Source organism: Mustelus asterias, chromosome 15 (assembly GCF_964213995.1).
Source record: "Mustelus asterias chromosome 15, sMusAst1.hap1.1, whole genome shotgun sequence".
In the NCBI taxonomy this organism is placed as follows: domain Eukaryota; kingdom Metazoa; phylum Chordata; class Chondrichthyes; order Carcharhiniformes; family Triakidae; genus Mustelus; species Mustelus asterias.
The window spans coordinates 33,281,546-33,516,159 of record NC_135815.1 but is presented as its reverse complement, the minus strand read 5'-3'; the positions used below and the strand labels follow the sequence as shown (position 1 = coordinate 33,516,159).

The 234,614-nt window shown below is 41.5% G+C and overlaps 2 protein-coding genes across 2 annotated transcripts; both read right to left on the bottom strand.

The window, feature by feature from the left end:
- Positions 1–8,010: 8,010 nt before the first annotated feature.
- Positions 8,011–20,569, bottom strand: mrps10 (mitochondrial ribosomal protein S10). The gene is made up of 7 exons (XM_078229721.1): positions 20,505–20,569; positions 15,077–15,132; positions 12,404–12,473; positions 10,082–10,221; positions 8,945–9,053; positions 8,268–8,357; positions 8,011–8,171 (listed from the first exon to the last, which is right to left on the bottom strand). The coding sequence occupies exons 1-7, from the start codon at positions 20,538–20,540 to the stop codon at positions 8,085–8,087; spliced, it is 588 nt and encodes a 195-aa protein (XP_078085847.1). The 5' UTR covers positions 20,541–20,569; the 3' UTR covers positions 8,011–8,084.
- Positions 20,570–29,031: 8,462 nt separating this feature from the next.
- Positions 29,032–207,470, bottom strand: LOC144504446 (transcriptional-regulating factor 1-like). The gene is made up of 18 exons (XM_078229720.1): positions 207,320–207,470; positions 148,134–148,268; positions 102,307–102,419; positions 101,282–101,381; positions 97,627–99,293; positions 83,939–83,985; positions 81,694–81,838; positions 75,369–75,590; positions 68,471–68,834; positions 66,955–67,015; positions 60,619–60,758; positions 56,746–56,849; positions 55,154–55,229; positions 46,238–46,326; positions 44,641–44,754; positions 37,670–37,840; positions 30,520–30,722; positions 29,032–30,394 (listed from the first exon to the last, which is right to left on the bottom strand). The coding sequence occupies exons 5-18, from the start codon at positions 99,010–99,012 to the stop codon at positions 30,085–30,087; spliced, it is 3,432 nt and encodes a 1,143-aa protein (XP_078085846.1). The 5' UTR covers positions 99,013–99,293; positions 101,282–101,381; positions 102,307–102,419; positions 148,134–148,268; positions 207,320–207,470; the 3' UTR covers positions 29,032–30,084.
- Between the last annotated feature and the right edge of the window lie 27,144 nt (positions 207,471–234,614).

Genomic DNA, 234,614 nt, shown 5'->3' with positions numbered 1-234,614 from the left:
TAAGGGGTTGCCCCTGGTCGTGCCAGCCTGGCAGCACTGAGGGGGTGGGGCCAGCCAAGGGAGGGGAGGAAAGAGGGGAACTCTGCATGGAGGGGGTGGTTTGACAGATCTCCCATATACTGTATACTTGCACACTATTTATTTATTAGTATCAAAAATAGGTTTACATTAACACTGTAATGAAGTTACTGTGAAAATCCCCCTTGTTGCCACACTCCGGCGCCTGTTTGGGTACACTGAGGTACATTACGATGGCCAATGCACCTAACCAGCATGTCTTTCGGACTGTGGGAGGAAACTGGAGCACCCGGAGGAAACCCATGCAGACATTGGAAGAATGTGCAGACTCTGCACAGGCAATGACTCAAACTGGAAATCGAATCCGGGTCCCTGGCGTTGAGGCAGCAGTGCCACCCTTCCAGTATATGGGAGAATCAGGGTGCATGCCTAGCTGTCTACAGCCTGCTTCCCTGGCATGAATAGGTTCCCCGTCCCTTTTTACCGGCGTGAAACTCCCTACTGCCAAAAAAATTGACGAGTGTGGAAAAAAAATTGCCTGGGGTAGCTCAGCGTGAAACTCCGGTTTTCAGACTTCTGTGACACTTTGTATTTTTGGGGGAAAATTCCACCCAAAGACTCTTGAGTCCATGAAATACTTTCAAAGGTATGTGATTCAACATTTCACAAAACCTTATTAATATTATAAATTCAAAGACTGATCTATTAAAATCTTTAAATTTTAAAATCTAAATGTTTAGATATAAAAGTGATCTCTCATCCACAGTGATTAGTTTCTCTTTCAGCTAATAAAATGTATCTTGCACTATCAGAAGTCATCAAAGCAACTTGTGTTGAAAGCATTTATCACAACTGGTGATTAAATAAAACCAAAAGAAAAGAGTTTAAGTTGCCACTTATATCACAACTGTTGCTTGTTGAAATACTATTGGGAAAAAAAGTGTCCAGATGTTAAAAGAACAATATGATGCTACTTAAACAAATTGGATAAAATGTACACCATTTGAGGGATCTAATTAAATATCCATTTTCCTGCATATGACTTCCATTCACTGCTGTTTTATGTATTTAAGAAAGATTCACTGCACATGAAGAACATGTGCCATATAATGTAAATAATTTTCAATTTAAAGTATACAAAATTGGTACATTACATTAGAATGAGAAATTTAAGATCTTTTTCATTTTAAAGCCCTATTATTCATTAAACTATCCATAATTAAACTGAAAGCTTTAATGTCTCATGTTTACATCTTACATTTAATTTGACTTGCCAAACTAACTGGCTTTGCAAAAAAGTACATAAGCATGACATATGATGATCCTCAGTCTAGGAAACCTTCCTGAAGTTTACTTCCAGACCTGGAAATGGTGGATAGTTTTGGATACCTTGCTGTATTCCACGGGCATTTATATTATGTGGGTGACAAATTTTATGTGAGTTAATAAAATCTGTTTTGAAAATTAACTGTTGTCTATTTTTGAACTTAGTTAAACATTCTACTCGCATTCAAAATTTGAAATTTATTAGGAAAGGGCTAAAAGCAACAACTTGGTATATAGACATGGATGCAGTAAAGCAGTAGTTAAACAATTGGACTGGTAAACTCAAGGGCTGGATTAATAATAGAGAAAACACAACTTTAGAAAATTTGAAATCATACTCATAACTGCACAGAATGAGGCCTACTATCCCACTGAGTCCATGGAGCCAACTAGTCAGTCCTGTTTTCCCAACTCCATCCCCATAGCTCTGCAAGTTTATTTCCCTCAAATGCCAATCCAATTTCCTTTTGAAATCATTAATCGTCTCACCTTCCACCACCCTTAGCTGCCCTCTGATATTGCCTAGCAAGTCATTCAGTTATATCGAATTACTACAAAAATAACCAAAGACTGCAGTTGTTCAAGGCGGCTTGTTTCAGGACAATTAGATAGTCTAAAAATGCTGGCAGCAACGTCCACTTCCTGAGAATGAATTAAAAAAGATAACTTACAGACATTGTAATGCCATATAACTATGAGGTTTACAACACAGGCTGTTCAGATCATGTGCCTGCTGACATTTTTAGAAGGATTCAAGACTTTTTGCGCTGCCTTGCTGTCATCTCCTACTTCAAACATGTATCCAGTTTTCCATTTAAAAGAAGCAATGGGCTCTGTCTCAACCATTCACTGGCAGAGCATTCCATATGCAGGTAAAACACTAAAACACATTTCTCTTAACCTCTGTCACAATTTAAGATTGGTGAACCCTTGTTATTGATCCTCCACTGTATTTTCAACTTCTTACACTTTCCTGCTGATGAAGTAGTACCACTCTCAAGTACTGTATTATAACTAGCTTTGCAGTACTAGCATTAACTGTTGTAAATTCAGTGAATTTAATGTCCTTACTGCATGCATCCAAAATTGCAGATAGTCCTGTGAATAAGAAATGGCAAAGGTACTTTCAGCATATCACGAGTTATAATACACCGAATGTATAACTGCTTTGATACCTCAAGATACCCAAGATGGAGGATTCTAGCTGCTACATAAAACACCAAGGGCAGGATTTTACGACCTCGCTTGACTGGAGACAGGAAAATCCCACCCAAGTTCAACAGACATTTCCATTGTTCACCCCTCGCCTGCTCCGATTCCGTGGTGAGTGGGGTGGTAGAATTTCAGCTCATAGGTCTGATTACTTGACCAAATGTTAAAGGCAAAACTTCAGTTCAGCAATGCCTCTCACATCACTCAACAACAAATGTTTATGTTCAAACAAGGAACACATCGTAGTGGGAGCAGGAGGACATGAACGTAAACATTTGTCTACGAGTTAAGTCAGAACATAGGTGGAGAGATAAGGAAATACTGAACAGAGGATGTAACTCTCAGACAAATGTTTATGATTAAGTTAGGAACACAGACAAGTAGAGAAAAGAACTTGCTGAGCACAGACTCACCCAAGCCCGGTAATGACAAGCTGGCAGTTCGTTACTGAGCTGTGAGGATTGAGACATTAATTAATTGACCTCCGTCATGGCTATTCGCCACTTTCATTGGTGTGAAGTTGCCGGCGTTGGACTGGGGTAGGCACGGTAAGTAGTCTCACAACACCAGGTTAAAGTCCAACAGGTTTATCTGGTAGCACGAGCTTTCGGAGCACTGCTCCTTCATCAGGTGAGTGTCATTGGATCAATGTATAACACTCGGGATTGGATCGTGTCCAGCTGGGATGGATTGAGTAACTATAAGAATTGATTTGTTCAGTGGAGATGCATGTGATTTGGCTATATGAGAAATGAGTTTACTATTTCATTTTGAGATATACTAGTAAAAGTTTTGTTTATTGTCGTATTTAGTCCCTTAGGGGAAAAGTTGTAGCATTAGTTTGGATAGGAAACTAAACTTCATTTGATTTAAAACTGCTGTGAATTTCTGTTCAGAAGAAACTCAAATTGTTTGAGTTTGAAAGACCAACATATTTTCCAAACACAGATAACAACTGCAATTGGCAGCAGTCCAATTTGAACTTTCCAAAGTATCGGAGTTAAAAAAATGTTGAGATCAACAATGTTTCACAAAGTATTTCTTTCAAATTTGGTTCAGTGGCAAATATTGGAAATCGAAAATTTGTTTAAAGAAGAAAGGGATGGACAAAATACATAGTTGGATGGCATATCCGTACTAGAGGCCCACACCCAGACTTATCAATCACCGCATTGACTGGGAACATGAAGAAACAAAAAAGCTGAGACAGACAACTGTGTCCTGTTTATGAGCTATGGACAGTGAAAGCACAATCTGGATCAGATCCAAATGGGGGAGATACCTGATTGGATTGATAGCTCCCATTTAGCCCGGCTGAGACGGAAGGCATCGTTGGATGATGGTACTATGAAGGGCCTTACTTGAGTACACCCAGTCATATAAAGGCAAAATACTGGAATTGGAAACAAAAACGGAAAAATGCTGGAAAATCTCAGCAGGTCTGACAGCATCTGTGGAGAGAGAACAGAACCAACATTTTGAGTCTGGATGACCCTTCATCAGAGCTGGTCATGCCCTCCTGAAATAGGTGATATTATTGGAGTGGGAGTGCTCCTCCTAATTTCAATAGCGACCCCGGATACAGGGCTGCACCACCGATTTCAGCTAGACAACATTGGGATTGTGCGTTACAATGCCTCCTTTCGATATCATCTGACAGAGAACTGGGCAATATGACAAAAATCACACATTATATGGGATTTCCCTGTCTGGGTGTAAGCAATGGGGCAGCATAAAGTGGCTCCTCACCTGGTGGGGAAGGGGAAACTGGGCATGTGTGGGTTCAATTATACTGAAGGTTGTGTCTTGAAAATAATCCCTACCACCACACATTCTGCCCACTCAGATTATGAGGGAGAAGGAAGGTACTATGTCTCGACCACTGAGAAATCATACCATTACAGGATGATGCACTGCCCCATACCTTACCCGAATATTTACTTTAGCCCAAGGCGGCTGGTTACTATTGGACAAGCCCAAATGTTAGAAAGTGAGGGGAGCAAACCCTGAAAGCTACAGACCCACTTGGCGAGCATTTGCAAGAATATAAGGAGTCAGAATTGGCCCCCTTCGCACACCTAGCAGAGGTATTGAGAGAGCTCGGTCAGTCTGTCAAACTCTTTAGAAGACAAAATTGAAGTTTTTGAGACAGATACGGAGCAGGAATTACAAAGTCCAAACTGTGGAGGGAGGTCTGGGATTGGAAAACGAATGTTATAATCCACCCCTGGATACAAGTAATTTATCACATCCTAGTAAGGGTTCAGCTCGTATTATCCCTGACCTGGAGAGGGACAAACATGTTGATCCTGCAGATGATACACTCTGCGAAAAAGGGTGGCAGCAGGAGTCAAAGAATATTGGAAGGCAATAATGGCACAGAGGCAAGATAATTTGAGACATTAATTTGATTTAAACGACCCAAATTCCCAAAAACTGACTGGTCAGCACATAACGAGCAGGGAATACCAGGCAACCAAAAAGGATAGGGGGAGGCGATGGCCTAGTGATATTATCGCGAGACTATTAAATCCAGAAACTCAGCTAATGTTCTGAGGACCCGGGTTTGGACCACGGCAGATGGTGGATTTTGAATTCAATAAAATATATCTGGAATTAAGAACATACTGATGACCAGGAAGCCATTGTCGATTGTCAGAAAAACTCATCTGGTTTACTAATGTCCTTTAGGGAAGGAAATCTGCCGTCCTTACTTGGTCTGGCCTACGTGTGACTCCAGATCCACAACAATGTGGTGGACTCCCAACTGCCCTCCAAGGGCAACTAGGGATGAGCAATAAATGCTGGCCAGCCAGCTACACCCATGTCCCATGAATGAATAAACAAAATATCCATATAAGCGGATTAGGTATTACGGTTGGTCAGTTAATGGGACGAGGGATTCTCCATTACTGAAAGGGGGACTGTTAGAGTAAGAAATGGCAGAGGCACCTGCAGTATATTTTGAGTTACAAATTGGATGAATACATGTCTGTAGGATTTGTAACTTTTGATACATCAAGATACCTAAAATGGAAGGTTGCTAATTGTTACATGAAGCTTCATGGGATCTAACAGCTTGGCTAAAAACGAATGGCACAAGTTCAGCTGTTCTTCTCACATAGCTCGCAGATGACAGTTTATCTTCAAATAAAGAACATAAACAAGAGATAAGAATGTGCTGAGCAGGAAGTCCCATTGTTCATACCCAAGGCTGGTAGTGATGGGCCTGCAACTCGGCTCTGAGCTATCTGGTGCAAGACATGAACAGATCACGCACCCCCATCATGGCTATCTGCCAATTCTATTGGATCATTGGATTGTGTCCAGCCGGAATGGGCTGAGTAACTGTATAAGAATTGATGATTTTCTTTGTTCGGTGGAGATGCATAAGGTTCTGATGCATGACATCTCCCTGCTGGCGGAAGAGTTTAATAAACCGTTTGATGATTGGAACAGACCCGGGCGTTGAGTGATTCTTTCGAATTCATTCACGCTAACAGTCCTGTAACTTTAGCTTAGCCATTGCCTTGCACAAGTGTATCAATACCTCGTTAGGTGTTCTGTGCTCTGATTTATAATACTGAAAATACTATTTTTTATGGTTAATCTCTTTGCATTTGCATCTTCAGGAAATTATGTATTTGAGCCTCTGTCTTTGCTAATCCCACCCTTCAGCATCTTCCATTGAATGTATACTCCTTTTTCTTGGTTTTCCTACCAAAATGCATTACCTCATATAGAAACATAGAAGGTAGGAGCAGGAAAAGGCCATTTGGGCCTTCGAGCCTGCTCTGCCATTCATCACGATCATGGCTGATTGTCTAACTCAATAGCCTAATCTTGCTTTCTCCCCATAACCTTTGATCCCATTCGCCCCCAAGTGCTATATCTAGCTGCCTCTTGAATACATTCAATGTTTTGGCATTAACTATTTCCTGTGGTAATGAATTCCACAGGCTCACCACTCTTTGGGTGAAGAAACATCTCATCTCTGTCCTCAATCATCTACCCCGAATCCTCAGACTGTGACTCCTGGTTCTGGACACACCCACCATCGGGAACATCCTCTCTGCATCTACCCTGTCTAGTCCTGTTAGAATTTTATAAGTCTCTATGAGATTCCCCCCCCCTCATTCGTCTGAACTCCAGCAAAAACAATCCTAACCTGATCAATCTCTCCTCATACATCAGTCCCGCCATCCCTGGAATAAGCCTGGTAAAACTTCGCTGCACTCCCTTGAGAGCAAGAACATCCTTCCTCAGAAAAGGAGACCAAAGCTGCACACAATACTCTAGGTGTGGCTTCACCAAGGCCCTGTATAATTGCAACAATGCATCCCTGTTCCTATACTCGAAACCTCTCACAATGAAGGCCAACATTGCCTTCTTTGTCGTCTGCTGCACCTGCATGCTTACCTTCAGTGACTGGTACACAAGGACATCCAGGTCCCACTGCACACTCTCCTCTTCCAATTTGCAGCATTCAGGTAGTAATCCGCCGCCTTGTTTTTGCTTCCAAAGTGAATAATCTCACATTTAGCCAAATTATATTGCATCTGCCATTGATTTGCCCACTCACCCAACCTGTCCAGATCATGAAGGATCTCTGCATCCTCGTCACAGTTCACCCTCCCACCCAACTTGGATTTGCTACATTTTGTTCCCTCATCCAAATCATTTATATTGTGAATAGCTGGGGTTCCAGAACTGATCCCTGTGGCACCCCACTAGTTACTGTCTGCCAATTTGAAAAGGACCCATTAATTTCTATTCTTTGTTTCCTTTCTGCCAAACAGTTTTCTATCCATCCAAATACACTTCACCCTATCCCATGCGCTTTAATCTTGCCCATTTCCATATTAAGTTGTATTTGGCATCTGTCTTGGCTAAGTCCATTACAGTCCTCCTTATTATTTGCCTAACTTACTTTTGTTAAGAGTTATGTCAATAAGGTAATTTCCATAACTACACAGAGTTCACTATGAACCAAAACCAGATTAACCAAAACAGAATTAATAATTGACCCAGTTATTATTTATAACATATTGGAGATGAGGCAGAAATTCTGCTTTTGTAATAGTTAGATAGCAGCAACCTGTGCCTCATACAGGCAGCTAGCAAGGTTGGCTTGGCCCAAGTATGTCTCCCATTCCTGATCTCTCATCCTCTCCTGAGCTATTGTCTACATTACCTCAGTTACAAAAAACTGTAATTGTTGGTTTCTAGTTATTTCTAATTCAAATTATTTGGAGAGGTTAAAGGTTTCATTAATTTCCAATCTATTACAAGTGTTTATGTTTTAGTAGCTCCACCTTTTGCTTTATTTAGTAGTTTAACCCAAATTTTGATACATTTGAGGGTGCTGCCTGCAAGTACAGTGAAGTGGTAAGTTTTATATTTTTCTGATTTCAGGGTATGGAGCCTGGATAATCCAACACAAAGGTAAAACAATTTTACAAGAGGAGAGAGCTATTTTAATTTAAAATAAATAGCATAAGTGGTTCCATTGAGAATGTCCATTGACTTTAAATGTCTGGTTTTCCTTCATTTTTAGAAGAATGCATGCTCCAAACAGGTTCCTTAATATGTTCTGGTAGCTTTTCTAACATGGTCTGAAAAGGCAAAAATAATTTAATGTATTATTACAGGCATATGTGTCAGACATAATCTGTTAGATTAACTTGTACAAATACCAATACAAGACTGACCCTGGTCACCTCCATGGCAAGCCCTTCTGGAAGATTACGCTGGATATATTCCAAGTAGACATCAGCAGTGCTTCCAGTCAGATGTTTGATCTAGTAGACAGTGCATAAATATTAAAAGTAAGCCTGAATTCAATCATACAACAAGCAGATTTCTAAACTGCCCTCAATTTAACAATTCAACTGAACTCCCCACAAAAAAACATTAGGTACCAGTAAAAAATTTTTTTCTTTCAATTTGAGGATTTGTAAAGTGACTCAAATTGAGAGAAGCTCATCGATCAACAGTATGCAAGTATACAAATGAACTGCTCCTCCAAGGACTGTCATGGAACTGTGCAGAATTCATTACCAAAAGACAACAAATACTGATCATTTGACATGGGGAAAATATTGACAAAAGCAAGTCGATTCTTTGGCAAATAAAAAGTTTGCTATTCATTAATGAAGCATATAGTGGGTCTATGTGACAAAATATATTTAATTTTTGTTAACTTGACAGAATGTACTGGATCTCACTGTACTTTAAATCAATACATTAATCAATACTTACATTTAGCCAATCCATTCTCATAATCCCTTCACGTATCTAGAATATTTTTTGTCTAATCAACTGAAAGTTTATAGTAAGATATCCACTCTACCCTAAATTTCTGGCTGATATTTCGCCTTCTACTTGCCTCTATGCATCTGTGGTATGTTCTCATCTCATACTGAACTCTGTGCTTCTTGAAAATGTGAACAGATTTGAGAAGTGTCATTCTATCAATTTTTCTTGTAGGCTCATACCTAAAAATAGTTAAATCAGATTCACTTCACAAAATGTTATCTAAAACCGCAGGACATCAAATTTTCTTTTATTGATTTTACAAATGCAATGTTCCAAGGCTGTATATAAATATCAAAACAACAGGTTTCAATGTTGTTGCAAAGATATGTTCTGTCGGGGAGGGTGGGGAAAACTAGAAAAAAGTGAAAGCCAAGAACAATGCAGACAAAACTGATATACTTAGAGTTTCCTGGCAGATTTGCCAATGTAATCAGTAGAACGTATGAAAAAACAGCTAAAAATAGTCACATACACAGCCATTCTCCATGGTTTCCACTGATTTTCAATCAAAATTCCGGCATGAGATTTGGCAAATTGCATAGGAATTATTCTCTATAAAACACATCTGAATTTCTTTTTCATCACTGGTCATTGGGTTAGTGTAAAATCTGAATTACACTAAAAGTAAAGGGAAATAATCAACTTATTTATTTGAATGAAAATATCCACCACATTCGAACACCAGATGGATCATTTGTGTTTACATTTTATGATTGTGACATTTGAAACCACAAAATGGCTTAATCCTCACTTTGCTGAGCTCTTGATCTGAGCTGCATAGCTTTGAGGAGGCTTTACTCTGCAACCAAATAGCTTGTGACTACACTATGTTGAAAATGGGTACTCAGAATGGAATGAAAATGATATGAATATGACGTTGAGTATTGTAAAAGATTCAGCAGTAACGTAGACATGGACTTGACTTTGCTATGAGAATGAAACACTGAATTGACTGAAAATTTAAAGAGTTATTTTTTCATTGCTATTTTATGTCCTGTACACCAACCACTTAGTGGCCATGTGGTGAAGGAGGTATTTGTTCCAATACAACAGTGCCATTAATAATGTAGGGCAGATAGAGCGCACAGAAATTCTCTTTGTCATTGGAGTGCAATTGAATGAAAGGAAAACATGTCCAATTTTGAAAAGAATCCGCTTAGCAAATTAAATCCAAGGGAGTTGCTTGCAACAACAATTAAGTACTTACACTTTATCAACAGTGATATTCAGCTCTTTAGCAGCAAGTGTGGCAAAATACTCATAGCTATCCAGTACAGTTTTATCATGACCCTTCACCAACACAGAGATCCTCTTGTATAATGTATCTGGCTCATCTGTTACTGCTGCCTGCATTAACATAAATTCATAAAGCATGACAAACAAAATTACTTATTGCAGAGATATATTCTTTAAAATGAAAAATTCTCAAGTTTCAAAGCAGCCAACTATTCCAAAACATGACATTTCAATTTACACCATAAACACTAAAGCAAATAAAAAATAACTGGATAATGTTTTAACCTAGCCTTCCCACCTATTACTTAGAAGAAAGAGTTTTATAGAGCACAATTCACATTGCAGAACATTTCAAAATGCATCACAGTCAATTAATTACTTTTGAAGTCACTGTTTTTAGGCAAGTGCACAGATCAAGACTCCAACAAATAAAAGACAGTTCACCTATTTGGCTGAGAAATTAACTTTGCCCAAGACATCAGAAGAACTCTGCTCTTTCTCAAGTAATATCAACCTCAAACAGGGAGACAAGCCACCAGTATAATACCTTATCTGAAAGATGATACCCCTAACAATGCACGACCCCTTCAGAACTGCATGAAGTATCTGCTTGGCTGATATGTTGATTTTGAAGCGTCAATTGAGTTTTGTTAAAAATCTACAAATAAAGATTTCTTAATATACATCTGCCAGCTTGATTGCGCATTATGTTTTAAAAAAAAAAGATTTCCAGTAAACTACTGACGACTTTCTGTTACTAAAAGTGATTCTGCCTCTTAAGATAATCTGCTTCTGGTCTTTGTATATGTCTATGATTTGGATACAGATTTAGAGGGAATGGAATTGAAATTTGCAGATGATTCCAAATTCAGAAACTGAAAAGGGATAGTGATAAGATGGAGCAATGGGGATATAGATTCACAGGATGTTAAAGCAGCATTTCAGGTTGATAAGAAACTCAAAACTTTATCCTCGGAAATATTAAATATAAAAGCAAAGCAGTAATTCTGAACCTATATCTTCTGGTTAGGAGGAGAAAATATAAATACGAATACTTGAAAAAAGGTCCTTTTCGTTAGAACTTTGGGTGTTTTTAGAATCAAAGAATCCCTGCAGTACAGAAGGAGGCCATTTGGCCCATTGAGCCTGCACTGACAACAATCCCACCGTATCCCACATATTTACACTGCTAATTCCCCCTGAAACTATGGTCAATTTATCATGACCGATCAACTTAACCCGCACATCTTTGGACTGTGGGAGGAAACTGGAGCACCCAGAGGAAACCCATGCAGATACGGGGAGAATGTGCAAACTCCACACAGTCACCCAAGCCAGGAATCAAACCCGGGTCCTTGGTGCTGTGAGGCAGCAGTGCTAACCACTGTGCCACCATGCCGTCCTTTAAAATTATGAAAGGATGGGACAGGATAGATAAAAGCAGACTAATTGCAATAATTGAGGGAACTGGATCAAGGAGTCATTGGGACAAAATTAAATGCATGTAATTTGGAATAGAGGGCTGGAGAAACTTCTTTATATAAAGTTTTGCAGCTGTGAAATTCATATCCAGTGTTACTGATTGATGCAGAAACAAGGTCAATGTTCAAGATTAGATTAGATTAGATTAGACACAAGGGGTCACGGGTTCAAGGTGAGGGGGGCAAGGTTCAACACAGATGCCAGGGGGACGTATTTTACACAGAGGGTGGTGGGGGCCTGGAAGGCACTGCCAAGCAAGGTGATTGAGGCGGACACGCTGGGATCGTTTAAGACTTATCTAGATAACCACATGAACAGACTGGGAATAGAGGGATACAAAAGAATGGTCTAGTGGGCACATGAGCGGCGCAGGTTTGGAGGGCCGAAGGGGCTTTTCCTGTGCTGTATTGTTCTTTGTTCTAGATAGGTGGATAAAGGATAGGGGAATGGAGTGAGCAAATGTCTTATTTGCGGTGTTATTTGCTCACATGCAAGGCAAACACTGGCACAAACTGACTGGCCTTTTTGGTGTTGTAACTTACGCAAGCACATTGTTATAAATTTGGACAAGCATCATTCATATTTTTATACAAACAACATTTTCTAAAAGGTGCCCCTAGAAAAGTAAATAATGATATATGAAGAACCATGAAAGTACAATTGGACATTTTCTATTTTGAAGAAATAAAAATCTTGCATTTGAAATGTATGTCTAGGTTTCATGAAAATTTAACCAGGAGACATACAGTACAGGCCCTAACAGACTAGGGGGAATACCAAAACAATTAATGAAATATGCTAGAAAACTTACCAGGGGAGCTGTGATATAGCGTGGAGACCCCAAATGGATCCTTGCTGACAGTGGCAATGCTGGCCTTTTACTGCAGTGAAGCAAAAATACTTGATACAATGATGCACTGCAACTGAATTTTCCAAAATACTAAATTACGGCTTTCCTAGTTTGACAGACCAATTAACAAGTAGAAGGCATTGTGGAATTGGTGGGTTCCCAGAGGGCGAGCTGAAATATGATATTTTAACATTGTGATGCATCCATAAGAAAGATGAGAACAGAAAACAGAAGTGTGAATTATAATTGCAAAAACCATTAAAAAAGTTAAAAGCTGAATTTACACCTGGCTTGAATTGTGCAATTCTTTATCATTTGTTTTAACTTTTTTCTTCTGTGGTCTGCTCTAACTGGTAGATTTCCCTAATAACTTTGTCTTGATGTGGAATTGCTGGCATTGGACTGGGGTAGGCACAGTAAGTAGTCTCACAACACCAGGTTAAAGTCCAACAGGTTTATTTGGTAGCACAAGCTTTTGGAGTACTGCTCCTTCATCAGATGAGGCACTTAGCTGATGAAGGAGCAGCGCTTCGAAAGCTTGTGCTACCAAATAAACCTGTTGGACTTTAACCTGGTGCTGTGAGACTACATACTGAACTTTGTCTTGGTTAGAATAAATTTGGGTTGATTATAATGTTTGACTAGTCCCTTCACTATTTCCTGAGCTTTTACTTCCTTACCCCAAACCAGGCTTAACTCCCTCTCTCATTACACATCCACTGCCTCCATATTGTCTGACAGCTTACCAATGTCCAATCTTGGATGAGCCAAAATTTCTTCCAATTAAGCATTGGTTGACAAAAGCTATTGTCTTTGGTCCTTGCAACAAACTCCTGTGCCTAAACCACCAATTCCATCCTTCTCTCTGACCACCGTCTCAGGCTGAATCAGATTACCTTAAACCTGAGCTGAGCTTCCCACCCCACATTTTCCTTCTCTAAATACCACTGACAGAAAAGCACTCATCTCTGCCCCTATATCAGCTCATCAGCTAATGTAACCTACCTCCAAACTCAAATACTTCAACACTCTTCTGGCTGGCTACCCATTTTCCATCCTACATAAACTGAGCTCACCCAAAACTCTGCTGTCTGTATTCTAACTCATACAAGGGTATGCATTACATTTGTGCTCATTAATCTACATTTGCTCCCAGTCCAACAATAACTCAATGTTAAAATTCTCATATTTGTGTTCAAATTCTTCCATGGCCTCACCTCTAAGTCCAACTCTACAACTCTCTGATTTCTCCAACTCTGTCTTCATGTATTCCCCTCATTTCCTTTACTTCATCAGTGGTCCTGGGGTCCTCTGGACCCAAACCTCTCTGCCTCCCTTCCATTAAAATCTACCATTTTGACTACATTTTTGGTCACCTTTCCAAATGCTTCTCTTCTATGGCTTAGTCTCAGTTTTTGTATGATTACACTCCTTGCAACATTTTAGTACATTAAAAGTTATATATAATGCAAGTTGATGTTGCTTAACTAAGAATGACAGAAGGGTGACTGTATAGGTGACATAAAGGCCTGTTAATTGGCATTTGCACATTCATTCACAATCCCTGCTATAACGATGCGGCCCAGCCTCCAGCCGGAACGGGACAATTTCCAATCTTGACCAATAGATAAGATTCACGCCACATAATTCTTGGCCAAATAACCATCTTCAATAATAAGAGCCAAAACAGAAAATGCTGGAAAATCTCACAGGTCTGACAGCATCTGTGGGGAGAGAAAAGAGCCAACGTTTCGAGTCTAGATGACCCTTCGTCAGAGCTGGTTTGTTTCAGATTCCAGCATCCACAGTATTTTGGCTTTTTGCTTCAACAATAAGAGGTCCAATCCAATCACCATGACCTTCAATGGCATTACTATGGCCATGTTACCCCATTATCAACATCCTGGGATTCAGCATTGAACAGAAGCTTAACTGGACCAGCAAACTTAACAAGTTTACAATGAATAAATAGTAATACAAATGAACCTGATTATTGCACACACTACTGGTATTTAGTGTGCTTGGCAACATTAATATGCAATAGTTGTATCCAGCATCATTAGGGCTGGCTGAGTTCAAATTACTCTACAAATACTGATTAAAGTGTTACTATTTCATGAAGGAACATTCATTATTAGGACTCCCTTAAAAACAATTATATTACATATTTTACTTCTATTAATTTGTTTGACTAGGTATGATGGAGCTCAGTTAGAAATAGCAGAAAAATGATTAATACAAGACACATCTGAGTGTCATTTCTGCATTTACTTAAGTTTCCTTATACGTTGCGCATAGCGATTCCTCCAAATCAATTGTCATAATGCCAACTGTGCATATAACCATGTTCAGCAAAAACAAATTTAAGATTAGAATTTTAATTTAGACTTGTAGAGCAATACACCATAAATGAAATGTTGGTGAGCATATGAAGGGATCTCGAGAGCAAACCACGTTAGAACTGCCTCCTCCAGTCTCTGAATTTGCTTTGAATTTAGACTTGAGCTCCAATTACTCTATATGGTACCACTTTGCAGTTATTGTATAAATACACCTTAAAGATTCTTTAATTTTTGAAAGGCATATTGATAGGAATATTCTTAATATGAGGTCAGTTAACATCTTTGAACTTACCAAGAGTGTATTGTTACATCATGGCTGGCATAATTCAAAACTGGAATTCGATTAACCTGAAAATCAAAAAGGATGATTTTTTGTTGAACTATTCATTCATGTAGCATTATCATTCAAAAGAAAACTGAGCTATTAAGAACCCACAATATCTTTCTTCTGGCATAATTGAAGTTGCTACAGGACTTCCAGGAATGTTACATTACTTCCAGATAAGGACATTCCAGAGAGAAAGTTATAACAAACTGAAAGCCTTTTAAATGATTGACATTTCAAGGCAAAGGGACATTTTTTGGGAATGGTAAAGGAAGTGAGGAAACAGTGAATGTGAAGCACAAAGAAAAAGTCGCAGGGACCATCAATGCTGTTGAAAGCCAAAGTTTTTAAGTAGACTTGAAAGCAATGATAGAAGTAGTAAGGTGGAGTGATTTCTGAAGGGAGTTCCAGGGTGCAAGATTGGTTGATTTGGATTGATGGGTTGAAGGTGAACAGCTGATGACAGAGTAGAGAACTTTGCGAGAGGAAGGAAGTACTGCTGGGATAAGATCAAAGAGGGATTTCAAAATGAGCATACAAGGACCTTTAAATGCATGTAATAGGGTGCAGGTACTTAAAATGAAAATGATATTTTTCAACATCTCTTTCCATTTACGGGCAATAAATGCTGGCCAGCCAGTGACGCCCATGTCCCACAACTGAATTTTAAAAAAAATAGATGAAGCAGAGGAGTGCAGCATTTCATATAAGGTAAGAATGTGCTTTGAATGACTTGCACCTTACAGGGGATACAACTTGGGAGTCCACCAAAAAACATATTGGACAAGTCAAGTCTCGGGATGATAATGGCAGATATGACGAGGATGGGAAATTTAGGGCTCGAGGGAGCATTGTTTTGGAGGTGGGCGAAAGTAAACTTAGTAAAACTTTGGATGTGGGAAAGGAAACTTGATTCAGAGCATTATGTCAAGAGTCACTGTACTTAAAATGAAAATGATATTTTTCAGCATCCTTCTCCATCCTTATATAGAGTGAAGGGGATGATGTTTTACATGTGGCCTGAGAGCTGATCCCATACGTAGGGTATCGGGATTGATTGGTAACAATTTGGAAATAAATCTGATATGGTGTCTGGGGGATTGAATCCTCGAAGGACATTCAAGGGGTTAAATTTTTAACTTGTGCTCCAGGGGTTGAATTCTCATGATGAAAATAATTAGAAACAGCCAACAAACATTTCAAAAAGCAAGAGTGTGCTTGACAAACCTGATGGGTCTTCTATGATGAGGTGACAAATATGATGGATGTAGTGAGCATGCCTTCTCAGCCAGTTTTTGACAAACCAACACAAACTTTTGCAGAAGGTTAAAGGAAATGGAATTAGTAGATAGGTAGAAAATTATTAAATGGTTAGAAGACAAGAAATAGAAGTTTCTCGAGATTGTTTGGAACTGGGTAGCAGTTTCCCAGAGTTCTGTTCTGGGGCTGCTTACATTCATTGTGTGGATCAAAGATCTGAACATAGGGTTGGAGGAACGGTGATCAAATTTATAGATCGTACTGAAGTAAGGGATAGGGTAAATAATTCTAAGGTCAAAACTTATGTGTAAAGGGATATTGAGAAGATGGTAGAATGGGGAAAATAGCAGCAGATGGAAATCAGTCAGTTATTGTGAAGTAGTACATTTGGTGAGAGGAAAGGAAGAAGTGAGTGATTTGGAATATAATTAAAGCAGCATTCTAAGTGAATAAGGCCACAAGAAAGCTAAGAATATTACATTTTATAGAAGACCAAAAATATTGAGACAAAATGGTGACCATATACTAAATCTTAATAAGATAATTTGGATTGCTATGTATGGATTTTGGGTTCTACATTACAGAATGGATAATGAAGCAACAACACATCATAAATTCACTTTACCAGGACATTACCAGGTATGATAATACCAACAGTTCCCCCCTCCTGAGTACAGATGGTACAACTCTCATTACAGAGAGGGCTCAGATCCTGCAGAGATGGGCTGAACACTTTGAAGCCATCCTCAACCGACTGTCATCTATTAACGATGAGCCGATAGACAGGATTCCCCAGGTGAATATCAACAGTGCCATGGATGACCCACCGGTAGTAGCCGAAGTCACGAAAGCTGTTAGCCAGCTATCTAGTGGCAAAGCCCCAGGGGCAGACGCCATACCCGCAGAGATCTGCAAAGCTGCTGGTCCTGTACTTATCGAGAAGCTCACCGAGTTCTTCCAGTCCTTTTGGAAGCAAGGATCCATTCCTCAGGAACTTAAAGATGCTTCCATCGTACACCTCTGAAAGAGGAAGGGCACTCGGCAAGTATGCGACAACTATCGAGGAATCTCGCTGCTCTCCATCGCAGGAAAAACCCTCGCAAGAGTCCTGCTAAATCGTCTGGTCACTCATCTGGAGCTGGGCCTGCTTCCAGAGTCACAGTGTGGCTTCCGCAAAGGTCACGGGACTATTGACATGATTTTTGCCACGCGCCAACTTCAGGAGAAGTGTCAGGAGCAGAATCGCAAGCTCTACACAATCTTTGTTGATCTCGCGAAAGCCTTCGACGCTGTCAGCCGACAAGGCCTGTGGCGGATCATGTCAAAGTTCGGCTGCTCCCCCAAATTCATTCAGATGGTACGCCAGTTCCATGATGGCCAGAGTACTGGACGGCGGAGAATCCTCCGAGGCATTCCCAGTCACCAATGGTGTCAAACAGGGCTGTGTGCTCACACCCACACTGTTCAGCATGATGTTTACTGCCATGCTGAATGATGCCAACCAGGACAGTGTTGCTGGAATCAGCCTTAAGTACAGAGTGGATGGGAAGCTCTTCAACCTGAGGAGACTTCAAGCTATTACCAAAGTGAAGGAGACTGTTCTGAGAGACTTAGTCTTTGCTGATGACTGCGCCCTGTATACTGGCTCAGTATACTCAGTATTATCGACACGGATGCCATAATCTCACGTGAGAACACCATCTACCAGGTACACGGTACATACTCTTGCAACTCGGCCAACGTTGTCTACCTGATACGCTGCAGGAAAGGATGTCCCGAGGCATGGTACATTGGGGAAACCATGCAGACGCTACGACAACGGATGAATGAACACTGCTCGACAATCACCAGGCAAGACTGTTCTCTTCCTGTGGGGGAGCACTTCAGCAGTCACGGGCATTCAGCCTTGGATCTTCAGGTAAGCGTTCTCCAAGGCGGCCTTCCCGACACACGACAGCGCAGAGTCGCTGAGCAGAAACTGATAGCCAAGTTCCGCACACGAGGACAACCTAAACCGGGATGTTGGATTTATGTCACATTATCAGTAACCCCCACAGCTTGCCCCTGGTCTTGCATAATCTCCGTAGCTGTTCTGCCTGGAGACAATACACATCTCTTTAACCTGTGTTTAATGTTCCCTCCACCCACATTATCTGTACCTTTTAAGACCTGGCTGGCTGTAGAGATTTGCATTCTAATTAGTATTCTGTAACTTGATTTCTGTGTCTGTGCACTGTTGGAGAACAGATAACCATTCCATCTGACGAAGGAGCAGCACGCTCCAAAAGCTTATGGTATTTGCTACCAAATAAACCTGTTGGACTTTAACCTGGTGTTGTGAGACTTCTTACTGTACTGGCTCAGAGCCAGAGATACAAGTCGGTATAGACAAATTCTCCACGACTTGTGACAACTTTGGACTCACCATCAACATCAAAAAGACCGAAGTCATGCACCAGCCTGCTCCTCATGCACCGTACACAGAACCCATAATCACAATCAAAGGGCAGAAACTACAGGCAGTGGACCAGTTCACTTATCTTGGCAGTACCCTCTCCCGAGCAGTGACTATTGATACAAAAGTTAACTGCAGAATAGAAAAGGCAAGTTCTGCTTTCGGTAGACTGTGTTCCACTGAATGGAAACGTCGAGGAATCAGCCCAGCAACAAAACTGAAGGTCTACAGCGCCGTGGTACTCACTACCCTCCTGTATGCCTGTGAAACGTGGACTGTGTATCAAAGGCATGCAAGACAGCTCAATCATTTCCATATGACTTGTCTTCGCAGAATATTACGCATCAGATGGCAAGACAAAGTACCAGACACTGAAGTTCTCTCTAGGGCAAGTCTACCATCAGTCCACACACTGCTGATGAGAGCACAGACCCGGTGGGCAGGTCATATCATCCGTATGCCGGACGAGCACAAACCCAAGCAGCTCCTTTTTGGGGAACTCTCTGCTGGAAGACGCTCGCATGGAGGGCAGAAGAAACATTACAAAGACACACTCAAGGCCTCCCTGAAGTCGCTTGACATAGACACGACCACCTGGGAAACGCTGGCACAAAATTGCCCTACCTGGCGCTGCCTCATCCACAAGGGCTGTCAAGCTTATGAAGCAAGGTGCAATGCTGAAGCACAACTTAAGCGCGAGCTGTGCAAGTCCAGAGCCACCAGCGCAACAACTACAGCGCCTACACAAGTTTGCCCAATATGTGCCAGGACATTCTGTGCCCGAATTGGCCTGATCAGTCATCTTCGGACACACCGCATCTAGCCTCATAATGACTAATGGTGTTGAGGTCCTCATCGACGACGATGGACAAACAACAACAACCAGGTATGATAATGCCAACAGGCAAGAAAAGCTTGGAAAATAAAACTGGGGCTGCTTCACGAGTGCTGAATTAATTACAGTGATAGAAAAGTTTAAAAACTATCAAATGAGGGGGTAAACTGGATGAAACAAATTGGTTCCAATGACTGGGAATTCGACAATGAGGAAACATAGATCGAAGATTAAAAGCCAGCGATTTACAGCCAACAGCAGGAGAAATAAATGGTAAAGTTGTGAAATGCACTGCCTAACTTCTACCATCGGGAAAAAGACAAAAGTCTGAGGTTACAAACTAACAGACTCATGAACAACTTCTTCCTTGCTGCCATCAGATTTTTGAGTGGACCTACCTTATGTTAAGTTGATCTTTCTCTACACCCTAGCTGTGACTGTAACACTACATTCTGCACTCTCTCCTTTCCTTCTCTGTGAAGGGTATGTTTTGTCTGTGTAGCGCGCAAGAAACAACACTTTTCACTGTATGTTAATACATGTAACAATAATAAATCAAATCAAATGTCAATATTGTAAGTACGGGTTGGATGTTGGGATCTGGAAACAAAGCGGGAAAGTGGAGGATGAACAGCACTAAGAGTTTATATTTTGTGTGGTGCAGTTTCTCACTCTGATCGGATTGGATGTTAAGTCTCAAATGGTTCAGTCAGCGTCCCGGGCGGCGTTTGAAGCGAGTGACGGTTCCCCGGGTAAGGGGCAATCACGGGGACGGCGAAATTATCTAAACACCGCAGAATGGTCGGCCGGGAGAGGCAGAATGTGTGAAAACGGCGAAGCCTCACCTGGAGCAGCCGCCTGAGGAAAGCGGCCGCCGCCATCTTGGTCACGGCGCTTGCTAACTTCCGGGTCACCTGGGCACTGCTTCCGGGTTGCCGAGAGGACAAGAGAAAGTGCTGGAAATGATGTGTGTGGGGGCAAAGAGTTAATGGGCTGTCATCAGAAGATGTGAATGAAAGCCCCACAGATCCTTTCTGTAAATGGCAGAAAGACAACAACAGCAACACAAAAAGGAAATGCATCTGAACAAGATCCTGAATCTCTATCTAGTCTGTCCAGTTTTATACAACTTACAATAATTATATCCGACTGTACTTCGACTAACGACTGAGAGACAGACACCAATCCAGGTGTTGATGTCTCATTCTTCCAGCTAACTTATAAGACTACATTGACTTTTGGCAAATGATTGTATAACCCAATCTCTCTTGCTATTGTCTTGGCCCAACTGGCAGTCCATTTCGTCTTACTCATGGAATTTGCCACAATGTTGTATATGATCTGAAACGTACAACCTGGTGAAGTTACGGTGGCAGAGGTCAGGAGATCCCGGAATGGCTAGTGCAATAGTAGATGTTTGCAACTTGAGGGACTTTGGCTCAGTCATTGAGCCGGAGACTGAACTGCAGCCACTGACACATCAGGGAGGGAGAGTTACCTGGACGCTTTGTTTCAGGAGGCAGTCACACCACTTAGGTTAGGGTCTTCTGGTTTGCAAGGCGATCAGGGACGGGGTTTGACTACAGCGGAGGCAGATAATTGGGACCCAGAGAGCAGGAGTGTTGGCCTCTGCAATTAGCCATCAGGTTGAAGGTCCTCGCAGCTTGTTTGGATAAAAATAGGAGCCGCAAGGTAGATGAACTGACTTGCCCTGGCACTGTGGTACAGGAAGCTATTCAAGTGGGGGGAGGATATAAGAATTTAGTGGTAGTAGAACAGTGGCATTTGACACTATTCTCTGCACCAAAGAGGGAGAGTCCAGAGGACTGTGTCACCTTTCCAGTGCCAGGTTGGTTCAGGACATTTGGTCTGGGCTGGAGAGGAACTTGCAGTGGGAGGGAGAGGATCTGGTTGTCCTGGTCCATGTAGGTACCAAGGACATATGCTGAATGGCAAGAGAGGTTCTGCATAGAATGTTTGAGGAGCTAGCACTAAATTATACAGCAGAACCACCAACATGATAATCTCTGAAATAATACCTGAGCCACCTGAGGAATTTCTTCCCTCAGAGGCTAGTGAATCTGTGGAATTCTTAAATGCGGAGGGTTGGAGAGACTGGGTTTTATATTCAAGGTGGAAATAGACAGATTTTAAATCAGTAAGGGAATCAAGGGAAAAGGGGGGAAAGTGGAGTTGGGGGATTATATCAGATCAATGGTGGAGCAGACCTGATGGGCTGAATGGTCTACTTTTGCTCTGATATCTTATGATATCATAAGATTTGCTATGGAAAAGGACAAAGAACAATCTAGAGTAGAAAGCCAACTTCAACAGGGTAAGAATGGATGTGAACCAAATAAATTGGAATCAAATATTGGTATGAAAAACAGTAGGTGAAAAATGGGCTACCTTCAAAGAAGAGATTGTTTGGGCACAGTCAAAGTGTTTTACCTTAAAGGGTAATACAAGGTAGGGCAGGTAAATCCAGAGCTCCCTGGATGGCAAAAAGAGATTGCGATTAAGATGAAGATAAAATATGTTTATGACAGATTTTTTGTGGATAATACAATGGAGAACAAAGCTGAATACAGAAGGTTCAGAGAGGACTTGAAAAGGTAAAGAGGGAGTATGAAATGAGATTGGCAGCCAACATAAAGTTCTTTTACACTCATATAAATAGTAAAAGGAGCAGTAGGGTTAAGTAGCGACCGAAAGGGGATTTATGCATGGAGGCAGAGGTAATTTACCAAGAAGGCAGATGTTACTCAGGTCATGATGAAAGAGGAGGTAATTAATACACTAGAAGTTTTAAAATTGAATAGGACGTACTAGGTAGGCTGTCTATACAAAGATGATAAAACACCAGGACCAAATGAGATGCATCCAAGGATACTGAAAGAAATGACAGTGAAATTATGGAGACAGTGGCCATAATTATTCAATCTTCTTCAGACTCCGAGATGGTGCCGGACAACTGGAGAATTGCAAATGTTGCACCCATATTCAAAAAAGGTGTAAACATAAGCCCAGAAACTACAGGGCAATCAGTTTAAATTCAGTAGTTGAGGAGCTTCTAGAAACAATAACTGTACAAAATTAATAGTTACATGAACAAATGCAGGTTAATTAAGAAAATCCAGCATAGATTTCCTAAGGGAAAGTTGTGTTTTTATTTAACTTGCTGGAGTTTTGTGAACAGGTAATAAGTGGGGACAATGCTGTTGATGTGTTGTACATGGACTTCCAAAAGGCATTTGGCACACAGTGCCTCACAGCAGATTTGTGAGCAAAGTTGGAGCTCATGGAACAAAAGGGGCAGTAGCAACATGGATATAAAATTGGCTGAGTGACAAACAAAGATATTAATGACTAATGGATTTTTTTGAGCTGGAGGAACGCTTGTAGTAAAGTTCCCCAGGGGGTCAGTGTTGTGACCCTTACTTTTCCTAATGCATATTAATGATCTAGACCTTGACGCACAGGTCATAATTTTAAAATTATGATACAAATGCGTATGGTATGAAACTTGAAAGTATTATGAACTGCGGGGAGGATGCGACAGAACTTCAAAACGACACAGACTGGTTGGTGGAATAGACAGACAAGTGACAAGTGAAGTTCACTCTGGAGAAATGTGCAGAGATCAGTATAAAATAAAGTGTAAATTCTAAAGGAGCAGTTAGATTATTAGAGGGATCTGGGTGTATTTGTGCATGATTCGTTGAATGTGGCGAGGCAGGTTGAGGGAGCAATTAAAGCATGTACTATCCTAAACTTTATTAAGGCTTGCATAAGACACTAGTTCAGCCTCAGCTGGAGTATTGCATCTAGTTCTAGGCATTGCACTGCAGGAAAGACGTGAACACATTGGAAAGAGTGCAGCAGCTCTCCAAGTGAGACAGCCTACCTGTGACAGTGTTTTGAAAGCGGCGACTCGGGAGGACCACCAGTTGAAAAGGCTGCCCAATGGTCCCAACGAACAATGCTAAAGAGATTTTGCTTCCAATCCAAGGAGCTTGCCGGCTTGACCCCTTCAAAATTTTATTTGGGGAAACTGACCCTCTATTGCCTATGTGCCTCAGTAGCACTCTCCTCTCCCACTGAGGCTGCCAAAGCTTCAGAACTGTTGACTTTCTGATTGGGCTGGTAATATCAGAGTCCACCCACTTTCTTAATCAGCCAATTATGAGGCCACTACTGGGAATATCACTGCAGCAACTGTGGACTTGGGACCCCTATTTGGTCCTGACACTAGGACCCCCAAAGCCCATGAGCACTATCTTGCCTCAAATGTCAAGAAACTATTCAAGGGTAGACGGCATTAGAGACCAACCCTGAATTCATTCTGTGCATGTAGTTATGAATGTTCCAACAGGAGACATAGAATGGAAATCTCAACTTGCTTCCCTAAGCCAAGGACGCATCAGTTTTATTGCTGCTTCAGACGGAAAAGTGGCAAATGGAATTCAATGCAGAAAAGTGTGAGGTAATGCATTTAGGGAGGGAAAACAAAGTATGTTGGCAAATGGAGTATAATGTGGGGAAATGTAAAGTTGTTCATTTTGGAAAGGGGAACAAAAGAACAGTATTATTTGCATGGAGCAAAACCGTAAAAGCTACAATGCTTGGGGGATACTTGTGCACAGCAGAAAGCTAGTGCACAGGTTCAGCGGGTAATAGGAAGGCTAATGGAATGTTGGTCTTAATTCAAGAGGCTTAGAGTATAGGAGTAGGGAAATCTTGCTGTACAAGATACCGTGAGCAGTTTTGATCCCCTTACTTAAGGGAAGTTATTTCATTGAGATGCTACTCATTGGAATTTATAAGAATGAGATGTGATCTCATTTAAACATATAGGATTCTTAAGGGGCTTGACAGAGTAAATGCTTAAGACGTTTCCCCTTGTTGGAGAGTCCAGGACCAGAGGGCAGAGTCTCAAAATAAAGGACCACCAATTTAAGATTGACATGAGGAGCAATTTCTTCTCTCAAAGGATTGTCTCTCTTTGGAATTCCTTGCCACAGAGAGCTGTGGGAGCAGAGTCCTTGTCCATATTTAAAGGTTGAGCGAGATAGATTTTTGATCGGTCAGGAAATCAAGAGTTATGGGGAAAGAGCAGGAATATCGATCAGCGGTAATCCTATTGAATGCTAGAGGAGGCTCGAGAGGCCGAACAGCCCACTCCTGTTCCTATTTCTTATGGTCTAAGGGAATATTCAAGAAACAGAAAGATATCGAGAGGGGTAGAGGAAGTGAGAGATCTTGGAGCGTATGCCTAAAGGTCCCTGAAGGTGGCAGGACAGGTGGATAAGTGTTAAAGAAAGCATATAGAATGCTTTCCTTCATTGGACATTCCTATATTAAATACAAAAACAGGGATATGTGCTGAACTGTATAAAATAGAGATAAAAGCAAAATACTGCAGATGCTGGAATCTGAAACAAAAACAGAAAATGCTGGAAAACCTCGGAAACAACATTTCGAGTCTAGATGACCCTTCGTCATTTTCTAGACTCGAAACGTTGGCTCGATTCTCTCCCCACAGATGCTGTCAGACCTGCTGAGATTTTCCAACATTTTCTGTTTTTGTATAAAATACTGGTTAGGCCACAGCTGGAATTGTGCGCGCAGTTCTGGTCACTGCATGACAGGAAGGACAATAATTGCCCTGGAGAGAATTCAGAGGAACATAGAACATAGAAAGCCACAGCACAAACAGGCCCTTCGGCCCACAAGTTGCGCCGATCACATCCCCACCTCTAGGCCTATCTATAGCCCTCAATCCCATGTACTCATCCAGAAGTCTCTTAAAAGACCCCAACGAGTTTGCCTCCACCACCACCGACGTCAGCCGATTCCACTCACCCACCACCCTCTGAGTGAAAAACTTACCCCTGACATCTCCTCTGTACCTACCCCCCAGCACCTTAAACCTGTGTCCTCTCGTAGCAACCATTTCAGCCCTTGGAAATAGCCTCTGAGAGTCTACCCTATCCAGACCTCTCAACATCTTGTAAACCTCTATCAGGTCACCTCTCATCCTTCGTCTCTCCAGGGAGAAGAGACCAAGCTCCCTCAACCTATCCTCATAAGGCATGCCCCCCAATCCAGGCAACATCCTTGTAAATCTCCTCTGCACCCTTTCAATGGCTTCAACATCTTTCCTGTAATGAGGTGACCAGAACTGCGCGCAGTACTCCAAGTGGGGTCTAACCAGGGTCCTATAAAGCTGCAGCATTATCTCCCGACTCCTAAACTCAATCCCTCGATTAATGAAGGCTAGTACGCCGTACGCCTTCTTGACCGCATCCTCCACCTGCGAGGCCGATTTAAGAGTCCTATGGACCCGGACCCCAAGGTCCTTCTGATCCTCTACACTGCTAAGAATGGTACCCTTCATATTATACTGCTGCTTCATCCCATTGGATCTGCCAAAATGGATCACTACACACTTATCCGGGTTGAAGTCCATCTGCCACTTCTCCGCCCAGTCTTGCATTCTATCTATGTCTCGCTGCAACTTCTGACATCCCTCCAAACTATCCACAACACCACCTACCTTGGTGTCGTCAGCAAACTTACCAACCCATCCCTCCACTTCCTCATCCAGGTCATTTATGAAAATGACAAACAGCAAGGGTCCCAGAACAGATCCCTGGGGCACTCCACTGGTCACTGACCTCCATGCAGAGAAAGACCCCTCCACAGCCACTCTCTGCCTTCTGCAGGCAAGCCAGTTCTGGATCCACAAGGCAACAGCCCCTTGGATCCCATGCCCTCTCACTTTCTCATCGATGAGACAGGGGGGTGTTGGTAGGGTACGGGAACCGTGGTGCACGAAGGTTGTGATGAACCTGGTGAATAAGAAAAGAGAGGCGTACAGAAGGTTCAGAGAGCTAGGAGGTGTTATCGAACGCCTTGCTGAAGTCCATATAGACCACATCCACCGCTCTTCCTTCGTCAATGTGTTTGGTCACATTTTCAAAGAACTCAACCAGGCTCGTAAGGCACGACCTGCCCTTGACAAAGCCGTGCTGACTACTTTTGATCATACTAAACTTCTCTAGATGATCATAAATCCTGTCTCTCAGGATCCTCTCCATCAACTTACCAACCACTGAGGTTAGACTCACCGGTCGGTAATTTCCCGGGCTGTCCCTGTTCCCTTTCTTGAATATAGGGACCACATCTGCAATCCTCCAATCCTCCGGAACCTCTCCCGTCTCCATCGACGATGCAAAGATCATCGCCAAAGGCTCCGCAGTCTCCTCCCTCGCCTCCCACAGTAACCTGGGGTACATCCCATCCGGTCCCGGCGACTTACCAACCTTGATGCCATTCAATAGTTCCAACACATCCTCTTTCTTTATGTCCACATGCTCGATCCTTTCTGTCCACCGCAAACCAGCAGTACAACCACCCAGATCCCTTTCCACCGTGAATACCGAGGTAAAGTATTCATTAAGCAGCTCCGCCATTTCTAACGGTTCCGCACAAACTTTTCCCCCTTCACCTTTTAAGGGTCCTATGCCTTCACATCTCATCCTTTTACTCTTGACATATTTGTAGAAAGCCTTGGGATTCTCCTTAATCTTACCCGCCAAGGCCTTCTCATGACCCCTTCTCGCTCTCCTAATTTCCTTCTTAAGCTCCTTCCTACATCCCGTATACTCCTCTAAATCCTTAACACCTCCTAGCTCTCTGAACCTTCTGTACGCCTCTCTTTTCTTATTCACCAGGTTCATCACAACCTTCGTGCACCACGGTTCCCGTACCCTACCAACACCCCCCTGTCTCATCGGTACGTTGTCATGCAGAGCTCCAGACAAACATTCCTTGAAAATCCTCCACTTTCCTTCGGTACTTTTCCCCAAGAATGCCTCCTTCCAATTTACCCGTCTAATTTCCTCCCTGATGACACTGTATTTCCCTTTACTCCAGAGAAACACTTTCCTAGCCTGCCTGATCCTATCTCTTTCCAATGCTATCGTGAAGGAGATAGAATTATGATCGCTATCCCCAAGATGCTCACCCACCGAGAGATCCTCCACCTGTCCAGGTTCATTAGCCAGCACCAGATCAAGTACAGCCTCTCCTCTAGTAGGCTTATCCACATACTGTGTCAGGAAACTCTCCTGGACACACCTAACAAACTCCTCTCCATCCAAACCCCTAGCCCTAGGGATATTCCAATCTATGTTTGGGAAATTAAAATCTCCCATCACGACAACTCTGTTATTCCTACATCTCTCCAGGATCTGTTTCCCCATCTGCTCCTCAACATCTCTGTTACTATTGGGCGGCCTATAGAAAACACCCAGCAACGTTACCGACCCCTTCCTGTTCCTAACCTCCACCCACAGAGACTCCGTAGTCAATCCCTCCACGGCGTCCACCTTCTCTACAGCCGTGACACTATCCCTGATCAACAGTGCCACTCCCCCCCCTCTCTTGCCTCCCTCCCTGTCCTTCCTGAAACATCTAAAACCCGGCACCTGAAGCACCCAGTCCTGTCCCTGAGACATCCAAGTCTCCGTAATGGCCACCACATCACAATTCGAAGCAGCAATCCACGCTCTAAGCTCATCCACTTTATTCACTACACTCCTGGCATTAAAATAGACACATCTCAGACCTTCAGCCTGAGCACTTCCCTTCTCCATCACTCGTCTAACCTCCCTCTTACCCTGTTTACATTCCTTATCTATTTGCGAGCTAACCTCCTCGCTCTCAGTCCCCTCATTTCGATTCCCTCCCCCCAACCTTTCTAGTTTAAAGTCTCTCCAGTAGCCAGGAGATTTATAAGAATGTTTTCAGGACTTGAAAATTGCAGCAGTGTGGAAAGACTAGATAGGCTAGGGCTGTTTGCCATCAACATCTGGAATCCACTGCCTGAATTACTGGCTGAGGTGGAAATGTTCAACTCATTTAAAAGGAACCTGGATCTGTAACTGAAGTGTTGTAACCAGGTGTTGGAAAGTGGAATTTCTCTCTGCTCGCACAGACACAATGGGCTGAATAGCCTCTGTGCCTTTTCAATAGTCCTGACTGCATGCAAATCTCTCTTATGATGCAGTAGCATTCTAAGTTTATTTACACAAGGAAACAGTTATAACTGAGCAAAGTTATGGAAGAAATATTTCAAAAGTCTGGTATTGGGGGAGGGGGGAAGAACTGCCATCTCGGAGCTATTAGTCTAATAATTGTCTCTTTTAGGGTGAGTAAGACCCTGGGAAACTTTCCATCATGTCATTTTATACTCCAATTAGTTTTGAGGATAGGTTGCAAGCACATTCTTGCATAATAGAACTCTTTCAAAATAACTTTTATTTAAGAAACTCTGGAGGGCAGAAAAATAAAAATAAATCACTTTCTTAGATTAGTTTAATAGGGAAAAAAATCAGTCAAACCCATCACATTTTCTTAAAAAAAAACTAGGGTACATATTCAAGCACAACGTATTTGTTGTGAGAGCGAGTAGCAAATTCACAAGAAAATACTGCTTATTTTAAAGATGCCATTACTTTTTAAAAAATACACAACCTTCCCAAGAACATGGCACAAAAATCTTCCGAAAGTTTTTTTTTTGCATATACAACAAAAGCATTTCACAAAGTGAAGTCATTCACAGGTCTATACATAGTGCTTCATTTATAACATTACAAAGACACTGCATTCAGTTATAGCAGAAAGATGATAATGTATGGAAAGGGGTCCATACACTCCTTAGAAAAAAAAACACTTGAACAGTGCAATACAAAAAATAAATTACATTATGGAGTAAAAGGCATGCAATCTGGCCACTATCAATACCCCAAAATTAATAAAATAAAGCTTTAATAAATCTGTACAACATTGTAATAACAGAAGAGAGCCCCAGTGAAAGGTCTTAATTCTTAGGCATCTTGTACTTTCAAAAATATTTTGCTTTCGTAATAGAGTTTTGCGATATAAAGTATTTACACCCTAACCTGCTAGATAACACCAAGGAACAGCAGTTAAATAAATCCGTAAACAAATCAGATTTGGCAATTTCTTTTAAAATATATATAATTTTGAACCTTATTTACAGCTTTGTTTCATTTTATTTGAAAGTAGACAATTTAATTTCTGAAACTTTTACTCAAGACACAAACCTTTTTCCTTTAGCAAAAAAATCCTGTTTGGTTTCTGAAATAACTTGTCACAAGCAGCTGAGAGGGAAAAATAGAAATCCGTAAGTCTTTGTGATGCCTACGTAATGGTATAAATGGCAAAGTCAAGAGCAGTTTTATTCATATGCAACTCTCCTGGGATGGTTTATGCACACTGCATTTGAACTAGCCTTAGGACTTCCCGATGGCATAGAAAAAAGTAGCAAGTTTGTTCAATTAATTGTAATTAAGAGTTACTCTTTATATAAAATAAAAAAATATATAAACGGATTTACAAATCATCATCCTGGAGAAATTCTTCATCTTCCCCATCTAAAAGTAGGTCTGTATCCAATGCATCTGATTCCTCCATCACATCTTCTAAATCCTGAATGATGTCATTATCCTCCACTTCGATTTGTCGCTTTACCATAGTCATGTGATCTGGATGAAGTAACACGTGTGTTACTGGTGTGACAGATCTGGCTATCGTTGCTATTTCGCCAACTTCAAGGGCTTTCTGTGCCTTCAGTCGCTGCTGTTCCTCCTGCTGTCTATGTGTTTTCATGTGAGCGTTCCTACTTTTAATCTTGTAGAACATCCTGAAACATTGAATTAACACTTAAAACTATGTACATTCACTAAAATGCAAGAAAGCAATGATTATTTCTTCCATATCTGAATGAAACCAAGATAAAATAAAGCCAAACTATGCCATCTAACTTACTTTCCACATTCCTTGCAAGGGAAAATTGTAGCAGCATCTGTTTCACCACTAGTTGTACTGTGTGCGGGGGAGTTCTTCACAGAGGTGTAGCCAGGCTGAAGTCCTCCCACTTTAGGTTTTGCCGCAGAAATCAGCTTTGGGATCTGGTTTGAACCACCATGAATTCGTGCATGGCCATTTAAAGCCTGTTTGGAGCTGAATATCTTAAAAAAAAGATGAGGTGAAAATAAGAGATTTCATTTTACTCACCCTACCATGCTGGAACTAAGTCAATTCAACAATACAGAGATTTTCAACAAGTTTTAATAAGCTTTAGTCTGAAATGCGTTACCTAAGAATTCAGAGGACCACTGTGATAAACTACTTGGAGTAGAAAGAGGACAATAGTTTAATGATTATGAATACAACAATTTAAAATCTTGCAGAAAATAAAAAGTACTCCAACAACCATATTGATGACAGTTTGTGCTACCATCTATCTTGTATACAATTTGTAATAGTAACATGCTTTGTCTAAAATTCATTATTAAAATGTCATTATGATAGTCTAAGAGCCAAAGCAGTATTTTAATTATTAGCAACTCTAATATTTTTCAAACATATCAAATGAAGTTTGCTAGTTTTATGCTCATAGCATGTCCTAAATTTTCCCCCAAGTAGTGCTCCTATAGAATAAACTTATATACCAAAAGCACTTGCAGCATTTATAAAGTGCTGTTGAAATGTCTTCAAATGATTAATAGAACAGATTACTTGTAGTTTGCAGTAATTATTATGTTGGTGTCCATTCCAATCCTATACTAAAAAAACTGCAAAGTTGGCTCCTGTGCTGGCCCTGGCAGTCAGCATGTCATGAGCAATAAATGCAAAGCACCAGAAAATTAGACAAATTTAGTGAAGACATTTTATCTGCCGAGGTAAATTTGTGTTTAGCACACAAAGCACCCACATTGTCGCAGTGCTGCTGCTTGTAAGATAAATTATCGGCGCTGTAGTGGACAGTACTGGTTAGCAAAATCTTCTTTTCCTTTCAAAGCATTACAGAATATGCAATTCCTCACTGAAGCTTGGCAGTCTGACATTCAGGGGGCATTTGAACACAGAGCATTGTATTAAGCTGTTTGTTGTCAGAGATTAAAAAGTGTTGTAGTAATGAAAGAGTTATTCCCCATTTCTCACATTAGCTTTCTTTGTAAGTACTGATCTTTATAATGGTCATACCAGCAGATGGCATCAATGTTCCACACCCACCCCCCCAAATTCTCTGTGTAAGGGTTGCAATGATTAAAAAATTTGAACATTTTCTTTGTGGAAAGGAATACAACTTAAGTATCAAATTTTATCAGAACCAAACTTTATCAGTAATTCCAACATTAAATATTTTAAGCTTTCTAAGAACATAAGAACATAAGAAATAGGAGCAGGAGTAGGCCATCTAGCCCCTCGAGCCTGCCCCGCCATTCAATAAGATCATGGCTGATCTGACGTGGATCAGTACCACTTACCCGCCTGATCCCCATAACCCTTAATTCCCTTACCGATCAGGAATCCATCCATCCGCGCTTTAAACATATTCAGCGAGGTAGCCTCCACCACCTCAGTGGGCAGAGAATTCCAGAGATTCACCACCCTCTGGGAGAAGAAGTTCCTCCTCAACTCTGTCTTAAACCGACCCCCCTTTATTTTGAGGCTGTGTCCTCTAGTTTTAACTTCCTTACTAAGTGGAAAGAATCTCTCCGCCTCCACCCTATCCAGACCCCGCATTATCCTATAAGTCTCCATAAGATCCCCCCTCATCCTTCTAAACTCCAACGAGTACAAACCCAATCTCCTCAGCCTCTCCTCATAATCCAAACCCCTCATCTCCGGTATCAACCTGGTGAACCTTCTCTGCACTCCCTCCAATGCCAATATATCCTTCCTCATATAAGGGGACCAATACTGCACACAGTATTCCAGCTGCGGCCTCACCAATGCCCTGTACAGGTGCATCAAGACATCCCTGCTTTTATATTCTATCCCCCTCGCGATATAGGCCAACATCCCATTTGCCTTCTTGATCACCTGTTGTACCTGCAGACTGGACTTTTGCGTCTCATGCACAAGGACCCCCAGGTCCCTTTGCACGGTAGCATGTTTTAATTTGTTTCCATTGAGATAGTAATCCCATTTGTTATTATTTCCTCCAAAGTGTATAACCTCGCATTTATCAACGTTATACTCCATTTGCCATATCCTCGCCCACTCACTCAGCCTGTCCAAATCTCTCTGCAGATCTTCTCCGTCCTCCACACGATTCACTTTTCCACTTATCTTTGTGTCGTCTGCAAACTTCGTTACCCTACACTCCGTCCCCTCCTCCAGATCATCTATATAAATGGTAAACAGTTGCGGCCCGAGTACCGATCCCTGCGGCACGCCACTAGTTACCTTCCTCCAACCGGAAAAACACCCATTTATTCCGACTCTTTGCTTCCTGTCGGATAGCCAGTCCCCAATCCACTTTAACACACTACCCCCAACTCCGTGTGCCCTAATCTTCTTCAGCAGCCTTTTATGGGGCACCTTATCAAACGCCTTTTGGAAATCCAAAAACACCGCATCCACCGGTTCTCCTCCATCAACCGCCCTAGTCACATCTTCATAAAAATCCAACATGTTCGTCAAGCACGACTTTCCCCTCATGAATCCATGCTGCGTCTGATTGATCGAACCATTTCTATCCAGATGCCCTGCTATCTCCTCTTTAATAATGGATTCCAGCATTTTCCCTACTACAGACGTTAAGCTGACCGGCCTATAGTTACCCGCCTTTTGTTTCCTTCCTTTTTTAAACAGAGGCGTAACATTAGCCGTTTTCCAATCAACCGGCACTACCCCAGAATGCAACGAGTTTTGATAAATAATCACTAACGCATCCACTATTACCTCTGACATTTCTTTCAATACCCTGGGATGCATTCCATCCGGACCCGGGGACTTGTCCACCTTCAGTCCCATTAGTCTACCCAGCACTGCCTCTCTGGTAACATTAATTGTATTAAGTATTTCGCCTGCTGCCAACCCTCTATCGTTAATATTTGGCAAACTATTTGTGTCCTCCACCGTGAAGACCGACACAAAAAAACTTATTTAAAGACTCAGCCATATCCTCATTTCCCACTATTAACTCCCCCCTCTCGTCCTCCAAGGGTCCAACATTCACTCTAGCCACTCTATTCCTTTTTATATATTTATATAAACTTTTACTATCATTTTTTATATTAATTGCTAGCCTAGCTTCATAGTCTATCCTTCCTTTCTTTATCGCTTTCTTAGTCTCTCTTTGTTGTTTCTTAAATTTTTCCCAATCACTTGTTTCTCCACTATTTTTGGCCACTCTGTACGCAGCTGTTTTTATTTTAATACTCTCCTTTATTTCCTTCGTTATCCACGGCTGGTTCTCCCTTTTCTTACAATCCTTGTTTTTTGCTGGAATATATTTTTGCTGAGAACTGAAAAAGATCTCCTTAAAAATCCTCCACTGTTCCTCAGCTATCCTACCTGCCAGCCTGCTCTCCCAGTCTACCTTAGCCAATTCATCCCTCATCCTATCATATTTCCCTCTGTTCAAACAGAGGACACTGGTTTGGGACCAAACTTTCTCCTCTTCCATCTGAATCAGAAATTCGACCATATTGTGGTCACTAGACCCAAGAGGGCCCTTCACAATAAGATCCTTAATTCTACCTACCTCGTTACACAATACCAGATCCAAAATAGCTCGTTCCCTCGTCGGTTCCGTAACATGCTGTTCAAGGAAACTATCCCGACAGCATTCTAAGAACTCTTCCTCCATTCCACCCTTACCGACTTGAGTCTGCCAGTCAATGTGCATGTTGAAGTCCCCCATGATTATTGCCGTTCCGTTTTTACACGCATCCCTTATCTGCTTGTTTATAGCCCTCCCTACCTCAACATTATTATTTGGGGGCCTATATACCACACCTACTAGTGTCTTTCTCCCTCTACTATTCCTCATCTCTACCCATAACGATTCCACGTTTTGTTCCTCAGAGCCTATGTCATCCCTCAGTACTACCCTGATATTATCTCTTATTAATAGCGCGACCCCACCACCTTTTCCTTCCTGTCTATTCTTCCTAAACGCCTGATACCCCTGGATATTCATCTCCCAGTCCTGGTCACCTTTCAGCCACGTTTCTGTAATGGCCACTAGATCGTACCCACTTGTGCTGATTTGCACCATCAACTCATTTACCTTGTTCCGAATGCTTCGTGCATTCAGGCAAAGTGTCCTTATTCCAGCTTTTATCTGGACCCGCTTTGATGAGTCGCGAACACCCTCTCCCTCTACTCCCTTATCTAAATTACCGCCTTCATTCACTTGCACCCTCTCCTCTACCATTAATTTTGTAATTCCCCTTACCCCTGCATCCTCCCCCCCATCAATTAGTTCCTTGATCCTAGTCAACTCTTCTAGCTGCCCTCCCCCCAACCTATCTAGTTTAAATTCTCCCCAGTAGCCTTAGCCAACCTACCGGCCAGGATATTGGTCCCCCTGTGATTCAAGTTCCACCCGTTTTTTGTATACAGATCACCCCTGCCCCTAAAGATGTCCCAATGGTCCAGGAACCTGAATCCCTGCCCCCTGCACCAGTCCCTCAGCCACACATTCATCTTCCACCTCACTCCATTCCTGCCCTCACCTTCCCGTGGCACAGGCAGTAATCCTGAGATTACTACCTTTGCTTTCCTCTTTCTCAGCTGTCTCCCTAATTCCCTGTACTCCCTTTTCATGACCCCTTCTCCCTTCCTACCCACATCAGCAGTACCAATATGTACCGCTACCTCAGGCTCCTCTCCCTCCCACCTCAGGATTTCCGTCTGGGGAAAACTTGTGTTAAAGTATTCTCAGGACCCCTTTTTCCCCCCTGGAACCACTTACTGTTCCACTGGAAGCAGTTCCGAAAGGTGCAATACAATAAGCTTTAAGTTGCCCATTTTAAGTCATATTGATTTATTGGCCAGTTTTCGGAAACACAATGGCCGGAATTTTACTGGAATGCCCGCCCGGAATCTTTGGGGAGCAATTTAGTTATCCGCACCCCCCATTCTTTCTAGAATAGGGGTGGGCGAGGCTCGCAGAACTGCATTCTCGGTTGGCCTCGGGCGGAATCTTACAAGCTTCAAGCGGACGAGGTGGTAAAATTCCGGCAAATGTGCGATGGGCCAGAGTCAGAGAGCACGATCGCAGCAAACCGGAGGGTCAGTGAGTGGAAGAGGCAGTGAGTAGGAGGTATGAGCAATAAGTAGAAAGTATCATATTTCTTTTATATATTTGCATCTATTTTAAAAGTTGTTTATGGATGTAGTAAATTGGCACTGTATTTAAATTTACAATATAATGTTTTGAATATTTTTCTCCTGACAGGAAAGGTCCTACAGAACCTAACTAACTAAAACTTTTACATGGGTCGCAAGGGAAAAATCTGATTCATTTAACATGGTTTTAGGTTGCACTTTCTAGGCTCGCAACAACAATATTAAGCAAGGAATTACTTGTAATGAGTGGTGACTCAGACATCCCGAGCCATAGTGACATTGCTCCATAATGTACCTCTGGCTATGTAAGATTGCATCAGTCAAAGTGAAAGACATTTTTATGGCTCTTGATTTACTGCTGGAAAGTAGAGATCCTCGAGCCATAGAATCAGAAAAGTAGAGCACAGGAGATCATTTGGCCCATCACATTTGCACCAACTCTTTTGGGGAGCAATTTAGTTATCTCCCCCCCCCCCCCCCCCCCCCCACCCCATTCTTGCCCCATCCCTGTAACAGCATCACTTTCAATTATCTGTTTAATTCCCTTTTGAAAGCTAATATTGAATCTGTATCTTCCATCTACCAGGCAGTACATTCCATATCCTAACTGCTCCTTGTATAAAAAAATGTTCTTCCTCTTGCTGCTTTTAGTTCTTTATCCAATCACCATAAATCTCTGCCCTCTGTTAATCAACTCTTCAGCCACTGGAAACTATTTCTCTTTATTTATCCTATCTAAACATTTCACCTCGATCAAATATTCTCTTCTTCGCTTCAGGGAACAACCCCAGCTTTTCCTGTCTATGTGTACAACTGCAAGCCCTCAGCCATGGAATCATTCTAGTCAATGTCTTTGGTACTTTCTACAAAAGCTTTTGTGTCCTTCAGGAAGCGTGCTACCCAGAAATTGACAAAGCGCCAGTTGGGCTGAAGTGTTTTATACAGGTTTAGCATAACCTGCTGGTTTTATACTCCATGCCTTTATTTATAAAGTTCAGAATTTCAGATGCTTTATTAATTGCTTTGTTAACCAGTCCTGCCAACTTAAAATTTGTGCAGAAAAATTTCAAGGTGGCTTTGTTCTTGCACCTTCCAAGATTTATTTTCTCTCCTCATTCTTCCTACCAAAATGCATCAACTCTCACTTTGTTGCATTGAATTCCAGCTGCCACCTGTTTGTCTATTTCACCAACCTGTCTACATCTTCTTGGGGTCTTGGTAGAGCTGCAAAGTGTTTAAATGTACAGAAAGAACATATACGCACAGCACCTGTTTCAACTATGCAAAATAGACAACAGTCATTCTCTGGCTCATTCCTCATTGCAATGCCTTGACCAGTGTCAAACTGCCTGGTGTGAACGGAAACAAAGCTTGGCAGTTAACTGTCAGTCATCAGTGAACTGGTGCATTCTCCATAGGAACGCCGGTACCAGAGTCCACTTGCCAACCAATCAATATGAGTATTGATTGAAGAATGAACTGTTTCCTTTACATTTGGTATTCTTGCAAATTGTTCTGATAAGTGCAAGATGAAAAGCTTTCCCAATGCATGTCTTTTTTCAGCAATACTGAAGTTCTGCACTACCAAATAACCTTAGTGTCCCAAGATGTGTAGATTAGATGGATTAGCCATAGCAAATGTGCGGGATTACGGGGATAGGATGGGGCTGAGGGCCTGGGTAAGATTCTCTCTCAGAGAGTCGGTGTAGACTCGATGGGTTGAATGGCCTCCTTCTGCACTGGAGGGATTCCGTGACTATTCAAAAAGGTATAATTTAGGTGGGCTGTATCTTATCAAATCTTGATGCCAACAACTGATACTTACTGCACCACAATTAGGCATTTCACACATGAACGTAGGCCCCTGAACAACTGGCTGTTCCATGGTAATCATTTGTAGTTCCAAGGGGGACTTCTGAAGTTCTGTATTATCACCTTGATCTGATTTTCTGTCTTCTTCCTCCTCATCTTCCAAATCTTCATCTTCATCACTAAACTACAGAAAAAAAGCAGAAATAATTCACTGTGAAGAGGAAAAGGAAATTTAGTGTAATCACAAACTGAACAGAGTGTTTTCTGATACAATGTATAATAGTTTAATTCAAAGTTTGGAACACTGGATTGAATGAAATCATCATTACCCTATAATGTTTGCATAGCAGCATATATCCCTTTGATAAACATTGTAAAGTAAGATTGACCTTTAAGTAATTCACTTGAGCAGAATTTCTAGTGTTTTCTTACTAAGATACTGAGGAAGAGGATATTATTAATCCATTTTCACTTCACATTGCCTTCTGAGAAGCTCATCTCGCTCAGCCACTTGGGTGAGGCACCTTAAGTCTGTCAGTATCTATGGAAAAATCTCCTGGTCTCCAGATCATCAGAGACAAAAGGTATGACTGAAGGCGTGTGTTGGGACTCTGTGGAAGTCCTGACTTATGGACCTACGTGGAATTGTCCAGGAAATTTCAACTTCCAAAGAGCAATTCCCTTATTCCTGACGATCCTCAACAAATATCTCTAACTCTGATATAGAGTTGAAGACTTAAGACAGATCTGCAGTATTTTCTTGGATAGTCACTCAGGAAATGTTACACGTGAAAACCTAGTCTAACACCTGGGTAACGACACAACTGACTCCCGACTACCCTCCAGACCCAACTTGACTGCACCATCCCTTCAACCCAACCCACTCACCCACCTACCCATTCATTCATCCATTCACTAACATTAAGACTGGACCTTTAAACTTGCGTTATGGCAGCTAGTGCAATAAAAATTGAGGCATGTCCTGTCTTTCCCCAACTCTCCTCAGATGAAGTTCCCAAAGAGTCACCATGCTGCACACTTCTGTAAAAGTTGGGCTTGCAAGACTCCGCAAGAAATGCGCAGCAGCATCAAGTTGAGCGAATCTGAGCACAGCAGCAATCTGACTATCATTGCCATTGCTTGGAACATCCAGGTCAATATCTCAGCAACCGTCAGCAGCAAATTTAGCAACCATACATGTGTTCCCTTCATCCAAATCATTGACACAGGTTGTAAATAATGAGGCCCTAGTACTGATCCCTGTGGCAACCTACGAGTAACAGCTCACCACCTTGAAGAAGACCCTTTTATTCCTACTTTCTGCCCGTTAGCTAAACAATCCTCTGTTCCCGTGGACCATGAGCTCTTCTTAGTCCACTCTTCACTCTTCCTCTGTAGGCCTGTATTTCTTTTGCGTTTTCAAGTTTATATCCAATTCCCTTTTGAAAGTTACGACTGTGTAAACTTCTACAACCTTTTCAGAGAGTGCATTCGAGATCATAAGACTGTAAAAAAAATTCTCATCTCTTATCTTTTGACAATTTCTGAACAGCTGATCGAAGTTAGGAAGTTCAGCTTCTAGGAATTAGGAAAGTGCAAGAAACTTAAAACCATCAATGAGAGTATTTTCAGGTGGAACTGGATGCTGTTGAATCGTTACAAACGCCATAGCCTGGTCTGTGGCTACAGAATAGGTTTCCTAGAATAATTTTAAGGCACTATCTAACTTTGCGATTCAAACGTCATTGATAAATCTGGTACCAGTTTACCAATTTCATATGACCTAATAAATTGAGAAAGTAAAGTGGGTTTGTCATCGTCAGCAAGATCCTATACTGAGATTTTTAATAGTGTGCCTTTCCAAAAAGCAAGCAAGCAAATTGAAAAATATAGACCGGAAACCTCGGACCTCGCTCACAACTGGGATTCTCTGCTACCGCTGCAGTGAATGGCTGAGTGCTGAATTCTCCATTCTCACTAGCAATGCAACGGGAACGAAAGAGAGCGGAGAATCCTGCCCATAGTTTCAAGCTTTTTTCTTAAAAAAGAAAATTATGCTGCAATGTGTTTTGGTCGTATGACGTTATGATCCATTGAAGCTACAATCCACTGTGCTACAGAGCAGCAGGTCACAGCTCGTTTTTCCCTGGCACCTGCCAAATTAGCTGATGAGGGCTCATGATTGCCCAACTATCACTTCTTCATTTACTTCCAACTTTTCTCCTATTCCGTCCAACCTGGATAGTGCACTGCACTTTGATTTAGTGTAATGGAGGGAGGAATGGAGAAGAACAAACAAACAAGACACATCAGCCAACATTTTAATCAATCACTATCCAGCAACTTCTCCTGGAAACGGGCACGTCTGAATATCAACTTGACACAGGACTGTGCTCTGGTGCAATGTCGAACATAATTAAATCACTGGCATTCAGGGACAAATCATTAATTCCCACATAACACAAAAATGCAATTCTAATTGATCATCTTTTTTGGCAAACTGACTGACCTCCAGTTTATCAGTAGTGGGAGAAATTCAGGAAGGCAGATGCCATAAAGATCCTTAGTGCAAGGAGACTGGAATACAGGAACAAGGAAGTTGTCCAGGGCATTGGTGAGACCACATGTGGAGCATCATGTGCAGGATTGGTTTCCATATTTAAGGAAGGATACACTAGCATTGGAGGCAGTACAGCAAAGGCTCACTAGAGTAGTTCATGAGAATTATGTCTACAGCTGTCCAAGGTAATGGAAGGCTTCTAAATTTTAACAGTTTTCTTATGGTGGCAAGTAAATTCAATTCAATGCATGTATTCTGCATTCGGCAGGGATATGCATCAAAAATTCAATGCAGGACCAATGGAAGTAATTAATTATTAACTTTTCACTTATCCATGCCACTAAATTCATAGCACGTGAGGCTACATGGTCTCTAATAGTCATCTTACTCTTTATATAGGACAATATATTCCCTCAACAACATTCACTGAATTGATTCCATTTCAATGGGATAAAGTATGTAATAAATAACATTTCTGAAAGAAACATTTGGATCGATACACCATGATAAAATTAGACACTGATTGTTAAGGGATCAGTGAATTGATACAAGTATTAAATGGCTTTCAATTCCATTTAACAACAAACTTATTGGCCAGCTGGTTGGTTCAAAATAATTATTTTTGCATTAGCTAAATAAATTGGCAAAGCTCAATAAAAAGATATCTTTGTTCAAGGGAATTGATTGTGGTACAAAATAGAGAGGTCGCCACTGCCAGGTCACCAGTGCCATTTATCATAGAAATCATAGAAACCCTACAGTGCGGAAGGAGGCCATTCAGCCCATCGAGTCTGCACCGACCACAATCCCACCCAGGCCCTACCCCCACATATTTACTTGCTAATCCCTCTAACCTACGCATCTCAGGACTCTAAGGGGCAATTTTTAACCTGGCCAATCAACCTAACCCGCACATCTTTGGACTGTGGGAGGAAACCGGAGCACCCGGAAGAAACCCACGCAGACACGAGGAGAATGTGCAAACTCCACACCGACAGTGACCCGAGCCAGGAATCGAACCCGGGACCCTGGAGCTGTGAAGCAGCAGTGCTAACCACTGTGCTACCGTGCTGCTTTATGGTTCAGTCTGTGACAAGAGTCAGTCAATCAAGGCACCTTAATCCAGCAAACTGGACATAACAGTGAAAATTTCATTTTCCTAGCCAAGTCGAGTCTCATGGCAAAGCAGTGGAGAGGGTCCCCAGCTAATTTTACCATGGGATAAGTCGGGATCTGAATCTCACTCCCGGAAATAGTAACTGTGCACGCTGTAGATGCACCTCTAACAAATTCTGGTCTTAGATAGATTTACTAACCATCTGTCAACTTAAATGTTGAATAATTGCAGAAGATATCCATTTCCTCAATCTCAAACATATAATGCAGTCATCTATAAACATTGAGCTGACTACAAAGGTGAAATGACATAATTGGTACATAATTAACTCAATAAATAATCCAACATTTAAATGTGAATAGTCCAATCTGCTTTATTAACTCATCTCCGCTTTTATCACTGATCCTCTGTTAGTGAGAATCAAAGAACCTGGGAATTCGATCAATCTAAAATGCAGCTACATTGTTATATGTTGCATATAGTTACTGTTAATGGATAATATCGCAGCACGGACACTTAAATAGCTTGGCATGGGGTCAAAACAATAAATCCAGTTAAGGGAAACAAAACAAGCAATGTTGTGGAAGTGTTACTGTAGAACAAATGCACATCATTGAGCGAAACATATATACCAAGCAATCTGATGAAAACTTGGTATAGATTTATCACATAAATACAAATTTTCCTTTAGGGTATTCTAATCTTTCGCTTTCTCACTATTGTTTTATAAATAATGAGGAAAAAACATGACCTTTGGCGAGTTACTGAAGTTTATCTTGTAGATGGTACACAATGGTGCCACTGTGTGTGGTGGTGCAGGAAGTAAATGTTTAAGGTGGTGGATGGGGTGCCAATCAAACGGGCTGCTTTGTCCTGGGTGGTGTCAAGTTTCTGAATGTTATTGGAGTTGCACTCGTCCAGGCAATTGGAGAGGATTCCATTGCACTCCTGACTTGTGCCTTGTATATGGTAGACAGACTTTGGAGAGTCTGGAGGTGAGCTACTCTCCACAGTATTCCCAGTTTCTCATCTACTCTTATAGGCACAGAATTTACATGGCAGTTCCAGTTCAGTCTCTAGTCAATAAAAACCCTCTGGACGATGGCAGTGGGGGATTCAGCAATGATAATGACATTGAATGTCAAAGGGGAATGCTTAGATTCTCTCCAGCTGAAGATGGTCATTGCCTGGCACTTGTGGTGTGAATGTTAACTGCCACTTACCAGCCCAAGCCTGAAAATTGTTCAGGTCTTGCTGCATACGGATGCAGACTGCTTCAGTATCTGAGGAGTCATGAATAGTGTGAATTATTGTGCAGTCATCAGTGAACACCCCTGCTTCTGACCTCATTGATGAAGCAGCTCAAGATATTTGGGCCTAGGACACAACCCTGAGGAACTCCTGCAGCAATGCTCCAAGACCGAGATAATTGACCTCCAACAACCGTGAGCAACTTCCTTTGTGCTAGGTATGACTCTAACCAGTGGAGAATTTTCCACGATTCCAACTGACTTCAGTTTTGCGCATTTGTTGAAATGTTGCCTTGTTTCCAAGGGAGTCACTCTCACCTCAAGTTCAACTCTTTACAGCTTTGAACCAAACATGCAGTAATGAGTTCCGGAGTTGAATGGTCATGGCGAAATTCAAACTGAGCATCAGTGAGCAGGTTATTGTTCACGATTCACTCACTTCCGGAAATAGTAACAACGCATGCCATAGATGTCCTCTAACCAATTCTCATCTTACATACATTCAATAACCATCCGTCAACACAAAAACTTTGAATAATTGGAGAAGATATCCAATTCCGCAATCTCAAACATATCTGGGTGGCACGGTGGCACAGTGGTTAGCACTGCTGCCTCACAGTGCCAGGGACCTGGGTTCAATTCTGGCCTCGTGTCACTATGCGTGGAGTTTGCATGTTCTCCCCGTGTCTGTGTGGGTTTCCTCCAGGTGCTCTGGTTTCCTCCCACAGTCGAAAGATGAACAGGTTAGGTTGATTGGCTATGCTAAAAAAGACCCTAGTGTCAGGGGATTAGCAGGGTAAATATGTGTGGGGTTACGGGAATGAGACCTGGGTAGGATTGTGGTCGGTGCAGACTCGATGGGCCGAATGCCTTCCTTCTGCACTGTAGGGATTCTATGATTCTATATAATGCAGCCATCTATAAACTTTTCATTGAACCAGGGTTGATCCCTTACGAGTTGCAGTTAAATGCAGTTCTTCTGTTGGTGATGGCCCACTGTGCCTCTTGGATGCCCAGCTTTGTGTTGCTGAATTTGTTCAGAATTTATCCATTTAGCACTATGATAACGCCACATAACACGATGAAGGCAATCCGCAATGCAACAGCAGGACTTTGCTTCTACAATGACTGTGCGGTGGTCACGCCTACCAATAGTGTCATGGACATGTGCACCTACAACAGATAGATTGGTGAGGATGAGGTCAAGAAGGTTTTCCCTCTTGTTGGATGTCTCACCACATGCCACAGGTCCAATCTAGCAGGTATGTCCTTTAGGACTCAGCCAGCTTGGTCAGTAATGGTACGAACAAGCTACTCCTGTGATGGATATAGAAGTCCCCCACCCAGAGCACATTCTGTGCCTTTGCCACCCTCAGTACTTCTTCCAATTGGTGTTCAACATGGAGTATTATTGATTCATCAGCTGACCAAAGCCAAGTGGTCCATGCGGTTCCATTCCTTTTTGACTTTTCTGTGGAGGTTTGATACAACTAAGTGGATCGCTAGGCCATTTCAGAGGGCAATTAAGAGTCAATCACATTGCTGTAAGTCTGGAGTCACATGTAGGCCAGATATGGTAAGGCTGGCACATTTCCTTCCCTAAAGGACATTAGTGAACCAGATTCGACAACGGTTTCACGGTCACTGTTAGACTAGCTTTTAATTCCAGATGCCATGGCAAGATTTGAACACATGTTCCCAGAGCCTTTGGATTGCTGGTCCAGTGACATTGCCAGCATCCTCTCCATTATTAAAGACTAAACAGATTGTTCAATTTCAGTCATTTGGACAGAAAATGCTGAAAATACTTCAGAGTATTGACTGGCCTGGTGAGCATTTCCAGCATTTGATGTTTATCTTTCTGATTTCCAGCATCACAGTATTTTGTCTTTTGTACATTTTCAAGTGTCCTGCCTTCTTTTTAATTAACATACATCTTCTCCTTTTAACTATCATATATATTAATCAACTAAAAAATGCTCAGTTTGAAAATAAGTTGACAGTGTGTCTTAAAACCTAATCATCATTTGCTCTTTGCTATTCAGATTATTTCTTACCATTCTCTCTGCCTCCATTTCTGCAAGGCGGGTCCTGTGCTTTCGACCTAATCGCAAGACCTTTTTCCAAGTGTAGTAGTATTCAACACATTGTGCCACCGTTTTTGACTTTACCTGTATTAAAGTAATCAGATCAATAATGTTGCATCACAAATCAGAATTCCATATTCATACATTTGATTATTAACACATACATTAAACTTTTAAACAGAGCATATTTACGATTGTAGGAATAAGTTGCAGGTGTATGTAACATATTGTCCGACACACAAGTAGAATTTACCTCAGAGACTAGTCAGGGTGGTTGACTAATATACACCTTGTATCCTCCATCTGGTTTTCCTCCCGGCAATACATTTTTGTCAAAGAGAGTAGACCCACAATACCACAGCAGTAGATTCCTACATCCATAACTAACAGTTGATGTTCTACACCACTTCTCCAGCACAAGAATTTACTTTCTTTCCTTGCACCTTTCTGAAGTGCCTTTCATTTGAAAAAGGATTTGTTTAAAGGCACTATATAAACGCAAGTGGGAGTAGTTCAGCAGAGGATGCTGGGAATCTGAAATCAAATTAGAAAATTCTGGGAACACTCAGTAGATCTGGCAACATCTGAGAGGGGGAAACAAGAGTTAACGTTTCAGGTCCATCACCTTTCATCAGGACTGGGGAAACTTGGAAAGGTAATATGTTTGAGCAAGTGAAGGGGGAGGGGAAGGGTGAGAGGAAGAATAAAAGCAAAAGTCTGGGATGGATGGAGAGCAGGAGATTAAATGAAAAAATGCTTCATGGTGTTAAACCAAAGGGCCTGGTAATGGAACAAGAAATAAAAGATGTGTCTTGAAGGGGTATGAATAGCAGAATGATGATCAGCTATGCCCTGAAAACAAAGTAGTCCGTAAAATGTTTAATCAAGTGCAAATCTAATTTCTGAGAATAGAAATGCAAAATTAAATGAAATAATGGGGGCAATTCTCCCAAAAAAATCCTAAGTGCTGAATTCGTATAAAAATTGGAATAACTCGCGCTGTTTATTTTTAAAGTAGGATTTTCAAAATGGATCTCCCACACTGTGCATCAGAGTGCCCTAGCAAGATTCACATTGAAAATCATGGGGTGGGGCCTATGGACAATAGCGTTGAATGGGCCACTGCGCATGCGCCGATCAGTCAGAGCGGAGATCGGCGCATGCACAGTGGCTCTCCCCATTGCCAGCCTTCAGATCGCTGGCTTCCTTCCCCTGCAATCCCCCATCGCCGAAGCCGCTGAAAAAAATAAAATTCTTAGCCATTCCTGTTTCTTTCTCAGTTCTTAAATCTCACTGATTTAGGAACTACACTGTTGGCCCTACTATTCACTAAGGTACCAGATGCACCATTATCAGCTCACACTACAGGCCACCTATGGCAAAATAAGTGAACTGAAAAGTGCAGGAAAACATCTAATTAATAACATGCATCACAAGACATCCTAGTCCAGTGAGATCTGGGCCATACTGTATATTTGCAATTGATTTTTTAAAGAATAATGGCTTCAATACATCTTTGTCATTCTTTAAGTATAGCGTTGAACAGTCTCTAAAGCATTTCTCTTACCATTTTCTGAACCAGGAAGAAGTCCTTATTATGTATACTGAGAGCTTTGTTGAATAGTTTCCTCTCAATTGTTGTCCACTTGTCAGAGCCTAAGAAATGGGGATAGAATTTTTAATAAATTTTTTTTTTGGTTGAGATTTATTACCCTTTAGCCTTCCACCTTTTGTGTTCTCTTTATGACCATATAGCTTTGGCAATCATAACTGGAGACAGACTGTCAAAAGGGTTGGGACACTGACCACTGCCTTGGTTGCTCTTCATCCAGCTGCTTTGGAGTATGTGACTGACGCCAACAACTACCTTCCTTTGGATTTTCCTTTACCCTCCCAGCTCCAATTGTCCACGATATCTCCATTGACAGAAATGTGAATGGGGAATCAAATAAAGAATTTGCTAGTTGCTAGCATTGCACATCTCTGTTCATCTCACAAGTCCAATTGCTTGGATGCTTACATATAGCACTTCAGAGCCCAGCACACGTGATCAAAAGCAGAGAATCCAACCATTATAAACTATCTAGGGAATTTTTCTGAAAGTTTTTTGCAATGTATTAATGGGCTAGACATTTTATATGTTGAACCTGGATATCAAATGCTGTTCCATCAACGTTGTTGGCCATACTACATCCCATGCTGGTCTGAGTCTACCGACTACGATGCGGAGATGCCGGCGTTGGACTGGGGTAAGCACAGTAAGAAGTCTCGCAACACCAGGTTAAAGTCCAACAGGTTTATCTGGTAGCACAAGCCACAAAGCTTTCAGAGCGCTGCTCCTTCATCAGGTGAGTGTACTCACCTATGTTGTGTTGTGAGACTTCTTACTGTGTCTACCAACTACAGCAGCAAATTTCATATTTGGAAATATTTTTACTATAAACATGTATTCATTGAAATCCCGTCACCTAACCAAAGTCTTTCCAAGTGTGGGCTTGACTTAGTTGGTTGCAATTAGCAATCACATGGTACTGCATCCAGAGAACCAGGACCAACTCAAGATCTCAGATCAATACAAAAGAAAAATACTGCAGATTCTGGAAATCTAAAATGAAGACAGAAAATGCTAGGAATACTCAGAAGGTCAAGTAGCATCTGTGAGAAGAGAACCAGAGTTTAATGTTTCAGGTCTGTGGACTTTCTGATGAAACATTAATGCTGTTAAAGTTTCTCCTTACCTATTCTATCAAAATCTTTCATGATTTTAAACATCTCTATTAAATCTCTCCTTAAACTGTTTAAGTCTAAGGTGAGCAATCCCATCTTCCACAACGCCAATAAGTAACTGAAGTCCTCCAATTCTGGTACTATGTGAGCAAATTCTACTCTGGACCCTTTCTAAAGGTGATTACATCTTTCCTAAAGTGTATCCAAAATGGAATACAATACTCCAGCTGGGGATAACCAATGATTTATAAATTTAGCATGACTTTTGCACTCTTTTTTAAAAAAAGCATATTGGATCCTTGGCATAAAGGAAACACCTCATCAACTTTTCCTGCCACTTTCAAAGATGAGGACTTAAACCTCCAAGGTTCTCTTTCTTGCATTTCCTTTTAAATTGTATCGTTTTGGTTATATTGCCCCTCCTCAAAAATTGATTACTTTATGCTTCTGAATTAAATTTGATGTGGCCAGTGCCTGTTCACTTCACAAGACTGTCTCTGTGCTTTTGAAATCTATTACTATTCTCCTCACTTTTTAACTACATTTCAGAGTTTTGTGTCATCTGAAACCATTCAAATTGTGCCCTGTATACTGAAGTCCAGGTCAACAATGTCAATAATAAATAGCAAAAATAGCAGTCATCCTAACTCTAACCACTGTAGGATATAGGGGAAACTTCCTTCTGTCTGAAAAACAGCCATTCATTACTAATCTTTGCTGTCCATCCCTTAAGTCAATTTTGTGACCACATTGTGACTGTCACTTTAATTCTATGGGCTTCAATTTCGCTAACAAGTCTATTATGTGGTATTTTATTAAATGCCTCTTAAAAGTGATTATACGCAACATCAACCGCACAACCTTCAACAATCCTCTGCTAATTCAAAGAACTCAATCATGTTAGTCCATCACAATTGCCTTTAAGAAAACTATGCTGTGATTTATTAATCCTGATTTTTCAAGTGACACTGTTGCCTTGAAGTTTGCTGGGTTTATTTTTTTTCACAACAGGTGTGTGATAGTTGCAGTTCTCCAGTAGGGCTCTGCCATCATTTCAATTTTTAAGGGGGATTGGAAGATTATGGCCAGAACTTCAGCCATCCTATTTCCCACAGTAGCCAATCTGGACTGGGTGAATATTGTACCCTGTAGCACAGGTGAAATTCCCGGCATACTAACTTAAATGCTCATAATCCAAATTAATAAACTTAGGGAGAGAGAAAAACAGATGCAGTGTTTTTAATTTCATTGCATAGAAAAATTGGCTTAATCAATCCAATATACAACATTTAAAACCATCTCTTTTTTGCAGAAAAAGATTTATCTAACTTATTTCAATAAGTAAAACTTCCAATTGAGAAGGAATACAGCACGTGGGTTTGTGGAAGGAGACACGTACAGTGATTTTGAACAAAATCTACTAAAGTAAAGATGCAGTGCAGTAAGATCGCTTTCTACCTATTGAGGTTATACTATCACAATCATTAAATATAAAATTAGACTTTTGACCTATTATTATTATCTCGGCCATGACTGTTACATTACTGGTAACATTATATATGGATCTGTTCACAGCAGGGTTGCTTAAATTCCTCTTGATATGACTAAGTTCCCAGAACATCACTTTTCACATTAAGATAGGGCAAACTGACACCAGCTTCACAATCTCTCAGGGTGACTGTTGTTTGGAAATTTTATACAATGATTTCCTGTCTGCTGCTTCACTGGTCGGGACTACAAGATCTGTGAACAATGACAACATAGCAGATAACATTGTGTACTAATGAGCATTCAGTTCCACATTCTGGCAGTCCAATAGTACAGTAAATTAAATTGCCTTTAAGATTGACAGGAGGAGAGAGAGAAGAAAAAGTGTGAATGTGCAGAAATCTGTTTCGGGTCGTAACACAAGCAGACTGCATAGCACTGCTATAGGATGGAATATCGGAAGATTCATGAAGCATCTGTACCTTAATGAGGATAATAGGGTCAAAAGGTAAAACAGTCCAAGAACCAAGTTTCAGTCCTTTAATTTTGGTGACCCAGTAGACTGTAGGCGGCACAGTGGCTAGCACTGCTGCCTCACAGCGCCAGGGACCCGGGTTCGATTCCCAGCTTGGGTCACTGTCTGTGCGGAGTTTGCACATTCTCCCTGTGTCTGCGTGGGTTTCCTCCAGGTGCTCCGGTTTCCTCTCAGTCCAAAGATGTGCAGATTAGGTAAATTGGCCATTCTAAATTCTCCCTCAGTGTACCCAAACAGGCGCTGGAATGTGGTGACTAGGGGATTTTCACAATAACTTCATTGCAGTGTTAATGTAAGACGACTTGTGACTAATTAATTAATAAACTTTAAACTTTAGCAGGTGATCAAATGATACTGGCCATTCTATACTTCCATCCAAGACAAATTTACACACTGAAGAAAAACCTGAGATGCAGACAGATTGCTAATGCTTTTTCTGAAGAAAGAACTAGATTTTGATGCTAATTAATTACTCCTGTGTTGGTAGTTAAACAAGATAAATATGTAATTTCCCAATGTCTGAGACAAGGTGAATGTTATCATTACTGGAGATGGCAAAAGCAAGAATGAGCATGCGAGGTTTCCTACTCTGATACATGTATGAAACAGTGTAAAGGAGTTAAAATTAAGCACAAAATGAAGTATAACTGAGAGAAATGGGAAAGTACAGAATAGTCACAGTTGGTTCATCATCTCAGCAATATTTTGACATCAAAGAAAGTATCACCCAAACAGCATGGGGGTGCCGCACCAAATTTGGGATGGTCACTGAATGAATGAATTTCGTAATCATATTATTATTTACCAAGAGAGGTCTCAAAGTGAGCCAATCTGCTGCAGGTTGAAATTCAAGTGAAAGCCTACTAACATCACACTATAAATTCCTATGATACCTTAATGTGATCAAACACAGCCAGATTCAATTGAAAACAATGAATAGGAACACAATCAAGTCTGTTTGGTTTCAAACACTAGTAGCCAGAGTAATCTTTCAAATACAAACACTACTTTTCCCTCTTCTCATTAACTCTCTGCTCCCCGTTTTGGCCCATCAATGAATATAGTTTCACTGGGTACCAGTCATCCTCCTTGTCCAACTGCCCGTTATTCACACAAGGATCCTTGATGGTGTAATGGTAGACTATTCACTTATAGGGAATCATAGCAGAGCCAAATCCTGTCCTTATCCAATGACGACACCTGCACTTCCAGCAAGGTTCACTAGACACAGATCAGGAAAGGAATTCTTAACCTAAAACTGCTGACGCCAATTGTATTTTTCTCAACACCACTGGATAAAACAAGGAGATAAAAATTACATATTTCATTGCAAAGAAAAGTTTCTTTTTATTTTAATGCCAACAATAAACAGGATGATATAAACTCTTATTTTCATTTTTTTTTTGGATTTGGATATCAATGGATAACCTAATATTTTTTGCCCATCCCAAATTGTCCTTGTGAAGGTGACAGTGAGCTACCTTAATGAACTGTTGCAGTCCATGTGGTGTAGGTGCACCTACAGTGTTGTTCGGAAGGGAGTGTATATAAAGAATAGATAGAAAATAAAAACTGAAGTTACTTATTTGAAAAAATATCACAGTTTGCATGAAGTAGAATTTCATAATGAGAAATTACACAAAGCTTTAATGTAGCAGACATTACAGCAAAAAAAAAACTAAAACGTATAGAGTGGTACTTGTTTTATTGCATCTAACAGGTTATCAGACAGTTCTGACATATACCGCTATTAAGTTTAATTACTACACAAACAAATTACTGGTGCCATTTAAGCGGAATAATCCGTCGTCCGTAACCATATCATTTTCAGAACCAAATAAAGTAATTTATATTTTCTGATATAAATTACATTCCAGTTTAATTTGCAGCAGCTGAACCATGACTGGATATAGTATATTGGTTCCCTTTAAATGGAATTACATTACCCTGGCAACTGAAAATAAGACCAAGCTAATCAACTCGCAACAGAAAAGCAGAAAATACTCAAGGAAAGAGGAGTTAATGTTTCAGGTCGAGGACCTTGCATCATGGCCCCATTACAGGAACGGATCATTTTCCACCCTTGTTGCATCAGGGACGAATCTTGTAACCTCTTCCTGCTGCGGTAATCATCAACCTGTTCCTTCTCGGTTTCAATAATATTAAAATTCACTTGTGATGAAACTCAAATACTTACCTTAATCTGAAATCAGAGTTCAGGACCTCCAGTTCCCAATGAACCTCGGATCTTTTACGCATGTGCCAGCTGGGAAATGGCCGTACTTGCACAGTTCATTTATTTTACCTTCTTCAGGCTGGGAACTGGTCCTTCACGACGGTGCAGAAGCAAGGGAGGGCAAACAGCACAAAAAGCAGGTCAAATGACCTGAACTGGACTGCCATACTAAATAGGTGTCCGATGGAGCAGAACACAGGGAGAAGTCCCAGAAGGAAGCCCCAGGTAAAGGACAAAGACAGGGATCAACAAAAGGTCCCGTTAAGTTCAGCAAAAAGAAAGAGCATATAAATAGGCTCTAAGTTAAAGAGTTGTCGTGAGCAGACTTAAAATGAAGTGGGTTTCAGAGAAGCCCTGAAGATCCGAGACAGCTGAAGATTGACGATGATTGCAGACTGCTGGGGCAAAGGTGTTACTGGAATACTTCAGGAAATGCATTTGTTCTACAGTTGAAAAAACAGTAAATGTAGAGTAAGGTTTTATGTCTCTGGGAGACACAAAAATTGGGCGAGAAGCATCAAGTGAATGCTCAGAACTTACCGGAAGAAAACTGTTTGCAACTGTCCCAAGCAAGAAAGCTGTGCATCAAGCAAGTGCTAATTCTCCTCCAGTTCATGTTTCTGTAAAGATGATGATGATGTTCTTGCTATAGAGGGAGTACAGCGAAGGTCCATCAGGCTGATTCTTGGGATGGCAGGTCTGTCACAGGAGGAGAGACTAAGTCGGCTAGGATTGTATTCATTGGAGTTTAGAAGAGTGAGAGGGGATCTCGTAGAAACTTATGAAATTCTAACAGGGTTAGACAAGGTAGATTCAGAATGTTCCCGATGGTGGGGGAGTCCAGAACTAGGGGTCATAGTTAGAGCAGTGGGGTGAATGAGATCGGAGAATCTCGCCCAATACATTCACACGTTGTAACTGAGGATGTTCTCACTTTGATTTGGACACACTTCAGATACTTTCCTTATGTTCAACACAAACCATCACTTTCATTAGCAAGCTCACACTTATGAATCAACCTCTAAGCTTATAAGAAAAATAACTCAGTTAGTATTCACAGAGTAAAGTGATGTTACTAAGGTCACTGAATACATTGCAAAGTTATGAAACAATTCTATTAAGTAAATGTAGCAAAACAAAGTAAAATTCACTGGATTACAGAAGAGTCTAATGAGATTCTCCACAACGATGTTCCCTTGAACCAGTAAGGGTTATACATGCAATTGCGTGCTCTTGGGTTTTGCCGTTAGTTTCAGCTTTCAAGTGGTTTGGTTTGATAGAAATCTACTAAGGAGCCTAAATACCAACACTTTGCCAGAAGTTGAATCCAGACAATGGAATAGTAAACAGGTGCTTTTCAGCATTAAATGTTACTGTTACTCACAGCAGGATTCGGAGGCATCAGGCTGGTTTCCCAGGACCCTGTTTTAAGCTATCCATCCATTCAGAACAAAGTCAAGCTGTGAAAGCCAGAATTACTACTTCTAATTATTTCATCCTGATGATAAAAGGTGGGAGGCGGGTGGTAATGACATAACCGGCAACATTCTGCAGCTTGCACCATCATTTCTTCCCAATTAAAGCTGTAACTAAATTTCAGAATTTGGTGCAAGATGTGAATTTCATATTCTACTTTAGTTGATTAAAAACTCATTTGCATGAATACATGGGAGGTGAATACAGTGGAACATTTATTTGTATAAAGTATGAATTCAATTATGCAAACCACTCGTGTGTTTATTTGGATATGTACTTTTGTTGCATTCTCTCATATTATGTATTGATGTATTAAGCATGGTTGGTCACCTAATTTCAAAATGAATTAAGTGGAAAAAAACAAACTTGCTACATTTCTTCAGAGTGCCAACAGCAGAGCACAAGACTTGGTGTGCAGTTTACTGCAAGTGATTCACAAGTAATTTTCTGGCTCATGGAACTGTACAATTACAGAACATTTGAAAGTAACTGCAGATAGATATATTGGGGCAAATTTTAACCTGTGTATGTGGGTGGGTTTTGAATGGGTTAAAAACAGGCACTGAGTCAATAAAGGAGGAGGAAACAAAGAGCGAGAAAAATTGTTAACTATAGTGTTCAGGGCCAAGCAACAAATGCTGGACCTGCCAGCGCACACTCTTGTCCCATGAAAGAAATCAAATGAAAACGAAAAAGTATAACAATCAATCTCAGTGGCCATTCATGGTTTAAAAAAGGAACTTGGTTTAAATATTTGCGCTGAGAAGGCCAATCCAGAGAGCAATAACTCCAACAGTGTAGACCTAAATACCTTGATAGAACAGATACCACTGCGTTCCAATAGGAGTGCAACTATCTGATTCATTAACAAATTTTAAAAGTCAATCCCTTGTGGGTCTGAAGGAAATAAATAAAATGTTAACTTAGTCTATAAGTGATGTGGAGATGCCGGCGTTGGACTGGGGTGGGCAGAGTAAGAGGTCTCACAACACCAGGTTAAAGTCCAACAGGTTCATTTGGAACAATGAGCTTTCGGAGCACTGCTCCTTCATCAGGTGAGACACTCCGAAAGCTCGTGATTCCAAATAAACCTGTTGGACTTTAACCTGGTGTTGTGAGACTTCTTACTAGTGTATAAGTAACCAGCTTTCCTAAGTAACACAATTACTATTTTGGAAGTTATACATTAGAAACCAAGTCAACCTGAAGTAGATGGCACACGAGAAATTAAATCAATTTCTGAAGAACAGAGAGATTTGAATATGCAATAAGGAGGCAGACAGTTGAAGTTCATTAAAAGGGAGGTAAGTGAGATTTTATGTTCCAAAGAAAAACTTGCTGTTCATATCAGTAGCTTAGTTACAATATACACATCAGTCCCAACTGCTTACTTAGGACAGTGAAACTGAGAATTAAAAGTGACTGTTGATTTGGCCAATTAGGAAAATTACACAAAAAAACCGTTGCTAAAAATGCAGTGCTCTTGATCCCACAAAATGTTTTCCCAATCGGTTGCCATGTTTCCTCGATCACAACAGTGCAATGGCAAAAAAGGCTGAAAAGATCTTTAGGACATCGAGGATGTGAAAGGCACTATTTCAATGCAAGTCTTTCTTTTCTTTCTGTATCACAGAATCATCATAGAATCCCTATAGTGCAGAAGGAGGTCATTCGACCCATCGGGTCTGCACCAACTCTCCGATAGGCCCTCTCCCCTGCCCTATCCCCGCAACCCCACACATTTACCATGGCTAATGCACCTAACCTGCACAACTTGAGGAAACGAGAGCACCCGGAGGAAACTACGCAGACAGTCATCCATGGCCAGAACTGAACTGTGAAGCAGCAGTGCTAACCACGATGCATGATCAACATAAATTGATGTTCAAAACAAATAATCATGACTTTAAATGTTCTTATTGCAAGACAAGTGACAATTATTTTGATAAGTCAGCACAGATGGCTGTAAAATCTTGTGTTCCATAGAGAACACTATAGTAGCAGGGAGGAAAGCTACATACCAGCATAGTGATAATCTGCCAGTGGATGAGATTTGGCTTTAATAGGCATCTTCATCAGCAAAATCTCCACAGCCACCTAGCATAAAAGGAAAGAGAAGTACTTTAAAACTGCAGGACATTTATTCAATATCTTGGTAGCATCTTTAAGGGACACAATTAATAAGTGAAGCAGATCAGGGGAGCACAAGATCCTTTATAGGATCATCCTATTAGAGGGGGCCACTCCATGTTATTCCTGATGCTACATTTTGGCATGATGAAAAATTATTTACTTTCTCTTGTGCTAAACTCAAATGCCACAGTGTTGATTTCCCTGTGATGAACTACGAAGTATCCAAAACCTCCGCCAAAAAAATTAGGATAGCTAGTTTCAGTCATCTGACATATCGTAAGATGTCACATTACCACTTTTTCACAAACTGCCTCTTTTGTGAACAACACACCACATAAACAGACGGAAAAGTTTAAATCAAATATTTGAATCAATTCAATCAGCTATTACACATGTGAAAGAGTTAAACCAATTATTCAACCAATGGGGCTCTACTGTTGGTCTTAAATGCTTCCCTGTGGGATGTCAGTAGAAACACTATGTTAAAAAACATTTAGTGCCAGCTCTTTGCTGTCCAACACAGAACTTCTAGTATAAGACTACTTTAAATTTAGCAGCTAAACTGGCAGTGATGACTAAATAAAACAGACGCCAAACAAACTCCGAACAACATGTATACATTTTGCTGTGGAAAGCAACACAAGTCTGGTTGATTTATTTGGTATAAAAGTCACCTTCTCCTTTTAGATACGTAAAAAATAGAAGCAGGAGTAGGCCATTCGGGCCTTCGAGACTGCTCTGCCATTTATTTTAATCATGGCTGATCATCAAAATTCAATATCCTGATTCTGTCTTCCCCCATTGGCATTTTCCTTTTCTGTTCCCTAATTTTGACCATTATTTGTTATCAACACACAATGACAGAGACTTGATTGATGATTGCTACGATCCACACAATGTCCTCTAAGCTCTATACTGTCAGCCATACAGATAAAACAAATGATTACACAATAAAATATCAACCCTTTGTTTGTTTTCCCCCCAATGCTAATCAACTTGTGGATTTCTAGTGCCTTTAATTTGTACTTCACATTTCCACAATTGTGTTTTTCTTCTTTCATCTATGTCTGCAATGCATTCATGCAAACAATAAAGATGCTTTTCGAGAGAGTTGTTCCTCAGGCTCGTGAATTATTTCTATAGATATTAAAATATAAATGTTCTTTATTTTGTAAAATCTACGAAAACAGAGCTGCCCAAGTGGTTTAATTGTCAGACATTCCTCAATTGTCCTTTTAGAAACTGTCCTGAAGAAGTTAAATAAAAAAGATTTTGCTGTTGTAATATGAAATGGAAGCATTTGGTTTTAATTACAAGCAGCTGCAAAAATGTATTAAAATCTAGATTCTTGACAATATCTGTTTTCCCTGTGACATCTGGTATCAGTGCACTTTATTGAATGTTAAATACATGTTGTGCAAGAATCATGTCATCTCAGTTAGAAACCAGCAATCGGAGCATGGTTTAATATCACGCTTACCAAAATGTTACCATCTGCCTCAAAAAGACAATGTAGGGCAAGTTCTCGATTTGTCCCCCCACCTGGTAGCACGCTAGAGCAGGCCATGTTCAGCAGATCTTCCACTATAAATAGGATATAAACTCAACTTAATACAATTTTAAAACTTTTCACTGATATTGTTAACTTCATGTACAAAATCAAGTAATACAAGTTTCTATGCTCTGATTAAAAGCACACAATAGTTCACAATTATTTCTTCACCAACCAATGACAGAACAATGAAAGCTGATCATTTATCATATTAGCGTTTGTTGGATTTTATTTTTAATTACTAGTGTCACAAGTAGGTTTACATTAACACCACAATGAAGCTACTTTGAAGTTAATGTTCAGATACACTGAGGGAGAATTTAGCATCGCCAATGCACCGAACCAGTATGTGTCTCAGACTTTGGTAGGAAACAGGAGTACCCGGAGAAAACCCATGCAGACATGGGGAGAACGTGCAGACTCTGCACAGACAGTGACCCAAGTCAGGAATCGAACCCAAGTCCCTGGTGCTCTGAGGCAGCAGTGCGAACCACTGTGCCATCTTGCTGCCCATAATTTGCTGTGCATAAATGGCTGTTTTCACCTGTATAACAGCTCCAAAAGTACCCCAATAGCCGTGAAGCACTTCCGGATATTTTGAAGATGTAAAAGGTAACATGTAAAGGCCAGTTTTATTTTTCTGCAAGTATATGAGAATACAATATAACTTTGGTGTTTTCATTTTAAAAAATGGAATTGTGGCAAAACTGCATTAAAAAAATCCCAGTGGGTTTAATTGATGAACCAGCTGATAAGTATTTATATATCTTGCAGCCAATATTGTATTTTTAAAATTTTAATGATTTTCTACACCTGTTCAATTTTGTGCAGATATACATTTCCAGCAAATTATTTAGTTTAATTTGATAAATAATGTATTTTCGATCTTCCTGTGTAGGCTGAATACACTTATTATTTAATATTTGTCGATGTCATATGGTCTTGTCGGTTATGTGTGTATATCTATGTCTCCCTTTGTTATAGTCGTATAATTTCTATTTCTTTGAGACTGCACGCATAATTGGTGGTGGTGGTGGGGGGGGGGGGGGGGGTGTATAGAACTCTTAGTATGAGGCCCTTCATTTTAGTTTTACCATAATAAGTAGACTCGGTGAATGTAATTATAAAGTGCCTTATATATCTATATACAATATATATTTATTATATAGCGAGAATTCACAATGTGCCTGGAACAAAATATGTAATGGTATTATAAACTGTACAACCACAAATTAACCAAGTATTATAAGCCTAAACTGTAATTTCAATATATATGCATTGTGCGCCTTGGCCAACTTTGTTCTGAATGCAGCATGATGGGAATCACAATGGTAGACTTGCCGAATGCTTTTAATACAATGGAGCACAGAAAGGCAACTTCTCTTATCTGTTTTTGGATACATGAAAACAAGTTTAATCATAGGCCTGCTATTTAAGGGAGTAAATTCATTCATGGGTAGTGAGACTGGAGCAGTCTCTCAAGCTGATAAAGGAGGCCCCGTTTCCAGCGAAAGAGTGACTCCTTTCATCAATTAAAAATCAGAGATGTTAATAATGGCTTTGGTTACTGGTAATGATGTGGGTTAGATTTCCTTGGTAAAGGGGAAGGAATCTACATGGGCAAGCAGCTAATAATCTCTTATTCCTGCTGACAGGTGGAATGTTATTGGCCAAGGTAATAATGTTGAATATTGTGATTGGGCCCTCCAGTTTTGATTGATGAGGCTGGGTGGGATATTGAAATAATCAGAATAATATAATAATTTTACCTGGCAACGTGAGCTCAGAAAGGACAGTCAACCCTCATTGACTGTGTCTCTCTCCTGATGCATGCATTAGCAAATAAATTCCTTTTCATTCTTTAACTATATACTGTCTTTCGCAGTCTATGTATTGGCTGACTGAGGTTCAACAAGTACAAAGCACCCCAGGGGATACCTGAGAAAATTCCTATTACACACCTCATTTTACCCCATATCACCCCTAGTCCCCCAAATAACCTGTTCTTCAATGTGCCTCGCCATTTGCGATATTGTCTATTATAAATGACTTCTTATAAACGGTATTACGCTGGGTTCAGTCATCATTTCTTTGGGTCATAAACTTTCAGCAGGAACCAGCGTTTCCACCAGCCCTTCCCTTTCATATTGATACATGCACGTATGTTGCTAGTCATGGGCACATCATAGGGTCCGGTTCACTTCAGGATGAATTCGGTTTGTTCAGGGGTGATACTAAAATTTTGTCTCTTATCTGCAGTACAGCCTGATTGACCTTACTATTCTATGATTAAGTTTAAAAAAATTGTATAATATACCAGCACTGTGTACTGTACTTAACAAAAAATGCAATTTCAGGTTAAAGTTCTTGAAGGATTGAAGGCCACATTCTGACCCCAGCCGCACTGTCAGAGACAGATACCAAGCAGAGGCCAGACTGTGTTTGACGAGGAGGAAAAGGGGTAAATGTAATAAAAAAGGAATCTCACTCGGCCTCAAGATGGTACCTGAACTTAGAAAGATAGTCCACCCATTCCTTTTAAACGCAAAGGCATCAAGATACAGGATAAGAAATAAAAGGTGAAACAATGTCAAATTTTGCTCCACTCCTCCAACCAACCCACTCTCTCATTTCCTGGAGGCAGCCCAAACACAAGTGGCCCAGCAGCATATTACTGAAGTGGCTATTACTTATCTTCGAGCCTGGGAACCAAGTGTTTGGGCAATTCCTTACCATCTGAAATCCACACAGTCATAGAATACCCACAGTGCAGCAGGATGGCATTTGGCCTATTGTGTCTACACTGACTCTCTGACAGAGCATCTTACCCAGGCCCTATCCTTGTAACCTCATGTATTTACCCCACTAATCCCCCTAACCTACACATCTTGGGGCACTAAGGGGCAATTCAGCATGGCCAATCCATGTAACTTGTATATCTTTGGAGTGTGGGAGAATCAAAGCACCTGGAGGAAACCCACATAGACAGGGGGAGAACGTGTAGATTCCACACAGTCATCTGAGGCCAGAATTGAACCCAGGTCCCTGGCACCGTGAGGTAGCAGTGCTAACCACTGTGCACTTACAGGATTGGATCAGGAAAACAACTGTACTTTTCTACCCTAGACCACAGATGTCAAAGTACAGTTATGCCCCATGAGACACCCAGCTCAACAGGGACCTTCCTGCTCTATCCAGCCCAGCAGCGCATCACACAATACATGTATTAACCGAGATATTTAGATCCATTTCAGTATTTTTTTTAAAAAAAGATTTAAAAAATGGCGGAAGAATGGGAATAAGATTGTAAAAATATGTCTATTTGATCAGAAATCCAGGACTTTTTAATCTCCCCACAACGCAGCAGGTATGTTGATATTATGTGGATTTGGAAATTGGGAACGAGTCGGATGATGTCAGTACCGATATGTCAACGAGTGACTCCAAAGAGTTGGTGCCTTGTGTGTCCTGGGTCCAGTCCAAGGGACTGTCACTGGCTGAATATAGTCCAGTACCCAGCTGCAACTGAACTTGAAAATAAAATCATTGATGCCATCCCAAATGGCATCCTGAACTACAACAGCAACCAATCACTGCCAACCAAGCTGCTTTTGGGTGTCTGCAAGACTGTGGAAAGAATATTAAAACAAAAAAAAACTTATACCAGATTTAAACAGGTATTAAACATAGAACTGTAGTTTACAGGAAAAATTACTTCACTTGACTCAAGTATTCCCCAATGAAACTATTCGAGGTAACATGCTGAGGTGCAAAGCAGTGTTCACTGCAGAGTCTCCATACCTTTTTGTTGTACTTCTGGGTTATCCAGTTCACACCAAGGCTTCCACACCAAGTCAGCTTTGGAGATGTCCTTTACAACCAACGCCCTGTCTTGCAATGCTGGAATCGCTGCTTGAAACCGCAATCCCATATTGATTCGTCTAGCAAAATGAATAAATACTTCAGTATTTATCAGCACAGATTAAATGGCTACAAGTAGATTCAAATTCCATTGGCTCAGTCCACATTTCACAACCCCTCTAAACAGAAAATGGAATAACAATTCTTGGTATGCCATATCAGGCACCACCTCAAATGGAATGGTGTAAGGGTTAAACAAAACATTGACATTTAACTTAAAAGACAATTACATTTCCTACTGGAATTTATCTTTTACACAGCATAAGTAGCAATCAACAGTAAATTAATTTTCTAAATGAGTATGGAATCTCCATAATCAGTTTGAAACCTTGCTACTTCTCAATTGGGGATGTTTAGAAACACAAACTAATTTATATATATCTAACCAAAGCCAGAATATCACCAGCAATGGTTTTTCCTCTTTGCAACATTACTTCTGGTACCCCCAAAGATGGATTCTGGGTCTTTTCCTATTTCTAATCATCTAGAAAGCAAGTGTCAGTTTCCACATGTACACCGAACACACTTAGCTTTGCATCACCACCAAATCTCTTGGCTCTTCCAAATTCAGCAAAGTGTCACCCTGCTTGCCCAGCATCCAGTGAGCAGAAATTTCCCCCAACCAAACATTGGGAACAGCCTCCTTCCTTCCAGCTGGCAACAAGCTTAGGCTGACTGAGACAATTTGCAAACTTGGGTGTTGGATTTAACCCCAAGACATTCTTTCAACCACATATCCATGCCAATATGGTGACTGCCTATTTCCACCTCTGTAACATCACCTGACTCCACCTCTGCTTCAGCTCATCTGCTTTTGAAATCCCCATCCCTCTTTGTTACCTCTCATTTTGTTTAATTTTACTAAACCATACATTTCCAAGCTAATCTGCACAGCTTCAACTTTAACGATACAAGGCAGCAAAACAATGTTTTGCCAAGATTCAGACACTATACCATTTCTTGGTTAATTTTTCTGTCTGAACTATCAGCCTCTTAAGAAAATTTGATCTTTCAAAACACAAATGTCGCATGTCCGAATCCAAGTTCTGTTCACCCGTCAGCCTTGTCTCTCCTGACCTACATTGGTTCCTGGTTCAGCAGTGCCTTGATTATAAAATCCCCCTCACTGCTCCATATGTCTATCACCACCTTCTCTCCACAACCCTCAAAATATTTGAACTCGCCTACATCTGGAGTCTAGCATCCTATGTTTTAATTATACACCATTGGCGGTCATCCCTCAACTGCCCCTGCTCAAAACTCTACAATTCTTTCCCTAAACAATTTTGCGTTTATTAACTGGGGGTTTGAGTTTAAGAGCCGTGGGGTTATGCTGCAACTGTACAGGACCTTGGTGAGACCACATTTGGAATATTGTGTGCAGTTCTGGTCACCTCACTATAAGAAGGATGTGGAAGCATTGGAGAAAGTGCAGAGGAGATTTACTGGGATGCTGCCTGGTTTGAAGGGTAGGTCTTATGAGGAAAGGTTGAGGGAGCTAGGGCTTTTCTCTTTAGAGCGGAGGAGGATGAGAGGCGACTTAATAGAGGTTTATAAGATGATGAGGGGGATAGATAGAGTGGACGTTCAGAGACTATTTCCTCGGGTGAATGTAGCTGTTACTAGGGGGCACAACTATAAGGTTCATGGTGGGAGATATAGGAGGGATGTCCGAGGTAGGTTCTTTACTCAGAGTGGTTGGGGTGTGGAATGGACTGCCTGCTGTGATAGTGGAGTCGGACACTTTAGGAACTTTCAAGCGGTTATTGGATAGGCACATGGAGCACACCAGGATGATCGGGAATGGGATAGCTTGATCTTGGTTTCGGACAAAGCTCGGCACAACATCGAGGGCTGAAGGGCCTGTACTGTGCTGCACTGTTCTATGTTCTAAACCTCCCCACCTCTATTTCCTCCTTCAAGATGTTCCTTCAAATCTACCTCTTTGATCAAGCTTTTGGCCAACTGCATTAATGTCACCTCTCATGAGTCAGTGATAAATTTTGCTTTCTTAATGCTGCTATAAACTGCCTTGGGACATTTAATTAAGAGTCGTTACTGCTGAATCCGAACAATACTTGATTATAGTTTGGCAGAAATATATTCTCCCTGTATTCAAAGTTAAATTCTGATAGTGAGCAACTAACAAATTCTGCTTAAGACCTATCTCACGGGAACAAATAGGATGAAGGCAAATATTCAGATTTTTAATATTGAAACTCAGTTCTAGCATTGAATTATTTTCAGCTATTTCATGGTGTTACATGGCTGCAATATCAAAAAGAGTTACAAGAATCCCAATTGCAACATAAGTTTGTACATACATACTAGGAAGGATCAGCTGTTTCATGCCAGACACAATTATATTCAATAAGAATATTCAATTAGCTTTTTGAAATGCCAAGGCTGCTGGATTGCCTCAATGTTGACATTCAGCTAATTTACCAAATTGACACAATACAATGAGAGAAATTAGTCGGATGTTCTTTCCTGCTGCTCATTTCCGTAAATTCTTCCAACTTCTGTCACAAGAAGTGACAAATCTGTTTCTAGCAATACTTCAATCTCGTGCTGCGAGCTCTAAATGCTCTCCACACGAAGTATAGAAGCACATTCAATTTAGTTCCACCGCTGCATTTTTCATCTTTAAAATTTAATTCCAACACAATCATGGACAAGACTGAGGTCGGCTAGATTTTGTTCAATTTTACTAAACATTTCACATTTCCGAGCGAATCTGTGCTACATCGACTTGAACAATACAAAGTGACAAGGCAATTTTTTGGTCAAGATTCGGATGCTATATAATTTCTTGGTTGAGGTAATTTTTCAGATATAAACATATCTGAACAGTTTAGAGAAATCAGAGAATGACAACGCAAAAACTATATCATTAGTCCTCAGCTATGCCCTTTCCCCATTCCCTTGTAAACATTTCCCTTTCAAATACTTGTCCCATTCTCCTTCAAAGATTACTCGAGTTGGGACTTGACCAGTAACTCAAAAGTATAGCATAAAATCCAAACTTTTATACATGATACCTGTTTAGAAAATTACATTTTCTTTCATGTTTCTTAATGGGATGTGGGTGTCATTGGCTCGGCCAGCATTTATTGCACATCCCTAATTGCCCTTGAGAAGATGGTGATGAGTCACCTTTCTTGAACTACTGCAGTCCATGTGATGTAGGTACATCCACAGCTCTGCTAGGAAGGAAGCTGCAGGATTTTGACCTAGTGACAGCCAAGGAATGGTGATAAAGTTCCAAGTCAGGATGGTCTGTGGCTTGGAGGGGAATCCATGTGTCTGTTGGTGGATGAGGTTGCAAATTTGGAAGGTGCAGTCAAAGGTGCATTAAGGGCAGTGCATCTTGTAGCTGGTACACATTGCTGCCACTGTGCATTGGTGGTAGAACGCTTATGGTGTCAATTAAGTGGTTGCCCTCTTTATCCAGGATGGTGTCTACTTCTTGGAGTGTTGTTGGAGCTGGACTCATCCATCACACTTCGGACTTGTACCTTGTAGATGACGGCAAGGTTTTGGGGAGTCAGGAGGCAGTAGCGTCGTGATATTATCATTGGACTAGCAATCCAGAGACCAGGGTAATGCTCTGGGGACCCAGGTTCAAATCCCACCACGGCAGATAGTGAAATTTGAATTCAATAAAAATCTGGAATTCAAAGTCTAATTATGACAATGAAACCATTGTTGATGGTCATAAAAAAACTGAACTGGTTCACTAATGTCCTTTAGGAAAGAAAATCTGCCATCCTTACCTGGTCTGGCCCACATGTAACACTTCTTCACCTGAAGAAGGGGCTCAGAGCCTCGAAAGCTTGTGTGGCTTTTGCTACCAAATAAACCTGTTGGACTTTAACCTGGTGTTGTTAAACTTCTTACTGTGTTTACCCCAGTCCAACGCCGGCATCTCCACATGTAACTCCAGACCTTACCTTCAGGGACAATTAGGATCGGGCAACAAATGCTGGCCTAGCCAGTGATGCCCACATCCCAAGAACGAATTAAAAAGACATAACTGGGCAATTTCTCACATTGTCAGATGCACAGCAGTGTTGTAGCTGTACTGGAGCAGGTTGGGCAAGGATGTGGCTAGTGCTGGAGCAAGGCATTTGCAGTATTCAGCGCCTTTGGCCATTTCTTGATATCAGGTGAAGTGAATGGAATTGGCTGAAGATGGAGGTGGAGGTTGAAATGGATGACTCACTCGACACATTTGACTGAAGATTAGCATTGATAAGCTGGGCTTCCCAATACGGAGGATGGGGATGTTTGTGGGAACTCCTGCTCCAGTTAGCTTTTTTTAATTGTTCACCACCATTCATGACTAGGTGTGGCAGGACTGCAGAGCTTTGATCTGATTCACTCATTGTGTGATCGCTTAGCTCTGTCTTTTATTTGCTGCTTCTGCTGTTTGGCATGCAAGTAGTCGTATCTTATAGCTTCACCAGCATTTTTAGGTATGCCTGGTGCTGCTCCTTACATACCCTCCTGCACTCTCTATTAAACCAGGATTGATGCTCTAGTAATGGTAGAGTGGGGGAAATGCCGGGCCATGAAGTGGTCGATTATGGTACAATATAATTCTGCTGCTAATGGTCCACAGTGCCTCATGGGTGCTCAGTCCTCAGTTGCTAGATCTGATCAAAATCTATCCTATTTGGCATGGCCGTAGTGCCATACAACACGATGGAGGCTATCCTCAACATGAACATGAGACTTTGTCTCCACAAGGGTTGCGTGGTGGTCAGTCTTATCAATACAATCATGGTCAGATGCAGCTGCAATAGGTAGATTGGTGAGGATGAGGTCCAAGTCATAGATCATAGAACCCCTACAGTGCAGAAGGAGGCCATTTGGCCTATTGAGCTTACACCAACAACAATCCCACCCAGGCCCTATCCCCGTAACCCCAAGTATTTACTGTGCTAATCCCTCTGACACTAAGGGGCAATTGAGCATGGCCAATCAGCCTTCCAGGTTGACCAAACTAAGTCAGCTTTTCTTTTTGTTGGTTCACTCGCCGCCTTCCACAGACTTGGCTGGATCAGTTAGTAGTGGTGCTACTAACTCCTCTTGTTGTTGGACTATGAACAGATTACCAAGAGTACATTTTGTATCCTTGCTTCTTCCAACTGGTGTTCAAGATGGTGGAGTATAGATTCATCAGCTAGGGGAGATGGGATAGGGTGGGTGGTGAAGGGACGAATATAGTGGGTCATCAGCAGTATGTTACCTTGCCCATCTTTAACTTAATGCCTTGAGACTTCATGGAGGCCAGAATCAATGTTCAGATATCCTAGGGCAACTCCCTCCTGATCGTACACCACTGTGCGCCACTTCTGGTGGGCCTGTCCTGTGGGTGGTACAGGACATATCCAGAGATGGAGATGGTGATGTGTGGGACAATGGGCGGGATTTTACGCCCTTGCTTGGGCGAGACCAGAAATTCCCGCCTGAGGTCAACAGAGGTTTCCGTCGTCGGACCCTTGCCCGCTCCGATTCTGGGGCAGGCGAAGCGATAGAGTTCCGGCCATTGTTTGCACACATGATTCTGAGTGCGCAATAATGTCAGGCTGTTGTCTGATTAATCTGTAGAACGACCCCTACATGTTAGTACGGAGGACTTTGCAAACTTGACAGGGCGAGTCATGGTCATTTTTGATACCGAGGTCAATGTTGCATAGTACATCAATAATTTTTTTAAAAATACTTTGCAGCAGTTTGATGCAACTAAGTGGCTTGCTAGGCCATTCCAGAGGCATTTAGGAGTCAACCACATTGCTGGAGTTACATGTAGGCCAGACCATGCAAGGATGGCAGATCTCCTTCCCTAATGAACCAGATAGGTTTTTACAACAATGGTTTCATGGTCACCATTACCAAGACTAGTTTTCAATTCCAGATTTATTCATGGAATTTTAATTGCACCAGCTGCCATGGTGGGATTTGAACCATTAGTCTAGGCATCTGGATTACTAATCCAGTTCCATGACCACAATGCCACCGTATGGGATACATGAGTGTTTTCAAATATTTTTTGATACTCACTGAAGTGGCTCAGAGTATTATAGTCGAAGAATGAATATAGTCAGTGCAGAACTTCAATAGAATTTGCAGCTTTCTTGGGGATTGGAACAGAAGTGAACAAACCAGTTTCTGTATTGTGTTAAGTGATAATTAAAAGAAGTTACTTACGGTTCAATATCAACTGTCTGTTCCCCAGGTCCAGGAGTTATTGTCACTGCATCAATGCTATCTGAAACCAGGGCAAAGCAGTAATAAGAGGATATTCTTCAGTCATCTTTCAATAAAAAAATCCACAGCCTTTTCATAAAATTAACTAAAGAGTCAGTCAGTCTTTTCTTAAATACCTACAGGAAAGGCCTGCTAATACCGTTTAATCTGGATTCAATCTAATCAACCCTGGGAACAGTTGCATTTTACATGAAGATACTTGGCAACATAGGAAACAGAGCAGGCCATTCAACCCAGAGCCTATTTCACCCTTCAATTAGATTGTGGCTGGTATGTACTCAATTTCATTCACCCATGTCCCTCAATACAATTTTACTAACAAAAGACCCGCCATACAATCCTTAAAAAGGTTCAACTGACCCAGCATTCACCACATTTTCGGAGCTAGAATGCCAGACTTCCACACATCTTGTGAAATAACGCTTCCTGAAATCACTCCCAGGTGCCCGAGCTTTAATTTTAAGATTTTGTCTTTTTCATCCCCACAGCAGAAGGAACAGGTCCATGGACATCAACCCTATCAAATCCCTTTATTGTTTTAAACATCTCGATTAGATAACCCCTCAAACTTCTCAAGTGAAAGGAATACAAGTGAAGTTTATGCAAATAGTCCTCATAATTAACCCTTTAATCCATAGCACTATTCTGGGTGAGTCTATCCTGTACCGAGGCTGATCTGTCCTCCCTGGGCAGCGATGCCAAATTGAACACAGTGCTCCAGATGGTGACTGACCAAAGCTCTGTACAAGAGAAGCATAATTCCTCACTTTCCAATGGTCACTCATTTGAGACAAAGTCCAAAATTTCACTCATTCTTTTGTTCAATTCTTTCGCCTGTGCACCAGTTTCTAATGATACATTGTTCCGTAAATCATCAGACTCCTCAAAGGCAAGTATTTCAGTTCTTAGTGCAATGCCATCAAAATGTAACTCACTTTTCACTTTGGTGAAATGTTTTGGTCTAAAATTTAGGATGTCTAATGCTGTCACATTTTTATCCAGAAAACTTTAGTAGGCTTTGACCATTGTGAAATCTGCAGGATTGATCCTACTACAGACACAGAATCCCAAAGCACATCCTCCAACAACCAAGTCAGAACATTGTGTAAAGATGTGCTTTCATTAAACTGGAAGTCTTTACCCACTTGTGATACAAGATGCACCTCAACAAATTCAGCCATGAGAAAGCATGACAGGGAGCTCATGTACTTGCCATAACAAAACAAAAACGTATAAAATAAATGTGATGACAGGTTAGCCAAAAGTGGTGTTCAGGCCTTTCCCAAAACCACAGCTTAGCAGAATGAGTTAACCTGCTTGACTAGGAGAATTCTGTCATCAAGAAAAATCAAAGTATCTTCAAACGCAGCTCATTAGAATCCAACCAAATTAAAAAACCGAACTACTGAATGAAAAATTTGTAACTGCACATCAAAGTTAAATATGAAATACTCACTAGCACGACCAAGCAGGATACGTGGCGTTGAGGGGGTGATGGGCAGTACTGGGTATGTGCCACCATATGAAGATGAAAGGACATTGCTGAAAAGGCCAGAACCCTGTCTCACTGGACTTAACATCGGGGGTGGTGTGTAGGGTGGGAGCTCATGTATCCTGTCCAGCAGGTGATCTCCCATGATTCTGGGTGAGCGGAGCTGACTCTGGTACAGGGTAGCACCTGGATATGAAGCAGAGAAGTTGACAGAAGGTGGAGGGATGTAGAGAGGCTCTGGCCTGTGTCGATACTTCTTTTTGTCCTGCTGAGATCTGTAGCTATCTTCGGTCTGTGAACCGCTGGGGTGACACTTGCGGACAGTTTCCTAAGAAGTTCATAGTTTGAATTTTATTAAGTTTTTTTGGAAGATTTTGAATGAACGAAATGCCTTGTATATAAAAAGTGTAAGCATATAATATTAATTCCATAACCAGAGAAAATCAGAAAATACTGCTTTGATTCCTTTTTAAGCGAAGGTAGTGTCCTTTATTTTCCAACCACTTACTTCCTCATCTCCAACATTGACTTCAGATCAGTTAATGAGATTAAACACAAAAAAAACTGTCAAAGAAAAACACATGTAAACAAGCAGCAATAATCATCTGTAGCTGTAACAAGAGCAATCCCAAATCAAAAAAACAAGCTTGTTAAAAACAGAACAATGCATGTGATTCAGCACCCTTTTCATGCATCAGTAGAGGATACAAAAAAATGAAATTGAAACAAACCCACATGCACACACGCACATCCCTCCAAAGGACCTGTTAGCAGCAGCAAATAATGCATCCTTATGCTGGGCTTATTGCGTTTAATAGGCAATGTTACAGTACTCCTTATAAAACAAGTAGAACAGCTGGCATTAGCATTAGATCACAATCCACTGTTTTTAAGAGGACTAACGGCATGAGAGAGTTACCAACCCATGGATTTTTGTGCACATCGAGACACTTCTTGCATCTTTACCCTCTGCCTCAGAAAAGCCAACAATCAGGAATAGCTGAACTAAGAGCTTCAAAGAACCAACTGCTGGTTGACAGCATCTGTCGATATGTGGTGTGATGTGCAAATGACATCAGCTTTCTTCCCTCCAACTGAAAATTCACTTTACCCCAGCAAAGAATACCTGCTACTGGGTGAGCATGAAACAACAGTGCTAGTTGACACAGTACACAGAAGCATACATGGCCAACTAAAGAAAACTGTGTTGGACAGCTGAAATTTCTATGAAGGATGGAAGTAAAGAATTTGACCAGCTTTAAGGTTGTGAGATACATCTTTTCATTTTGAGGCTGGACAGGAGTTAAGATGATGTTATTTCTCCGAAATGTTCAAAACCTCAGTTGAATACAAGTCATTCTGAACATGTGGCGAAAGAAAATAGGTAGCCATATCTTTTTCCTACCCAGTGAAGTACCAATTATATCAGAAGCATACAAGAGGGTAGTAAGAATGAATAGCAATTAAAAGGAACAGTTCAACAAATAGTTGAAGTGTTCAGGGATGAAGGAGCAATCCAGTTATGGAGAAAGTATGGCAGTGATATCAAATAAATACTTGACAGTCATTTGCCATATATTATTTTGATAGGAACAATATAAATGTACCACAAGAGCATGTGGAACAATTGTAGGACCCGAGGTGAAAAAGTCATCAGACCCTGGGTACAGATTGAAGTTCTTTTTTAAAATCATTCATGGGGTGTGGACATCACTGGCTAGACCAGCATTTATTGCCCATCTCTAGCTGCCGTTGAGAAGGTGGTGGTAAGCTTTCTTCTTGAATTGCTGCAGTCCCTGTGGTGCAGGTACCCCCCACAGTGCTGTTAGGAAGGGAGTTGCAGAATTTTCACCCAGTGTCAGTAAAGAAATGGCAAGATATTTTCAAGTCAGGATGGTGAGTGGCTTGGAGGGGGATTTCCAGGTGGGAGTGGTGTTCCCATGTGACTGCTGCCCTTGTCCTTCTAAATGGTAGTGGCCATGGGTTTGGAAGGTGCTGTCTGAGGAGGCTTGGTGAGTTGCTGGAATGCATCTTGTAGATGGTACACACTGCTGCCACTGTGTGTCAGCGGTGGAGGGAGTGAATATTTAAGGTGGTGGGTGAGGTGCCAATCAAGTGGGCTGCGTTGTCCTGGATGGCATCAAGCTTTTTGAGTGTTGTTAGAGCTGCACTCATCCAGACAAGTGGAGAGTATTCCATCACACTACTGAATTGTGCCTTGTGGATGGCAGACAAAATCTGGGGAGTCAGAAGCTGAATTACACACTGCAGATCTCTATTGTCTGACTTGCTCTTGTAGCCACAGTATTTCTATGGCTGGTCCAGTTCAGTTTCTGGTCAAGGGTAATTTCAGGATACTGTTAGTGAAGGATTCAGTGATGGGAATGCTATTGAATGTCAAGGGCTGACAGTTAGATCCTCTCTTGTTGGAGATGATCATTGCCCAGCACTTAGGTGGTGCAAATGTCACTTGCCACTTGTCAGCTCAAGCCTGGATAATGTCCAGGTCTTGTTGCATTTGGACATGGACTAGTTCATTAACTTAGATAGATGGTTGAGAAGAAATTTGGTAGAGGTATTCAAAATCATGTATTTTGCACACAGTTAGTGGTTAAGATCTGGAACGCGCTACCTGAGAGTCAAACGGTGGTCGGTTCTATTGAGGCACTCAAAAATAATTGGATTATTTTCTGAAAAGGAAAAGATATGCTAATCTGGAGAGTCTGCCCACCCACAAATTGCTGAATGGCCTCCTTCTGTGCTATAACCATTGTGAATTTTGTGATTCTGAGAAATGGAAATTGCCCTGATCATAACCTTTCAATCCTCCTATGATATGCAAATTTTGCCAGAGTTACTGGAAGGCAACATTGCATTTATTATCAAAAGGTGAGATCAGATTAAGTTGGCTAACTACAGATCAGTTAACTTCATGTCACCTGTGAGCAAATTGTTAGGAATACACACCTCACAATCAAATTTGTACTTGCAAATGCAAGGGATAATCAAGGATACCCAGTACAGATTTGAAGGTGAGCTCTGATTGTCAAGTCCAAGAGTTTTTTTTTGAAGAAGTTGCTAAATAATTGCAATGCAACACATGCACAGAACATGCAGCCTCACAAGATTTTGGTTACGCTTTCTCACAGGAGAATTCTTACAAATATTCAGATATATTATATGAGGAAGTGTAGCAGCATATTGCCTGGCAGAGAAAAGTTAGTCTTAGCGGCTGTTGCTTAAATGGGTAAGCGTAGGAGTTGTGGGTCAGTGCCAAGACAATCTCTGTTCTTAACATATACTGGGCATAAAAAGTACAATACCAAAATTTGCTAACAAGGATGTCAAGGATTTGGCAAATAAGTAGGTGCAGGAGCCAGATTTATTTATTCTTCTTATTTATCCTTTCATGGGTTTGGACTTCACTGCCAAGGTCAGCATTCATTGCCCATCCCAAATTGCTCTTGAACTAAATGGCTTGCTAGACCATTTCAGAGGGCAGTTAAGAGTAAAATACATTGCCTTGGATTTGGAGTCACATGTCGGCCAGACCAGGTAAAGGACATTAATGGATCAGATGGTTTTTTCAACAGTCATTACTGAGACTAGCTTTACATCTCAGGTTTTGTGAACTGGATTGAAATTCCACCAACTGCTGTGGTGAGATTAGAATCCATGTGTCCAGGGTGTTAGCCTGGGTCTCAGGATAACTAGTCCAGAGACATTACAGCTGTGCCACCATTTCTGTAACAGGTTGATGAAATGAGCAGTCATTTAACAGATGTAGTTCAATGTGGGAAAATGTGAGGTAATGCAAATGGAGAGTAAAAACAAGAAGTGGGAGTACAATAGATCAACATTGAAATGTGTGGATGTTATCGGAGGCATCTAAGGGTTCAAACACAATTCCTTGAAAATACAAGTGCAGATAAAACTACAAAAAGCCAAAAACATTTGCAGAGGAATTCTCCCAAGTCCCCGCCGGCGCGTTCGATGGCAGGCATGGGCAAAGAATATGGCAAGAAGTTTAACAACAACAGGTTAAAGTCCAACAGGTTTATTTGGTAGCAAAAGCCACACAAGCTTTCGGAGCTCTAAGCCCCTTCTTCAGGTGAAGAAGGGGCTTAGAGCTCCGAAAGCTTGTGTGGCTTTTGCTACCAAATAAACCTGTTGGACTTTAACCTGGTGTTGTTAAACTTCTTACTGTGTTTACCCCAGTCCAACGCCGGCATCTCCACATCAAAGAATATGGCAGCAGGGCAGAAATCGGTTTCATGCTGGCATGCATTTTCAGCCAGAACTTCCACTGGTGCCTGCCACGGCAGGTCAGAAACCTGCCAGAGGACGGCGTGAACCTCATTTGCATCCAATTAATGGGATGCAGAAGGCGGCCTGACATCCCAACGCCATCTCTGCGATGCTAGCAGGAAACACACTGGCTTGAAACATGTTCGCACAACTTGGTGTGCAGATGTCAAACCTCATCTGAACAATGCCTGGAGCTGCCTCCAGAGTTCAGAACAGAGGCCGCACCAAACCATGGACCCTGGAACACCACAGCAGTGGGTCAGGGGGGCACCTGCAGGTGGACTTTGCAGATTAGGTGACTTGAAGGGGGTCCCATCTTCTAGCCTCAGAATATTCCCGAGGTCCATCTTCATTCTTAGGAGATCGACTTCCAGTCTCGGAGTGCTCTTGGTGATCTTCCTTCATTTTCCAGAGGTCCACTGTCTTTCTTCAATAGTAGTTCAGTCATGTTGGGTGCCTTTTCAATATGGCACCCGGGTAGAACAACGGGTTACATGCCATCCAGGCTGTCCCACTGTTGAATATGGCGTGAACTACAAAGAACAGTACAGCACAGGAAACAGGCCCTTCGGCCCTCCAAGCCTGTGCCGCTCCTTGGTCCAACTAGACCAATCGTTTGTATCCCTCCATTCCCAGGCTGCTCATGTGACTATCCAGGTAAGTCTTAAACGATGTCAGGGTGCCTGCCTCCACCACCCCACTTGGCAGCACATTCCAGGCCCCCACCACCCTCTGTGTAAAAAACGTCCCTCTGATATCTGAGTTATACCTCGCCCCTTTCACCTTGAGCCCGTGACCCCTCGTGATCTTCACCTCCGACCTGGGAAAAAGCTTCCCACTGTTCACCCTATCTATACCCTTCATAATCTTGTACACCTCTATTAGATCTCCCCTCATTCTCCGTCTTTCCAGGGAGAACAACCCCAGTTTACCCAATCTCTCCTCATAGCTAAGACCCTCCAGACCAGGCAACATCCTGGTAAACCTTCTCTGCACTCTCTCTAACGCCTCCACGTCCTTCTGGTCGTGCGCCGACCAGAACTGGACGCAGTACTCCAAATGTGGCCTAACCAGCGTTCTATACAGCTGCATCATCAGACTCCAGCTTTTATACTCTATACCCCGTCCTATAAAGGCAAGCATACTATATGCCTTCTTCACCACCTTCTCCACCTGTGTTGCCACCTTCAAGGATTTGTGGACTTGCACACCTAGGTCCCTCTGTGTTTCTATACTCCTGATGACTCTGCCATTTATTGTATAACTCCTCCCTACATTATTTCTTCCAAAATGCATCACTTCGCATTTATCCGGATTAAACTCCATCTGCCACCTCTCCGCCCAATTTTCCAGCCTATCTATAATCCTGCTGTATTGCCCGACAATGCTCTTCGCTATCCGCAAGTCCAGCTACGTGGGTGCATAATCAATAAGGTTGGTGTCGGAAGATTTGGCGTGTTTTCCCGCCAACCACCACGGCGGGAAACATTCCACATTCTCCGCCACAGCACTTAGTCGCAAACTGGGAGAATTCCACCCTTGGATTTTATGAGAGATGCAGGACAGAAAAGCGAAGTAATCATAAATTTGTAGGAGGCAATGGCTAAATCACAATTGCAAACATCATTTCTGAAGACCGAAGCAAGATTGTGTGTTACTGAAATCGGTTACTTTTTGAAATGGATTTGAATTCTCCCTTAACAGGGGCTGTTCTTACAGCCTCAATTGAAACAAAAGCACAATGATCTTTAATTTCAATCAGAAATACAAATGTTCTTACAACTGACAAACAATGTCATGCACTAAAACAGCAAAACCAAGTACAGCTCAGCAATATTTGGAAAATATCTTCAAAATGTCTCCCTTAAGGACAGATTGAAGCATTTTCTTGAAGATGTGTGGACTACAATTGCTATGTCATTCTGGACATGTTGCTTAGGCATTGCTAGAGAATGCCTGGCATTGATATTGGTTGAGATTACAATGAATAACTTGTCACTGCAAGTGTTGAAGTGAAAGGCAATTTAGCATTCTTCCTCCTGACCAATACCTCTCTGGAAAATATTTGGACTGAAGAGATTCCTGCCAACAGAGTGAGTTGCAATTCAATTGAAATACAGGAGTACAAGAGCTTCACTTATCAAGGTCACAAGAGCAATAGCATGCAGATCAAAGCAAACACAACAAAACTTGATTTACGCATGAATCCCTTTGCATCCCAGGGGAATCTGGTTTGGAACCGCAAAATAATTAACAACCCAAACCATGTTTGCATGCAGGACTTGTATGATTGTATAAAGCTTAAACTAATTTAAAACTGAAAACTAATGCACTTTTATTAGAAAGATGCATCATCTACGAAAGGCAATTTCACAATTTCTGAATGTAACCTGGGCTGGTAACCAAACTCAGATCATTTCAGTTAGTATTTTACCAACCACCTGGTCCTATTTGAAACCGTGCAGCGTAAGCTATGATAGTTTCCCACCAGCAAGCAAAGGGTTTCAAACAAAACACCATTGGCAGGGTTAGTTGCAAGAATGGCAGCACTCACAGAGGATGAGCAGGGTTGGGCCACTTTGGGAGCGTGTGGTGGAGAATCAGTCATCTTCGTGAGGACTGGCATTTCGTCATCTGACACAGAGTTGGCAGGCTTGTCCTTGGCAGTGGTGGCCTGCTTGCTGGGCTCAGCAGGCTGAAGCTTTACAGGCACAGAGACAGGCATGATGATGGGCATGAGGTGATCCACCTCTTTAGGCTGCTTCTCTCCTTCATCCTGTACAGACAACCAAAGGCTTTCAGCCTCAGTTACAGAGGGGTCCTAGCAAAGCAACACACCTGAGACAGATCAGATAGGATCTAGCAGATTAATAAAGTAATATACCCTCAGTTTCTAAATGCAGTTGTATATTCAGTGAATTTTTAAAAAATAGGTTGCAAGATGCTGCCAGACAAATGTACATAAAAGTCAAAAATCTGATGTACTTTGCATGATTGGCTTAGCTTCTGCAACGGTCATTTGGTTTCTATTTTCAACGTGGACATTTCTAATGGATTCCAATGTGCACTACTGATGAGTAATATTCACTTTCGAGCAAATCCATGCTTTAAGTAAAAACATGCATGAAATTATACTGTGCTCACAAAGCACGGTAGAGCACCAACGCATTATCCAAATATGTCAATCACACAAAATGGTTGCTCCAATAATAGTACATCACATTTCTGCGCTGTAGGGAATTCTGAAAATGTAATGTATTAAACCTTCCTCCCCACTTAAACTCGCCTTTCAGCTTCCATTCTAGTTCATTCTGGCACTTTTAGGGAGCCTCTCCCCTCCTGCCCCAGTTAATGTTGTCACTCTTTCAACACTCTTCCCTGGAAAGATTATGGCCCCTTCTCCTCATCGTCTCTTCTGTTTCAATCTCTACCTTTCACATCCCACTGAACTAGCCTCAACATCACTCTAAGCCATGTCCTGTTGCTGATGAAAGAGACTTTATCCACTATTTACTGTGAACAGGAACTCCTTATGAATTCCTACTGACAGCATGTAACAGCCAGGATTATTTCTATTAGCCTTAGAGTTGTTGAATTAGCAGCACCAAGGGCAGGGCAGTTAGGTCCTGCTGAGCTTAATCAGAAAACGCAAACATGTTGACGAAGTCTCCAAAACACAATCATCACAAGGTGCCGATAATTGACATGCATGAGACAATTATATCACTTCCATAACTGCCTAAAGGTTGGTGAGGTTTAAAGCACATTGAAACAATGGGCGAATTGAACAGTGAAGACTGTATTGTGCTTCAATCTGCCATAAAGACATGGCTTCTGTACTCTGTAAACATACAGCAATAGATTATTTAATGAAAGAATTCAATTGGTTTAATGAAAATTAATGAATGATGAATTCAGCTAATAAAAAAACAAAAAAGTCTAGGATTCCACTCGAGTTGAGCAATTCAAATCCAATTTGTCAAGAGTTGGCCAACACATTAAACAGTTATTTATTAGATTTATTTATCAATCTCTCAAAGGTCACAGAAGGCTATTATGTTCTCAGGACATGGGTTATGCTGACAAGGTCTCATTTTTTGCCATGGGAACATTGATATTCAAGTCAAAGGCCATTCAGCCCATTGTATCCATGGCAGCTCTCTACAAGAGCAATTTCGTTGGTCCCAGTCCCTACCATTTTCTCTTCCCCCCCTCACGGTACTTATCCAGATCCCTTTTGAAACCCACAATAGGATACTGACTCCACCATCCTGTCAGATATTGCCTAGTTACCACCTGCTGCATAAAAAAGTTTTCATGTTGCTTTAGCCAATCACTAAATCTGCATTTTCTGCTTCCCTAACATTCTGCTAATGGGAAGAGTTTGTCTCTATCTGTATTGTGCTATCGCTCATGATTTTGAACACCTGTGTCAAATCTCTATACCTTCTCCATCCTCACAACTGAGGTCCCTCATCCCTGGAAACATTCTTGTAAATCTTTTCTGCATCCTGTCGATAAAGCCTTCACATCCTTCCTAACAGTCGGTGCCCAAAATTAGACAATACTCCAGTTGAGGTCCAATCAATGTTTTATAAAGGTTGACCGTAACTTCCTTGCTTTTCGAGTTTATATCTCTCAAGTATAAAGGCCTGAATCTTGAACACTTTTCTCAATCTGCCCTGCCTCCTCCAAAGGTTTGTGCACAGAAGACCTGAAGGTCTCCCACTTCTTGCGCCCTTTTACTTTACATCACATCTCCTCATTTGTCCGATCAAAAAAGAATAATTTCACAGTTCTCTCCATGCTACGTGTTCATCCATTCCACCAGCCTACTTATGATCTCTTGAACTCTATCATTATGTTCCTCCCATTTCATATACGCCCAAAATGTGTCATCTATAAATTTTTAAACTTGCGTGTACTGGCATAATTTCAGTTACTGATGTACACCAAGGAAAGGACAGGTCCTAGAACTGACCACCAGGAACATCACATACCTCATCCCCAATCCAGCAAACAAATGTTCACACTACTACTTGGATTTTTGTCACTCAGCCAGCTTTGTATCCATGCTGCCACTGTACTTTTGATTCCTTGGGCTTCAACTCTGCTGGTAAGCATATAATGTGGCACTTTGCCAAACATCTTTTGGAGATCCACGAACACCACATCAACAATTACCATCCTCCTTTCAATTATCTCATCAAAAAACACTTGATCTGTACTTTCCCCAAGTGGTGGCGAAACCAGCTGACACCTTTTGTCCAGTCCTAAAAAGAGAGGGGTTCTCTCATACACCTGAGAAGGCAAAATAGGTCCGCACAAAGGTAAAGGTTTTAAATAGGTCTTGCAGTGTTAACTTGTAATTTCTCAAAATAACTGTTTAACCATTCTTTGGCTGGAATGTCAAATTTGCAAGAAGGCACGTTCTATCCTAAATGTGAGAGATTAAAATTACTGAGGTTCTGAACTGGCCAATATGGAAATGGCTGCAAAACGTGACACCGGAGGTCTTGGCTAGAATGGAGATGATTGATGAGGGAATTACCTCATCAATTATGCCTGGAGACAGCATGACTGAAAGAGAGACCAGGATTGATCCTGTGCACATAATTTGTGTTATACAACTATTATCCACTGCTGCATTTTGCTGGAGAAATAATAATTCTGCTTTCATTGGGAGACTTGGCTGTAGCTGTAGCTTTGATCACAAGTTGTGTTTGCTCCATTTTGTAGAGCTTCTTGACTGCATAAATAGATGGTTTGCTGCAAGTCCTGCAGTAACTTCTCTCCGTCTGCAACTCAACTGGCCAACACACGAGTCAAAATTCACTCTGTATTTTCATATAACTTCCTGGTTCCCCAGCCGTGCATTTAGGGGGTAATGATGTGCTGGGGAATCCCTCTAGGAAGTTCCCATGTAAGGAATTACCTGGCAATTGTCCAGAAGTGGTAACTTTCCCTGGACAATTGCACTGACCTGGGAACCATCCGATGGAAGTGATTTAGATTGCTAACTTCGGATGCTTCTGTCAGTTTTACCCTGATAGTTACTGTGAAAGAGTTGGAAGGAATAACTCCAGAGTAACTATTCACACACCCAGATCCAGCCTCGTACGGGACACTCCACGCACACATGACCACCCAGCGGATCCCCCACACCATACCAATCCTGACCCAACCATCTCTCTCGGTCCGGTCCACCCCTCTCTCCCCTTCACGATCGAATGGCGTACAAAAAAGAACATTCCTTTCTTCCCTGCACCCCAGTTAAATCTTCACTGATACAGCTGGGGAGTGGGGACACGCTTCACTGCTCCCGTCTCATCCAGCCTGGGTGAGGAAGGTTGGGTGAGACAGGGGCTTTGCAATTTCAAAGTGGGTAAGTCCATCCAGGGTGGCAATCTGCCAGAGATCGGCACTCGAAGAAATTATGAGCCAATGTTACGCTCAAATGTGGCATTTGCTTCGTGGGGTCCAAGTGCAAAGGTTTGGTTTGGGGTCCCTAAACATTTTACAAAACAATGATACTAAATTCTGCCTGCTTAATCTTGTTCAAATTCATGCATACACAATCACAAAAAAAACGTGTGCAATAAGTAATACAAAAATAGTAGACAAAATGATCAGTTATTACAATCAGATAATACTCAAGCACAGATTTTATCTAAATCTCCAGCTGAAGTTATCAATCCTCATTTACTGAGATATCAAAGAAAGTTTTATAGAAACATAGAAAACTACAGCACAAAACAGGCCCTTCGGCCCCACAAGTTGTGCCGAACATATCCCTACCTTTTAGGCCTACCTATAACCCTCCATCCTATTAAGTCCCATGTACTCATCCAGGAGTCTCTTAAAAGACCCTATTGAGTTTGTCTCCACCATCACTGATGGCAGCCCACCACCCTCTGTGTGAAAAACTTCCCCCTAACATTTCCCCTGTACCTAACCCCCAGCACCTTAAACCTGTGTCCTCTCGTAGCAGCTATTTCCACCCTGGGAAAAAGCCTCTGAGAGTCCACCCGATCTATGCCTCTCAACATCTTATATACCTCTATTAGGTCTCCTCTCATCCTACGTCTCTCCAAGGAGAAAAGACCGAGCTCCCTCAGCCTATCCTCGTAAGGCATGTCACTCAATCCAGGCAACATCCTTGTAAATCTCCTCTGCACCCTTTCAATCTTTTCCACATCCTTCCTATAGTGAGGCGACCAGAACTGAGCACAGTACTCCAAGTGGGGTCTGACGAGGGTCTTATATAGCTGCATCATTATCCCCGGACTCCTAAACTCAATCCCTCAATAATATGGATAACAATATGGATTCTATGGTTTTGTTTAAATTAAACAAAAAAAATCTTACCTTGATACCTCAGTAAGTACCTATAATTTCAATAAATAATGACAGTATGTTAATTCATTCCTGGGATGTGGGCTTCGCTGGCTAGGCCAACATGTGTTGCCCATCCCCAATTATCCCTGTGAAGGTGGTGGTGAGCCACCTTCTTGAACTGCTGTAGTCTATGTGGTGTAGGTACACCCACAATGCTGTTGAGAGAATCCAGCAACGTCGGTAATGTTGTAAGTTAGGCTGGTTTGTGGCTTGGAGGGGAATTTGCAGATAGTGGTATTCCCATGCATCTACTGCCCTTGTTTTTCTGGCATGTTTGGCAGGTGCTGTTGAAGGAGCCTTGGTGAGTTGCTGCAGTGCACCTTCTAAATGATACACACTGCTGCCACTGTGCCTTGGTGGTGAATATTGAAGGTGGTGGAGAGGGTGCCAATCAAGTGGACTGCTTTGTCCTAAATGGGGTGGAAGTTCTATCGTGTTCTTGGAGCTGCACTCATCATCCAGGCAAGTGGAGAGTATTCCATCACATTTCTGACTTGTGCCTTGTAGGTGGTAGACAGGCTTTGCAGAGTCAGGGAGGTAGGTTACTCTCCACAGATTTCCCAGCCTCTGACCTGCTCTTGTAACCACAGTATTTATATGGCTGGTTCAGTTCAATTTCTGGTCAGGGGAATCAAGAGGATATTGATAATAACATTCTCTAGTTTAACCCTGAAGCTGTTTCGCTGAATATTGCAATTTAACTAATAATGTACTCAGTTTATATTCTTAATTTTGAGTGCTGATAACTGACTGGCATCATGCAGAAAGTAGTTCCAACTCTAGTCATTTGAGTTTTCAATTTGGGCCATTTTGGAAATTCTCTCCTCTCCCAATATTCTCCTTCCTCCATTTCAATCACTTTATGGGAAATCCTCACATTCAGACAAAGTTAAGGGCTGTGTTTCAAGTTTATTATACCACCAGGCAATTGTATTGGGACAGTATCTCTCAGTTTTTGGTGTGGGGCTTGTGGCTGCACCGCCATCTCTGGCAGCTAGTCACCCACACCCAAAATGTGTCAGCTTTTACTTATAAATAAATATGTTTCTGTGTGAAGATCATTGGTTCAGTCTTTGATCCAGTCCAAGTTAGCAAGTCTTAGTCAAACTTAGTGAAAGGGAGCCAAAATTGACTGGCATTCCCAGGCTACACAACTTATTTAAATTGCTAGGTTTCCTCCTCCTGGTTGCTGTCCAGTGACTTCTGCAGACCGTTTAGGTATGTGAATATCCAGTGAAGCCAGGATCTGGTTCAACCATGATCGTCTCCATTGCAGATTGATTAGATTCACCAAAGGCAAATCTAAATGACAGAAAAGCTTCAATTCCACTTTTAACAATCTGCTCATCCTATATTTCTAATAATGTGTTTAAATTCATGAAATTGTACTGAAAATACAGCAGAGCAAGCAGCAAGCAATTCTTTGCACATCAAAAATATCCAAAATACCTTGAGGAGTTAAAAGGCATACACTTACTGACCTGTTTTGGAGATGTCCTTTGACCACCGTGAGACCTCATGTGGCCATTAAGGGCAGGTAGGCTCTTGAATTCTTTGTGGCACATTGTACACATCAGCCTGTTCTTGACATCTGCCCTTTCCTGGAATGGAAGTCTACTTTGGCCACTGTTCAGAGAGACAGCGTCCATTAACAACTTTACCTGGCCATAAGCAGTTATATAAAAAAAATACCAGTACCAAGTGACACATAGCTCTGATTTCATAGAATCATACAGTGCAGAAGCAGGCCATTTGGCCCATCGAGTCTGTACTGACTCTCTGAAAGAGCATCCTACCGAGACCCTATCCCTGTATTTACCCCACATATTTACCCCACTAATCACCCTAACCTGCAAAATTTGGGACTTTAGCATGGCCAATCAACCTAATCTGCACATCTTTGGATTTCCTTTGGTTGTTGATACTGAATTCTAATTTGGAACAAAATATGATTTGCCATTTTAATGCTAGTTAATTTCATGACCAAATAAGACAATTTATTACATATTCAAACAGCAGACATTTGAACAGCTTACTTTTTATGGCCCTTGCCAGCAATATTTCAACGATGGAAGTAAAAGTGATTCGTTACTTGCATCAGTAACTGTCTTCTGCAAAGGCAGATCATCAGTACACGCCACTTTGGGTTTTATTTATGTCTGTGTAGCTAATGAAAAGCTGTGCAAAAGAAAATACTTCAGCCGGGAAAACTTTCCATCAAACATTTGGTGTCACGCCTTACATGCAAATTTCTTTTAGTCGAATGGCTCAAATTTCACATTGGTAAAACACCCTAGAGATAGGATTGAAGATGGTGGAACTCAGAAAAATTATGTGAAAGTCAACAAATAATGTCTACACAGCAAAACCTTTCAACTCTTCCTGATTTTTATCACTGCTGGGTAAAACAGTTATATTAAAGGAATTTGTTGACAGTTTGCATGTATAACAAAAATAATTGTAATGTTTCTAAATTATCCACTAAGTGGTTACAGTAGCTGCTTGAATTTATTTGCTTATACTGAAAAACTAAACAATTGTTCATATAAAAAGTAGTAGCTACTTTTGGAAGGGATGTATTATTCAAATTTGGAAAGATGTTTGGAATAGATATCTGCAAATTTTAATTAATAGAGACAGCTTGCCTAGGAGAGTTGAGAGATGAAAGGGGTAAAGGTGCTACATGCACACATTTACAGTCAGAGGTCACAGTGAAGTAGATTAAGAAGTAAATAGGTTTAGAAGTTTGCTTTAGGAGATAGATCAGGACTGGACTTCTCAGCTGTTAAATTTCAAAGGGGAGTAAGGAATTTTTATAACTTGCAAACATTTCATAAGTAAAGAAGAGAAGGTTATTAAATTTTATTTAACCCAAAAGTGGAGGCAATTGGAAAACAAGAAAGATTTTTGCAGTTTGGAAAATTGGAACTCAAAGAGGGGTGCTGAGGACACAGGAATTGAAGAAGGAAAATAAAAAAAAAGATACTTAAGGACAGGTAATACAAAAGGGAGAATGGAGTACAATAAAAACATGCATCCCAAATTACACCATCTCAAGTGCTACCTTATCATGCACCAAATTAGCAGACTAAATTGACAAGTGTATGCTCATCTATTTAAATATATGAAAATTGAATGAAGTTTAGCATTTAATGGAACAAATAACAAACCACGGCTCAAGGGCATAACAAGCAGTTTAACCGACCTAACAGCAGGACCTGTGAAATCCTTTTATAGGTGAACCAATTTTCTAATTCTATTATAATTCATTACAGATCCAAAGCACCTATAAAATCACAGCATGAAAATGAGTTCAGGAATGAAAAGCAAAGCCACCAGTGTAGTAAGGGGCCACAGAAAAATAGAAATTAAATCTGGAACAAGGCAGTGTGGAGAAGCTTTTGGAGGGAGATTTCACAAATCAAAATTTCATGAAACTAAGGAAGTGAAAAAACAAACAAACCATTGAAATAAACGAGAATGCCTCAACTTTTAAGATATACAGGCTCCCCCCCCCACCCCCCCCCCCTTTTTATTGTACTTTATATGCAGTGAGGTTTTCAATGGTTTTTTGATGGAGCACATCTAATGCAAAACCACTTCAACTGATAGTGTGCCGAATACAACCAACACAAGTTCCAGAATTCCAATGCTTTTCAAAATCTAGAGTTTTCTATTGCTTTAACAATATAACTCCTTACTTATTGGGATAAAGTGGATCAGTACCTGAGTTCAACAGAAGGTTCAGATGGCTTGATGTCAGTCAGAGAAATCTGGAAGAGAAATATACAACAGATATTTCCAATAGCTACAGAATATTAATTTCCAAACAATGCAATGTCCTCAGCTTTGGACAATAAATTGAGTATCATCTGAGGAGCAGCAATCACCATCGGATTGCAGTTCCGCTCTGCATTTTTGGCTGGGTCTTCCTGATTAAAGAAACTTTGTTGGGAGGGTCCAGGGGAGAAGCAGAATTTTCCATCACAAGTTCAAACTTCCTGGAAAATTCCAACAGAGTCCACATGTTGGGACCCCTGCAGGGTCCCAAAGTGTATTGGGGGGAGGGGGGGGGGGGGGGGGGGGGGGGTGGTACACCCAGTCTCCAACTATCCTGAAACAGGAAAATCTGAGTCATTACTTTACAACAAGGGAACAAACGTAGCTCCTGGTGTTCAGAAAGTAATTTTCTCGAAGTGGTTGACATTTTTCATTTCATCACTTGCTTATGTTCTGTATGGGTACTTTCCCACCAAAGGCCGTGCCCAATTTCAGTCCAGCTCTGCCCACTGGGACATTATAGTCCAGTTGTTTCACTAAAATAAAAATCCGAACAAGTTAATGCGCCATTGTTCGGTATAAATATGACATTCAGGTGAGGGAGATGCAAGGTCCAACCCTCAGGCTATGCTAAGTTAGTTAATCTCACTTTGGGGTGGCAGACGGGACAATGACAAATGGTCCCAGAACTTCTGGAACAGGGAGAAGATCATAAAGAATTCTCACTCTTCATTTCTATCCAGTGGTCCCTATCAGAAAACATGTGTCTGTGCATTTTATCCAAGGTGAACAGGATAGAATGATTTCATCCCAGTTTCACCACCCAACCTCTGCGAGCACAAAAAAAGCCCACTAATACTCAAATGGCCAGGCTTGTCCATCCAGAACAGACATATGGGCAGGGTACTGGGCCTGTCCCATATCATGTGCCTTGTTCTTTCAAAGAAGAAGTCAATAAATTGGAAGAAAAGTACATTGAAAATATTTTCTTTTAATAGGAGGAAAAAGTTAATTCACATTACCTTTAAAAGGTGTATAGTTGCCAAAACAGGTGTCAGAATTTCCAATATGGGGATTTTTATATGAACAGTGCAAGTTTGGTTGTTGAAGATCAGGTAAGTATTTAAGATAGAAATAGAAATAAAGATCCAAAAATAGATATGGATATTGAAATAGGTAAGAAATATGTACAGAAAGATAGAAATTTAAAGTAATGTACTGAAATAAATATATAATCAAAATATGTAATAAGTATATATTACACGTAAACAACTTGAAAAATATATCATCCGCAGTTGTGTAAAAACAAAATAAAATCAAACATGAATTAACTATTTTGAGAGTTAGTGATCTGCGAAATATTTTTAGCCTTGTGCTGATGTGACAAGTAACATTTTTGCTACACAAATGCGAGGCAATGAACATCTCCAACAAGAGAGAATATCTAACCATCGTCCCTTGGCATTTAATGGCATTACCATCACCAAATCCTCCACTATCAACATCCTGGGGTTATTACTGACAAGGAACTGAAATGAACTAGTCATTTAAATACTGTGGCATGGGAGTAGGTCAGAGGCTGGGAATCCTGCGGTGAGCAACTCATCTCCTGACTCCCCAGAACTGTCCATTATCTGCAAGACAATTCAGGAGTTGGATGGAATACTCTCCACTTGCCTGGATGGATGCAGCTCCAACATTCAAGAATCTCAACACCATCCAGGTCAAAGCAACCTGCCCGATTGGCATTCCACCCAGCACTTGAAAGATGTATTCTCGCCACCACCCATGCACAATGACAACAGTGTATACCATCTACAAGATGCAATGCAGCAACTCATCATGGCACCTTTGGTAGCAGCGTCCATATTTGCAACCTCTACCACCTATAAGCGCAGCAAATGCATGGGAACAAGTTCTCTTCCATGCCACACCATCCTGACTGGAAATATATCACCATTCCTTCACTGGCGCTGGGTCAAATAACGCTGTTGGGGCAGAGGGTACCTGCACCACATGGAGTGCAGCAGTTCAAGAAGGCCACCTTCAAGGTCAATTAAGGATGAGCAACAAATACTGGCCTAGCCATTGATGCCCACATCCCGTGAAAGAATAAAAAAAATTTTATTAATGACTTAGAGGAGGGGGCTGAAGGGTGAATCAGTAAATTTGCTGATGACACCAAGATTGGTGGAGTCGTGGATGAGGTGGAGGGCTGTTGTAGGCTGCAAAGAGACATAGATAGGATGCAAAGCTGGGCTGAAAAATGGCAAATGGAGTTTAACCCTGATAAATGTGAGGTGATTCATTTTGGTAGGACTAATTTAAATGTGGATTACAGGGTCAAAGGTAGGATTCTGAAGACTGTGGAGGAACAGAGAGATCTTGGGGTTCATATCCACAGATCTCTAAAGGTTGCCACTCAAGTGGATAGAGCTGTGAAGAAGGCCTATAGTGTGTTAGCTTCTATTAACAGGGGGTTGGAGTTTAAGAGCCGTGGGGTTATGCTGCAACTGTACAGGACCTTGGTGAGACCACATTTGGAATATTGTGTGCAGTTCTGGTCACCTCAGTATAGGAAGGATGTGGAAGCGCTGGAAAGAGTGCAGAGGAGATGTACCAGGATGCTGCCTGGTTTGGAGGGTAGGTCTTATGAGGAAAGGTTGAGGGAGCTAGGGCTGTTCTCTCTGGAGCGGAGGAGGCTGAGGGGAGACTTAATAGAGGTTTATAAAATGATGAAGGGGATAGATAGAGTGAACGTTCAAAGACTATTTCCTCGGGTGGATGGAGCTATTACAAGGGGGCATAACTATAGGGTTCGTGGTGGGAGATACAGGAAGGATATCAGAGGTAGGTTCTTTACGCAGAGAGTGGTTGGGGTGTGGAATGGACTGCCTGCAGTGATAGTGGAGTCAGACACTTTAGGAACATTTAAGCGGTTATTGGATAGGCACATGGAGCACACCAGGATGATAGGGAGTGGGATAGCTTGATCTTGGTTTCAGATAAAGCTCGGCACAACATCGTGGGCCGAAGGGCCTGTTCTGTGCTGTACTGTTCTATGTTCTATCACCACCAAGCAAAATCTGGCAACTTACCCGAGTGGTGAAGTTCCAGGATTCAACTTCCACAGAAAATCTGGACAACCCTTAGCTGCTTGAAGACAGACCAGGGAAGATACGGTCACTTGTTCTGCAGCAACAGCTCAAACTGTGACTGTGATCATCCAAGTCAGATCATGGACCACACACTGAACTTCTTCCCCGAGATCTCCATTGCTGGTGGCTCTACAACCATTTGCACTCCATTAACTGAAGCCGTTGATGTTGAATCAAAATGATCAATTCAAGTTCTAAACGCTTCCTCAGCTACACGAACAAAAAAATCTGATTCAATCTCTCTGTTTCTGGCATTAATTCGATGAAAGAAAACGCCTGTTATAGCACCTTCCAGCCAAAAATATTGGACATTGTTCTGATCTCCAAGTGGATGGTGGAATGCAGGAGGAAAACGGAAAAGGGTTTTAATACAGCTAAATGTTTCCAGGCATTAAACTAGATGTGACAACTTGAGAGAACAAAGTTGCTCAATTTCAGGGATGAGAACACAAATAACCACAGTCCACCCTGGATCAGTTGTAGCTGTAAAATATATTGATAACGGTGATAGAAAATGATATCAAGATTCGTCCTAGGCGCTGGATAGGAAAAAGTGTAAGTAGTAAAATGGTTTTAGGAAAAAGACAGAGGAGATGAAAGTGGAATGAGGGATGTGGACAGAGTTCCATTTTCTTTTTGGTGAAGTCACTGTTACCTTAGTTGATACAAGTCCAGAACATGGGCTTGTAAAGAGAAACACATCTCTCTTCATTGGTAACTGTGACAACGTAGGCTCCAGTTCTGGGGAGAAGTGTGCCACAGTGCAATTGAATTCTCTGTTTAATTGCTTTTCAATAGTCAGTGTTCAATTATCGCAAACACGATAAATGTTGACACGGGATTTATCACAGCACTGGGGCTTTTGTCTTGAGGGGAAAATGGAGGAAAGGCAAGTACATGCGAGCCAATTCAAGGTCACAATAAGCATTTAAATTGCAACTATGAATAGTTACATCAATTTCGGAAAATGGCTTTGGAAAAGAAATCTTGTAGGTGAAATGTTCTGCTCCTGTTGTTGAATTATTGGTGCCAGGCAATAATACAATTTTCTATTACAAAAATCAGAAGCCATACACTGTAGCCCATAACAAAGATCCAATTGTCCCCGAGTAATAAAATGTTTAACCCCCTCAATTTGTGGGGTTGGCTCTGAGTGCTTCTTTCTCCAGGAACTTCAAATACTGAAATGAATTGCTTAGAGAGTAAATTCAGCTGACCAGAAATGCTGATGCTAACTGGTTTTGACAGCCAGCATGAACAACAACCAACAACTTTAGCAACTGGATAGTTTTGTCCAGAACAAATGACTGCACAACTGTCAAACCCCAATCCACCCCCATGTTAAGGTGACATGAGTTAGCGCAAGAATTGCAAAGCCCCTCTTCCTCTCTGCTGCTTCGTGTATACCAAGTGAAAATTTCAACTTGTATCTTAATACTTAACATTAAAAAGGCAATTTGAAGTTCCATCTACAACTCTTGATGGTCCTGCTGCTTGTATCACCCGTTTCCTATTTACGGCTCACGTATACCTGCTGCAGAAAAAAAAAAACCCCTGTAGACTTTAAGACGCATCACATTTTAGTTGAGGTAATTTCAAATATTTCGCTGTTGCAAGTGCTCTGCACAATAGCAATTGCATAAGCTATCTGTCGAACTATACACACACACACACACACACTAACTCCACCAAATTTTCACTCGGGGTGTCACACAAAATAGGTGTTAAAAAAGATCTCACAACAAGAAAAAGTTTGGGAAATACTGTTCTAATACAATTTTTAAGAACTTGTGTAGATTTTTTAAAAAAAGTTATAATATTTATTTCAATTCCAAAATGAAGCTGATCTGGATACATGAGCAATGACCTCAGTTTAACGTCATACTTTGTGTGACCATAGGATGTAAATCTGGGGAGGGGGTATGAGCTGTTAAGCGGGTTGTGGGGAGGAGGCTTCAGTTACAAAGCTTGCATAATCATTACTGTGCAGAAAACTAGAACAGCTAAATACTTGCAATAACCTTAACTGAAATTTGATATATTGTAAAATCTATATTGTAAATTGGACTTGTGGATAATTAACTTGTTATAGTTCTCTTTATAACTCTCAGTGCTGCTTAGTTGCATAAAATCTTGAAGCTCCATTTCAGCATGCACAGGACATTTGATGTAATACATGATTGCAAATTACATACAACCAGGCTTTATGATAAATCAAGACAATAGAATTTCAGTTGTATACAGAAAATATCAGTGTGGTATATAGACGTAACGGTTTTTCCTCCTCCACAAAAATGTTGTGGCTCATAGAACATTTAGTAAGTTTGGATATATACTCAAAACTGTGCGATGTATAGCTGTGATGTGGAGACTAACTGTTCTGTCTGGAGACAATACACATCTCTTTAACCTGTGTTGAATGCTCCCTCCACCCACATTATCTGTACCTTTAAGACCTGGCTGACTGTAGAGATTTGCATTCTAATTAGTATTCTGTAACTTGATTTCTGTGTCTGTGCACTGTTGGAGAACAGATATCCACTCCATCTGACGAAGGAGCTGTGTTCCGAAAGCTTATGGCATTTGCTACCAAATAAACCTGTTGGACTTTAACCTGGTGTTGTGAGACTTCTTACTATGTATAGCTGTCAGATTTAAATTGATTGGCACAAGTTTTGGCTTTCACAAGAGGTTACAAACTTGATCCACACCTTAATAACAGAGATCTGGGTTTGTGTTGGTTAGATATTGACCGAGTTGATGAAATGGCAGCGTTTACACAAAAGGAAAGCAAACATCTATCTTCACATTGGCTGTTTTTGCAGCAGCAAATCTTGCCTCAGAAAGTAATCACATACACCAATTGAAAAAAAATGCAGTAGTTAAAGGGGCCTTGCAGCTTTCAGCTTTCCAGTTGGATTGAGGTTCACAGTGGCCATTGCCGCCTTGGAGCTCACGACCCCAGTGGGAAGTTTTATGTTACCAAATTGCCAAAGCAGTGTGTTTGGAAACATAGTACAGATAAGCTTTTGCTTCCATTGTGCTTCAAAGCTTTCAGCAACAATCATCAAGTTGACGTATTGTGAAATAACCCAAGTGCAAAGAGCTCATGAGCTTATCACTAAGATGGGGACTGCTATTGTTTCTCTTTTCCATTAGCCCAGTGGGCCAAATGTCCTCGAAAGCTGCCTCTTGCATCTGTGTCTACTTGCTTTCCAATTTCCCCTCATGCCCTCTCCCAAGCTGAACTTCAACATGAGACCCACTCCTGCTCTCTGTTCTCTTGGCCCCATGTCCATTAAACTGCTGACCACCCAATTGTTCTTCCTGGGCCCCATGTTGGCTGATATTGTTAATGGTTCCCCTTGATTCAAGTGTTGTCTCTCCCTCCTTTAAATTGCTTAAGTGTAGATCTTTTTTAAAGTTTATAATATTTATTTCAATTCCAAAATGAAGCCGATCTGGAAACATGAGCAATGACCCCAGTTTAACGTCATACTTCTATGTGACCGCAGGATGGGGAGGGGGTATGAGTTATTAAGCGGGTTGTGGGGAGGAGGCTTCAGTTACACAACTTGCACAATCATTAATGTGCAGAAAACTAGAAGTCACTAAATACTTGCAATAACCTGAATTGAAATTTCTTATATTGTAAAATCTACATTGTAAATTGGACTTGTGGATAATTAACTTGTTATAGTTCTCGTTATAACTCTCTATGCTGTTTAGCTGCATAAAATCTTGAAGCTCCATTTCAGCATGCACAGGACATTTGATGTAATACGTGACTGCAAATTACACACAACCAGGTTTTATGATAAATCACGACAATAGGATTTCGGTTATACACAGAAAATATCAGTGTGGTATATAGTCGTAATGGTTTTTCCTCCTCTACAAAAATGTTGTGGCTCATAGAACATTTAGTAAGTCTGGATATATACTCAAAACTGTGCTATGTATAGCCGTCAGATTTAATTGATTGGCACAAGTTTTGGCTTTCGCAAGAGTTTGCAAGTTGATCCACACCTTAATAACAGAGATCTGGGATTGTGTTGGTTAGATATTGACTGAGTTGGGGAGATTTGATGAAATGGCAGGGTTCACACAGAAGGAAAGCAAACATCTATCTTCACATTGGCTTTTTTTGCAGCAACAAATCTTGCCTCAAAGTAATCACATACACCAATTGAAAAAAAACACGGAGTTAAAGGGGCCTTGCAGTTTTCAGCTTTCCAGTTGATAGAGGTTCACAGCGGCCATTGCTGCCTTGGAGCTCACGACCCCAGTGGGAAATCTTTTGTTACCAAATTGCCAAAACAATGTGTTTGGAAACATAGTACAGATAAGCTTTTGCTTCCATTGTGCTTCAAAGCTTTCAACAATCATACAGTTGACGTATTGTGAAACAACCCAAGTGCAAAGCGCTCATGAGCTTATCACCAAGATGGAGACTGCTTCTGGTTCTCTTTTCCATTAGCCCAGTGGGCCAAACATCCTCGAAAGCTGCCCTTGCATCTGTGTCTACTTGCTCTCCAATTTCCCCTCATGCCCTCTCCCAAGCTCAACTTCAACATGAGACCCACACCTCCAGTTCTCTGGGCCCCCATGTCCACCCAACTTTGCTTCCTGGGCTCCATGTTGGCCAATATTGTTAACGGTTCCCCTTGATTCAAGTGTTGTCTCTCCCTCCTTTAAATTGCTGCCATTACTGCTCTCTTTAAAAAAAAAATTGACTCCATCGTTCTTCTAAACTACCATTTCATCTCCAACCTGCCTTTCCTCTCCCCCAAGTACTCAAAAGATCGCTCAATGTTTGAATCCCTCTAATCAGGTTTATTACCCCGCCACAGTATCGAAACAATGCATCAAAATTACAAGTGACAAACATAAACTTTCCCTCCTCGCCCTTCTCAACCTGTCTGCAGTCTGTGGCCTGGCTGACCAAATCATCCTCCTCCAATGCCTCTCTAGGTTGTGTAGCTACATGGGACAGTTCTCACCCGATTCCATTTTTATCTCTCTAATCCTAGCCAGAGTATCACTGCAATGCCTTCTCCGCCTGCTCCCATACTGTTACCTCTGGTGATCCTCAAGGATTTCTCCATGGACCCTTCTTATTTTTATTCACATACAGCCCCTCAATGACATCATTCAAAAACACAGCATTTGTTTTCACATGCATGCTACTAACACCCAACTTTACCTCACCATCACCTCTATCAAATCTATCTAAATTATCAGACTGACTGCTTCTTCAATATTCAGTACTTGATGAGCAGAAATTTCCTCCAGTTAAATATTGAGAAGACTGAAGCCATTATTTTTGGTCCCTACTCCAAACATCAATCCCCGGCTATGGACTCCGCATAAGAAATGGAAGAAAATGCATAAATGGTCAAGGCACAAAAATTGTGATGAGAAGAGGAAAAAAGAAAAAGATAAAGAAAGTTAACTTACAATGTGAACAAAATGAGATTAAGTCACTTGATGCACAGTCCAACTTGGAAAATGATGCAAAAGAAAACTAAGTGATGCCACCACTCGGATCAAAATGATCATGACTCCCAACTAAGGGTTCCACATTATCAGCCTTTTGGTACTGCAAATTAAACTGCAGCTTGTCCCAATAAAATCTAAGGAAAGTAAAAGTCAATTTTGTTATAGAACTAAACTATTTGCAATCACAGCATAAACTATGATTTTGTGCCAGTATGTCATTCTTTTCCAAAAAGATGGCTTGTGTAGATCGAAGTCAGCCATTTTGCTTTCACCTTCATAAACAAGATGGCTACCTTATTTGTCAGAAAACGTTATACTAAATCATTTTAATATCATGGCTGTTAAACTTCTTCCACTTTTTTTTCATGTGCTGTACTAAAACTGATCATTTAACACTAATCAAAAATATTTCTTACCCTCAAGACTAAATGCAGTACTCTACAACGCTGTGGTGACATCTGTGTGTTACTAAAGTATGAAATTCCTAATTTCTGTCCGAAAAAAATCCCCATTTATGACATCTGGCTTCAAGTGACATCTAGAGAGTTGTGGATGCTCCGTCATTGAATAAATTTGATGCTGGGATAAACAGATTTTTGGTGTCTCGGGGAATTAAGGACTATTGGGAGCAGTCGGGAAGTCCAGTTGAGCCCAAGACCAGCCATAATTGCACAATGGTGCAGTAAACCCGACAGGTCACATGGTCTATTCCTGCTCCTATTTCTTGTGTTCTAATGTTAACAAGAAATGTTCAAATGTTTTTTCTTTGGAAAGAGAAAAAGTGCAGAAGAGACATGTTTTCTTGTAATTACATTGGTGAAATATGACATGATTACGTATTTCAAGGCAATCTCTTGCATCATATTGCATGATTCCAAGCAAATGACAAGGGAAAGCTTTGGTCAGTGGGACAAGAAAACACGGATAAACTGGTTAACATACACATGATACATAGTGCTCATACAATGTTGTGTATAATTATGATTGGTTAAGATCTAAAAAGTATTTGAAGTTGCAAGATCTCTCAGCAGCCTCTTTAAAACCAATTCTGATTGTTTCACTCAACATTTTGACCTTGCTTCAATGAAAAATGGAATGACAGTAACGTGTAAATTAAGGGACTTTGTAAACGGAGTAGCTGTGTAGAGGAGAAACAAAGACCAGAGAATCAGCTTAAGTTTTTAAACCATAATGCACATCAATGCATTATTTTATATGACAAGGAGTTAATAGTTAAATGGAGCATAAATCTTGTGCAAAAGGAGAAGAGATCCAATAAGGGAAGCATCACTACTAATTTGTTGCGAATGCAACACTGGACTAGATGACACCAAAGATGGCTGAATAACAAACTGGAGTTTGCTTACAACCAATATGAACGTGTTAAAGGCCAGTCGTGCCTGACAAACCGGATTGTGTTATATAATGAAATAACAAAAAGGTAGTTTATTTGTGCTGTATATGGACTTCGAAAAGATATTTGATAAAGCGAGACATATTAGCAAAATTGAAGCTCATCGGACCAAAGGCTCGGTGACATCACAGATACAAAACTGGGTAAGAGAAAAGGGCAGAGGTGAGTGTTTTTCCAGACTGGATGCAAGTATGCAGTGGTACTCACCAGGAGTTGGTATTAGAACCACTGTTTTTCTCATACAAATTATGACAAGGAATAGGGCATACAGAGTACAATTTCAGTCTGCAGATGACATGAAACCTGGAATGGACTAAAATGAGGAGGCTAACAACAGACCATAAGATAGTGCAGAAGAGTGATGTGATGTATTATGGGAAGAGAAGAAGGTGAAGCAATATAAATTATTTTAAAGGTGGCACAACAAATTGATAAAGCTGTTCTAAAACATTTTTGAAAATTGTTGGATTTATAATTAAAGGCATGGAGTATAAAAGCAAGCAAGCTCTGCAAAATATTTGTAACTCAGTGGGTTAGGTATTAGTGCAGTATTGAGTTCTTGGTCTTGCACTGCTGAATGCTGCTGTGATATTACCTTCAGTGACTTGCACATTTGATTTGGATTTATTATTGTCACATGTATTAGTACACAGTGAAAAATACTGTTTCTTGCGTGCGATACAAAGTATACCGTACACAGAGAAAGAAAGGAGTGCGCGCAGAATGTAGTGTTACAGTCATAGCTAGAGTGTTGAGAAAGTTTATTGCGGCCATGGATAGAATACACAAAATACCAGACCTCAAATGAACAACTCGGCAAACGTGCACATCAGCGAGGTTTGACTTTGCAGATTGCGCAAAATCTTGATGAGGCAGGAGAATCAATATACAACCAGACAAGATGCCAAGTATATCATATCAAACTACGTAATGAAATGGCTGATTCTATTCCAAGGCTTTGGACACAGTCCGCACATGGGTCAAAAAATGCAGATAGTGTGTATACTGAAGTGCACAGTTGTGTGTGTCCAGAATTGTAAATGCAATGCAATTTGAATTTAAAAAGGTGTCGAGCAGGGTTCAGAGTCGAGCAACTCAAGACAATTCATGGACATGACTCAGAATTGAGTCAATTTCCATCAAGAGAAAGGCTGGAACATGATCCAGATCTCCAAAGGACAAGGAATTGATAAATGCAGATTCAAGCAGGTTAACTTTGACTATCGGTGCATGAGGACAGGATTAACCAACGGAAGAATTAAGATAAGGAATTTGTTTCATTTTCTTTCCACTCTGCTTCCCCATCCCCACCCCAATAGATAGTTTGGTGCAATTCATACTGCTGTGTGAACTTACACCTCTAAAGAAAAGATGCATTCAGTTAGGAATGGAATTGATAATTACAAGAATAAATATAGATGGAGATAGTCAAATGATGTGCAAAGTAACTGCCTTGGAATTTCTAGGGGCCAATGGGAATAAAATGCAAAAGGTAAACAAAAATCAATGAATGGTGAATCATAAAGATAGGGATTAGAAATATTGTGAGCAGCAGTCGATTCACAATCCTTTTTTGAGAATAAAGGAGAAAGAGAAAATCATTGTAGAATCTTTGTTCAGGTGATTAAACAAATTGCAGTGTGATTGGGAAAATTTGATATGCTTGTGCAAGCTAAAGGCTCAATTTGATGAATTGCATTTTCTTGTTGCATGATTTCTTAGATTCTTAGTCATAACACCCATAACAAAATGCTTGACAGAACCTTTCAAACTTCAGAACTACATTGATTCAGTATTTCTGGGGATACATAAGTGAATACAAAATCAACTTGCACCGGGGGCAAGAGCAGCTGAAGTCAAAAAGATCTGAAAATCTTTGGGACAAGGAATCTTGTAATTACAGCACAGTTTATGGTCTGCAGTGAAATGCACTTGCTTCAAATGGGTAGAAACATTAGCTTTTCCTTTGCTTAGCTTCAATTGCCGTCAAGGCTGTGGACCAATGCATTGTATATCATCAGTGACTTCAGCATTTTAGCATTCAATGCAGACAGTGCAATGTAATATAGGATGAAATCCAGGCTAACAACAAAACATGACCTTGCTGGATGACATACCTGTGAAGCATAGGCTAAGGCAGTGCTTTCCAACTATTTTCCAAATTGACCCCATTTTAACTCACCACCACCTTCTCAAACACGATCAGAGAAGGACAACAGGGCTGGCCTTGCCACTGACACCGACATCTCATGAACAAATGTATAAAAACTGATCCCAGAGGCCAGCAAAAACACAACAGCAGTAGCACAGCATTGTAACACACACTAACCAATTACTGTGTATGATAAATCAACATAGATCAAATAATTATGAAAATCTGTGTTTTAAACTACTCGTAAAAATTTTATGTGCCCATGTAACTTTTAGTCAAGCTCTCCATATTCCATGGCAACAGAATATTCAGTTAAGCCCTTCTCTCCCTATCCACAAATTATCAGGTTCCCGTCATACCCTCCTTCCCCATTCAGCCAACCACTCAACCCCCGACATGCCCCCTCTTCCTCACTTCGCCCCCAATACACCCCCCTCCCCACTCAGCCCCCGAAATGCCTTCCCCTCACCACTCAGCCCCCGACATGCCCGATCCTCCCTACTCAGCTCATCCACTTCTCTACCCGCCCCCACATAGATTTCTCGACCGTACTCAGACTCAGCACCCTGTTGTTGCATCTGCTCCTATCAGTGAGTACCTGCAACTCCCCCTTGGCCAGTGACACTTAGATCTCATTACCAGCAAAGCGTGAGCCACCTTCCTGGGTGACAGGAGCCCAGGGTCCGGGGACGAAAACCCAGCGGGTCAGTGCTGCCTCTTCCAACACTGGGTGCTTGGGGAACATCAGGGTCCAGAGCAGGCCAAGCCAAAGGCAGCACAAAGCGACCATTGCTGTCGAGGGCAGTTTGTGGCTGAGCCTCGGCCATCTGGAATCTTGCTCCTTCCCTCTCGGGGTCAGAGACTGAAGCTGAGTGGCAGGCTGTCACTGGAGCTGAGACGGTCCATCAGTAACAAGGCCTCGGATTGAGCAAAGTCATCTACAGGCTTCACATAGGAGCAGCAGCCACTGGGGAGAAGGCCCACTACATCACCCAATCACAGAAAACAACTCAAGCCAGCACAGGAGGGGCGGGAGGTTAGGCAGGAACTTGAGCAATGTCTCCCCACCGGACCATGCAGAAGTTGATTAAAAAGGGCTGCATTCCACAATCTGAAATTTAGAATTCTATCAAATGGTGGAAACTTCTTGTCCCTGTTATATGTACATAGTTTGCAATGTTGACTGAAAGGTCCAAGTTACTGAACGCAATCACATTCATTTTTGGCTAAATGCATATGCAACATATAATTACTGTAATTATCCTTGTAATGGGCAGATAGTTTCACACTACTAGAACACAACTCCCTAACGCACCTGTAGAATAAATGAGCAACTGAGGGTTAATGAAAATAAATTTGCAAACCTTCCAGCGCAAAATTGTAATTCAAACCCAGCTGGGAATTTTACCTGAGACAGAGATTGCTGTTGAGATACCTTGGCAGGTGCATGAGGAATATTAGATGGCGCTATAAGATGTCTTTGGGGGACCATAAGTCCCCCAGGATGACCCATATTACTCAGTTCCTTCCTCGTTACTTCTTCCATAACCTCTGAAGCAGGGGTGCTTGTATGATGGGCAAGAGAAGCCTGAATCCTGCTTTCCGCATTAAATTGTTTCTGTTGCATAGTTTCTTCTTGCTGCTGATGCAATTGACTTTGCTGGTACAAATGCCGATAGTGCGGCGGCTCTTGGTAGAAATACTGAGACGGTGCAGCCATCTGAGTGTGCTGAGAAGGGCGGGATTGTTCTTGGGAGTACTGGTGTGGCTGCTGCATGGTCTTGTGGTTTTGGTCTCGGTGATAAGGTGGCGGCGGCGGCTGCATCTGCTGCTGCATAGGTTGCTGCAACTGGCACAATATCTGCTGCGGCTGGTAGAACTGGACTGAATGCATGGGGCATTGCTGCTGCACTGACGTGTGTTGTTGCGGCTGATGCTGCTGACGTACAAAGTATTGTTGCTGCGGCAGTTGCTGAATCTGCTGAGACAGCACCTGTTGAGCCTGCAGCTGCTGAACATGCGACTGCGGGTGCTGCAACACTGACTGCTGCTGCGGCAGCTGGGCCAACTGTTGGTACTCAAAATACATCTGTTGCTGTTGTTGCTGCTGCTGGATGGCTTGTAACTGTTGCTTCGATTGTGCAAGCGGGAACGCACAATGCATTTGCTGTGTTAAGGAATGTTGGAATCTCGGCACTGGCTGTGCAGCAGCTTGTTGTTGGTCAGCTGGAGGTTTTTGGGACAAGAGTTGCCGGAGCGTGCTGTCACGCACATTCTCAACCATGGCAGCCTGGTTTAGCTGGCTCGATGCTACATTGTTCGCCTGTTGAATTCGGAGGTTCTGATTTGCAAAAACCTGCGTGAATGAGTCCAACTTGTGCAAGACATCACTAGTCAATTTGTCATTTGCTGAAGAATATACATAAGAATACCCATCTGGAGCATCAGTCTGAGCAGTGGAGGTCCACATCATAGAGGGATTGCTAAGGTCATTCTGCATTTGGACATGATTGCCAGCATTGGAATGAGGCCAATTGTTTGGCCTAGATGGCTCTATCATAAGGCTTTTGGTAACAATTGGCATAGTTCCTGCTACTGCAGCTTCCCTTGAATGCGGAGGAAAATGAGGGGAAGGTGGAGAAGTTTGAGATGTGTCCATGCCTGTGGATCCATAGCTATGGTTCATATTTCCACTCATGTTGGTCAGGGGGCTGGATTGCGGTTGTTGTGGATAGTACAGGTTTTCTGTGTTGTTCACAGCATGGTTTGACTTGTACAGCTGTTGGTCTCCCATCCTTTGTTCTTAAGGCAATTCAATGTTTCAACCACAATGCGATTGCCAAGCCTCTAACAAGGCATAAAAGATAACAAAAATAAGTTTGGAGTGCTCAAGTTCCCTGAGAAAATTTTTCTTTAAGCCACACTGGATTCAATACAATTTTTCTTTTATTTCAAGTTGACCATTCTGGATCTTGTCCTCAAGTCAAATTGAATCTAGATTGTTGCATCACATCTTGATTAAAACATTTATGGCACGTCTCTAAGCAGTCCATGGGAAGTAAAACATCAATACACCTGTGATGAAAATGAGACAAAGAGTCAGTAAGTGACAGGGAGCTTACGTTGCAATATTTTTCTGTTCATTAATGTTAGGACCGTTAGCACTGGGGAGTGGAACTTAAGATATTTCAGATACCAAGACCACAACTCTGACAAATTTGAACCCATGTCCAAGAGGTGTAAGACCAGTGCCTCACCAACTGAATGGTTTATAGTATACTTGAAGGGTTTTTTTTATAATGAAGTAGAGAATCTATGTCCAATCTGATGGCGTCATTGCAGCTTAAGCCAGGCAAAACTTTGAAAATTGGGTGTTGTTGAGACCATCGTAGACTCCCAGTGTACATCTCATTAGTTTTTTAATAATCACACATTTAAAATCATTTTCGCTATTACCAGCAGAAACAATGGACTGGGTTTGGAGTAGATACAATGATCAGGCTATCAACACTCCACGATTGTGGTGTAAATTCGACTTGATGCGCAGTTAAGCTCGGAAATTAGAAAGTTACGATTGGAGTGCCCTTGCTCCCCCAAACACTGCACTGCATTGATCCCTCACCAAGCAACTAGATATTCAAATAAATGAACACTTGAAGTACAAACATGATAAGGTACCCACTAAAAAGGCAGAAAACGTTAAGGTTTGCCCATTCATCTGCTGAAAAACCTCCCTTAACCAAATATTAAATCTTACTGGTGTGGAATCTCTACTCCAATGTTACATTATTGTTGGGGATTTAAGAAGTGTAGTTTTGTCTTTCAGTCTCCAATCACTCTCTTTTAATCCCATCCCTCTTTGGTTCTCTTCCCACAGTCCAAAGATGTGCAGGTTAGGTGAATTGGCCACGCTAAATTCTCCGTTAGTGTACCCGAATAGGCACTGGAGTGTGGCGACTAGGAGATTTTCACAGTAACTGCATTACAGTGTGAATGTAAGCCTACCTGTGACTAATAAATAAACTTTACTTTCACTTGCTTTCTGTAATTTGACATTGAAACACCTACTCCAATTTCTAGTTCCTGGTTCGGACAGAAAGAACAGTTCAATCTGACTGATTGAGAAGTTACCTTTTAGCACAGGTCCCAGGACCCCTCATGGAGGACGCCATATTCTTTCTACTTTTGGTTAACTGTAACTTACGGTGCAAAAGCCCATAGAAAGTCTGTGACCAAGTGTACAAACAGCTAGCACCTTGCATTTGCCGTTGGGCCATGAAATCTGGGCAAAGGTCACCGATTTTGGCTCCCTATTGCTGAACTACAATATTGTAACTGAAAGGCAGAGTCAAGAAGCAGGGTTGTGACACCACTGAAATACAGACCAAGGTTTTGGGCCAGTTACCTTCTTTTTTTTTATAACCGTTAAGTAAAACCTTATTACAGGTTTATCGTTCAAAAAAAGAGCCAAAAGTTGAATTTATAAAAAGTAATCTCACTGATATTGTACATCCTGGGGGTACAAACAACTGCTAGATATTTCCCTTATCTAGGTTGATTTACATAAGCCACACATCTAACAATGAGAAACAGCCCATTAAGAACATCAGAATATCTCTACAATCTATTGTGCTGGCATAGTTGAAACATTTCCTTCCTCAGTGTTTGCTAGTATTGCCTGCTATGGAGAGTTCCATTAGCCATACGCCTCTGAAAAAATTGATCATTGTGCAGCATTCCCACAACAAAATATATTAATAGCAAACTCAACTTGCTTGTTTCCTTGTTTTAATGAAATTTAAATGGTGAATCACATGGTTACATTTCAATTTCCTCAATATATTTAAAGATACAAAAAATACATTTGTATAACTAAAAACTAATAAACATCGTGTTTGTTCAAATGAAAACAGTGCAGCAGGAAGGGAAGAAAAATTATGTAAAATACAATGCTTTCCTTCTTACTCAGGTTTTCCGCCAAGCATTAGAGAGTGCATCATTCTCACGAGTACAAAGAAATCTTATAAAATGCATCATTCAATGTTACCATGCAAATTACTTACTATAACTGGAGTGCCCTGCATGCCCCACTCTGCTGGCAAGGAAGATGAAAACAAGATGGGTGTCCTTTAACACTGTGAGGCCGCTGCTGGCTATCATTGCCTGCAATATAATTCAAAGAGAACATTTACTTTCCTCGTCTGCCATTAAGTCACACACATTCCAGCTCCACAAAACGAACAAGTGTCATCTCAGTTGCAAGCGAAGGTGCGCAGACAATAAATATGCAAATCATTTAAATTATCAATTGCAGCATTTTAGAATATGTACAGTAGTTAAAATTTTAAAAATAGCAGGAAGCAAAAATATGCATTAAGTTTAGCTTTACACCATACTAGAGTGTCTCCTTTGAACAGATTTTTTTTCTGTACAACTCATTTCCATCCATATGTGGATAATGCGCCCAGAAAAAAAACATTAAATGGATAATAATGCCACCTCTAAGAAAAAAATCACAAACTTCCCCATTTCCTTCAGCATAAATTCCATCAGTAATATTTAACAGCATTTTATCCACAGATTTGTACTTTAGTTGTTCAGTTCATCTAAATCACAATGAACTTCAGTTTATGCCCATCATTTGGCGTGACTCTATGAACTCACATTTAGTGAGCGCCTGCACACAAGTGTACCCACACACGTACCAACCAAGGAGAACTCCTTTCCAACAATCATTTAAATTACCATTACAGTTTTATCTTGAAAGAAACAAGCACTGAACAAGTTTTTTCTCCCCCCACATATACACAATATTACAGCAATCACAAAACAAACTTGCTCAGTCACAGGAAGATTGTTGATAAACTGGTGAACTTAAAAAGACAAACTGAAAATAAAAATAGGATAGGGTTTGTCAATCTTATGAACTCTTTGCGTTCAGAACTACTAATAAAAAAACAGAAATAAATCCATGTCACTGGTCAAATTAATCTGAATGTTCATATGAACACAGTATAATGTACAGACAGCTCTCCTGTCAGGGTGCTGGAGAGAGAAATGGTGATTTGCACAAGCACTGGTCTCTCACCTGGGTGCCTTCACTGTTTGGAAATTTCTTTATCCGTCTTCTGTTTCATTCCCACATTCACATACATTCTTCATAAATAGCTTTGCAGCAGTTTCACACTAACGGCTAAATATCTGCAAACTAATTTGAAGAAAATTTAAGTCAACACACCATTGCTTCTTCATGTTGTCATAAGGTTTCAGAATGTGAAGAGAAAAGTTACTTATCAGCGTGACGGCTCCACTAAGAATATTTGTTCACTGTCCGTATAAATTATAGCATAATATTCTTTCAATCACTGCACCCCTGATTAAAAGCCCTCAAGTCACAGTTATCCAATTTAAAAAGTACTGACTGCTGTTATATCTTGTGTTGTAGTTTTTAAAATGATCATCTACTGATATGAAATGCTGTAAAACTCCACAAATTATAAGTGTCCCTAATGTTGAGTAATGGCATTGTTAATTACACGTAATTAGTTCTATGATTTGAATACGGTGCACTCCCACAAATCTTGAATCCTAATAGCAGTCAGTGTGTGAGGCTCCAAAACAGAAGATTCACCTTCAAACTCTGGCCTTCAACAACAGCTGAACTCTATCGACAGGTTCCAGGCATTATACTTCATTATGTACATACCCAAAACGATTACCAGGGAGGAAGAAATTCAATTACTGATCTGGAATCTCAAATTTGCAAGCAACTACACATACTCTTGGTTATTTTTTCAGAGCTGACCTGGTTTGCTCCTCCAAAAAGTTTTCTGTTTCCCTACCCTCCACCTTGCTTGACATTCCAGCCCTCGAGCTGTCCCCATCCAACATCACAAACGTAGTCAAGTTCAGGAAGAATGAAGAGGTGACAGACGAGGGATCAGAAAATTCAGCGTCAGAGGATTGGGAAGGAAAAAAGGGAAGATAGAGTGATTGTGAAGTGATCTGAGGGGGGTGGTGGGGTGGAGAGGAGGACGATGACATTTGTTGGGAAATTGTTAAAATGCATGATAAAGGAAGTAATAACAGGCCATTTAGGAAGTCAAAATGCAATCCATCAGAGTCGGTGTGGTTTTATGAAGGGTAAACCATGTTCGACAAATTTGCTTGAGTTCTTCGAAGATGTAACAAGCAAGGTGGACATTGTCGATCTTGTAAATGTAGCATATCTGGGCGGCCAGAAGGCATTTGATAATGTGTCACACACAAGGCTCACACACAAGGCTCACACACAAGGCTCACACACAAGGCTCACACACAAGGCTCACACACAAGGTTAGTTCACATGGGATTAGAGGTAATTTATTAGCTTCGATAGAGGATTGGCTCATCAACAGAAAGCAGAGTCGGGATCATTGGTCTCTCTCGGGTTGGCATAATCTAACCAATGGGAGCCACAGCGTTCGGTCCTCCGGCCCCAAGAGTTTATAATCTATATAAATGTCTTGAATGAAAGGATAGTAGGTACCATAGCCAAATTTGCATATGACATGAAAACAGGTGGAATACTAAGTTGTGATAATGAAATAAGAAATTTACAAATGGATATAGATTTGGATAGGTTAAGTAAATGCAGCAAACTGAATTTTGGCATTTATTGCTAAAGGAAGAGAATATAAAGGTAGTGAAGTGATGCTGCTACTGTATGAAGCATTAGTCAGACCACACTTAGAATATAGTGCACAGTTTTGGTCCCCTTATTTATGGAGGGATGCAGCTGCATTGCAGGCAGTTCAAAGGAGGTTCATTGGATTGATTCCAGAGATGACGGGTTTGTCTTACGGAGAGAGATTGGGCTGTTTAGGCCTATTCTCACTGGTGTTTAGAAGAATGAAGGGAGATCGAATTGAGGTGTGGGTGATGGACAGTAGACGTGGAGAGGATGTTTCCTCTTGTACAGAAATCTAGAAAAAGAGATCAGAGTTTTAGGATAAGAGATGGCAGATTTAAAACAGAAGAGGAGAAATTACTTCTCCCAAATGATTGCGAGTCTGTGGAATTCACTTCCCCAGAGTGCGGTGGATGCAGGGACTTCGAATAAATTTAAGGAAGAGATGGAAGAATTTTTAATTTTTAAGAGCTTGGTGAACGAGCAGGTAAGTGATGCTGAGACCAAGATGAGACCAGCCATGATTATATTAAATGATCAGGATATGGGCTGGAAGGGCTAAATTGTCTACCCCTGCTCCTAGTTCTAATGAGGAGAATTAGGCAAAATCTTCTTGAGCTATGGGCCAGTTGCACGTACTGACATTCTTGCTGGAGGATCACCAAGTTGGTGAAAGACACTTCGTGGTCTGCCCAAAACTTGTTGGTTTTACAGTGCCCATGACCAACTGCTGTGGACTGGTACACTCGAAGGCCCGTGACTAAGTTCTGAGTGCTGCACTGAGGCTTGGGGCAGGAGTTGCAAAGACTCAATGTGGAAAGGCCAATGTCCAAGGCCCGCCAGCCATTGTACATCAAAGGTGCTGGAACTCATTCTATGCACCAGAGAACGTTTGACATGAAATGTCAATGTATAAATACAACCGACAATTGTTAGTGTAATGACGCAACTCAGAGTGAGAGATACTATCCTGAAAAATTCAACTACATTGCACTTTATATTGTATCAAATCTGAACCAAGTACTGCACCTTTAAAAGATTTGTGAATAAAATATTTTGGGAAAAAAAATGACCACAATATTCAATTTAAATTGTAGTTCCTATTAGGATTTCTAAAGACTCTAGTGGCTGACTCTTATCTTCATTATTCTCATACTGCGTTTCTGATTTTCTATTTTTAAGTTGGTGATTTTTAAAAAAAGTTCTGCTTCCTAACTTTGTTCTTCATCGTCTCACTTACTGGTGTTATTAGGTTCACGCATTCCAAAACCTCAATAATCCCAAACCCCAAGAAACGCCTCCCAGTGCATAACCCTACATTTTAAAAACTTAATTTAACACTTTATTTTTAAATCACTGCTACCACAGGAGCTGCATATGTTCCCCTTTCTTTGGAGACCATCCAATAAGCTCCTGCTTTTCCTAAACCACATACCACTCCCTGTCATTCGCCTTTTACTAACCACTCGTAAGCAACCACCCCACAATTCCAGTTATGTGCTTTTTCCTCCCTGTTACATGTCCCAACATCACAAAACCCAAATTCCCTGGTGTTCTCCTGCCCACATATAGTATATTGAACTTCACACTTGCATTCCAACCAGCAGAAAGCAAAAGAGACATGTATCTGTCCACATACAAAATACTTCACACAATAAAGCGGCACAGTGGGGCAACACAGTGGCTAGCACTGCTGCCTCTCAGCGCCAGAGACCCGGGTTCGATTCCCGGCTTGGGTCACTGTCTGTGTGGAGTCTGCATGTTCTCCCCGTGTCTGCGTGGGTTTCCTCCGGGTGCTCCGGTTTCTTCCCACAGTCCAAAGATGTGCAGGTTAGGTGGATTGGCCATGATAAATTGCCCCTTAGTGTCAGGGGCACTAGCTAGAGTAAATACATGGGGCTATGGGAAAGGGCCTTGGTGGGATAGTGGTTGGTGCAGACTCGATGGGCCAAATGGCCTCCTTCTGCACTATAGGATTCTACGATTCTATGAATAAAAATATTGGTTCTGTACAGAACTTACAAAATCCATATCAACCTTTTTTGCTTGTGGCCCTGTGTATAGTTAGGTAATGCATACATTACCTACACTGTGACAATTGTTTGAGTAACAATTTTATATTAACATGTTAAAAATCCGAGGCAGAATATTTCCAAAGACTGCATCCACATTTGCTCGTTACACTATAAATGGCCTTCTATCAATAGATGTCAGTATTGCACTTCGTTATCAAAAGTCAGCTCCCTTAGCTGGCAATTAAACATTACACCCGAGACAATCATCACTTTATTTTCATCATACTGACTTTCAGGAAGTCACAACTGATCGATTTAAACATGAGCTGTAACCAGGCCAGAGTTCCAATTTCAGTCCATAACGGTCTTTGTCAACACGAGATTGACTCTTCCAATAGACTCTTGGATGGCCTCCCATCTGCAAATTTGAGATCATCTATAACTCTGCTGTACATGTCTTAACTCGGGCCAAGTCCCGTTCACATATAATCCCTGTGCTCAGTGACGTTCAATGATTCTCGGTTAAGCAACACCTCAATTTTACAATTCTCTGTCTTGTTTTCAAATCCCTCCATGGCTTCCCCATCTCCGAAATCTCCTCCAGCCCACAATCTTCCAAGGTGTTGGTGCTCCTCTAATTTTGGCCTTGTGGCCTGTAACAGGGAGGAAAAAGCAATTAACTGGAATTGTAGGGTGGTTGGTTGGTTATGAATGGTTATTAACAGTCGAATGGCAGGGTGTGGTGTATGGTTTAGGAAAAGCAGAAGCTTGTTGGATGGTCTTGTAAGAAAGGGGGGCATATGCGGTTCCTGAGGTAACTGACCTTCAGTTGCCTAGGTTCCAAGCTCTGGAATCGTCTCCCTAAACCTTCCCACCTCTCCCTCATTCTGCAAGAAAATTAAAATTGACCAAAATTACCCTCTTGCCCCAACATCGTCTCCCACATCTTGATGCCCCATATTTTACACCAAAATGTTCCTGCAACCACGCAGGCATTTTATTCTGTTCAAGACTTAATATAAATACAAGTTGTTTTTGTTAGACCAAAAATCGAAGAAGCCTAATCAGGTCATTTAAAAAAAAATAGAATCCTACAGTGCAGGAAGAGGCCATTTGGCCCATCGAATCTGCACTGACCACAATCCCACCCTATCCCCATAACCCCATGCATTTACCCTATCTAGTCCCCCTGACGCTAAGGGGCAATTTAGCATGGCCAATCCACCTAAACCGCACATCTTTGGTCAAACCAGAGTAGGTCCAAAGCACGTACGCTGCAAGAACCTTATTCCATACCATTGTGCCATACTTTAATTTTGAGAATACCTGCCCCTATCTCTGAACACCCCATCATGTTTTGATTGACCACTCAGTTCAATGTATTTTGTTGTGTCTTTTTTTTAAAAAGATTACAAATCCCACTTGTAAAAACTCTTCCACTATCACTCCATTGTCTTGTTGTTCCCAGCCCTGCTTTCAATGCTCACTTCCTTTGAGAATTTCCAACTCAATTCCCCCCACCTTTATGCCTCTTTCCATTGAACTGATTTCCAACGACACTGGAGATCTATTGGAGAGAATAGTTCAATGTCACTGTCAACTTGATGATATAACTGTTGCCAAATGTCTCAAGATCTTCTGAACTTTGTGCAAGATTCAAATGGACATTGCGACAGCAGACATTGATGCCCCAGAGATCACTAGAGCTTTGTGGACAATTTTCATTGAAGTCAGTGGTGAGCACCATAGCTTTGTCACAGAATCTATGCCTTTACGTTAACTTATCAAGACAAGAACACTATTTCAATGGGTTTGCTCCTAATTTAGTTTCCTTCTCAATTACTCCGACAACATTCCCTTATTGTAACAGCATCCAGGGGGATGCAGATACAGAAAATGCATGAAACATACTGGTCAATTCACATCTGCAACGAGAAGAGACACATTTGCGTTCTGGGTATGGATCTGAGATTATTTTTGCAGAGCAAAAACGCTGGAGAACACACATGGGAGTTCACATACGCAGCTAAACTGGTCTATTCTGGTTTGTTTGTATACACAAATAGCCACAAGAGGGTGTTATTACACTCCTCCACCCTTAATGAAAAACTTGTGCAAAGTCCAAAATTCAAACAACTAAAATACATTTTTTCCCCATTTATTTACAAATCAAAACTAACCACTCATTTCCTATTACTGAGAAGGTACTTCATTTCTTGACCCAAACTCTCAGAACTTGGGGAAGGTCTTTGGCCATGAGGACCAGAGCCTGAGTAGAGGATTTCCCCAACAAAGAGGGATTTTGACATTGATCTGAAATTTCCACTTAAATCAGACATGTCAGTCTGACTCAAATCAGGCACAACGTGTGTTAGAGTTCCCAACTATCCAATTTTTCAGACTAGTTTGAGATTCTTCCCAACATCCTCCTTCTTCCTTAACCTCTGACGGCAAAACAGGATCTATACATACACTACTGAACATCTTGAGCAAATATGTGGGAGGACCACATTTTTCATGACTCTCACTGTTGGCCATTTCAACCACTTATGATGATGATCTTTCACCTTAACCTTCTGGTTCAACTTCAGACTTCTTTCTCATACTCTACCTCTATCAAGACTCTCTTTCTGTCTTGTTTCTCTTCTACTGGCTGTGCTAAATGTGGCTTCAACAATGACAACCTTGTTCTAGACTGTCTTCTAAGGAACAATTCAGCTGGTGTTCTGCCAGTTGCAGTGCGAAGTATGTTACAATAAACAAAATAAATTCCCAGTTTGAGATCCATGGCAACTGATGACAAGTCCATTTTTTTAGTCCAGCATTTTCTCAACAAGTGCATGTTTCAATATTGGTTATGTGCACCTTGCTGCTCCATTTGAATCAGGGTGTAAGACTGTGTTCACCGTTTACTCTCATCAATTTTACAAATTTTTCTGAACGAAATTAAGATCCGTTTTAGACACAATTTCCGCTGAGACCCCATAAACAACAAACATATTAGGCAAAATAAGTTTTTTCTAGATGTTTTTCAATCCATTGGAACCCCCTCAATACAAACTCAGATCTGCTGAGATTTTCCAGCATTTTCTGTTTTATTTCAGCTTAATATATAGTCTTATGGCGGCAGGGATGAAGCTGTTCTTGAGTCGTTTGGTGCGTGATTTCAGATTGCGTGGGATCCTCTATTGTGCTGGCTGCTTTTCCAAGGCAGCAGGAAGTGCAGACGGAGTAACTGGATGGGAGGTTGGTTGGCGTGATGGACTGGGCTATGTTCACAACCCTTTGTAGTTTCTTGCGGTCTTGTACATAACAGTGATAACATTCAAGAGTGCAATGACAAGAGTGAAAAAGAGGGATGGTCAGAATTTATTAAAATATATTTTGAAAGTATCCCAGAAGACTAAACAATTTTATGCTATTGGCATTTCCTCCCGGATTGATCTGTGGTTCTAACCCTAAGGTATCCAATTAAAGTTCTATCACCTATTCCCAAGCAAGTTTCTGCCTCTTTTCCCAGAACAGATACTCAATTTCTGGGATGACGAATTTCACACACTATGTCTGACAAATGTATTAAATGATGCATTTATGGTGGAAGAATGACCAATGTCAATATAAATTAAGTGCTATAATAGTAAAAAGGATGCAGAAACAGACATCTGGAGTAGGTTAACACTGATGACTGGCAAGTTGGTACAGCTGTGAAACTATATTGGATTCTTGCTTTCATAAACAGAGGCAGAGAAGAGCAAAAGAGTTACTAAACCCTTACAAATTACCTGTTAAGTCTCAACTAGAATATTGAGCCCAGCCCTGGACATCACCCTTCAGGAAGGATGACAAGGCGTTGGAGAGGATGAAGAGTAACATTCCAAAGGTTGAGAGACTTCAGATTTTGGAGAAAACAGGAGGAGTTGGGATTGTTCTCCTCAGAGCAGAGAGGTTAAGAAGAAAATAAATAAATTTTGGATATTATGAGGGGGTTTTGATAGACTAAGTGAGATATTGTCTTCCAGCAACAGGGGACACAGATTGAAGATAATTGGCAAAAGTAGAGAGGGTGACAACAAGCTTTTTTTCATACAGTAAATGATGATGATTGTGAAGAGAATTACCAAAGAAAGTGATGCAAATAGATTAAATACCAATTATTACATGGAAATATATACATGAAAAGAAAATCTTCCAGGCATTATTGGGAAAGAACAGGTGAGTGGGACAAATTGGATAGCTCTTTCAAAGAATTGACACAGACACAATGGGCCGAATGGTCTGCTTCTGTAACACAGCTAGGTTCACTCGTTTGAAAATCAAATTTAGTGTTCCTTGTTCATGGAGTAAGGTATATTTTCTGTTTTCGTTTTGTGTTGCCTCTGATTGAGTATTCATTCATAGCCCTTCTGTATTAATAATATAGACCAATATACCCAAGAGAACTCCTCAGAAGCCCAAACAACTGAAGGTGAAAGAGTCAGACCCTACAGTGTTAACAGAAACATTTGTCCTACAACTTCTCGCAAGTGGTTTGCAGACGAAGAAATATATTAATAAATCTCAACTAATTTTGACTTGCAACCTATAATGGCAAACCATCACCACCCAGTTTCTTGTCGTTTTTAACCTCATCCACCTACTCAAATTTATCTACATCCTGCTGAATCCCAATATGTGGTTTGCCTACTCATGAAACTGTGAATACCCTACCAAACACATCGTATGTGGTTTGACCATCAGATCATAGCTTTCATTCAGAAGTAGTTATTACCTTTTATGAATAGAAATGATTCACACGGTGACTTGAAGTGCAAGTAATTGTCAAATCTCAACTAATAACTTAATAAAGTCAGTTTTGTTCTTAATGCATAAACCCAGGAGTCTCTCTACTTCTGAGCTTTTCGTAATAACAAACCTAATAACTAACTTTACAATGAACAGAAATGCACAAGATGAGAATTTATTTTCCAAACTATTTAATTTTAATTTATTATTGTCACAAGTGGGCTTACATTAACACTGCAATGAAGTTACTGTGAAAATCCCCTAGCCGCCACACTCTGGCGTCTGTTCGGGTGGAGAGAGAGAATTTAGCATGGCCAGTGCATGTCTTTTGGACTGCGAGGGGAAACCAGAGCACCCGGAGGAAACTCACGCAGACATGGGGAGAACGTGCAGACTCCACACAGACAGTCACCCAAGCCAGGAATTGAACCATTCATTCTGTTGTCCTGTAAAGCATTAGTTCTGCTACTTGAATTGTTCATTCAATAAATTCTGATCCTTTGAGCAAAATTCAGCAATAAATACTGCATTTGCAACATCCATAACTGTAGGAGGGGGGATTACTTAATTACTTAATTAAATTAACGTGCTGATTTTGCTCGAAAAGTTTTTGACAGCTTGGTAGGTAAATGCGATGTCACGCGTGTAACAAAGCCATGGAAGTCAGGACGGTTCCCAGTTTGATCAGCAAGTTGATGTCGGCCAGGGGAGTACAGAGTGTGCAATAGGCCTGATCATCCCTGGGCAATGCAAGTTGGAGGCTGGGAGGCAAATCATTTAACATGATCACTATCAAATGGCCATTGCTAGGAAGTACACATGACTAAGCTTGCCTTGGGCAGCATGGTGGCACATAGAATCCTACAGCGCAGAAAGAGGCCATTCGGCCCATTGAGTCTGCACCAACCACAATCCCACCCAGGCCCTACCCCCATATCCGTACATATTTACCCACTAGTCCCTCGAACCTATGCATCCCAGGACACTAAGGGGAAATTTAGAATAGCCAATCAACCTAGCCCGCACATCTTTGGATTTGGGGAGGAAACCGGAGCACGCAGAGGAAACCCACGCAGACACAGAGAATGCGCAAACTCCACACAGACAGTGAGCTGGGCCGGGATTCGAACCCAGGTCTCTGGAGCTGTGAAGCAGCAGTGCTAACCACTGTGCTACCGGCGTGCCGCCCCAGGTTAGCACAGCTGCCTCGCAGCGCCAGGGACCCAGGTTCAATTCCAGCCTTGGGTAACTGTCTGTGTGGAGTTTCCATGTTCTCCCCCTGACTACGTGGGTTTCCTCCGGGTGCTCCGATTTCCTCCCACAGTCGAAGATGTGCAGATTAGGTGGATTGGCCATGCTAAATTGCCCTCAAGTGTATTAGCAGAATAAATATGTGGGGTTACGGGCCTCGGTGGGATTGTCGTCGGTGCAGGCTCGATGGGACGAATAGCTTTTTCTGCACTGTAGGGATTCTATGATTCGATGATCTCCAGCAATTGTTCTGTCCATGTTTACAGTCTAATCTAATGCACGTGGAATGGCCACTTAAGCGTTATTTATTAGTGTCACAAGTAGGCTTACTTTAACAGTACTGTACTGAAATAACTGTGAAAATCCCCTCGTTGCCATACTCCGGCGCCTGTTCGGGTACACAGAGGGAGAATTTAGCATGGCCTATGCGCCTAACCAGCACATCTTTCAGACTGTGGGAGGAAACCAGAGCACCTGGAGGATACCCACACAGACACAGGGAGAACGTGCAGACTCCACACAGACAGTCACCCAAGCCAGGAATCGAACTCAAGTCCCTGGATCTGTGAGGCAGCAGTGCTAACCACTGTACCACCCTGTCACCTGTGACTTAAAGGAGTCACCAGAGGATAACAGGACAGATCAGATCAGAACCCAGTCAGAGTCTCTGGTTTCTGACGATAACAGGCTTTCAAATTTTTTTCCAAAGACAAAAGGTGGTGTTGGGCAGCAAAATTACAATTTGAAAAAGGCTTTCTCGTAGCCCTTTATAAAGCCGAGGACCCAAAGTGGCAAGCCATCCGTCCAAGAGTCAACCAAATGAATCATATAATGGAAATTTCAAGTGAACAACTCTATGACTCGCATCTTAATCACAAAATCTCAGAATGGGATTGTCTTACATTAAAAATATCACTGTCACTAATGTAAGCAATATTATGTTGTCACATAGATGACAGCATAATAGACCTCTCAAATTACCCCAGTGAGGAGCCAGTTAAACTACTGTACACCAGAATGATTTAGCTCAGCCTACACTTTCATATCCGAGCGTACTGTATGCACCAGTATAATAGACCTTTTAAATTACAATTATCCCAAAGCAAGGGATCAGTTAAACTACTGTACAATAGTGTGTCACAACTCAGTCTGCACTTACATATCCAAGTGCGTTGTATGTGCCAATGCAATGACTGCAGTCCCACAGAACCCATTGTTTGGTATATTATTTAGGATACAACATCCTGTGGTTCTGATCAGTGCAGCAGTACAAATGCTTCACTTAGAATTTCCCATCTGTCAGTGCACATGGTGGATGGAGTCCATGGACCTGCTCGAGTTAGGACTGCCTATTGACAGCTTCAGCTTCCGATCAGCATTCAACATGTGCTCACAGTAAAAGTCTTGATGCCACATGGATTCCCTGTCTGTGACATTCCAAAACAGGCTGCTATGCTGTGACTAAGCACAGTTGCTCAGTCAGGGTGCAAGTGTCTGTTTTGCAATATGGAACTGTGTGCAAATACTCTTGATTCCTTGCGTAGCATTGGCTCGAATCCTCTTGTCGGATAATCCACCCAGATTGCTCACTTTTTTGCGAAGGAACATAGTCTGGAATTTATTGTGGGTATACGTATACAAAGTCGTGACGTTCAAAGAAACCCATTTGTTGCAGGATATGCAGTGCTTTGCCACTGATCGTGATTGAGGCAAAGGGAACTGCAGCTTTGGGGGAAGAGTCAAGAGATCATTTAAGGCAAGGTCGAGGAAGGACTACAAATCATGATCAGGGTCAGTGGGATTAGCTTTGAGTTTTTTAAACAAAGGTGGCATCTCTTAACTCCAGCTGATCCATCGACTGTACAATTTGCATAGACAGATGGGGAACTGAAACTTAAATATCCTCATACGCTGTATTGACAAAGATAATTAAGGAGTCATCATCATAAGGAGAGGAGAAAGGGCACCAAACTGGCAAAGGGACTTGTTATTTTAAGTACCTAATTATTAAATATCAGAACACTGTACATTCATTGGCTGTAAGGAACTTTGAGAAGTTCAGGCATTGTGAAAAGCACTTTAAAAATACAAGTCTCTCTAAACACAGTTTTGATTAATTTAAATTATCTATCTTCCTTTCACATCAATTTAATAATGCATGCAGGAACTCTTCTAGAATAGCTAGGTGTTCCAGCTTATTTGCTTCTCAGTGTACCAGACACAGGCTAAGAACACAAAAAGGCTCATTTCTTACAATCTGAATCACATGTCCTTAATAAACTTTTATCTAAGAAGTTGCAAAAATTGTCAAAAGTTTATTGACTTACTATTTTGGACAGAAAAATCAATGATGTGAAAGACTGCAATTTCCCAAGACCAGCTGGGAGAAGTTGTCCTCCCAATCCATGTGGTATTACAAAACGCGGCAGAAATGAGCCACCACATCTTTTGACAAGCATGGATGTGCAGGGCATTATCTCTTGCTCACCTCCAGATAGAATCACCATCTTTGGTAGACCCTTGGTCGTGCAAGTCACCTCCCTAGGCTGGGCTTGACATTCTCGTCTCCCAAGTCTTACTGCTTATCCCCTGGATAACGGATCTCAGGCCAGGCCACCTCTTGAAGCTGTGCTGGCAGCGCCGGGGCCATCCTCTCCTCTTCAATTGGATCACTGCCATCAAGCTCGCATCACTGAGCGCAGGCTTCATTATTCAATCCTCCTTCCCCCGCCCCCCACCAAGAACTGATAGATCCAACAGATTAAAAAGAGTCATGGGCAACAAGAGTAGAGCTCTCAATTGACACTGTTAAGCCCTCAAGCTGCGTCTGTGTGACTTGCCTCTCCTTGATCCAGCGTTCCAGCTAAGGTGCAACTTCACAGATCAAGATGCCACCCCAGCTACTTGACATCTTAATCCCAGAGAGGTTAGAGGAGGCTCAAATGCATCCAGGATAAGTTCAACCTTATCTAACGGACTCCTACTGTGCGAGATCTGGTATACTGATTATGCCTATACTCTTGGAACAACTGGATGCCCTTTGGCCTGTTAGCCATTACAATTGCACTGGGGAGACTTTCATTGGTCATGTGGCTGTCAATAACTTTTGAGAAATCCAATGGTGGTGAAGAACACTATTATAAATGCAAGTCCTTCTTCCCCCTGACATCCATGTAGCAAAGGTTTTGTGCAAATTTAAGTGGACTTTACATATACAATAGTAGGAAGTACAATAGTTAAAACAAGTCTTTTTGTTTATTTTCAAACCTACGGAATTGTGGTAATCAACTTTCAATAGTTTTATTTTAAAAAGTCAGTAAGCTACTCATTGCTAAAGATGTGGGCATAGAACAAATTCACTTTATTGTTGCCTGTTTCTACAGGAACAAAGTGAAGGGAGGAGACATTTTTGCTATAAGTTTGTCAGAATACAAACTTATATTTAGCACAAGATTTTATCAAACTATCCAACAGATGGACTCCACTTCTCTTTTGGCTGCCTGTATAGGAAGTAACTTTTTTTTGCTGGCTCAAAAACAAAACAAGATAACAAAAGTTCCCTGAAGTGCTCCTTGAACATCCATGGGCAAAAAAAGGTATCCACATTGTCCAAACACATGCCCAATTTCAACAGCAATTACTGGATGGCAATCATAACCTGGAACACTACTAGGTTTTCATACACTCCAACCCAGTTCATTAAAACCGAATGGAGTGCCTCAACTGCCAGATCGAGGATTGCTAACAATGCAGAATGGGAGTGCTCTGAATGCTGTACATGTATAACGAAAAGAGAAAATGTTGGAAATGTTCAGCAGGTTTGGCAGAATCTGAGGAGAGAGAAACAGGGTTGATGCTTCAAGTCAGTGACACTTGGTCAGGACCAGAATCAAACTAGAAATTATAAATGGGGCCATAATGTGTTGTTAAAGTAATGGTGAGGCTCATGGCTTTTGTGCGTGTCAATGCCACAAGCACTTCGGGCAAAGGCAGCTGCATAGTTACTGCGGCAGAGACATGCCACTCGTCATTCGTTTGAAAAAAATGGCACCCCATTGTCTAACTCATCATTCAAAATGTACTGAACAGCATGCGTTGCTGTATTTACATGGTAGATAAGAATGCAAAGGATTACAGCACAGAAACAGGTCATCTCATCCAACTAGTGTATGCCAGTAGATATGCTTCACATAAGCCTTCTCTCACTCTGCTTCATCTAACCCTATCAACATAACCTTCTATTCATTTTCCTCTCATGTACTTACCTAACTACCCCTGAAATGCATCTGTTATTCACTTTTTCCACTCTATGTAAATGTAGGTACATAACTCTTTTCTGTGGTTAAAATTCCACTGAATGGAGCTGAAAAGAACTCAATTACCAAATTAAAATAGCCAAAACTTGGAGAATGCAATTACTCAATTATCACAATACATGCTCTTTGGATCAGTGAAGGTGACCAACTTAATTTCTCCCCAGTAGATAGTTTGTATTTTCAAGCACAATCTACTTAAATTAATGATGGGAAGCTAAATCTTGCTCCTTTCACACTCAATTCACCTTTAACATCATGGCAAGCATCGATTACTCCAAAACAACCTCTCTGGCACTGACAATTAGCAATTACAAGCTAAGGCTCATTCTTTGAGATTTTAAATTTGTGACGATTTTAAAGCTTTTGAATATTTTTCTTTTACTTTCTATCACTTGTTATTCTCCTTTAATCCAATCTTTTTTTCACTCTATTCCTCTTTCTGCTTCCAACTCGGCATTGAGTTCACCACACAAATGTACGTTTCCCCCTCAATATTTGTGCTTTTATTTGCACAATCCTTCAATCTCATTGGTAAAGGAATTACACAATAGTTCCTTGTCTTGCTCATTTAGGTCACGGTTCTCCATTTCCCTCACTGCAATCTTATCAGCAACTTGCAAATATTATACACTCAAATGTGTAAGGCCTGGTCAAACAGCAAATGCCCATCATTAGATTAACGTCCACAGAAAATTTGGGCCAATGATTCACAATATTGTCAATTACTGTGTCAACATAGCCTTTCGTTCGAGGGTCGTCACATGAAATGTGTTTTGGAAATTTCAGGCTTGGTTGCTGAAGGGCTTATAACAACAACTTGCTCCAAAAACAATGGACATCAAAAACCACTCAGCAAGTTTCTAAAATGAATAAGAGGTTTAAAAGTTGATTTATTAATCACAAGGCTTACATTAACACTGCAATGAAGTTACTGTCCAATTCCCTGAGTCGCCACATTCTGGCGCCTGTTCGGGTCAATGCACCTAACCAACACGTCTTTCAGACTGTGGAAGGAAACTGGAGCACCCGGAGGAAACCCACGCAGACACGGAGAATGTGCAAACTCCACAAAGACAGTGACCCAAGCCGGGAATCGAACCCGGGTCCCTGGCGCTGAGGCAGCAGCGCTAACCATCATGCCGCCCATTAGTTGAACATGAAATTATGTGTGATATGAGCTACATCTAATGTATCATTGTGTATTTCTTCATTTCTAAACTTGTGTAATGCAATATTCACACTACCACCTTCAAATTCAACAAGTGCAGCACAAGCCCATCCATCTTGATTGACAGCAAAACTCATCAACGATCCATCAAAGCAAGAGAAATGAGGCAGTATGACTTGGCAGCCCATTTAACTAACCACTCAGTTGCCAAGGTTGGAAACCCAGCCATTACTTTCCTATGGTCTATTGTGAGGCTCAAATAACTGAATGAGGAGATATATTTCAATGTGACTGCAAGGATGTCTAATAAATTACACAAACATTTTTGCTCAGCTTGACATAGTTTAAGTAGAGCTGTCCAAGATTAATTATTTTACATACTGAAGAATCTACTCCACCTGCAGTGAATAAATTTCGATAGAAGTGGTGGAGATTTTGTTTCTACAGCATTACTTTGATTCATTATTTCAGATTTAGAGTACTACATAAATATACATCTGTTTCTTCTGTCACTAGATCATGCTGAAAGAATCTTTAGAACCTCAACATCATATCTCACCCCAAATTCAGTTTCCAGCCAATTTCCATCTCAGCAAACTTCCTCCTCCACATCCTTCCTCAAGTGCAGTGCCCAGAATTGGACACAATTGAGATCAAGGTGGTGTTTAATAAAGATTCATCATAACTTCCTTGCCTTTAGACTCTATGCCTTGTTAAATAAAGCCTAGAATCCCATACACCTTTGTATGCCTGATCTTCCCTGTCACCTTGAACAATTATGTGCACTTATACCCCATGTCTCTACCATCCTCTTCCAAAATTGCACCCTTGCCTGTCATCATTCTTCCTACCAAAAGGACTGTCCCATTTCATATTTCTCTGCATTAAGTTTAATTTACCTCATGTCCATCTGAAGTTGAACACTTGACTTCCAAGTTTTGCATCATTTGCAAATTTTGAAATTGTGCCCAGGCACCCAAGACAACATCACCAAGAAAAACGGTGCGGTCTAGCAGCAGGTATGGGGAACACCACTGTAAAACTTCCTCCAGGTGGAACAACAGCCACTTGCTACAGTTGCCAATCTACCATCATTAAAATAATGCACTGCCATTCTATTTTTCCTACCAAAGTGCATAACTTCACACTTATTGTGTACAACATTGAATACAGGAGTTGGGATGTTTTGTTGAAGTTATACAAGATATTGGTAATACTGTGTACAGTTCTGGTCACCCTATTATAGAAAGGATATTATTAAACTAGAAAGAGTCAGAAAAGATTTACAAGGATGCTACCGGGACTTAATGGATTGAGTTATAAGGAGAGGCTGGATAAACTGGGATTTCTTTCTCTGGAGCATAGGAGGCTGAAGGGTGACCTTCTCGAGGTCTATAAAATAATGAGAGGCATAGACAAGGTAGATAGTCAATATCTTTTCCCAAAGGTAGGGGAGTCTAAAACTAGAGGGCATAGGTTTAAGGTGAGAGGAGAGATACACAGAAGGGTCCAGAGGGACAATTCTTTCACACAGAGGGTGGTGAGTGTCTGGAACAAGCTGCCAGAGGTGGCAGTAAAGGCGGTTACAATTTTGTCATTTAAAAAGCATTTAGACAGTTACATGGGTAAGATGGGTATGGAGGGATATGGGCCAAATGCAGGCAATTGGGATTCGCTTAGGGGTTTAAAAAAAAAAGGGCGGCATGGACAAGTTGGGCCAAAGGGCCTGTTTCCATGTTGTAAACCTCTATGATTCTATCCACATTATATTGCATCCGCCATGAATTTGCCCACTCACTCGACTTAGATAAATCATCTTGAAGCCTCTTTACTTCCTCTTCATATTCAATTCCACTTACTTTTGTGTCACCGATGAATTTGAAAATATTACAATTAATTCCCTCATCCAAATCATTGATATATATTGTGAATGGGCCCCAAGCACTGATCCCTGTGATACACCACTAATCACCACCTTCCACTTCAAAAAGACCCATTTATTCCTACTTTGTTTCCTGTCTGGTAACCAATTCTCAATCCATGCCAATGTTTATCCGCAATCCCATTCGCTGAATTTTGCACACTAATCTCTTGTGTGGGACTAAAGCTTTCTGAAAATCCAAATACATCACATCACTGGTTCTCCCTCATATATGTTCTCAAAAAATCTCCAGTAGGGTTTGTCAAACATGATTTCCCTTTCATAAATCCATCGTGACTTGGTCTATTCCAGATGATATTTTCTAAATGCCCTGTTATCACATCATTTCTAACAGACGCCTGCTACTGATGTTAGGTTAACTGGTTTATAAGTCCCTGTTTCCTCCTACCCTCCTTTTGTAAATAGTGGTGTTACATGCCACCCTCCCATATGCTGGGACTCTCCTAGAATCTACCCAAGTTGGAATGATTACAACCACTGTGTCCACTATTTCCATGGCCACCTCTTCAGTGTCCTGGGGTGTAGATGATCAGGGATTTGTCAGCTTTCAGTTCAATCAATTTATCCAACACTATTATTTTATGAATACTAATTTCCTTCAATTCCTCCTTTTCACTAAACTGAGAAAATTCATGCAGTGAGAACAGCAATTGTTTTTCAACCAATTAGCGACAAACGAGAGGGTATGTAATTCTCAACCTAGTCTTGGGGAATGAAAAAGGGCAAGTGGGTGAAGTGACAGTGGGCAACCATATCAGGGATAGTAATCACAATGCATGGGAAAGGACAGAGACAACACGGGAGTAAAAGTTTTGAACTCGGGGAAGGCACATTTTGCAGGAATGAGAAAGGGCTTGGCTGGCTGAGGTGGATTGCACAGCACTGCTAGACGATAAATCAGTGGAAGACCAGTGGGAGTCACGAAAAAGCGAGATCCTACACGTGCAAAGTGGACACGTCCCCTCCAAAATTAAGAGTCGTACTGCCAAATCTAGATCCCCGGTTATCTAAAGGAATAGGTGGTGAAAATCGAACAGAAAAAGAAAGTGCATGAAAGGCGCAAAGAACAAAGCACTGCAGCTAGCCTAGGTGAATATAGCAAGTGCAAGGACCAAGTAAAAAAGGGAATGAGGACAAAGAGGGCATGAAAAAAGATTAGCAATTAAAGTTCAAGAAAAGCCAAAGATGTTTACCAATATATTAATGGTCATATATTTGTTAATGAAAAAGTGGGACCTATCAGAGGTGAAGGGAAATTTGCATGTAGGTGCTGTGAATAATGAATAAATGAATAATTTGTCTCTGTTTACAAAGGAATAGAATGATGCAGATATAGAAGTCAGCAGGAACACTGAGATATTGGAGAGGAGAATCAAAAAGACAGTATGTGAAGGATTGGAATCCTTGGAAGTTGATACGCCACCATTGCCAGATGGATGGTTTCCGAGGCTCCTGAAGGTGGTCAGGGAAGAGATAACAGGTGATTTTCCAATCCTCACTGAACACAGCAGAGGTACCGGAGGACTGGAGAAATGCAAACATAATTCCATTGTTTAAAAAGGAATCACAGGAAATGCCGAACAATTATAGGTCTGTCAGTCTTACATCGGTGATGGGCAAATTAGTAGAATCAATCTTGAGTGATAGGACTAACATAGAAAGGCACAGACTAATCAGGGAATGGTCAGCATGGATTTGTGAAAGGAAGATTTTGTCTCACGAATTTGATTGAATTCTTTGAGGAAGTGATAAGGAGGGTTGATGAATGTATTGTATACATGGATTAGAGCTAAGTGTTTGTCAAGGTCCCACATGGCAGACTGGTCAAAAAAATAAAAGCCCATGGGATACAGGGTAATGTGGCAAACTGGATCAAAAGTTGGCTAAGTAACAGGAAACAAAGGGTAATGGTCGATGGATGTCATTGCGAATGGATACTCGTTTCAAATGGTGTTCCACAGGGCTTGGTGTTGGGACCCTTATTGTTTGTGCTATATATTAACAATTTCAACGTGAATGCAGGGGACACGATTGGGAAATTTGCAGACAACACAAAGGTTGGCCAAGTAATGGTAATGTGGAGGATAGCTATAATCTCCAAAACAATATAGATGGGTTGGTGGAGTGGGCATAAAGAGGCAGATGGATTTTAACACAGAGAAGAGTTTTACCACAGAGTTCATGCATTTATGGAGGTCAAACAGTTATAGGGAAAACACAATAAATGGGAATATATTAAGAGGGATAGATGAAGTGAAAGCTCTTGGCATACAAGTGCACAGGTCCCAAAAGGCAGCAGTTCAAGTAGACAAGGTTGTCAAGAAGGCATATGGAACACTCTCCTTCATTGGCAGAAGTAAAGAATATAAAAACGAGGAAAAAAGATTAGAATTGTATAAAGCACTGAGGCCACAATTGGATTAGTGTGTGCAGTTCTGGTCACCACATAACAGGAAGGACGTAACTTTTCTGGAGAGACAATGCAGAGGAGGTTTACAAGAATGTGCCCAGAGCTCGACAAGTGTAGCTATGGGGAGATATTGGATAGGGTGGGATTATTTTCCTTGGAATAAAGAAGGCTGAGGGGTGACTTTATCGAGATGGACAAAATAATGAGGGGGAAGAGATAGAGTGTACAAGATAAAATTGTTTCCCTTGTTGGAGAATTCTAAACCCAGGATAAGTGGCAGAAGGTGTGGAGGGGATATGAGGAAGGTCTTTTTTTTTTGCAGAGGGTAGTGAGCGTCTGGAATTCATTGCCCGAGTTGCTGGTGGAGGCAGAGACCCTAAACACCTGGATCTGCACCTTCGGTGCTGTAAGTTACAGGGCTATGGGCAAGATGATGAGCTGGCATAAACAAGATGGGCTGAATGGCCTCCTTGTACGCTGCAGCTTTTCTATGGTTCAATGATTACTATAGCACCCTTATTACATGCATCTCTAATTTCCTGTTTAATGCCATCCTCCACCTTACCACCACCGCTTGGAGGCTTGTAGACAACTCCCAATGATGTTTTCGACCCCTTGTTATTTCTTGGTTCCACCCAGACTGATTCTGTATCTGGACGTTCTGAGCCAATATCCTTTCACTGTTGCTCTGATTTCATTATTTATTAATAACACTACCCACCTGTTATTTTCCTTCCTAAATATTGAATATTTAGTTCTCAGCCTGGGTCACCCTACAGCCATGTCTCCATAATCACCATCATATCATATATTCATTTACAATGACTTGTGCTGTTAATGCATCTACCTTATTGCAAATGTTTTGTGCATTCGGATAAAGTATCTTTAGATCTGTCTTTTTAACATTTATACAGATCTGTATTATGGTCCTATTTGCTACCATCCCTTGTTTCTCTGTCTTTCTAGTTTTCCATAGAATCTCTGCAGTGCAGAAGGAAGCCATTTGGCCCATCGAATCTGCCACCGACCACAATCCCACCCAGGTCCTATTCCCATAACCCCACATATTTACCCTGCGAACTCCTGACACTAGGGTCAATTTAGCATGGCCAATCAACCTAACCTGCACATCTTTGGAATGTGGGAGGAAACCGGAGCACCCGGAGGAATCCCACGCAGAAACAGAGAGACAGTGACCCGAGGCAAGAATTGAACTCGGATCCCTGGCGCTGTGAGGCAGCAGTGCTAACCACTGTGCCACTAGGCCACCCTTTCCTATCTTTCATTTCTATTGCTGTTTCCCTCGAGGCCTCCATTCCCCCTGCCATTCTAGTTTAAACCTACCCCCACACAACGAGAGTATGCCCCGCTGGGTTGCAACCCATCCAGCTTGTACAGGTCCCATCTCCCCCAGAATCGGTCCCAATGCCTCAGGAATTTAAATCCCTCTCTCCTATATCATCTCTCCAGCCACGCATTCATCTCGCGTGTTCTTGCACTCCTGTCTCGCTACCACATGACACTGGGCGTAATCCTGAGATTACTACCTTTGAGGCCCTACTTATTCACTTATTTCTTAGTTCCCCATACTGTGTTTTCAGGACCTCATCCCTGTTTTTACCCAAGTCATTGGTACCAACATGGACCACAAACTCCGGCTGTTTATCCTCCTCCTTCAGAATGTCCTGCAGCCTCAAAGTGATATCCTTAACCCGGGACATACCACACCCCAGTGACACATCTGTAGCCTCCTGTTCCCTTACAAGAGAATCCCCTATCACTACTGCTCTCTACCCTTTCTTCTCCCCCCTTATTTCGGTAGATCGAATCGGGGCAGGACCTACTCAATTAATGGTAGGGCGTTGGGGGGAGTTATAGAACAAAGAGATCTAGCAGTGCAGATTCATAGCTCCTTGAAAGTGGAGTCACAGGTGGACAGGGTGGTGCCACAAGGGGGGTTCTTGCCAAGTCACACTTCTTTGAACAAGGGTATTCTGGTCGCCTCATTACAGGAAGGATGGGGAAAAGATTGAAAGGGTGCAGAGGCGATTTACAAGGATGTTGCCTGGATTGAGTGGCATGCCTTATGAGGACAGGCTGAGGGAGCTCGGTCTTTTCTCCTTGGAGAGGCATAGGATGAGAGGAGACCTAATAGGAGGTATATAAGATGTTGAGAGGCATAGATCGGGTGGACTCTCAGAGGCTTTTTCCCAGGGTGGAAATTGCTGCTACGAGAGGACACAGGTTTAAGGTGCTGGGGTGCATGTACAGGGGAAATGTTAGGGGGAAGTTTTTCACACAGAGGGTGGTGGGTGAGTGGAATAGGCTGCTGTCAGTGGTGGTGGAGGCAAACTCAATAGGGTCTTTTAAGAGACTCCTGGATGAGTACATGGGACTTAATAGGATGGAGGGTTATAGGTAGGCCTAAAAGGTAGGGATATGTTCGGCACAACTTGTGGGGCCGAAGGGCCTGTTTTGTGCTGTAGTTTTCTATGTTTCTATAACCTTTGCAATTCTCCGGTCCTCTGGTTCCATTCCCATATCTAAGGAGGGTTGAAAGATTATGGCCAGTGACTCAGCAATTTCCACCCTTACTGCTCTCACCATTCTCAAAAACATTTCAGCTGGTCTTGGTAACTTATCAATTTAAATACAGCCAGCCTCCTTGCATCTCCTTTGTATCAATACTCAGCCCGTCCAACCTCCTCTTCAAAATGACTTTGGTTGTATTTATCTTCAAGGAAAAAGATGACAAGTATTCAGTTATTCCCACAGCCATATCCTCCACCTTCATGTGTAGATCCCCAATTGGCCCCACCTTCCTACTACCCTTTTATTAGTTACATGACTATAGTGGACCTTTGGGTTGCCTTTTACATTGGCTGCCAGTTTCTTCTTGTACTTTCTCTTTGCTGCTCTTCTTTCTTTCATTTTCAGCCTGGTTTTCACGATTGGAAATTTGTTTTGCTTCTGCCGACTATCTCTTCCTTCTCCCCTTGTGGGGATATATCTCGACTGTCAATAGAAGGTGATTCGGTTAAAGACAGCTCATTGTTCCATTTCGGTTTTGCCTGCCAATCCGATTCCAATTCACCTCTGACAAATCCGTTCTGACCCCACCAAAATTAGCCCTCCAGCAATTAGGTATTTTCACTATAGCTGCTCCTCATCCTTTTGACAAGAAAAGACAGAGGATGGTTGTAAAGGGTTGTTTTTCAAACTGGAGACCTGTGACATGCCTCAGGGATCAGTGCTGGGTCCACTGCTATTTGTCATTTATATCCATGATTTAGATGAGAATTTAGGAGGTATGGTTAGTAAGTTTGCAGATGAAACCAAGATTGGTGGCATTGTGGACAATGAAGAAGGCTATCTAGGATTGCAACGGGATCTTGATCAATTGGCCAGTGGACCTATGAATGGCAAATGGAGTTTAATTTCGATAAATATGAGGTGATGCATTTCGGTAGATCGAATCAGGGCAGGACCTACTCAATTAATAGTAGGGCGGTGGGGAGAGTTATAGAACAAAGAGATCTAGCAGTGCAGGTTCATAGCTCCTTGAAACTGGAGTCACAGGTGGACAGGGTGGTGAAGGCATTCGGCATGCTTGGTTTCATTGGTCAGAACATTGAATATAGGAGTTGGGACGTCTTGTTGAAGTTGTACAAGACATTGGTAAGGCCACACTTGGAATACTGTGCGCAATTCTGGTCACCCTATTATAGAAAGGATATTATTAAACTAGAAAGAGTGCAGAAAAGATTTACTAGGATGCTACCGGGACTTGATGGTGTGAATTATAAGGACAGGCTAGATAGAGTGGGACTTTTTTTCCTGGAGCGCAGGAGGCTTAGGGGTGACCTTATAGATGTTTATAAAACAATGAGGGGCATAGATAAGGTCAACATCTTTTCCCAAAGGTAAGGGAGCCTAAGACTAGAAGGCACAGGTTTAAGGTGAGAGGGGAGAGATACAAAAGGGTCCAGATGGGCAATATTTTCACTGAGGGTGGTGAGTGTCTGGAACGAGCTGCCAAAAGCAGTAGTAGAGAAGGGTACAGTTTTGTCTTTTAAAAAGCATTTAGACAGTTACATGGTAAGATGGGTACTGACCGATATGGACCAAATGTGGGCAATTGGGACTAGTTTAGTGGTTAAAAATTGGGCAGCATGGACAAGTTGGGATGAAGTGCCGGTATCCATGCTGTAAACCTCTATGGCTTTGTATCCAGGAATAGTTAGTTCAATCCTTTTTTGAGCCAGGCCTCTGTTACCGTCACAAAGTCATACACTTCCATGTGGTTACTTACAACTGCAGCTCACCAACATATTTACCATACTTTCCTTGCTAACATACATGCACTGCAAATCTAATTTTGACTTTATTGCACTCGCCCTTAGTGTGACCCCACCCAGAGTGTTATTTCTCAGAATCTTTTGTGCACCTTGCATCTAATGGAATGCCCTGGTTCCCAGCCCCCAACAAAATTTTTAAGAAAGATTTGCAATATTTTTTGAGTTTTTGTAACTGTGGCTGGTCAGAAGAGGATAGGGGAAGCATTTCCTTCCCCATCTTCTTTGGTTTCTTGGGCTCAGATCACTCCGCGACATAAGGAGCCTGGGTGTAGGCTACGTTTCTACTAAAAAATGTCTCTCGATTCCTATCAGTTCTCTATGGGAAAGTGTCCAAATCAACTTCATGATATGGGGAAGTCTGTTATCACTACACAGAAAACAGTTAAAATCCACACCAAAAGAGAAAATGCTGGAAAATCTCAGCAGGTCGGGCAGCATCTGTAAGGAGAGGAAAAAGAGCTGACGTTTCGAGTCCAGATGCCCCTTTGTCAAAGCTTTTATCCAGTTAAAATCCACATTCTATCTTGCCTCATTTGAGTACATTTTACCCTTCAACATTCCACATCAGAATAGTCATCAATATTTTGTTTCAATGATTGCAATCCAGAATTGCAGAGAAAATGAAACTTTTCTTAATTCCCATAATTTTAAAATGAACGCCAGGGGAACACATTGAGTTTCAATGCAGAAGTACTATCTTCAGAAAGCATCTGTTCGTGTAACATAAAATAGCAGGATTTTCAAACATATTCATGGGGAACACCACTCAGATCCCCTCTCCAGTCCGAAAAGTTTTCATTTATGGCCACGCTCCATTTCCTATTTTAAAACTAAAATTCTCCATCGGGATCATCCTTCACTCCCATTATTTGACTTAACGTCAACCAAATCTGTCATTGCAGACCAATCAAAAACACACAAATTCTGTACATTGGGTAAATTCTGTGGAGGGCTTTTCTCAGACATTCTGCATCATTTCTAGTGATTCCCTGTTCCCATTTGAAGAACAATTTCACCTTAATACTGCAAATTTAATGAAGCAATGTATCACTTGAATAAATCTACATCGCAGATAATGAAAAATACATATGTTTGTAATTCCATCTACTATTTATAAAAATTCTTTCTCCAGATAGAAATAACTTTCTTCCCTCACCATAGCTACCTAGTTATTTAAACAATAAAAACATGATTTTTGTCATCTGCCACTGTGGATTTATAGTATTTGTCCCCGTCATTGCACAATCATTTGTATGCCTCAATGTTTATTTCCTCTATTTTTTCCCCATTTCCATACTGCCTTATGCCAACTATATTAGCAAGCATGCTGTCAAATGTTCCTACTTTACAACAATAACTTCACAACAGTTTCATTGGCTATTAAGCAATTCCATCATTGGGGCTGTGCTGTCTGGCATTAGGTTAGGCTAGCCAGAACTTCAATCCTCATCAAAAGACACTCACAACTATACACGAGCTAGAACATCCCCATCAGATCCTAACAAAAACGCTACATATTTGGCCATGAAATGGACACGAAACCCCACAACATTGCATCACACAAGACATGCTCTGACGACATCCAAAATACTTCACCTTTATCCCCGACCTTACTGTGTTGCTCTACCCTCAATATAATATACATATAGAGGATATATACAATTATATAATGCACAGAAATATCCTCGTCACAAAATATGGATTGAATTATAATGGAGTTCTAGTTTAACTGATAATATTGCAATAAGTGCATCAATCCACTGTACTGTTCCTTCACAAGTAAAAAAACTAGTCATCAACATATCCTCTCTTCCTCTTGCCCCATCCCACTCATGATTCAATAAGCCTCAATTAAAATGGTGATTCAACATTATTTATTTATTTTGCTCAAAATTTACCTATAAGATTTCCAGAGGCCATACGATTCTTGCGATCATCACAGGTTCTGCTTCTGTACACCTTGTTCATCTGTGCATGGGTGAATTTTTTTTTCGTGCAAGTCAGTTGCTGTGACTGACAGAGTAATTTCAATATTGAAAAAAAATTCATTTCTATGAAAGCTAGCTTGCAAGAAGACGCTGTAGACTGCTGGTCTCCAAACTACAGGGTTAAAGGTTAAATCAATGAAATGTTCCAGAAGCAGCTTGCCCTAGTACACACTTGCCATCAGCTGGTCATGGAGCACTATGGCTCTCAGTAATCATCCAAGACCGCCTCTCTCTTGACTGAAGGTTGTTGCTTAGTGACAACTGGTTCCCATGACAATGCAAAAGGGGTAAATAACTGTTATAAAACATTAATCCAGAATTTGCAAGCCCATTTAAGGTAAGCATTTGAACGTCTTGGTAAACTGACTCTACCTGAACCATTTTGCAACATATTTTGCTTTTTGGGTATAATGCAGACCCCCCTTCTAACATAGGGGGCAGGTACCCAAATGCCAAAAATAATGACCTTCGTTCACAGTTGCTGCTCATTTTCCAGAAATGTTTAGATTTATTTAAACTAATTTCATGTAAAAAGCACAGATGAGAATTTTCTTTTGTGCACAGCAAGTGTACACATGATCGAGAATGCACTGCCTTTAAGCTGGTGGAAGCAGATTAAATAATAACTTTGGGAAGGAAATTGGATGCATAATTGAAAAGGAAAGCTTTGAAGGAATGTTGGGAAACAGCATGCGAGTGGATCTAACTGGATGGCTCTTTTTAAAGAGTTGACACAGGTGGGCTGAATGCCCCGTTCTTTGCTGTGTGATTTCATGAACTCTCAAGATTCCACCTTAATTTATGCTGTATGTGCCTCTTCAATCTCCAGTCTGTAGGCCCTCTTTCTTTTTATTCTTTCACAGGACGTGGACGCCGCTGGCTAGGTCAGCATTTATTAGCCATCTGTAATTTCCCTCGAGAAGGTGATGATGAGCTGCCTTGCTGCAGTGCATGTGGTGCAGGCACTCAATGCTGTCTGGAGGGGAGTTTCAGGATTTTCACCCAGTGACAGTGAAGGAATGGCGATATTGTTCCAAGTCAGGATGGTGTGGCTTGATGGGGAACTTGCAAGCAGCGGTGTTCCCATGCATCTGCTGCCTTTGTCCTTCTTGTGGTACAGGTCACAGGTTTGGAAGGTGTTGCTGAAGGAACTCAACACAACTCGGCCTCAACTCCACAATTAAATAAAATCATTTAAAACTTCAGAAACAGGAGTAGGTCATTCATTCAAGTTACCCCATGGCACTTAAGAGATTAACTGAGCAAATATTTCACTTGAGCCACATAAATGAACACAAAAGTTACAGTTAAATGCTTCTTCCAAAAAGAATGCCCAGTACAAGTTTTCCCATTGAGTGTTGTGAGGCAACAGGAAAAAGTTGCTGGTGGCTCTTGACTAAATAACAGTTAGTGTACGTGGTGAAGATAATGTTAAACTACTGATGCCCCAGATCAGAACTAGTGAAGAATTAGCAAAAGCAACAATGGGCCAAAACAAAACAGAGAAAAGGATGGCAATGGGAAGAAGCTGCAAGACAGGGTTAAGGAGGACTTAACAAGAAGGGGCAATACCCAACAGGACTGTGATGACTGGCATCTACGAACATGGGAATTGCAGTTGAAAAGGACTGTAGCTCAAATGAACTATATGATCACCTCAGGCAAGGGGAGGCAGTGGCCAAGCAATCCAGAGACCCAGGGTAAGATCTGGGGACCTGGATTCGAATCCCACCACGGCAGATGGTGAAATTTGAGTTCAATAAAAATCTGGAATTAAGAGTCTAATGATGACCATGAAACTATTGCCGGTTGTTGTAAAAACTCATCTGGTTCACTAATGTCCTTTAGGGAAGGATATCTGTCATCTTCACCTGGTCTGGCCTACATGTGACTCCAGATCCAGAGCAATGTGGTTGACTTTTAAATGCCCTCAGTGCCCAGCCAGCGATGCCCTCATCCCACGAATGAAAAAAATTGAGACAGGTAGAAACTAAATTATTTCCTTGCCAACAACGGCAACAGGTCTCAGGAATTAATGGAAAAATTATTTTGGAAATATCTACGAGTATATTCAAAACTTGTCGCATTCCAAACTTGGACATTGTCACGAGTACCTGGAGCTACATAAGCACGAGAGAATAGTGGAAGCAAAGATTGCAGCGAAGAAAGGCCCACTTCCACCTTCTCAGAGCAACATGGGAATAGACAATATATGCATCTTTGGCAATGGCAGTGCCTTCCTTTTAAAAAAAAATTGAATCAAAGTTTTCCCCATGTTGAAGGTTCTTCAGCAACATTCCTGTGGCAAGGACAAACAATGACTCGCCTCTTCAACTTATCATTATTAAAATGCAACTTGTAGTAGCTTTCTACAACATAGGGAAGGATTCTCTTATAATTGATTATGAAACCTTCATGCACAAGTTGAAAGAAGTTTCAATTCAAGGCTAAATTTTCCCATAATTAAAAGGATAATGAGGATTGCAGATGCATTGGACAAGCCTTCCGTGACAATCCATCATTTTATGCTAATTTCCCCATTTGACCTTTATCCCACTGAAAAGAGGAAACTGTTGCCAAGTTTTATATTGCAACAGCTTCCTTTAAGTTATGTGAGCGTATAACTTAAATGTGCTTTCAGTTTTCACAGCATTTTAGTAAAGTATCACTCATCTGACATCAGCCTGCATAACAATCATCAAAACCACACTTCAACCTTTTGTTCACAAAACACTGCAACCATTTGTTACACTCCATGCTGATTATACAGTGAAACAGACAGCAAGTGAACAATCATGTTTCGTTACCACAAACTGGATATCCAAAAATACAGACATCTACCTTGCCTTGCATGTTAGTAGTCATTATCAGTCATAGCTTTTTTTAAAACAGATCCATGTGTTTTCTAGTGGAGTTAACGAAAATGAAATACGCAGCAGCTCTTTGCTCTGCTGCATCATTTAACCAAAACTGCAATATGAGAGCTGTCAACTTTTTCAAACCATTAAATGCCTGTTAACATTGCATAACTTCTTCAAGGGCTTCTTCCACCAACTACGTTTGAAAAATATTTCTGCATACATACTCGACTAACCCAATGTAACGCTTTCAGATACACAAACCACTTCCACTCAAAGTGCTGGTAAACGGTAAGCAGTCTATTCCATTTCCTGTCATGTGAAGAGTGTGCCATCGTGTTGTCAGAGAACAGCAGCTATATATCTTTCCACTTTCCTTAAATGAGAGTGAAGGGAGACCCAGTGAACAACTCAGGATGTACTGTCATTTTCTGATTGAGAACTTAGCATTCTTCTCAATGCACCATGAAATCTTCAATTTTCACTCCATTTGGTCCCATTGAACAAAGCAATAAATATGTGTTCTCATTTACAATGCTGAAACATGGCTTCATTTGTTTTGTGGGCATTAAAACTAATCGTACCATGCCAGCCAATTTCCTCAGTGACCACACGGAAAGCCGCATGGATGCTGAAGTCTCTTAGCTGGGCATGATTAGGGCAGACACGTAAACACAAGCTGCATATTTGTTCAGCAACTCCTACAATGGAGGAAAACTGGTGAACGCAAGTATTTTTAACTTTTAAATGGAATTATCTGCTCCAAATATTTAAGTGCGTCAGGCCTTTGGTCCATTGAACTGCTGCATTAACAGGTTGTGACATAGAATCATAGAATTATACATGCAGAAGGAAGCTACTTAATCAGTTGTGGCTGTATCTCTCTTTGGCAGAACTATCCAATTAATCCCACTCTCCTGCTCTTTCCCGACTGCCCTGTAAATGTTTTCATGACAAAATTTGATATCAGCAATGCCACATGTAGTGAGAGCAACAGCAAAGACAAGGTCTATTACTTAAGAGAAGGACAGAGAGAAAAAAAAAACAAGCAACTCCAAACCTGTCAGTTTATCAATTTGAGGGTGTTACAGGAATCTATCGGTCATTGGAGGCAGGGCAAGAAGAAACACAGATTTGTGCAGGTCAGATAACTTCTAACTATTTGATCTAGTTGACTTTCTTTGGCATAGAAGATAGGGGAGTGTCTGTGGATGTTAAGGTCTTTGATACTATACCATCAGGAAAATATCAAAAATTAAAATAGATGAAATTGGAGATGACTTTGGTAATCTAATCTGTGTTGATAATTGCTTGGGGGTGCTAATAGTGTAAAGATACAGGGGCGGTTCCCTGATGCTGCTGTGGCAAGTACCACCTCCCAGAGACTGTACACACACACACACATTTATATACATGCACGATTTATTCACCCAAGGTTTGTGTACGAGTGTGTTACGTATTCAATTTTACAAATGAGGTGCAGGAAAGTCAGCAAGTTGTGGTGATTGAAGTGAAAACTAAACAACATAGACTAAGGGGATGAAAATCCATGGCAGATGGCTTTCAATGTGGGGATAAGAGGGGTTCTGAATAGGATAATCCAGAATATTTATTCTAATGCCGAAAATCTATAATCTGCAGGGAAGCAGAAAATGTAAATGACGTTGTGCACCTATCACCAACAGAAACTGGTCTTTATTTCAAGGGAACTGGAACAGCAAGGAGAGGAAGTAACACATTGTTGTATGGTTCCATTACCATATTCCAATTAAGGCAATAGGTTCAGGTCTGGTATGTTGGCTGAAGTGATATTGGCTTTGGAAGGAGTATAGCACAGCTTCACCTCAATGACACTGTGGCTTGAAGAGTTAAATTATGAGGACAAGTTTTGTGACTTGCTTCAGTTTAGGTGTCTGAGGGGCTAGCTAATTAAAGCCTTCAAAATGATTGTCCAGCTGCTAACTGCAGTACTGAAGATAAAATAAGTGTAAGAAAAGGGTACGCGATCCTTCAGTCTTGACGTTTCTGAACCAAGTGTTTGAAATATAAATTGGTCTAGCAATCATATTTCAAATAAAGCAAAAAATTGCAAATGCTGGAAATGAAAAATTTTTTTAAATGTTGAAAATATCAGGAGATCAGGCAGCATCTGCAAGGAGAGAAAACAGCTGACATTTCGAGTCCAGATGACCCTTTGTCAAAGCCTATGAAATTGAATCTTTTCTCTTCGGAAGTACATCCTTTTTATGCACTTGTACACTATCCAATTTCACTACTGCTGTCTACTGCTGCATTTCCATCTTCCTTAGTGAAGAACTTAGTGCAATTTTAAAACAAACATGGCTTTCCTTTCTCCTTTTGTGCAACTGAATAAAAATGGAAAATCCAGGTTTAGATCATGCAGGACAGTTACCATTACCTGCAAATTTCAAGCCCAAGATCAATATTCAGTAGGTTTCATAAAAGCTATGAGCGACATGAGGAAATACCCTCTTACGTAACCAAATAGCTAGGATTTTGAATGCACTGCCTGAATGGGTGGTGGATAAAGACTCATAGTTGCTTTCAAGAGAGGATTGGATAAGTACTGGAAGGAGAAAAACTAAGATACAGGAGAAAGAGAAGGGGAATAGGACTAACTGAACTACCCTTGGCAACATTTGATGGGCTGAATGCTCTCTGTCTATGCTGTCTTACTTAATGACTCTACGAAAACATTGCACATGGTACATCAGATGATATGCTAGGTTGAATACTAGACTTTGTAATGCACAATTTATTGTTTTCTGAAGGTGGAGCTGTGCCCTTTTAAGGCCAAGGACACATTATTAAGTAAACGCTGCTGTACTTAATTTGGAATTTTATTATTTGATGAAGAAATGCTGCAGATTGGAAAGCATTCATAAACTTTAGGTTGAAGGTCAGAAGCATTCAGCAATAAGTAAATGTCTTTCTTCTCAAATTAATATGGTTGCCAAGGTCACAAAGCTCTCACGGCAACATCAATAAGGTGCTCTGTTCTATTTGTTTCTTATAATTGGCTTCATTTTGTAAAAAACACCTTTCCTTCACATACACCAAAAACTAATTCTATACAGAGGCTGGTGTGATAACAAATCAGACTCTTGATTTTTTTTCCCTCCCACAGACTCAGCTTGACCTGCTACTTCCAAATTTTCTGTTTTAATACCAGATGCACAGTTGAGGTTATTATACATTTATTCATTCTGGTGAACCTCTCAGTTCATGGCAAGTTGGATGAGAGCATGCGATATCACACAAAAAAAGAACCTCCCAGTAGACTGAACAACCCGATTCAAAAAAACTAGAAAACAGAAAACTCTCGGCCAATTAGCTAATATCTGTCATTTTCCTTCATCATACTCTGCCATATTTTTACCCACTCACTTAACCTATCTATATCCCTTTGCAAGATCTTTTGTGTCTGCTTCACAAATTGTTTCCCACTAATTTTTGGCTACAATACACTCGACCACTTCATCAAAGGGACATTATTAAGGAAGGAGTAGGAGGACATGTAGCGGATCAGGGATTATGGGGAAAAGGCAGGAGAATGGGGATGAGAAAAAAAATCAGTCACGATTGAATGGCAGAGCAGACTCGATGGGCCGAGTGGCCTAATTCTGCTCCTATTTCTTATGGTTCTGGTCAACGTATATCCATTTAAGAGTGGAAGGGAGCACTGCAATAATATATTTAAGAATATTTTAGTTCTTGCTGGCTTCTTTTCTTTCAAGACTGTGCCTTTTTGTATTGAATTTGGGGATTGTACTTTATCTGAATCTGCTTGGCTGTTGCAGTTATTTGCTTTCTGAGCTCTTGGTTATTTCAGCATACAATTTAGTTTGTAATAAAATTGATCAGTAATAGTACAGTACCCAGGACAATTTAAATGGTGTGATTGGAAGGGGGAGGTAATTGTAACAATACAAATGCTGTTTGGGCATGGTAAGGGAGTGAGATTAAGCAACCTCGACTTGGTGGCACAAAAGTACTTGGGTATTGCAGGCTAGGGATAATAATCTTAGACGTGGGGTGGGCTATTTCCTCGCTCACCCCCTCCCCCAACGCATGTTTCGCAGCAACGGCCCTCCATTGGTTGGATCTTCTGATCCCACTGCTGTCAACGGGATTTCCTATCGTATGCACCCCCTGCCACCAGGAAGCCAGAGGCAGGGTTTCGCCATCAACGGGACCGGAAGATCCCACCGGTGGGAACGAATGGAAAACTCTGGCCACTAACTCAAACGTGCTGCATGGCTCCATCACAGTTAAATTGCTTTCGAACAGAACACATCGGTTGGCGTGACTCACTTGATATTTGGGTGCGAGGGAGAAATAATCAGGCTAAAATGCAAGTGGTTAGTGGCTGCATGAACTGTGATAGAGACAGGAAATGCAAATTAAGATAAACAGTTGGATAAATGCAAGAAAGGAGATGCTTGGGCCAGTGGCAGCAACCCAGAATGTCTACAACACTGCAACTGTCAGTGTTTGGAATGAGTCTGCCAAGCTATATATAATACAGGAAACGTCTCTGACACAGTCAGAAGGGAAGAGAATCAGGCTGGCACTGTGAAGCCAAAAAAAAACTGGAGTTTAGGATCAGAATCTAGCAGAACTGATAGCAAAAGTAAATATTTTTCTCGCATTCATAATACCGTTCAGCTAAGAGTATGAGTAAGAACAAAGATTTAATTTAATACTGCAGCAAAACCTGTCCTGAGCTGATGGGGTTGAACACATTTACATCTACAAGCATATCATATTGTGATGGACAGGTATAAACATGGATAGATGGATAAGTCAACGTAACTGACTTGTGTTTTTTTCTACATCACCTTATCGTATCTTTTTGAATATCTAAAACCTCACCCTCACAGTCATTGAATACTGTAATCAATGACAATCCTCAAATGTAGCGAAGTATTCTATATACCAATAACTATGGACAAGTTACTTGTAATCTCCCATAAGTATATTTATCTTAAATCAACACCTTTAGTTCTCACTTGTCAGTGGAAATAAATTATCTTGATCATGTCTATTCCTTGGGTCCTTTTAACACCTCTACCAAATCCCTGATGCAGGCCCAGTTACATAGCCTTTCCTGGCAACTCAAATCCTTGATTCCTGACAATACTTACATAAATTTACCTTGCATTTTCTCCACAGCAATTCTGGACTTGTTGCAGGGAGGAGCCCAAAGTGGTCAATTGCAGCTCTTAACTGATCAATTAAAGTTTTCCTCCCACTGCCACTGGGGTTTTCCAGCCTGCCAGATAAATCCTGGCAGGAGACATATGGGAGATAGCCCCTTCAGTTCAAGCACCCTGTGCCCATGGAAGGGCTTCAACCATTGACCACCTCCCCTTGGGCCTGCAGCACTGGCCTCATTGAGGCTGCTCCGCTTAGTTTGAACTCTGGCCTACTGCAACACTCCTGTTCAGGGACTGAGTGCAGTTCCAGCAATGGCCACCACTAACTGTGGCACTGTTGGAACTGGAGAGTTGGAGATGGGACATCCACCCTCAAGGGGGCAGAAGCCACAACCTCAGGCCACTAATTGCAAAATTACATCATGGCTTTTCAGGACAATGGAAGTCGACTCACCTACAACTTTCCATCCAATGGGCACAGCAATCATTTAGTCATAACACAAGTTCAAGGAACCTGGATTCTCCAGTTCAAACACAAATTGTTGTAAACTTAGTAGATTTTCAGAGACATTCACAGGATGAAGTATTTTGAACCAATAGTGCACAAGCATATTTCAGAAAAGACAGCATCGCACGTCAATTGTGACAACTCCTAAAGAAATGAAATGATTCCTCAAAAGGGAAAATTATGAATTTTGTCCTGTTTTCAAATTTAATTTTCATGGCAGGAAGCAATAAATACCAAAGCTGTGGGTTTGTTTTAATCAAATCCAGCGCAATGCTCGGAGATTTATGTTCTGAAACTGTGATCATAGAACCTACTGCCTTGTTGAAAAAAAAACCAGAACTGGTAGTAATGTGCAATATTCATCCACAAGGGTGATTGATCAATACTACAGAGAACTGGTGAGAACACCATGTCACTTTTCCCCAGAGGGCTCAATGCAATTTCAGTGCAGTCAGGCATAACCTGGTCAGCAATGGGCCTTCCACGTGATCAAGGGTCCAGTTAAGGTTCAAAAAGCCGACCCCGGAGAGCAGCCAGCTAATCAAAGACTGTCAGATCTCCACGCTGGCAATGCCACCGCAAAAAGTGGCTGGTACTGGTACTGTCTGGAGGCCTACACCAGCAACCATCACTGGATCTGGTTACACAGAGGTTTGGCTTCAAGCGGAATGACGGTTTTGTAAGCATCAGTGGGGAATAACTTCCGGGGGGGGGGGGCCTCTCTTTCTACTCCACTTCCCAATGCCATTATTGAACACCGAGTGCCTGTCAACGAGGGATCTCCATGGTAGGCAGCTGGAAAACCTGACAAGGTTTGTTGGGTGACTTTCAGGATGCGTGTGAGACGCATTAAACCCTGAGCCAACGTTAAATCCTGTGGGCTCAGGGATAGTTGGCTTTAATATTCCTCAAAAAGAGAGACGTTGACAAAGCTTTTCACCTTGCACTCATCAGGACAAATGCAAGAATGCCAAAATTCAAATGAGCACACTCATGTATACCACAAGATAAAATGAGTATTGACTGGCTGGAAAATCAACTTGAATTGATGTTGCTATGGAGAAAGATACAAGCCTAGTATTAATAGTTGGAGGAAGTTCTGGTTTGATTCGATCAGCCAATCATTGGGGTATATATACACAGCTGTTCATAATAGGCAATGCAGACAATATACAACCAGCTTTGCTTGCAAAACCCAAAATAGGTGGGATTCTTCAATTGGGCAACACTTGCTCAACAATCCTGAGTGCACCAACAGCTACAATAATAAGCAATTTAGGATCAGTTTTGCTTGTATCATTTGTGTTTGCTGGAAGTGACACACACTCGTATGCAGGGACCCTTCTCTGTAAGCAAAAGGAATATGTAAAAGATTTTTGCCCTTTTTTGAACTATCCAGAAGCCAGTGGAGCCGATAGTTTCCCATAGCTTTTTCCTGAACAACTCTTCAGTCATAGTCAAATTGTATAAATTGTTGTGATTGTTTGACATTTGGCATTCTTTCATTTGGCTTCATAACTGCAAGACATAAAGCTTTGGCAACCTATCTTTCTTTTCAGCAACTGGCTTTAAGTGGCTCATTGATGAGCTAAACTGACATTCTGCCGTGGGCTCGTCCCGTGCTCCCACTAAATTAGGGACAGTTTTTGTGCATCTGGGAAGTGGACACAAGTACTCGCACCAGGTTCTCCTGGATTTGTCATTTCAATGGTTCTTGCCAGCCCCACCATATCTCTGATCGCATCCTTTGTATCACTTCCCATCCACATACCCTTTTCATGCTTCAATCCCACCTCCTCCTCATTTTAAAATGTGTGAAGTGCCTTGGGACACTTCAGTTATGTTGTTGTTCTAGTCAGTCAGCACCCGCTTTGTGCATCAATATTGTAAAAGTATAGAATTTTGCTACTCACTCGACAGTAGTCGGAGTCTGATGGGTTTGGTTCTGAAGGCTGTGCACTCGGAGAACAAAGAAAAACTCACTGATGCTACAGAAAAATAATAGTAATTGAGGATGAATCTCAAATCTAAAATCACTTTCACAGCAACCTTCAGTGGATGCAAGACAAATGAATTCTCCTTGGTCTTTGTCACCCCACTCCATTAGATCATTCAAGTCGATGGCTGCAAATAGACACCTTATTAATGGTATTACAAACCCAAAACACTTAAATCAGCCTCCTTAGGCAACTTAGCTTTAAAAATAAAATCACTTTCCCCTAGTTCCCCTGGATCATCCAATTCCCGGTATCAACTATGAAATTGTTCATTTCCCTGTTGTTCTTTTTAATCTAGCAGTTCGCCTAACCTGGCGAGACAAACAGAAAAGCTGTAACTGCTGCAAACCAGATGAGCCAAATGGCCTGTTTCTGTGCTGTAATGTTCCATCATTTTAAATGGCGAAAGTTTTAGTCACAACAGAAAATCCAAAAAGCGCACAGCAGGTTCATCACGATTCAGAAACTGTCAAGTTTATTTTTCTTGTGACTAAAACCAATGGGACTCGGCCTATTTTAAAGCACTGATAGCTCTGTTGTGTGTTTCAACCATTTCTGTGGATCATGATGAACAATTACTCAGTTGTGTTCTTCATCGAATCTCTGAACTGAATACCAGCACAATCCCTACAATAATATTCAAACCAAAATTTATGGTGGTACATCATTTGTTGGGCGCACAGCCTAACCTCATAACACAAAGACCCGCTGGGTATTTCCAGCATTTTCTGTTTCTAATTTAAGATTCCCAGCATGCATAGTATTGTGTTTTGTCTCATAAAATATACGCTTGGTTCAATGTACAGGGCAGCATGAAGCTTTGCTGTCGCCTTGCATCCTTTTTTCAGTATTGTCGCTGTCTCTTATGAACACCTCACTGGGATATCTGTGAACAGGTCTATAAGATAGCACAACCACTGGCTAATTTAACATAAATTCAATGTGACTAAGTCTGCACGATTTGACTTTAGAATGTGCGAAACTAATTAAGCCTCAGAAATAAGTCGCAAGGCTTCACATTCTATGGAAAAGAAAGCCAGTACAACAGAATCTACCTCTGTGGATAAATGACCTGGAAGCGACAAAAGTAGAAGTTGTGCCACCAAAGTTCATCAATATATAAAATTGCATTTTACACCTCTCCATCATCTATCCGATTTAAAAAAGGTCAAATTGCAATACATTGTCAGGCACTTTTAAAATTGCATCCAGCATGTGAAACTGGTATTGCCGTTCAGATGTATGAAAGGCTGTATAAATGCTAAGAAAACAAAGCATTATTTCTTCAGTGCTAGCAAAGAAATTTTTTCCTAGGTCCTGGAGTGGGGCTTGAACCTGCAACCTTATAGCTGAGACAGATGTGTGAACAATCAAAGCAAGCTGGCATTCTATGCAAATAAATTAATTAATCTTTTCTTCACCCAAAAGAATCTCATTTTAGTTTTCAAGTGGATCATGCAGCCTTGAATATTTACAAGGAACACTTCAGTGAAATAATACTACTGTTGCAACAACATAGTTTGGAATTCAGTAATGTCTTCACTCAGGGAAAGGATACAGAACGCACAACATGAAAACAATTGGATTTAAACCCCGAGCCAAAAAAAACCTCAGTAGGGTTTTGGTAAACTCAACAGCAAAAGAAACTCCTCTGGCTGGGTTCAGCCGAGTTATCAACTCAACATAGTCACAGAAAGATGAAGGAGAAGGTTAGAAGACATTTCTGTACACAGTCAATGGAGGGTGGCATGTTTTGTCACAGGCAATAGTTGAAAAGCAGCCCTTTGAGCACATTTGCCAATTTAGCAGAAAATTGCATCAGTTTTGCATTGTGGTTTTATGCTCAAGAGGGAGTTGTTTTGAGACCCTTCAAACTCATTTCGCAACGCCCCATTACTACCAACAAACATAAACTACTTTCATTCCATCAGTCTGGGCCAGACTTAACACCAAACCTAAAAGGTGGAAGACGTTTAACCATTGCCTTGTATTGATGATAAAAAGCTGTGCCAGTCCAGTTCAAATCAGATCTCCTGACTTCAGTGAGTCCAGTAAAGGCAGCAAAAGGCCAACATGAGAATTATTTCCATGCATGTCAGTCTAGCCAGGGAGACACAGAAATATCACACATTTCTAAATCAATATATCCTCATCGAAGTATCTCTTTCACGACTGTAAAATGTAGTCCATTCCATTTCCATTCTCTTTTGATAGGGTGCAATTATTCTCCACATAATTCCATTTTTTTCCCTTACCTTTCCTCTTCTGAAGACAGTAAAATGATTCAGTGCAATCCAGCAAGTTGCGAACATTATACAGTAACTTGAGTTAGCGGCTGTTCTATCTCACTGAACCTGGACAGCAAGTGGCACTGAATTCTGACCACAGGGGAAAAGGGGGTTAAAAAGAAAACTGGCCACTCAGTAAAATGAGTGTAAAAGCTGGCTTCTTGCAGTCCCCCTCCCCCCAATTTTCAATGCTCTTCCACCAGTTCCATCAATGTCATCAGTTGCCTCGGCCCCCAAGTTCGAGAACTCCCTCCTAATATCTCGCCCTTCTCTCAGGTCCTTTAAAATGTTCTCCAACCCATTTCTTTGATCTAACTTTAGGTCATCTTCCCTCATACCTTGTGTGACTCGGTGTCAGTACTTCTGTGAAGGGCCTTGGGACCCCCACAAGCCATTCTACGAATACATGTTGGCATTGTAGAAAGAAAAGAGAATGTGATGAGAACATTGTGAATGGAAATAACTTGCATTAATATACCATCTTTCATTCGCTCAAGATTTTTCAAAGTGATTCACAGCCAATTAAGTACTTTTTTAAAAAAAAGTGAAATCACTTTAGGTGTAAGTTCACTTTGCAGTCTGCTCTGTTGTTGCACAAGTTTTGAGAAGGCAAGTTAACAGCCACTTAGTGCATCATAATCCCACTCACTTATTGCTGGCTGAAGCTATATAAACCTTATGGCGCAGTAAGTTTTTTATCAACTGCAAGACTTAAAAACTACTCACCATTTTTGTGACCTCATCTAGAGCAATATGTAAGCTGCTGCAACTGGCTTCAGCATCCGTGGACTGGAGAAGCCAAGGCAGCAGGGCAAAAAGGTGGCAGTGCCCTACCTCTGACTGAGCACTGTTAACGTTATAAGACCAACAAGGAATCACACTGGGCCACAACGATTGGCAAATTCCAAATACTCAATGTCCACACGCGCAAGAATAGCCACTTTGGGCATGTTATTTGAAAGACGCTATAGCACAGGGGTCAGAATACATTTGGACACAAACTCGATTACCTGTAAATAGTAATTCATTGCTGATGGTAAATCTATCAACCGTTATGCTAGAAAAAAATATTAGAAATTTTACAGCTCCCCTTACTGGAGAGTTCCACTTGAAAATTCTGAACTGCAGATGATGCATAAAAAAGAAATTTCACGCTCATATTACCATGTTGTCCTACAATCTCATGTTGGTAGATTCCAATTGCAGTTAATATATATAATCCGAATGCAAGCATGCAGTAGTTAACATGGTCCAATTATTTTAAATGAAAAGTTTTAAAATAAAACTTTTCCTTCTCTTTAGGTCTTCTTGTTACTTCTGTTTCTTGGTCAAAATTCTTCCTGGAGCTTGGTGTGAAGAAAAGTTAAAGTTTATTTGTTAGTCACAAGTAGGCTTACATCAACACTGCAATGAAGTTACTGTGAAAATCCCCTAGTTGCCACACTCCAGCACCTGTTTGGATTCACTGAGGGAGAATTTAGCATGGCCAATGTACCTAACTAGCATGTCTTTTGGGGTGTGGGATTACCCGGAGGAAACCCACGCAGACACGGGAAGAATGTGCAAATTCCATACAGTCACCCAAGCCGGGAATTGAACCTGGGTCCCTGGCGCTGTGAGGCAGCAGTGCGAACCACTGTGGCACCGTGCCACCAGATTGGACTGCTAGTCAACCACGATTACGTAAGAAGCAATGGACAATTGAACCATAGAATCCCTGCAGTGCAGAAAGGCGGCATCCGGCCCATCAAGTCTGTGCCAACTCCCTCAGAGAGCATCACACCCAGGCCCCTCCACGGAAATGCCTTGCATCCACGGAGGACAGACAGGACTTCAGTTTGACGTTCCATCCAGAAGACAGCACCAATTCTGTAGCGCTGCCTCAATACTGCACTTTTTGTTTGGTCCAAAAATATACTTCATTCATAAGATTTGTAAAAGTGCATGACACAACACGGACTTGAAAATTACAGACAATGCAATAAAATTTAACTCATCTCCATACCACATTTCCATTCTTAGGTGCCTCAACATGATTGTAATACTCTTGATATATGATTATACCTTCCTTGTCAGGCATACAGCCTCAGGACAAAACATTTCAACTTGAAAATTACATGAAGTGCAATCAAAATCAAATTTTCTCTCCACAGCATGTTCCATTCTGAGCTGTCTTGTCACAATTTCAATAGTCTTGATATCCACAATGTATATTTCCTTGTCAAGCATGTAGCTCGAGGGGTTTGCCTCTGTTTCTAGCCCTGTGATATGGCTGAAAAGCACATATGATCTTTTCCTGTTGCGCCTTTGCGTCAGCTGCTGCAAGATTTAGTCTCCGTTCCTCAATACGTAATTCTGGACCTTGAAATGTGCCAGTCTGCAAAGGACAAGTGCAAGACATGAAAGTTTTGGGTAGACCAAAGAGTATCTTTCACCAAGCTGATGGTGCTCCAACTGCAGTTGCTGGTTGTCTCAGGGAACAGCCCACAGAGCACAGTGCTGTGTCACGGAGCTGCTCAGGATGAAACTCGACAATAATTACTATCTCTCTCTCTCCAGACCTTTACAAGGGTGCATTCCAGAAGGAAATGGGAAACAGTTTTGTACCGTTTAAAGGTGCTTAAACCTTTCCATGAGGTCGCGGGTCATCCAGAATCGAAACATTGGTTCCGTTCTCTCTCCACAGATGCTGTCAGACCTGCTGAGATTTTCCAGAATTTTCTCTTTTTGTTTCAGATTCCAGCATCTGCCAGTATTATGCCTTTTGCTTGGAACATTCCATGGCTACGTGGTGAGACTCATCCTTCACAACTTTAGCATGTAGTGACACTTGGGTGTTAACGTACTGAGGGACAACACACAGCTTGATAGAGCCACAAGCCAAAGGTAGCCATCAGGATGAGGGTTATATTGGGTTCTTCTCCCCTCTGCTCCTCACTTTATCTGGAGGTTTGTATGTTATTTCTCAATGTACATGGTCCATATCTGACCTCCAGATAATGTAGAAGATGGGTCAGTATAGTACTCAAATACCAGCATTCTTATGTGTTCATGTCTCTTGAACCCACAACCATCTAATACAGAGGTAGAAGTGCTACCCATTAACGTAATATTGATACTGACTAAAATTGAATCCATGGCTGAGATCTTTCGTCCTCATTCATGGCTGGGATCTTCTGGTGTCGCTGACAGTGAATGGAGTTTTGGCTGAAGCGCCAAATTTTACGTTCTCCTTCGCAATGAGTCCCGCCCCAATCGAAAGCAGAGAATCCCGTCCATACTGTGTAAATGCACCTCCCCCTGTGGTACTGAACCTCATGGTCCAAAGATGTGTGGGTTCGGTGGATTGGCCATGCTAAATTGACCCTTAGTGTCAAGGGGGCTAGTTAGAATAAATGCCTAGGGTTATGGGGATAGAGCCAGAGTGGGATTGTAGTCAGTGTGGACTCGATGGGCCGAATGACCTCCTTCTGCACTGTAAGGATTCTATGACTAATTGACCACAAACACTGCCTCGTGATTCATGTCGGAAAGTGGGCATTTTTGAGATTTTGGATTCGGATGCAATTAGTTTCAGCTGCAATGTCCTCTAATAGCAAGAATCATTCTGCAAGTACATTGATAATGAATAGCCATTTAAAGGGCTGACCCTGATTCAACCATCCCCAGCATCTTTGGGATTGGTGAAAGGAAAACAACTGAATTGGAATGCAAAGAATTTGCAAAACTAAATTTTGGAAAAATATCAACTACCTTAACAGCATTCAATAAATCTGATCGCAAAACATATTATGACATACTGTGCAACCCGTTCTTCCAAGTGTTTACACAGCCCCAAATCTTGCTTCAACATGCACTTGATTCAATTAACACATTAAAACAAAATGCCTAACATGCCATGCGACTGGGACAATTCTTTAGAGTCACCATTATTCAAGTGGCAATCTTGCTTGGGGCCATGGGAAGAGGGTGGAAAAATCAGTATTTTTAAACTGCAAATGTCAATGAAACTTAAAATGTAGGATGTGACTTAATACATTTGAATGGAGAGGTTATTTTACGATCAATTAAAATATAACTGGGTTTTTGTTCACCTTTTGATAGTAACCCAGGCAACCAAACCAATCTATAAAACTGAGTTCCACACACAAGGGTTGCTGAAAAAAAAAGAACCCGAGTCAACTTTTACACAAAATATCGATACAAAGGGAAGTTTGGTGCTCAGAATAATACCATGTCAAAAATAAAACCATGCAACGTCAATTTAGTGACCAGAATGAGTCAGTAACAGTTTCATTTTGAGCAAGCTGATAATTTGTGATCCAACAGACACACATAAATCAGATGTCATTTACTATTCATCTGACAGAATTAGATCATGAATTAACCATTTTAACAAAACTAATTAAACCTATTTTCTGTGGGCAAATTGTTAGATGGACTTCAGGTCACATAAATTTTCTGATTGATTTCTGTAGAATAGGCTCAATATCCAGTGATATAACATGAGCATTACCTAACTTCATTTGTGCTTTCATTAAAAAAAAGGTACATGGAGGCAAGCGCATGCTCTCATCAGCCAGTTCAGCCAATGCATAACCGAGGTTTGTAAAAAAGGATCATCTTGGGTTTGATCAATCTGTGCTGAATAGCTGATTTAGGGCGATGGCAAAAAGGAGCTTCAATGCTTTTGAATGCAGAGTCCAAAGTAAGCTCATCTAGAACTCCCATGTCTGCTCTCTATGATCACCAGTATCCTTGCTGGAAATGTGGACCTTAAAAGAGAAATAAGAGTTGGTGCTGCAGCCAGGTGCTCTATAGATAGAGTTTGCCAACAGACATTGTGAAAGCACAAGCAATGAAAAACGTAAATTTAGGCAAGATATCCCTACAGTGGCAAGGGTCTTTCTACTGAGCCAAGATAAACTGGAAGTAAAATTCTGGGGATTGCTTCAGCTGTACAGCAGCAAAGTTTTCCCTTTATAAATGCAAGTACAGCCAAGTGCACCCAAGTCTATTTAATATTTAAAAACAAACGAATTTTCAATTTGGAAACAGAGAAGTTGTCCCTTAAATTTCCATAGGAACAGAGCAATACAAATTGCTCAACAAAACAACAGATGTGTCAAGTACTAAACCATATTTGTACTCTTTGAAGCAAAATAAGTTGAAATACGTTGAACATCAAGTCAAAGAAAAAAAGCCTTGCTATTTCCTGCCTGATGTACATTTGCTCACAAGTATACGGCATCATCCCATATGTGGATAGGAGCACAAAATTCTGAAATCAAGGCAATACCGGGTGAACGTGACTTATTCAGTAAAGAAACAAAATTGAACAAGTGAAGACAGCATTCAACTTCATGACAATTGCACAGCTCTTCCTCAAGGCTTTTCTCTGCCTCGTTAATCAGGTGTAATAACAAAACTGAGAAAATAAATATTTGTATTCCGAGCATCCATCTGTAATCTACATCCAACAACCTATTCTGAAAACTCTGATAACTTCAACCACAGCAGCTGAGACAACGCACAAATTTCAAAAGAAAAGTTAATTTGCTCTATTTCCCAATGTTATCAGAACCTTGAAAATAATACAGGATCCAGATCGGCATCATTAATTATTTTGGCAATCAGTTCTTCTTCAGGCCATACCCTGTGTACCAAGTTTCATTGAAACCCATCCATTAGTTCGAGATATCTTGCTTACAGACAGACAAAAGCAACGGCAAAAATATTCGCTTGAAACCCCAGACCTTGTCTGTGGCTGGGATTCTCCGGTCCCACTGCGGTGAATGGAGTTTTGGCTGAGCGCCAAATTCACCATTCTTGTTGACAGTGGGGACGGGATGAGCATTGCTGGAGCATCCCGCCCATTATCTCTGCCCACTTTCGGTAGAGAGATTTACAAACTAACTGGATACAGCAGTCTAAATCCAGGCTTTTCAGTATAAAATGGTAAAACAATGTGTGCGTGTGCACGTGTCGCATGCACACCTTTACAACAGTAAATACTTCACTGTGCATAAAGGCCTCTATCTAGAAGCCAGGTAATAATTCTATGCCATTGAAACACTTAAGTTTATAAGGTCCCAAGTGCACAAACATCTTACTGTTCCCCATCAAGAATGTCTTTGAAACAAATAGGAAACCATTTCAAGACCAGCATTTAATCTTAATCTTAAAAGGAAATGCAGCAAGTATCTTCATTAACTAGAAACCTGTCTCAAAGTGAAAATCCTGCACAAAGGTATGCTGATTCAAAATTACATTTACTGCTTTTAGAGTCATTATGGCAGAGGGAGACCAGTCAGCACAGCTCTCTAAAGCAATCCAATCTGTCCCATTCCTCTGCTCCATATGCTTGGTCCTGCAGCTTTCCTTCAAGCTTTTGTTATTACATTCATTTTAAGAAACACAGAAAATAGAAGCAGGAAAAGGCCATTCAGCCCTTCGAATCTACTCTGCCATTCAATTTGATCATGGCTGATTGTCAAATTCAATATCCTGATCCCGCCTTTCCCTCTCTCCCTTGATCCCTTTAGCCCCAAGAGCTCTCTTGAATTTCTTCTTCAAATCACATGTTTTGCCCTCAACTACTTGCTGTGGTAGTGAATTCCATAGATTCACCACTACGAGTAAAGACATTCCTCAGCTAGTGAGCTGGTGCAAGACAAGCCTAAAATGTGGATAGCACAGAATCTACCTCCTCTCTCTCGGCATGCACTCGATCTACCTTGGGCATCTGTCTTTTTATTTAATCTTTCCCGGGAAGTGGGCATTCTAGGCAAAGTCAGTATTTGTTAACCATTCCCAAGTACCCTTCAGCTGAGTGGCTTACCAGGCCAATTTTCTGTGGGCTGTTCAGCATCAAAGAAATTGCTGTGCAGAGTGTCACATGCAGGCCAGACCGAAGAAGGATAGTGGACTTTCTTCCCTAAATGCACAGGAGTGAACCAGATGGGTTTTTTGTTTCATGTTCACCAATTCCAAACTTGTTTATGAATTGAATTTCCACCGGCTGTCATGGTGGCATTTGATCATTAGCCTGAGCCTCACAATTACGAGCGCCGACAGGGACCTTACTCGCCACCACCATTAGCTGTCCCCCTCCCCCTCTCCCTCCCATTCACCCACTTGCACCAAGCATGTGCTATTGGCAATTTTTGCAGAGTTGCCACTTACTATTGCCAAGAATGTGAAATGCAGAACTGGGACTCATTTAAGTCCAAAAGTATCCAAAGGAAGCCAGCAGCATGTTGAAAACAAAATCAGGAACAGCAGCACTCAGATCTTCCCTTCAGCATCATTCTTGCACATCTGTAACAGACAATACAAAAATGGCCTGAATGTGAATTCACCATTAGTGCTTCACATTGTTGGTCTCATAGTACACAATAACTCAGCACCATAAAATATACATGGCAAAATGCACAACTAATTTAATTTTCGGTTGCACATGGAACAGAATTTTCTCCCTTTTGAAATTATGGGTGGGTGGTGTGTGGAATAGTCTGGTGGTTAATGGTGGGTCGAAGCTCAGTTCACTTATGTTGGCTAATCGCGAGGGTAAACTTGGTATTCAAGTGCGCAACTTTTCCAGGGTTAGTATCCAGGCCCAAGTCTCCATCCTGAGCTGTGTCAAGACACTTTCACAGATGAAATCAGCCTTTCAGAAGTTTAAACTTTCTGGGCAATTTCTGCGCATGTGCATACGCAAGGCCTTCCATGGGGTGGGGTCCTGACGCACACCTCACCTGAAGTCCCATCACCAACGATCTGGAGTATAGTTTATTACAAACAGATACACAAATCTGCAACACTGGACATGAGAAAGTGTCATATACAGCACTGGATGGTAAGAATGAAGCCACGTTACAACAATTCAAACTCTCACAACTCGTCATACCCTTCTGCATTTCCTGCTTCTGATATTTTTAGAAAAATCTACTTACACAAAAAAAAAATCATTACAGCTTACAGTGACTTGAATGAGTGCAGTTGTGGGCAATGAACCACTGTAGGATTCTTACTTACAAGAAATTATACATTGTACAAAAGAGTTTCAACCACAGTTTCAGTAAATAGGCTCATGTTACTGTACATGTGTAGAGGAAACCTAATAACCACAGAACACAACCAAGTTACATTTTCATTCTTACACTGCACTTACAATGGGCTACTCACAAAATTTCCACTCTTGACTCGAGTCTAATTTGCTTCCATCCTACTCAGTTGAAAAAATATACAATGACAAATACAGTAATGTGTAAAATAGGCATCTTTACACACCATTACTTGTCTTAAATAGTGAAATGTGGTTCCTCTCAAAATACACAAAATTTGAATTGCCATTTACTTTTGCTGATCAGCAAGTTACATAACCAGAGGTGGATTATGTTGTACATGATTAAATCAATTAATGACTGGGCGTTGTAGAAAATGAAATATTAATGTTGTCAATAACAGTTTGCTTTTGATTTATTCACTGAACAGAAGTTACATTATGAAAGTAAAATTAAAGGTTCAAATCCCCAAGTCAACATGTATCTGTGTAATGGTCTCTGCACTTCAAATCACTATCGAATAGTGAAGTGATGTGATCGGATGCTGGACAAATAGCATCAGATCAGAGCGCCGAAAAAGCAGGTCATGTGGCCCAGTAGTGGCAGGTGCAAATTAAATTAACTAGAAGATTGCAGCATTCCTCAAAAGCCCAAACCCGTCATTTTCTTGTTTGATGAAAATTAAGCATGGAGAAAAATGCCAATTTCCTTTCACCAAATTTTCTCTGTACCCTTCCTTGCAGCACTTAATACCTGCAAAGGTGCAGACACACGGCACTGTCCAGAACTTGATTCAAGTTGCTGTTCTTCAGCCAGGCCTGGAAGAAGTCTGGCAGATAACCCGACTCGAGGGATACAACTGATGGAACCAATCCGCTCTTGCTTTGCCCCACCCTCAACAACAACATTCAGAGCACGCACTTCAGCAGGAATACTTAATTGCCTGCCTGACTGGTTTGCTCTTCCCTAACTAAAGCGCAGAGATGAGGCACAGCAGACAATCCATTAACACAGCTGAAGTCAATGCACACAGACTAAGAATATGACATTGGATTTTAATAAATTACATAGAATCCCGACAGTGCAGAAGTAGACCATTCAGCCAATCGAGCCTGCACCAACAAGAATTGCACTCGGGCCCTATCACCTTAACCACATGTATTTACCGTGTTACCTGATACTAAGAGGCAATTTAGCATGGCCAATTAACCTAACCCGTGCATTTGGAGCATGGGAGGAAACCGGAGCACCCAGAGGAAACCCATGCAGAAAGGGGAGAACGTGCAGACTCCGCACAGACAGTAACCCAAGCTGAGAATCGAACCCGGGTCCTTGGCGCTGTGAGGTAGCAGTGCTAACCATTGTGCCATCGTGCCGTCCTAAACATGATTCAGCTCTTCATTGAATAAATTCCATTTGTCATTATAGCAAGCACCACACGAGTTAAATTTCAGGGATTAGTATCCAGGAATATGAATGTAATTAGAAAGGTGGGTTGCATTTACTACAATTTTATTTTTTGAGAGAGATCCGAGTGGTAAAATTAGGTAAACCAATCAGTGCAGCACCAATGATGTGAAAGAACATAGAAGTATGGATACGCATCACAATATAAAAGGTACTTTTTCAACCAACACTCTTCAATGCTTTAGAAACTTCCCTAGTTTGGAAATTGTGTGCAACACCTCCAGACTCACCACCCCCCCCCTTCCCCCATTTTGGACACGTCAATTTCAGCATCAACTAGTCTCCAAGGTTGGTCACAGCGTAGATCAAAGCTTTACCCACTCTGCATCAATTTATTATAACCTCGGCAAGAAAGCATAATTACCACCAAATGAATTTCTCTACAATCCCCACCAACCTGACCAAAACTACCAATTTGTGTACCTGCTGCAGACACAAGGTTATGACAGACAGCTCAAAAGAAGTTGCATAGTATGGAATGGATATGCCCTCTTTTAAAAATACTGATCCTAGCAGATTCAATGGACAAAGAATACTTAAAGAAAAAATTGTTTCTGAACAGGAAATTATCCTTTGTTTAAGACTTGTCACACAAGGTGGCAGAGTGGGCTCATGGCCTCAGGTGTGTCATCAAGAGGCAGGAGAAAAGGCATTTTCCCCAACACAGATGCCAGCAAAAATAAGCAGGACAAGTGTGACAGCACTGTGCCTTTAAGAAATGTATTTTAATCTTGTTTCCCTGCAGGAATTTGTTGGCACCGTGTGTTTGCAGCCGGTGTCCTCTAACTGTTACTGAAGCAGTATAATGGACAGCATGCTGATTTTAAGCTGAACTAATGCATGGTCATGTGGTTTATAGCGTGCCTTGGGATTGCTTAGTGGAGCTTGATTGAGGATGATTGACAGGTCAGGTGATATGCCTGGAGAAAACTATTTTTCTTTTCTTTGTTTTTTTACAGAGCATTCAAAATTTTGAGTTTTATTTCAGTTGCTGGTGGAAGAAGACAGTGTCTCCCTGTCTCTCTTTCTCTCTCCAGAGGCATTTTGGAAGCTGCAAGACTGAGCAGCCTTGGAGGATTGATCCGACATTCAAAGGACCAATTCGCAGCAGGTGTTAAAAAACTGAAGTTCCAGCATCACGTGAGCCAACTTGCTTTTTGTGCTGAGCCTGGAGAAGGATGTGTGGGATGGCGTTTGACTTGGAACATAGATAACTAGCTGTTAAGGATTTTACTGTGTCATACTTAAATCGTGTAATTGGCAAAAATTATGCTAATGATTTTTGTTATATTTTAACTGTCTTCTTCAATAAACTTTGTTTGATAAAAGCTTCCTCGTAAGTCACTTAAATCATAACTGGAGTGAAACACCTAATGCGCACCCACGCCATAATCAAATGTAAAACTTGCCCTGTCTCCACAAAAGACCTTGGGGGTTTCTGGCCTGGTTCTTAACACAAGTTACCACAAGGCACACATTCCTCTGCAAATTCAAGCAACCAGAAACTTGGTGATTCTGCAATGATAAAAGTCTGGTCCATTTTTTTTGGGGGGGGGGGGGGGGGGGGGAGAGCGGGGGGGAGGTGGTGGTAGCACCTGTATTAACAGTATACTTGTCAAGTGGCTGATAACAATAAAATACTTCCAGAAAACAAAATGTATCTTTTTGCATTTTAGCCGAGAATCGGCTGCAGCATTTTTGCCGACTCCCGACTCAATTGAGTTTGCTGCATTGGTTGTCACAGGCAGAAATAATGACAACATACCTATCCTCACCTTGCACTACATTCTCTTCCTGAAACCTTGGATTACGTTTGAAAAATAATTCAACTGTTTGAGGGAACTTTAATCATAGATAGCATAGAAAAAGAAAACAAAAAAAAATCCAATCCATTTCTGAATCACCACAAGTTCCTTTTTCCTCCCAAGAAAACCAGAATGAATTCTGAGCTGTAAACAGTTGCACTTGGGTGACATCAACAATAGCAACTGGAAAGCTATTTTAATATTGCAACATCTTGCAATCTTGTGAATCTTGTCTCCCCAATCTCCATCTTTTCCCCGTGCTGTAATACAAAGTCATGATATCCCCCAGCTCCGGTTGTGAGCAGGTTGACAAAAGGCCAAGATGTTCCTAGGTCCAATTTCCAATTAATCTAACTGTTTTAAAAATAGTATTTTTAAAAAACGTTCCCATCACTTCCAAATCACAAGAACAAATTGTCTAATGCTGTGTCACTCAACTTATGAGATCACTCCACACATCTGAAATCTGAAAGAGGAACTGCAGCATTGAACGAATCCCCATTCCTTGTGATTCTCTTTGATGACAGCAAGTATTCTGACTGGAAATCTGCAGTAGTTTGAGGAAGAACTCTGATGCGCTCAGCAATAGAGCGTTCAGCTGAAGGAAGACGTTAGTGGACTGGAAATTTCTCAAAGGGCTGCAAGTTGAGGTTAGAATGTTGATGGGGCAACACTTGCAGGAGAAGATGTCAAATAAGCCAAACTCTATGGAAAAGCAACAATGCTGAATTGAAATGCTAGGAAGAGAAGAAACTTTATTACATGACCCAAGTGTCAGAAATAAGGTACCATGACCATTTCCATCATAAGTAACATGACCAAGTTTGTGATTTAGCTGTCAAGACACAAGACTATAGTATTTTGATGATGGCATCTGCATGCATTGTAGACTAAGGTGCTTGACAGAGAAAAAGGTCAACGGAGGACTGGAGAGTGACATTGTCCGCAGAGTAAAGTATGTAGTCCTTGGCCAGTGCAGAGTCTTGGTCAGAAACCAGCAAGCCTGTATGGAAAAGTCCCATGCAAGAGCAGATTGGTAACTATGCATGGTTGAAGCTGACTAGTAGAAGTGTTGTGTTAAATGCAAGCCTCAAGATCTCATCATTGAATAATTGCTACATTGATTTCCAAATATCTAACTTGTGTATATATTGTTCATTTAGCATGTGGGTTTGAGTAAATCGATTTTGACGATTCTATAACAAAGTTATGGGGGGGGTGGGATATGTTGATTGTGATGCCTGTCTCTAAGACAGCACAACAGAAGAGGGTCACCGAACTTGAGGGACCAATGGGAACCAAGCGTGAGTGATCACCCCATTAGGTCGAGTCTCATCTCAGGCAGAATACATCTGGAAGCCATGTAGTAAGCACGTGAAGACTGGAGCAGTTGGATAGGCTTCTCCATAACAGCCTGTACCAAGTTTGTCTCTCTCAATAAATAGCTTTTGTTCCTGATGACACCTGGAGTGCCACATTACAATTGTCATGCTACTGACCCTAACACAAAGGGTTAGCAGCTACAATGGCACAACAATTTTGAGTCTTATTTTATAGAGCAAACCTTCCAAAGAGTCATATTAGTCTCAAAACATTACTCCCTCCACAGGTGTTGACAGGCCAACTAAGCTTTTTGTTTATTATCGAAATAAAAACAAAATACTGCAGATGCTGGAAATATGAAATAGAAATAGAGTTCATTCTTCGCATATCAATTGAAAAAAATCCCTCCCATGTGACATGAGTGAGATGAGGTTGCTGGGATTTCTTTGTGGAGGAGAACTGGAATTTTGATGCTTTGACAACTTTTCGCTAGTACAGGGTGTTTTATTGGGTTCCATTCAATCATGTCTGCGATATTTTGGTTGGAGTTTGGGCTTGGATACCTTCAGAATCGCCACAGCAAATCTCCTCGTAATTAATCAGAAGTATGACATCAACTAAGAAGGGCTCAGGTTTGATGTCTAACTTCTCATCACAAACCACAGGTATAGAAGCAACAAAAATAAAATTCAGACTCTATAATGTTAAGAGGAAGATGAAGAAAATGAAGGGGGAGAAGAATTCAGGAAATATAGCAGGATTTCCAATAACTCAAAATTTAAAAGCACAAACATCATAACAGGACAGGATTGTAAACAATCTGCTGACATGCTCCAGGCTCCAACATAAAGAATACCCTTGGCATCCATGGAACTAAGTTGCACTTTTTTTGGCTTCACGGAAACATATATTAATGTTAAACATATATTGATGTTACATATATTAACGGAAACATACAGTAATGTTTTGAGACCAATATGACTCTTTGGAAGGTTTGCTCTCTAACATAAGACTCAAAATTGTTGTGCCATTGTAGCTGCTAATATATGTTTTTTTTTGGGTGGCACGGTAGCACAATGGTTAGCACTGCTGCTTCACAGCTCCAGGGACCTGGGTTCGATTCCCGGCTTAGGTCTCTGTCTGTGTGGAGTTTGCACATTCTCCTCGTGTCTGCGTGGGTTTCCTCCGGGTGCTCCGGTTTCCTCCCACAGTCCAAAGATGTGCGGGTTAGGTTGATTAGCCATGCTAAAATTGCCCCTTAGTGCCCTGAGATGCGTAGGTTAGCAGGATTAGCGGGTAAATATGTAGGGATATGGGGGTAGGGCCTGGGTGGGGTTGTGGTCGGTGCAGACTCGATGGGCCAAATGGCCTCTTTCTGCACTGTCGGGTTTCTATGATTTCTATGACTAGGCGACAAACTGAAGGGAGAAAGCACAAGCAAAAAAACAAGTTACACTTTGGGTGAAAATCGCACTTAATGAAACCTTGCACGCTGATCTGTTTTTTCCCCTCCCCATATAAAGATATGTATATTTTTAAGTTAAAGATATTTGAACTGACATCTGAACTCCAATCATTTATTTAACACTGTAAAATTTTAAGCAAAATTAAATATTTCATGCTTTTAACTTCTTGGTTTGCTTTCCTTAACACTTCAACATGATTAGATATTTATCCTGCTTCATGACACATTGCTAGATGCCGAGAGATCTCCCAAACTGACATAAAACAGGGGGCATTCCAACCCACAGAAGGGTCTGTGATGAGAGTTGGTGCTTCACTGCTAACCACAAAATGCAGATCACCAATGGGGTTGCAAGGGGATGAAGCTGAAGGTCTAATTGTTCAGCGTCAGAGGGAGAAAGATAAGCGGGGATAGTGAAAACACGGCTAAGATGAGATCGAAAGAACGGATGCAGTGAGGGGAAATGAAGAGGGAAAATGATCACAGCAAGTGGGGGTGGCACAATGTTGGAATCCATGACTTGAAGCTTGCTATTCTTCAGAGAATATCCTGAACATTTTTTGTGTCAAATGTTCATAAAAGCGACCCATTTACTCACAAGAATAAAGGTTTATTTTCTGTGAAATGAGAACATTTTAAAGATAATACTAAGTAGCAATAAGGAACTATCAGAGAAGGGACCATAACCTCCTTTAAAAATAGGACAAAAGGGATATGCTAGAAATTAACTTCATCAAATTGTTCAAACTTTAACAGACTATCCTGAATAAAGGGCATCAAGTCAGGGAAATTTGGTATAGCTTTTATTTGAGGAAAGAGAGGGAGGGGATATCAATGAAGGCAAAGAGAGTTTACAGGTCAGAGTGCAATCAGGTGTGATCATTTTTGACTGGTTTACCAGAATTTATGGATAAAGGCCAAACCCATGGATGTTGCTTACTTATCAAAAGCTTTATGGATGTTCTGATATGATACCAGTACCAGGAACTTGGCACAAATGACAGAAATACATAGTGGGCAATTATATCATTGTACTTTAAACCGGCTGCTTTGAAGATAGTGAGACATGGAGCTGTATTAGAATGGCAAAAAATAATTAATGGGGGGGTGTGGTTGAAAAATCAGTAGTGACATTTGCTGTTCATATTCCACAGCAACAAACTCAAGTAGCAATTGCAACAAAATTTCCCAAACTTGATGACTTGTTACAAGAAACTACCAACAATGAAGAGCAGGTTGATTAGGTACAGAGGCGCCTGGAACAACAGGAAAGTTAAGCTGAGAAAGACCATATCTAATCCTAATAACAAGTGCAAAGTTACAAGTGTCAAAAAATAAACACTGCAAACTTAACTAAACATGGTTTGTACAGTGCAGCAAAGGGATTGACGGATACTGTTGGATAGAACATTGAAACTATTTGCAGTATTGTCAGTGGCAAGTAAGATGTTGGGTTATATCATATAGAAAATAGAACATAAATTACAGGACAAGTCACTGAGTCTGTACAAGTCATTAAAACAAAAGCAAAATGTTGCACAAATCTGAAATATAAAATGCAAGTGTTGGAAATTCGCAGCAGGTCCAGCAAGGAGGGCAAGAGAGGCCCAGATTTTCCAAGCGGTGGCAATAACAATCAGATGGCCATTGCAATTATAAACTTCACCAGGCGTTGCACCCTGTTTTAATTTAGCATTTCCTGGTTAACTACCCAAGTAAGAAAGTTAATGCCTCGAGCTCAAAGTCAGAAACATTCTCAGATCGTCGTGGGGAGCAGGGGAACTGCCCATCTGAAGTTGAAACTTCCAAGGCAATTCCTAAGTAGGTCGATAGATCAGGATGTCCACAGGGTTCCCACAGAAAAGTTAAGGCACAGAAAGAGGATATCCAGCCCATCATGTCGGCACTAACCACAAAAAAACAAACGAGCTGCCCATTCTAATCTGTCCTTCCAGCACCAAGTCCATAACCTTGCAGGTTACGGCACTTCAGCTGCAGCTCCAGGTACCTTTTAAATGAGGTAAGGGCTTCTGCCTCCATGACCAAACCTGGCAGCAAATTCCAGACTCCCACCACTCTCAAGGTGAAGAACTTTTTGCGCATATCCTATTGAATCGTTCTACCAATCACTGGTAAATGATCTCTCCACTAGAAGTAACAGGTCTTTGCTGCCTATCCATCTTGGTCCCGAACAATCTTCTGCACCTCAATTAAGTCACCCCCAGCCTCCTCTGTTCTAAAGAAAGCAATCTCAGCTTATCCAATAATTCAAGAATTCCAGTCTCGTAGCTGGAATTTTCAAGCTGTGGCAACATTCTTGGAAACCTCCTCTGCACTCACTTCAGAACAATTACATCCTTCCGGGAAGGTGGTGACCAGAACTGTACACAAAATTACAGTTGTGGGCGAACCAGCACTTTATACAGTCCCAGCATAATAATCCCTGCTTTTGTATTCAATATCTTGTCTGGTGAAGTAAAGCATTCCATTTGCTTTCTTTAATATCTACCTGTCCTGCCACCTTCAGAGACCAGTGGATATGCACGCCAAGATCTCTCACACCCCCTCTCACTATCCTCCTATTTTTGTGTATTCCCTCGCTTTGTGTGCCCTCTCCAAATGCATTATCTCACACTCCTCTTGATTGAATTCCATTTTCCACTTTACCATCCACTCAGCCAAATCCCAGATATCATTCTGGAGTTGACTGTTCACTGTTAACCACACGGCTGATTTTTTGTGTCTTCTACAAGCTTCCCAATCATGCCTCCCACACTTAAGCCTAAATCATTAATCTAGACAACAAACGGCAAGGGACCAACCCCAAGCCCTGTAGAACACTACCTTCAAATTGCAAAAACAACCAACCATTACTGTTGCTCAGCCAAGTTTGAATCCAAATTGCCACAATTCTCCTGCATCCCATGGGTCTTACTTTTCTGACCAGTCTGCCATGCGAGTCCTTGTAAAATGCCTCACTGAAATCCATGCAACATCCACTCCACTACCCTCATGAATTCTTTCTGGTCACTTCCTCAAAAAAATAATGTAAATTAGTAAGATTACGATCTTCCCCTAACAAAATCATTGACTATCCCCGATTAATCCATTCTTGTCTAAATTACAGCTTATTCCATCTCAGAATCGATTCTATAATTTGCTCACCACCAAAGTCACACTGTCCGGACTGTAACTATTTGGTCCTTTTTAAAATGACACCAGTTTCGCAGACCTTCAGTCCTTTGGTATCTTACCTGTATCAAATGAAGATCGGAATAAGATCCTGTGAGCATCAACTGTTTCCTCTCTGGCTTCCTTTAACAACCTGGGATACAACCCATCTGCCCCAGTGATTTATCCACCATCAAGGATGTTAGGCACTCCAGTACTTACTCTCTCTTCTAATGTTTATTGTATCTAATATTTCACACTTTTTAAACTAGAATGTCTGCATCACCCGTCTCCTTTGTGAAGACAGAGACAAAGTGCTCTCGAAAACATTGCCTACATCTTCTGCATCAACACATAAGTTGCCATGTACATCTCTGATAGACCCCATCCTTTCTTGCTCTTAATGCACTGATGAGACATCTTTGGGTTTTCCTTGATTTTACCACCAATAATTTTTTATATCCTTGTGTTACTTTCCTGATTTCCTTTTTAACCTCACCCCTGTACTTTGTTCTATGCCTGGGTGTCCTCTAATTACAGCGCCAACATTCTGGGACAAAGATGTTAAGGGCAGTATTCGAAATGTATAACATACACAAGCCCTGCAAATATGCTGCTGAAGCTTCAGTATCTATACAACATGCGGTGCCAAAAAGTTAAACCGATCCATCTCGGTCATGTTTAAGGTTTATGTTCTCCTCCATGCCATACTGCTCAAGTATGGATCTACGGACACCCGCACTTGTCTGGGCCTTGACCATCTGTGTCACTACGTTGCTGCATTATCAACATCACTACAATTCAGGCCTCTCGCCCATATAAACTACAGATATGCACATTTTAGCTAGCAATTAGCTAAAAATCCTCGCTGATTATTTTCATACTAACCACGAGTTACCCCAGTAATATAGTGCTTGCCCTTTACTTCAAGCCAAATAAGATGATTGAACCTGAGCATTCCTGTGCTGTGCTACAGCTGCATTTATTTTTCACATCCATCAGTGTGAAAGCCTGCGCGGGGGTTGATGGTGGGGTAGATAATGGGGTGAACTTAGAACACTTAGATCATGAATTAGGCTGCAAAGGACAAAAAAAATTAGGTTGTCTGCCTACACATTCTCAGTTTGAGTTTCACGTTCAATGAAGAAAATTGTTTTAAAAAAGCAGAAAATGAAAGTTGGTTAATTTTTATTTGATAAATGCACCTGTATGTTATCTTAGTACAACTAAAACTCCCAAGTGTCTCAAGAGAGCAAGTAAGAGACATTAGATCAGAAGTAACCAACATGTTGTCAAACATGGACAAGCGATACTTTTTTTTAAAAAAAAAACAGACTAACGGGGAAGGATAAAAAAGGAAATGCGCTTTCAGAGTTAACTCCAGTGTAATGCATCATAAAAGAGAGTTTGAGTGGGGCATGAAATGAGCTGGATGGTGGCAGTAAGCTAGTGTTGGAGGAACAAGAGGTACAAAATGAGACATCAGGCGGAGAGGTGAGCCATAGTGCTATTTTAGACAAGTTGGAATGCGTCAAGAATAGCACTGAAGGATGATCCATAGAATCCGTACAGTGCAGGAGGCCATTCGGCCCATCGAGTCTGCACCGACCACAATCCCACCCAGCCCTTACCCCGTATTTACCTTGCTAGTCTCCCGACACTAAGTGGCAATTTAGCATGGCCAATCAACCTAACCCGCACATCTTTGCTTAAGCAGTGACAAAAACGTTTGTATCAAATTGAGAATTTGGAATTTTGCGACAACAGCGCAGGATTTTCCAGCCGCACTTGCCCCAAAAACAAAAAATCTTGCCCGTGGTCAATGGACCTTTGCATGGTCTGTCCACCACCTGCTGCGATTCCCATGGCGGGCAGGATGGGAAAATTTGCCCCACAGACTATCGGCCTTTAAAAAATTGACTGACGAGATCCAAATCCAGTGGTCCCGCCCCCGTTTCCGACAGATCCCATTTTTGCCGGTAGGAAAAAGAATGCTGAATGTAGCTCAGACAGATGGGAAACCCGAACTCAACTGGGCCATTTGCTGAGTTCAAACACAGCCCATTTTCGATGTCACAATGGCCGGATCCTACAGCGTAGGAGTCATGACTTTATGGAAGAGACAGAAATTTTCATCAAGGAAGGGGAAGGTATGTAGAACTATCAAGCTTATTTAAATCCCCAGCCCTCTAAACATTTATAAAAGTGCCCGTGTGTGCTGGAGAGATTTTTAAAAACCTGCTCTTGCAGTTGCAACAGCTATTTGCAATCACTATCCCATGGACTATCTTTATATCATTATTAATGGTTAGTTGCTTTCCATAACCCTCAAAATCCCACAGTTTGGGGATTTTAAGTTGATTGACAGATTAAAAACGCTATTAAAGGATGAGCTGTTTTGACATAGGGCTATGAATACAAGTTGGTTTGTTCCAATTGGGGATCAAATACTTGAGGGGTTTTTAAAGCTTTGAATATGCTTTCACGGATTGAAATGTTTCTTTTTATATATGAAAGTTAAAAAGGGTATTTGAATATATATTTTATTTCATCTCAACATGGGTCCTAAGATCTGCTCACAATGCATACCGGGTGGGGCGCGTCATGGGTTGGCATAAAGTTGGCCTGAAGGATAAAATAAACCACTACTGGCAGGTAAGGAATAGGAATTGGGCATCAGGGCCACAGAGGGATAGGTAGGGCAACATGATTTGGTATGGATGGGCAATGATGGGGTGAGGGCTGGAGGGCCTAATATTTAAAAACATAATTGAACAAAGACTGAGAGAACCAAATGGGCCTTTTGAACTGCTTGTTTAACGCAACATTCAGGAGTGGGGGTACTCTTCCTGCCTCACCCAGTATGCATTGTGAGCAGATGTTATGGAACTTGGGGAAATAAATAGTGATGTCTTGGGGAGTGTACATATTACAGAGGTGGTGGTGCTAGAAGTCTTAAAGCGCATCAAGGTAGATAAATCCCCGGGCCCTGATGAAGTGTATCCCAGGATATTGTGGGAGGCTAGGGGGGAAATTGCGGGTCCCCTAGCCGAGATATTTGAATCATCGATAGTCATGGGTGAGGTGCCTGAGGATTGAAGAGTGGCAAATGTTGTGCCTTTGTTTAAAAAGGGATGCAGGGAAAAGCCTGGGAACTACTGGCCAGTGAGCCTCACATCTGTGGTGGGTAAGTTGTTGGAAGGTATTTTGAGAGACAGGATCTACAGGCATTTAGAAATGCAAGGACTGATTAGGGACAGTCAGCATGGCTTTGTGAGTGGAAAATCATGTCTCACAAATTTAATTGAGTTTTGTGAAGGGGTAACCAAGAAGGTAGATGAGGGCAGTGCAGTTGATATTGTCTACATGGACTTGAGCAAGGCCTTTGACAAGGTACCGCATGGTAGGTTGTCGCATAAGGTTAAATCTCACGGGATCCAGGGTGAGGTATCTAAATGGATACAAAATTGGCTTCTTGACAGAAGACAGAGGGTGGTTGTTCAAATTGGACATCTGTACCAGCGGTATGCCTCAGGGATCAGTGCTGGGTCCACTGTTACTTGTCATTTATATTAATGATTTGGATGAGAATATAGGAGGCATGGTTAGTAAGTTTGCAGATGACACCAAGATTGGCGGCATAGTACACAGTGAAGAAAGTTATCTCCAATTGCAACGGGATCTTGATCAATTGGGCCAGTGGGCTGACAAATGGCAGATGGAGTTTAATTTAGACAAATGCGAGGTGATGCATTTCGGCAGATTGAACCAGGGCAGGACTTACTCAGTTAATGGGAGGGTGTTGGGGACAGTTACAGAACAAAGAGATCTAGGGGTACATGTTCATAGCTCCTTGAAAGTGGAGTCACAGGTGGACAGAGTGGTGAAGAAGGCATTCGGCATGCTTGGTTTCATTGGTCAGAACATTGAATACAGGAGTTGGAATGTCTTGTTGAAGTTGTACAAGACATTGGTAAGGCTTCATTTGGAATACTGTGTGCAATTCTGGTTACCCTATTATAGAAAGGATATTATTAAACTGGAAAGAGTGCAGAAAAGATTTACTAGGATGCTACCGGGACTTGATGGATTGAGTTACAAGGAGAGGCTGGGGATAGACTGGGACTTTTTTCTCTGGAGCATAGATGGCTGAGGGGTGATCTTATAGAAGTCTATAAACTAAAGACGGGCAAAATCAGCTAGATAGTCAATATCTTTTCCCAGAGGCAGGGGAGTCTAAAACTAGAGGGCATAGGTTTAAGGAGAGAGGGGAGATACACAAAAGGGTCCAGAGGGGCACTTTTTTCACACAGAGGGTGGTGAGTGTCTGGAACAAGCTGCCAGAGGTAGTAGTAGAGGCGGGTACAATTTTGTCTTTTAAAAAGCATTTAGATAGTTACATGGGTATGATGGGTATCGAGGGATATGGGCCAAATGTGGGCAATTGGAGTTAGCTTAGGGGTTTTAAAAAAGGGCGGCATGGACAAGTTGGGCCGAAGGGCCTGCTTCCATGCTGTAAACCTCTATGTCTCTATGACTCCCAAGGCGGGTGTGGAGAGCTGGGAAATTTCCTGACTGAGGTTGCCCACCTCTCGTGCAAGAACCCAACCCAACATTCATATTTTGTATCATACAGCTTCAAAGAAGGCTAACTTCACTTCCCAATTTCATAATGGAATCCTGGGAACAAAACAGTTACAGAAGTAGTCAGCTGTTTGTTCAGCAAGCAGGTCAAAACACATCAAATTATACATGCTCACAACATTGACAAACATTCAAGATCTGTCTGAAACGCTAACACCCTGCTTATTACATCATTCAGAACATCATTGATCTCTCATGATTAACCATTTCCTCACTGGGATCCTCGCAACTGGAATTTTTATCAATATCTTCACTTGTTCAATGTTCTGAAATTGAACGTCTTAAGATTGACAAAGGAATCATGCCACTTATACATGGTGTTGAGAAGTCTACCAAAGACTTTCAAAAAATCTTGCAGATCATTAGACTGCTGGAGAAATAACATTCCTCTAATCCACTCAAGGTTCCAATGAAACCCAACAGACATGAAAATTTAATTCTGTTTCACTCGTCAGCAGAAGCTGCCTGTCCTGCTGAGTATATCCAGCATTTTCTGTTTGTTTCTAATCTGACGAAACTGTGCAAACTGGAATCACAATAGCATCCAGCCCCACCTGCAAATGCCATATTAAATCACATCCTCAATAAGGTTATGCTAATCCCCATGTTCAGGAAGAACATTTTAAATTCTGTTTTGTAAGCATTATTTAGACAATTAAGCCCTCTCAGCCCGTGGAACGGCACGGTGGCACAGTGGTTAGCACTGCTGCCTCTCAGAGCCAGGGACCCGGGTTCAATTCCAGCCTCGGGTCACTGTCTATGTGGAGTTTGCACATTGTCCCAGTGTCTCCATGGGTTACTTCTGGGTGCTCTGGTTTCCTCCCACACTCCAAATGTGTGTGGGTTAGGTTGATTGGCCATCATAAATTGCCTCTTAGTGTCAGGGGAAAATTAGGAGGGTAAAGATGTGGGTACAGGGATAGGACAGGACCTGGGTGGAATTGACTGGTGCAGGCTCGATGGACCAAATGGCCTCCTTCTGTACTGTAGATTCTAGGAACAATGATTCAACAGGAAACCTCATGACAAACAGAATTGCATAGCTATCATGATATCATGCAGGACAGAGTAAATCTGCTCTTTTTTTCTATGCATTAACTTCTGTTCTGTATGTGAAAAAAAATGCTCATCTTCATACTTTCATGCTCATCTTAATGCTTTCTTCATACCCCTGGGAGAAAAAGAGGTTTTTAAAAAAAAAAATCAGTCTCATGTATGTTGGGGCATAGCAACTTTAAGGGAATGGGTCATGTGATGGTGTGGGGTGAGCTAGTTGGGAGCTGCCCTAAGTGGGCAGTCAATGGTTGGAGTGTGGAATGAGTAGACTGAAGAAAGATCTGTGTTCCCTGAAGCCTGGTTGTGGAGTAGTTCTTGAAGAGTTACTTCAGTACAAAAAGAGATTTAACAAATCTATGTTGCTAATTTGCTGGATTTAGGGTGGAAAAGAAATAGCCAACACTGGATAGTTCACTTACTATACAAATATATGCAGAGATTTCTTTTGAAGATTTATTTTCTTCTAAAACCCTGTGCATTGTTGTACTTTTGGTCAATGCAACCTTTGAAGAACAAACAAACCCTGGGTCCATTATCATTTTTTTAAAAATGGGATTACTTCTGAACCTAACTAACGCAAAGCAAGCATATAGTGTTATATTAGTTACAAATCAAAAATAAGATAGAAGTTTCAGCTAGTCAATCGTGCTTTCTTAACAAGTTACTCTTTTGCCCATAATATTTGGCTCTGGGTATCTCTATCAGTTGATCTCAAGGTTCTGCTCAGCACAGAAATCTACAATCACAGGGACTGAGATAGGAAATTTCAGTTCTGAATGTTGCAAAATTGCTTAGCGTGTGCCAACAGCAAGCATCGTTTTTTCAAAATTATACCGTATTCCTTTGCCATCTAAGAATGTTAGAAAACATTTCAAAATGGCCATTACAGAAAGTGCACTGATCGTCACACTTCCTGCATCGATCATGTTGCACTCCTGTGGTGCTTCAACACAATCATGATGCACGTAATATTTACTATATACTATTCATCGTGAGTCATACATCTGAGGGGTTCGATACAATCTTGAGCCCCTCAGTGTACTGTGGTGGAAAAGTCTGAGATGGTGACCTTTCCCCCAATATGCCTCTGCCCCAAGCTTTCGTGCATCCCTCAGCACATGGTCCTGGGCTGGGGAATGCACCAGTCTGCAATACTCGGTTGTGGACAACTCTTTGCACCACCTGCTCCCCACATTTCTATCCAACACATGTTCGTAACAGAATCCTTTTCTTCATTAAAAGCAGTGAGCTTCTGCTCATTTTCTTAGTGCTGCAGGCAGTTAAATAGGTCCAAACCACCACACAACACGTAGGACCAGAACAAAATAGGTGTTACATCATCATTTTCTGGTAAAAGTAGTGTACTTGAAATCTGGCCCAAAACCAATGCAGCTACTTTGCATATCTGTCCATGACACAGCAATCACAATCAACAGAATGCAGTCTGGCAAAACATTTTTAAGCATCTAAATTTGGGAAAATAAAATTGCAAAAGTTCACAGAAAATTGCTTTCACTCTTCATGGTTCTAAGGCACATGATTAATGAGACCATTAAAAATACTTAGCATCTCGGGATCAAAGAGGCTCCACAGATTCAGTGGAACCAATTATAAATTAAGTAGTGATTAAGTCATGAAACGGGTGATTCCCTCCTTGTCACCACAAAATCCTAAAACGTTGCTAATTTACAGTATGAATCCGTTCCACAACTACTGGCACATCTCAGCCCACTTCTGTAACCTCCTCCAGCCTTACAACCGGTGTGTGAAATCTGTTCTCAAATTTTACCCTTGCTACATTCCCATCACGCCAGCATTAGCGATCGTACCTTCAGCTATAAGGTCCTCAGCTTTGAAGATCTCACACTGAGCCTTTCTGCTTCTCCATAGGTTTCTTTCCTCCTTCAAAATGCTTCTCAAAACCTTCTGCTCTAACATGGCATGTAGCTCAACATCAAACTTAGTTTCTTTACTTTCCTATGAAGCATTTTGGGATGTTTACTAAGTTAAATGTGCTGCTAAAATAGGAGTTGTTGTAGATAGTAATCATGCTAAAGATCAAATCTGTGACTTGCCTGGTTGCAAAATTCATAAAAATCTGCCTGCAGGAGTGACAAATACAGTTGCCCACAGGTGTCAATTGATAGCCATCAAAAATGGAAACCCAATTGATTTTTTTTAACCCCTAACACCAAGAAGAATTACAACTTTTTACCAGCCTGACTGAAATGAGATAATGCAAGGTAAAGCATGAATCAAACTTAAGGCTTGACGGTAGGGTTTAGGTCCAAACTATGTGGATCACTTGCTCCTGACCCAAAAGTAGATGGAAAATCTCCAAAGTGCAACAAATCCCAAAGTTGTTCATCCCATTTAATATGGAACCATTTGATGCCTCTCAGTGCTCCATCTGGCAACACACCGAAAGCAATGGGACCTAAATACTTCAGGAGCTCTCTGTTGCCTTCGACAGAGTTAATCACATCATCCTTCTTGAAAGCCTTTCCACCACCATCAAGCTGAGCAGGACAGTACTTATCTGGATCCATTCATATCGATCAAATCATAGCCAGAGAATCATTATCAATGCCTTCTCTTCCTATTAAAGTTAAAGATTATTTACTTGTGTCACAAGTAGGCTTACAAAAACACTGCAATGAAGTTAGTGAAAATCTCCTACTCTCACACCACTACCACTGTTCCCTGAACAAACTCTCTCTGGTCCCCAATTGATTTCTCATTGACATGCTACTCTTCAACGGCATCATCCAAAAATACAAGATCAAGTTTTCAAACATACGCTGAAGAGACCTCACTACCACTTCTCTTAACCCCTCCAACTGTCTTTAAATTGGCAGATATCTAATCTTCAATGCACAAACATTTTCTCTATTTAAATACTGGAAAGACAAACCTATTGATTTCAGCTCCTGCTGCGAAGTCTGTTCCTTTGTCACTCACTCCATCCCTCTCTCTATGATCTGCCCAAGACTGAACCACTATCATACCCATCTCTGACATGAGCTTTTAAAAACATACCCGCAGCACCACCAAGATCATCCATTTTCATCCTCGAACATCACTCGAGTCCACGCTCAGTTCTTCCTCTGCTGAAACTCTCACCACTGACTTGGTTACTGAACTAGTCCAATGCCATAAAACTTGGCCTTTTGGCCAAATTTTTGGTCATCTGCCCAAATATCTAATTATGTGATTTGGTTTCATACTTAGTTTCGCAATGTCTCTGCAAAACGCCTCACAAAGTTTATTACATTGAGGTGCTATCCAAAAACAAATCGCTGCTCTTAAAATAAAATCAGTGCTGAATTGGCAACATGTCAATCAATAAGCGAAACACACCTTGTCACCATATTCCATTTCCAATAGGCACAGTCCAGCTTTAGGTATTGAAATTTATATTGTTACAACATGAAACGCATTTCTTGGATGTGAAGCCATCTGCGGAAAAAGATTGAAATCATTGTGTTCCCTGAAACAATGCTCCTTCGATACTTAAAAAGTTAAAAATGACAATTTCAGCAGTAATGCACAACAAGAGCACAGGGAATAACAAAACACCCCAATTGTCAACAAACAGCCACAAATATTGGACAAAAAAATAAGGGTTAATTCAATTACTTTATTAATAGGTTTCTTTTAAAAGCTGCTTCATATTTAGCATGCGATTTTCTACAGCTGAACCAAAGCAGAATCTCTGCTCCATGCTTATTGCCAAAATTAGCCGAAGCAGAAGATGCTTTCACAGGTTTTCCACAAGTCAACGTGATTCGGAGAAACTGTGTGTTCAGCATATATTACAAAATGACCATTTCAACATCCACTCGCCTGGATGAGTGCCAGCTCCAACCACACTCGAGCACAACACCATCCAGAACAAAACAGCCTGCTTGATCTGCAGCCCACCCATCACCTTGAACATTCAATCCTTCCAATATAGCAACTCACCAGGCCTCTTCGAGATCACCTTCCAAACCCATGACCTCCACCACAAGATAAAGGGCAGCAGGAAATTGGGAATACCACCACCTGCAAATTTCCTTGCAAGTCACAACCCACCCTAGCTTGGAACTATATTGCCATTCTTTCACTATCACTGGGTCAATATCCCAGAAGTCTCAATCTAACAGCAGGATGGGTGTACCTACACCTCAAGGACTGAACCAGTGGTTCAAGCTGCTGGTTTGCAACCACCTCAAGGGCAATTAGGGATGGGCAATAAATTGCTAGCAGTGCTCACATCCCATAAACAAATTTTTAAAATACTCAAAAGGAACATATGTCTCTGAAACTGATCAAGTGCGCCTAATTGCCAGCCCCAGGAGTAATTGGATACATAAAACTCCCACCAAGAACTGTGTTGTGTGGCCAGTCAAATAATACCGATCACTTTTTTTCTTTTAAAAAGCTATTTTGGATCCTTGGCAAGACACTGAAAAACATGCTGAATGTTTAAACTCCAACAGTTATATTTGTGCAATGATGAAAAATGAAGATGAAACAACTTTATATGAATAATATCTAAACTAAAATCAAATTTTGATTCAGTCACAATAAGTTCAGACGCCAAGATTTAAAATTCCTTCAAGATATACACAATGCAAGTCAATTGCTTCAATGAAAGCTTATCTTGCCTTTATTCCTACTTTTGGGTTTATCCCAAGTTATCAGTACGTCTGTTCATGCTGAGGATCTCTTTCTGTACTTCTTCTGTTTGGGAGAATTTCAGACTTTGAACTTTGCACCGGTGGCCTGAATCAGTCTCAATACAACGATCTTTTCATCACATCATCCATGCAAGTTGTTCTTTGCATCCATGTTGATCCATTACCACTATTACTTAAACTGATGTTAAGCCTTTAACATGTGAACATGTCAAGGTAGCTCATAGAAATGTGAACAAAATGGATGCTGAACTGAAGAGAGCTCAGGAGGAATGACCGAAAAGGCTTGCCAAAAAGGTAGAGACTTTAAAGAGGGGCTTGAAGGAGGGAAACAACATGGAGATGAAGTGGGTGGTGATATCCAAAACTGGCATCCACGTGAGAAGGAGCATGACTGTGAATAGTGCATGAGAGGGGAGCAAGAATCTTATATAACTGGAGAAACTGCCGTGTCATTGTTACAACCATTTGAGACAACGTGGGCCGAGGTGTGGCTACATTGAGAGCAAGGTTTCCATGAGCAAGGTTTCAGACAATTATGATGGGTATGCAATCAAACCCAATAAAAAAAGCACTGGTACTTATTAACTGAACAAAATTTTGAAACATAATGTGAAGCTGAATGTTTATTATGGAAATCATGACAGACGCAAGTGAGCACAACAATGAGTGGAGTGAACAGAATGCTCGCAATCCAAATAACTTGTATGATTTCAATCTTATGCCATTTTTAGTGATAATCAATCTTGTCATTCCTCTTCTGTTCACTGAGCTTCCCTCGTTAGTTATCCAATTAATTTTCAAAAACATACCAGAAGCACTTCAACTGAAGCATCTTATAGTTCTATTTTTCACATCTGCATAAATGTATTGAATACACAATACAAACATTCGTTTCATCACCACTTTCATTTAACAGTAACATAAAGTCCTTCATGTTGTAATGGTTCTCTTTTTTCAATGCTATCCTCCATTTAACGTCATATCAGACTCCTGATGTTACGATAACAAGCAAGAAAACAACTCTGTTTAGTTGCACAATTTCTACCTTAATGACTCAGGAGAACGAATGAGTTTATCTTTATTTATGCTGAACAGAGGCTGGTTGTCTTTGCATTTATTTTAAATGCATATTCTCAACTGTCCAACTTCATTTCCTGACTATCCCTTGTAATTTTTCTCCTGAAGCGGCAACCCATACTATATAACACACGTATCTCATGTTGTTCAACAATTTGTACGAACAGTGGTGACATAGCCAAGGATGAAGTTGAAAGAAACTTAGTGGATCTGACATCCAGCCAATCAACAAAGCTCATAAGACGTTGAATGGTGTAACCAAGCAGCAGAATACAAGTCAGAGGAGGATATGATCAAATGGCCAAACTGCACCTCAAACACAGCTGCCATTTTTGTCACCAAGAAACAAGGGAGGCATTCGATCACTAGATTCATTCCTAATGTTAAAGTTACAATGAACCTCAGCAGCATAATGCTTTTAGAAGTGACAAAATTAACAGGCATTTGGAAAAAGGTGGATTAATTAAGAAAAGCCAGCTGGAATTTGTAAAGGCCAAGCCAAACAGCTTTTTGAGGAGGTAAAGGATATTGTTGATGAGGGCAATGCAGTTTGTGCATTTCCAAAAGATATTTGATAAAGTTGAGCAATGGGACAGTGGCAGCAGGGATACAAAGCTGGCTGAGTGACAGTAAACAGAGTGGTTGCTTTTTCAGATTGGGGTAAGATTCTTGGTGGGGATCCCCAGGGTCTGGTGTCAGGTCTCGCTTTTCTCGATTTATACTAGGGCGGCACAGTGTTTAGCACTGCTGCCTCACAACTCCAGGGACTCAGGTTCGATTCCCAGCTTAGGTCACTGTCTGTGTGGAGTTTGCACGTTCTCCCCCTGCATGGTTTCCTCCAGGTGCTCCGGTTTCCTCCCACTACCTAGAAGATGTGCTGGTTCGGTGCATTGGCCATGCTAAATTCTCCCTCAGTGTGCCTGAACAGGTGCCGGAGTGTGGCAACTCGGGGGTTTCCACAGTAACTTCATTGCAGTGTTAATGTAAGCCTACTTGTGACATTATCTTAAACTTACTACATACTTCATGAAAAGCTTAAGAATGAAGGGTTAAAGATAAACAAAATGTGACGGGTTAAAAATAATGGATTTGATCAGAAATTTAAAACATTTACTGTGAACAACTGCAAATGAGCCAACAAGGATCACCAAATTTAAAAGAAAGTGAGACAAGAAACTATATCAATCTTTTCAGAATGTGCTCTGAATTCATTACAAGAGGCAATCCATATAACTCCAAGATCACAATCAAGATCAATGTTAAATTGGTAAACAACCTAAGCCAATAATACAGTACTGATTTGTAGATACACCAAACACATGAAAACATATTTACAAAGCAGTTAACAATATTTATTTAGTAGATCAGCTCAAAGATTTATGTGCATATTCTCGCCAGAAGCAAATCAAAATCTTAATTTTACCCTCCGCTTCAGTTTCTTTTATCTTGCAGCTCATTTCCCTTTGTACCGAGACTCATCCTTTTTCTGGTGTCTGCTATTGGAGAGGGTGCAGCTATATTTATCTCATTGTCATTGCAATGGACCAGAGAATAAAGCTAACACAACATTGGGATTTTAGCTATAAGAGGCACATGACATGCATAGGTAGCTGGGATCAAGTGAATCCCTTGAAGAGTATAGAGGGTGTAGAAGTAGAGTTAAGAGAGAAATCAGGAGGGCAAAAAGGGGACATGAGATTGCTTTGGCAGATAAGGCAAAGGAGAATCCAAAGAGCTTCTAAAAATACATAAAGGGCAAAAGAGTAACAAGGGAGAGAGTAGGGCCTCTTAAGGATCAACAACGTAATCTATGTGCGGATCCACAAGAGATGGGTGAGATCCTAAATGAATATTTCTCATCAGTATTTACTGTTGAGAAAAGCATGGATGTTAGGGAACTTGGGGAAATAAATAGTGATGTCTTGAGGAGTGTACATATTACAGAGGTGGTAGTGCTAGAAGTCTTAAAGCGCATCAAGGTAGATAAATCCCCAGGACCTGATGAAGTGTATCCCAGGACATTGTGGGAGGCTAGGGAGGAAATTGTGGGTCCCCTAGCCAAGGTATTTGAATCATCAATAGTCACGGGTGAGGTGCCTGAAGATTGGAGTGGAAAATCTTGTACCTTTGTTTAAAAAGGGATGCAGGGAAAAGCCTGGGAACTACAGGCCAGTGAGCCTCACATCTGTGGTGGGTAAATTGTTGGAAGGTATTTTGAGAGACAGGATCTACAGGCATTTAGAGACGCAAGGACTGATTAGGGACAGTCAGCATGTCTTTGTGAGTGGAAAATCATGTCTCACAAATTTGATTGAGCTTTTTGAAGGGGTAACCAAGAAAGTAGATGAGGGCAGTGCAATTGATGTTGTCTACACGGACTTTAGCAAGGCCTTTGACAAGGTACCGCATGGTAGGTTGTCGCATAAGGTTAAATCTCACGGGTTCCAGGGTGAGGTATCTAAATGGATACAAAATTGGCTTCTTGACAGAAGACAGAGGGTGGTTGTAGAGGGTTGTTTTTCAAACTGGAGGCCTGTGACCAGCGGGATCCCTGTGCCTCAGGGGTCAGTGCTGGGTCCACTGTTACTTGTCATTTATATTAATGATTTGGATGAGAATATAGGAGGCATGGTTACTAAGTTTGCAGATGACACTAAGATTGGTGGCATAGTACACAGTGAAGAAAGTTATCTCCAATTGCAACGGGATCTTGATCAATTGGGCCAGTGGGCTGACAAATGGCAGATAGAGTTTAATTTAAACAAATGTGAGGTGATGCATTTCGGTAGATTGAACCAGGGCAGGACTTACTCAATTAATGGTAGGGCGTTGGGGAGAGTTACAGAACAAAGAGATCTAGGGGTACATGTTCATAGCTCCTTGAAAGTGGAGTCACAGGTGGACAGAGTGGTGAAGAAGGCATTCGGCATGCTTGGTTTCATCAGTCAGAACATTGAATACAGGAGTTGGAATGTCGTGTTGAACTTGTACAAGACATTGGTAAGGCCACACTTGGAATACTGCGCGCAATTCTGGTTACCCTATTATAGAAAGGATATTATTAAACTAGAAAGAGTGCAGAGAAGATTTACTAGGATGTTACCGGTACTTGATGGATTGAGTTATAAGGGGAGGCTGGATAGACTGGGGCTTTTTTCTCTGGAGCGTAGGAGGCCGAGGGGTGATCTTATAGAAGTCTATAAAATAACGAGGGGCATAGGTCAACTGGATAGTCAATATCTTTTCCCAAAAGTAGGGGAGTCTAAAACTAGAGGGCACAGGTTTAAGGAGAGAGGGGAGAGTTGCAAAAGGGTCCAGAGGGCAATTTTTTCACACAGAAGGTGCTGAGTGTCTGGAACAAGCTGCCAGAGATAGTAGTAGAGGCGAGTACAATTTTGTCTTTTAAAAAGCATTTAGATAGTTACATGGGTGCGATGGGTATAGAGGGATATGGGCCAAATGCGGGCAATTGGGATTAGCTTAGGGGTTTTTTTAAAAAAAAGGGCGGCATGGACAAGTTGGCCGAAGGGCCTGTTTCCATGCTGTAAACCTCTATGACCTTAGACTCCAAGTCAATAGGTTTTGGCCCAGAATCAACTACCATTGTGCTTTCGAAGCTTCCAGTGTATAGTTAACAGCACAATTTGATGGAATAATAAGTAGCCCTCATTGAGCATTTGGCAGATTGGGAGCACCATGACCAACAACATCTCAAACACATCCAGAATAGAACAAGTTGTTTAAAACGGTTAAGTTCCAGAGCACTGGCTCTGATCTGATGTGGAGATGGATCACAAAATGCTGGGTTAGGTTTAATTTGATTGGCAAATTCATACTGACATAACATGCAATACTGAACATACATAATATATATATAACACGCACGCACACACAGGGGAGTCATATGGCAAAGGACATCTCCTCAACTGTGCAGCCCATAGCCATATATCATTACAAGTTGTGGTCCATACTTGGTACCGGAGTTTAATAAATCCGCTACCCCTGATAATCTGTCTTCTCTCTCAAACAATTCATGTAAAACATGATCCACCTCAGATTCCAATGGCTCTTAGATCATTTAGAAGTAGGTTACATGGAATTTCATTAAAATCATTTGGAAAAGTTGAAATAAATTATACTCTGTACTTGAATGGCTATTAAGTGCGTTGGGATGTCTGGTGGTCAAGAAAGACATTGTGGAATCAGATCACTGCGATGCATTTGGCTTGGCAGTTATGAATGTGCACTTATACATGACCCATCATGATACAAGGCCACCCCAAAGCATTTCAGAACAAATCAAGTGTTTTGTTTCTGCACAGAGCATGCCACTATTTGTTGGCAGAGGGATAATTGTTGATCAAGACAGCAGGAGAACTTCCCCTTTGAGGAGGCAGACAGAACTTTGATTTAAGGTTTCATCCAAAATGCAGCACCACCTCCGGTGTAGCCTGTGCAAGGAAGTATAGCATGTGTGCAAATAAACATAAAATGCAGCATTTTCCGACAAGAAAGCAACAAAAATTGCATTTTAAAAGAGAAGTATGGAGGTCTGTATTCCATTCACAAATATTCTAACGAACAGTTGGGTTTCAGAATGGTTTCCTGGAGGACACCACAGGTTCATCTTTCTCCACTTTTGTTGACATTTTCCATTATGTTAGCAAAATTTTGCCCTTGGACAAAACAAGTAAACCCCAATTCAGTTTACAAATTATCTCAACATGTTATACAAGTCTCACATGTTCTGGGAAGTCAAGGGTTGGGGGAAGAAACAGCAAGGAAGTGGTTTTAAACAGCAAGGAAGTGGTCGTAGAGTCAGTGCAGAAAAGGCTCTTCAGCCCATCAAGTCTGTACCAACAATAACTATGACTAAAGGCTCGCTAATTCCATTTTCCTGCACTTGTCCCACATCCTTGAATGTTATGGTATTTCAAGTGCTCATCCAAATATTTTTTAGAAGTTGTAACGTTTCCATCCTCCACCACCTTCCCAGGCAGTGCATTCCAAATTCTCACCATGTTCGGCACGGTGGTAGTGGTCAGCATGGCTGCCTCACAGCACCATAGAGCCGGGTTCGATTCCCGGCTTGGGTCCCTGTCTATGTGGAGTCTACATGTTCTCCCCGTGTCTGCGTCGGTTTCCTCCGGGTGCTCTGGTTTCCTCCCACAGTCCAAAAGATGTGCTGATTAGGTGCACTGGCCATGCTAAATTCTCCCTCAACGTACCCGAACAGGCGCCGGAGTGTGGTGACGAGGGGATTTTTACAGTAACTTCATTGCAGTGTTAATGTAAGCCTACTTGTGACACCAATAAATAAACTTTAAACATGCTAAGTGAAAGGGTTTTTACGCAAATTCCCTCTGAATCTTCTGCCCCTCACCCTAAAACTATGCCTCCTCGTGATCGACCCCTCAACCACAGGGAGCAACTGTTCCCTACTCATCCTGCTCATACCTGTCATAAACTTGTACACTTGAATCATGTCCCCCCTCAGCCTTCTCTGCTGTAAGAAAAACAATGCAAGCCTACCTAGTCTCTCCTTCCAGCTCAAATGCTCCATCCCAGGCAACATCCTGGTGAACCTTCTTTGTACCATCTCGAGTGATATTACATCTTTCCGATCATGAGGTGATCAGCACTCCAGCAGTGGCCTAACCAACACTCTATACAACTCCAGCATTACCTTCTTGCACTTATACTCTATGCCAGAACTGATAAAAGCAAGTGTTCCAAATGCCTTCTTAACTATCCGATTCACGTGCTCTGCCGACTTCAGGGATCCAGAAATAATTACCCCAAGATTCCTCTGAACTTCTCAGTGTCCTGCCATTCATCAAATACTCACTTGCTTTGTTTTTGCTTCCAAAGTGCTTCACCTCACACTTATCAGGGTTAAAGTATCATCTGCCACTGCTCTGCCCACCTGGCCAACCCATCTATAGCTTCCATAACCTAACATCTTCTTCAACATTAACCACCCTTGCAATCTTGGCGTCATCTACAAACTTGTTCAACATTCCCCCCACATTTTCTTCTTTATAATGTGTGTATAACAATAAAGGCCGCAGTACTGTGCGAAGGACACAATCAGATCAGACCAGACATGAACTTATTGAATGGTGGAGCAAGCTTGATGGGCTGAATGGCCATTCTTGCTGCGATTTTTTATGATCTTATTTGTCAGATCTATACCCTAATCAGTATTACCAATCAGATCAATTGATCTTTGTAAAGGAATCATATCTCTGCACAATAGAATTTTACTTTGCAACAAAATGATTCAAAACATTTTAAATGTTATATGTTCACATGAACCCTTCAAGCACTGAACTTTCACGCACAAGCACCCCCCTTACCTTATGCAACATTTTTGTTGACTCCATTACCTACACATACAAATTCACAATTGTCAACACATTCAGCACCTTCCTCCTTTACCAAAGCTGGTCCACCTTTTGCAAGAAAGCAGGAAAGAGTAAGCTGGGCTGTGAAGAGTTCGCAGCCCATATCTCACAGGCAGTGTCTACATTGTGCGAGTTAACAAAGAAGATACTGGATAAGGCAAGTTGGAATTATTTCCTTCATTGAGTTCTCCATGACACAAAATTTTAATGAAGGTAAATTCTCAAAACACCAATAGCACAAACTCCTACAGATCTGTGTCTACTATTAAGCTCTTAGTCAAGGCAGCTTCCAGCACACTAAACTCACTTAAACTAATGAGTGGAAATAAAAATAGCAAGGTGTCCTGATTATGAGAACAACTAGTCAACAACTATTGCTCAAGAACTTTGTTGTTTGTGAATACTGGGCAACATAAGGATTGAGCTTCATTGTGATCTCCTGCATAGTATATCATAGCATCTCCCAGACTTGTATTGCAAGAAACAATTGCGTGAATGCTAACAGAAAGCTCAACTCCTAGCAAAGAAAAATCAGCATTTAGAAGAGGAAAGAATGGAGAAGAATAAAATGCAGTCCTCATGAAGGGCAAGGGTACAAAACGATGGCTGTCCCACAAATTCAAATACGGCCATTATATGTTACTGATACATTTTATGACACAATGGTTAATATTTTCCATCGACAGCTTCAGAGAAATAAAAACCATCATAGAGGAGACTTATAAAAGCTTTCTCACCTCTGCTGCCCACAATAGGGACTGACTTCACATCCCTCAACACTCTTAGTTAATGTTAAACTTAGGTTCCGGACACACTGTCAAACTCCTTCGCAAGCTATAATTTCTGGGAAATCCAGTGAGTGGGTGGACAGTAGGTGAAGCACACTGTAGAAACACTTGAAGCCTTACTTAAAACCATGAACAACTTCCTGATGACACTGATGAACATGCATCACATGACTTCCACTCTTAAAAGTGATAACATCCTTTTGATCTTAGCTTGGGCTAACAGATGAATGAAAAACAGCTTTAAACAAAATCAACACAATCTCTACTGCTAATGTTTAATGAAGTAACTAACTATTCTACAACTTGAACATCAGGCAGGCTTAGTAGCATTAATCAAAGGCAAAACACAGCTGAATGGAAACCTGTTATCTACAACATAGAGAGAGAAGGAAAACACGAGTGCTGTGGAAAAAGTGGAACTCCACATCCCGGAAAAAAACAAGATCAATATGAGAGATATACAGAACTAAAAGAACAAAAAGGATTGGTGAAAGAAGTAACATTTGTATTTACTTCATATTTGTAATCTGAATATTTTATTTAAGGTTTAATTTTATCATACAAGTACAAAAATGCGCACAAGGGAAAAACGGATCAATTTAATTTCAAAACTAATTTAAATGACAGCTGATATTAAGTTAGGCTCGCGAAAACACCATCCTCAGTTTTTTCCCTCCTTGTCTTATTCTCATGTCAATTACATTGTTAAGGGAAATGGGTGAAAGGTGTTTTGAACACAAACAGGGGGTAGCTGGGACACTGGATATGAGCAAAGAATGTTGACACTGGACAAAGTCAATAAATTCTCTCAGAAAGGGAAGGTTGTGTCTTAGTTTTGACTTTACAAACCAGCTTCAATCCTGATAAACATCATCCACATGGCTGTTTGTTACAATGCAGGGGGAAAAAAAGTCCATCAAAAAATTATAGATGCTATTGCTCATGGTTAATTATCCTTCAGGAATATTTATTGGCCTTCCCTGTTTGTTTTATTTCAAATTTCGCTATCTCTCAGCGCCAGAGACCCAGGTTCAATTCTGGCCTTGGGTGACTATCTGTGTGGACTTTTCACATTCTTTCTGTGTCTGTGTGGGTTTCCTCTGGGTGCTTCAGTTTCATCCCACAGTCCAAAGATGTACAAGTTAGGTGGATGGGCCATGGGAAATTGCCCCTTAGTGCCCCAGGATGTGTAGGTTAGGGAGATCGCGGTAAGTACGGGGAATTATGGGGATAGGGCCGAGGTGGGATTGTTGTTGGTGCAGGCTCAATGGATTGAATGACCTGTACTGTCGGGATTCTATGATTCGAAGGAGATATTAGGTCAAATTGCCAAAAACTTGGTCAAAGAGGTTTAAAGGATGCCTCAAAGGAAAGAGAGGGAGAAAGGCAGAAAGGTGTAGTTGATATTCCAGAACTTGGAGCCAAGGCATCCGAAGGGCCACCAACAGTGAAGTAATTAAAATTGGGGACTCACAAGAAGCCAGAATGACAGGTGTGTAGATATCTCAGATGGCTGACAGGCAAGGGGAGATTATAGAGACAGGGAGGAACAAGCTGATGAAGACATTTGAAAACAAGGATGAGAATTTTCAAATCAAGGCATTGCCTGACTGGGAGCCAGATTTAGATTAGTGAGTACAGGGATGATATGCGAATAGTACTGCTGCAGATAAGACACGGGCAGCAGAGCTTTGGTTGACCTCAAATTTATGTAAGGGAGGATGTAGGAGACCAGCCCACAAATGTGTTGAAACAGTCCAGTCTTGGGCAACAAAGGCATAATTAGGGTTTTTTTTTGTTCATTCATGGGACATGGGTGTTGCTGGCTGGCCAACGTTCATTGTCCATCCCTAGTTGTCCTTAGAGGGCAGTTGAGAGTCAATCACATTGCTGTGACTCTGGAGTCACATGTACGCCCAACCAGGTAAGGACGGTAGATTTCCTTCTTTAAAAGGACAGTATCAAACCAGATGGGTTTTTCCGACAATCGACAATGTTTCATGGTCTGCAGTAGATTCCGAATTCCAGATTTTAGTTTTGAAACTGAACTCAAATTCCATCATCTGCTGTAAAGGGATTCAAACCCAAGTCCCCAGAACATTAGCTGAGTTTCTGAATTAATAGTCTCGTGAAAATACCACTAGACCATCGCCTCTCCATTTTGACAGCAAACAGACTGAGAAAGGGCAAAGATGGAGATGAAAATAGGCAGTCCTCAGTGTGACAAACATGAGGTCAGAAACTCATCCTCGGATCAAATGTGACACCAAGATTTGAATGACTGGTTTGATCTCGTATGGTTGTCAGGGATGGGGTGGAGTCATTGGGTAGGGAATAGAGTGTGGAACAATGACTGAAAAGAGCAACTTTGGTCTTCCAAATAAGCCGTCTAAGAATTTAGCAACAGGGGAGGACTCAAGAGAGTTGATGGTGATCTTAAGCTGAATATTGTCAGCAGACATATGAAAATTAACAAGGCGCCTTCAGATGATGTCAGCAAGGGGTAGCATATAAAGGAGAAGAAATAGGAGGGGCCCCCCCAAGGATAGATCCTTGAGGAACACCACAGGCAACAGTGCAAGAGCAGGAATTTAAACCATTGACAATATAATCTCCATGGCTCCTTGCAAAGCTCAAGTTCATAATTACAATAGAATTTAAACAGGATATCAATAGTCCGGTGAGTTTCTGCGCAATACAGTCCAAGACAATGGTGGATTAATGGTGAGTCTCTGTATCCTTTGTTCCAAAGTCCACTCTTTATAATGTGCCAGAGAATGCTCAACACCAAAATGTGTCAACACTTTCAGAACAGCAGGAGAGAGGATGAGAGAAAATGTAATGACAAAAATCAGCAAATGTTGTTCCATGCACATTCAAGCAATCTCTTTCTTTCAGTGGTTTCCAGTTATTTTCAAATAAACACAAATAAAATACTGAAAGTAGTTTCTGCGAATTTTAATTCTGATTTGTGCAGGAAATGAGGAAAGAAGACACCATCTCAATGTATAACTGGAAGGAGGGCGCAGAAACAAATCTCAAGTGGATGGATAAAACGTTTTTTTTCCAATCAGCAATATCTAACTGGGGGAGATGAGAAAAGGTATCTACAAGCTTCAATGGAGGAGGAAACAAAGAAGTAGGTCACTGAAAAAACCTCAGCCGATTTTAACAATGCATTCATTTATACGCTGTCGAAGGCTGTCAAAATGGTAGGAAGTCTGGTGTGCAATTTTTAGAAAAATATCTGTAAAACTTACCCAAGTGCACACGACACTCCACCAGCTCAGTAGATTAGGAAGTCGTCACATATGTAGAGGAAACCCTAATTTTGCGATACTTTTATTCTATATTAAATGGATTTTGGGTCGAGTAGTGCCAAAGTATTATCTTGAGTCATAGAATGGCCCCCTTCCGTGCTGGCTCTCTGCAAGAACTCAGCTAATTCCACTTCTCTGCTCTTTCCCCGTAACCCTCCAATCCAATTCCTTTTGAAAGCCAAAATTGCTTCTCCCACCAACACACTCTTAGGCAGTGCATTCCAGGATCAACCCACTCGGTGTAAAACAGCCTATCCCTTTTGCTTCTTTTACCAATCACCTTAAATCAGAGTTCTCTTGTCCTCAACCCTTGGTAGTCATGATGTGGAGATGCCGGCGTCTCACAACACCAGGTTAAAGTCCAACAGGTTTATTTGGTAGCAAATACCATAAGCTTTCGGAGCACTGCTCCTTCGTCACCATGGACTACTCTCCGGAATCGGTTGCATTCTTGGACACATGCATCTCCATTAAGGACGGTCACCTCAGCACCTCACTGTATCGCAAGCCCACGGATAACCTCATGATGCTCCACTTCTCCAGCTTCCTCCCTAAACACGTAAAAGAAGCCATCCCCTACGGACAAGCCCTCCGTATACACAGGATCTGCTCGGATGAGGAGGATCGCAACAAACAACTCCAGACGTTGAAAGATGCCCTCATAAGAACAGGATATGGCGTTCGACTCATCGATCAACAGTTCCGACGCGCCACAGCGAAAAACCGCACCGACCTCCTCAGAAGACAAACACGGGACATGGTGGACAGAGTACCCTTCGTCGTCCAGTACTTCCCCGGAGCGGAGAAGCTACGGCATCTCCTCCGGAGCCTTCAACATGTCATTGATGAAGACGAACATCTCGCCAAGGCCATCCCCACACCCCCACTTCTTGCCTTCAAGCAACCACGCAACCTCAAACAGACCATTGTCCGCAGCAAACTACCCAGCCTTCAGGAGAACAGTGACCACGACACCACACAATCCTGCCACAGCAACCTCTGCAAGACGTGCCGGATCATCGACACGGATGCCATCATCTCACGTGAGAACACCATCTACCAGGTACACGGTACCTACTCTTGCAACTCGGCCAACGTTGTCTACCTGATACGCTGCAGGAAAGGATGTCCCGAGGCATGGTACATTGGGAAAACCATGCAGACGCTACGACAACGGATGAATGAACACCGCTCGACAATCACCAGGCAAGACTGTGCTCTTCCTGTGGGGGAGCACTTCAGCAGTCACGGGCATTCAGCCTTGGATCTTCAGGTAAGCGTTCTCCAAGGCGGCCTTCATGACACATGACAGCACAGAGTCACTGAGCAGAAACTGATAGCCAAGTTCCGCACACATGAGGACGGCCTAAACCGGGATGTTGGATTTATGTCACATTATCAGTAACCCCCACAGCTTGCCCCCTGGTCTTGCAGAATCTCACTAGCTGTTCTGTCTGGATACAAGACACATCTCTTTAACCTGTGTTGAATGCTCCCTCCACCCACATTGTCTGTACCTTTAAGACCTGGCTGGTTGTGGAGATTCGCGTTCTAATTAGTATTCTGTAACTTGATTTCTGTGTCTGTGCACTGTTGGAGAGCACATTTCCACTCCATCTGATGAAGGAGCAGTGCTCCGAAAGCTTATGGTATTTGCTACCAAATAAACCTGTTGGACTTTAAGAAGTCTCACAACACCAGGTTACTGTCCTCAACCCTTCTGCCAGTGGAACAGCCATTCTGTCCACACCAGTCATGATTACAACTCTCCCTTTTCCAAGGAAAACATGCTGGTTTCTCCAAACAATGTTAACTAAATTCTCTTAATTCCTCATTCTCATAAATCTTTACTGCATCCCCATTGAAGCTTTCATATCTTGCCACTAGTGTGGAGCACAGAACTGGTCAAAACACTCCACTGGAGGCTGACCAATATTTAAGATAAATCCATCCTAACATAGAAGCGGAGAGTACAAAAGCATCCATGTATAAAGCCCAGGATCTCATGCCTTTTTAACCACATTCTCAACATGCCCTGCCACTTTCAACAATTTGTGCACATATACAAGGTAACGCTTCCTGCACCCCCTTAGAATGGTATCCTATCTTTCCTCATCCTTCCAACCAAAAAAGGTATTATTTTGCATTCTCCATTAAATGTCATCAATCCTGTGTCTGCCCATTCCACCAGCATGTCTGTGCCCTCTTGAAGTTAACCAATATCCTTTTCACGAGTTCACAATACTTCCCAGGTCACCAGTCATTGGTCTGGGACTGTGGATTACGAGTCAAGTAACATCACCACCTCACCATCTACTTATCTCCTATTAGCCCAGCATCCATTTTTGTCTGATCACACTTTCATGAATGGAGCCTTTTTTAAAAAAAACATGATAAAATACTTTATAAACATAAGTTACTTGTTCTAAGTTGCTTGTTATCAAGACATTTGAGCCGACAGTAATAATTTAATTGGATATACAAAACCCACTGTACTTGTTGCAAATATCATGTAGCTCAAAAAACTAATGCAAAGAGAAAAAGAAAGACTGATTTTTTTTTACTTGGTGATACGCATAGGTACAGAAATATGTTACACAGTACACTCCTCTAAACCTGTTATTGGTCTCAATATTAAACATCACCTTGAGTAGTATGCCAGGTAAAATAAAGAAACATAATAAATTTGTTTGCTGTCCACACAAACAACCAAAATCAACCAACTTGGGAGTGCTATTTCAATTTCCTGCCAATCTCATAATCCAACACAAAATTATTACAAGTTGCGACGACGTATCCATTAACTTTGGGAGTAACATTGCATCATTTGCGCTGTCAATAATGCATTAGGAGTTGCAAAGAACATGCCCATATCATGCAACTTAGAAGTTTTGAACAATTACCTACTTAGCTCAATTTCAATGCAAAACACCTTGTGGAAAAGGAAACTGTTCCACGGGAATCTATTCAATTACTCTTAACAATAAGAAAAGTCAATTAAAAGATACAGTGTATTTAAAATCATGCTTTTCACATCACAATTCACTGAGCACTTCATAGCCAACAAAGCACTTTTGAAATGTAACCACTGTTGCTTCATCAGCAAAAATGGCAACCAAATGGATGTAGGATCCCACAATCAGAAAGTGAGAAGTAAGGAGCTTTATAAATCTGTTTTGGTGGTATTTAGTAAAGAAGGAATGTTGACCGCAACATTCCCTCCAGGCTGCAGCATTCGGTCATCCCAGATTATCGACACAAACCCTGGAGATGAGGGATGGAGTAGGGGTGGGGCACATGGAATAGTTGGGAAGTATGGCTTGAGATCACAACCTTGTGACTTAAAAATCAAGGAGGGCTAGCTCGAAAACAAATTGGCACTAGCTTGTCAACCAGTAACTTAATTATGCACATTGGGAAATAAATTCAGGCAACCTCAAGCTTTTTAGTGGCCTGGAAGACAGTAAGGAGTGGGCTGACAGACAAACAGTGCCCAGCAAGGAATGGGAAGCAGATTGGGAGGATCTCAGAACTGGTGACAACTCAATCTAACCCAGCCTCCACAACATTGTGATACTGACATCCAGACAGACATCAGTCTTCAGCCAATTAAATTCACCCCACATGACATTAAGAAATGGCTGAATGCACTGGGTAATGTCAAGGCTATAGGCCCTGACAATACTACTGAAGATATGTGCCCCAGAACTTCTTGCACCCCTAGCCAAGCTGCTCCAGTATAGCTACATCACTGGCATCGACCCAGAAATGTGGAAAATTGCCCAGGTATGTCCTGTACACCAGAAAGAGGAAAAATCCAACCCAGTCAATTACTCCGGTGCGGCCGCACTTGGAGTATTGCGTACAGTTCTGGTCGCCGCATTATAGGAAGGATGTGGAAGCATTGGAAAGGGTGCAGATGAGATTTACCAGGATGTTGCCTGGTATGGTGGGAAGGTCTTATGAGGAAAGGCTGAGGAACTTGAGGTTGTTTTCGTTAGAGAGAAGGTGGTTAAGAGGTGACTTAATAGAGGAATACAAGATGATCAGAGGATTAGATAGGGTGGATAGTAAGCGCCTTTTTCCTTGGATGGTGATATATAGCACAAGGGGACCTAGCTTTAAATTGAGGGGTGATAGATATAGGACAGATGTCAGAAGTAGGTTCTTCACTCAGAGTAGAAAGGGCGTGGAATGCCCTGCCTGCAGCAGTAGTGGACTCAGCAACATTAAGGGCATTTAAATGGTCATTGGATAAACATATGGATGATATTGGAATAGTGTAGGTTAGATGGGTTTTAGAGCGGTTTCACTGGTCAGCGCAACATCGAGTGCCGAAGGGCTGTACTGTGCTGTAATGTTCTATGTTCTATGTACTCACTAGTAAGGCTACTCTCAATCATCAGTAAAGTGATGGAAGGGGTTATGAACAGCCGGAACTCACCAAGGCTCCTTAAACAGCACCTTCCAAATTCACAACAGCTATATGAGAACACCACATTCAAGTTCTCCCCCAAGTCACCATCTTGACAAAGAAATATATCAGCATTCCTTCACTGTCAATGGGTCAAAATCCTGGGCTCTCTTCCTAACTGCACTGCGGATGTACCCACAATGGACTGCAGCAGTTCCAGGCGGCAGCTTACCACCCCATTCTAAAGGGCAATTAGGGTTGGGAAGCAAATGCTGACCCTAGCCAGAGGCGTCCATATCCCCTGCATGAATAAAAAAAGACAGGCTCTTGGCATCACACAAGCCTGAAGATGATCAAAATTTCCACTCGAGTATTTTTAATTTAGATTTCAGCTGACCAAAAAGATTCTTCATTCCTTCGCAAAGGAAGTGAGTTATCAGTTGTTGCAAAAACGATGACATCAAAAATTCAAGATTCAAATCTAGAGCAGACACAGATCATACAGCCACATTTAGAAATGTAAAATTTTCTCCATAGGGCTGAGTTACAGTTAAGGAATATATTTCCAAAGAAATGAATTTACACGGGTTTGAAAAGACTCACCAGCTGCATTCGTATTTGTCAAATGGCCGGCCTTTGTCTGTACATTGAGTGAGAGTGGAACCAAGCTCGTCAACCACAGAAATGACAAAGACTGCTCTTACTTGATGCTCACAAATGTGCTTTTTCCAACACATGTCAGCAAGCAACTCATAGCACCTTCATTTTTTTCCCCAAAAGCCTTCCTGACCCAAGGGTATGGATACTCTTTGAAGCGCGAATGACTGCCGCTATGGAATATGTCAAATCAGCAGAGACTGAGAATTGCACATAGAATCGCCTTGTCCAGATGGTTCAATTTAACACTGTTTTGTGACTTATCGACTAAGCTGCTGGGAGTCAAATAGCACAATTTAAAATGGAGCTAATGTCTCAAATGTGCTGGAAACAAAATCTAATTACAGTTCCAACTTGCTCAACAAGGTCAAAATGTTAGTTAATTGACTCAAATTAAAACTCACGATGGTCACGTAAGCGGGGAAATATTTCGGCTTAAGAATCATTAATGCCCCTGACTTATCAACACATTCGCACCCTTTGCAAGTAAGCTTAACACATTTTGGGACACCCTACAAACTGATGAATATACAAACTGCAATGAAAAGTCTACAAGGTCAGTCAGTGGGCCCCAGCAGAGAAAAAAATAATGAAACAGTTTTTGGAGCAACCTGCAGCTATCCGATATATGGTATCAGGCAACAATCAATCCACATATAGATCACAATGTGCAATTACTGGAAGAGAAGCTGCCACTAAATTATTAAGTACACATGTTGGGGTGTATTTCAATTCATGTTAGGGAAAGGACGTATTCAAAATAGAAGTACAAGATATACCAATCAAATTTTCACCAACTGATTTACAGTTTTTCTATTTTTTTAACGTTTCCAGGAATAATAAGCAGCAGCAAAGGTCTTCAGAGAAAGCAGATGCAAAAACCGCTGCCATCAGTTCTTGTTGGAAGCCATTTCCTTAAATCGACATAGACAACTAACTCCAGTAAGTTTATAGGTTTGCGTGATGTCATTCTCTGGTGAGCATAGCTAACAGTGCCACAATTGAAGACAAATGCAAAATCTGGCTCAACAACCAGAGTTTGAACAGTGCATTCCCGAATGTTTGTACAATATAGGCAACAGCTTAATGACCAAATAAATCCAAGACAAATATTCTGAAAACCTGACGGCTGCTGGATGGTCTTGAAGCTTTGTAAACTATAGTTAGAAAGATCACAGTGCTCCAAGCTTTTCATTTCAAGAACAAATAGAGTCATAGAGGTTTACAGCGTGGAAATATGCCCTTCGGCCCAACTTGTCCATGCCGCCCCTTTTTATAAACGCCTAAGATAGTCCCAATTGCTCACATTTGGCCCATATCCCTCTGTACCCATCTTATCCATGTAACTGTCTAAACGCTTTTTAAAAGACAAAATTGTACCCGCCTCTACTATTATAGAATATTGCATTCAGCTTTTGGAAGTGAGGAGCCAAGAGTGTGTGCAACTTACATAATGGCAGAAAATAATGACAATGGCAGATAGCCCTTTGCATTGTTTAAAACATACATCAATTATGAAAGCTCTACCAGTTTTGTTGAAAATCGGGTCCAAGGAGAAACCCAGCAACTGCAAGTGAAATCTCCATGATAAGAAAGCTTTTAGAAGTGATAACCTGGCAGTCAACTTGGACAGGAAAGGCAGTGCAGATTTGCTGTGGGAAAACTGTGTTTAACTAACTTGACTGAGTTATTGAATGAGGAAACAGAGGATAATGCGATGGACTCGGTGTGCATCAACGTCCAAAAAGGTGCTCAATTAAATGCAGGTAAGCAAAGTTAAAACCCATAGAATAAAAAGGGGCAGTGATGGCAAAGTATGAAGGTGACTGAGTGTCAGGAACCAGTAGTTTTTCTTTTTCAGATTGTAAAGTAAATGGCAGGGTTCCCCAGCATCAGTATTAGGACTGCCGCTTCTTTTGATTTAGTTCATGGCTGAGATTTGGGTGTGCAGGAGACAATTATACAAAACTCGCAAGTATCATGAATTGAGAAAAGGATATGGGTATACTTGAAAGGGACACAGACAGGCTGGTGGAATGGACAGTCAAGTGACAGATGAAATTTCTTGCAGAGTAGTACGAGATAAATCATTTTAGTCCGAAGAACAAGGAGAGGCAATACAAATTTGAAAGACACAATTCTGAAAAGGGGGTGCAAGAGCAGAGAGACTTGGGGCTATATCTGCAAAAATCACCGTAAGAGGCAGGTTGAGAAAGCACCAAATATGGCAGTGTTTCCCAAATGTTTCCCTCACTTGGACCTCATTTCAAGGCTTTGAAATTGCCATGACCCCTCAGAGAGCTGGGGTGGAGGAGACATCTGTGAGAGGGGAGGATGGAGGAATGGGCGGAAGATTCCCAGAGTTTTTCCACATTTTTTTAGAAACTTGGGTTTGAGAGCAAGAATCAGTTCAAGCCATTTAGGCCACACCAAACATTAAAAAAAGCATGCATTTGAAACAAGGCCATGCAGCTGTTAACATTCAGTCAAAGCTCTATGGTTGCCATTGCTGCTGCTGAGATTGCAACCCCAGCATCTCATTTAACTGTAATATGGCATAATGGGATCTTGCACTTCAAAGGTAGGGGCAAAGAGTACAAAGTTATGGTGAACCTTTACAAAAAGTTGGTTTGCCCTCAACTGGAATTTGTGCCCAATTCTGCGTGAAGGATGTGAAGGTTTTAGAGATGGTGCAGAAAAGATTTACAACAATGGTCCCAGGATTGAAAGGCTCCATTTACATGGAGAGATTAGCGAAGGTGGGACTGGCCTCCTCGCAGACGTGAATTGAAGGGACAAGAGATTTGACAGGAGGTATTACAAATCACGAGGGGTCTGGACAGTGCAAATAGAGGGAAAGTGAACCATTAACTGAATGGTCAAGAACCAGTGGACGTTTGAGTTAAGGTGACAGGCAAAAGGACCAGAGGGGACAGGAAGAAAAGCTTTTTTTAAAAAAATGCAGCGAGTATTTTAGGTCTGGAATGCTCTGCCAAAGTGTAGTGGTGGCAGATGTAACAGTGACTTTGAAAAGGAAATTGGATAATTATTTGAAAAGAAAAATTTTGCACAGGTATGGTAATAAGGTGGGAAGTGGGAGCAGCTGAGTTCTCCGATATAGCCAGCACAGATACGATGGGGCAAATAGCTACCTTCTGTTCCTTACTGGATAGTAGAATTCCTTTACTGCGACCCTTCAGTCCGACAGCATCTGTGGAGTGTGTGTCCGGGTCATTCCTGACTCGAAGTATTGGTTCTGTTCTCCCTCCACAGATACAGTCAGACCTGCTGAGATTTTCCAGCATTTTCAGTTTCTGTTTCAGATTCCAGCATCTGCAGTTTTTTGCTGTTATCTCTAACTGTGGGAACTATACAGAGACAACTTCAGAGCAGCTTTCTTGGGGAATTCTGCTGTACTTAATTCACAGGGGAACTCTACTGCAATCAATGATTTTAAGCCCTTCAATATTTACCAAACGCATTTGCATATCACTTTCATATTGAATCTGAAATGTTTCTGCATCAACCACCAATGCTGGAAGTGAACTCCACAGATTTAACTCAAGTCTGTCCCACCCTCGATTCTAAAGTCTACTAGAGTTCTGTCATTTGGATTTCAATCCATCCAAGAAAAAATATTGGTTTGGGCACACAACACAAAACGTAGTGCGCAGAGACTTAACTGTCAAAAGTGGTTACAACTCAGCATCAAGTAGAGCTTTGACAAAGGTCAATTTGCTGGGATAAACAAATAGGTATGCATCATATTGTTGTGGCTGGAGATGTCCTCCTGAAATTTCATTTTATCTGATTGTGGGATAGGGAGAACAGGAAGCTACATTCTCTCCCCAACCATGTCCTCCCTGATCTAGCAGTAATTGGTGGACTCACCAAGTAGAAAAAAAAAGGGAATTATATTTTGGGTGAAATGTTGGGTGATTAACTTAAACACCAAATTAAATTACTATGATGCAAACATTCTTGCACCATAGCATGTTCGTACACCAACATGCTTTAGATTTGATAGTCCATTCCCCACACAAAGTGCAATCACAACCATGATGTCTGAATTTCAAAGACAAACGTAGGAACTATTTTCTTTGAAACTTTTGTTGGCTCAACAACTAGCAGCACCTCAACACTTGCAAGGTACTCCTTAATGCATATGCCCACTCTCTAAAGTAACTCCACATTCTCACCCAACCACATCAGTGGAGCTATGCAGTGGTGAGTGGAGCAAAAAAGTTAGAAGAGATAAAATAGATACAAGAACAGACACAAGTGAAGAGTTAAGACAGGGGATTAAAAATTTGAAATATTATTTGTCACCAAATAACAATATGAAAAGCACTGTCTAAATACACATGCTTTCGCTCTCTCCTTCGAATATCTTCTCAGTGACGAGGCTCAGTTCAACACACCTGAATTGAGCAATCAAGGGATGTTTGTTAATAGCGGTTACTGGTTCTTTGATACTTCAGTTCTTAGCATTTGTCAGACTTTGTTCTTTTCAAATGCTATCTTTATATGATAAGTTTGAGCCAACTCCATGGCAAACATCCAGGCTAACTGCCCTGAAAAACGAGAATAGAGTGGAACCAAAACCTAACTGAGAAATTACACTACCACTGGTTAGTGTTAGAGAATAAGTTGCTCACATTTACTACAACTGAAGGTACATTTAACCATGTTAATTTCAATTTGAAACCCAAAGTGGAGATTATGCTCTATTCGATTTACTTCAGCCAAACAAAATTCTTATCAGGTGAAGCAGCGCTTAACATGCACCTCCTTTCATCTGGTTTACTAGGGGCAGCACAGTGGTTATCACTGCTGCCTCAGTGCCAAGGGTAAGGATTCAATTCCTGTCTTCGGTCACTGTTTTTTTAAATACTTTTCCAATTCAATCAAATCAAGTTCAATTCAGAGTCTCAACAAGTTGAGACATTTCCGATCCAAGCTGACAAGACAGGGCATGCAACCCTTTACCCTGTCCTGGGCCTGATCTACATGAGCCAAGCTGATTGGAGGAGGGGCAGGACTTCCTCCTCCAAGGCTTGATCTCATTTGCATCTTAGCCAAAAGGCCGAGATGCCGCTTTTAAAAATTGCTTCATATGAATATGAAGCCTCAATGTAACCCAATGACCTCAACCAAGTGCAGCATCCAATCCATACTACACTTGATCTTAGCCCGGTCACTGTTTGTGAGGAGTCTGCACGTTCTCCCAATGTCTGCATGGGTTTCCTCCGGGTGCTCCGGTTTCCTCCCACAGCCCAAAAGATGTGCTGATTGGGTGCACTGGCCATGCTAAATTCTCCCTCACTGTACCTGGACAGGTGCCCGAGTGTGGCGACTAGGGGATTTTCACAGTAACTTCATTGCAGTGTTAATGTAAGCCTATTTGTGACACCAATAAATAAACTTTACTGCTCCCATTGTGGTCTATGTACATTGGAGAGACTAAATGCAGACTAGGTGACCGTTTTGCAGAACATCATTGGTCCATCTGCAACAAGCAGACCTTCCAGTTGCATGCCATTTCAACACAACATCCTGCTCTCATGTCCACCACCCTCGGCCTGTTGCAACGTTCTGGTGAAGCCCAACGCAAACTGGAGGAACAGCACCTGATCTTCTGATTAGGCACTTTACAACTTTCTGGACTTAACATGGAGTTCAACAATTTCAGACCACGAACTCTCTCCGCCATTTTCACCCCATTTCCATCATTTTCATTTTTTATTCATATATTTTCTTCATTTTAATTTCTTCCATTCATTTATTTTTCAATTCCCCCTTTTTTTATCCCACTTTCCATCTTTGTTCCCTTACCATTGTCTCCCCTTTCCCCACCCCACCAGGGCCACATGTGGAGATAGAATAGAGCCAAGATTGAGTCTGGATGACACTTTGTCAGCAGCCCTGAAGGGTCATCCAGACTCGAAACGTTGGCTCTATTCTCTCTCGATGTGGAGATGCCAGCGTTGGACTGGGGTAAGCACAGTAAGAAGTCTCACAACACCAGGTTAAAGTCCAACAGGTTTATTTGGTAGCACAAGCCACAGGCTTTCGGAGCGCTGCCCCATCATCAGGTGAGTGGGAGTTCTGTTCACAAACAGGGCATATAAAGACACAGACTCAATTTACAAAATAATGGTTGGAATGTGAGTCTTTACAGGTAATCAAGTCTTAAAGGTACAGACAGCGTGAGTGGAGAGAGGGTGAAGCACAGGTTAAGGAGATGTGTATTGTCTCCAGCCGGGACAGTTAGTGAGATTTTGCAAGCCCAGGCAAGTCGTGGGGGTTATAGATAGTGTGACATGAACCCAAGATCCCGGTTGAGGCCTTGGCTATCAGTCTCTGCTCAGCAACTCTGCGTTGTCGCGTGTCATGAAAGCCACCTTGGTGAACGCTTACCCGAAGATCAGAGGCCGAATGCCCGTGACCGCTGAAGTGTTCCCCAACAGGAAGAGAACACACTTGCCTGGCGATTGTTGAGCGGTGGTCATGCATCAGTTGTCGTAGCATCTGTGTGGTCTCCCCAATGTACCATGGGACATGCTTTCCTGCAGCGTATCAGGTAGACAACGTTGGCCAAGTTGCAAGTGTATCTACTGTGTACCTGGTGGATGGTGTTCTCACGCGAGATGATGGCATCCGTGCACGACTTGCCTGGGCTTGCAAAATCTCTCTAACTGTCCTGTCTGGAAACAATACACATCTCTTTAACCTGTGCTTAACCCTCTCTCCACTCACATTGTCTGTACCTTTAAGACCTGATTACCTGTAAAGACTCACATTCCAACCATTATCTTGTAAATTGAGTTTGTGTCTTTATATGCCCTGTTTGTCAACAGAACTCCCACTCACCTGATGAAGGGGCAGGGCTCCGAAAGCTTGTGGCTTGTGCTACCAAATAAACCTGTTGGACTTTAACCTGGTGTTGTGAGACTTCTTACTGTTTCTATTCTCTCTCCACAGATGCTGTCAGACCTGCTGAGTTTCTCCAGCATTTTCAGTTTTTGTTTCAGATTCCAGCATCTGTGGTATTTTGCCTTCCACCTGTTACATGTCTCAGGTTGTCCTTTGACACACTGCTTTCCTTTCTGCTTTCCAGCAGATCTCTTAATGTGCCACTATCAATGTCTCCTTACCTCCACATATTGCTGACCCTCCATCCTGCCCTCAGGCCTTCTCCCCACCCACCACTCTCAACCACAACAACCGTACAAATCTTATCCTATTTTCAATTGTCTTCAGCTTTGAAGACTCAAAACATTAATTCTGTTCTCTCTCCCACAGATGCTGTCAGATTTTACAGCATTCGGATTCCAGCATTAGCAGTTATTGGCTTTGATATAAAATTAAGTGTACCTTCTACATGTAAGTCCTTTTCTTTTTTATATTCATTCGTGGGACACGGGCATCGCTGGCCGGCCAGCATTTATTGCGCAACCCCTTGAGACTTGGTATCGATTGATACAACCGAATGGCTTGCTCGGACATTTGAGGGCAGTTGAGAGTCAACCACATTGCTGTGGCTCTGGAGTCACATGGAGGCCTGATCAGGTAAGGATGGCAGATTTCCTTCCCTTAAGGACATGATGTGAACCCAACAATCGACAATGTTCCATGGTCATCAGATGATTCTTAATTCCAGATATTTTTTTATTGAATTCAAAATTCCACTATCTGACACGGCAGGATTCGAACCTGGATCCCCAGAACAATAGCTGAACATCTGGATTAGTAGTCCAGCAATAATAACACTCGCCATCGAGTCCCCATTGTGACATAACTTCAAGGGTGGGAGAGAAATTGTGAAGAAAAAACATACTTCTGATCAAATACAGAAGGAGGAAACGACCCTGACAGAGGAATCAGTTGCCATTTTACAAGTATAGTGCTTAAAGCAACATCCAGGAAAGACAATATTAAAGCACAGCAGTTAAAACATTTTGCATTCAGTTAGTCAGGTTTTCTTAATGTTATAAAGCACCAAGGAGAAGAGGTCTGAATGGACAAGCGGAGTGAGTAAGCCAGGTGCTTCTCAGCATGGGGACAGATACCCCCCAAAAAGTATTCCATTCCCCAATACACTGGCTTGTCAACCACTTCAGTGAAGGCATAGAGATACATAAACAGAGTGAGGAAATATGTGGGAAGAAGAAAATTGGTAGTGCAAATATCCTTTAAACTGTACAATGCTGAATGCTAAACTTGCGTTTACAAAGCAGAGGCTAAGAAAAATATCCTTGGTGTTTAACATCTCTCCACTTGTAAAATGGGTCGAAAGTTGTACACGACAGTGCACAAATCACTTTTTCCAAATCAGTCACCTCAAAGATTTAAGTAGCATTAAGAGTTACTGCCACCCGCCCAAACTGTTGGCAGGTACAGAAAGAACAGCTCAAGTGCCCAAACGAGCTAAACTGGTCAAAACCGTCAGGTTTTGGGTCTTCAGAGATTAGAAAACCTGCCAAGATTCAGCAGGTCGACAGTCAAGAACTAGGAGAACAAAATGATTAAATTGGGTCCTTATCCTGCTGTCAGATGTCAAGTTCATCAGCTTCTTTCTGAAATGAGTCATTGTTGTCATTCATTAGAGAAACAACAGTCAAAAATGGTGAAACATTACTCAAAACAAAAGACTAATAACAAATGAGAAAACACCATGAGGCAACTTACACCCATTATGAAAATTCATACATTCATTGTGTGCTCTGTAAACTTGCAGTCTGAGGAGATTGAAACATTGAAGGTACAGGATGTTCCACTGGTTGTTATATTTGCTCCTGGCTCGTAACAAGGGCGGGACCTCCTAGAGTGTTGTGATAAGTCACCAGATCAGTTCAAGAGTCAGTGAACAGCCCTTGTTCAACAGTAATTTTGTCAGCCAGCAAGTGACCCAGTTAAGGGACAAAGGAGGGGAACAGGGAGACATCCCAGTTTAGAAAAAGAGAAGCAGAGAGAAACAGGTTTCAATTAGAGAAAGGACTCGGATTTGATTGGATTTATTCTTGTCACATGTTTTGGGATACAGTGAAAAGTATTGCTTCTTGGGCGCTCCACAGGCAAAACATACTCTTCATTTAATACATAGGGAGAAGAAAAGGAGGATGATGCAGAATATATTGTTGCGGTTACAGAAAAGGTGAAGAGAAAGATCAGCTTAATATATGGTATGGGGAGCAGGCTTAAGTAAAGTGGCTCAAGAGAAGCCCTGAAAATCCAAAAAGGCAGCACAAGGTTGGCGACTCCATTCTGGGGCTGTTAAGTCAAAAATATCCCTTCGGAACAGGGTTATTTTGCCTGGCACAGCCGAAGAGCTGAAATTGTGCTTGGAGGTTGATACTCACGTGTACTTGGCAGTTCAGGGGAACGTAATCTCAGCAGGAGATACCAGCCCTCAAAGAAGCCAGCCGATTGGGAGCGATGTCTGAAGAGAGTTCCAAGGCAAAATCTTTGAACTTGGAAACCCTCATGAGAAAGACAAAGTTTCAGTGAGGTTGGTTGGCTCACAGTGTGACTAATGTCTGGATCTGTCATTGAGAAATCCCTGGAATCCTTTTTTGGCCACATCGGTCATTTGTGTAGCTGTGGCTGTGCGTGTGTCTGTCTATGTGGGTGGGGGTGGGGGGGGAAAACGGGTGGTGGTGGTGTTTGCCTCAGTCAGAAGCCCTCATCTGATTAAGGGTGCTCCCCATTCACAAATCAGACACCTTTGGACCCCTTCATCCACTCCTTTCCCCCAGCTCCTCAGAGCATCACCTACCATACCCAGGACCTCTGCACTTCGTCCCAGGCACGGTGCTGCAGTACCTCTTCTGGCCTCTGCAGTGCTGTGCCTGGATGGATCGGGAGAGCTGTCAATCATTCTGATTGGCTGACAGTTCTCCAAGGCGAGGGTTCCTTCCAAGTGTGGACAGAGTCCTGCCTGCTGCCAATCAATGTTCACTGCAACATGAAATGACGGCAGACTGGTGCAGAGTCAGAGGCGATGTGTCACCTGCCTACTATCCCAAAGGCCATTCAAAAATCCAAGACTATATGTTTATATTAAAAAGTAACACTTTTAATCCACACTGTTTATTCAAATACTTGTATATACGAAAATAAATTATGCACTATCTTGATTAGCAACTTTTATCCAGTACAAATGCAGACATTGGAATTCATAAATAACAAAGAAACAAGGAAAAGAGCCCCAGCCTGTTCAACAAGTAAGCCTATCAGAATCTTTTATGTACTTTCACCCATGTGTTTTTCTAACTATGAAAACCAGAGTTGTGCACAATACGCAGTGTATCCTAACCAGGTTCAAGCCAAGTTTAACATAGCTCTCCACTTTTCTCTCAAGTCTCTCAAAAAATAAACCCCATGCTTAGTCTGCTCTTTTTGGCCTTAGTAACCTGGGCTGCTACCTTTAATGATATGTACATCTGTACCTTGGAAAAGGTCTAAATGGAGGAGAGGGAAAATGGATTCCAAGCAGTATGTGACCTCCTCATTCTTCCTACAAAAATATACCACCTCACACTTAACGATATTCAAATTAATTTGTCAATTACACCCTATTCTGCAAGTTCATTAACATCTTAAATTTTATCACATTTCTCCTGAAAATTAACTATGCTGTACTCCAATTATCTCCAAGCCACAAATGTGGCAAAATTTGAGATAGCACTTCTGATTCCCAAGTCTGGGTCATTTCGGCACATGGTAAAAAGCAGTGATCAAAGCTTTGATCACTGTGGAACAGTGCTTCTCATCTTTTACCAGTCTGAGGAGGTACTTGCAACTCCAATATCCCATTTTCTCTTGAGTAGCAAGCTTGCTTTCCATTCTGCGATTTGTCCCCTAAGACTACATGCTCTTCCTTTAGTCAATTGTCTACCATGCAACAGTTTATTGAAGGCAGGGTGAAAATCCAAATAAATGACAGCTGCTGCATTCGCTTCACCTATGCTTTCATGTCATCTCTTCAAATAATTCACTCAGTCAAGCATGACTTTCCTTTCTGCAATCCATTTCAACATGTTACTAGTTTCTAGATTTTTAAAATCATATATTTGGGTAAAGATTTTATCATCTTTCTTACCATAGACGTCAGATTAACTGGTCCGTAGTTCCTTACTGTTCTACACCCTTTTATAAATACAGGAACATTAATAGTTGGTCAGTCTTTTAGCATTATTCTCTTTCCTGTATTTGTTTTACATTCAGGTAATCGTGCTCCTGCTATCTCATGTTTAATTTCTGTATCCATGGATGTAATCCATCCAGACCAGAAGCCTTATCTTCTCAAAAGTTTCATTAGTTTATTATCTGTCTCGCATGTTATTTTTGGATCTCTAATTCCAGCGTTGAGTCCACCCCGATCATCTCCCTGATAGAATGAAGACAAAGCAACTATTACCTACCATGAAAAAAAAATCAGTGGACCAAAGCCAATCATACCAACAGCTCCACAAGGTGCATTCAGGCGTATGGTTTTGGTGGCTATCACCTTGCAAGTCCTTTCTCAAGGACTGTTACAATTACTCACCACTGATGTGGCCCAAACGGAAATGAATATCCAATCATTACAACTATAAAAAGTTCATGATGTTACTTCGCAGTTTTCTTTTTGGTGTTTAGTATTCTGAGATTTGTCAGGTGCCATTAGGGTTTGGTTGAAAGCACCTTTCTCCATACTCTAGTCTGGCTTTATAAACATGAATATTTAGCAGCTCCTCAGGTGAAAACCGATAAATGGACCTTTACTCTTAAAATTGAACATGCCAAATAGCAGAGGTGGAATTAAGCCTTTGCCTCCTGATCAGAACCTTACGGTTACCAGGCATCGAGTCTGGCTAAGTATTCTGGGTCCAAGGTATTACAAAAGGTAGTTAAAAAGGTCAGAAGAGTAACTATGCTGGTGACACTGACTTTAAATGCAGTAAAACTGAAAAATAATATCCAGCATACATTAAAAAAACTGAACCACTGCAGGAGTTGGCCAATATTTAGAATGTATTGCTGAGCCATACAAATCAAGAAAGTACTACTTAACATCGGAGCTGGAGCAAGCCATGCAGCTCCTTTCAGCCATTCAATTACATCATGACTGATCTGTATTTCTACTATCTTAACCCTTCATATCCTTGCCAAAGAAAACATGGATTCCCACTCAGTACAGACACCACATGGAGCCCTCATGAATTGTCAAGAGTGAAGGGAGAGAGACAATGACAGTGGGAAAAAAAGCACACAAGTTAGGGGTCCCATTCAAATCAGCAAGTGGCCCCTGCTGCAAAGTGCATTTGAGAACTGTAATAGATTTTTCTATGGTACCGGATAAAGCAGATAACTAGCACAATTCCATCTGGGATTATAAGGAAGAATAGCCATTTCAACAAAATACTAGCAGATTACAACAGGACTCACATCCAGCAAGGGTTAATTATTTTGAAAAAAGCAAGGAAGACAAAGAAATTGGTTACTGTCAAAGGTCAACTTCATTCTCTGGTAAACCTCAGCACTGGGTGAGGACATCCCTACGAAACAACATCTCGGATAGTTCTGTAGGGGATACTGACGCTGTTCCCAAATGAGTGGCCAAACTTGCATGAGCCAACTTAAAAAGTCTAGTAATATGTCAGCACGTAACTGAAATAGGCAATGCAGCAGAGAGATTATTGGGCAGTGAAGATGAAACTGCAGTTCCAAGTTTCTTATCTAAATGTGCTAGTTCAACCCCTAATACAATCTAGCTGTGTTTGTTCAATTTTTAATACAATAGGAAAAAGGGCATTATTAAGACAAACTCCTTTAAAGTTTGTACACATATCACTAGATGCTTAAACACTTGCACAAAGATTGCAGTTATAATTTCTGAATTGTTGGTGTCAAAACAGTTTTAATTTCCGTAATTCAACACAAAACTGTTTGAGGTTCTGACTTGTAGAATATCCTAACATTCAGAGTAACTTTTCAAAACCAACATGGTTCTGCAAACCAATTTGCTTTGTTCCTTCCTCTCCTGAAGAAGTCACGTGTGTTACGTAGACATAGCTGCCCTCTAGCTAGTACCTCAACCCACATACCACCGTTCACGTGAGAGCTTTAACAGCGAATGCGGCAAGCCAAACGTGATCAACAGCTGGCCTTGACATGCACACTTACTTACAGGGGTCAGTGGATAGCCATGAGCAGCAGAAACACAGACCAATATTTCCTCTTCTTGGCCATGTGTCAGTTGAGTACACAACAGACATTTAATCTGAATGATGAAGTCCTTATAGGTACAATGACTTCCAAGTTAAGAAGTGTATAGATTATTTTACTCTGTACTGTATATACTGAAGGAATTAAGACCATAAGACCATAAGACATAGGAGCGGAAGTAAGGCCATTCGGCCCATCGAGTCCACTCCACCATTCAATCATGGTTGATTTCAACTCCATTTACCCGCTCTCTCCCCATAGCCCTTAATTCCTCGAGAAATCAAGAATTTATCAATTTCTGTCTTGAAGACGCTCAACGTCTCGGCCTCCACAGCCCTCCGTGGCAATGAATTCCACAGACCTACCACTCTCTGGCTGAAGAAATTTCTCCTCATCTCTGTTCTAAAGTGACTCCCTTTTATTCTAAGGCTGTGCCCCCGCGTCCTAGTCTCCCCTGCTAATGGAAACAACTTCCCTACGTCCATCCTATCTAAGCCGTTCATTATCTTGTAAGTCTCTATCAGATCTCCCCTCAACCTCCTAAACTCCAATGAATATAATCCCACGATCCTCAGACGTTCATCGTATGTCAGGCCTACCATTCCTGGGATCATCCGTGTGAATCTCCGCTGGACCCGCTCAGTGCCAGTATGTCCTTCCTGAGGTGTGGGGCCCAAAATTGCTCACAGTATTCCAAATGGGGCCTAACCAGTGCTTTATAAAGCCTCAGAAGTACATCCCTGCTTTTGTATTCCAAGCCTCTTGAGATAAATGACAACATTACATTTGCTTTCTTAATTATGGACTCAACCTGCAAGTTTACCTTTAGAGAATCCTGGACTAGGACTCCCAAGTCCCTTTGCACTTTAGCATTATGAATTTTGTCACCGTTTAGAAAATAGTCCATGCCTCTATTCTTTTTTCCAAAGTGCACGACCTCGCACTTGCTCACGTTGAATTTCATCAGCCACTTCTTGGACCACTCTCCTAAACTGTCTAAATCTTTCTGCAGCCTCCCCACCTCCTCAATACTACCTGCCCCTCCACCTATCTTTGTATCATCGGCAAACTTGGCCAGAATGCCCCCAGTCCCGTCGTCTAGATCGTTAATATATAAATTCATAAACTTCAGTCCTATATTTTCAAATTGAAATACACAAAATGACCACAAGCAGAAATGTAAATTATCAGCCAGGAGTATGTCAGGAAAATGCAATTCCCATCACTTACTAGTAAAAGGAATCGTGTAGGAGGTGTGAATAGGCAGAATTGCCAAAACTATGAAACCGACCTTACGACTTGTAAAACAAACATTAACTCTGATCAGGATAGTTTGCATTTACACCGATTTAATAGGCTTTGCCAACTACGTATTTTGGTCATGAGGCCTCAACTCTGTTAACTGCTTTATTTCTCACATCCTCACATCCGAAACTAGCTCAAAGCTTTTCAACTTTGATGAAAAGCCTCACGTGCCCAAGTCTCCACTAATTAACATTTTGCAGCCCGTGTCAAGGACTCTTGTAAGAAATCTGAGCAAATTTCTCTTTTACTAAAAGAGGGCTAAAAGTGGTTATAAAATTCCTGTTTTAAACTATTACCTGTTGAACATGCAATTGTCTCAATAAATACCACCAATGATGAGGGCCACTAAGTATTTTTCCATACATAATCTCCGTAGATAGAACACAAGGATGTCAACGACTGTTTCATTTAACACGAGAATCATCAAAACAGAACGGCAAAGTAATGTTCTTTACTGGCGTAGCTATTTCCACATACAAGAAATAGGATACTTAAACTGTGCTGCAACCAAGTATTTGGTGACGTGGTGGAGGCAGGTCATGAACTACATGCTGTCCAAAGTGGCTGTGAACACAGGCAGCTTTGTCTATCGGCAACCAACAGCTGATCTATGTACATGAATTGTAAATTTACATTACACTCCACAAACACACAGGCCTTCAACGAAACCGCCGTTTCTTCATATTGGAACAATTGATAATCTTAACGAATTTGAATTACAGTTGTTGAAGTAAATAGTAAACACTGTCAAAGAAACGTTAATGCTTGGAATTATAATATCCTTTTTCCTTCCATCCAGCCAGCATTAAGTGCTCCTAGACACCATGTTTAAACTCCTTGTGCTAGGCACCAACACTCTTTTAACCTTCAACTTCAAAGCATCCATAACTGCACCATGACATTTCCACTGTCCAACAGCAAACCCAAGAAAGCCTCCAAGTGAGAAGTTGATCTCATGTACACTGCACGAACTGGAATCAGAGGAACTAGACCTAAACGTAATACACATGGGATCGGTACAGCCAATTTAGGATGAAACTATTTTCATTCATCAGTTCATGTTGGCTTGGAGCTCAAATCCCAGAGAGGAAAAGACAGCGCAAATGACTCATAGGTCCAAGATATTGGGCAAGTTACAAGCATTCAACGACACAATCCTTTCTAGGGCAAGCACATGGTAAGGGTAGCTGGTAAAGAGAGGAAATACTCAAAAGATTTAGCTTGTTCGCACCAGTAACTTCAACAACAGACAAGCATCTACATATATGTACTGATTTTTTAAAAAATCAACTTTTAGCAGAGATTGGTGTACAATTTCTCTTAACAACGTGCCCAACATTGATCAAACCAATGCAGAACGAAATCAGATAACACAGGCTTATATATATCCACAACATTGAAGACATTGGCTGGGTTGCTCATGGCTTGCAAAACAGGAATAAGAATTGCTGGCACTTCAAATTGATACCAAATTCCATCAATACAGGAACTTCTGCAACTACAACTTGACACCTGTGTCAATCAATAAAATAACTGGCGCGGCACTTGTTCTACTTTAGAATTCTCATTCCTCAACCTCTGTCCCTTATATTGTAGAAAATCAAAGAGTGAGTTAACAACCAATGCAACCCAACTGGCATTCACACTGCATCTTTTAACAAAACAGAACAGCCTAATGCATATCCTGAATAGGTTCAAGGGCAACAAGATGCTGTTCCAAGTTTGGTAATTGAAAGGTCAGTCAAATAGATACATCTTGAGTGAACATTTAAGTAATAGATAAGATTTAAAAGGAGGGAATTGAAAAAGTACTGCTGACCCAACTGAACACATTCCAAGCTACTGGAGCGAAAGAGAACAACAGACTGAGCTCATGAGAAATGAACCACTGGGAGGGAGCAGAGTTCAGGGAAACTGCAGCAATAGAGAACAAGAATTTCAAAAGGGATACAATGGGAAAATAAGGAGTTAACGTACAACATTGAATAACAAAGTTACGTGAGTATGCAACCTAGTGCTGGATTAGTAGCAAGATATTAAAGTTTTGATCAGGTTGGGGTTTCTAGGGGTGAAGGATGTGAAGCCAGCAATGACGGTGTTCAAACAATGAAGTCAGGAGGTGATGAAGAGATGGATAAGGATCTCAGTGGCTGAAGAGGGGTGGAAGTAGGAAATGCTGCAAGTGGTTATAGACAGGAAGTGGCTTTCAAGCTCAATTCAGGTCACATCGTCTCAAACATCACAGACAATCTGATTCAACCTCAAAAGGGCATGGAAAGGAATTAGAAATCAGTGGCATGAAGCAAAAATTGTGGTGGGGGGGGGGAAAGATGAGCACTTCATAAAAAACAGGAGGCAAATCATCCAGAAGAAATATTACTGTAGGGAGATTGGTGGAATTCACACCAGGTAATAAAGGAATTTGCAATATACCCACTGGTACCCCCAAGGCACATTTTCTAAGTCATTCTGAACTCCAAGGGAACATTAATGTAAAAATCACAAGACAACTACTTCCACTCCGGTCGTTTCGAGCAGTGATGACTCTGCATTTGAAACTGAGAACAGTCATGAATGATGAGATGAAAGCAGCAGCAGTTGTCAAGAAGGGCTCCAAGAAAATTATCAACAAAGTGGCAGTGAAGGGTAGCAAGCAGAGGAAAAGATCAAGGAAAGAAAGTTACTTCATCTACAAAGGGATGAATCAGATTCACCATCACACCAACATCTCCTCCAAAGCCTTGAGCATCACAAACTTGTTCTAGCCATAATCTTTCAGTCTTCCTTAGATTCAGGATGGTGCCAGAGGACTGGAGAATTGCAAACATGATGCCCTTGTTCAAAAAAAAAGGGTACAAGGATAAGCCCAGCAACTCCAGGTCAGTCAGGGTTAGGGAAACTTCGAGAAACTATTCGGAGCAGAACGAATAGCTATGCGGACAAATGGATTTCTTGAGGGAAAATTGTGTTTAACCAACATGGAGGAGTTTTTCCAGAGAGGATTTGAGATGTGATCTCACCAATCCCCTGCAGAACTGAAGTATAACATACAGCAATGAGGAGTGCGAATATCGGCTGCTGGTTTTTGTCTCTATTTGTTTCCACCTCCCAAGTCGAAGAAAATCAATGCCAGCTGTGCTTCAGCACTTGTCGCTTATGATCGCGGACAAGACCAAGGTCCAATCTTCATTAAAAATTACTTCTATTTGACAGTTTACAGTATTGTTGACAAAGTGTTAATAATTATACAACTATTTTCAGTGACTTCAGTACTGCAAATGAAGAGGATTGTCGAATGAGCTGTTGGTTCATTGTTTTTTTTAAATTAAACTTGATTAGCCTGCCTTTGGGTCAGCACGCAAATTAGCAGGTGAATGCTGTTGTTGGCAAAAACGATCATACAATGTTCTAATGGTTACATATCACAGTATTGATCATCTTCAAAAATCAGCAAGTGAGCTTTCTACATGGCTGTTCAGTACATTGTGAGATGGGAGTATTGTTGCTGATAGTTGCCGTTCTCTTTTTTGATTTATTCTATTTTTACGTTCAGTAACTTGTGGATACAACCATACAATACTGACTTGCACAATATGCTGCTGAACAATATAGTTTCAGCATTGTATTCAATTTCAATGTTTCATTTAGTTGTCCACTGATGGCATGCCAGAATGTGCCCCTGGATGCTCTGCTGACAAACTAGAAATGTTGTTCCCTCGTCTGGGCAAATCCAGAACTAGGGGGCACTGCTTTAAAATTAGGAGACACTTTTACAGGCAGAGAACTTTTTCTCTTGAGGTTTGTGCGGCCTTGGAACTTTTACCTCAAAGTGTTGGTGGGGGCATTGATTCTTTTAAGGCGAAGGAATCAGAAACTACCAGGGTACATGGGGAATTTAGAACTCCACACATACAGATCAGCCATGATCTTATTGAATGGTGGAGCAGGCTAGAGGGGATGAGTGGCCGACTTCTGCTCCTATTTTGTGTGTTTGTAAATTACACTGAATGCAGGGTGTCAATGTACAACAGGTACAAGATTCAGTTCCACTATCCCTGTTTACTCAGACACAAAAGGAAGAACCAGTGATGCAAGATAACAGAGAGACATAGAAATGTACGCCAATTTATTACTACACTTCTCTATGCCACAAAACACCAATAGTGCCTAAATGGCCTTACTAAGTTAAGGACCATCTTGAAATCATAATAGGTGGTACATGAATACAAGTTCTTCCCTGTCAAGTCATCATCTCGAGAAAAGGGCGAGAGAAAGCATGTTAATCATCATCATCATGCCTCTTGCACAGCTGCAAAGTAGTCTCTAATCCTATTACATCACAGATGCGATTAGAAGCAGAACTTCCAGAAACTGCAGAATTTTTTGTGAGCATACAATATCTGGTCTGACCCCATGCATTCTGGTCCACTAAAATAATAGGCCAACACAAAATACAATAAATTAGATCAAATTCAGAAGGTAGTTTTTCATGGAAAAAACCCAATAGCTATGAAACAAACAGTCAGTCATTGTTTTTTAAATTAAACAGCTGCATAAAACAAACACGAGCAAAATTTGTTGAGCAACAATCTTTCTTCAAAAAGGGAAACTACACAATTTAAGGATCTGGACAGTTCATCCAAGATGTCAAAATTCAATGACGAGCATTCAAATCCTCTCCAACCCAATCTCTTGTTTATAGCGCCTGACCCAAGGGAGAAAGTAGTACAGAAACTGGCTCTGACTTGGGCAAGATATATTCTTTCTCTACGACGGCTCACCATTACTCCTCCCACCACAAGGTTGAAATGTGTGGGGTACAAGCAGTGGCAATGTGTGACATACAGCCCAAATATCAAACTAATTACCAAACAATAATTGCCAAACAACTCTCCTCTCACCAATATGAAAAGGGGCAGCAGCTGTGTTGCAGTTCTATAAAACTCAGCCAGAGTACCATATTGACCAGCCTACCACAGGAAGGATGCACCTATTTTTAAGACCAGTGTATCAGTCAGAAGATGCAACAGGATTAAGCTACAAGGAGAGTTTGCAGACACTAAACTTGCATTCCAATGAATATTTAAGATTAAAAGGAGCAGAGGGGAGCCAACCTAATTGAAGTGTGTTTTTTTCATTATTCATTCATGAGATGTGGGTGTAACTGGCAATTTATCACCAGTCCTAAATTTCAGATACCCTCAGAGTGCTGCCGTGGAGGGAGATGCAGGGCTGATATATTTCCAAGTCAGCATGGAATGTAGTATGGGACTTGTAGTTGGTGTGCAAATGCAACTACTGCTTTTGTCCTTCTCAATGTTAGCAGTCATGGGTTTGGAAGGCATCACCTAAAGGAGACTTAGCAAGTTGCTGCAGTGCATCTTGTAGAAAGCACACAATGCTGCCACTATGTACTGGTGGTTGAAGTGATGCATGGCTTTATCTCAGATGGTGTCAAGCTTCTTGAATGTTATTGGATTTCACTCCAGCAACAAGGTGAAGAATCTTCCATCACATTCCCAACTGGCACCTTGTAGGTGGCGATTTTGAAAATTCAGTAAGTGAGCTCACAGAATTTCTCTTGAAGCCACTGTACTTATATGACTGGTGCAGTTAAGTTTCCATTCAATGGTAACTGGAGGAATGTGGAGGATTCAGTGACAGTAAGGCAGCTGAACATCAAACAGAGATTTTTCCTGTTTGTCATGATTAAAAGGAATTCATAGGGAAGATAGACAGAAACTATTTTGGGGTGGGGGGGGGAGGGGGGGGGAGAGACGACGACACCCCAAAATGGCGACAGATTTTTGATTGACAGAGGGAATCAAGGGCTATCGGGTCAGGCAGGAAAGGCCACAAATTAAATCAGTCAGTATCTTACTGAATGGCGACGGAGCAGGCTTGAGGGGCCAAATGGCCTAATCCTGTTCCTGATGATAACCTTAAAATTAGAACTAGGCCATTCAGGAAGCTTGCCTCCACGCAGAGGTAGAAATTTGGAATTCCTTCTCTCAAACATCTGTTAAAGCTCGGTCAAAAAATTAAGGATCTTGGTCGGCAAGGGCATTAAAAAGGTATGATGCAAAAACAAGCAGATGGATAAGAGATACATACTAGCTACGATTTAGTTGAATATCAAGTTCAAGGGATTCACGGGGCTGAATGACCTGCACATGTTCCGATGCTCCTTCTGATCTCACATCCCTGTATCTGAAACAGGAAAACGTGACCACATTGCCACCTGCTTCCCAGTTGAACAAAAAATGATAAACCCTCAAAAAAGACAGCCCAAAGTATGTGTGCGCACTTAAATATTTCACTAAGATTTTCTTTCTGGATTTCCAATGATTGGTTTGACAATTACATTTAAAAGCTTAGCTCTGCAAAATCTTTTTAAAACAACTGGAAGCTGGAATCTCTGTGCATGACCCAAAGAATTTGCATTCTCTCTTTCTTCTGTACTTAGTACAGGGTCCTCATCATGATAGAAAAGGTCCCACACAAATGTCAGGACGTCCATCGGTTTAGGTGGTAACTTTTTTTCCCCAGACGAATTCTGCAAAGTTACAGTTTAGTAAATGCAGCAACAAACTGAACAATCACCTGAATTTGCCTCAACCAAATAATACGAAGTGTACTTCACCTGTCCGCCTAATCAAATATAATGCTTGCACGAAACTCAGGAGATAAAACGTGCATGTGTCATTCACATTTCATTTAAAAACATTTGCACCAAGCCAGAAAACAACCCGGCAAAGCACTGCAGGACAAGCCAGAGAACCCAAGTTCTGCTTTTAACTCCAGTGGGAACTGTAAATCCAGTTTAACTCTCCCGCCCCTTGAATGGTGCAAGTACCTCAATGAAGGCAGGTTTTTTTCAAATCAATTTCCCTCCAAACTATTCTTGAAAATGACTTTCTGCACCAGGCTACCACATCCATGAGGCTCAAACCAACTCTCTAACCTTTGCAAATGTTGGACAGGCAGAAGAGCCCCCACCCAAATGAAGTGTGGAGGCTGGTGGAGTCTTCCCACCCCCTTTCTTGGGCGCACCTGCAGCCTAATGTGACCCTCAGAAATGTCTTTGGAGATGGCAGACACTGTCAAACAACCAGGTAAACTGAAGACTCCTACACCCAAGTAAATTGAAGACCCCCCTACTCCTACACCCAGGTAAACTGAAGACTCCCGCCACACACCAAACCCCCTCCCCCCTCAACATCCAGGTAAATTGAAGACCCCGCTCCACACATCAACCACCCCCTGCTCAAAGTAAACTGAAGATCCCCCCACCACCAATCTGCTCCCTGGGAACTCAATGCCCCAAGCGACTGCAACTCATAAAACCATTGCCCAACAGTACACGCCAGGCCTCTCCCTTTTTTTGCATACCGACAGTCTGCAAACAAAACATACAAAAATTAAACTCCTCCCCCCCACAAAAAATAATCTTCCACCTAACATCATCCACACACACAAAACAATATACAGCTTCTCGATTCAACCTACCTGCCTGCACCGCCCAATGCAAACCCTTCACCCTCCCCACCATCACTCCTGGGGAGCGGGGGGGGAAATGCAAGGAAAAGCTGACAGGAGCTGCAGCCTCGGAGCTGGAGGAGGAGAAAGGAGGGGGATTTTTTTGTTGTTGTTTTTATTTCTTCCAGTTAAGTTGCCGTTCTGCAGAAGTTTCCCTTTTTTCCCCTTAAGTCCACACATGCCCTGAGGCGCCACACACACACACTCTCTCAGAGCGCGGTGCAGGGCATCCTCTCAAACCGAAAACACTGCGCGGCCATCTTCAACACAACATAGTGCCCCGGGCTCGCAAAACTTGCTGGATTTTTCCCTCCCCTGAGCTCCCCCCTTCCTCCCCATCTGTCGATGCGAGGGGTGGCTGCCATTCTCCCCCCTCAAACCCCCTCACACTTCCTCTGGGGAATGAGGGAGGTAGGTTGAGTGAGATAGATGCTTCATCCCACCCCCCACCCCCTCTCTTCTGTGGACCGTGCAAGTGAAGGTTTGATCAGAGACTGGTTTTTATTTTATATAATAAGCAGCAACAACACACAAAAAAGTAAAAAGATAATCCTCCGCTGGGATGTGAGGGTGGTTCTGTTCTGCAAAAGCAGGAAGTTAGGTGGCCCAGCCTCTCCCTCAACCCAACACGTTGCAACATCCCACCACAGCCCAACCACTGCTGGGTCCTAAAGTGGAATCGTTCGGCATCTGCAAACAGCTGGCAAGAGCAGGTGACCAATATTCTGAGCATTTTTTTCCCCCTCAATAAAAAGTATCATGAGTGCATTCCACTTCACAATGTGGGAGGAGCGCAAATTTTCAAATGAAGCCAACTTTAAACTTGATAGAGAAGTTCCTGCAAGGGGATTTCTCCTGATCTCCCAAATGGGAAACCTAGATGTTTCTCCAGTGTTTCTGCCAATCTCGCAATATAAAAAAAAGACCCCCATGGAAATTCTCTCTCCATTCTTTTAAAATTCCGTTTTGCAAAGATACCAAAGTCTGAGATCACGCATCTATCGACTCAAGAATAGCTTCTTCCCTGCCGCCATCAGACTTTTGAAATGGACCTACTATATATTTTTACACCCTAGCTATGATTGTAACACTTATATTCTGCACCCTGTCCTTTCCTTCTCACCTGTGGTGGCACAGTGGTTAGCACTGCTGCCTCACGGCGCCAGGGACACGGGTTCAATTCCTGGCTTGGGTTGCTGTCTGCGTGGAGTTTGCACATTCTCCCCATGTCTGCATGAGTTTTCTCCGAGCGCTCCGGTTTCCTCCCACAGTCCAAAAGACGTGCTGGTTAGGTGCATTGGCTATGCCAACTTCTCCCCAAGTGTTCCCGAACAGGTGTCAGAGCATGGCGACTTGGGGATTTTCACAGTAACTTCATTGCAGTATTTTAAGCCTACTTGTGACACTAATAAACTTTACTTGGTGAACGGTATGCTTTCTGTCCAGCGCGCAAGAAACAATACTTTTCACCGTATACCAATACAAGTGACAATAATAAATAATAACTTTTCTAAGAGCTCTTAGAATTTATCCATTCAATCCTCAGCCATACTGTGCAGGAAGGCCTTAGATTTGATCAGACCTCTGGGAGGTCAGGGAGCAAAACAAACCTTAGGTGGAATTCAGACAAACAATTGACAAATGTCAGGCAGGAAAAAGACGATAGGACTATCTGGTCTGTCCCTTACAGTTGTGAGATCTTGTGCATCACAATAAATACACTCCGCACCCATATAATTTGAAAAAGGCTGATTTAATTTGAAAACTGGTTCAAAACCCAGGTCAATCAGATTGGTAAAAAATAAATAATCATCTTCAGTGATTGAAACTAGTCCGACAGCACATAAAAGATAACCATATCTGACATGATCAAAAGAATTTGCCAACACTTAGTTTTATTTAAATTTTCCATGCGCCAGCCAGGGAGCACCCATGTGTCGGATAAGACCAGAGTTGGACTGGGCTACGATGCCGCTGTGGACGATTGGCACACAGCGCTAAAAACACTACTTGGAGAGCACACTTATGGAAGGGAGTCAACAACTTTAGGAGAGGCAGGAAGGGGGGAAAAAAAATCAGCAAGAGAAAAGGATATGGAGGTGAAATTCAGCTACAGGAGCACAAAACCAGTAGTCATGAATCAGCCACTCTTAATACACCAAGTCTTTTTTCACTCTGCATTGAAGTCACTGAGAAGGAAAATGAGACAGGCTGTATAACAGGCAATCATTTCGCTATTGCCCATTTTGTACCACCAAAGTTGAACTTCACCCTTTGTAGCCTCTCCAACCCATCCAAAAGAGTACTAGGCTAATGGTAAGATACTTGGTAGTGTGGATGAACAGAGGGATCTGGGTGTCCGTGTGCACAGATCCCTGAAAGTTGGCACCCAGGTTGATAGGGTTGTTAAGGCGGCGTACGGTGTGTTAGCTTTTATTGGTAGAGGGATTGAGTTTCGGAGCCAGGAGGTCATGTTGCAACTGTACAAAACTCTGGTGCGGCCGCATTTGGAGTATTGCGTACAGTTCTGGTCGCCGCATTATAGGAAAGATGTGGAAGTGTTGGAAAGGGTGCAGAGGAGATTTACCAGGATGTTGCCTGGTATGGTGGGAAAATCGTATGAGGAAAGGCTGAGGGGCTTGAGATTGTTTTCGTTAGAGAGAAGAAGGTTAAGAGGTGACTTAATAGAGGCATACAAGATGATCAGAGGATTAGATAGGGTGGATAGTGAGAGCCTTTTTCCTCGGATGGTGATGGCTAACACGAGGGGACATAGCTTTAAATTGAGGGGTGATAGATATAGGACAGATGTCAGAGGTAGGTTCTTTATTCAGAAAGTAGTAAGGGCGTGGAATGCCCTGCCTGCAGCAGTAGTGGACTGGTCAACATTAAGAGCATTCAAATGGTTATTGGATAAACATATGGATGATATTGGAATAGTGTAGGTTAGATGGGCTTTAGATTGGTTTCACTGGTCGGCGCAACATCGAGGGCTGAAGGCCTGTACTGCGCTGTAATGTTCTATGTAAAAATCAACTAACTTCAAAGAAACTCAATGACCTGTTGGCAGATGCTGCCATCACTAGAGGGGCAAATTTCTCCATCATCTCCACAGATCAATATCCCAGCTACTGCTGCCTTATGAGGTTTAAATTTAAGTCTGTATGATTAGTTATTCACAAAAGTAATTGGACCACAACAGGAGTCGTCGGTATGTATAAGCATTCATCTACAGACATTACCATAACTAAAACAAATTCTATCCTAAGCTGTTCCTTTCAGAAAGATGCCCAGTTTGATCTCTGGCTTAATGGTAAGAGTATTTCACTTCGACTCAGGTGATCCAGAAATTTGTGTGCCCCTATTTTTGGATGAGGAGAGCAAAGCGACATTTCCTGCACCGGAATGCTAAAGTCCAAGGCTTGCCCGATGTTGGAACACAGAAATTGCTTCGTTCCTAATATAGCACAACAGCCTACCTGCAAAGAATAATGACGAATGACAATATTGTCCTTAATGAAGTGAGTCTGGGCATAGGATCCAGTGTGGGATTGGCAATCAGGTAGTATGGAGCCAGGGATAGGAGAGCTGAGAGGTCAGGAGTTTTGGCTCACTGTTGAAGATTGAGCAGGCAACACAGGGTTTGGGGCCAGGAATCTGGGATGGAGAGTAGTTTCGAGGATCAAATTGGTGTTGGGGTTTCCATGTCGGGGATCACAGAGATTGGAACAGTGAATTGCCAGGACAGGGCTGGAGGTCGCAATGGTGTTGGCTACCCCAAGGCAAACCAAGCTTGAAGACAAGACCTGAAACTGCAGTTTGGCCCATTATTTACATATCCAAATACGGTTTAAAGCTCCTTCAGGGGTTTGTTAAATGGTACTCCTTTTTCATCCTTACCCAATGTGGTGCACTTCCACCCACTACTACGCCTACTGCCTGCTGATAGTAAAGGCCCAATTAGGAGCAGTACACACCAGTTTCTAAGACAGTAAAGTCTATCCAGTAAGTGGAGATTGTGTGAGTGTAAGTGTAATTAGATGAAAAGATGATTGACCCTGGCTGTGTTCTATACAGACTCCAATAGCATGCTGATAAATATATGGTAAATTCTAAGATGAATGGTCACTTGGTCATGGTTGCCAGCGAGCCAAGAAATGCTCATGAAACAATATCCAAAAAGACTGAAGAGGAAAATGGGAAAATAACACACAACACAATTTTAAACATAGTTTTTAGAACCAAATGAGCCTACATAAACAATATAATGCTTGCAGAACAGTATTGAAGCAATCAATTCCCAAGTTGTACTTTATTTTGCCATGATCAGTTCAGAGACCAGTCTCTTATTTTAAACCCATATTGTTGACAGATTAAAAACACTGGGGAATTCTGCATGCCACTAAGTAATAGTACTAGGGTTCGATAGAGAAGTGCCTGGTAATCAGTTTGGACCAATAATCCAAAGAACAAGAATTGAAAATCCCACCCAAGCAGTTTTAGAAATTGAATTCAATTTAAAATAAATGGAAATCGTAGAATCATACAGTGCAGAAGGTTGTCATTCAGCCCATTGAGAATGCACCAACCACAATCCCACCCAGGCCCTATCCCCATAACTCCATGCATTTACCCTAGCGAGTTCCCCTAACACTAAAGGGGCAATTTAGCATGGCCAATCCACTTAACTCGCACATCTTTGGAGCGTGGGAGGAAACCAGAGCACCCGGAGGAAACTCACGCACACACAGGGAGAATGTGCAAACTCCACACAGACAGTGACCCAAGTCGGGAATCGAACCCAGTGAGGCAGCAGTGCTAACCAGTGTGTCACCGCGCCACCCATATTAAAAGCTCCTGTCAGTTTAAGTGACTGTGAGGCTGTCATCGATTATCATAGAAATTCAGCTTCAGTGAAGTAAAGTTGCTTTCCTAAATGTGATTCTATTCTCAGACCAACTTTGTTAACTGCCAGCTGAAGTAGCCTAACAAGGCACACAGTTGTATCAACTGCTTCATCAGTCAGGCTGCATAGTTCATGAAGGCTCAGCGCTTTCTCAAGGTAATGATTGATTGGTAATGAGCGCCAGTCTTGCCAATGATACATCCGGAGGTGATTTTTAAAAAACATATCGAAGCATGATTTTTTTCATGTTTTTGTGAGAACCTTCACCCATGAAGGTGCTGACTTGGGATATTGTTCATGAACTCCATCAGGCCCCCAGGACCTTATCCAAGTCACTATTTCTCCTGCAGAGTCCTCATTGTGATGCACTGAGATCAACTATTGCTGAACTGACATTAGCTGAGTGAACGCACACAGGGAGGAACACAACATCATAGGGGCTGTGCAGCTTATAACCATGGCATTGGATGTTTCACCATCTAGCCCATTGAGAGAGTTGCTGAACCAATGTAATAAATGCAACACTGCTTCAACCTATTGTGGTACTCAGCCCTTGAAAGAACAAAGACACAAATTTCTGGTACACAGAAAAAAAATCATAAACTAAAAATACATGTTAATCTAAGATTTTAAGAACAAAATAATAAATTGACAGAGATGCCCCACTATTGATTGTAGGCTACTCACCAACATTGTAACACTTTTTAAAAAAGCCATTTGGGTTACTGAGAACTAAAGTAACCATGGAACTGCATGCTGCAAAGTCAGCCCATCAAGCGAGACAAGGGGGATTTGGACAAATTCACCACACTCCACAAATCTATGTTGTATTTTCAGTTGCAAACAATAGCAAGAGAACTGAATTGTTCCCACAGACTGAAAATTTTCAAACTTCAAAGTGCAAAACTTTAAAACTGAAGATATTGCTCCCGATGGCTTGATGTAATTTAAAAGATGTTATTCAAGCTTCAGCATTCTCTTGGAGTTGCTCATGTTTGTGCTTCACTGTTTCAATTAATGCATGTACAATTTACAAAAAAAAGCAAAACTTTTTAAAAAGTAGAAAAGAATGACATGCTCTTAACCCTTCATCCTCTCCTGTGTGGTTTGTGGTCACGTAACACTTAAGAGTTTCCATTACATTTTAGTTACTGTAATTTACAAAAATCATAACACACTCAATTTAACTTTAGTCACATTTGGGGGATACAACTGTTGTAACATCTGAAAGAGAAAAACTGTAGGAAAGGACGTAAAACCATTTATTCTTATTCAATGTTGTTACTGTTTCCACCTCAGAACTAAGAGTTCAATGAGTTTTGTCCAAAATTCCTCTACGATTTTTCCCCATCCTGCTTGAACATCCTTCGCCAGCATGAGGGTCTAAACCTCATCTCCTGCTCATTCATTGTGGGCTATGTTCTGTTCTTCTTGCCCTCTATACTATCGTTGGTGGCAGAACCTTCATTCAGTGCTCCTTCTTTAAAACCCCTCATTCACATTTTAAATCATCTTCTGTAATTCTCTTGCCAGACTCCTGCTCAGTCTACTTCACACTGTTGGAAACATGTTGGGCGACATTGTTACACCAAAAGAACAAGATTCTGTTGAAAAGAAAACTCCTCTGTTTGCTTGCTACAGGATTAGCAACGTAACAACATGATGGAACTTCGTCTGATGTGCATTTCACTCCAATTCTGTTAGACACAATGTAGATATTTAGCTTAAGAATCCAGAGTTTGTTTAGAACATCTAAAGTTTTATTTTCTTTCAAGCATTGTGTATCCAGTTCTCAGAATTTAGGTTGCCAAAAGATAGACACATACCTTTGTTATTCACTTTCAGTCTTCTTACAATTTTGGGCTATAATTTCCTCTCACGACTACAGTTGCACAAGATAAACTCAGTTGATGACAGCAGAATATGAAAATATTGATAACTTTGCTTCATTGTTTATCAGGGACACGAGTAAAAGGTGGTCACAACATGAGAAGAGATCAAATAGCTCTAAAGGCATTTAAGATAGAAAGATAATTGATGAAGTCCAACTTAGAGATGACAAAACAACGTTTCTCAGGTTACCCATGCGCATTGTAAAAGTTGTTCAGGAACAGTTACGCACATAGAAGTTCATTAGAAAAGAGAATACAATAGACAGCTAATGTTATCCTGATCTTTGTAAAGGGAGATAAAATATGTCAGGGAAATCAGTTAGCTTAACTTCAGTGGTAGGAAAAATAACAGAATCGTGAATTAAAGATGTGCCAGTAACTGGAAAGTAAAAATTTAATGTCATGCCCCGTACGGACATGTCATACTATGAACTCTTGGTCCATACTTCTAAAAATTGAACAAACAAACTGATGTGCTGTCACAAATCATAGGACTTTTGGCATTTGGACGACAGACCGTACCAGGTACCTGGTAAGTACCTAATTAAATCTGGACAAAGGTGAAGGTTCCTCACAGCCTTTTGTGGACTTCACTCTTGTTTAAGAATGGGCCAGCATCAAAAAACTATGGAGTTTCCAGACTGCTTGACTCAATGTTTCACACCAGAAAAAGGGAAGATTAAAACTTGGTGGTCACTATCAACTTCCCATTCTATCACAGTGGCCTACCCCATCCAAATTAGATGGGGTGGGCCTCTGAATTGATAAATCAGTGGTCTTGTGATTGAAGCTGGTTTCAGGAACTGCACTCTTACTACCCCAGTGCCCAGTAGATCCAACAAAACCATCAATTATCAGCCAATCCGAGTGCCGGACTCAAAGTTGTTACGAATCATCAAGCAACCCAAGTACTTTACCTGGTCCAGTTTAAAATTCACCTAAGAACCAACCTCTTATACACCTGACTACGGGAAACTTTAAAACCTGCTGCGAACCCTTTGCTTTAGGAGAAACCTCAAGTCAACTTTAAATCATTGAATCCATTCAAGAAACCACAGGCCTGCCATGTGGGAGACTAGAACTCAAAATCAGAGACTGCAATAACTTTAATCCTTAAAAGTGCATTTTCTCTATCTGTATTCAATCTTTTTTGTGCATGTTTGCAAGTGCAAGATTGAGTGTGCGATGTTGTGTTTATTCAGGCGAAGTGTGGGAGAATAAATAATTTTGTCTATTTTAAAGTCTCAAAAAGCTTGCTGCTGAATTAATTGGAATACACACAAGAAAAAAAACACTGCTTCCCATACAAAATGGGCAGTCCAAGAGTAGATACATTCTATCCATGGCAATAAAGATTAGTTTGCACAGTTTTCAAAAGAAACCAACCTGAGTGAATTATTTGTAGTAACAATGTGATAATACTGTGCTAGTTTGATGTATTTTAAGTTTAAAGTGGGGTTGCTTTAAGAGGAAGTTTTTTATTACAAGAGTTGATTTGTCTGGTAAACATGCAGCAAATGCTAAGTATACAAGTTAATAACTTATTTTAGCTAGGAATGTGTTACTTTAGAGTTAGTGGACATTTTGTTTATTTAGGTTCTCCTGGGATTTTAGACTAAGTATGCAAAGTCATGAGAGTTGATTAGGTTGATTGACAGGGCCAGAGTCATGTGATTAATGGGAGGCATTAAGATTGCAGAAAAGACCAGTTTCATTTTCATTTCAAAATACAAGCAGTTACTATCTGGACCTGCTTGAAGAAACAAGTGTCTCTGTCTTTACCTTTTTGTCTGGAGGCTTTCTGAAAGCTCCAGGACAATTAACCCAATTCACAAGCAAGAAAGGGGTTTAAGTATAAGGGAAATTTTGCTCGATTAGAACTCAGTGATACGTTAGCAGTTAAGAATTATACCTTGCCATGTTCAATTATTGTTCAACTATTAAAAGTTAAGCCATGTTCACTAGATACATGTCCATCATCCATCCAAAGGCTTTCTATCTAGTCAACTGGCCTCCTGGTCACAACTTTCTGGGCATTAGTATCTCCACTACAAGGACACCTGAACGTGGTTCATGAGGATGGTGGACATGGGCAATGACAACTAGGAGATGGTCATTGATGACCGTGACATCTGGAGCCTGACAGTTTGGAAGAGCATTGCAAGAGACGCACAGAAACTAAAAGCTCAACCGGCTGAGAGCCTTGAAGAAACAAGTCAGCAAGTTATGCACCTTCTCAGCCCACTGTCTTCCTTTGAATTCAATATGGCACAGACGACCATGCCACGAGAGAAAGACTGAGCCACACCAGCTTAACATAGTTGACGACCACAGGGCAAATGCAAAAGTCGCAATAGTACCACATGGCTAATTACATCTCAGATCAAAAAACCGAAAAGGTAGTAACTTTTTTGTTTACACAGCAATGATGCTCCTTTTAAAACATTCTGCTGGCTCAGAGAGTCCTGTTAATGGACACAGGGATTGAGATGCAAGATTATCCTGGACTGATCAAACTGATGCTGAAATTGGGTTAATTTTGTGCGGTCTGCTCATCTCCATGATTTTGGTTGTGCAGCACAGGCCGGTGCTCAAGTAACTGCTCAAATAGCAGGAGCCCCATGTTCAAACAAGGTTAGCACCAGTTAAAAACTAACCTGCGTTCTTCAAGCCAGCCTGCTTCTTTTAGAGGCAAAGTGCATTCCAGCTACAGCAAGGGCTGGATATGGCTGGGGAAGATTTTTAACAAAAAACCAAAGCAAAGAAGCAACAGGGCAAGAGAGGGATTTTAAGCAGCATTGGAGGCCGAGCGCAGGAGGTTGAAGGAGAGATATAATAATTTCTCAGTGCCCCAGATACTGCAGGCAGACAGTCAATGATCAATATCACACATGCGGCCCCAAGGGCCACACAAAGTTCAATGACCTCATACGAGAGATCAATGAATGGATATTCAAACGCCATCTCGTACTAAATGCATCACCAAACTCAAACATTGTTCGATGCACCACAGCCGCATCGCTCAACATCTCTGGACTCATGCCCAATATGTTCCATCTCACCCTCACCATTGCTTCACAGCCCACACCCCACAGGTTCCACTTACATTAATTAGATACGACAGGCACATCACTCAAATATACTGCTACACACTCACTGACACCCTTCCCTCCTTACCAGACAATGTGGCACGTGACAGAAGGCAGCAGTGAAGATTGGGACGATGCAACAAGAACAGGGAGGGTTGCATGTCCTCACTTCCTTGAAGTAGATGGTGTACAGAATTATGGGCACAGCCATCAGAGGCCATAGCAATCAGCATCACTTATGCCAGCCAGGATGATGGCATGCTCCTGTTTATGCACCTTACTCTAATTCCATTTCAGTTTCATGCTATAATCTAGTGTGATATAGAAGCTCGAGATGGTGTAAGCATGCATCTCTTGATTTCTACTACCCCCGCACCAACCCTCACCCCAGCCTCCACCTTATGCATTTACGCCTTTAGATACCCAAAAAACAATCTGGGCAGCCTGTGGGGTGTGATAATGAAGGCGCATAAGGCTGAGAGACCAGAGGAAAAATCACTGTCACTTGATCTGCCACCAGCTCAGATACTCACACTGCACATTAGGGGGTGGTATAGAGGCAGGATTCGCACATGGTGTGTCAATGATACTCATTGAATGGATTGGAACAAGATCAGAGGGAAAATAAAGCACATGTGCCAACTCCACAGTGTGCGAGGTCAAGGGTGAGTTCTGCTGCCTTTAAGGAGGATTTAATTGGGCAGCATACAGGAAGGATTGATAGGCATGCACATAGACTCTTGGTGCATTTGGAGAACTGGACAGAACCTGTTGTCACTATCAGTGAGCATGGACTTCACACTCGGCTTCATGCAGAGCTCATCCTTTCCAGCATGAAGGTACAGCCAACTCCATGAGAACACTTATGGACCCAGCTGTGATGCACTGCATGTAGGCAATATCTCATCCTCCTTTAAGTACCGGCAAAAACCATGTAACATCTGAGTGTTCAGGTTGAGGTTAAGGTCATGAGATCTTTGCTTGTAGCCATACAAGCCCAGTTTAATGTCATGCAGTTTCAGACCGCTATCATCATGGCTGAAAATACCCATGCTTATGGGGGTTTGTACTCTCGCACAACAGTCCCAATAACATGTGCTCCAGCAGATTACTAGGATTGCTGAGGTGCCGCCCCAGGGCAGTGGCCCCATGTGCAAAACTGATGTTCTCTCTCTGGATGACAACGCTCATGCTCCCACCATCACCACTCCACCAGTTCTTTTGCCAGTTGTCCATCAACCAGCCAGCCCAGACTCTTGATTCCTATGCTGAGTGGTACAGCCTAAAACAGGCCCATATGATCCAGAAATATCCAATTGTGTCCTACAATGCCATCCACAGTGTCTCCATTGAAAGTCAGAAAACTGCCACAGTTGTGCTGCAGCCACTGGGGTTGCATTGCATGTAGCAGCACAAGATATCGCCATGCATTTTAATCACGTTCTTTTGAATTACAGATGTGGTTGTAATATAAGACAATGGAGCAGTGAAAATGCACAAAGCAAGGGCCCACAAAGAGGATCAAGCTAAATAACCAAATAATAAGTTCTTGTTGGTGCTGGTTGAAGAACAATCACCCAAGACAACAGACAGGGCCTCCATTTCTGGGCTCTGATGAAAAACTATCAACCTGAAATGTTACTTCTGTCTCTTTCTCCATATCGAGATGCTGAGTGTTTCTAACATCTACAGTTTTATTTCAGATTTCCAGAGCGTGCAGTATTTTGCTTTCACCTCAACTGAAGTCTAATCCAAAAAGATGACACCTTCAACAATGCAGCAATCCTTCAGAACCGTGTTGAAATGCCAGGCTAGATCGTTTGCACAATTAAACGGGGTAGGCCTTCAACTCTCTGACATGAAGGTGAAACTGCTACTGAGCCACGGTTGACAATTGTTTGAAGAGAAAACGCAACAGGTATTGGCTTGGCAGTGGGCCTCCTGTCTGGCTTCTCCGTCAGCCTAAGTGCTAAGTTGTATTAAAGACAACTCAAAGCACAATAAATCAAACGCTGAAAGAAGGAAGTTACAAATATGCAAACACTGAAATCAACTGCATCGTGCACACAGAACTAAAAATGATAGGAAGTGAATAGCAGAATTTGAACGCATAAAGACATGAATCCGAAGCCGGAAAACATTTCAAATATGGACTATTCAATTTGGAAAGGAGAGGGGTTGAATTTGAACTGTAAATGTCTCCTAATGTAAATGGTGCCTCACATTTTCACAGTAACAATAGTCTATAGAGCTTCAGTATTGTCACTGCTTTCTCTGTAAACCAAAATGCCATTCTTAATGAACATCAAACTTCATTCTTTTCAGAGTGACTGTACATAAAGGCTTGACCTAACTAATTATGGCTTCAAAAGGAGTTTGTAACATGGAATTTAGGTCTTCCAAGCCAGAAATTCCTGCATGATAAAAAGGAGCCAATTGGACAACTATTTAGAATAGCACCAACCAACTGAACATTTACAAAACAATTTTTTTTTAAAACATAGAATCCCTGGTGTGCAAGAGGAGGCCTTTCAGCCCATTGAGCCCACAGAGCCAACAATCCCAGCCAGACTCTAACCCACGTACTTATCCCGCTAATCCCTCTGACACTAAGGGGCAACTTAACATGGCCAATCCACTTAACCTGCACATCTTTGGAGTGTGGGAAGAAACCCATGCAGACATGGGGAGAACATGCAAACTCCACATAGAGAGTCAACCAAGGCTAGGATTGAACCTGGGTCCCTGGCACTTACAGGGAGCTGTGCTAATTATACCCCAGTTTAACTGATCTTTACTTAAGGCAAAGCAAGCAGGCCAGAATCTTCTGGAGTCAACAGTTGTCTCAGCTGCCGGCTGAAGAGATCACGAGAGCCCTGCATCGCCTCTCTCCAGGAAGGCCTACCTGCATCATGTACTATTCAGGCACTTGACAGCCCAGCAATGGGGCTTCCAACCTCAGGTCATGGACGCCAGTGGCAGAGGTCCTGACTGCCAAAAGCTTTGGGCCAGAGGCTGCCAGCTCTATGGAATGGTCGCACCAATGGGGTGGTGGTGGCTGTATGCTGATAAGAAAGTCTTGGGGATCATCGGTAGATCCAAGACCAGTGAATTATGGCAGGAGGGAGTCATGGGTTGGGGGTCGTGGCCAGGTTTGGGGGGGGGGGGGGGGGGGGTGTGTTTGAAAACAGATTTGGGAGCAAGGACATGAGTACGGCTCTTTATGCCCCCCTTGCCCTTCCTTCTCATATGTGTCCCTCAATGAGGGTCCAGCCCAGGGAACCCGCAAGCAACTCCACATGGATTTGCATGTTTTGCTCCCCGCATGGCAGGTCCTCATTGGGTTAATATCAGCAGTGGTGGCATGAAGCCCTCAAGTAGGCATTAGTTGGCTATTTAAGGGCCTTAATAGGCAGCAGGGCACCTACCTTCCTACTTTGGACTCAATCGTGATGGAGAAAGGAAGGTGGCGGGATCCCGATCTGACCCTGCCATCAAACCCACTACGAGGGAGCAGGAAGAAGATTCCAGCCATTGTCTTGAGCACTCATTGCACAACCCTATAATGCTTGAAGGAGATAGAAACCGTATCCTCTAATTTGAGAGAATTCAAGTGGGTATAAATGCAATGTGTTCAAGTGAATAGAGATGAAAATTTAATCACACATTATCTTAAGGGTTCAGAACCAGGGTACACAGATTTAGGGTAAGACACAGAAGGTTGAGAGGGAAGGAGAAACATTTTGACCCAATGGGTGGAGGACATCTGGAACTCACTGCCTGAAGGGATGGGAGAGGCAGAACTCCCCATAACAATATTTAGAAAGTATTTGGATATGCACTAGAACTACCTTAACCTACATGGCTATGGACATCGGCCAGCATGAACATGATTAGGAAATGGCTTCCTTCCAGAAGTCTAGAGCGTGGCATTGACAACAGCCGAACAGCCTCCTTCAATGCTGTAACAACTATCACGGCTTGGTATGGCTCCTGCTCTATCCAAGACAGCAATAAACTACAAACAGTTGTGGATGAAGCCCAGTCCATCACTCAAACCAGCCTCCCATCCATTGACAGTCTACACTTCCTGCTGCCTCAGAAAAACAGCCAGCATAGTCAAGGACCCCATGCACCCCAGACATACTCTCTTCCACCTTCTTCTGTCAGGAAAAAGAGAGAAAAGTCTGAGGTCATGTACCAACTGACACAAGAACAGCTTCTTCCCTGCTGCCAACAGACTTTTGAATGGACCTACCTCACATTAAGTTGATCTTTTTCTACACCCTTGCTATGACTGTAACACTACATTTTGCACTCTCTCCTTTTCTTCCCTATGTATGGTATGCTTTGTCTGTATAGCGCGCAAGAAACAATACTTCTCACTCTATACTAATACATGTGACAATAATAAATCAAATCAAATGATCACAATGAATTTCCTATCTGAACTGTGCAATCAAGAAGGCCATGGTAACAAGTGAAACACTTGCCCACCAATAGGAATGATTCTCAAATAATTATATCTCAGTAGCCTGTTGTGATGAACAGAAGACATGGAATTTTGATTCCACCAGTACTTCATGTATTGAAGTGAATCAGCAAATGGTTGTTTGATAAACATCAGCAAGTCATGACACACATGGAAGTATCTGCATCATGGCCAGTGGAGTACCAAAATATTCATTTTCAGGATCACGGCTGTTTATAATTTTTACAAATGATTAAGGAAGAATTTGGTTGAAAGTGCCAAATTTACAGACATTTTCAATTTGGATTGAGAAAAAAAAATAGGCAAGTCTTGCAACAGCTGGACAGGGCATTGATGAGACCTCACCAATAATACATTCAGTTTGGGTTTTCTAATTTATGGATAAATGCATACTTGCATTGGAGATAGTTCAGAGAAGGTTCAATAAGATGTTTCCTAGGGTAAATGGGGTGCCTTATGAGGAAAGGCTGAGCAGCTTGGGCCTATATTCCAGGGAGTTTTGAAGACTGAGAAGTGATCTTATTGAAATATAAAAGATTTGAGGGGGCTTGACATGGTAGATGCTGAGAAGATGTTTTCCCTCCGGGGGATCTCTCACAATGAAGAGAAGGATGAAATTCTCGGATGGTCGTTAGTCTTTGGAATTCTCTACTCCAGAGAGTAATGCAGGCTTGGTCATTACATATATTCAAGGCTGAATCAGACAGATTTTAGATCTATAAAAGGGAGTCAAGGATTATGGGGGTGTCAAGCAGAAAAGTGGAACCGAAGTTGCAATCAGATCAGCCATGACCTTACTGATTGACAGAACAGGCAGAGGGGCTGAAGTGCCTACTCCTGCCCCTATTGCTTATGCTCCAAGTTCTTGTGAAACGAAAGCAAAATACTACAGATGCTGGAGATATGAAATAAAAGCAGAAAATACTCAACAGGTCTGGCAACGTCTGTGAAGAAAAAAAACAGAATTAACATTTCAGGTTGATGACCTTTCATCAGAACTGAAAGCCAATAAAATAATAATTACATCTACTACCTACAATTCTTTTCTACTGTGATCGGTCTTGTCACATATTAGGTGTAAAAGTTGATAAAAACAATAAAATGTTTTCAAATTAGGAGGATTTTCTTTTCGAGATGCCTGTGATGTTTTCCAATATGTTATTATGAGAGTTTGAGCCTTAACTTCATGTCGCTCCCAAATCCTTTGCCATCAGCTAAAAAGACTAATGCCAAAAGTTTATACTTCCCAGCATGCACACCAGACAGAAACCTTCAAGACTTTTCATTGCTGACAGTCATTGACGATGCCTGTTATAACTTGGTACTTTTAATCCCTCTCTTTTTCTAAGCAAAAGGGAAACAGCCAAAATAGGAAAACATTTTGAGCTTTGGTGGTTAAAAATAAAGTGTAAATAATACAAACGTTTGTACTTTTTCCGCTTTCTGACAGGGAAAAACATTATTTTCAAATGAAATGAAAATCAGACTGATTCTATAAACATCCAGATTACTGCTCAGGTACTGGAGATAATTTACACCAATGTGTATAGATTATGGCTTATCTACCAAACCTATATGTTATAAAGCTTTACTGTTGTACAGAGACAAATCTCTTGCAGTCACTGTCCGAATGCTCCCTCAGGAATACAACTCAAGTTTGTTTATAATGACCATTGTGCAAGACTGGACAGAGCTATCACCCACGTCCCTTTTAAACCAGATAACAAGTGGGCATAACAAAAATCTACATTTACATTTCCACTTTGCCCCGATTTCCTACACCACACTACGGGCCAAAATGGATCACCCAGTCACTGAGTCCTGGTACAGATGCTATGTTATGTGGTATAACATCCCTGTTGTAAAATATATAATGTCCTCTGACATGAGATCAACTATTTTTTTGATTAAAATTGGAGACAACTCACAGCCATCAATACATGTGGTGATTCTTAGCTTGTAAAGCAGAACCAATTAACATGCGAAACACTAAGACTGAAAGAACTATTAACATTTCCTATTTTGCCTGTCAGCTCTCTTTATTGATGTGGTAACTCATTCCAAACAGTAAATGACCTTAAATATAATTCTGTCACGCTAAGATCCACATTCACCCCATTCTTAATTACTCATTCGTATTTTCCCGTTTTGGACGCTTTTAGCATGGCAATTTGTGGAAACAGTAAAAGGGAAGAAAGCCCATTTTACCTGTGCTAAAAGCTGAACCACTTAAAGTCAATTATTTCCTAAAACTTTACCCAGAGACATAAATGAGCAAATTTGTCTCCAGTACATAATCACAGAAATAGTCTTCTCTTTAAAAAAAATACTTGCAAATCGATGCAAGTCTTCTGAGAATTAATGTTCGACAATTGAGGAAGCTGGAAAAAGCTGCAAACGGTAAAAATAAAATTTAGCCTGATGACACTCTTGATCAAAGAAGATAGCAGAATAGTTCACAGAATGAATGACTGCACAAGAATTGATGGAATTTAGAGTTAATGGACATTTTTTAAAAATCTTCAGTCCTTTTGTTATCCACCAATTAAATATGTTGTGTGACATGGGGACTTTTGGCTGATCAGATCTCTGCCAGTTCTGTTCTGATTTCCCCCTCGCAGTTGGAGTGTCAGAGCTAGAATTGGAAACTGAGTGACTGTACGGAAATCCAAGGCATGTTTTCTACCATCATGCTGCTGATACTCAGATAGCTGTTGGCACATTAATCCTGTCACACCACAGGTAGAACCTGACTTGCATTAACCTCCAACATGCTGTTTGTAGTTAATGCTCACAAAATTTCCAACTAATGCATGCAGAAAAAAATTCTGGTTCTGTTTCAATCCCAGTATAGCTGTTCAGTTTTATGTTCCTCATTTGACTTCATGTTTTGTGTGTTTTATTTTCCCTTTCATTCTTAGACCATTGTGCACCATTCTTCAGTCCTGAAGACAGACTTGGCACCCAATCTCCACCCTAAACTCTGAATACTAAAGAAATAAAATAGAGAATCTGATTTTCCTTGTTACAATCTCAGGATCACCAAACAAAAAGCCAATTTTTTTTAAGTGAAGGCATTGAAGATGTGGCAACCAATTTACAGAGTAGTGACAAGATAAATCAGTTGTCAGTGGTGTTGGCTCAGGGAGAAATGTTCATCCAGACACCAGGGAAACTCCACTGCCCTTAAAAATAGTCCCAGGGTATCTTTTACATCCACCCGAGAAAAGGAGTGGAAGCCTTGTATTAACATCTCATCCAAACATTAAAAGGTACTCTGTTATTCATGAGAAAAATGCACCTTGGCTGTTTTTCAGCTTTTAAACATTTTTATTTGTCGTGTTTTCATTACAAAAATGCTTCGTAATTTTCAGATAATTTGTTTCTTATTACTTAATCAGTTTCTAAGAAACCACAGATGCCATCGTTTTGATTACAACATGCATAGCTGTCTAAGAGCTTAGCTGCACACTACAGCCAACCCATCGAAGAAATGTAGGACTCTGAAATTCACTGACGGGTCAAGCTGACTTTGCCGCATAAGTTGTGCTCATCTCACCCCTATAACTTTGACATTTGACTTTTCTCAGAAAAGTAGGAGTATCAGACCAAAAATATATATATTTTCAAATGCAAGAGGAATATTACAGTTTTACAATGCTTGTTTGGTCTAAATAGAATGCATGGAGTGTGAGATCTGATAGAAACTTACAAGATAATGAACGGCTTAGATAGGATGGACGTAGGGAAGTTGTTTCCATTAACAGGGGAGACTAGCACGCGGGGGCACAGCCTTAGAATAAAAGGGAGTCACTTTAGAACAGAGATGAGGAGAAATTTCTTCAGCCAGAGAGTGGTGGGTCTGTGGAATTCATTGCCACAGAAGGCTGTGGAGGCCGAGACGTTGAGCGTCTTCAAGACAGAAATTGATAAATTCTTGATTTCTCGAGGAATTAAGGGCTATGGGGAGAGAGCGGGTAAATGGAGTTGAAATCAACCATGATTGAATGGTGGAGTGGACTCGATGGGCCGAATGGCCTTACTTCCGCTCCTAGGTCTTATGGTCTTAAGACTGGAGTATGGAAACTGATCCACAATAACCCAACAGTAATGAAGCATACTCAACGCAAGAATGTAAGCTACATGTTCTGGTCATAAAATCATAGCACTGAACAGCATAGTTGAAGGCTGTTCAGCCCATCATCTCTCTGTTGGCTCTTTGCATGAAGCAACATTCAAAATTGACTCTTGCTGCCCTGCTCTCTCTCTTTGGTGTTGCCGGTTCCTCTGCTTCAAATATTTACCCAACTTTTCAATGACACCTGTCTCGGGCATTCCTTGAGGCATTGCTCCAACAAGTTGCTACATAAATAAATCTTTCCTAAAACATCCCCTCAATCTTTCAATGACTAATCATGGAACATGGCTACTTTATCCAAGAAACATTGCCTGTGCTTCAACTGATGGGGATTCTGAGTGCTTCATCCTGGAGTCATCTCACAGAATATTAGACTTATTTTTGGTGTCATTATTAGGCACAAGAGGAAACGTGCCCACTTACCTTCAGAAAGGTGGTGAAGAAAACGGCAGGAATTTTCCTCTCGCATTTTACAATGCTCCTCAGCAAGTAATCCAAGTGTCGTGATGTATTCGAGGATATTGAGCCCAAATAGTGAGGTACTCCACTCACTTTCTGGTGCAACCATACTTACAATACAGTCTATGGTTCTAACCACCTCAGTACAGAAAGAATAATGCAGCTGCTGAGCGTTCAGGGTGATATGGAAGGAAGAACTGGATTGTGAGAAGCAATCATGTAAATAGGGCATGTTTTCATTGGGATAGGTAACCATAGAAACCCTACAGTGCAGAAGGAGGCCATTCGGCCCATTAAGTCTGCATCACCAACAATCCCACCGAGGCCCTATCCCCATAACCCCAAATATTTACCCCACTAATCCCTCTAACCTACACATCCCGGGACACGAAGGGGCAATTTAGCATAGTGTGGTAATACAATCAGGGCCTAGTTTTAAGGCTGATTAAATTGGATATCCTAAATTAAAGAATTGGGCATATTAAAATCAAACAGAGTCAAACTTCGGGCAGGCCAAATGTACAAATACACAAACATGTCTGGGCCTGGTCCATCAATCACCCATCAAAGATCATTGCACTCTACTGAGACCCAGCAGGAGATCATCACACCCCATTGAAATGCACTGGCCTATTGTTAGAATGATGTGGAGATGCCGGTGTTGGACTGGGGTCAACACAGTAAGAAGTCTCACAACACCAGGTTAAAGTCCAACAGGTTTATTTGGTAGCACAAACCACAAGCTTTTGGAGCGCTGCCCCTTCATCAGGTGAGTGAAGGGGCAGCACTCCGAACGTTTATGGCTCGTGCTACCAAATAAACCTGTTGGACTTTAACCTGGTGTTGTGAGACTTCTTACTATTGTTAGAAGCCCAGATCGGGCCAGACTTTCTGTCACCTAGAGTTCCTGCAGTTACCTTATCTGGCAACAGGTTACATCTAAGTAACAGCATGGAGATGGACACCTGGGGACGAGCCCTGGTGTCCTGTCAGGCAGACATCAAGAAACCCTCCTGGGACCTCATCGGCTGGAAACCAGAGAAGTTTCTGGAAAGGCAGGCAGGCAGGGGGATAAACGTACACATTTCAGACACACCAGCAGCGAAGACTCGACGAGGGAGGTGACCTTGACCATTCGGAAGACTGACCAGAGAAGGAAGGAAGAAGCTGCCATCGAGACTCACCTTCGTGATGACGGACCAGAGGGACTCAGAGAATCGGGCCTGCAATTTAACCAAACCATCTTTGTGGGTAGTAGACTTGAATCTGGAGTATCCTCTTGTTTTATGTGGATAATTTAAGGGTTAATAGTATTATTAATAAAATTATTGAACCTTTACTTGTGTTTGTCCTTTGTCCATCTTGCAAATAAGGGCACCAGGGTAAAACCTTGGAGTAAGCAAACTGGTCGAAAGTATCTGAGAATTAACAGGTACAACAGTAGCCAATCAATCTAACTTGGACTGTGGGAGGAAATCCACGCAGACAAGAGGTGATATGCTTGCTGATTCATTTCAATAACATAAAACATGACAAACTGTTTTACTTTTCTCAAAACACGTAAAATTCAAAACTAATCTGCAGAAACATTATTGCAGCCACTTAAGCAGTCAATTTATGAACAAGGTGGAAACTGATGGTATTGATTCATTCAAATGAAAATCAGATAAGATTTCTTCCAAAAGTATTTTGGGAGGAGCAAGTAATAAATGAGCCCCTTGGTGTCCAAAGATGTGTCGGTTAGGTGGATTAGCCATGGTGAATGCACAGTGTTATAGGATGGGGGTGGGGGGTGTGCTGACTTGGGTGCTCTTTTGGAGAGTCAGTGGGCTGAATGGTCTCCTTCTGCACTGTAGGTATTCTGTGAATTCTACGGACTTTGGACCAAAGTTCAGGACCAGTGGGAAGATTTCCTCACTTTATGCCTGGGTGTGCTGTAGACAAATTAATAAATTTCCATGATCACTGAACAACGCCATTATTGTTATCATGTGAACTTGACGAACTGTGGTCTTTTACATCCTCGTAATTTCTCTGTTCTATTAATCCTTAACTACTTGTATTTTGAAAAATATTTGTTTGCATGGAGCAGTTTTCACCGAAATACTATTATATCCATAAATAAATACAACTACACAGGAAAAAAATGCCTGCACTGATAATTTGGTCGTAACAGCGCAACAAACAATTATTTCTTTCTTTTCTCCTCTGGTTTAATAGATAATTGCAGTGCGCAATGCTGTTCTATGTTATACTGGCTAGGAAGGTTCGACATTTGATCCCTGCTGAGTCAAGTGAGCTCAGTCAGGGTGGGGTGTGTTATTACAATTAGCTTCAATATCCTTGGGCAAAGGAGCCACTGGCAGGGTTCCAAGCCTTACACTAATCCAGCTATCTTTCCTGGAAGTGCACATCAATGAGGCTTGACTGCGATAACCTCATCTTGGAATCACTCATTATCCAGACTCAGGTATTAAAAACACCCACTTGGGTGAGGTTGCAGTTGATCCCGAGGTGTGCACGAAACCGCAGCTCAATATGATTGACTGGCTTCAAGAGAAGACGGCTATCTTTATGAAGTGTTTTTCCACCAAACTAAAATTTATCTTGTGATCAAATAAAATTGCTTCTCTCACCACTGTGACCTGGAATGGATTCTCAGCAGGAACCGTCCGACTTCTCCAATCACTAATACTGCACTGGCCTTTCAGGAATTCAGTTGCCCATTCTTTGCTTGTAATCCTTCAATTGTTAGTCCAATACACTCATCCCAGAACTGGTTGCTGCAACAGCAACACTATTCATACACACGTGCACATCATTATTGTCAAACTGGCATACACAAAGTATTGTCACGTCTATAATGGAATTGGATTCCCTGCCTCTGATAATAAATTAAAATCTAAAAGTTAACATTTTTGTCTGCTACCTTTTATCCCTCCAGAGGGTGGTGAAAAAACAAAGTTGTTTGAAGTAATTTTATTAAAAATGCAGTCATTACCTTCGATATAATTAAAGAATGAATCCAGAAATGAAGAATTCCAGATAAACGTTAAGTAATTTGGCGCTCAGTTACTTTCCTACTTCATTATTTTGCATTTATTTGTGAAGCAGGTAGGAGCCAATTTAAGGCCCATTGACTTGCCATTCTCCCTCGCAATCGCACTCAACCTTTTCACAGCCAAACAGCTGATTAATTACTATCACATTCAGATGCTTGCACAGAATCCAGCAAGAATGATTGTGGCTTCAGAGGGAACGGAGGTGTCTGACCAAAAAAAAAATCGAATCAAACTAAATTTTGGGAATAATAGTAGATGCAAAGAATTTTCAGCATGAATGCTAAAATTTGATTTTCTCTGCAGGGATAACTTGTGACCTCTGAAATTACGTCACATCTAAATGGTACCTTCACTCAATCACTCACTTTAGGCCAAGTGCGGTACGATCTTATGCTCCAAATGTGCAACATGCCCTGCAGTTCAGCAAGGCCTTGATGGGGATTATCCTCCAGGCTTTATGGGAAAGGTGGGAGGTCCTCTTTCCTCGAGATGGGAACAAGAGGTCCTCCCATCTTTTTAAATGGAGACGCTGCCGTTCAAATGAATCTCTCTCCCTTCCAGAATTTTTTCAGCGCAAAAGTAGCTCATTTCGGCCCAGCATGTCTGCATCAGCTCTCCAAATGAGCAATTTGCTTAATGCCATTCTCCCACTTTGCAGTGGATGAATGGGAACACCATTACCTCCAAACCACACACCATTCTAACTTGGAAATATATCATTGTTCCTTCGCTGTCACTGGGTCAAAATTCTGGAACTTCATTCCTATCAGCACTGTGGGTGTATCTACACCACAGGAACAGCAACAGCTTAAGGCATTAGCTTATCACTCACTACCTTTTCAAGGGCAATTAGGGTTGAGCAATATATGTTGGCCGAGCCAGCAACACCTACATCCCATGATTGAATTTTAAAAATGCACACCATTCGTAATGGAGCGAAGCTTATTTATTGTGCATCAGGCCCTCGAGCCCAGGCACTCAGCTGAGCCACGCTCTTCGTGGTTTGAACAGAAGGTTATGGGGTGCCCCTTCAAATCGGCCAAATTTTGCTGTGCTAAACTCCTCCCACATGCCCCGTCATGGCTGCACCAGCCAAACAAATGAAACAAACCATTCATTTTAATCTCACTTGCCACCACCTGGTCCATAGTTTTGCAGATTACAGAAGTTCAGGTTCAGACCCAGGTAACTTTTAACTGAATTTGGCATTTCAGCCACAACCACCTCTATCGATTTCTCTAGCTTTTTTTGAATTGCGCCACTGCAAGGTGAGATCAGAAATGGTGCTGCTGACTTGATCTGGGTGACCAGCTTCTAATCTCCCCATCATCCAACAGGCTCCTCTCACCTCCTCCATACCTACCACCTCCTAATTATTCTTCCTCCTATAACTATCCAGTCTCCCATTACCCTTGAATCCAACAATATCCATGTGGACATTGCTGTTAACCATCACATCACCACCCCCCCCCCCCCCCCCCCCCACACGCCACACTGAGCATGACTGTCCCTGCCCAATACACACATGCCATGCAGAGGCCTCATGTGCCCTCACCCAGGATGACAGCGTGGCCTCAGCACCAGACAGTCCCTGACTTCCAAAGAACAGTACACAGGAAACAGGCCCTTCGGCCCTCCAAGCCTGTGCCGCTCATTGGTCCAACTAGACCATTCGTTTGTATCCCTCCATTCCCAGACTGCTCATGTGACTATCCAGGTAAGTCTTAAACGATGCCAGCGTGTCTGCCTCCACCACCCTACTTGGCAGCGCATTCCAGGCCCCCACCACCCTGTGTAAAAAACGTCCCTCTGATATCTGAGTTATACCTTGCCCCTCTCACCTTGAGCCCATGACCCCTCGTGATCGTCACCTCCGACCTGGGAAAAAGCTTCCCACTGTTCACCCTAGCTATACCGTTCATAATTTTGTACACCTCTATTAGGTCTCCCCTCATTCTCCATCTTTCCAGGAAGAACAAGCCCAGTTTCCCCAATCTCTCCTCATAGCTAAGACCCTCCATACCAGGCAACATCCTGGTAAATCTTCTCTGCACTCTCTCTAAAGCCTCCACGTCCTTCTGGTAGTGCAGCGACCAGAACTGGATGCAGTACTCCAAATGTGGCCTTCAGAATGTCCCTGTACAGTCTTACAACTCTTGCCCCAGAAAATTATTTTACTCCTCCACTCTGTTCCTTGACCTAACCCCATACATTCCTAGTCTTGCCTTGGCCTCCCTTCCCATGTTCCACATTCCCCACCCCGGTCTCTCTCCACCACCACACCTCCCACCCCGCTCTCTGCTTCCAGTCCTGCCCCTCCCCACTGAAATGACCTCCTGTGCCCAACCTTGGCACCGTTTGAATCACCTGATATCATACAGCCATGCTCTTAAAAGTAAATGGAAGCACCTCAACGTCATTGAGGAAATTAAGCTCACCAGGTGCACACAACATATGCATAGTCGGGAAAGAGATTAATTTGCACTTAATTTGGAGGAGGAACATATTGAAACGCCATCTTGCTGGAATTCAGCATTCAAGAGATGCAAATGTGGTTCCCAACATAGATCAGCAGGTAATATGATGTGCCTTTAACCTGCCTAAGTCAGGAGAACAAAATTCTAAACTAATTTACCATCGATAGGAAACAGAATTTTTCCATCGCGCCAGGTTTAGCGCCCATGCCCACCAAGACTTCAGCCACTGGCAGGCATGGAAAATTCTGCCCCATTTTCTTGCAAAAGAAATGAATCACTTCACACTTTACCATATTGAATTCATCTGCCACACGTCCGCCCATTCCACCAACTTGTGTATGTCCTTTTGAACTTCTGCACGACCCTCTGCAATGTTTACAATGCTTCCAAGTTTTGCATCATATGTAAATGTGCCCTGTGCCAGGAAATGTTCTCGGGGATGGGCAATATACCCTGCCTTGTCTACATCACATCCTGAGAGCAACTTGTTTAAAACTCTTTACAACCTTTACTGAATGGATGCTGACAGCTCGAGACATGTAGTTGAGCATCAAGCAGCACATTTAGGAAAAGGATGGGGTGCAAAGGCTTCAGGGAAGAAATCGGCAGATGCACTGAGCAAATGAGGCCCCCACCTGAGCTTGTTTTTATCATTTATAGTCTGGAGGGTATTAGGCGAGAACAATAATTGTATTTTACTGGGTTATATTAAGTACGTGCAGCTAGAAGAACATTTTCAAAATGTTAAAGAATACAATTTTAAATTGTGGTACAGTTGTTGTGTCTATCGGCAAAGCTTAATGCTGCCTTTCTCTGCTTAATCATCCTCTCATCCAACCTGTACATGTATTCTTATCCTGGGAGTGATAATTGGACAGGTTTCAGTGACAGGAACCATTGGCAATGTTAGAAATGCAGGGCCCTTTCACAGTAAACCTGATCTTGCTTCAGAGTGAATTGAGCGAGCAGGTGATGCTCATTGAATTTGTACTCAGGAGCTGGGTTTTTTTCCCAGTAGGGGAGCCTTCTGCACATGGAGAGGATCCAGAAGGGAAGAAAAGAAAGGAATGATTATCAAAACGATGATATCACAATAAAACTGTTGTAAATCATCAGAATTTCTTCTGCCACCCGATTTGGTAAAATGGATATTCGCTTATTAAACAACCATGACGGATTTAATTTTCATTCCCAAATCTGGGAGTACAGACATGAATTGCCACAATACTACAAACACCCATCCAAAATGTGCTGCAGGTCAAGGACTGAACCAGAGAATTCTTCATTATATTCCTTAGTGCCACACCACATGTGTATCCATTGATGTAGCTCCAATAACTGCACATTTTCAACTGGTTAGGAACCAACAGCACCGATGCAGCAGTGGTTAGCACTGCTGCCTCACAGCGCTTAGCACTGCTGCCTCACAGCGCTAGGGACTTGGGTTCAATTCTGGCCTTGGGTGACCATCTGTGTGCAGTTTGGATGCTCTCCCAATGTCCGTGTGGGTTTCCTCCAGGTGCTCTGGTTTCCTCCCACAGTCCGCAGATATGACGATTGGATTGATTGACCATGCTGAATTGCCCCTTCATGTCAGGGGCACTAGTCGGGTAAATACGTGCAGTTATGGGGATCAGAGTGGGGTGGGATTGTTGTCAGTGCAGGCTCGATGTGCTGATGATTCTATGCTCAACTATGTCCATAAACTTTGGCTCAACCAACCTTCACCTAAGCTCTCTGCACTTAAATGGAGCATGCACATCTATCAGGCAAACCAACATTTTACAGATATAGCTTCCTTAGTACCTGCGGTTGGGGATCATTGAAGGCGAGGTCTCAGCACCCGAGACACCTCCATCTTATCAGCTGACCATAACTAGACCCCCACCCCAATGTTTGAGGGATGTGGCTATTGCAACGTTGCCCCAAATTTTACCCTACAGGCATGAGTTTCCAACCACAATCTGCAAATCAAATACTGCTTCCCTTTTTGGAAGTAGTATTTACACCACAAATGGGGAGGACAGATTTGGTGAAGTGCAAAAGTACCTTGACGTTTTAAAGTTCCAGGATAACCAGGGGAAGCAAGTTCAGTCTGGACAGCAAGGGGAGGGACCATTCAGAGGAATCTGTTCTGACAGAGTGAGCCTGAACAGTTCAGATCCCTACACTAGACAACTGAATTTCAAGCAGTTGCACAAACCCTCACATCAAGAGTTCATATCTTCGGGCTTAATCAAAAATAAACATCAACAATCCCTGAAATAAAATGATGATCCACGGAGACAAACCTATTAAGTTGACCAATCTCAACTCAAATGCTTGTGCAGTTCAACCTTCACTTTAAACCGACTCAAGCCACTAGAGACAAGGCTGAATTCTGCTCCATACAATCTAACGTGGACTCTATTTCAAATATAACGACTTCAGATACAACAGTTAATAATCAACAGATTTGGAATGGGGGAAACTTAAACGGAGAGCATGTTTTAACTTGTAACTAACTGTGTTATTAACTGGATACCAATCTTTAAAGTGGAAACCCTCAAAGTGTACATTACAGTTACTTTGCGAAACAGTTGAACCATTGCAACTGGGATTGCCGTGTTCATGTGATACATTCTTCCTGTTCTAGAAAACACAGCTTTTTGCAACATACCATCAGGTGAGCATTCGAAGAATGAACAATCCGCTTTGAACAGCTAAACAATGCAAAGTGAATGATCATGTGAACCGATCCAGTCTTATCC

Bases quoted from the DNA above. Each gene is read 5' to 3' on its own strand.
- LOC144504446 (XM_078229720.1), bottom strand. From the start codon at position 99,012: ATGGGAGACCAACAGCTGTACAAGTCAAACCATGCTGTGAACAACACA. The intron at 75,591-81,693 runs GTCAGTAAGTGT...TTGTCTGTACAG, and splicing joins AAAGGACATCTCCAAAACAG to GATGAAGGAGAGAAGCAGCC. The intron at 67,016-68,470 runs GTGAGTATTTCA...CCCTGGTTTCAG, and splicing joins TATCCTGCTTGGTCGTGCTA to ATAGCATTGATGCAGTGACA.
- mrps10 (XM_078229721.1), bottom strand. From the start codon at position 20,540: ATGGCGGCGGCCGCTTTCCTCAGGCGGCTGCTCCAG. The intron at 12,474-15,076 runs GTAAGTTCAAAG...GCTTCACTGCAG, and splicing joins GATGTAACAATACACTCTTG to TAAAAGGCCAGCATTGCCAC. The intron at 8,172-8,267 runs GTCAGTCTTGTA...TTGCCTTTTCAG, and splicing joins TTGCCATGGAGGTGACCAGG to ACCATGTTAGAAAAGCTACC.